The 281,659-nt window shown below is 52.9% G+C and overlaps 1 protein-coding gene across 1 annotated transcript; it reads right to left on the bottom strand.

Annotated features, from left to right (window-relative positions):
• Positions 1 to 38,225: 38,225 nt before the first annotated feature.
• LRFN2 (leucine rich repeat and fibronectin type III domain containing 2) lies at positions 38,226 to 223,362 on the bottom strand. Its single transcript, XM_070418637.1, has 3 exons — positions 223,208 to 223,362; positions 78,457 to 79,881; positions 38,226 to 41,639 (listed from the first exon to the last, which is right to left on the bottom strand). Exons 2-3 carry the CDS (start codon positions 79,854 to 79,856, stop codon positions 40,649 to 40,651), a joined length of 2,391 nt encoding a protein of 796 aa, XP_070274738.1. The 5' UTR covers positions 79,857 to 79,881; positions 223,208 to 223,362; the 3' UTR covers positions 38,226 to 40,648.
• Positions 223,363 to 281,659: the final 58,297 nt, after the last annotated feature.

Genomic DNA, 281,659 nt, shown 5'->3' with positions numbered 1-281,659 from the left:
AATGCATTTTTAATCTATTTTTATACATTGCAATCAAAGGAGGGGATGTAGGTGGGTTACATGAAATCCATTGGTGAAAGACTAGAGAGGCGGGAGAAAGCAAAGCGGTGAAACCCCTGGGATTGGATAAACAGTAAAATGATAGACACATGCTTAGGTGGGTGCAGGGTAACCAACAGTCAACAATTAACATAACAATGAAGGAATTGGTGGTATCTGTCCTGGCACCCAGCATATTAGGTTGTGCCCTGAAGGGTCTGGAAAAAGGGAAGCTACAAGTTACCCAGACATTTCAAGAATATGTTATCATAGGTGCAAAAAGACAGACAGGCTCAGTTAAGGTAAAGACTGACCTTGTCAGTGAAGATACCGGCCTAGGATGTAACTGCCCACCATAACTGCTTCTAGTTAAAGTTTAATCTCAGACCATCCTTTGTGGTTACTTTAGGTTTCTGAGTTTGCAAGACTGGCCTGCATGTCAGGTTAGCAAGTGGCCCCTTTGTCCACCGAAGGAAGGAAGGAAGGATGGAAGGAAGGAAGGAAGGAAGGAAGGAAGGAAGGAAGGAAGGAAAGGAGGGAGAGAGGAAGGGAGGGGGGAGAGAAATAAATAAATAAGTTAATTGATTAATTAATTAAGTAAGTAAATAAGTAAGGGAAATGGGAACTTACAAAATCATCAGAGGGCTAGACAAATGGAAGTCAGGGCCCACTGTAGACTTTGGCTTAAGGTCACACCTGCACACCTGTCACCAGCTGCTGTCGCTGCTAGAACTCCTAACGTTGCTGGAGCTGCTCCGCCCCAGGGAGCTGGGGACAACATGGATACGACAGTTTCTGCAAATCCCACGTTGACCGGAGCCCACTCAATGCCAATGTCCCTGCAGAGGAAATGGCCTCTGGCTCCAGGGATACCGGCCAGAGCTCATGCTGATGCCTCTTGTGGGCAAAACTGACATTGCAGCCAGAATCCCAGCAGCATGGCACTCTGGGAGATGTCACTCTTACCCTTTCTGGCTCCTATGATACAGAAGGAACAGAGAAGAGGCTGTGTACGGTGCCAAGTGCCTGCAGACAATGCCCAGCCACCCTGCCCCACCCCCTGGAACTCATTTGAACTTCAGCCGGGTGGTAGGTCCATCGAAGCCTGTGGTCTCTGCCCCAAACTCGCCTCTGCTGCCTTGTCCTCACAGTCCTGGGGGCAGAGGACTGCCAAAGCCCCGCCCATTCCCCACCCCTCACCCACCTCCCTAAACCGAGGTCTTCTTATCCCCAACCTGGCTCCTTCGGCACCAAATCCAGAGCCGCTGCCAGAGGTGAGCACTGCCTAGAGAGCCAGGAAGCTCTGAGAGCAGGGCCGAAGCCTGGCAACCTCACCTGCCCTGTCTGAGCCACATCCTAAAGGGCATCTGTCTGTCTCACCCCGAGACTCTGAAGTTTCCAACTGGCCTTTTCTTTTGTTAAAACAAGCAGAATGCACATGGTTTCACATCAACGTGTACACATGCAAGGCCCCAGGGAGCTGGGCGCACCTTTCCTGGGTCAACTCAGCCACTGGCCAACTCACTTTAAAAGGGGGTGGAAGGATGGGGCTGGGAAGGAGGTGCTGCAGAGGCAGAAGATAGACAGGCCAGGAACTGCCCTACCTGGCCACCCATCCCTCCCCCTGACAACCCATCCCCCCACCTGACAACCCATCCCCCCACCTGACAACCCATCCCCCTCCTGACAACCCATCCCCCCACCTGACAACCCATCCCCCCACCTGACAACCCATCCCTCCCCCTGACAACCCATCCCCCTACCTGACAACCCATCCTTCCACCTAACAACCCATCCCTCCCCCTGAGAACCCATCCCTCCACCTGACAACCACCCCCCACCCGGCAGCCCATTCCTCCACCTGACAACCACCCCCCCACCTGGCAGCCCATTCCCCCACCTGACAACCACCCCCCCCACCAGGCATCCCATTCCCCCACCTGACAACCACCCCCCCACCTGGCATCCCATTCCCCCACCTGAAAACCACCCCCCCCACCTGGCAGCCCATTCCCCCACCTGAAAACCCATTCTCCCACTTGACAACCTATCCCCCACTTGACAACCACCCCCCGCCACCTGGCAGCCCATCCCCACCTGACAACCACCCCCCCACCTGACAACCCATCCCTCCACCTAACAACCCATCCCTCCCCCTGAGAACCCATCCCTCCGCCTGACAACCACCCCCCCACCTGGCAGCCCATTCCCCCACCTGACAACCACCCCCCCACCTGGCAGCCCATTCCCCCACCTGGCAGCCCATTCCCCCACCTGACAACCACCCCCCCACCTGGCAGCCCATTCCCCCACCTGGCAGCCCATTCCCCCACCTGACAACCACCCACCCCACCTGGCAGCCCATCCCCACCTGAAAACCACCCCCCCCCCACCTGGCAGCCCATTCCCCCACCTGAAAACCCATTCCCCCACTTGACAACCTATCCCCCACTTGACAACCACCCCCCCCCCCACCTGGAAGCCCATTCCCCCACCTGACAACCACCTGCCCCACCTGGCAGCCCATCCCCACCTGACAACCACCCCCCCACCTGACAACCCATCCCTCCACCTAACAACCCATCCCTCCCCCTGAGAACCCATCCCTCCGCCTGACAACCACCCCCCCCACCTGGCAGCCCATTCCCCCACCTGACAACCACCCCCCCACCTGGCAGCCCATTCCCCCACCTGGCAGCCCATTCCCCCACCTGACAACCACCCCCCCACCTGGCAGCCCATTCCCCCACCTGGCAGCCCATTCCCCCACCTGACAACCACCCACCCCACCTGGCAGCCCATCCCCACCTGAAAACCACCCCCCCCCACCTGGCAGCCCATTCCCCCACCTGAAAACCCATTCCCCCACTTGACAACCTATCCCCCACTTGACAACCACCCCCCCCCCCCACCTGGAAGCCCATTCCCCCACCTGACAACCACCTGCCCCACCTGGCAGCCCATCCCCACCTGACAACCACCCCCCCACCTGGCATCCCATTCCCCCACATGACAACCACTCCCCCCTCACCTGGCAGCCCATCCCCACCTGAAAACCACCCCCCCCCCACCTGGCAGCCCATTCCCCCACCTGAAAACCCATTCCCCCACTTGACAACCACCCCCTACGTCATAATCCCCCCTCCCACCAAGGCCAGTGGCTGAGGTCCTTCGTGCCCAGCACCCAGACTGGGCTGAGGAAACCGCTGAGGGCAGGCGTTGGGGAGGGCAGAGAAGGGAGGGGAGGTTTACAGGGAGACTGGGCAGGTAAGAGCAGGTGTGAAGAACTTGGACCACCTGAGAGGAAAAGCAGGAGCTGGGCAGGACCGGGGGCTCAGGCCCCTTCCTCCCTCCTCCCGCTGTGGCTCCCTTGGCAGCCCCTCAACTAAGCCCTCCTGGAGCAGTTGAAGCTGCAGCCGTGCCAATGACCTTGCGGCTGCACATCCAGCTTAATCCGTATCGTGTCACAGTGAAGGCCTCGCTGTCACGGGGGGATATTTATAACCTGCCTGCCTGGCCTGGTACCTGGAGGCCCCTGGAAACTAGGCCACAGGAGCCAGGGGGGGAACAGGCCCTGCCCCTGCCCCCACCTCCCAGCCTGGGAGGTCCCAGGGAGTCAAGCCCAAGTTAGGGACAGAGGAGCCAGAGCCCCTCGGTCCCCAGCTAGAAACCTGCCCAGCCCCTGGGTGAGTGGGTTTCCAGAAAGGGCTTCAAGTGCCAACAATAAGCTTGTCTCTGTGCTGTGTCTCCTGCCTACGCATAATGAGGGGTCCCTTGGCACATTTGCCAGCTGAGTGCCTCTTCCCCAGACGCTTTCCCTCTTGGTGATCAAACTGCCCAGGAGCTCCCATGCTTGGGGTCAAGTACAACAGCAAGTACTTCACCCACACCATCTCCCCACCGCTCCACATGGATGTGTGGTCTGGTCACTGAGGACTCAGACCCCCTGGGGGCCAGTGCGAGCTCCACTGCTCTCTGCATGACCTTGAGAAACCTTTCTCTGCCACTGATCTCTGCATGACCTTGAGAAACCTTTCTCTGCCACTGCTCTCAGAATGACCTTGAGAAACCTTTCTCTGTCATTGCTCTCTGTATGACCTTGAGAAACCTTTCTCTGTCAGTGCTCTCTGCATGACCTTGAGAAACCTTTGTCAGCGCTCTCTGCATGACCTTGAGAAATCTTTCTGTCAGTGCTCTCTGCATGACCTTGAGAAACCTTTCTCTGCCACTGCTCTCAGAATGACCTTGAGAAACCTTTCTCTGTCATTGCTCTCTGTATGACCTTGAGAAACCTTTCTCTGTCAGTGCTCTCTGCATGACCTTGAGAAACCTTTGTCAGCGCTCTCTGCATGACCTTGAGAAATCTTTCTGTCAGTGCTCTCTGCATGACCTTGAGAAATCTTTCTGTCAGTGCTCTCTGCATGACCTTGAGAAACCTTTCTCTGTCAGTGCTCTCTGCATGACCTTGAGAAACCTTTCTCTGTCAGTGCTCTCTGCATGACCTTTAGTAATCTTATGGGAAACTTTCTGTCTCAGTTTGCTCATCTATAAAATGGGCTTTACAATGAGGACTCCATGAATAAAAGGCTGAGAATGGTGCCTGGCACACAGCGCTCAGTGTGTGCTAACTTGGATAGAAAGGTGTATTGGTCAGGAGTAGAGGCCCAGAGCCAGGCTGCCTGGGTTCAAATCCTGAGTCTGCCGCTCCCTGGCGGAGTGACCTGGTGCCCATTATTTGATGTTTCTGGGCCTCGGTTTCTTCCTCCCTAAGATGGGGAGGGCAGTACCTGCCACACGAGGCTGTTGCAAGGATTAAGTAAGTTAGTATGTAAAGCTCTAAGAATGGAGCCTGGCACACAGTAGGTGTTCAGTTAGTATTAGCTCTGATGATGGTCATGATTATTTAGGCAAGATTTTCCTCCAGCCAGAGCTCCCTCTCTGCTTCCTGCCTCCACACTTAGCTGGCACAGTTGCTCTCCTTCCCACTCGCTCTTTCCTCCTCCCTCCCAGTTCAAATGCCTCAGAATTACTTACAGGTTCCACCTCCTCCATGCAGCCTTCCCTGACCATTCACTGGGCTTTACCGCCTCCCTTCTCTAATCCTGAGGCCCAAGCCCCAGTGTGATTCCTGAGTAAACCTAGAGTCTGGACCCCGAAACATGCTCTGCCCCGCTCACCTCTCCAGCCCTCGGAGCACAGAGCCCAGCTCTGAGCTGGGCGAGGAGCCAGTCAGACCTGTCCTGGCTGAGCCTTGTCCTTTGCTCCAGGCAGGCTCTGAGTTCCTGGGATGGGGAGTGCGCCCTGGCCCCCAGCAGACAGACAGACACACACACTCACATTCACACACACACACACACACACACACACTCACACTCACACATACACACACACACTCACACACATATACACACACTCACACACACACACTCACACACTCACACACACACACACACTCACTCACACACACACACACTCACACACACACACACACACTCACACACACACTCACTCACACACACTCACACTCACACTCATGCACACACACTCACACACACACACACTCATGCACACACACACACACTCACACACACACTCACACACACACTCACTCACACTCACACACACTCACACACACACTCACACTCACACTCACACACACTCACTCACACTCACTCACACACACACTCACACTCTCACACACACACACACTCACTCACACACACTCACACTCACACTCACACACTCACACTCACACACACACATTCACACACACACACACACACTCACACACACACACTCACACACACACTCACACACACTCACACACACACTCATGCACGCACTATGCTTATGCCCTGTAAGGTGAAACTTACTAGTAGTTGTTTCCCCAGAAATAGCCCCGCGTTCCCACTGATGACAACCAAAATGCACTTTCCCCAAGCCCAGCCATTTTCTGGACTTTTCAGCCCAACAGAGGAACAGGCCGCAAGCCTCCCGTCCCCTGGGAGGTGGGGCACACCCAGGAGGCCAGGTGGGGCTGGGCAGGCTGTTTTAGGGGTGCAATGGGGCACCTAAGTCCCACCCCCAGGCGAGGGCCCACTGCGGGGGTGGGGAGAGTGACTTGCTGCTGCTGCTGCCTTGTCTGCAGCAGAAAGAAGCACCGAGTCATGCTTTTCCCTCCTCTGAAAGCCCACGGACAGCAGGGCAGCTGTCTGACCCGGCGCTGTTAACACTCGCTGTGCCCAGGCCACACTCAGCCGGGGCCCATACGAGGGCCCTGCTGACAGCCCCCCTCTACCCCCCTCAACACACACTCCACTGGCCAGGCTGGGCTCTCCAGAGAGGCCGGCCCCCCAGGAGCTGTCACATGCAGGGCTCCCCCCTCCCTGCCACCTTCCTGCCTCCCCCAGGGTCGCCTCACTTTCTGGGGTGCACCCTGGACAGGGAAACATCACTCATGCCACAGGGGCCACCTTTGGTGGGGGACCCCCTTTCTCCTATGAGCCGGGCAGGGGTAGGGCAGGAAGGGGTGCAGCGGGGCAGGGGGGAGCACTTCCTCTGCCGTCATTGGCCTCTCGGGTGTCAGAGGGCCGCTGTCACCAGCCTTGCTCAGCCCTTTCTAGCCTCCCCGGCGGCCTGCCCTGTGGATGAGGAGGGGAGGAGGCCCCTCCTGCAGTCCCTCTGTGCCTGAGCCCTGCCCTCGGCCCACATTTCTTCCCCTGCTCCCTCTAACAGGGCCGGGACAGGACCTTCACCCTAGCATTCTGACAGAGAACCGAGCATGAACCCCTCTCTGCTTTCTCTGTCAATCACCCCCAAGGACAATACCTTCCCCAAAAGGCATCTGTCTGGTGGAGGGAGCCCAGGCCGGAGAGGGGGTGAGAGGAGCCTCGCAAGTCCAGCCACAAGCAGTGAGACCAGGCGCTCCCTCGCTGAGCAGCAGGGTCATGCGGTGGCACCAGCGGGTATTCATACAGCACATCCCAGCTAACAGCCCTTCTTCACCCTTCGGCTGGTTACCCTCTGCACTCCAGGAGGGCCCTGAGGCTGCCCCATCCTCTCCCACACGGGAGGGAACTGAGTCTCCCTCTGAGCAAGAACATGCCTGGCGTCTCTTGGCCTGGAAGGATGGAAGGATGGATCAGATGTCACTGGTGCCCCCAGACCCCCTGCACCAGTGGGCACCCCCTCCACCCCCAGCGGCTGCAGAGTTAGCTGCCAGTGGCTCACAACCACCTTCTCCAATGGGCTGTCCTAGGCTGACAGGACAGGGGCCCATTAGGCCCATCACACCCCTCCCTGGACTGGCCCTGGGCTAATGACACTGTCAGGACAGAGAACCAGCCCCTTTGTCTTAAGATGGAACAAACTGCTGGGTCATCCTTGCTCCAGCACTCCCCTGGGACCAGGCGGTTAAACCTCACCTGCAGTGGCATCTCGGCCTAGATCCTTCTTCTCCTGCCTCTCCTGTTCTCACGCCCTCCCAGCTTCTCCTGAGTCCCGCTCAACAAATCACACACACACACACACACACACACACACATGCACACACACGCACACACACACACGTGCAAACACACACACACACACACACACACACACACAAGTCCTCCACTCCTAGGACACAGAAGGGATAGGGCAGGGGTTTCTGATCCCGAATCTGCGTGCTCCTGGCTCTCCCTGGGGCATCCGGTGGGTGTCTGCGGTGGTGAGAACCTGGCTTTCTCAGCCCCTTCCCTGGAAACTGGAGCCCCTGCACCGCCCACCTCCCCTGCTGGCTCCCGCCCCTCTCCCACCCAGGCTGTGGCAGCCCTCGCAGTGACTCATGCCTGTCCACCACCCTTGATGGGCCTTCAGATTGCTACCCAGAGCCCTGACTTGTTACGCACTGCAGATGGCAATTAACTGCATGATATGAAAATATCCGACCCTAATTATTTCAGGGAAGAGGCCAGGGAGCATTAATAAATGATGAGGGAGTCTGTCCAGAGCGCTCACTGGGCCCGCACCAGCCTGCAGCAGGCTGGGGAGTTCAGAGGCGTGGGTGGCAGGCACCAGGAGGTGCCAGGGAGGTGCCAGGATCCACCAGGGGAAGTCAAGCCGCTGTCCTTGCCTGCAGACAGCGGAAGCAGACCACGGTGGTCCCTGGGTGCTCTGGGGAACAGCTGATGGGCAATGCGATCCGTGAATGAATTCCAGGAGAACCCCAGTCACTCCATTTCACTTCCATGTCTGCCTCCCCTTCCTCATCCCCTTCCAGGCAGCAGGCAGACTTTCCCCTTTCCCAGATTAGTAGATCTCCTCTCTGCCTCGCCCTGAGGTGGCCCACGTGGCATTATACCCGTGGGGAGCAGTCAGATGCCAGGAAGACCGAGTTCTGAGCCGCTCAGGGCTTGCCCTTTGCTTGAACAGTGTGTCTTTTTTTTTTTTTCCTCCAGCAACATAGCACAACAAAGCCTGGGAGAGAAAGTAAAAATCTTATTTACGGATCCTTTTTTGTGCCAGCATGAATGCGGTGCTCAGGTGCGCACACAGACTGGAACGGACGGGGACTCCCATATCTGAAAACCTAAATATGAGTATTGATATGTATCGGGGGAGAGAGGTTTGCTTCACAAGAGGATTTGCAACAGGGCTCCTTTAAACAGCGTGCAACCCCAGTGCACTGCACAGAGTGTGATTTACAAAATGGGGCTTCCCTGAACATTTTCAGAAGCTCGTGCACCTTGGGGGTGTCCGTGTGTGCTCATTAATATGCAGAACTTGCCAGTGCCTCCCTCCATCCGGCTGGGGGCGGGGCGGGCGTTCTGGGTGGCAGTCCTCCCCAGAGCTGGGTGGCTCAGGCCTAAGAAATCTGGTCGCAGAGCAGCCCCTCGCTAGGACTGCTCCTCCGCCTCCAGCTGGTAAAGAGGGGACTGTCACTTTATCCCACGACCACCCCAGACCCGCCTCTTGTCCTCCAAGAGCCCTATCTCTGATGCTCCCTTGTTTACTCCCAGCCCTGCAATGGGGCAGCCTCCCGTGGACGTTTTGAGGGGCGTAGCTAGAAAAGAGGGTATCAGTCATGTCCAGCAATTCCCTCACCTGACAGAGGAAGACATAGGCAGAGGCTCCTGATCTAAGCCACTCGTGCTGCTATCCCAGCCACCCCCATAGTGCATGGCGGGGCCAAAACCGGAGGAGAAGACCGGCAGGCCAGCCTTGCTGTCCCGGCTCCTCCAGCCCCTCTGCCTCGTCCTCCCCCCCCCGCCCCACTCCGCCCTTCTCTAGAGCACAGATGTGCCCTGTGAGCTTTAGCTCGCCTATGACACCCTCTCGGATGAGATTTGAACTCACTCCCTGGGTAACAACCCCATCTTCTTCTTAAGACCTCACCCTTCAGAGCCAACTGCTGTTCCAGCGTCTAGGTGGGGTCCCACAGGACAGTCCTGCTACACCCTTCGGGGGACTGAACACCAGGGACTTGAAGACAGAACAAGGAGTAAGACTCAGGTCTCCCCTAATATTCAGTCTAGACCTTGTCCCAGGAGACAGACACACACCCCGTAAAATCTAAGCTCATTTTAAAAAATTGATTTCAGAGAGGAAGGGCGAGGGAGAGAGAGATAGAAACATCAATGACAAGAAACATCGATCGGCTGCCTCCTGCATACCTCCTACTGGGGATTGAACCAGAAACCCAGGCATGTGCCCTGACTGGGAATCGAACTGTGACCTCCTGGTTCATGGGTCGACACTCAACCACTGAGTCATGCTGATCAGGTGCTTTTTTTTTTTTAATATAACAATAAAGCTAATCATAATAGCAAATGCTTATTACAAAGAACAGCGGGCACATATGGCACCTATGACGGGCACTGTTCTAAGCCCTTTACATACATTAAAGAAGTTGCTGTCATTACCACATCACCCCCAAGAGACCCAGAGAGGTTAAGTAATTCACTCAAAGTCACACAGCTAGTAAACGGCACAGTAGGGAGCTGGGCCTAGGAAGTTTAACTGCGGAGTCCCAGGTCTGTCTCCTGAGCCCTTCAGGATCAGGTCCCTGCTGATATCTCTGACCTCACACCCTGTCTAGCTACCAGCGCGCCCCCCCCCCCGCCCCCCGCAACTCCTCACAGGGATCTGTCTTTCCTGTCCCCTCTGCCTGGAGCAACCCCACCCCTCACAGGGGTCTCTTTCCTGTCCCCTCTGCCTGGGGCACCCCATCCCCTCCCAGGGGTCTCTTTCCTGTCCCCTCTGCCTGGGGCACCCCATCCCCTAACAGAGGTCTCTTTCCTGTCCCCTCTGCCTGGGGCACCCCATCCCCTCCCAGGGGTCTCTTTCCTGTCCCCTCTGCCTGGGGCACCCCATCCCCTAACAGAGGTCTCTTTCCTGTCCCCTCTGCCTGGGGCACCCCATCCCCTCACAGAGGTCTCTTTCCTGTCCCCTCTGCCTGGGGCACCCCATCCCCTCACAGAGGTCTCTTTCCTGTCCCCTCTGCCTGGGGCACCCCACCCCCTCACAGGGGTCTCTTTCCTGTCTCCTCTGTCTGGGGCACCCCATCCCCACACAGGGGTCTGTCTTTCCTGTCCCCTCTGCCTGGGGCACCCCACCCCTCACAGGGGTCTCTTTCCTGTCCCCTCTGCATGGGGTGTTTGGCCTTCAGACCCACCTATCTCCTCGGAGAGGCCTAGCCTGACAACCCTTAACCACCCCTGCACCTTGCAGCCGTTGTGCACCCACCTGCTTCTCTTCCTCCAGCATTTCTCACTGAAATGACCTTACGTCAAGGTTTACTGTTTCTGCACTAAAATGTCCACTCCACGGCACAGCGAGCCTGCCCTTCTACCTCAGCGCAGGCGCCCTGCACCTAGAGCTCCAGGGCCGGCACATGCTGCACACTCGATAGAGACTTAGTGATCAGTGAGCTCTGTTCACGCACCAACACACACACACACACACACACACACACACACACACACACGAGACTGTGCACTGGCGTGCACTCCTGCGCACTCAGACCAGTGGCCGCCGCGTGCTGTGGTGTAGAACTTGGCCGTATCACACCAGAAAGCAGCCCCACCGACATGGGCTTTCTCACAGCCGGATAAGATGCCTCTGAGCGCAGATCCTAGCCGCCTGTCCAGGGCAACTGCAGAACAGAAAACAGGACCTCTGTGCAGGCGCCGCACCGCCTCCCCCACCTGGACCAGGCTGCTGGGAGAAAAGGAAAACCTGATTAAACGTTGTAAGGAAAAGGCCCTCCAGGGTCCTCAGAAGGGGAGGGGCTGGAGTGGCCCAGTCGCTCTATTTCCCTGTTATGCTTGCTAAATGCAGTCGGGCCAGGGATGGGGCACAGAGGACGAGGTCTGAGATCAGATGGGGTGAAGGGCTCGCTCCTCTCACCCAGCTCCCTGGCCCCGGACTTACCATTCCCAGCCCAGGACCAAGCAGAGAGGGTGAAGGGGCTGCACCTCTGCTCTGAGAGAAGACGAAAGGGCAGGGGTAGCCGGGATCTAAGCTTATGGATGTCCTGATCCAGTGACTGACCTGACAGGGCATCCGTTCTCAGCGGTGTCTGAGAAATGCAGAATCAGGCACCTCACGTGGTCTGTGCTGACTGAGGTATCAGCAAACTCTAGCAGACAAGGCCCTTGTTCCAGGCACTCAGGCCTCACCAATTTCAATGCCACGGCAACGTGTGTGTGCACGTGTGTGTGTATGTGCACACGTGCATACCTGTGTGTGTGTAGGGGTGGTAGTGGTAGAGATTCATGACGTAGGAGCAGAATACCTAGCTCCCTGCATGGATAGGCTAAGTCAGTAAATACACTGTCCTCACAGGTTGGGGTAGGTGGGGGCTTATCCTAGAACTCCTGCGAGTGGCTTGGGCAGGATCAGTCCTCCTGGGCCTGGGAAGTGGGCCTGCCCCTTCACCCACTCCTTCCTCACCACAGGGCTGGGGTGAAAGGACAGCGGACGCCACAGAGTTTCCAGCCACATCCTCACCCAGAGCTGGTTTTCCTATTCAACTGGTGAGCACAGACCACCCGAATGCAGAGCCTGCCTGTGCTCAGGACCTAGAAGGGGAGGGATCTGGCCAACCAGGGCCCCAGGAGTAGGAGCAAGAGAGCGCCCTCTTCCAGCCCTGGGTGAACTTATGCCCTCACTGCTCAAGAGCATGTCAGCCGCTCGGTGCACACACTGAGCAGAGAGTTCCAGCAGCAGGTAAGGCAAGGAGCCTGGGCTGAGGGCCTCTGAGGACTGACTGTGCTGGTCCCCTGACGCTAGAACTCAAGGCAGGTGATCTTTGAACAACAGGATTGCAACTGCACGGGCCACTTATGTGGGGAATTTTTTCAGTAAATATAAATATACAGTCGGCCCTCTTATCCCTGGGTTTTGCATCTGCGGATTCAACCAACCACAGATTAAAACCAGTATTTCCATCTGCGGTTGGGAGTCCGTGGATTGTGTGCATTGTTCATCTGTGATTGGGTGTTCAGGGGGTGCTGGACCAACCCCCCATAATACCAGGGGCAACTGCAGTTAGGTTTTCTGGGAATCAAATGTTCTCTGGATTTTTGACTGTGTGGGGAGCAGGGGGCGTGGCACCCCTAACCCCCACGTTGTTCAAGGGTGAACTCTATATTATTATTAATATGATGTAATTGATCACCATGTGCTCAGTGGTACATATAATTAGTGTAATGGAGACTCTTAGCACTTCCACTTCTTTAGTTATACGTGTTATGTATTTAATTACCAGGTGCTTTTCAGTTCATAAATACACAGCCCCTGAGCTAAATCTTTCTCCACTGCTGTTTTACAAATTAAGGAACTGAGGTCACAAAGTAAAGCTCCCTCCCCTCACTCATGCCCAGTTGGGCAGCGCCCACCCCGCCTTTCACTCACTCCCTTGGCTGTCCCCCCACAGCCCCCAGAACAGCATCCCCCAAACTCCAGAGCTGGACTTGCCCCTCAGCCTCATTCTCAGGAAAAACAGCCTTGACTGATCCCGGTTGGACTCAAAGCCAATCTCTCCCCCTCGGAAGGCCTCGGTCGCCTTCTCTGATAAGTGAGGCATGCAGCCGGGAACCCGAAACGCCATGAACTCTCTGTTGTGACAGCCACTTGCCCACGCCGTCCTCTGCCTGTCCATCCTCGTCCAGGCAGGGCGGGCCCCAGGCACCAAGGGGCCAGGCAGATGCGTGAAAAGCACACCTGTCTCTTCAACCAGAGACACGCTCCTCGGGGACACCTGTGAAGACCTCAAGGGCATGGGCCAAGTTCCTTCATTTCTGGTGACTTGGGGCAGAGCGTCTTCTCAACAAGTTCCCAGATGTGAATTGTTCCGATTTCTACATCTCCCTCCACAGCTGCTGGCCTCTGCCGCCTGAAGTTCTTGGCCCACGTGTTAGGATTCAGGGCTTTAGGAATGAAGGCATTTTCTAGGTTTCATATCAATTCCAATAGAGGCACATGGGTTTATAGAAGGCTTACGGGGCCTGGTCGCAGACCAGGACTGGGACCCCTGACACACAGGTTTGTTAAGCTCTTTTTGCCTCAGCTTGCCCATCTGGAAAGTGGGTGCCCACACATGCCACGGGCTTAGTGGGGACTAATTGGCACAGCGCGTATGAGGTGCTTAGGGGGAGCGGTGTAGACACACACAGGTTTCCTTCTGAAGTGCTAAGAACCTTCCTCTTCACAGAACAGTCAAGAAAGGTTAGCAGGGCTGCGATCTTGCAACACAGGTGCCATCCAGCGCCCCGGGAACATTCCTAGGGCCAGATCTCAGAGTCCCCCCACACCCCCTGCTCCCTGCCCTGAGCTCCAGCTTCTCCCCGCCTAGACACCCAGGGCTGCCATGGCTGACCCGGGACCAGGACAGCTTTTAGAAGGCTAGTGGCTCACTGCCTCTTCCTTCTGCACTTCGGCCTGGGGGACTCAGCTCCTCATTTGAGGAGGCCGGGATCTGGGCGGGGTGCTAGGCAGGGCCTGCCCAGATGTTCCAGGGGGGGGTGTGGTGGAGGGCAGGGGTGAAGCCAGGCTCCTGAACTGGTCCCAGATGTGACAACCGCCGTGTCATGGAGAGCAGGTGCACTGACCCCGGGTTAAAGAGGGAGAGGTGGCAGGAGCCCCAAGGCCTCCACAGGAGGAGGAACACCCTGAGGCCTGAACACAGCTCTCCTCCCTCACCCCCAGCCCTGCCTCTCCTGCAGGGACCCCGTCGGGGGACACGAGAGGGGAGAAATAGGGAAAGAAGAGACCCGGACACCCCACGCTCTGAGTATTGGGGGTCCCGATTCCTCTGCTCTCAGCAGAACCAGAGGGCTCCTCCTGGGTCTCTGTCTGTACCCAGCACTCGCTTCCGGTTCAGGCTGTGTGAGCTCTGCTTGGGGGAGACCCAGGAAAAACGATGCTCAAGGCACCACCAGTTGGGTGGCACTGGGGACCCTGGCTCCCCCGCCCCCACTTTGCTCGCTGGTACTTGCTGTCCAGAGACAGCAAAGAGCCGCATCGCGCATCCTGTGCGGGGTGAGAGGCTGCCGGTGCGCCGCATGGTGCCAGGAGTGGAACACAATAGGATTTAAAACCTATCACGGTAGAAACCAGAGCTCCTCTCCTCCCTCCGAGAGAAAGAGACAAGCTCCAGGGGGCGTCTCATTGTCCTGCACCCACTCACGCCTGCTCACTATTCACTCAGTTAACAAATATTTCTTCGGCACCGACGCTGTCCCAGGCTCTCCTAGACGCTGGGAGAACAGCAATGGAGAAGCAGACAAAGCCGCCGCCAGACAAAGGAGTCCGAATATTCACAAATAATTAAATGTATAACATGGAGCCGATAAGCACTATTATGGAAAATAAAGGAAGGTGGAAGGCCGGGAGTGCTTTTTAAAAAAATAAAATAAAGGGTAGATAGGCAGAGCCTCTCTCAATAGGTAATGAAGTCTGAGGAGGAGGTAGAAAAAACCAGCTCGCCCAGTCTCCGAGACAGAAGAAAGAAATTATTCCAGGAAGAAGAAATTGCCAAGAGCCGTGGAGGGCCGAGAGAGCGCGTCTGGCATGTCTGAGGAGGAGCCAGGAGGCCTGTCAGCCGGAGCGCTGGGCGGGAGGGCGCAGGGGGGATGAAGTCAGAGGTTGGGGGGCTGGTGGGGAGGCAGGTCCCACTCGATGATGAGCAGCACTGTCGGGACTTTGGGGAATGTGCAGTTTGACACAGAAGAGGGACATTATCTGACATAATTTAACAGGCCCAACCTGACTGCTGTTTTGAGAATGGACTGGGGTAGGGGCGTGGGAACCAAGAAGGACGCAGAGAAGCCATCAGAAGGCTATGGAATAATTCAGAAGCAAGGAAGCCAAGTGTTGGTTCAGAGCAATGCAGATGAAGGAAATTAGAAATGGTTGGGTTCTGAATATATGTTAAAGGTAGTGTAGAGGGCCACCTGGGAGGCACCTAGGCATTTTCTTATAATTATTGTCAGCTGAACTCAGCATAGGCAGAGCCACGCCCTGGGAACATGCTTCCCCAATAAGACTGGACATGTTAATCAGGCAGGGGCGGAACTAGATATGTAAATCTAGGCCTTTAAAATAAACCCGCTTTGCCGCCTCTCCATCAGAGAGGATGGCGCCCACCTGGCCCCAGCTTAGAATCTATTTCTGCATCTTGGTCTTTCTTTAATCCCCAGCTCCTCCGCTCAAGAACCTGTCGTTTTCCCATGCGGGTCGCGGGAAACAGAAACAGCCCACCACAGGTAGAGTGGACAAGAGTTGTTGACAGAGAGAGTTTGCATAGAGAGAGAAGGTGAGTAGTCCATTTGGAGTTGCTATGGAGACCATCCAGCAATCACTCCGCTCCAGAAATCTCTAACCCAACATCCCTGACATCATTATATTAGCGACTTAATGAATACTGCCTGGGTGAGAGGACTCACCACCCCACACAGCTTTACCCAGTCCTTTAAAGCTTGTCCTGACACTCACACAAACCCCATGTCCCTTTATCCTTCCCTCATGGCTCCTGTGGGAATACAGGCCAGGCCTCCACCAGCTCTACAGACAGCCCTCCAGTCTCCCGACAGAGATGGGCCTGGCCCTCCCTCCACTCAGATCCCATCGGTGTAGTTTCCAGCCCCTTTGGACACGAACAACTCCCAGGAGGAAGCGCCTATAGGTCTTCTACCAGGTAAAAGGGTGGAGACTTATTGTCTTATCACAGATTTTGATAAATGATTCATGTTCAGACCACAGATCTAAGTTTGCCTCTCAACTCCATTCTTTTGTCTAGGTGAAGTGGGTGAGGGGAATTAGAGAGCTAGCTTAGATCTTGCTTCCTTACCATTGAGAAATTCAAAGCAACTAGAAGAGTGTTTCCTTAGACACCCCTCCGCATCTCCCCACCAGTGTCCATGTCCACACTCTCTGCTTTCCTGCCCATTACAGTCAATCTGTGCCCCTATCAAAAGCCAATCCCTCCACTTTTCCGCTGTATCTCACCCCTTCCCACATATTCAAGAACATTGCGAATTTGAGAAAACAATGGAGCAGAACTAATATTGTTAAGAGATTCAAGGACCCTTTATAAAAGAAAGAGAAAACCTACATTTATGTAAAGGCCAAACTGACTGAGAATGATCAACTCGGAGCCATAGGCAGTACAATTATTATGCTCTAGAGACAGAGAAACAATACTCAAGACCTTTAGTTACAGCACCCATGATACGTATGAGAATGTGGAAATTGTACTGGCATTAGGGTATTCAAGAGCAACCTGAAAGCAAGAGTGGAGCAATCTTTTCAAGTAATCTATAAAAAGGAAATATATTGTGAACCAAGGACTTTATATGCAGCAAAGCTATCACTCAATTGTCAAGCCTATGGAAAAGCAAATCATATATGCAAAGAGTGAGAGTGCTGTACACATGAGCCCTTCTTAGGTAACCGGCTGGAGCATACATTCTATCCAATCAAGAGGTGTTACTTGGGGGTGGGGGAGAGGAAGACGGGGGGGGGGGCGCGGGGGGGCGGGGGGGCGGGGTGGAGAGACATTTTGGCAAAAAAATGATGGTGAGCATGCAGTGTATTTAAGTGGAGATCTAAAATTGCAACAAGGAGCCAGGACAAGAGTAAAAAATAACTTGTAAATGTCATATGTTCTGACAAAGTAGAAAGAATGCAACTTAAAATTGGAGCCTAAAAGGAAGACACAAAGGGGAAAGAAGATTTAGGTATTTATTGCATAGGGAACAGGTAGGAATCAAGTGATACCATTTAGAATTGACAATCCAGATAGTAAAAAGAAAATAGGAATATTTTAAAAGATATCAGTAACTATGAGAGCAAGAATATATACTATTGCAAATATCAAATAAATATTTTAAAAGAGCAAGAAAGACAATTTATATAGAGAAAAAAGCAAAAATAACACAATACATAGACTAATTATAATATAAAACTAGCGCACTCCTGCCAGGCAACAGGTGACAGGACGTGCTTTTCCGAATTAATGAGAGAAAACATTGATTCTCCTGCTGCCCACAAAGGTAGAAAGTGAAGTGGGGAGACATGTGGGGAATGAGCAAGGTTCCCTGTCTGGAGGTTCCAAATCTGCTGTTGGTTTCTTTCACCACTGACTAGAGATATACAGGATGTCCCCCCAAAATGTATACACACTTTGGATACCTACTAATTCCAATGGTTTTAAGCATAAGAAAAGAACAACAATTGAGCTGTTATCTGTTAAAAGTGTGGGCACAAACAGGTAGTTGGACATTCCCTGAGGGGTCTCAGATTGGAGAGGGTGAAGGCCAGACTGAGGGGCCCCTTCTCCCCCCCCACCCCAGTGCACAAATTTCATGCACCGGGCTACTAGTTATAATATAAAATGGTATGAGTTGACATCCAATATATTAGTCATATCAATAAATGTAAATGAGATTAACTTGACTAGCAAAAGAAATAGATTTTCAAAACTTCAGTCTCTTCCACATTTAGGAGAAAAGTTTAAAACAAAGTGATTCGAGAGCTAAAAATAAGAGTTTGGGAGAAGTTGTAGTTGAAAAAGTTATTTACTTACTTATTTGTTTATTTATTTATTTTTACAGAGAGAGAAAGGAAGTGAGAAAGAGAGAGAAATAAACATTAATTAGTTGTTCCACTTATTTATGCACTCATTCGTTGATTCTTGTATGCGCCCTGACTAGACATCAAACCCATAAGCTTAGCATATTGGGTTGATGCTCTAAATAACTGAGCTAAAAGCCAGAGCTTGTAGTTGAAATGTTTTGAAAATACTTTTTATTGGTATTTATAGAGAGAGGAAGGGAGAGGGAGAAAGAAACATCAATGTGAGAAAGAAGCATCTATTGGCTGCCTCTTGCACAGCCCCTAACAAGGATCAAACCCAAAACCTGGACATGTGCCCTGACTGGGAATCAAACTGGCAACCTTTTGGTGCATAGGACAATGCCCAACCAACTGGGTCACACCAGCCAGGGCTGTAGCTGACAATTTTAATACCCCTTTCTTAGTAACTGATACAACAAATAGAAAATCATTAAAGATGTGAGATTTGAACACAATCAACCAATTTGAATTAGTGGATATTTATAAAACAGTTCAACAACAGAATATGTATTATTCTCGAGTGCATATTAAATATTTACCAATATATTCTGGACCACAAATAAAGTCAAAATGCGTTTAAAAGGATTCACATTATACAAAATATATTTCCTGGACACAATCAAATTGAAAGAAAATCAGAAACAGAAAAGTCATTGAAAATCTTCATATATCTGGAAATGAAATAACATACTTCTAAGTAAGCTACAAATCAAAGAAGAAATAGAAAAGGGAAATGAGCCCTAGCTGGTTTGGCTCAGTGGATAGAGCGTCGGCCTGCGTACTGAAGGGTCCCAGGTTCGATTCCAGCCAAGGGCACATGCCTGGGTTGCAGGCTCGATCCCCATTGGGGGTGTACAGGAGGCAGCCAATCAATGATTCTCTCCCATCATTGATGTTTTGATCTCTCTATCCCTGTCCCTTCCTCTCTAAAATCAATAAAAAAATATATTTTTTCAAAAGGGAAATACAATATTTTGAATTGATCCACTAATATTAAAGATAATAGGGAAATATTTTGAACAATTTTATGCCAAATAAATGTGACAACTTAGATAAGATGGGCAAATTCACTGAAAGACACAAACTCTATGCAAGAAGAAATAAATCACCTGAATAGTCCTATGTCTATGTTTTTAAATTTAATTTATAATTAGAAACCTTCAAAAAGGAAAAACAAAACAAAAACAAACCTTTATACCCAGGTACACTCAATCAAACACCCAGGAAGGAAATACCAATTTAACATCAACTTTTCCAGAAAATGGAAAGAAAAGAATACTCCCCAACACATTTTATGATGTCAGGATGACCTTGGCAACAAACTCAGGTAAGGAGACTATAAGAAAAGAAAACTAAAGACCAGTATCTGTCATGAACATAGATGCAAAAATTCTTAATATAATTTCAGCAAGTGAAATCAAATACAACAAAATATTAAAGTAATAATATTTCATGACCAGGTTGGTTTAACAATTAAAATAATTGATCAATATAATTTAATACAATAAGAAACCACAAATAAAAGCTATGTGATCACCTCTATGGATTCAGAAAAATAACCTGGAAGAACAACAACAACGCGATATTCATTACTGAGTAAATCTATCAACAAAGTAGGAATGAAAAGGAACTTTCTCAACTTGATAAAGGGTATTTTTGGAAAACCTACAAATATGATTACATTTAATAGTGAAAGACTAACTACTTTCCCCAAAAGAGAAGCAACAAGGAAGTTTGCACTTACTATTTCTATTCAATATTTATGGAAGATTCTAGTCAGAGCAATAAGACAAGGTTGGAAAAAATAAAAAGTATCCAGATTATAAAAAAAGAACTACCTTTGTTTTCAGATGACATAATTATCTATGCAGAAATTTCTATGAAATCCACAAAAATTTACTAGAACCAAGTGAATTTTGCAAGTTTGCATGATAAAAGACAATAGACAAAAATCAATTTTATTTCTATATATTATGAACAATTGGAAATTAAAATTACATAAATAGCGTTTATAAGAGCATAAAATATAAAATATATAGGAATAGAAAAATTAAAGTAGATATAAATAAAGAGATATGCCATGTTCATAATTTAGAAAGCTCAATATTGTTAAGATGTGGCTTCTCAAATTTACCGTTAGATTCAATATACTCTGAACCAAAATGTCAGCAGGGTTTTTTTTTGTAAAGCTGACCTTAAAATTCATATGGGAATCAAAAGACCAAAAATAGTCAAAACAACTTTGAAAAAGAAGAACAAAATGTGAAGATTAATGCTAGTTGGCTTCAAGCCTTATTGTAAAGTTACAGTAATCAATACAGTGCAGGGCTGACGTAAACATAGGCAAATCAATCAATGGAACAGAATAGTCTAGAAGTAGGCCTACATATACGTGGACAATTTTCAAAGGTGCAATGACAATTCAGTAAAGAAAGGATAGCCTTTTCAACAAACAGTCCTGAAACAACTGGATATCCATATGCAAAGCAATAATAATTTTCCACCTATACCTTGCACCAAATATAAAAATTGACTTAAAATAGATTGCACAACTAAATGTAAAATCTTAAAGCATAAATTTCTAAAGAAAGCAGTTGCATCTTTGACTTAGGCAAAAAATTTTCAGATGTAATACCAAAATCATGCCCCATAAAAGAATGGATTGATAAATTAGACTTCATCAAAATTAAAAACTTCTGTTCTTCTTCATACTCTTAAGGGAATAAAATGATAAGCTATGGGATAAAATACTTGTAAATTACAGTTCTGACAAAGGATTTATATCCAGAATATAAAAACCCTCTAAAAATTTGATAAAATAAACCATATAAATTTATAGAAAAAATAACAGATTTACCAGACACTTCATCAAAGAAGACATATGGATGGCAAATCTATATATATATAGAAGCCTAAGCCACCATTACGATCAGATGATGGGAGACCGGACAACCAGCTGGTAGCTATGATGTGCACTGACCACCAGGGGGTAGACGCTCAATGCAGGAGCTGCTCCTAGTGGTCAGTGTGCTCCCACAGCCAACCTCCCGCAGTTCCTCCCCCCAGCCAGCTGGCCCCTATCGGGACTGGGCGAGATGCCCTGATCAGCCCCAAATGACGGCCAGGCCAAGGTACCCCACCCGTGCATGAATTTGTGCACCGAGCCTCTGGTAAGCACATAAAAAGACACTAAATACCAATAGTCATTAGGGAAAACAAGTTAAAATCACAATAAGATTTTAATTGTGGTTTACTAATACACATCTTTCAGAATGACTAAAATGTAAAGTAATGATTATGTCCAAGTTTTGGTCAGAATGTGGAGAAGATGAGACTTATATACTGCTTTTGGGAATGTAAAAGCCCAATCACTTTGGAACAGCCATGGGCAAACTACGGCCGCGGGCCGAATCCAGCCGTTTGAAATGAATAAAACTAAAAAAAAAAAAAAAAGACCGTACCCTTTTATGTAATGATGTTTACTTTGAATTTATATTAGTTCACACAAACACTCCATCCATGCTTTTGTTCCGGCCCTCCGGTCCAGTTTAAGAACCCATTGTGGCCCTCGAGTCAAAAAGTTTGCCCACCCCTACTTTGGAAAGTAGTTTGGCAGTTTCTTAAGACAGTCACATGCCATATGACCGAGTCATTCTACTCCTAGGTATTTAGCCAAGGGAATGAAAGCCTATATCCATGCAAGTGTACACTGATGTTCCTAGCAGCTTTATTTGTATTTGCTAGAAGCTAGAAATAACACAGATGCTCATAATCAGCTGATAGATAAACAAAGTATTGTACATACATGTAATGAAATTCTATTCTACAATACAAAGAAATTAACTCTAAAACCTTGACGAATCCCAAAATAAATATGCTAATGAAGGAAGCCAGACAATGAGAATACATACTATATTATTTCATGTATATAAAATTCCATGAAATGCAAATTAACCTGCAGTGATAGCAGAGCAATGGTTGCTTGAGGAGAATACAGGGTGAGAGAGAAAGATTATAAGGGGACACAAATTTGGGTTTAACTGATACTCACTAACTTGATTGTGGTGATGGTGATGATTTCACTGGTGTTTATAAATGTCAGAATTTATCAAACTGTACACTTTAAATATGTGCAGTTTCTTATGTGTCAATTATTTCTCACTAGAGCGAATAAGAAAAGATTTTCACATGAAAAAATAATTATAAAAATGCCCTTCCAACTAGAATTTAAAAGCAATCTTTTATTAAACAACCTTGGGTAATAATAAAATATAAACAAAAATTAGAGGATAATGATAAAAAGGATAACCAACACACCCAGTAAACCACCTATTATATGTAAAGCAGTGATCTAAGGAAATTTCATGGCCCTAAACACCTGTATCTCTAAAGATAGAAGGATAAAAATAATTTAATCAAAAGTTTACCTCAAAAACAACAACAACCAAAAAAGGAATTTCCTCAAAAGAAAAAAAGCACAAGGAAAGAAATAATAAATCTAAGTATATAAGTAGTTGAGAGAGAGAACAGGAAAGTAATAAATCTAAACAATAAATTAAAATCCCTGGTTTCTGGAAATTAATAATATAGATGAAACATTAGCTAATCTAATTCAGATTAAAAGCAAGAAAACATAAATATATGTAATAATTAACAAGGAGGAAATAACCATCAATATTTAGGAAAATTTTTTTAAAATTATGCATTTTATATGTTTTTTAAATTTAGAATCATGTTACTATTTTACATATTCAAAGAATAAAACCAACTCAACATGAGGGAAATATACTTATATCATCTCTAAGTATCTCCCAACATTATTAATTATAAAAGAAAAAAGTAGTAACATTATAATGGACAAATCTGGCTTAAAACATCTTAATGAAATAATCAATGTTATTATTGTGATCAATCATGACACAAAGCAACATCATGTGATCAATCATGACACAAAACAACATCATGGCCCCCTTACGTATTTCACTGACAAGGATAAAAATCACTGAAGTGGTGTTTCTGCCCAAACTGATTAACTGGATCTAATCCACAGGAAACACCAGGCCAAATAATGGACATCCTAAAACATAACTATGCTGTAGTCTTTAAGGATGTCAATGTTAGCCCAACCAGCGTGGCTCAGTGGTTGAGTGTCAACCTATGAACCAAGAGGTCATGGTTAAATTCTCAGACAGGACATATGCCCTGATTGCAGGCTCGATCCCAGTGTGGGGAGGGCAGGAGGCAGTCAATCAATGATTCTCTCTCATCATTGATGTTTCTGTCTCTCTGTCTCTCCCTCTCCCTTCCTCTCTAAAATCAATAAAAACACATATTTTTAAAAGGATGATGCAGGATTGAATCCTGGGCTACAAAACATTATTTGAACAATAGGGGGAATTAGAATATAAACTGTTGATTAGATAATAATATTGTACAGGCATTAACTTTCCTGATTGGTAACTCCATGCTCCCATAAAAGAATTTCCTTATTATGAAGGCATAGACAGGCACGAGTTATTGCAACTTCTGGGAGAGAGGGTGGGAGGAAGGGAGAGAGAGCGAGAGAATGAAAATGAGGACAATGTAGCAAAATGCTCACCATGACTATATCTGAATAAACTTATATAGGAATTCATGTACTCTTCTTGCAACTTTTCTATAAATTGGCAACTAAGACAAAATAAAAATTTGTATTTATACCACCCCATAACAGTCTTCATACCCTATAAGTATCTCGATTTCTTTATTCCATAGCACCTTTAAGTTCTAATATCAGTACCAAAATTTTACAGTAAGCAGGTAAATGATTAATCAAGGAAAACCAGATAAGCCTCGGCAAACGAGCTTTGTGACAATTTTACTTACCCTAACACCATCTCCCACTCCCCAGCTGCCATGGTCAATACAACAAATCGGTGGCATTCCCAGTGCATACCTGGTACCAGCGGAAGCAAAACAGTGCTTGTCCTTAAACAACTGTGCTTTTGTTTTGACCTGTCTGGTGGCTCCTTGAAGAACTGTCTCAAAGGGCTTGCCTTACTTCACATAGAACATTCCCAGGGTTGAGGCTGCTACCTGGGGAGAGTTTGTCAGAAACATTTAAAGGCCAATGCATTCGAGGCAAGGAAGAGCAGTTGGGGAAAACAATAGACCAACTCAAAAGCCTGAGAAGAAAGGCTGGAGTATGAGATGCTTTGGGGAATGAGGATTTTGAAAAGTTGCCACGTGTTTCTGGGAATTTACTAGTAGAAGGCCATGCACATACGCAGGCTGGGCACATGCTCAGAAAAGACCCGAGAATGTGCTTACCTCTGGCTTACCATCAGGCTCTGCGCAAGCAGGAAGGGAAGGCTAAGGCAGAGCTGTCAGCTGTCTGGCTGAGTGTTGAATGCATGTCCCAACACACACACATACACACAGTCCATCTGCAAAGATTGGGATATTTTTCTTTTAGTTCTAGGAGTTCAAGAAATTTCTGTTGAGTCACTAGCTGACCAGAAATCTAACAGAACAAACTTTGATGACGACACATGACAAAGGATACAAACTTTACAAAACTAGTTTAGAAAAGTCACAAATAACAAGAGAAATGCAAATCAAAACCACTATGAGATGTCACTCCACACCCACTATAATGGCTTTAACTTTAAAAAAGTCAAAATAACAGGCATTAATGATAATGTGGAGAAACTAGAACCCTCATACATTTCGGGTAGAAATGTAAAATGGTACATCAACTGTGTGGGAAGTATTTTGGCATTTTCTCAAAAAGTTAAAATAGAGTTATCATGTGACTCAGAAATTCCACCCCTAAGTATTGAGAATTAAAAATATATGTTCAAACAAAAAAATGTATACACATTTTTATAGATATAATATAATATAATTATATTATAGATATGATATAGATATAATAATATATTATTATATTTCATAATAACCACAAAGTGGAAACAACCTAAATGTTTATCAACCATGAATGAATAAACAAAATATAGTCTATCTATGCAGTAGACTACTATTTAGCCTTAAAAGAATAAAGTACCAATACATGTTACAGCACAGGCAAACCTTGAAAATACTATGTTAAGTGAAAGAAGACAGACACAAAAGGTCATATATTGTTTGAATCCATTTACATGACATGTCCAGATGAGACAAATTCATCAAAACTGAAAGCTCATTAGTGGTTGCCAGAGGCTAAGAGGAAAGAATGGAGAGTGACTGCTTAAGGTGTATGGGACTTCTTTTGGGGGTGATAAAATGTTTTTGAATAAGTGACAATGATTGTACAACATTGTGCATGTTCTAAAAAGCTACTGAATAGTACATGTTAAAATGGCTAAAATGAAGAAACTTATGTAATGTGAATTCTATGTCACCTTTTCAAAATATAATACCGAATGCTAAAATATGGAGATGCATTTTGAACTTCTCCAGGACAAAGTCTTTCAAAATAAGTGCCCAATAAATATTAACACTTGGGACTCCAACAACTAGTCTGTAAGACATTCCCCTCTCTCATTGGTCAGGGGCATTCTCATCTGCTCAGCAACCCTCTCCTATTGGCTGGATTCTGGTGCCTGGGAACCAGAGGCCTCAGGCCCTGGTGTAATGGCAAACCCTCCTTAAGGGGTCTGGGCTCCCAGGAGCTGGCTGCGCCTGCGCAAGCATTTTTCTCTAGTGAGAGGTCTCTGGTTGGCCGGGAAATGTCAGAAGTCGGCATCAGGAGAGTCTGAATTGCTCCCGGGCCCATGATTCTTATGAGGCCTTTTAGGCAGAGTGCCTCCTGGACAGCGCTTGCCTTTGAGGTACGTGGAAGTGAGGGCTCAGGATCGCAGGTGTCCTGGGATCAAGGGCCTGGTCAACATGAAGCAGGGGCACTCCCAGCAGGCGGACCCGACATCTTCCCTCAAGGCCAGGCCATGGCTGACCTCCCACACCCTCACCACCTTCCCCAGGTGATGCCCACCCTCCCAGGACCCCCAGGCCTGGGACTCCCCTCCCACACCCTCACCACCTTCCCCAGGTGATGCCCACCCTCCCAGGACCCAGCGGTTTCCCAGAAGCCTTTGCGCTCCAAGAACTCAAGGTGGCTCTTCCCTCCATGGAGAGGCTGGTCCAGGACCATTCCGAGGCTGTGCAACTTTCTGGAAGGCCAGGGCCCTCCCCCGCCCCCAAGGGCTATGATTGGAGGAGGCCTGGGAGTGGGCGTGGCCAACGGCCAGAGGCGCAGTGGCAGTTAATTCCCAGCGGCAGCGGGTGGCTCACTCCACGAGGCTCTGGCTCTCGCTGATTTAGTTGGTAAATGGCTTAGGGGACGCTCCCCAGTGTGATAAGAATTGCTCTAAGGAATCAGGAAACCCCAGGCCCAGGATGTGGAAACCGGGGCGCCCTCTCCCTCACCCCAGGTTGGTTGCCGTTGTGGCTCAGGACCAGTGCCCACCCCCTCGAAGTGTGGGGTCCTGTCCTGCGGGCGGGCGGTGGGCAGGGCTGCTGGGAGCTCCCCAACCAACCTGGTCCCCTTGCCTGGGCCGCACCTCTCAGCTGCCTTCTCCCCCCTGCAACCCGGGCCACCCCCTGGCTGGCACCAGCTGCCCCCAGGCCCAGGCTCAGCTGACCAGTGGCCATGGGAACTGGGGTGCCCTCCCCCTTCTCCCAGTTGGATCACTCGGGGCGGGGGGAGCTGGCAGGAGCCTCTGCAACCTGCGGTCCTACCTTGGTTCTCCCCGCTCAGCTGGGCCATTGCCAGGAGCACCCCAAAGCCCCTCTCGTGACCCTGCTCCATTGCCTCGGTCCTCACCCCTGCATCTCTCCCTTTGCCTCCGTGTTTTCTCTCTCATGGAAGGAGTCCGTCCACTCTCCCATCCCAAGCGGGAGGTCACCTGAGCGCCCCGAGAGTCTGCAGCACAACCAGGACCAGTGCGCCCCCTGCCGGCCTCTCCCAGGACTGACTCGCCCTCTTGCTATGGAGGTATTTTCTTCCTGGCTTCTTTCTCTACCCAGTTTCTCACCTCCCTTCCTGCTGGGCCTGGCGGAGGGTGGGTGGATGGAACCCAGACTTGGCGTCAGGAGATCTCAAGTCCAAGGTCTCCTGTCTAAGCTCTGGGCAATGGTGGGAGACACACGAGCCCTTTGGAGCATGTCCTCTCACCTGGAAAGTGACCAGGTAATCATGCCCACTTCACAGCGTGAGTGAGGGCGGGCGTGATGATGGGAATGTCTTGCGACACGTTCCTTATTGAGGTTTTACCTTTGCCGGCTGCTGCCTTACTGTGTATCCATTTTCGTTTACTTCCGCAGGTTTGAAGACTGCCGGTGACCATGGGTCCAGCCCTAACAAAGAATTCGGGGCACTGTCTTTGTCCCCGCCGCCACTGTTTGGGAACCGGGATGCCAGCCTTTCTTAGCTGCGGCCATCCCCGGGGAGGCTGCCCTGTCTCTTTCCTTCCTTGGCTCCGCTAGGCTTCAGCTATCTGGGTCTGCTGGCGGCCTCTGGGACCTGGTTTGCGTTTTTGTCACCCTCTTTTCCTCTCAAGACACCCTAGTAGTGTCCACTCCCTGGCAGGGAGGGGATTTGAGCTCTAGGCAGAGGAGAAAAGTCTGGCCCTCACAGGTCATGGTTCCCCCGAAGTCAAGGTTCACGTGATTCCTCCGTAGAAAGGACGAGGCTGTGAGCTGTGGATTTTCAGGCCAGAAAAAAGGATGAGTCCCTTCCCTTCATCACCTTAGCCTTAGTTTGTCCCAGCGCTCAGCTCTGACCCAAAGGCTTTCCCAATTACCATCAACATGGAAACTTGGCTTCTCGTAGGGGTATATTCTCCCCCTTTTATGCACAATCTTGCTCCTAGGGGATGGCCTTCCATGGAGGAGGCCTGGAGGGCTCAAAAGGCCTGGCCAGCCACCCAGGCCTCAATACAGCCCCTCCGCTCTGCGGTCGAGTGGAAACATTTAATAAAGGCTCCATGTCGTGCTCGCCTACGGAAACTTGACTGGTGTGCTGACTCGGAAATAAAGATGTGGGCCTCCCTTTTACTTTTCCCTCCCAAACGAGGTGGTGTTTGTGCTGCATGGGAATGGGAATGAAGGGAGAGTGGCGGGGCGGGGCGGGGGGGGGGGGGGGGATGTAGAGGAGCGGCCCCTGGTCCTCCCACACACCCCTTTGAATAATGCTCCTCCCTATCTGGGACCTAAAGACTGGTTGGTTTACCAGACACCTGGCAGATGTTCCTCAGCATTTACACTGTAATAGGGCAAGAACTAAAGGCACAAATGTAGCCACCAAATGGCAGGGCGTTAGGAAGGAGGTGGGGGTGGTTTGTACTGAGGTCCTGGAACTTTAAGAGATACTATTTTCCTGACCTTGTTTTTGTAACCCTTGGACGCCGGTAAAGGAACACATTACTGGTGGGCGGGCCTGGTTGTCCTTATTAGCCTGTGCCAGTGCTGGTGTTTCATCACTGGCCCGTGCCGTGCACCTGGGAAGTGGTGGGCAGCTTTTCTGGATCTCACAATTGGTGGTGAAGATCCGAGCAGAACACACCCACTTCCTGGGACCTCAGAGGTATCCCAGTGCCCCTGCCTCTGTCCCCCCGTGTACCATGAAGACCAGAGCTGATGTCAAGAGAACAGGCATCCCTAAGACTCCCCAGCTGGACCTCCGACTGGTTTTCTACCCCAATGGTGACCACAGAATATTCTTGGAGTTTTCTTCTGTAGCGGCTCTGGGTCTTTTAGAAACAGGAATGGCAGAGTCTGTACAATCCTAGAGCCAAAACCATCCAGTACTGAGCTCATTGGAGCACAGGGCATGGATTCCTCAGGTGCTCTTTTCCTTGGAATCATGCTTACCGGTACCACCTGGCAGGATACTTATGCGCAGAGGCGGGCTTATTTGGAGACCTTTGATCTTTCTAATCCTGAGACTCTGGGCCTAATACATAATTACCATTCATGTCCTATAATTTTATAACAGTGTTGTCATTGATCATCATGAATTGGTGATTTCTCAAATCTTCTGGGTTACTTGTGTAGCTGAGCAGAGCTCTAAAATTTGCAAACACAATGATCTTCAGAGGTAGATACCTTGGTCATTTTACAGGTGATACTGAAACCAGGAAAAACTCTACGGCACCCTTTAATGAGAGGGCATGCAGTTCACTCGCCTCATTGGGCCTATCTTACTCCTCTGCTCTCTCCAACCCCACACTCTAGAAGGCAAAAACGAAACAAACCGGGTCCTTGGAATTATTCGATGCCCTGTTTGTCAGGACAAAGTCTGTGGGCCTCAGGAGAAGCCTTTTCTTACCATGAGGCACTGGGACAGGCACTGAGAGGTCACTGTTTGCTCAATACATTTCCCCATGTATCCCAGTTTTTTTTTTTTTAAAATATACTTTATTGATTTTTTACAGAGAGGAAGGGAGAGAGATAGAGAGTTAGAAACATCGATGAGAGAGAAACATCGATCAGCTGCCTCCTGCACATCTCCCACTGGGGATGTGCCCGCAACCCAGGTACATGCCCTTGACCGGAATCGAACCTGGGACCTTTGAGTCCGCAGGCCGACGCTCTATCCACTGAGCCAAACCGGTTTCGGCATGTATCCCATTTTTAAATTTTATATTTAGTCAACTCTCATTGCTCACATTTCTTCCAGAAAAATTAGCTGAAATTATGTCCTTTGCTGCTGCTTAGGTAACTTAAGGAACAACTCCAGCTATTGATTGCCCAGCTCTCCCCATATGTGTGATATGAACTTCTGAAAATTATTTAACCTCTTTGTGCCTGGGTGAATGCTCTAACCTCTAGGTCACAAGGATGGGTAAGGATTATGAGGAATAACGAAGTATATGAGATGCTTACCACACTCTTCATTATATAGCACCAGTCCCCCTTCCCTGCTTGGACAGTCCTTAGGGTTCTGCGAAGAACCTTCCTATTGATGGTGCTTCACAACCAACAGGGGAGAGTCCTGTCATCCTCTCCTTAGCTGGTTCAAGGCCAATCCAGGTTCCATAGAAGTCTCTGAAATACCCCACCATTCTATGCAACAGCTGCTTCCCAAAGAGACTGGATATAGCAGATTAGTCTACCCTGGAATCATCTGGAATGCCTGGAGCTCATCACCCTGAATCATTCTCCATTCATTTAGTGTCCAGCCTTTCCTGGAAGAGACAAATGGACTTGATGGGTGGGGCTATGCCCCGAGCCTCCAATATTCATGGAGAAGCCAGCCCTTCCTTCTTTCACTAGACCTTGAAATGCCGGTGTAGACACAGCCGTGATGTCTCACTGCACCTCTCTTCCTACCTGGGGACAGGAGCATTTACCTTTCCCCAGGGAGGAACACGAGCCTGAAGGCATATGGGAAAAACACTTGAATCCTGAAAAGGACCTCAGCCCCTGGGTAAACCCCACTTGCCTGGGCTTCACTGGGTAGAAGGCCTACAAGGACACTCCAGGTGGAGCCCTGTCCTGGCCTCTGTTCCCTTCTCCTCTTCTAGACTTGGGTGGTGGGAGGGCTGGACCCATACCCTGGACCTGCAGTTGTGTCCTATGTTTCTTTGATTCTGCCTCACCTCTTCCGTGTTGTTCTTGCCTGGACCCCTCTCACCCCCCCACCCCTTTTCCATTGCTTAGCCCACAGCAAATGATGGTGTCTGACCCTAGTCCCAGCTGGCCTGGCCCTGGAGGACTGACAAAGCCTCATGTCCATGGAGAATTCCTAGCAGAGCCACCCTTCTCAGCCCCATCCCTCAGTTCCCCAGGGTCTTACATTCTTTATCCACCTCACCCAGCCCTTTCCTCCTGCTCGTGTGGATGTTTTCTTTCCAGCTCTGATGGTCTTCTCAACCTCACCTGTGGCCTTCTTCCTTCTACGGCAGCCAGCCCTCACCGTCATGGCTAAGAATTGGGCTGGGGTGTGAGGGAACCCCAGTTCTGTGGTCAGAAGATTCTGTTCCATAAGCTCTCTAAGAATTTGACAGGGGGTGGGGCTGGGGGACCAAACACCTTTTATTCTCAGTTTGGAAAATCTGTATATTGGGAAAGCAGTGATGCATAAATGAGAGATTTTAGGTAGAGAGTGGGAGGAATGGTAAGTCCACGTGAAAGAATGTACTTGGACCAGTGAGATGTGTACAGTCGCTCTAGCTCAGCGGCTGACCTTGCCTGTCACAAAGGTCACCTGCTAGGGTTCCTCTTCACCATCCTGCAGACAAGGCTGACGCAGGGAAGGAGCCTCAGTTGACCACTCTGGAATTCGATATACTTGCTTAAGCCCCATCCATCTTATTTTCTACTCGGAACTAAAGACAGGGGGGCTCAGGTGAGAGTCTCTGATTTTCTTACGCCTGGCACAGGCCCTATTTTCCATAAATTTCAGGGAGAATGGAAAGCCCTATGGCTTAAGGAAAAGTCCCAAGAAAATCCCAGCCTCTGCTTCCCCAATAGGCGAAGGCTGAACCAACATAAAGCTGTTTGCAGGATTCCTCAGAAGGTGGAATCGCATAAAATCTCTTAAAAGTGTAAAGATCAAGGGAGAATTGGGCCTCTTGATTGCTGGTGAGGTTTTCCCGACCTCCTCCAAGACCCTGGGGTGACTCACAGTCGGTTCCATTTACCTTCAACATGGAAGCCAAGCTCTTCAGGTGTGTGGGTGCACTGTCCCTGACAACATGTCCTACCTCACAGCTCTCTCGGAAGCAACTGGGAAGTATCAGCTCTACCCAAGGGGCCTGCCTAGCCATGCACCCTCCAGCCACCCCCTCTGACCCCCATCTAGGGTGAAATACTTCTCTGACATTTCTTCATTCCAGTCAGGATTAATGTGATGATTCTGAAGTAAAGACCAGCCTGACTGGTGTGGCTCAGTAACTGAGCATTGACCCATGAACCAGAAGGTCAAGGTTCAATTCCTGGATAGGGCACATGCCTGGGTTGCAGGCTTGCTCCCCAGTAGAAGGTGTGCAGGAGGCAGGCTATCAATGATTCTTATCATTGATGTTTCTATCTCTTTCCCCTTCTCCCTTCCTCTCTCTGAAATCAATAAAAAGAGGAAAACAAAGACAGAAGTAAAGACCAAACTGGGAGCCAATTTTAATCACCTCAAGCAGGTGGATAGTGTTTGTGCCAGAGGGAACCTGGATGTTAGGAGAGGTGGAGAGGGCTGGTCATCGGGCTGCCCTGGGTCATCCTACCACCCCTTGCGAAGTGCTCACGTCCTAACTCTAGTTGGGACCCTCGGCCTACTCTCAGCCTTCCGAGTACAGCCAGCTTCTCACCAGGTGATTCACCGGGCACCAGAGCATTTACATCCTAGGAGGGAGAATGTCTGTGAACCCAAGGGAATGAAGGAAAGCCGAGGGAGGCTTCTGGAGGCAGCATGTGTGTCATTCCAGAGTCTTGGTTGCTAGGTTTTGGCTATTGGGCCAGGACCTGGAATAAGGGTGAAGGGTGAGCAGGGACTGGGGACCAGATGAGTAAGAGCCCAGGGGTGAGGTTGGACTGTTCCGGGTCCTTTCAGCTGCTGCTGGGCCTGTGGGTCTCAGAACATAAAGGAGCACCAGGGGCTCCAGAGGCTGCCATGTGCTTTCTGCTCCTTTCCTGCCCTTCCTTCTCTCAGTGTCATGGACACCCGGGCTGATTTGCCAAGGGAACAGCACCCCCAACCCTGCCTCCTACTCTGAGACTCCCCCAGCCAGGGCCCTGGCTCTGCACCTAGAGTCCCACCACTATTCTGGCCACAGGATCTGTGGGAGCTGCCTGCTGTCTGGGCTCTGGTTACTCGGGAGGCAGAAATGCTGGGTCCGCAAGAGCCAACAGGAGTGTGGAGCCGTAGCCATCAGGCCCTTTTCTGATTGGAGCACAAGGAGCCACTCCCCGCCTGGGGAGAATGCTGAAATCCATCATGCACGCTTGCTTGTAATAATATTAATCACAGTCCATGGATATTGAACAGGGGATTCTAATACCCATCAGGGGAGGCTGGATCAGATGACCTCTGAGAGCTGTGCCAGCCCTGAGATTCTCTGAGCCTGAGCTACCGAAGATTATCACTAATCCACTATGATTTATAATAATGTTTTCAATGATGCATAGCATTCATAATAATGGCTATTATCACTCTGCCTTTTTCAGTTCGATGTGTGAGCTATGGAACCGCATGGCGTACTTACCGAAGTCAATACTTACCATCGATACTTCACTGGGAAGGAAACTGAGGCCAAGAAACAGGCTATGAATCCAGCTCTTTGTAAGGAATGGCGCCTCCCCCCAGCAATGGCTGCAGCTGCCTGAGTGACTCAGGACCCCTGTTCTCTGCAGCTGCCCCTTCTGGGCCTGCTCTGTGCTCTATCCCACCTCCCACCCCTCCCCACAGCTCCCAGCTGGCGTTGCCTCCTCCCACCTCTCGTCCAGTGCAGTCCCCAGCTGGGGGCTTCAGTCCCTGGCTGAGCCCCAATTTGACCCAAAGCCAGTCATTTCCTAATACCTGGTCCCTTGGGAACTTTAAATTTGGTGAATTCTTCCAGCCAGAGGTGCCACCTTGGGCTTGTGGCCCTGGCCAACCCCCGAGCCATCTTCTCTTACGTAATAGGTTCCCCAAAGCGATATATTATCTTGAAACGAGTGAACACAGACCCATCTGTGTAAAACCAGAGATCAAGACACCAGTTTACGTTGCTGCCTCGCAGGGGAGCATGTGAAGCCAAGGGCCTGCACAGTGTCCTTCATTTTTATTTGGATTTCTCTCGAAATCAGGCACAGAGTGGGGACACAGCTGGTCGGCAAATGCATGTTGACCACACGCAGCACTGACTTCTCTCTCACTTTCTCTGCGGGGCTCAGTCTTCTCAAATTCAAGGTTCACACCCCAGGATTAGGCTTTTTACATGAAACCCAGAAAACTGTTTCTCATCACCCTGCAGCTCTGCAGGCAACTCCAGGCCAATGCAGTTATTAACTGTTTACCCACCTCTGATGCTCACTTGTGGAGACTTGGGCAACTTAGATAACCCCTCTCTACCTTCGCTTTGCCAATGGCAATGGGATAATGCCTGTTTCATGGTGTTGTTTTGATGCTAAATTGAGGTGATCTGCATAAAGTTCTTAGAACAGTGCGTGGAACATAAGAAACTCTCAATGAAAGTCGGCTATTATTATCAAATCATGTTGCAGTTCAACATCCACTTGAAAAATGCCAATCCTCTGTCAACGTAAGGAAGGGAAAGAACTTTCCTGCAATGAGTCTGGGTAGGAAGCCAACCAGCCCATCCTTCGTGGACAGCAGAATTGTATCCTGAGACATCCCCAAGGAAAGGTGGAGAAACTGTGACAGGGAACCAGGAGGGGAGCATTGAGGAGTATTTGGTGTAACTGAGAACTTAAATCTCTTCTTCTTGGTCATATTCCTTCTCAAATGGTGAGCAAGATACATGCAGTGACCAGGATATGCCAGGTCAGTGATGGAGGGGACAGAGGTGGGGCTCTGAGATTTTCTTCATGAGAGGGTGGGAACAGTATCAGGAAGGTCACAGCAGGTAACCACAGCTTGGGGGACAGGTGACATCATGGATATGACATAAGGAAGTCCAGGGAAAGAAAACTCACCCTTGCGAAGTATATAGATGGTAGAGTTGTTGCTGGGTGTGCCAGGAGCACCAACAAGCACATGTTACAGAGGAGGTGGCAAAAGAAGGGGGCAGCCATCATCTCCTCACCAGACAGGCAGCTGGACAGAGAGGCTGGACAGTGGGCCGACTGGGTGCGGACCAGATGGGTGTGGGTATCCCATGGAGATGGGTAAAATTCCAGCTTCACCCCCTCATCAGGAACCAATCCGGTAGCTGCAGGATGCACTGACATCTCATAAAGGAACTAGAGAATGAGGCCTTTCTGGCTCCAGCCCCAGAGAAACTCCAGCACAAGATGGTGGAGGAGAATACTATCAGGAGCCATTCGACTGTTGGCTAAAGGGACCAGATACTCAGTTATCTCAACAGGGAAAATCACCAACCAAGAGCTTGCCACCCAGGCCCGTTTCCCCAGAGCTGGTGAGCAGAGGAAAGGTGCCGGACATTGTCTGAGATGAAGACATGGGCACGGTCACTGCGCCGGTGGGAAGAGGCTGGAAGGACCACAGGACACAGGGCAGTCAGGGCGGCAGGGCCAGCTTTGCTTTGGTCTGTGGGAAGCTTGTCTGTTTCCCTCCGCTAGAGGCTGCAGTAAAGGGAAACCAATGAGCCTTGTTGCAAACATGGGCTGGCTGGGAGCTGGGGAACCTTAAATGAGGCCATGGGGCTCAGAAACTAAGATCTTTGGTTTAAAGACCAAAAGCACAAACAGATATTTAAACTGTGAAGGAGGCAGTGTTCCTTCTAGATGTTGGGAGAGCGATCTGGACGGGTCGGCTCCTATTGTAACACCAAGGTAGGAACCTCCGGTATTTTCCTGGGAGCAGCCTTCTTGCCACAACAGATCTTCCTCGCTGCCAGCAGCATGCCCGGGAATGGCTGGGGACCCAGGTGTGTCATGAGAACGGTGCCCAGGTCCTGCCTGCTGCCTGTTCTCCTGAATAGCATGTCTGTCCTCCCAGCAGCGGTTCGCAGAGATCCCAGTGGCTGCAAGCACAGAGGCAGTGCCCCCAGCTCGCGAAGCCCCGAGACCTTCGCTGCGACACGCTGAGAACAGAGAATAGAAGGCTCCGAAGTGCCGGGCTGTACTCCGCACCCACAAACACCAATGCCACAGACTCCGGGAGAAAGTCACTACTCATTTTGAAAGGACTGATTCTGAGACAGCGACCTTCCTCTTACGTGGCTGGAAATTATGTCCATAAAAAAACAAAACAAAACAAAACAAAAACAAAACAGATGCATGTGTTTCACTTCTTTGGGAATATCGACACTATTGTAATAGGAAAGTGAAAAAACATCTGTGAGGAGAGCCTGAAGGCCGTGTCATTATTAAGAACTTGGAAACGGGGGAGTGAATGATCAAGCAGGCTCAGAGTGTATGCGCTAGCTGCTTCTGCAAAAGATCAAAGGTGGACGGCTTCCCTCCATCAGCGAAGAGGGGCTGGGTGGGGAAACACCTTTCCTGATGGGGACAAGGATTTTGGAGCCGGAAGAGGTGGGAGATGGGTCTGGTCATGGCAGCAAGCTGGTATGAAGCTTCCTATCGTTTTGTTTCTTTGTTAATCCTCACCTGGAGATACTTTCTCCATTGATTTTTAGAGAGAGTGGAAGGTAGGGAGGGAGAGAGAGAGGTTGGCTGCCTCCCACACATGTCCCGACCAGGGCCTAGAGATTGAATCCAGGGCCCAGGATTCAAACCCGTGACTCTTCAGTGCATGGGCTGATTCTCCACCCACTGAGCCACACTGGCCAGGGCTGAGGCTTTCTGTCCTAAGGGGATGAAGTTACAGGCTATCGGGGCAGAGGGAACAGACCAGGCTGAGAGTGGAAAGCATTAAACAAGTCCTCAGGTTAGGAGAAGGAATGGCCAGCAGAGTGGTCTGGGCAGGGCTGTCTGAAGCCTGCAGGGAGCATCCTGGCCAAGGAGGGAATGTGCTACCAGCCAAGAAGGGCCAGAGCGGCCAGTGAGGCCACAAGGAACCACTGAAGCTCTGCGGGAGTCAACACTGAGAATCTTACCAGACCTGGAGGTCAAACCTAGGGTTTCCAGGTGGGGCTATACATTTGCAGACTTCAAGCAGTGTGACTTGCCATCTGTAACTGGTTGAAGGGAGGAAGAAAGGCTACCAGAGGCAGCATTGATACTGTGGACTGATCTAAGGCTTTGCAGCCAGACTTACTGTGTGACCTTGGGCAAGTGACTTAACCCCTCTGAGCCTAAATCCTTTCATTTGTAAAATGGGCATAACAATTCCATAGAGAGGCTGCAGTGAGGATTCAGTGAGGAATGCCTGTGAAACCCCAGCACAGTCCCTGAAAATGCAGGTGCTCACCAACTGTAGTTTCTTCCCAAAAGCTGGGCTTCTGCGTCCATCATTGTATGTCTAGGGCGGTGCTGTCCAATGGGGCCGGTCAGAGCCACATATGCCTTCAAAAGTGGCTGGTCTGAACTGAGACGTGGCATGAGTGCAAAACATACAAAACTTTGTGCCACAAAAGTTAAATGTCTTATTAATAATTTTGTAGTGCCCTAACCGGTTTGGCTCAGTGGATAGAGCATCGGCCTGCGGACTCAAGGGTCCCAGGTTTGATTCCGGTCAAGGGCATGTATCTTGGTTATGGGCACATCCCCAGTGGGGAGTGTGCAGGAGGCAGCTGATCGATGTTTCTCTCTCATCGATGTTTCTAACTCTCTATCCCTCTCCCTTCCTCTCTGTAAAAATCAATAAAATATATTTAAAAAATAATTTTGTAGTGATTACGTGTTGAAATGATAATATTTTGGATATATTCAGTTAGATAACATATATAATTAAAATTAATTTCACCTGTTTCTTAAACTTGCTTTAATGTGGCCACTGGACAATGTCAGAGGCCACTGTGGCTCCCACGTCATGCCTATTGTTCAGTGCTGATGTAGGCGTTAGATGAAAGCAGGGCTGGGAAGCTGTGTTCCAGAAGCTCATTTGTGTCTGGACTTTGGGTTTGTGCTTTGGGCTGCTGTACTGCTTCCCCAGTAAAAGACCCTTTGTGAAAAAGTGCCCTTCAGGCTCAACCAAAGTGGGTGGAAGACACACGTGCGCCCCTAGTGGCTCAGTGTGGTGGTGGCCACGGCCCAGGAAAGAAGAGGCAGGTGGTATGTGAGAATCCCCTTACCAGGTGGGACAGGCAGGGTAGCTGGGGATGGGCTAGTCTGTTTTAACCCGGAGCTTCACTCCACATCCCTCGACTGCTCTGTACTCCGAAGGACAGCCTCATTCTCTTTTTTTTCAGGTTTCCGTCTTATACGTGAACCTGACAGGGAGCAGGTGCCCAGCAGGCAGTGACAAGCACAGGTGTGCGGGCAAATGCCACTGCGAAACCTGTTAGAAGACGGCAGCGTTTCCAGAGAAATGGACAGCAGACACTCACAGACACGAGAATGCTCTTTTTCTCTCCCCCAAGAAGCGTGGTTGGTTGGTTGTTTTTAAAACTGTACATTTTACTGTACATTTTTTTTTTTTTTAGCAAAGAAGATTGGCATTTATATTCTGACCACAGGAATGATGCTTTCCAAACCCCAAGTCAGAAACATGACAGACACACGCAAGTACATATCATGTCACGACAGAGCTCCGAGCCACTGACGGGAGCAGACGTCTGGTTCCCCCTCCCCGTGTCCACCGCTTTCCCTCAGGTGTCTGAACCCAAAGGCAGAAAGAAAGGTGGTGTTTGGGGTCCCTTCTTCAATGGCTACATTTTGAAAGGCTGAGTGAGAAAGGTGCAGAGAAGAGAGAGAGGAGGAAACGGGGTGGGGAGGTGGGGGAGGCTTCAGGTCCCGTCTGTGGGTGCCTCCGTGACCAGGGTCGGCCTGTGCTCTGGCACAGGTACTGGCCTGGGAAACCAATGTGTGGTCTCAGGAAGAGACTGGCCTTGTCTGTGAATGACCTTGTCAGGACCGGAAAGGGACTGGGGAGGGCAGAGAGTCACAGGAAGAGTGAAAACAGGAGGTAGCGGGAAGGCGAGGCGAGGGGAAAGGGAGGGAGTGGGAAGGAAGGGTGAAGGCATGGGGTTCGGAGGCTCCTGGGCTGGAGCCGGAAGGCAATCCTGCATAGACAGTCCCCCCCACTCCTGTGCGCTCTGGGCTGGGGTGGGGCCACAGCTCAGCTCCAGGCCTGAGCCCATCGGAACTTTTCAGCCCCAGATAGACTCCCCTGTATGCTCTGTGTGCTGTGTGGTTGGCAAGTAGAAGAAGGAGGGAGGAGGACAAGAGAGCAATGGCGGAGGCTTGGGAAGGGGAGAATGAGTTGGGGAGACAAGTGAGAGGTAGTGCGTTGGCAATGCGGAGAGGCGTGGGGCAGAGGCCAGGAGAGACAGATGCGGCAAGTCCTTCTGAGGCTCTGAGGGCAGTCTCTCCCCGGCCACGTCTCTGTGGGAGGGTGGGGTTGGTCCCACGTGGAGGGAGCCCATGTGCCCCTCCCATCACCGTCGTGTCATTTCCACACATGGGCCCTGCTCAGAGACAGCATCCAGGGAAGGCCCCTCACGCCCCACCCTGAGCCAGCTCCTTCAGGAACAAACAGAGGACAGATGCTATTCACAGACATGCCCTGGTCAGGGTGCAGACCCGGGAACAGACCCGCCACCCCCAGGAGGAAGGCGGCCTTGGCCTCTGTGCTGGCGTGGTCACTAGCTCACAGTGTGACCTTGGGCAAGTCCCTTCTACTCGGGGGGCGGGGAGAATGGGTTATGGGGATAATTGCAAGCACCTCTTCCAGCTTCAAAACCACGACATTGGAAAGGCTCGGCTCTCCCTGCGAAGCCTCTAGGGTCCCCCATGCGCAGCAGGAGGGGGAGGGGCTGCTCCATCAGCCTGTGCACCCCAGGGAGCTGAGCTGGAGACCCCACATTTAAAGCCATGGGAGCTCATGAGTCCTTGGAACTGGAATGGACAAGAGGCCCGGTGCAACCCAGTATTTTGTGATTTGGGGACTGAAGTCCAAAGAGAGGAAAGGACCCCCGGCCCCCAGTGTTTTCAGCTGGTTGACTCGGTGGTGGCTCTGGGACCCTGACTCAGAGTGTTGGACTCAAAGTCCAGCTCCCTATGGCAACCCACCCTGCCTTCCTTACAAAGTCCTCTTGGCCCACCACATGCTCATGGGGACTTCCTGTCCCAGCTCCCACCCAAAGAGGCACAAATCCCAAAGGAACTCCAAGAGCTTATATCCCTCAGGCCCTGAGCCTCAGAGTCCCGGCCCCTCTCCCGGACACGGGAGTCCTGGAAGCTGCCTGGGGTTTAAGCTGATGTGATGGATGTGGACAGTCATGTTTGAGAGCAAGGGAAGCTGGGTCAGTTATGGGGGTCACTCAACCCTCCAACTGTGGGATGGCTGTGAATAATAAGGGGTTTCCCCCAAACACGCATGGAACCAACATTCGCCCCTTCTCTCCATTGGCAGTGACGGCCAATGCAGGGCCCCGGCACTGACTCTCAGATGGAGAGCAAACTCCCTGTTATCTGTGTGAGTGAAGAGGGGGTGCTTGGGAAGTGGGAAAAAATAAATTAACCAATAAAAACAACACCAGAACCGGAAGCAATCCAAAGCGCTTGCTTATCCGCTGCATTTGTGATTGGAGAGGCGAGACTCGGCCTTTCCAAACCCTCAGGGCTCATCTGACACTTGGTGGTCAAGTCGCTTTCCCTGAGCACACCCTGCTGGGCAGGGGGTGGGGGGGGCAGGCCTGGGAGGTGCTGGGGGAGTTGACAGTGAGACTCAACTGTCCCTGGATGTAAACATCACCATGGAAACCCCACAAAGACTTGCCAGTAAAGATTCCCCTTCTACCTGCAGGAGGAGGAGGACACCCCGAGCCTACACCGTGCTCTCCATCACCCACTCGGAGCTGCCAAACGTGCCCCGGGCCCCCACAAGGTCACTCTCCTCAAAGGGCAAGAGCATGCCATTGACAGAGAGGCTGCGCTTCGTCCAGATGTTCGAGACCCTCCGAGGGGGGCTGTAGCCATCCGGGGCGCCCCCTCCCGCTGCCACCGCTGCAGCTGCGAAGTCCCCCATGTCGAAGGAATGGCTGCGTTTGGCCTTGCCCTCCAGGGGCAGGGGGAGCAGGCTCCTGGCCCGGGCCGCAGGTGGTCCCAGCAGCGGCTCTCGGTCCGAGTAGTGGCCCCTGGCCGGTGTCCCAGACCCTCTCCCGCCTGGAGTCCTGGAGTCCAGCAGCTCCTCCCTTCTCTGACTCTTGAGGTCCAGGGAGGCGAAGGCCCCCATCAGGCGGTCAAGGTTGGGCTTGGGGCGCGGGGCAGGGGGCGGGAGCCTCCAGGGACCCCGCCCCAGCGCCCTGGCCTCCCCACTGCCCAGGGAGCTGGAGGAAGAGGAGTCACTGCCGCGGGCCAGGCTGGGACTGAAGTCCAGCAGCTCATTGCGCACCACCACCTTGGGCGGCCCTGGGGCCGCGGCGGGGGCGGGGGCCCCGCTGGGCACGCCCCCCACAGCGGGCAGCTGAGCCCCGTTGGTCTGCGAGTGCACGTTGCTGACCGTGGCGGCCACCATCTTGCCGGGGGCATCGTGGTTGCAGACCTTGTAGCGCACCAGGAGGATGATGATGAAGACCAGCAGCGTGGCGACGATGATGCCGCCGATGACCAGGATCATGGTGCCGCCCAGGATCTGGCTGTGCATCGACTGGCACTGCGGGTAGTCGGCCTTGGTGAAGAACTGGGCACAGCCCACGATGTTGGTGGCCGTGAGCGTCGTGGCCGTGTCGTCCCACATGGCCAGCACGCACAGGTCGTAGCCGGTCCCGGACACCAGGTTGTTGACCACGAAGGCCTTGTTGGAAGCTGGGATCATCCTGGGGTGGGTGGGTGGGCACAGAGGGGAGTGATGGCAGGAACAGCAGAGTGGTGGGGGCCAGAGGCAGAAACAGAGGGGAGTTGACACAGGACAGACGGAGAAGTGGGGGCGAGAGAGACAGACGGCCACAGGGACACAGTATGAGGCAGCGCAGGAGATGGACAGGTGAAGAGACAGGGAAGGGAGTGGTGGGGCGGAGAGGAGTGGAGGGGCGGGCAGGGGAGGGGAGTGTAGGACATAGTGCAGGAGTCAGATGCGAGCAGAAGGCCCCAGGTAAGAACCCGGGAAAGACAGGCCAAGTGAAGAGGGCAGTGAGGCAGAGTCCAGGGTAGGCGTGCCGGAGGGAGATGTCCACAGACATCAGCCGTCAACGTGGGAACCACCCAGCAGAGGTGGGAGTAAAGGCAGGGGAGTGGAAAGCAGAGGCAGGGATGGAGTTCAGAGATGGAGGCACCGAGAGGAAAGGAGAGAGCCAGAGAGATGCGGGAGGAAGCACAGGGAGGGCAGAGGGAGACACAGAGGCAGAGGTTAAAGGCCTGAGAAGCAGCGGAAATTAAACAAAGGGACCCTCCCTTCTGCCTCCCGCCCCAGCCCCGCTTCTGCCATGTCTGCTGCAAATACCCGCAAGGCTCCTGGGAAGGGGAGGGAGTGAGAGTCAGGTCGGCCCTGGCCCTGGGCCAGCCCACCTGAAGGCTCGGTCCCCCCTTGTCCTGTCCTTGGAGGCTCATCAACATTGACAAAGCCTCCTCTCGGGGTCCTGAGCTATCCACAGACAAGGCCCTGACCTCAGGCCAGATGGCCGTCATGCCTGGGGAGGGGAAGGTGTGCGGGGCAAAGTGGGAGCCGGGCGATGTTGAAGACTAGAGGGTGATTCTGCTTCCCAGAAGGAAGGACGGTCCTCCATCACAGCCACAGCCAGCCGGGTGCATCTGACGAGACCTGCAGAAAGAGGTGCTCTGGCCGGGGAGGCCTCCAAGGGCCCCTCCACCTTAGGGGAGGGTCTGATGGGCAGCGGTCTCCCCACAGTGGGGCCCTCCACGGTAGCCTGGGCCGGTCCTACCGGGACACCAACCCTGATCTCTGAGCCCTCGTTCGGGTATCACACCTGTGCTGTTTCCAGAGAGGATGCCATGTTACCCATAAACCCTCCTGCAGGAATGCACATTGCCCTCAGCCGAGGGTGCCCTGTTACCCCTCTGCTCCCAGGGGCCCTCCGTTCTCCTGCCTCTGCTATTTAAGGGCTCCATCAGCAGCCGTCAACTCCTCAAACCCAGAGCCAGGCAGCTTAATTGAGACCTCAACTATGAAATTCCAGGGCTGAGAACTTCCACCAGGGAAGCCCGCATTGGGGAGGGGAGCTGACAGGCAGGTATTGACATCCCGTCAGCACAGCCTGGGAGCTCTGCCTCCGTCCTCACCTGCCCAGCTGCTCTGCTGGGGATGCCACATGGAGGGCCCTTTGTCCCCCCTCACCCTGAGCCCATAGCTGCAGAGCTAGGGGCAGAAGGGGCAGGATCCCACCAGAGCCTGGGACATTGGGGAACCCGTGCTCTCATGTCAGGGAAGCGGAACGGCCAAGACTCAGAGAGGCTGTGTCTTGGCCGAGGTCACACAGCTGAGCGGGTAGGGTGGGGCAGTTGGGACTTGAACACCAGCTTGTAGTTCCACAGTCTGGGCTTGCTCCTCACCAGAGGACAACCCTGGCCATTGTTCCTCATCTCTGAAAGCCATCTGCCTGCGGCCTGTCAGCCACCTCCTTCCCTGGATCAGCGTTCAGCGGCCCCTGCGCCTCACACTCCTCCACCAGCGGGTCTCGGGCTTGGGGGCCATCTCTGGGCAGAGCCACAGGAGCCCTCTGTGGCCAGTGCTACGGGCCCACTTCCTTCCTCTCGGGGTCACGTTGCAAGTTAGAGAGGCGGGAGCCACCACACCCAGAACAGGGGCAAAGGCCCAGGGTGGCTGGGTGCCAGGCTGTCAGTGCCCTGTACCCGCCACCTCGCTGAGTCCCGCAGCAACTTCCTGAGGTGGCCCCTGGTGGGCTCCTCCTCCTGCAGATGGAACCAACTCTGGGGGCAGGAAGCAACATAACTGGCAGAGCTGGCACTCAAGCCCAGGCAGCCTGGCTCTTGTCCACTGAGTCACCACACTCTGCCCTCACTGGGCACGAGCAATGTGAGAGCAGGTCCCTTGGGGATGGGGATGGGCCAGGTGTTTACTGAACCCCTGCTATGTGACAAGGTTTCCACATTCTGTTGCATTTATTGTTCACAACAACCTCAGGACCCAGGAGGTGAACCGCGGGCCCAGAAATCATCTCACTGTTTAAACCATCTTCTCTTAGGAAGCAGGGCCTGATAGTACTACTATTAATACTAATACCAATACTAATACTAATACTAATACCAACACCAATACCAGTACCAATACCAATTCTAATATCAATACTAATACTAATGCTAATACCAATACCAATACCAACATCAGCACCAATACCAATATCAATTCTAATACTAATACCAATACCAATACCAATACTAATATTAATACCAATACTAATACTAATGAAGAGGAGTAATTAACACTGAGGCCTGACTCTGTGCCAGGCAATTGTCTGAGATCTTTAAGGGGATTAATACTCATTTCATCCTCCCTACAGTTGTTGGGGAGGTGGTCCCTGTCACTATCCTCTCCCTTTTACAGATAAAGAACCTGGACAGAAAGGCTACGCGTCTGCCTAGTGGCACTCCAATAAGTGGCAGAGCTGGGATCTGGGCAGGCAGCCTACCCCCAGCACCTCTGCTCCGGACTGCTGTGCCACGCAGCCACCGCCCTGTTCTCTGCCTCCGCAGGTGACTGCGAGGGGCTCTGCCTGGCCTCTCTGCCCCCTGCCTCCCAGTCAGGGAAAGCGTGCCGTGATGGAGCCACAGCTGGGCTTGCCACCAATGCTGGTGTGAGAGGGCTGACCCTTGGCACCTGGGGTGAAGGGTCAGGCTTGGAAAAGCCTCACACAAGAATTGGCCTAAGAAGAAAGCTGCTCCTGGTTCGTGTGTGCGTGCGTGTGTGTGTGTGTGTGTGTGTGTGTGCACGTGAACTTACAGGAGAGTGGCAGCCAGGTGGCTCAATACAGCCTCTGGCAGTCATGTTTGCCTTCACCAATAAGGGCACTAACCAGTGATGACAGGCACCACGTGCTAACCTTGTGCTCTGAAGTTTACATGCTTTCCTCTCCCGACAACCCTGAGAAGGGGACTCATTCCCATTGAGGGGCGGAGGGAGCTCTGCAGCTCTCACTCTCTGGGGGCCCTGGTGGAGCTGAGGGCAGCTCTGGATCCACTAGGACTCAGAGCCCACACACCTAGCAGCAAGGCCGCTCCCTCCTCCAGGCAGCAGAAAGAACACACTGCACGAGAGAGCCGTGTGAAATGGGCACTACTCAGACTCCAGGACCGACCGCAACTCATCTCCTGCCCATGGGGTCTTGTCCACCTCCTCATGGGCCCCACTGGACCAACCACTGAGTCCCAGGCCAGGTCCGGATCCTGGATCGACCTTCCTTCCCACCCACATCCCCCACACCCTGGCTGGCAGTCCCCCTCTGGACTTCTCCACACTCACACTTTGGCTCAGGCCTCCCGTCTCTGGAATGGATGAATGCAGCAGCCTCCCAGCCAGCTTCCCCGCCTCTGACTGTGCTCAGCACCATCTCCTCCAGAGAGCTGCATCTGACTAAAGCACCCCTCCGGCCGTGCCCCTCGCCCACGGGCTGCCCATGACCTTGAAGGCACAGCCCAAGCCCCTGAGCTGAGTTCTCACACCTGCCTTCCCATCACATTCTTTAGGGAAACACTGCAGATCGGTCAGATTTTTCAGGGCAGAAGGCCCACTCCCAGAGCGATACTAAGACTTTACTCACAAGAGGACTCATTACCAAGGGGTGGGTAGGGGGTGGGGGCCACGAGGGAATGTGCAATAACTCATGGTTGGCAGCAGCCAAGCTGTTACCCTCTCTAGGCCCAAGCATACCAGGGGAGGGCACCAAACCCAGAAAAGAGAGAGAATCATGCAGCCCCACCCTACTCAGTGCAGCCCACAGCCAGATGCTGGCCCATGAGCTGTTATTTCCTGGTTCATGAACAGACAGGACAGAAATGGAGAGTAAGCACTGGGGAAGGGTCACCACAAGTTGGCACTGACGGTGACAGCCAAGTGCACGACCCCCTTCCCTGGTAGTTTATTTCTATTATTTCTTACAAGAGCACCGGTCTGCCCTGGACGGGGGAGGCAGCTCCAGCCCTTCACCATGAGCAGCTGGAGCAGCACCGCCCTGGGCAGCGTTTCTCAGCCAGGGCACGATTGGTACCTCAGCTGAGTGATTCTTGGTCTTGGCGGCTGTCCTGTGCACTGGAGAATGTCTCAGCATCCCGGCCCCGCCCCACAGGAGGCCAGGAGCATCTCCAGCTGTGACAACCAGAGGTGTGTCCAGGCACTGCCCCATGTCGTCTGGGGGAGAATCACCCCTGTCAAGACACATTGGGACATTTAGACGAGGGGAAGGGGCAGGGGCAGCCAGGGGCAACCTCAGAGCCTGGGAACCAGACAAGAGTACCCTGACCCCGCTCTCTTCCCTTCGCCCACTCCTCTGCTCCTGTCCCCAGGGCTGAACCCAGCCAGAAGCCAGAGCTCATGGCTGCACACTAGTCAGCCTCCCAGGGCACCCAGCAGGGTGGAGGAGGGGAGTGGATGGAGAGGCAAGCCATGATCTCTGGCACCACCCCCGTCACAGCCTCAAATCATGAGAGGCCCCTTCCCGTCACACAGACGGGTGACATTTCTGTTAGCGGAAACCAGGAATTGCTATTTTAAGTTGAGTTGCTCCGATGTGTTAAATTTAATTAAGCTCACATGCTCTAAAACACAATTTAAAACTGCAACCCCAAGACTTGCCCAGGGAAAACAACACGAGCGTAAGAGGCTGCTTCTGAGTGGCTTTTATTTTTTTTCCCCTACTAATGTGCATTTGGCATTTCTTCATTCGATTTAACACTAGCAAACACATCTACAGATGAGATCTACAGCTGATACCAGAGGTTTAAGAAGAAATCACAGCATCCTGGCCATTCTACTGCTTGCTCTCAGACCCGGCTTCCTTTCACCTGCCCCATCCGCCTGATAAGGAACTACATTTCCCAGGCCCCCTTGCCTGTGCCCAGGCTCCTTTGCCCTCAGGCTTCCAGATAGAGTTGGCCAGTGGAAGTCCAGGAGGAAGACTGGAGGAGGGTAGGAGGGGCAGGGTGGGGGGGTTCCCTGCTGGCTCCTGAAACTCCTCTGTGATCCCAGTTTCCAGGGTTCTCCCTCCTTCCAAATGGATTTGGAGCTCAGGCTCTGGTCACACCATCTCCTCCATGTCCCTCCATCCTTGGCAGGAGTGGTGGGTGTTGGTGGCTTTGGGCTGCAGTGATGTCCTCAGTGCCTCACTGTCCCCCTGGCTGACCCCTCAGCAATTCCATCCCCCATACAATCCAACCCCCGCTCTGAGTTCCCCCTTAGATATAGAGCATCCTTTTTCCCGACTGCATCCTGGGTGACACAGGAGATAAAAGTTACAGGACGAGAATATTCTACCTATTGCCCTAGCCAGGTCTCTCAGTGATTAGAGCATCGGCCTTGGAGCAGAAGGTCTGGGGTTTGATTCCAGTCAAAGCATGTACTTCCATTGTGGGTTTGATCCCCACCCTCAGTTGGGGCACGTGAGGGAGGCGGCCAATCAATGTGTCTCTCTCATATCAATGTGTCTCTCTCTCCCTCTGCCCCCCCTCCTCCCTCCCTTCTACTCTGTGTGAAAATCAATGGGAAAAATATCCTTGGGTGAGGATTAAAGAAAAAGAAGACTCTGCTGCCTGTTAATTTATCCTCTTCTTCCCACACTCTGGGAAAAGACTAGCGTCACTTCCTGTCAGCAGCAGCCCATCCCGGCCTAACCTGGAGGCCTTAGGAAGCAGGCTGGTGCCCTCTCTGAATTCCTCATCACTCCCCAAACCATCTCTGGAGCCTTTGCAGGGAGCAGCCCCTCTTCCTGGAAACCTCTGATCTCTCCTCCACCTGGTGACCTCATCCCTCCTTCGAGGCCTGACCCCGCCCAGACCTGCTCCTGCTGTCTCCTCCCACAGCCACTGCCTTTGGCGGAGCCCTCATCCATGCTGTGTCTCCCATGAGGCCACGCTCTGTGTCTTATTCATCCTTGTATCTCCACTGCCAATCATGATGCCTGACTAGGAGTAACCGCTGAGCAAATATTTACCCTGCGGTTGCGCAGTGAATGAAGAGCGCTTTGTCAAACCTTTGTTAAACCTGAAGGCCTATAGGAATGTAAGAGGTCCTCATTTCAGCACAATGGCTGGCTAATGGTGACTCCCAGGCACCGCTGTGCGGAGGTTTTTCCAGAGGCGGTTTTCTATATCCCTGAGTTCACTGCAGGGGCTCCTGACAACATTTACGGATGTGATGTGGGTGTGTGGGGTGTGTGAGTGTGGGTGTGTAGATGAATGTGTGTGTATGTGACACAGAGTGCGGTGGTATGTCTGTGTGTCCAAGTATCATTTGAGAGCTGAGTGTGTGTATGTGTGCGTGTGTGTGTGTGTGTGTGTGTGTGTGTGTGAGAGAGAGAGAGAGAGAGAGAGAGAGAGAGGGAATGGATGTTGTGTTCACTTATATATGGTTGAGAAGGTTCGGACTCCAGGCAATGCTAGTCCCTGCTCTCCCCCTCTCCCACCCAGTCCCCTCCCCCCCTCCCCCCTCCCCCCAGGCTCCCATGCCTCTCCTGACACTTCTGAGGTGACTCCCCTTGTGACCTCTTCCAGAGACACCTGCAGGCCAAGCCTGCTCCTTCCTAATTACTACCATTAAAGGCAGTTGGGGTTCCCAGAATGGGAACAGGAGAGATTCTAGGAGTGGCCACCCGAAGCCTGTGAGCTGACTCCCAGGTCCACTCTCCCCTCTCCTGGGCTCACTCAGACCACATTCCCAGGCTCCCTTGCAGGTCGGGGTGCCCAAGTGCTGACTCCTGGCAAGTGGATGAGGTGGCAGCGGTGTGTGCGACCTCAGGCCAGGCCTTCAGAGAGAGGGAGCGCCTGCCTCTCCTCCTCCTTCCCCCTGCTGGCTGCACCCTGGGCGTGTGACCCCCTGACCACGCAGAGGACAAGGCCAGGGGGTGGAAGCCTGGCGCCCGCGTCTCAGTGAGGAAGGCTTCCTGACTACGGGTGCCCTGCTGGCTCCTAGGACCAGGACTCGATTCGGTTGTGCTTCAGCCTTTCTGTACTCACAGCCATTAGCCTCTTCTGACTCACAGCCCCTGCAGATAAGACAGGGAACCTGCGGAGTTTGATACACGAGGTGAGTGACGGATAGGAGCCGATGAGTGTGTATTTGTGGAAGAAATGGATGCCTACACAAGAAACGTAGTCAGCAAATGCCACCTCTATCACCTCGGCCCCCACCCCCTCAGCTGCCCCAGCACAGCCACTTTGCAGGTGCCCCCCCTCCCCTCCGCCATCAGGGATGCACCAGAGCTGCCCACTGCCCAGGCCCACATTTGGAGAAGGCCCGTCCAGCTCCACCCACCCCAACCCCCACTTCCCTGGCTCTGCACCCTCATTACTGGCTCTTCAAGACGCTCAGGCCTGCCAAGCTCTTCTACCGGATGAGATCTCAGGGCACATGAAAGGGCCTCGTTAGACCCACCACAGTCCAGGCTGGCCAGCCTGCCCTTTTCCTGAGAGCCCCAGAGGGCCTGATGCTTCCCCTCAGGCTGCAGGAGGGGTGCAGACGTGGCCGGTCTGCCTTGCACACAGTTTATTGAGCTCCTCCCCTGTGCTGAGTGCTTGACCCGCAGGCCTCTTTGCTTCTGCACCCTGTCTCTGAGGTAGGAATAATGACCCCACTTTACAGACGAAGAAACTGAGGCCAAAGCAGGTGGCTCACCGGCTCCAGTTCATGCTGGAACGGGGCTGAGCTAGTGCTGAAAGCCAGGTCTGCCAGGCCCGGAGCTGGGTCTCCCCCAGACTGGACTGCCTTGAACTGAATGGAGAGGAATCAGGTATTAGCAGGAAGCAGGTCTCAGCGTTAGGCTAACTGTTTGATGGCGACTACAAATATTTATCTTCCTGCGATGACAGCTAAGATGTATCGAACTCTTACTATGTCAAGCAGCTTTGAGTAATCTGCATGTATCCACTAACTTAATCCTCACCACAAATCTACGAGGGCTGGCCTCCCCCAGCCAGCAAGCAGAGGAGCCACACTCAGCACGTGGAGATGCGGAGGCAGCGCCCAGCACCCCTCCCATAGGCCCAGGTCAGGTCTGCAGAGGAGCTCACGGGAGGGGTGCTGTATGAAGGAGGGGGTGCTGCTGAGCCAAAGGAAACGCACCTCTGATCCTGGAGCTCCAGGCCTCGGGCCTTGAGGCTGGCAACCCTGAGCCAGCTAGACACGGGACGTGGGCAGCACCGGTCCAGGCTGCGCAGTACGGCATCGCGGCTTCACCCCCCACAGCAGGACATGCTTGCTGCCCCGTGTGGGTGCGGAAGTCTCTCTCAGAAGACACGTGGCGACAGTGTTAGTGAATCCCTGGCTCACAGTAGACAGGAAGTCAGGCCTCAGGGAGCCACGCCCGCAGGCTGCCCGCTCACCTCCCAGTGAGGATTCCCTGGTGACAGGTGAGGAAGTGCCTGTGGAGGCACTGCCTGTGCTCCTGCCTCAGGCTGTGACAGATCCGGTGGCCTGGGGGGTGGGGGGGTGGGGGAGGGGGTTGGGAAATGGCCAGCCCTGTGTGGCTGAGACAACAGTGTGGCTCCTGCATGGAGAGGATAACGCCAGGGGGTCAGAGCGTGCGTGCTGGCACTGGCCGCAGGGTTCAAGGCCCAGAACGCTCACTTACCAGCTGTGTGACCTTGCCAGCCACGTGGTCTCTCTGTAAGGGGAAGAGGTGACGGGCCTCCCTCACAGTCGGTGCCTGGTCCATAGTGAATGCTGTGTGTGCCAGTGGCTGTGAGTGCGGAGTCACCTCGTCCCAACGAGCAGACAGGAGTCCAACAGGCGTGAGGGTAAATAGGATTTTAACTAGCCAGGCGGGCACACAGGTGCCTGCCCAGCTCAGGGCAGCTGGCTGTGACCTGGCTGTGTATCTGGGCCGAGGCTGCAGCCCCGGCCTCCCCCAGCCCAGGTGCTGCTCTGCCTGACTCACCAGGACGTCCTCTGGCTCTTTCCATTCTCTCTGCCACCTCCATTCACAGATCACAGGACGCTGGGCTGCGAGGGCCCGCCAGTCCCGCCCTAACAGGCTCCTCTGGCTGTCAGCATGTCACCCGCCTCCAGGGGCACGCCAGGCAGCCCACCCCAGCTGCACACACCCCTCCTGGCTCAGAATCCCCGCTCACATGGGGCGGTGGTGACAGCTGGTGCCTCCTCCAACTCCCCAACCCAACCCCATGGGGACGCCCAGAACAAGGTGTTTCTTTCTTTAACATGTGTTGTGTCGGTGTTTCCCACATTGCACACAGCACTCTCACTGCGAGCCTTCAATTCTCTCCAGTTAAGGCTCCCATTCCTCCCCATCGTTCCTCGGGCACAGCTCCCAGCCTGTGTCCCCCCTCATCACACACCAGTGTGTCTTTGGCCCTCCTTTCTGAGGTCTGAGCAAGGAGAACTGAGTCAGACCCCACATTCCCCCAAGCAGACATCACATTTCTGGTGAGGCCCCGCGGGAAGCTGCATCCCATCTGGTCTTCCACCGAGCGAGTGGGCTGTCAATGGACACACCCTGGGGTTGCTATTCAGTCATTTGCAACCACTCTGTTCCTTGAGTGGCATTTCCACCACAGCAGGCGGAGAGACTCAGGGGAGCTCCCCACCCCAGGCAGCTCGCTCTCTCTCTCTCTCTCTCTCTCTCTCTCCCTTTCTCCTTCTCTCTCTCTCCCTCCCTCCTTCTCTGTCTCTCCTTATCCAAGTTTCTATGAATGTGGAACTTTTCTCTGTATTTAACTGTCTTCAGCTCCCAGTCCCCAAGAACTGGGTCTGCAGGTCTCAGAGGAAGGGGGTGAGCTTTGCAATCAAACAGAAATCTCTCTGAAGGCTGGTTCTGCCCCTGATGGCCCGCGTGCCTCGGGATATTTTCCCTCTCTCTGAACCTCAGTTTGCTCACCTGTAAAATGGGGACAGCAGTGCCAACCTCCTGGGCTGAGTGTGAGAAATAAGTATAGTGGGGTGGACACGGCGGTCCCTTCTGCTCCCCTCCCAGGCCCACTTGGTGCCCCGATGACTATAATGATGACAATGAGAGTTGTCATTTCTCTCCTTGAGGAGCTGAGAAAAGCCTGCTCGATAACAACTCATCACTTACAGGAAAAATGCAGAAGGTGTCAGACCAATTACACTGCCCATCATTGGAAACTGAGGAGGATGCCAAATAAAGATTCCCCACCTGCCGCATCCAGAACACACAGAGCCCGAGTCCCTTCACCCAATGACGAACCTGACCAGACAGCTCTCCCCAGTCGCAGATCCATAATGCCATGATGGCGCCACCCAGGGGCCAACTCACCTGCAGCACCAACCTCCTCAAAATGCTATCCCAGGCTCTCCCAGCTGCACACACACTAACATGAGAACAACACAGAGATCACAGGGCCCTGCACGTGGATCACAAGCAAAGTCAAGGAGCGTCCATATCCCATAATGCTGCATTCTGACGCACGTTACAGCATTCAGAAAACTGGAGGACCTTGTGTGAAGTGACATAAGACAGACACAAAAGGACACGCACTGTACGTCTCCACTTACTAGTATATAAGGCACATGGGGTCATATTCATAGAGACAGAAAGGAGGGGGCTGGAGAGGGGAGGGAAGTTGGTGTGTAATGGGCACCGAGTTTCAGTTTGGGAGGATGAGAAAGTCGTGGAGATGGATAGTGGTGATGGTGCCTAACAATGTGAATAAACTTAATGCCACTGAAACACACACTTAAAAATGGTTAAAACAGTAAAATTTATGTTCTGTACATTTTCGCACAACTTTCAAAATGGCCAAAAAATTCATCACAAAGCAAATTCTGCCAGGCGGGCAGGACGAGCAGAGGCTGCTGGAAACACATTTGTGGCTCAGTCACCCTCGGCAAGGGCTTCTTGGTCCTGCTGCCCGTGGGCTTGGTTGGCCCTGTCAGTTTGGGGCTGCGAGGCAGCATTGGGGAGGGATGGGGGGCAGGGAGGGTGACCCCTGGCCATATGTCTGTCCTCTTGGCTGAAGAACAGGGCAGTTCCGGAGCAGAGCATGGCACGAGTCACATGCTTGGGCAAAGAGGTTGCGGGAAATAAAGGGTGGGGGTTCACAGCATCCGCGTGGTGCCAGCTTGGCCTGGGTTCAAATTCTGCTCTGCCAATGACCAGCTGTGCGGCCTGAGACAGAATACTCAGCCCTCTCTGCCTCAGTTACTAGGAACTCTAGGACCTACGTGTAGGACTGTTGTCAGGATCATGAGGGAAAGTGTGTTAAACACTTGGCACAATGCTTGGCAATCAATGAGGGAACAGTAGGTTTTGTTTCGGTGACAATGGTAGAGTCACCGATGACCCCTACAGAAGAACCAACCAAGAGGAAATGAAGTCTTCGCTCATTTCAAGGATGCGTTTTGGGGACCTGCCTTTTCCCGCAGTCATAATCCCCTCCTCCGTCAAATCAGAAGCGCCCTGAAGAAATGAATGGGGGCAACCCCGGGTTGAATTTGTGCCATGGTGACACAAGCTTACGGACTGTGCGATGTAGGTAAGTCACCGGGCATCTCTGGGCCTCACTCAGTTTTCTCGCCTGCAGAATGGGTTAATAATATCGACCACAGGGCATCCTTAGGGAAATTAAATATGATACTTGTTCAGTCATGAGTTCAGAGCTTACAGCATGTTTATGCAAGAGAAAGCAGCCATGATGATGTTTGATTTGGTGTCTGAAAGACCAGGTTCAAATCCAACCGGGCCCACCATCTGCCAGCTGAGCCATTTTGAACAAGGAGATGGCCTCCTCGGAGTCTCAGCTCTCTCATCTGTCCAATGGGAGGGATGACACTGCTGCCCAGTCCATAGACTGGTTGGGAAAACCTGCATAGTGTGTCTCCTTGGACGCAGTATGGAGGCAAAGCATTCACAGGTGGGAACTGTCATCTTTCATAACAGGGCACTCAGCACACGCATGGATGAGGGACCGAAACACTGACGGGCACTTCCCTGAGGGCTGCTCCCTGCCTCACATCTGGAGGTGGGACCCCCCGGGAGTGGCCTGCTGACTCCTGGTGCCCATCACCTCACTGGCAGACAGAAGCCCTTCCCGCCAGTGGTCAGGAGGCGCCCGCTCAGCACTTCTCTGGGCTGTGCTTCTGCGGATCCTCCCTGGACACCAGGGCCTCCCCGAGCTGCTGGCCAGGAAGGAACGAATCTGGACCGGGGACAGGAATGACCTTGGTGAGAGGCCTCAGGTGGGCAGTGGGGAGGCTGCTCTGTCCCACCAAGTCAGGGCTCTGACCCGATCCCAACCCTGGCGCCTGAGGGAGGGAGGACGGCGGAGCAGAGCTGTGCTCACCCTCCAAATATCCTCAGGTCCAAGCTGAAGGGATGAGGCTCCGGGCCCAGCTCTGTCTCAGACTTGCTGTGGCCGTGGGCCAATCACTTCCTTCTCCATGCTTCTGCACCCAATTCTGACATCTGAGAATTCCACCAAAGCATCACCCAAAGACGGGGCGGGGGGGCGGGGGGTGGTGGGGGGTGACAGGAGCAAGGGGGTGCAGCAGCAGGGCAGGCGGGGGGCACAGCCAGCAAAGGGTTGAGGGAGTTGGGGCAGTGGGTCCCCAGCCCTCAAGGCACACAGGATCTGGCACCAGAGTGACCTGGGCTCTGAGCTCAACTCCCGACTCAAAGTTCTTGGTCTTGCCTGCATGACTCAATTTCCCAGGGATTCAGTCTCATTTGTAAAAGCAGTTTGCAAACCTAATTTCCAGACGCATGTGAGGATTACGAATGATGCCCGCGGAGCCCTGGCATGCGACATAGGCCCAATAAATCACAGCTGTACGGCAGGTCATTGCAGAACGCCGCTTCCTCTAATGCTGCTTCGCGCTCTAACGTTCATGAGGTGCTGCAGGGACTTAACTCTTTATTTATATCCGATCGCCTGCAGGGAAATTGGATTGTTATGCATCATTTCACTCGTTGCAGAACCCATCGACAACGTTAAGCGAGGGCTTACTGTACATGGTGAATGTTTACCTACTTTATCACCTATCATCTGTTTGCCTGTCTGCCTGCCTGTCTGTCTGTCTATTGGTCATCTATCCATCATTATCGTCATCTTTTTAGTAGGGAACACTAACACCATCCAACCCCCATCTCCTGGCAAGATCTCCTGCAGGGCAGGTGAGCTGCCTGGGGGCACCGGTCGGTCGCCTTGGGGTCAGGGTGTCTGTGAGGCACAGGAAGAGGAGCCTCACTATGGGACTTACTTGTTAGCCAGGAGCTGCAGGTGAGGCTGGCCTGGCCTGGAGGTGCCTTGTCCTGGTTTTGACTGAGAATAACTTAAAATATCAGTTTTACTCTCTTCCCCTTTCCTAGCCCCCTCCAAGCCCGAGGACAGCCAGCTCCTGTGGGGACAATCAGCACAGAGAGGAGCCACTCAGTGCACTCAGTGTCCCTGCAGGATGGCCACGTGGGTCTGGGATCCTAGTGTGGACGTAATCGTGTGAGTGAGTCACATGTGAGTAAACCCCGTGTGAGTAAACCACGTGTGAATCAATCACAGACCCTCCCATCTGTGCTTTCTGGGAGTCTCTCCAGCACTTTGCTGGGGGGGCGTGGATCTGAGGCCTCAGGACTGGCCTGCTCTTCTGCTCCCGGTCGGGCTGGGAGAGGCCATGCCGGGATCACAGGGAGCAGGGGTGAGGAGGACCGTTCCTGTCCCTCCCCACACAGGCAGGTGGAGGGTGAAGCCCAGCAGGAGCCACTGGCCAGCGTGTGAGTGAGTTCTGTGTGTGTGTATGAGTGAGTACCCATTGGCCAGTGTGTGTGAGTATGAGCGTGTGCTTATTGGCCAGAGTGAGTGAGTATAGAGTGTGTGAGTATGAGTAGAAGCAACCCTGGTGTGTGAACAAGGCCGAGAGGAGGGTGTTGGCCGGAGGCTGTGAGCGTATGGGAGCACTGTAATGTGGGGAGCATCTGAACGAGCCCGTGTGCTGGAGAAAATGTCCTTGCAGGGGCCTGCACGGCTGTGATCTGGCCCCACCACCCCTGCCCCATCTCCTAGACTGCCCCTCGCCCTCTCTGCTGCAGCCACCCTGGCCCTTGCTGCTCCTTAGACACACTCCAGCTTGGGGCCTCGCCTTGGCTGTTCCTTCTGCCTCGAATGCCCTCCCCACAGAGCTCTGCTTGGCTCACCTCCTTCAAGTCTTTGCCAAGTCTCCCCTCAGAGAGGCCCGCCCAGCCCACTGAGTAAAACTGCCATTTGCCCGCCACCCTGAGCCTGACCCCCGCTGCTGTGCCTTCTTTGCACACGTGTATTGCCTCCCCACCCCTCTGTAATTTACTCACTCATCGGGCCCGCGCCCGTTTCCCACAGGACGAGGTTCTCCACGTTGTTCTATTCACGGATACGCCCCGAGCTCCCAGAATGGCAGCACTTACTCATTTTGCAGCATATCTGCCTCTGGTTTCACATTTCTAACGTGGAGACGAGAATAGAAGCCATCCACTCCACCAAGTTGCTGGGCAGATTAAGGGAATGAATACTGAGAGCGCCAAGAACCGTGCCCGGCACCCAGGTCGATACTGTTGGCTGTTACTACCCCTCCTGCACAGCCTGGCGTGAGGATTCAGTGAGCGATCTGTGGGGAGGCCCCAGCGCGGGTTGGTCAGGCGGGTGGCGGTGCCTCATAAACACTTCGCACCTCACTCCCACCCCAGCCCTTCAGTTCCCGGGAAGAAACATGCCCTGACCTCCCCAGTCCTGGAACCCATCTTCCTGGATGCCCTTGGGGTTAAGACGTTGGTAACAGGACATGTATTCCTTTAAAAAAAATCAGGAGGCCCTGTCAGTGTGGCTCAGTGATTGAACCTCGACCTATGAACCAGGAGGTCACGGTTTGATTCCCGTGCCCAGGTTGTGGGCTTCATCGCCAGTGTGGAGCGTGCAGGTGGCAGCCCATCAGTGATTCTCTCTCATCATTATTGTCTCTATCTCTCTTTCCCTTTCCCTTCCTCCCTGAAATCAATAAATATATATTTTTAAAAAATCAGGGAGGAAGCAAGCCCCCAGCCTGCCCCACCCAGGGCAGCACAGCTTCCTGGTCCTCTAGGTAGTTAATGGAACATGACCTTGACTGACAAACATATTCTTAGGGGGGCGAGGGGTGGGGTGGGGGGAGGTGACTGCAGCTTGGACTGTGCAGGGCCGAGCTCTGGCCTGGGTCTCCAGTGCCTGATTCTCCCCCCAGCTCTGTAGCTTCCAACACCACCAGGCTGTATGACCCGGCGCAAGTCCTGTCCCCGTCTGGGTCCCTGCTCTTCCTGGGTGAGGGGCTGGGATCAGTCCATGCTAAGTTTTCTCCAGGCTCATCCATTCATCCATGAAGTCTCCATGGAGCCCCGCTTGTGTCTCAGTGCTGCCCTAGGTATGGGACACAGCAATGGCCACAGGACGAAAGTCCCTGCCCCCTGAGCTGACCTTGGTGGGGAGAGTGGGGACACCAAATGAGAACCACGTCAGTAAATTATGAAGTATGTGGAAAAGCGGGGCGCGCTATGGACAAAAGGAAAGGCATCACGGGGTGAGAGAAGGTGAATGTGCTGAGGCGTAGGAGGGCAGGCCCAGCTCTAAGTGGGGTGGTCGAGGGTAACCTCATTAAAAGTGTGACATATTTATTTATTATTTTTTAAATCCTCACCCAAGTATGTTTTTTATTGACTTTAGAGAGAAGAAGGGGGAGAGGGAAGGAGGAGGGAAGGGGGGGGGAGAGAGAGAGAGAGAGAGAGAGAGAGAGAGGGAAATATAAATGTGAGAGAGAAACATCGATTAGTTGCCTCCTTTATACATCCTGAGCAGGGATCAAACCCGCACTCTAGTCGGTGCCCTGACTGGGAACCGAACCTGCAGTCTTTTGGTACGGATGACACTCCAACCAACTGAGCCACCCGGCCAGGCTAAAAGGGCGACACTTGAGGTGAGGGCCTACATTCTAGGAACCTATGAATCTCAGTGACTCCTGTCCCATTCCAGAGAGAGCACCGTGGGGGCCCAGGGAGTCCCTGGGTCTCCCTTCGCTGCGTCCTGAGCACCCTGATCCCAGCTGCCCAGCAGGTGACAGTGCTGGAAGACAGATCAGCCACGCTCCCAGGCGTGGGGAGTGATCTGCCGCTGTCCTTATTCACACTCCGATATTTCATTGCTCCCGGGGCTCTGATGGAAGAAATATGGCCTCTTATTCTTCACTTTACTTAAGACTCAAGGTCAACGGCCCAGCTGTGATCTATCAGCTGCTCCCTCCATCGGACATCCATGAGCCAGGGAGCCCGGTGGCTGTCAGAGATTCAGGTGCCACCCTCCAGCCCTGCTCACCTGCCTGCCCCTCGGCATTGGGCCTGGGATCTGCTGGCCGGGCGGTGAGGGTCACGGTGGCCCTGGGGGATGGTGGCTCAGTGAACGCAGAGACCAAGACATACATCTCTTCTCTCTCCCCTGAACACACCCCATCCCTGGGATTGAACCCATGACCCAGGTTTCATTTCAGTCCCGGGAGCAGGCAGCCGTGGGGAGGCTGGGCAGCTTGGTTTCAAATGGCAGTGTGTAAATTAGAACGCCCAGCGCATGGCCATCAGTTTTCTCAGCGTTGGGAAGGGATGAAAGACACGCATCAGCCCGCCCACCTCCATGGAGTCCCGCAGGCCCGCAGGCAGCCGAGCCTGCCGCTTTCAGAGAAGCCGTGGTTTTGCTCGTCAGACGTTGCTTGCACTGCAGGGAGGTTCTCCCACTGTCCACTGCGACCCCTCCCCATGCACCCACTGTTTCCTCTTGCTCCCCCTTCCATGTGGGCTGGTTCCCACTTCCCCTGTGTCCTTACGGGGGTCTGAGTGACAGTGGCTGACGGTGTGGGTTCCTTAATAGACGAGGCAGCTGGGAAGCGGCGGGCGGCATCTCTCTCCTCTCCATGTTGGGAGGAAGAGGAGTGGTCAAGAGCTCTCTCTGGAGCACAGCGAGCCTGGGTTTGAGATCTGGTCCTGCCTCTTCCAAGCTGGGGGGCCTCGTGTAGCTGACCCACCTTCCTGAACCCAGAGATTCCTACCCTGTAGAGAGGGCTTAGGAGTAACAGCTGCCTCCCCAGGGTGTGTGTGTGGCTGGTGAACCGGGAACATGCACAGCAAGCACTCAGACGCTAAGGTACATGACCAGTGTGTCAAGGTGCTGACCCTGGAGCCAGCCCGCCTGGGTTCAAATCCCAGGCAGGACACCCCGGGCAGGCCACATAACCAGTTTGCACCTCAGTTTTCTCATCCCCAAAATCAAAATAATAACTGCATCTTCTTGATCAGGATGTGGAAAGAATTAAATGAGTTAATAAATGGCAGCCACTCAGCGTAGTGCCTGGCACGTGCTAACTTCTCAGAAAGGCTGGCTCTTATCGGCATCCTCCTTAGGGCAGGAGAAACCACCTGCATTCACTTGGCTCTTTGACCTAATTCCCATCCATTGGTTTGTGATTTATAATCCATTTACTTCCAGCCAAAGATAGGAAGTGACTTGCAACATACAAACCTGTATAAAATGAGACAAGTTTTTAAAATGTTATATGACAGATCTCACACACACACAGAATAAAGAAAGAAGAAAGTGTGAACTAAAGGCCCTGGGCCCCAGGCTGGTTAGTTGTGACATTCACGCGCTAAGTTCAGTTATAGCTCCCACCTGCCCGCTAAGCTGCTATGTAGTCTTGCCACTCCATCGAGGGAACAGTGGAGGCAGGAGGGCGTGATGGCCTTAGAGTAGTGGTTCTCAACCTTCCTAATGCCGCAACCCTTTACAGATTGAACATAATTAAAGCATAGTGATTAATCATAAAACAATATGTAATTATATATGTGTTTTCCGATGGTCTTAGGTGACTCCTGTGAAAGGGTCGTTCGACCCCCAAAGGGGTCGCGACCCACAGATTGAGAACCGCTGCCTTAGAGCGATGCGAAGGGGGCCGCTTTGCTAGAGGCACACTGTCTTTGTGGGACGTGAACCCTGGGATGGCAGAGTGGGCTGAACTGCCTTCAGCTGAAGGGCCCCCTCTGCCCAGCAGGGACGGCCTCAGCCCACTTTGCTCTGGCCAGGCCACACCCAGCACACTGTCCACTGATGGACCCCACACACGCAGACGGATGGCAAGCCTGGCACATCTGAGGCACCGGGCCAGGAGATGCACCATAGGACACACCCTTTTCTGCTCCAGAGAGAAGCATAGCAGCCCTGTGCAGGCAGCGCCTCTCATATCTCTCCACTGATTAAGCTCCTTCTCTACCTTCCGAGTCACCTCCTCCAGGAAGGCTTCCCTGATCTTCTGGTCTAGGTCAGGCCCCAGGACCTGCTCTCTCTCTCTCTCTCTCTCTCTCTCTCTCTCTCCCTCACACACACACCACTTATCATAGCTGCAGGTACTGAATCTTTCCCTGGTCAAGCACATAGCCCTTTAATGTCTGCCTCCCCAGGAAATGGGAGCTGCAGGAGGCCAGGCGTGTCCTGTTCAGGGCCGTCTTCCCAGAGTGGCCCCGACCTGACATTATAAACATAAAATAAATACCTCCTGAATGACTAAAGGTGAAAGGCAAGAATGGAGGAAGGCGGAAGGGAGGATGTTGAATATGGAAAAAATATATAGCATTAGATGAGCCATGAGAATCATCTGCAAAAATTACATGGCCACACTATGGGAGAAGAATTTGGCTTCTTCCTGAAGAGAGGGAAGGCAGAATCAAAGGGAGGGGGTGGAGCCAGATGGATCTGGGCTCTGTGATAAGGAAGCCTTCTCAGTGAGAGCACCCAGCATGGTGTAGGCTCTGGGAAAACAGGAGGGGGAGTGTCTTGTGTCTGGAAGTTATCTCCACATGGGGCCAGTCGGCATCGGCATCGGCATCGAAGGGAAGGTAAGCGTGGGGGTGATGGGTAAGAGGTGTGTGGGGTTCATAAGATTCACAAAGAAAGGAGAGGCCGGGCCTGGGTGACCTGGAACTGTCTCTTTCTCACTCTTGATCTTTTTTCAATCTGAGAGAGTAGCAAGAAGTGGGCCCATTTTAAAGATCGAAGAACAGAGTCCAAGAGCGTTGTGAAGAGTGAAATAGCTGGACTGGTCCCAAGACCTTGGCTTCCCCTCCCTCTCCCTGAGCTCTCTCAAGCCCTTGGCCACGTCAACACAGGGGAACTGGGCTTGGAGACAGACTTACAACCCCTTCCTAATCCCTCCCTCTTGACTTGGGGACCTCCCTTATGTGCTCCATCATGTATACCCTCTGTTGGACAGTCCCAGAGGAAACCACTTCGGCATCTCCCTGGTCTCTACCCATGACAGATGCAAAGAACTGCACCTGTAATGGTAGAATCTCAGGCCCTCTAATCCTCCGGGAAGGTAGTACTAGGGCTGGAGTCCTGGCCCTCGGGCCCCTCTAGGCAGGATGGGGGAGAGCGGGTGTGGGTGTGAACCTGGACATGGGTGCTTTCCCAGCATCAGGAGGCAGCTGCCACCCACTCACACTGGCCACACGACAAGCACCCTTCCAGGCCCTGCGGAGCCACCCCAGGAATTTTAAATGTCCCCCTGTTCCACTCAGACCCTATTTTGAGTGACAGTCAAAGCCGCCTGGAGAGCAGCCGTTGGCACTGTCTCGCACACAGTGGCATTTGAAGGGCGGGAAAAATCTCTGTGTTCAATGCCAGCTGCTGCCACCGTCTCAGCTTCTAGGTCCTGCCTCCATGCCAGGGCCTCGGCAGCTTTGTCACCTGCCTGCCCACATGCACCGAGAGAGAGAGAGAGAGAGAGAGAGAGAGAGAGAGAGAGAGAGAGAGACTGCAGGTCACCAAGCCCACGACCACCAGCCACTCTCACACCCACTGCCACCTCCGTCGTCATGGCCACGGACAGCAAACACACTGAGAGTCACAGGGGAAGGAAACACCGCAGCACATGTCTAATGAGCTCGTTAAACAAGCGCATAAATAACTGCTCCCATCAGAGTAAGAGGGCTTGGGGCAGAGGGTGGGTGCTGACTGGGGAGGGGGGGCCATGATGGGTGGCAGGTGCTGTGCTGAGAGGGAGATGGAGCTTCTCTCCACTCTGACTGTGGGCTGTGGGCTGTGAGCTTCTCGGGCCAGACAGATGCAGGCCCAAACATTCTGCTGGCAAAACATCACAGGCTGCTTTGATCTTTACCTGAGTCCTGCCTGCTCCTCACAGGCCCCGCCCTTACCTCCTTCTGCTCCTGCTCTCATAATGAGCCTGAGGGGGAAGATTAGAGGGGCCTTCTCCCACTTTATGGATGTGGACAGGAAGAAGCAGGAGGGTCTCAGACATAGGTAAGACCCCTGCAACCCCCTGTAACTGGTCTCCTTGCTTCCACTCCTCTGCCCCTGTAGTCTGTTCTTCATCAAGAGCCAGAATCTTCCTTTTGAGCGCATCCTGCCACTCTCCTGTGTTCAACCTCCTAGTAGCTCCCATCTCATTCAGGATACAATCCCAAGCCTCCTCATGGCTTACAGGGCCGTGCACGATCCAGCCCTGTCCATTATTTGACCCTCATTTCCTGATATTTTTCCTCCAGATGCACTGGATTCCTTGCTGCTTCTCCAACAAGAGCAGCCTGTGTCTACCCCAGGGCCTTTGCACATGCTTCTTCTCCTGCCTGGCTCTTTCTTTCATTCCATCCAATGTCACTCCTCAGAGGGGCCATCCCTGACCACAGATATAAAACAGTAGACCTCCCCTCCCCCTAGTCTCTGTCTCCTTACACTAATTATTTTTTATACATAGTGTACATTTTAAAATGAGAAACCCTCTCCCTAGTAAGAATGTAAGCTCCTTGAAGGCAAGGGCTTTGCCTATCTTATTCTAACCCTAGGGTCTGGACCAGAGCCTATCCCAAAGCAAACACTCAATACATATTTGTCAACTGGGTAAATGAAAACCTAGCTACCAGAAGTCAAAGTGTGTTGGCGCCTAAGAGCATCCGGTTCCAAATCCAGAGTTTTTTCCTTCACAGATGATGCCTGCCCTCAGAACTCGACCCTGACGCCCCACGGCCACAGAGGGAAGCCTGAGGTCAGGACGGAGCACTGGCTGCCAGCTCCAGTCCCAACACCTCCAAGCTGTGGGGCCTCCTGAGTCACGGCCCCCACCCACACCCCCATGGCTCAGAGTCCTCATCTGTCGAGAGGCAATACCACACTTCACAAGGTTGACTTGCCAACTAGGAGAACACACAGAACGCTTTTAAAGCAATAACTGAGGTGTAGGAAGGGCTCCGTGAGTATAGCTATTTAGTTTGACATTCAAAGCCACCCACAGGCTGCCCTCGCCCATCCTCTCTGAGCAAGACTCCTATCATTTCCCCAGACCAGAGGTTCTCAAAGTGTGGTCCCCAGACAGACAGCATCTGCTCAGTGATGAGAACAGCAGCAACTCAGACCCCACACCACACAGACTGAGCCAGAAACCCAGGCATCTGTGTGCTAACAAGTCCGCCAGGTTGCAGGTCATGCTCAGGCCTGAGCACCATGCCCTAGAGATAGCCTTTCCACCAGGTAAGCCAGGTGTGGGAGACAGCTGGTGAGCCTGGTTCTTCACTCCCTGTAATAAAACGGTACCAGGTGACATAAAGTGGCCTGAGGGGGTGAGAGGCACATGCCCTGCCCCTTAACTTCGGGCTTGGCCATGCCAGTTACTTGGGCAACTGGGAGTTAGCGACATGATGCCAGCAGAGGCCTGGCATTGGCTTGTTCAGTTGGGCTCACCCTCCTACGTTTCTGCTGTCACCAATAGAAGAACATACTCCGCATAGCCACGCCCCCTGTCTAGGCTGGAATGAGAAGCACAGAGAAGATCTAAACGGACCTGCAGCCCAGAGCCCAGCCCAGCGCAGCTCAACCCAGCCCAACCGAGTCCAGTTGAACTCCAACCAACCTGCAGACCCACAAATAAGAAAATTAAATATCAGTGGCTGTGAGCTACCTAGATCTCGAGGTTGCTTGTCATGCAGCATTATTGTGGCAGGTCTCTGACCAGGCCTGTTCCTTTCTGCCTCTGTCTCTTTCTTCTGCCCAAAGTAGCCACCTCTGCCTCTGCCTCCCAAACCCCACCAGCACGCAGGACACAGCTTACAGTCCACCCGCCTTGGGCCAGGAAGCCCCAGAGCATACCCCTCCCTTCATTTACATTTTAACCTTTGAGGTGGCTAATTACTCAACTGAAAAGCCCCTTAAATACTACCATCACTAGCTAATTAGCTAGTTAGAGGTTAAGTGTTAAATAGTTCCCTGTGATGTTTAATTTCCGACCACTTATCTTCTTTTCTATGCATTGGAAGTTGCTGCCCACATCTGGATCCGTTCTCCCACCCGGCATCAGCCCCGCAGCCCGCCCCAGCTTGAAATAGCTCTTCTTCGTAAATAGTTAATGAGCGCGTCCATCTATATCGCACGTCTCCATGGCCCGGCTCTCACCCTGGGCTCGCCCATCCCTCTGTGGTTTTGTGCGATTCTGCCCTCCTACCCCCTACCCCGGAGACAATGAAGATGATGGACTTTAATTGACTTCACGTCCTGAACCCTTCTGTCACCCACCGGGTGCCCAGTCCCATCGCAGGCTTAATTGGCAACAACTAACACATCCCTCTTGGCTGCTCTGTGTCTCCGGAGGTGAGAACAGAGCCCTGGGTGAGGCAGAGGAGCAGCCTGGACCAGCGTCCTTCCCCGCTGGTCTCGGCACCAGGCTGGGACTGTGCGGCAGGTGCCAAGAAACGTTATGACTGACGCTTTTGCCACAGCTCAGTGGTGGCTGCACACCCCCAACACCCATCCCCCTCCCCTACCTTCCAGCAGAGCGCCGATTGTACTTGGGGAGGCAGCACGCCTGAACAAACAACCCTGTCTCAGCCTCCAGTGCAGCTGGAGGAAGTGCAGGGAGAGGGAAGCGGACCCTGGGAGGTGCCTGAAGGGGCTGGCTCCTCTGGAAGGCCCGGTCTGGTTCAGTCTGGGTTCCCCAGAGGCAGACCTTGAGACGAGGATTCCAGGACCAGTGGTTGATGAGGGAGGTGGACTCAGGACCCGCTGGTAAGGGCATGGGGACGGAAACCCATACCGGCTGTTTTGCTAAGCCAGTTGTCATTTTGGGCAAATGGGGTTCACTTCCCTTGGGACCCTCTGGGAGATAGCACAGAACATGGCTCATTGTCCTCCTCTTTCTTCCCCGCAGGGGGAGGAAGCGGGAGTATTAACCCTCCATCTTCCTCTGTCATAGGCTGGGGCTGCTCCTGGGGACATCAAGTCCTCCTGTGGGCTGGGCAACCCAGAGAAGGTCCCTGAGTGGGAGTAGTGAGCCCCGCTTAATGACAGTGCAGGTGACCTGCAGAAGGAGCCTCGGTCCCTGAAGTCCACGGAGAAATCATGAATTACCTCCCTCTGGGGTTGTGTCACATGACAGAAACCTACCCCCAGACGTGGCTAGGGTTTGTAGTCAGATCTCTGCTGCTAGAAACACCTCACACTTTATAGGCAGGACAGTTATCATTACCCCCATTCTGCAGATAAGAAGCCTGAGGCTCAGAGACACAAAGGACAGGGCGGTAACAGCAGCTCCTGTCTGGAGGCCCTGATTCCGTCCTCCTTGAACAGGTCTGCCTTGGAGCTAGTGGGCTTGGTTCCCGACCATTGCAACAAACCGAGTCGCACGGGTTTTTTGGTTGGACTCAACATCTTCCAAACTTCTGTTACTGTTAATAATTCCGCCTCTTCCCATGATTCACGCATGGGCTCAATGGCATCTAGAATGGTAATTTCTTCCAGAGGTTTTCAATTTACTTTGCTCAGATCCATCAGAGGAATCACTATCTGTGGCAGCTGTAGCTGTACGAAATGTATTTCTTAAATAAGAAGACTTGAAAATCAAAATTACTCCTTGATCCATAGGCTGTGGAATGGATGTTGTGTTAGCAGGCATGAAAACAACATTCATCTCATTGAACATCTCCATTGGAGCTCTTGGCTGCATTGTCAATGAGCAATAATATTTTGCAAGAAATCTTTTTTTTCTGAGTACTAGGTCTCCACAGTGGGCTTAAAATATTCAGGAAATCATGTTGTAAACAGATGTGCTGTCATCCAGGCTTTGTTATGCCATCTATAGAGCACAAGCAGAGTAGATTTAGCATAATTCTAAGGGCCCTATGGGTTCCAGATGGTCAATGAGCATTGGCTTCAACTTAAAGTCAGCAGGTGCATTAGTCTCTAACAAGAGAGTCAGCCTGTCCTTTGAAGCTTTGAGGCCCGGCATGGACCTCTCCTCTCTGGCTAGGAAAGTCCCAGATGGAAGTCCAATAGTACTGGGGTTCTTGTTCCAGCATCTAAGAAGGGTTCAGCAATCTGGAGAAGGCTGTGCATAGATTAAATAGGTTTTCAGAGATGAAATATAATTTTGAAAGGCATTTGGGGGTCAGAGGAGCTTAGCTTGAAGGAAACTAAGATCTAATTTTTAAGGTCTAAGTTCTCAGTTCTCCACATCACAGGACCCCATGCTTTTTCTTAACACAAATTGTCCTGAGGCGAGATGGAGATATACACTTCAAAGGGTATACACAAGCATTGTCAGAATGGGGGAATTAGCCTACGGGCTATTCAGGTGTTTGGCCAGTAGGAGGCAATAACATGTAGATTAAGATGCCCTTTAGCTGTCTGGCAGCCAAGCAATCATTTTAATGTATCCTATTCAGATTTGGGGAAATGCCTTCAGCCATTCCCAACAGGTGACTACATGTGTGACTTAACCCTGTTGAGTCCCCAAGTTCCATCAACCTTTTGATGAAACTCTTGCAATTATGATATGCTGGAACTGGTTTCCAGCACAATAGAAGGCTGGTTCGTCTACATTGGAAACCTGTGGTTTCGTGTAGCCACTTCATTGATTATCTTAGCCGGATCTTCTGGATGACTTGCTGCAGCTTCTCCATCAGCACTTGCTGCTTCTCCTTGCACTTTTACGTAATGGAGATGGCTCTTTCCTTAAACCAACCCCTGCCAGCTTCAGACTTTTCTTCTGCAGCTGCCTCACCCACCTCAGCCCTCATAGAATTGAGGAGAGTCGGGGCCTTGCTCTCCGAATTAGGCTTTGGCTTGAGGCTGGTTTATTTGATCTCTCCAGACCACTAAGACATTCTCCATATCGGCAGTAAGGCTGTGTCACTTGCTTACTGTTCACTGGAGCTGCACCTTCAGTTTCCTTCAAGAACTTGCCCTTTGCATTCACAACTTGGCTAATTGGTGCAGAGGCCTAGCTTTGAGCCTATCTTGGCTTTTGACATGCCTTCCCCACTCAGCTTACTTCTCTCTGGCCTTTGGTTTAATGTGAGAGACACGTGACTTTTTCATTTGAACACTTAGAGGCCATTGTAAGGATATTAATTGACCTAATTAATAATAATCAATATAACTGAGTCTCAGGGATTAGGGAGGCCGGAGGGAAGGGAAAGAGATGGGTGAACAGCTGCTCGGTGGAATAGTCAGAACACACACAACATTTATTGATTAAACTTGCCATCTTTTATGGGTGCGGTTTGTGGTGCCCCAAAACAATTATGATAGTAACATCAAAGATCACTGATCACAGATCGAAATAACATATAATAATAATGAAAATGCTGAAATACTGTGAGAATTACCAACATGCGACACAGAGACAGGAAGGGAGCAGATGCTGGTGGAAAACTGGTGCCTCTGGACTTGCTCGAGGCAGGGTTGCCACAGACCTTCCACTTGTGAAAAGCACAGTGTCTGAAAAGCACAATAAAACCATGCCGTCGCCATCATTCTGGCTCAGCTGGGCATGAGGAAAATGGCTCCTGCAAATAAATGCACAAGATGCTTGTGTTTCCCACACTTTATCTCTTGGGCGACATCCCCGCTGGGAGGGGTTTTATTTCAATGCCACAGATGGAGCAAAGTCTCAGAGAGGTGAGGAGGCTAGTGTATGGTACAGCGGGGACTAGAATCTGACCTCCGGCTTCTCCCCTCACCAGAAGTCCAGAGACCAAACCCCAGCTGTGGGATGTGCAGGGTCCGCCCACCAGTGCTCCCACATACCTGCCTCCACTGGTGTGTGGTACAGTGGCATGATGTTGAATGCGCACCAGAATCCCTGGGGTGCTTTAAAATCTCGGGTGCTCCGGCGGGCGCCACCCTAGGCTGATCGGGGTCTCCCGGAGGGAGCACACAGCTCCCCAGGGATTGCAGTGGGAAATTGCAAAGCCAGGCTGGGAAATGCCTGGCTTGGTCTCAGAGCCTGGCTTCAGCCCTTGCCCACCCAGGTCCACTTGAGCTCTACTGAGGTTGCCAGGAGCTGGCTGCCTGGAACACGCTCAGAAAAGTCTAGTTGCCAGAAAGTGTTTGCTGTCATTCTGATGGCCGCCACCACGAGCCCTGACCCCCAAGTCCCAGACACTCCTCCCCCAGGCCTCTCTGTAAACCTTCCTTGGTGTTTTTCTGGTTTGAAACGAACACTATCCCCACCCCACCTGCAAACTAACCAAACATATACAAAGTCAACGGGGGGCGGGGCCAGCCCTCTGGCTCTCCCCTACTCGAAGGAAGCAGCCACATTTCAGAAGAAAGGCAGGCCTGATGCACACGAATCCCTTTGCGCTGCTAATTATTTCTATCTTGGGAGCTGTCTCCCGCAGAGCTTTCTGAGAATGATGAGGAAATGACAAGTGGAGAAATTAGTCACCTCTAAACAGACGCTCTGAGGCTTTTGAATCCGAGTAGTGTCATCTCCTTGTGCAGAGCAAGAGGGCAGGAAGGGAAGGTAGTGCTACGATTTGAGACGCCCCTGGGAGGCACCTCTTAAAAACGCCTCTCCTAGACACAAACCTGCTGTGAGTTTTGAAATCCCACCATTAGAGATTCACTCGCTCGGGACCTACAGACTTCCCAATTGACCTACAACATCTCTGGAAGGGGTTGCACCATATACCTTGATCTCTTAAAACCCAATCAGATCGTTTTCCTGGTTGACAGGAAAATGGGAGTGAGGCGTTGAAGAATGCGCCACACAAGGCAGCCAGGGGAACAGCGACAAGAACAGGGAAGGGAGAGGGGGTGGTCTCCTAATCACAGTAAGTACTTATATGTACTTACATGTATCCAGTCCTTCAGAGTTGACTATAAAAGATGTACCTTCAAATACCCGATCCCATTCAATTTGTACCGCAATGTATGAAATAGGCAGAAAGGAATCTCTGCTCCCACCTTACAGATGAGAAAACGGAGACTGAGAGCAGTGAAATGATTCACCCACCGTACAAGGACGAGTAGATGGTGGAGCTGGGTGCCAACTTGAATTCTAGGGCTGCTGGCTGCCTCCCTTTTTCTCTATATTTCTGGCAGTGTCTTATGCCTACCTTTAAAAAAATTACATTTCCCACCTTCCTTGCAGACAGGAGTGGCCGATTAGACGTGAGACAAAGTTATTGGTAGAGTTTCTGATAATCCCCACCCCTTCGCCCTGTTGCCCTTCGCTGTCCATAGCTCCTGATGTGCAGAAAGGCGATGCGATCGCTAGAGCTCCAGCAGCCCCTTTTACACTATGAGGTGACCACAAGGACAGGAACTGAGCTGAGGATGGCAGAGCAGAAAGATAGGTGAGTCCCCTGGGGGTCATGCTGCCCAGAAGACGAGACCTAAACTCTCTCCCACTGGACGTCTTTCCCCGAGAGACATGTGCGCTGTGCGTGTAAGTCACGATAGGCTTTCCCCTCTGCCTCCAGGCCCTTTCTCTCTGTGAGGCCTCTGATAGCATGGGTTGCACAGAGGCTCGCTGGGTGAAACATGCAACACCAGGGATCCTCACCCCGACCATCTTTTCTGCCAGCTGGTCCCAGGGGACTAGTTCTGAGTGGGACCCAAGGTACTCACTGGCACCCCGCCCCCTTTTCTCTAATGTTGCTGGAACTTAAAAACGTGAGGGAAGCAACACAAGCTGAAAGAGAAATCCCATCAGACTCCCAGTGGCCTCGCCCATCTTCCCCAAAGAGAAATGACAGTTAGCGCCTCAGCCCGAGTCGTCAGTCTTCACAAAGCCTCGTGGGGTGTCAGTGGGATGTGTTCCCAGCGCGGCACCTGGATTGGGAGACCTATCTCCAGTCTGTGTTGTAGAACCTTAGGAAATCAACTCAGTTCATGTGAGACTTAGTGTTACCAACCATGCAATGGGCATACTGTCATATTTGCCCTGTCCATCCCCACTTGTGGATGTCAGGTTCCAATAACCAAACAGTATGAAAAAAACCCACCTTAGAAGTATTAGAAAAATAAAATCCAAGGCAGGCTGATTTTGATTTTGGCTCCAACCATGGAACTGCTGGGGAGTTCCCCACCCCCATCCACCCCAATTTCCTCCTTTATACCTTTGCCTTCCTCTGCCTGTGGAGGCTCAATCCACCCTTTCAGTAGAAGTTGGGGTGTCTGGGGAAGTAGCTGAGTCAAAGAATCTTCCCAAATAGGAGCAGGTCCTGGGCCTGGCCTGCCCCCTCCCTTAAGGAACACCTGTCCCTATCATTTCTCCACATATCCACAAGATCCCGAGTTCATCAGTAAATTTCCCTCCACCCCATGGAAGAGATGTACAGTCATATCTCAGTTCTCAAATGTCTCCCATCTCAAACAGTTCAGTGCTCGACCAAATGGTTCACGGAAAAATGTATCGGTTGTCAAACAAAACCACAGTTCTTGACCTGACAACCCTTTCATGCTGATACCTGTATGATCAGTCACACATCTCTCAGGGAACAAAGGAGAGAACGCGTGAGTATGAGTCAGTTTACTGCTAAACTGAGCTTTACTAACACCTCAGGAAATTGTGCTACGAATATTTTTGTTTTTTGCTTATGTTGCTGCTCATTATTATTATTATTAAACTAGAGGCCCAATGCATGAAATTCGTGTACAAGTAGGCCTTCCTTCCCCCCAGCTGCTGGCACCAGTTTCCCTCTGGCACCTGGGACCAGGGCTTCCCTCACAGCCCTGGCTTTGCCTGGAAGGACATCTGGTCTAATTAGCATATTACCTTTTTATTATTATAGATACATACATACACCACGGATCCTAAGGAGGTTAGTGGTAGCAGCAAAGTGAAAAGGAAAGTTGTATGGACAATAGAAATAATTTTGAAGTATGAGAGAGTGTTCACATGTCTGATCTGGTTACTGAGGATGGCATGGCGAAATCAATGACTAGCACAATTTTAAAACATAAAGAGCCATCAAAAGTGCTGATGGTGCTAACGGTGTGAAACTGCTCACAAAACAGCAATCACAGGCAATTGAGAAAGGTTAAAACAGGGAATCATTTGGGGGTCTGGAACGGATTATTCAATTCACATTATTTATAATGGGGGAAAACGACTCAGTTTTCGAACAATTAGCTTCTCGAACAGCCTTCTGGAATGAATTAACTTCGAGAATCAAGGTTTGACTGTATTTATTTTCCAAGGGAAGGGCAGATCTCCACTGAAATGTGGATTGACAAGATGCTGATGGGGTGGGAGCTGGCTCTGCCCTCTTATCCTTTCCCCAGATGGAAGATGTAGCCGCAGTAAAGCTGCTTCCGCACAGCCCTGCAAAGCTCAGTGGGTAGCTCAGTCCCCCAGGGTGGGGGGTGTGCCTGGGAATCATGGAAGAACGTGGCCTGGAAAGGGGCCTGCAGCTAGAGCAGGGGGCACGGAGTGCTGCTGTCTCCCCCACCCGCAGGTTTCTCTTCCCATAATCCTTCTCTGTCCTGACGTGGAGACGATGGCACATAATAGGCACCATGAGGGCGAGGCTGCATCTGGCTACTCCCACCCTGTGCTGTGGAAGCGAGCTTACCGGGCCCCAGACCTCCTGGGGACCGTTCCAACATCATGCCTGCTGACAGATGTTCCCTATGACTCCTGGAGACAAGTGTTTGTGAATGTCACTTGGACTGATAATGACATGCAGGCCACTTAATTTCCCATGTCACACCAGGAGGGAGGCTGAGCTGGATGGGCTGTTGCTTTTCCTGGGTGGGTAGGGGGGACCTCTTCTTTCTGACTCCATTCTAGCCACCCTGCCTCTTCCCCTTATTGGCCCCTCCTTCCTCTGACACTGTCCCCCTAATGCTGGCCACTTCCTGCAAGGGCAGGTTCTGGGACTGAGGGATGGGGCAGTCCACCCTCCCTGCTCATATGGGAAACAGGCCCCACCTGAGGATTGTCTGGGTCCCGTGTGCCAGGCCTGCCTGCAGGGCTCGGCTGGGTGCACTCAGGGAAGGTGAAGGTCTTGGGAAGTCAGCAAGAACCCTCAGAGCATGAGAGAGCTAATTATCTGCTAAAAGCAGGGCACTATTTCATAGCTGGATTCAAACCCAAGTTTCCCATGACTTGGGGGCCGCTCCCCCTTCCTTCAGAGAAACAGAACCTGATGCCTTCAGATGCTGCTCGCAGCTCCCAGGCTTCTGTGGGGCCTTGGCGTGGGTCGTGGTGACCTGTCAGTGACTAGTGTCCAGGTCTGATGGGACAATCTGAGCCGATGCCAAAGTCCCCATGTGACCTCAGGTCCTGGGACTCAAAACCTGGTGAGACAGGGTCCCCTAACCCTGAGAGGCAAGAGGCTTAGTGGCCCCAACCATGGTCACCATATTGTTTTGATCCTGGGATTATAAAAGTCTCAGAGTCATAGACTATCAGGGTTGGACTCATTTAAGTCACATGTTAAAGTCAGGCTGCCCACCGGTTAGCCCTGGACAGAGTCAGTCGGGTTCTGCCTGAACCCTCCTGGCATGGGCAGCTCATGGCTCAGTGGCAGCTCTGACTTATTCTGCTGTTGGACAGCCCTGACGCTCATTTCCATTCTGTTCAGTTCACCAAATGTTGACTTGATAGCTGTTGTGGGCCAGGACTTACTAGGAGCTGCAGGCCCAGAGATGAGGAGCACATGAACAGCACATGCTGGAGAGGGAGCAAGACACAAAGCCAAGCATCCCACAGCCAGAAAGGCTATGCAAGAGGCATGGACAGCTGTTGCTGCGGGAATATTTTTAAAATATATTTTTATTGATTTCAGAGAGGAAGAGGAGAAGGAGAGACACAGAAACATCAATGATGAGAGGGAATCATTGACTGGCTGCCTCCCGCACGCCCCCTACTGGGGATTGAGCCTGCAACCTGGGCATGTGCCCTTGACCGGGAATCAAACCTGGGACCCTTCAGTCCACAGGCTGACGCTCTATCCACTGAGCAAAACCGGCTAGGGCTGGAATTTTTTTGTATTGGGCCAATGGCTACGTGTGTGTGTGTGTGTATGTGTGTGTTTCTCTTCTACTCATGTAAGTTCTTTGAATCAGTTAAGGGTGCTATGACATCTTTTCTAAGTCCTGTTGTCTCCAAGGCAACCTTTGCCCACCACACACAAGCTTCCGGAACCCATCCTCATCACCTGGTCACTGGGTACACTGCAGTTGGGAAGATGACTCCTAAGACGGTGTTTTCTGTGTGAAACATACCACAGCCTGCTGGGATGACTCAGTGATCAGAACGGTAACGTCCCTCCCATGATCTGAGCACTTTACTTAGTTAACACAACAACACTACAGGCGTCTCTTCGCAGCTCCATTACTTTGTAGCCATAATGCCTTTGAGGTCAACTAAAACTCTGAACCGGCCACACAAAATTCCAGTTAAGCCCGATTTCCTCCACCTTGAACTCAGGCAGCTGTGTCCTTGATCCAAGGAATACGCTTTCTCTGTGCTGTCATCCACGCCGACAAGAAATACACTGAGCAGCACGGGAATGGAGGCAGGTTCTGAGGCACCAGGAACGCTCATGTCCGTTTATTGATCAGTCTGCTTCTCCGGCCAGCTGTAAGCCCACCACCCCTTCCCATTTCTCCATTTCATTCCAAAGACAGTGTGAGATTTTGTCAACCGCCCCGTGCAGTGGGGATGTGCTCCGTTTATGGCCGTGAGTCACAGCCAGTGGAAGCTCCTAGGACGCTTTCCAAGTGTGCTTACCACCCAGAGCGTCCGGCCCACCTCCCTGTGCAGACGCGTGGGGACAGGGCCTCTCGGAGGATCACAGAGCCAGCAGGGACGTCACTGAGCAGGCCACCCTCCTGAATGACGAGGGAGGCAGACTGAAAGGTGGAGAAGTCCTGGCCACAGTGTCCCCTGAAGACAGCTTGATAACTTGGCAGGATTTGCTCCCTGTGAAACCACATGGGATCCGGAAAATCAGCCTTCTTTTCCAGGGGCTTACAGCATCTGCTGACAAATTCTTCCTGGAATTGAGAATGCCCACGCCCAGCCTGCATGCTGTGGCTTTCTGGGCCTGATCTGTGGAAAGTGGAGTCTGTGCCGATTCCCCATCTTAGGCACCTCCCTTTCTGTGCCTGCTGTCTCGGGACCACTCCCCTGGGCTTGGGAACCTCATCCAGCTTCCTTTAGTCCTGGACGCTTCCCTGGGGCCTGAGACCAGTCTGCCCTGTGATGCATCTCTGCTGGGCTTGGTGCCCTCTCCTTAGTGTTGGTCTTGTCCTTCCCAAGTTGCCTGGATTTGAATTCCGTCTCTGCTGCTTACCCCATGTGTACACCTGGAGCAAGTTTCTCATGTGAAATGTGGGATAAGCGCAGTCCTGGTCTCCGGGGGCCGGGGGGGGGGCGGGGGGCGGGGCGGGGGGGGGGAGGCGGAGGGGTCTGAGAAAACTAAAGGAGTTAGTACGCATAACGCCCTTAGAAGAGTAAGTGCCTGGTGCCAGTCAGCTCTCCACGTAGATCCTCCAATAATAATGTCGTTTCGTTATCACGTTGATGGATGTGGGAGGAACTTGTGTGTATCCATTCGCCTAGGGGGAAATTGGCTTGGTTATGTGTCCTATTGCTCAAAGTCGCAGAACCTGCGGAAGAGACGTTAAGTGAGGACTGATTATATTGTTGCTATTGTGCTTGCTGGGGAGGGTGGAGGCAAATTGGAAATTGCTCAGCTTTGCCTGCTGGCTCCTGTCCAGTCTCCTGCAACCTCTTTCCCAAACAGCAGACCTTCGTCATTTTTCTCTTCTTGCTCTGGTCATGGATTAAAAGTCCTTGTTGGCCGCCTTTAGCTCTCTCTGTAGTGTGTGCCCCTCTTTAATAGTCACTTTTGCGTACAATCCTTCCTTCCCTTCTTTTGTACACTTTCCTGTCCGAGTCTGAGCATACCACAGAGCCACTGTGCAGCCGCTGGTGTCTATTCTTTCTCATGGGTTCACTTCTTTCTAAAAATCTTCAGTTTCAGCCCGGGCTGGTGTGGCTCAGTGGTTGAGCATCAACCCATGAACCAAGAGGTCACAGGTTCGATTCCTCGATTCCCCGTCAGAGCACATGCCCCCAGTAGGGGGTGTGCAGGAGGCAGCCCATCAGTGATTCTCATCATTGATGTTTCTCTCTCTCTCCCTCTCTCTCTCTCTCTCTCTCTCTCTCTCTCTCTCCCCTGTCTCTCTGAAATCAATAAAAATATATTTAAAAATTAAATAAAAATCCACATTTTCTTTCTTTGAGTCTCCTGTTTCTCTGGAGTCAGATTCATGGTCAGGGCAGTGCCACCAGGGCTGAAGCCAGAAGGCCTGGGCTCACGTCAGTCCTGCCTCTCTCTGGCTGTGTGACCTCGAAGAGTTGTCTATTTCTCTCGGCCTCCATACTTCTTGGTATGTCCAGGAGAATTAAATGAAATACTGCCTCTAGAGCTACACATCATATGCATATAAGTGGCAGTGATGTTGACTAGTGACTGTTCTTGTTATTATCTGGCTACATATGCACCTTGACCTTCTGCTCTAAAATTTTGGAAACCTGTCTTCTTAAAGACTGAATTGTGTATCTCACCTTCCTCTTCCATTTCCTTCCCCAGGTTGGAGATCGGAAATGGTCTTACTCTCACCCTTACCATGGTTACTATTACTACCAACAATAGTCATAATTTGTATTCCTTGAGCACCTACTATGTGTCCACACTATTTGGAGAGCATGCCATGCTGTGTCTCTTCTAATCCTCATGACGCCCTAAAAGGAACTCAGCATTTTTTTTTAATTCCGAGGCTGCTGATGCTTTTATTTTATTTATATTTATAAACCAAGTGTCTCCAGGATGACAATCACCAAATAAAAGCAGGTTGAATTCCCACCTTGAGTGACTGCAGGAGTGTTGCCCCAGCGCCTCTGGTGACCCTCCCGGAGTTTGTGAAACCCTCAGCTTGCTGCCACCTTGATGCAGCATCACCGCCTCGCAGACTTCAGTTCCCCTCATCCCGGGCCCGTGTGAGCCCCAGCCCTGGGAGCTGTCACCTTGACACTTTTTATCAAAGTCAGACCATATAATAAATGCACAAGGGAAGAAATAGTACATATTTTTCAAAGGTCAATCTCAGAAGTTATCAAAGAAATGCAAATGAAAACAAGTTCCATTTTCCACCTATAAAATTGGCAAAGAAGCAAGTAATTAGATATTCAATAACTGGCAAAGGAGTGGTCAAAGTGGCCACTGTCACCTTCCCCTGGCGAGAGGGTAAATAAATATTCATATGCAACATATAAAGGTTATACTTTACTCGTTGAGCTAGTAATTCAATTCCTAGGAAAATATGCTAAGGAAATCACTGAAGCTGCACCAATAAATTAATATACAAAGATAGTCATTGCAGCATTACTTTCCATATTAAAAAATGGCAAATGACTTAAATGTCCAACAATAGAAGATTGGTTAAGTAAATTATGGGGCAGCAAGTGAAAAATACTTGAACACCATGGGAACTAAGCAGCTATAATGTTGAGTGGAAAAATTAAGAAACAAAAGCACACACTAGAATGATCATAAATATTGTTTGGAATTGAAATAAAATGGAGAGGCCAAAGGCCTCGGGTCAATTTTGAGTGGTTACAGATAATTTTTATTTCCCTCTTTATCATTTCTCTTATTTTCCAAATTTGCTAAAAAGACTATTACTTTTTATAATTAGAAAAATACACATATGCATATTTAAGTTTAATTATATATCTCTGTCTATATATCTTTGTACACATGCACATATGCGTATGTTTGTCCTAATGCTTTCTCTCTATCCTGAGAAATGAAGCCGCTCTCCAGATAAAACAGGTAAAGGAAATTCCAGGTAAGCATGTGGCAGGTAAGGGAACCTCTGCTTCCCTCCCACACCTTCCCAGGCAGAGACTCATCAACTCAGGAGTCAGAGCTGGAAGAAACCTCAATGCTAGATCAAGGGTACTTGACCTCTTGACCCATGGACCCCTTGGCTGTAGGTGAAGCCTACAGGATTTCTTCCCAGTATGCCCGTTTTCCATGCATAAAAGGTAACACAGGATTTCAAAGAAACCATGCATTCTTTGAGTGGTAAGATTCTAGGCCGTGTCCCTCATATGTAGCACAAACGAGGCACAAACCGAGAAGGGAGCTCCTGTGGAGTCAGACCTCCAGCCCCTTGGGTTGTGTCCATCATGCTGTAAGCTCCTCCCTTTCTCTGAATGGCTCAGGCAATTCTGTGCAGCCTTTTTGTCCCTTCGTTCCAGGCCTGGGCAATGGCCCCTGGATTCTCACAGCAAATTTACAAGGTCAACATCATTGTCTCCATTTCCAGGTGAGGAGACTGACACCAGAGAGGTCAGTACAGGTGGGCAGGATTATCTCGGTGTCACGTGACCTGCTCTAGCCAATCAAAGCTCACCAGGACTTCAGTGGGACAAACTGAGAAAAAGGCATGAATCCTTCTACTGATTAGGGACAGCAGCTGCCTGCAGGTGAAGCCAACCCAGAAGTGGAACTTAGAGGAGGGAAAAAGCTCTGAGAATGCAGATGGTTGTGGGGCTTTGGTCTAGCTGAGCTTGAAGCAACATGACCCAACACATTGCTTTTTTCTTTTAAAGCCTGTTTGACTTGGGTTCGATTACCTGCAACCAAGTGTCCAGACTAAGTTATGTATGGATTACCCCCATTTTCCAGATGAGGAAAGCTGAGGCAGCTCAGGAGAATTACGTAGCTAGCAAGTGGCCAGACCATGAATTCTACCCTTCCTGACCTCAAAGCCGTAATCACGACTTCTTCATCTGAGTCCAGGTGAGGCCAGACCTGCTCCTCCTTGGAGGAGTCAGATCGTTCACCAAGAGGCCCCTCATTGTTCTTGAATGTCCTCTAGCTGTGGCTGAAACTAGAAAGTTCTGAGGCTCACAGCCATATGACCACCTACCCCTGCCACCCCCCTAGGGGGCCTGGTCCTCCTACACACACATCTCCTGGGGCTGCCCATGTGGGCTCCTCTCTTCTTCAATGTGCAGATGATGTTCTTTCATCTCTTCTTACCTGCACGAATGGCACGGTTTGCCTATGATCCCCTCAGGCACCTTTGGGGAGGAGGGCTTCATGTGGGAACAGCTCAAAGCCCTCCCATCACACCCTCCTCCCCCAGCCAGAACCCTCCCTGCCTCGTGCAGCCCTGGCTCACCTGTAAATCAGTACCTCATCGTCGGAGCAGTTGTACTGCAGCTGATACATCTTCACCCGGGGCGCTGACTTGCTGACCGACCACTTGACCAGGGCCGAGGTGGTGGTCACATCAGACACAAGCACAGCCCGTTCTGGGGGGCTCTTGGGAGGCTCTCCACCCTCGCTGCCTGACCCTCCCCGGCTGGTCTTGCTGGAGCCAGTGATGTCCGAGAGGCGGGACTTGGGGGGCGCCGTGCGGCTGGTGCTGTTGCTGAGGTGTGGCAGCTGGACGATGGAGACCTCCACCGTGGCCGTGGCCTCCCCGGCGGCATTGGCGGCGATGCAGGTGAAGGCACCGCTGTCCTGAGACGTGGTGATGAGGATGTCCAGGGTGCCGTTGTCGTACACGGCGGTCCTTGAGGAGTTCCCCACCAGGCGGTCATCCGGGGCCACCCAGTGGATGAGGGGGCTGGGGTCCCCAATGGCCTTGCACTTGAGTGTGGCCGCCTGGCCCTCCAGAACCAACAGCCTGTGCGTGTGCTGGGTGATGAGAGGCGGCTCGCACACAAACTCCTCCTCGCGCACGTGCCAGAAGTAGCGGCCCTTGAGGCCCCCCGGGGAGCCACAGGTCTCCAGGTCATCATCCCGCTCCAGCCTCCGCAGCCAGAGGAGCTCACAATTGCAGTGCAGGGGGTTCCCCCCGAAACTGAAGGACAAGGGTGGGGCGAAGGGCGTGGCGGCCAGCACGGAGGCCTGGGAGCGGGCGAAGATGGGGTCTGGGGGCAGCTTCTGCAGCCGGTTGGAGGTGAGGTCCAGGCGGGCCAGCTTCTGCAGGTCGGCGAAGGTGCCCTCGGCGATGTGGTCCAGCAGGTTGTGGTCCAGGCTCAGCTGGTGCAGGTTGACCATGCGGCGCACGGAACCCCAGGGCAGGCCGTGGAGGTTGTTGTAGGAGAGATCCAGGTCCTCCAGCGTCAGCAGGAAGTCCTCGAAGGCCTCGTCGGCGACGCCGCCCAGCTGGTTGTTGTTCACGATGAGGTGCTGCAGGTTGACCAGGCCGCGCAGCGTGTCCTCCCCGAGGCTGGGCAGCCGGTTGCTGTCGAGGTGCAGGGAGCGGAGGCTCTCGAGGTCCAGGAAGGAGAAGGGCTGGATGTGGCTGATGGTGTTCCTGGACAGGGTCAGGTCCACCAGCCCCGTCATGTTGGCGAAGTCCTGGCGGCCGATGTGGATGATGAAGTTGCCGCCCAGGCGCAGCTCCACCGTCCTCCGGTCGATGTCCGGGGGCACGAAGAGCAGCCCCTTGGATGGGCACAGGGTCCCCAGCGACTCAGACAGGTTCTGGCAGACGCAGTACTTGGGACAGGCGTCGACCACAGCAAACGCCATGCCAAACGCCAGCAGGCTGCCAAGCAGGGTCTCCATGGTCTGGTCACTCAGGCTGCAGCGCCTGGAAGGGAGGGACACAGGTCAGGGTCAAGAGGTGACTTCCCAAGGCCCCCTTCCAGAGCTTCTTCCCTCCCACGACCGTGGCTTTGGGGAGCAGCCATGAATGGCATCTGCTCATTGCAAGGTGCAATCTCTCCTACCAACCCCTTGAATACAGTTCTACTTTTTCTTCTTTCCCTAGCTCTCATCACCTTCTAACAGACTACTGCATTTACTTATTAGCTGTGGCCATGGGATGCTTCCTCTCTCCGCAGTAGGATGTCAGCTCCAAGAGGGCAGGTCCTCTCATCTTCTTTGAACATTGCTATATCCCACGCATCTAGCACAGGGCCTGGGGCACAGTAGCTGCTCAATACGTATTTTTCAGATGGATGGATGGATGGATAATCTCACACTAGTGGTTCATTTGTGATGACTGGGTTTGAAAAGTGTGTCATGGCTGCGCTTTGAAGCAGTTTCACCTTCTTAATTGGTTTAGACTCTGCATGAAGTGAAATAGGACCAACATTCCTTAGGAACAAGGACGAGGGCCAGGAGAGAGTTGGCTCTGAGAGACACCACGGTTAGTGGGGAACCGGCTTTGGATAAATGCTTCCCCATGGAGAACCCAGCGTGCACATGCCTCTTTGGGAGCTCAGGGAAGTAGAGAAGGTGGTGGGACATGAACTTCTGAGTATTCGCAGGTGCTGGGTCCTCTGCCCGGAATTTCAAACATGTCATCTCACGTGGGCTTCAGGTACAGCCTTCACAGGAAGGGCTTATCTGTGTGTAGATGAGGACTTGTCCATGGCCTAATGCTCAGGTCTTTACTCAAAAGCCACCTCCTCCCCCAGGCCCCACCGGACTGCGCATTCCCCTCTTCCCTGTTTAGTGTTTTCTCCTTGAAATTGATCGCTACCCAATTACTGTATATATTTTATCTCTTTGTCTTATTTATTGTTTCTCTTTCCATTTAACCTTTAATTTATTTTTATGTATTTTTTGGTTATGTATAGTTTGTAAGTGGCAAATACTGGAAACAACCTAAATGTGTAAACATAGGAAGGTGCTGGAATAAATGAAGCCGCATCAGCACAATGGAGTGTTATACTGCTGTAAGAAAGAATGAGGAAGAGCTCTGTGAACTGATGAGGGGTGATTTCCGTCACATGCTACCCAAGTGGAAGAAAGCCAAGTTCACGGGGACACATCCAGAATGACAGAGTAAGGGCTTCTGTCTTTCCATTAGAGTTCGCATACAATATTATATTAGTTTCAGGTGTACAATATAGAGATTAGGCATTTATATACCTCACGGAGGGACCCCCTGGTAAGTGTAGTACCCATGTGCCACCATACATAGTTAATACAATATCACTGACTCTGTTCCCTATGCTGTACCTGGCATCCTATTGTTTGTCTTCTGTACCAGCAACAAAGCCCCAAGAGGTTGGGACTTGTTTTCGTTCACCGTTCTATTCTCAAAGTCTAAAACACCACCTGACACATAGTAGGTGTTTTCACATGAATGAATATCTGGAAAGGGAAGGAACAAGAATTTGGCTTGGGTCCTTGTGCCTCCAAATCTGACAGTTTCTCACTATCCATGCTGGCCTGACTGTGGCTCTATTTATGGAGTGCCAAGACTCACATCAATTGAGTTGAACTTTTGGAAAATCACACACTCTGGTTATGTAGCGTCACGCAGACCAGCAGCTCTCAAACTGCCTTCTAGGGGTGCTAGTCAGAGGCCTGCAAAAAGAGGCTTCTGAGGCCCGCAACTGGGGAAGCGCTGCCTGATCTCACTCACTCTTGCAAAAGCTCTAGACGCATCGTCAGTTCAAAAGGGTTGAGAAATTCTGCTGCAGGAGAGAAACTGGGTTAATGTTTAATTCTGCATTGACTCCCTTTTGCTGTTTTAGCTGAAGATGCTCGCTTTCCTGAGCAGCAGCTATTAATATCTTGAGGAAGTAGAGCTCCATAGCTCCCACGTTGAGGCACACAGATACAGACAAAACAACCAGCTAATAAAACAAAGGTCTGTTGTAAATTTAAAGACCTATTCCAATCAGGTACTATTTTATTGTAAAGGTTTAAATTCCATTACGGTGTCTCTTTAAGGGTAAATCTCTCACCTGAGAGCCTTCAGGGCCAGAGACTTGCCCTGTATTTCATCTGTAGAGAATGTTATTTCTGAGCAGCGCTGTCCACTAGAAATATAATCCTAGCCATAAATGTAATTGTAAATTCTCTAGTGGCCATATTTTTTTAAAAAGTAAAAGGAAACAGGTGAAATCAATTTGGATAATACATTTTATGTAAACTGCCATATCCAAAATATGACTTCAACATGCAGTCGACACAAGCAATTTTTAATGAGGAAGTTAGCATTCTTTTATTGTTCTACATTTTCAAAATCGGCATGTATTTAACACCCAGAGCGCAGTTCAAGTGCTCACTCCGGCACCCGTGGCCACTGGCTGCCCTGTTGGACTGAGCCTCGAGAGCAGGTTTTGGCTACCTACACTCTGAGGGCCAAATCTAGTCTGCTGCCTGTTTTTGTAAATAAAGTTTTCTTAGAACATGGCCATGCTCATTCAGTTACGTGCTGTCTATGGCTTTTGTTGTGCAGAGGTCAGGAGTTCCAGCAAATACGATGTGGCCAGCAAAGCCTAAATAAAACATTTGCTATTTTGCCCTTTACAGAAAAAGTCGGCTGACTTCTGTTCTAGGAGACGGTTTTTCTTTTTATCTTCTTCATTATAGTCATTGTCATTAAAAGCCTTTGCCAATGATCTGATTCCACAAAGTTCTACTCTGGGCTCCCAGCAGTGGCCAGGCCATCCCTCCCTGGCCAGCCCCTGCTCTCACCAACCTCCTACCTGAGGGTCCCAGCCCCACTGACCCAGGTCCCAGCAGGAGCATCCATGCCAGGGGGAGCCCCCCCCAACCCCAGCCCCACATGCCCAGGTGCATCCTGGCCCCTGGGGCCACATTTAGCTGGGTGGAGCCCAATGAGACAAACAGGACTCTTCTCCATTTGCATGGAACCTTCTCTTATTTTTAGCACAAGAACAAGTCTTTGCAAGAGCTGCGCCCCCCCCCCCACTAGCCCAGCTTATCTCTTACCACTCTGTCCCCCCCATTGCCCGCCCTGTCCCAGCTACACTCAACCTCTGTCTTATAAATCCATGCTTGCTGGTCCTCCAGGACTTCCGACAAGCTCTGTGTTCGTCCTGGCTTCTCCCCACCTCTACTCCTGCCCGACCAAGCTGATTCCACCGATTCCAGGGAGCCTCTGCGACACCTAGACTAAACCAGACCCTTTACCCTGCCCTTCACCCCCAGCCCCTGTGCTTGTCCTGCACATTGATCATGACGCTGTGAGTTACACTGAGTGGCCAGATTATTATGACCACCCCAGCAGTACAATGAAGTGAATTAGTTATGCAAATAATAATAATAAAACCTTGAGAATATTTGCTTAGGAAGTTTTCAACATTCAGTATTTTTGGAAGTGTCAATGAAGTACTGATGGGGTGGTCATAATAACCTGGCCACTCAGTGTATAATTTCTTCATTACTTACCTGTCTGCTTTCCTGGTCTGTAAACTCCAAAATTCAACAGGGAACTTACCTGTCCTGTCCACCCATCACAGTATCCCCAGCACCCAGCACCACACCTGACTTACTAGTATAGTAAGTACCCAGTACATATGAACTGAATGACTGAGACACAGTACTGAGCAAAGGGAGTTTCTGGCATTGGCATTGAGTCTGGGTTCTGTCTCACCACTGTCCAGAGTGCATTTGGCTAATCAGCTGAGAAAGCCATCTTTACAGAGTGGGCTGGTCACAGCAGAAGCTTCCAAAGCATCGCCCACTAAGCATCCATTGTATTTTCCAGCCTAACTCCCGCCACACTGCGTCAAGGAGCCATGGCTCTCCGGCCCCTCAGCTGCTCAAGTAGAGGTGAGTGGTACCCCTACACCCGCCCAGGACACAGGGCCAGACACACCCAAGGATGCCCCTTGTTAGTTAAGCTGGAGGTGGCTGGTGCACACACACATGTGTGTGTGTGCATGTGTGAGCGCACATGTGTACATGTGTGTGCATGCGTACATGTCTGAGCGTGTGCATGCGTGTATGGGGATGTGGAGGAGGACAGTGTTCTGAGAGCCCACAGCCCCAGGAGAAAGGTGCCTCCATGCGCTCTTGTCAGTCAGCGCTGCAGTGATTAGTGATCTTGGGTTATCAGTGCTTCCCGACCCTCTCACCTCACCGCGCCCATAGGAAATGCTGAGACTTGGCAGGCACAGCTGAGTCCAGGGCTGGGCTGTCGGTGGCCTGTGCTGGGTAGCTTCCATCCGCCCCTCCAGATCTTCTCTCTGCCCTCCCGGCCCTGCCCCGTGTCCTGGGAGGCTGCCCAGTATGAGCTGCATTGGCACAATACGGGCCACTGCCCGCCTGCGGCATCCTGGGGCCTCTCCATCCTCGGGCCTGTCACCTGTTCGCAGACAACCTTGGCCGTGGTGGCAGTGGGAGACCGGACACGTTGGGATGCACACCCTGCACAGGGCCCATGGTTTTAAACAGTTTGTCCTTGTAAATCATGCTAAACAAATCACATTAAAAAAAGTTTGTGGCGGATTAGCAAATGTCTAATGAATTCCAATCTGTGACATAATAGAGCTGGGTAAATATGTTTTAAGTAATCAGCATGGAAGATTACTGATGGAGAAGTGACTATTGAATCTCAATTAAAATTGTATTCTGAGAACTGTCACTTAAAATATTACTCTCACAGCCCAACGAAAATCGGCTTAAGCCCTGAGTGGGGAGGGGAGGAGGGGGTGGTGTGGCAGCTCATCACTGGTTTGAATGGGCAGAGACAGTCTCTTCTGAGCAGGAACTTAAGCAAATGCTGGAAGGAGCAGCCTTGTAGGTGCTGGGGGAGCGGGAGGAGAGGTGGAGGGAGCTGGAGGGCCCGGTATCAGAACAAAGAGCCCAATCCAAGTGGCAGGAGGGCCACGGGATTGCTGGGGGGCAGAGCTGAGAGGGGTGTGTGGGGATCAGAGGCCAGGCCTTGAAGTGGCCGCTGGCAGCAAGTGTCAGAGTCCATCCAGAGGAGCCTTTGCTTGTCTGTAGAGTGTCTAGGAGCCGGGCGGGGGAGGGCGGGAGGAGGGGGTGGTGCCAGGAGAGACAGCAACAGCGGGGCTGGGAGAGGAAGAGAAACCTTGCTCTGGACCTCAGGGCCCCAGAGTCTCTGGGAGCTGACCCAGGGAGGAGCCTGCCTCTGCCCTCGGCCTCTCCATGCAGCCTTCCCAGCAACTCTGCAAGGTGAGTGCTGCCACTGCCCACACGGGGTCACCCCCTGGGTGCTCCTCTCCCAGGAGAAAGGGGTGACCCACTGGGTGCTCCTCTCCCAGGAGAAAGGGTGACCCGCTGGGTGTCTGCAGGCCCCTGATCTGAACAGCCTTGTGCAGTGAGCAACCTGCCCTGCGTACCCTGAGATCCTGAGCATTTACCCACATCTTAACCACTGGGAAGTGAGGTCCAAAGCAGGTGGGGTCTGCCCAAACTCTCCCAGCTCCCCGAGAAGAAGCACCATTTGAACTCAGGATTGCCCGGCATCGGCCATCCTGGGAGTAGAGGAGGCCCTGGAAGCTTCCATGCCTCGGTTACTCTGAGAAAACTGTCGCCTCCGCAGGGATTGCTTGGTAACCAGTGACGCCCAGCTGCTCTGCTAAATGTGGGCACTTGTGTTTCCTTCTTGGGGACGGACCTGGAAGGAACGCCGGTTTTCTCCGAAGCAGAGGCCTAATTGGCTCAGAAATATCCACCCGTCAGGCCCTGATGGTGGTGAGTCACACACACACACACACACACACACACACACGTACACACGCTTATATACACTGGCAATATATATAGTTGTGGAAACAGGCTGGCAGTTTGTAATCAGAGTCAACAGATGGAATTTCATATGTAAAACAAAAGAGAAAAAAGGAAGATGAGGACAGAAAGTGGAAAGTGAGATTTCTGCAGAAAAGGACAGTTCCTATTCCTCCACCTGAGGATGAGACCGGAGACTTCCCCTCCCTCCCCCAGCCTGGGCCTGCCTCCCTGCCAGAGCCTCCTCGAGCTGCTCCAGACAGAAGCAGCAACATTTAGCAGATGGCTGGCAAGATCTATGTGCTATCTCTCCACCCTGATTTCCATTTAAAAGATACCCTAGCAACCAGCCAGGAGCCACCCGCCCCTGGAGCCTGTAAATCAAGTAAGATGCCTGTCTCTGCTACAGGTACAAAAAAATGGCCCCTCCAGGGGGCTCCAGGCTGGGGAAGTGTGAATTAATAAGGGAGGGAGGGGTTCGAGCTGCCGGGAGAGGCAGCCCTGCACCTGCTGGCAGGCTTGCCCTCCAGAGCACTCCCTGCTCCCATACATCACACTGAGGACACCAGTGGGTGCAGGAAGGAGCCTGGACTTCAGACTCCACTGATGGGGCTGCCTTTCTGGTCCCTGAGTTGCCAGGTGATGGCCCTGCAGCCCCAGGTGCGGCTCCAGGAGGAGGATCCAGCCCTGCCCTGCCATCTGCAGGCCTCCACCTCCCAGACCCTCCGGAAGTAACAATCTGAGGCTTCTTCTAAGGGGAAGAGAAAGCAGTAGCATCAGGCAGCTGGTTTCCCAAGCGCCTGCCCCGTGCTGCCCTGCACAGGGTCCCTGGGGCATCCTGAGAAAGAGGCAGGGCCAGGCTCAGGGCGGGTGTAGGACAGGGAGGTAGCCCCTGACCTCAAAGAGCTCCCAGTGCCACAGGGAGGGCAGAGCTTTGACCTCAGGCAGCTATTTTACTTTTATTTTTATGTTTTGGGGGGCGGTGTGGGGAGGGCTAAACAACAGCAATTTCTTGTCTCACAGCTCCAGAGGGTAGAAGCACAGGAGGCTGGAGGCATCAGCAGGGTTGGTTTCTTCTGCGAGGACTCTCTCCTGGGCCACTCTCTCACTGAGCCCTCACCTGGCCTCCCCCTGGGCATACGCTCCTGCTGGCGCCCTGTGGGTCCACATTTCCCCTTCTTATAAGACTAGTCAGCGTGCATTGGGGCCCACCCTAATGGCCTCATTTTAATGCAATCGCCTCTTTTTAAATGTATCTTTATTGTTGAAAGTATTACAGATGTCCCCCTTTTCCCCCATGGACTCCCCCCACCCCCGCCCCTCCCAGGCCCTCACCACACTATTGTCTGTGCCCATGGGTTATGCATATATGCATACAAGGTCTTTGGTTAATCTTCTCCCCCCTTGCCCCCTCACCACCTTCCCTCTGAGATTCATCCATTTGGTGTTTTGGGTTTCTTAGGATATGTTCCTAGAAGCAGGGTCACTGGGTCAAATGGCAGTTCTGTTTTTAATCACCTCTTTGAAGGTCTTGTCTCCAAATATAGCCACATTCTGAGGTACTGGTTAGGGCAGGGGTGGGCAAATTTTTTGACTCGAGGGCCGCAGTGGGTTCTTAAACTGGACCGGAGGGCCGGAACAAAAGCATGGATGGAGTGTTTGTGTGAACTAATATAAATTCAAAGTAAACATCATTACATAAAAGGGTACGGTCTTTTTTTTTTTTTTTTAGTTTTATTCATTTCAAACGGGCCGGATCCGGCACGGCTGGGTTAGGGCTTCAATGTATGAATTTGGAGGGGACACAATTCAGCACATTTTTCCCTCTGCCCACTCCCCAATCTCATGTTCTTATATGCAAAATTCATTTAGCTCCACCCCCAAAGTCTTAACCCATTCATTCCAGCATCAACACTATGTCCAAAATCTCATCAAAATATCACCTAAATCCACGAGAGTGAGAATTGAAGAATTGAGGCAAAATTCCCTTCCAGGTGAACATGTGAAATCAGACAAGTTATCTGCGTCCAGAACACAGTGGTGAGACAGGCATAGGACATGATCCCATTCCAGAGGGAAAAAGTCAGAGAGGAGGCGGGAATAGGACAGTCATTCCCATTCCAGAGGGGGAAGCGAGGGAGGAGGCAGGGATGGCCGGTCCCAGGCAGGTCTAAGCCTAGAGCGGGGCAAATGCATTCGATTGTAAGGCCCGAGACTCATCCTCTTTGGCTTGATGCTCTGCCTTCTGAGCTCACTGTGGTGGCTGTGCCATCCCCTGGGACCTGGTAGCAGTCCTACAGTCGGCTTCCAGTTTAACAGGAGAGAGAGAGAGAGAGAGAGAGAGAGAGAGAGAGAGAGAGAGAAGCCAAATTCCCAAGGGAGCACTGCCCTCCGGAGGCCCTAGCTCCGTGGTTACAGAGTGACACCCAGGCAGGACGAACAAAAACATCCCGTGTGGCCCCCAAACAAAGCCACCTCCCGAGACGCCAAGCGTCTTCACACACCAGCTAGGAGATTCTCTGTAGAGCAGAGGTAACAGGAAAGAAAAGGGGAAACAATGCCTTAAACATCAAAGGGATAGAATGAAGCCGTTTAGGCTGCGTCTAAATGTCGGGTGAGAGATAAACAGTTGTTATCGCAAGTTATTAAGCTTAAGCTCGGAGCAGCTTCCTCTCTGTTCTCCACGACAGCATTATGCCTCTGCGTTCATGCAACCATGATAGCTTTTATTGTGCTGCAATGTAAGTGTGTGTTTCCCTGTCTGCTACCCCATTCACCTGGGAACCCCATCTCGGCAGGAACCGCATTCTATTCATCTCGGAGTCCCCAGCAGAAGCCCAGTCCCTGGCACAGAGCAGGCACCTGGGACAGGATCGATACCAAAATGAGTGAAGGAATGTGGATAAGGGCTCCAGCTTGGAGAGTCAGACCCTTCCGCACCTTAGCCAGCCTGTGCCAGCCGCCTTCAGCCAGCCTGTGCCAGCCGCCTTCCTGCAGGAGAAGGCTCGCCTCTGGGGCAGGCCAGGCTGCTGGAGAGGTGAGGCCCAGAGGGCAGGACTAGTGAGGGGACGGACGATAAATACCTCAGCCTCCTCACCTCTTGGTGGGATGACTCTGAGGCACCCTGTACAGCCCCCTAGAGGTCCTGAGTGGCACTGAGCCCAGGGGCGCCTAACATACCCTGCACTGGCTGCCTTCCCTTCCTCACTCCTCTCCCCTCCATTCTCCCCTCTCCTCCCTGTGAGTCCTGTCATCATCAGCCCCATAAGCCACTTACACTCAAGTTCTTATCCCAGGTCCACCTCTGGGAGACCCAGCCTTGGGCACACTTCTTCATTATAACTCTCATCACATACAGTCCCACCTGGGCCTGGGCCACCGTGGAAATGGCAGATGCATCAAAAAAAAGTGATCTGCAAACCATGCACATTCTCATCAATGACTAACAAAAACTAGCAACTTGGTGAGGAAGGAGACCTCATGTCCCGCATTAACGATCGGCAGTAACTGTTGAATGAAATGTCTCTGACCAATGCACTCACGGCCGGGCTGCAGAGCACTGGCCCTTGGTGTGTTGAGATGTCTGAGAGCCAGTGTGTGAGTGAGTGTGTGAGCGAGTGAGGGGGGCCCCTGTCTGGGTCGTGTGGAGTGTGATGGAGGGTGGGCGTGAATGGAGAAGTGTGTGTGAGGAAGCAGGTGTCTGATGGCAGGCGCCTGTGTGGGTGAGGGGGTGTTGCCTGCATGGAGGTGAGTGAGTGCGTGCGTTAATGAGTGAGTGAGTGTGTGAATGGGGTATTTGTGTGAATGGAGGTTGTGGGGTGAGGGGGTGTCCCTGAATGGAAGTGAGTGAGTAAGGGAGGGAGTAAGTGTGTATGTGTATGAATGGAGATGAGTAAGTGAGTGAGTGTGTGTGAATGGAGGCTGTGGGGTGAGAGAGTGTCCCTGAATGGAGGTGAGTAAGGGAGTGGGTGTGTGTGCGAATGGAGGCTGTAGGGTAAGTGTCGCTGAATGGAGATGAGTGAGTAAGGGAGTGAGTGAGTGGGTGTGTGTGAATGGAGGCTGTGGGTGAGGGGGTGTCACTTGCCTGCATAGAGGTGAGTGAGTGTGTGTGTGTGTGAGTGTGTGTGTGTGTGTGTGTGTGAATGGAGGCTGTAGGGGAGGGAGGGCCTGGCTTTGTGACCCGGGCCTGGCTGTGAATGAGGCTGCCTGGGAGCCCCGGGTGTGCGGAAGGGAGCAGCTTCTTTGCTCAGCTTTGATGGAAACAAATGCTGTTGCTGCCCATTGTCCACCACAAATGTCTTCCTCTCCTGGTGCCTGTGATCTGCCCCTGCTCCCACGCAGACACCACAGGGCTGGCAGCTCTCAGCATCCCTTCGGGGCGGGCTCCTCCCGTCCACCTGTCACCTCCACTGCAGCCTCCGTGTGAGTGTGGGGGCTCTGGCTTCACACAGAGAGATGTTTGCTTTAATTATGACTTTCACAATTCTCTCTCTAACCCCCTCCCCCCCATTCCAAGCATCTTTGAGGTTCTCCCACCTGTGACTCCAGCAAGCACTCAGCTCTGGGAACCTGGGGGCCACTCCCTTCCCCCTCAGGGGACGTGTGGGTGTGGAGACGGACACAGGCATGCGCTACCAGCCACTGGCCTTCCTGGTCCTCTCCAGTCCGAGCTCTGCCCCAGCGATGCAGATCCGGGGACCGAGCCCTCCATCCTCACCCTCCATCTTCCCTGCTCTGGACCACGGGCTCGCCAGCCTCACTGACTCCTCAGCACTCCCCTCCCAGCACCCTGTGCCCACAGGCAGGGAGCAGCCCCAGTGCCGACCCCCCAGGGCTGCGCTCATGAGGGGAGCACTGGGGCGGGTAATTCAAAGCGGCAGATCATCTGAAACTCATTTCCATTTGGCTGGGACTGTTCGCGCTATGATTTAGTCTCCTCATTATGTCTGGCTCAGGCTAAAATTAAAATTGGCTTTTCGTTATCAAGTCACCGAGGCTACAGGGGAGGCAATGGCCAGGTAGCATTCAAGTTCACTCCGCTGGAGGACATAATTAGGGGTCAACATCCCAACAGGGTATCAGACTCAAAAGCTGTGGGACCTGGGGGTTACATCTCCCCCCAAGGGGGCTCCCTGAGGCAGGGCCCTGCCTCGTCTCTATACCCAGGCAGCAGCCGTAGTCCTGCCTCCGGGCTCAGAGGCTGACATTTGTGGTGTCCCCCTCTCCTCACTGCACACCCTTGGGGGCCCAGGTGGGGGCCACACCTCCCTGTCACAGTCCCTCCCCGCCTCTGCAGAAGGGCCCGGGCAGGGGCAGCCAGGGGAGTGTCACCAAGGCTCACCGGCCACTCTGAGGGCAGTGTCACTGCAGGGGCCTGGGGTTGCCATCCTGCCCCGTGATGTGTTCAGTATGGTGTCAAGCTTCTGACCATTAAACAAAAGGAACCTAGGAAAGCAAATTGGCTTATTTGCTTGTTTCAGCTTCCTGTTTATGGATGTGGGAAGAGCTGCTTCGAATGGAGGACACAGCCCTAGGGAGGAGGGAGCACACAGCCCCAGGGAGGAGGGAGCACACAGCCCCAGGGAGGAGGGAGGACAGCCCCAGGGAGGAGGGAGCACACAGCCCCAGGGAGGAGGGAGCACACAGCCCCAGAGAGGAGGGAGCACACAGCCCCAGGGAGAAGGGAGGACAGCCCCAGGGAGGAGGGAGCACACAGCCCCAGGGAGGAGGGAGCACACAGCCCCAGGGAGGAGGGAGGACACAGCCCCAGGGAGGAGGGAGGACAGCCCCAAGGAGGAGGGAGGACAGCCCCAGGGAGGAGGGAGCACACAGCCCCAGGGAGGAGGAAGCACACAGCCCCAGGGAGGAGGGAGCACACAGCCTCAGGGAGGAAATCCCTGCTGCCCCTCCCATGTCTGGCCTACACTTGGCCAGGGAACAGAATGCTCCTGTTAGCCACCCCTGACCTGCAGGGCGACACACAAAAGGAAGAGGACTCTCAGTGGGGCACCTGTCACACAAGGGAACAGTCTGTATGTGGGGTCCCACCACAGCTGTCCCATCTCACAGGCCCCAGCAAAGCGGCACTAAAAGGGTCAGCAGGGAGATGGTAGGCAGGACCGTCTGGCCGTTGGGGGTTGGGTGCGAGGCAGCATGCCAGCTCTGCCCAGCTCTGCCTAATGCACAGCCTCAGCCCTGCCCGCAGAGCCTGCCTGGCCCAGCCTGCAGCTGCTCCCATCCTGTACTGAGCACAGGGAACCGGCCCTCCTGCTCCTTCACTGCGTTGCTCTCTCCTGTCCTCTCAGGTCTGGGGAGGGGACACAGACGTCATCAGTCAGGGTGCTGGGAGGAGACAGGACAGAGTGGGAGGGGTCCTTGAAGGGAGTTCAGGGAGGGGACCATGTATGGCCCTGTGGGTAGGTTAGGAAGTAGGCAGGTGGGGCCTGGGGCTGGGACAGGGGGAGCTCTACCCCTCCACCCTCAGGCCTAAAGGGGCAGAGAGAGGGCCGAGGGCCGACAGGAGCGCTGCCTCAGTAGCTGGATGGATGTAACCCACTGACCACTACTGCCAAGGGGTAGGCCCCTCACTGTCATCCTGCTGGGCCCCTCAAAGCCAAAGGTCCCAGGAAGCCAGGGGGGCAGGGAAAGGGAGCCTGCAAGGCGCTTCCCAATCAGCTGCCTGGGGCAAGGGCGGGTGGATGGAGGTGGAGCGTGTACTTGGAGGAGCAAATGGGAAAGAACCCACACAGAGCACCTGCCCTCTCAGCTTTCCAGCAAGTTGTTGGATAAGAAAACCACCTGAAAGGCGGGGAGAGAGAGAGGGAGAGAGAGAGAAGAGAGAGAGAGAGAGAGAGAGAGAGAGAGAGAGAGAGAGAGAGAGAGAAGAAGAAGAAGAAGAAGAAGAAGAAGAAGAAGAAGGAGGAGGAGGAGGAGGAGGAGGAGGAGGAGGAGGAGGAGGAAGAAGAAGAAGAAGGAGGAGGAAGAGGAGAGAGATTAATCCACTGGAAACCACAAACCCCACAGACTCGAGGGCAGTAAATATGAATTCAATTTGGTTTTGCATTTACACAACCCGCCTGCTTAAGCGCTGACGGTCGGATCAGATCAAAGTCGCTGTTGCCACCAGGACAGCACATTTAAATTTTTATTGCAAACACCAGGCTCCATTACCCCGAGATCTGCTCTCTGCATTCCTAATATTGTCTTTCTTCGTGTTGGAATGTGAGTCCGACTCCCAGCGCTAGCCTGACTCAGCAGGGACAGCCGCTGGGGGCTCCCTGACCTGGACTGCCACCCTGGCCCGCCCTGGGCCTCGGCAAGCCACTTCTCCTTGTGCCTCAGTTTCCTCAGGTGGGCAATGTGTGTGTGTGCGTGTGTGCGTGTGTGTGTGCGCGCGTGAGTGCAAGTGTGTGTGTGGTATGAGGGGTTTCCCCTATTCAAGTCCATTCCCAGCCCCAGTTTGATGAGATCTGGGGGGACAGCAATGAAGACCCAGGACCCGTAGCACAGGTGCTATGGTTGTTCATTAGGCTTCCGGCATGTGGGTTACAGTGTTAACTGTGCTCATTCACTAGCAGCGACATGCATTTACTGGTACTGAGCGGTGGCTCTGCTGGGCGCCATACAGTCTGATTAACAAGTTCCCTTCTGTCCTCTGGAGACTGCAGCCTATTAGAGCCAGCACAGGGGGAGGCCAGGTGTGCAGCCAGGGGACAGGGGACACGCAACACTGCCCTGCCCTCCTCCTCAGGCTGGAACCCTCAGAAGTGGGGCCCTGTTTCCCTTTGGAAGGGGGCTCCCTGAGGACAAGGATGTGTCCCCCTCAGACTGGGGCTCCCTGAGGACAGGGCTGTGTCCCCCTCAGACTGGGGCTCCCTGAGGACAAGGCCGTGTCCCCCTCAGACTGGGGCTCCCTGGTAACAAAGTCCTGTACTTACTCTTCATGGTAGTGTCCGTGAACAGTGAACACCACATTTATACTTGCTCTGCACAGGGATACAGACCCCTCTGACCTTCTCATTGATCTTAGGCCCCACACTGTGCCTCAGTTTCCCCCATGAAAACGTGCCCATTGATTTGTTTCAAAGATGCTGTGATGTTAACCACAGATGCAGGAGTGTGCCTCACCCCCAGGCTCCCTCCTCTCCCCAGTGTGACTACCTTTTGGCATCACCTGGGCGCACCTGCCACTGCCTGCTGGTCCGCTTCCACCTCCACTAACTGGGGGCCTGAGGTCCATCTTACAAGCTGGTCCCCAAACCTACATGTGACTGTGACCTTCTCAGAAGGCAGACGCCTTGAGTTCGGCTTCAATAATTCCTGCTCTTTGTCACTTCAAATGTCGATGACCTGGCCATCCCTGTCACCGTCATCTCAGGGGACGCCTGCAGGGTGGGGACTGCGTGGTGTGTGACGATGCTCCCTGCTTTATAGGGGAGGCAAGCGAGGCTTGGAGAAGCACTTAGGCGACTTGACCGGAGTCCCCCTGATAGTGCGTGACCACTCGCCCCTCTGGCTCTGAGAGCTCGTAAATACCACCACCACGCGGACACGAGGCTCACTTATGTTCTTCTCCAGCACAGTCAACCAACAGAATGTACAGACGGCTCTCCCCGAACAATAATCACACTCACTTTATGATCGAGGGCTTAATTGGGAGAGAATGGGAGCTCACTGCCGAGTTTCGGGGTGGGAAGGCCTGACGTGTCGAAGGCCAGAATGCTCCCGTGTCTAAGGCCGAGGTGCTCCCAGTGTTAGAGCACAAGCAGGTGAGAGATCGGGGCTGGGGGCTCCTGAGTAGCGTCCTTCACACCATCCGGTGGGGGAGGGACTGTGAGCCCCCTCCACTCACACCGTCTGAGGCCTCAGGACTCAGGGCCTGGCTGATTTGGGGAAGGGGCTCCCACCTTCCCATGTGGATGGAGAAGCAGGATCAGTGCTCAGCTGAGGCAGTGAGCTTTGTTCTCCTGCACCCTCCCCCTCGGGGGGTGGGGGTGGGGTTTAGTGCTCAGCCAGCAAGCATTCCCCTCCAGACCCCACCTCAACCAACCTCTGGTGAAGTGAAACAATTATTCTGCCGGTCAGCAGATCAGGGTGAGCTTGAAGCTAACTGGTGTGATCTCAATGGCCTCAAATGTACAGAGGTGGGTGGTTAGGGGCAGTGAGATCTCTGAATCCTCTTGCCACCCTAACCTTTCAGGATCCTTATCTTGCTGTCACACTCAAAAAGATTGAATCAAGCAACAGTTAAGATATTAATGGCTGATTGGATTACATGAGATTTTTTTTTGGCGCCACCTTAACGAAGGAGCTGAGTCCCTAATGAAATTGTAGGCACTATCCCCTGACTTGTGGGGGTGGTATCTGGGGAGACTGCCAGGCTGGGAGGATATAATCACTTCTCCTAATTCACAGCACATAAGTGCCTCCTGCAGTTGAACATAAAGCAAAGCTGGGAAGATGAATGCCTCTGGCTTACGTTCTCACACAGAGGAGCCGGGGAATTGGCTGGAGGATCCCTAGGCCAGTGGAGGACTGAGCCTATTTGCTAAAGGAAGGATACAGGGCACCTCCTGCCATAGTTGGGATAAGGGGGACTCGGGCGGGAGAGCTGGGTAGGCAATCACATCAAACAGCTCTTCCTTGACACCTAGCATCCTGCTCTTTCTCCAACAGGTGACAGTACACAGAGCCTCCTGATTGTCCTCTAATGTCCATTTCCCCCTTCTTCCCTAGCAGGAAACCCCAAGTGTTATTTGGCCACAAGGCTGCACAGAAAAAGACTACATTTCCCAGCCTCCCTTGTACCTAGGTGTGGTCGTATGACTATGTTCTAGCCAATAGGCCATAGGTAAAGTCTTAGTATGGGATACCCTAGAAATGTCCTTAAAGAAAGAGTGTGCCTTTATTTGGGAAGGGATCCATCTTTCTTAATGACTCACCACCTACCTACCCAGAGCTCTGCACCCTCCTGCTAATTCATGGAAACCTGAGATGCTCATTAGTGTTGCTGGCTCCTGGCCCATCGAAGTCACACATCAGGAGAGGGAAGTGAAGGCAGGTGACATTTGTTGGTATTTTCAGTGCAGGTAAAAACAAACAAATGGCACTGGAGTTAAATGTCAAAGGCCCCCAAGCGTATTGCAAGGGAGGGAGAAAGGAGCATCTCCTCCTGGGGACAGCCTTCCCTGTGTCCCTGAGTGGGTGTGCGGGGGAGATGCCGCTGTGCTGGGAGTCTGTAAGGAAGCCCACATGCAGTGTCGGACAATGTCCAGCTTCATCCCACTGTGGGCACTGGGCAGTCCCCAATTGAGGCCGCTCATTTATCACTGATTTATTCATCCAGAGAACATTACTAGCACTCCCTACAGACAAAAACTCTGCAGGAGGTGCTGAGGGCAACCAGCGGTGGAACAAATATGGCTGCTCCTCACCTCCTGGGAGAGGCTCCCGCTAGAGAGGACAGGAAGTGTGCAAACATATAATGTAAGAAGAAAATGACCGTCATCATTTGGTGTAGAAGTTTGTTGGGGTCTCCGATTAAGGAAGGGAAAAGGGGCAAGGGACACATTTCAGAGACTTTGTCATGAAGCCTGAAGGATGGACATGCACAGATGTGGGTTGAAGGTGCCCTTCATTTCAAAGACAGCAAGTATCGGTCATCTTTACCCACATGACTGTGAGCTTTACTATCATTATTTCCCCCAAACTGGAGGGAAGTGCACCTCAAGGAGCAAGACATGTGACATACTCTGGCACAGGAAGGGTTTCTGGGGTCTGTAGACTTAACTGAAATTTTGTGCTGAGTTTTGTGTGATCGTGCATTTTTCTAGGAAGAATGCCACAGCTTTCATCAAATTCTCCAAGGTGGAGGTGATTTCTCCCAAAGTTGAACCCCTAGCCTAGAAATTGGAGAGACGTGAGGCCTTGTTGGACCTGGGACTATTACTGGTGTGAGTGAATCCGCTCCATGAAGAGAAGTTGGAGACTTTACATGTGGCTCTTTCCTGCACAAACTCTGATTCCTCCGACCTGTGTTACTGCCTAATATGGGGAGACTCAACCAGCCCCAGCTCAAGAGGATGGGGTAGGAGGCAGAGAACTGGGAGGGAGGTCGAGACAATCTCTTCCCTGGGGAAGCAGCATCCTCTGCTTATGTCTGGCTCTGTGGTGATTGAATCACCAGCCCTTTCACTTAATGAGCATCTCTCTGGCCTGGCCACGAGCCTGTGTTGGGGCGAGCAGACATTTCATTACCAGGATTCAGTGGCGCTGTGTTGATCTTGGTTTCCTGACAATTATGAGAAGGAGCCAGAGTGCCGAGTGGCATCCTTATGTGAGCCTCACCGTGTTCAAAACATCATACACTGTCTCCCACTCCCTAGTAGCACATGTAGCTCTATGTGACCAGGGGAAGCCAGAGGTCCCTTACAGGAGACCCCATAGTACAAGAGGGGGGCCTTGTTGGGATGTGCCCCTGGGGTGGACCACCCTAGCTGCAGAGATGATGAGAAGACATATCACCGCTCCCTGCCAGATTAGGAGTGAAAATGAACTCCACAGGATGCTGGTGGACAATATTCCAGGAGCCATCTCTTCATCTTGTCCCTTCAAGGGTACCTCCTCTAATTAAACGGATGCTATGGACACCCCAGGTCATTACTGGAATCACCATTGTCTTCCCTCCTACACGAGGAGAAACAAAGGCAGGGGATAAAGGCCAGGGGAGTTAGTAGAAGACTCTGGAAGGACTTCCACAGTTTCCAATCTTACCTCCCCAGTGAATGTTTTCTGGAAACAAAGGGCGAAGCATGGGCCAGCTTTGCTGTGTAAGGTGACAACACACGTCAGAGTTTCTCTAGGTCCAGCTGCTTGACATCCATGGTGTCAGCAGGTCTCAAAGCCACAATTATGGCTTTGACTCTGAATCAACATCATACGTCCAAGGCCAACTGCATCCTGGGTCAACCATGCCATTCGTTTGCTTCCATGATGCAATGGACACCTGAAGCTAACAATGATCCAGAATCAACCACAGCTGCCAAAGCCACACTAGCCAACGGTGCCACCAGCCGGGATTATAATGTCACTGTCTGCAGCACTGGCCAGGCCTGAGCTCACTCGCTTACTACCTGGCGCATCCTGACATGGGGAGAGAAGTGCATTTCTGTTTGTGGTGTGGGAGTGCAGCCCTCGCTAAATTCTCCTTGTCAGAAGCTAGAACTGAGGGACTAGAGCCACCTGATTGTTCCATCAGGTTTAGAAAAGCAGGTGGGTGGCAGGGCCCTGAGAGGAGCCACAAAGACCATGAACAGGAGAGAAATGACTCACTGACAATGTTAGGGAGATGCCCTGGAGCTAATTGTGTGAACAATATGGAATAATTCTTCCCCTCAATACTTCCTTCTCACAGGAAAGAAAAGCAGACAGAGAGGAGGGGGGAGAGGGAGAAAGAGGAAGAGAAAGAAAGGGAAAGAGGGAGGGAGGAGAGAGAGAGGAGAGAATGAAAGAGGAAAGAAAGAAAGAAAGAAAGAAAGAAAGAAAGAAAGAAAGAAAGAAGACATAGAATTTTAGAAACAGACACTCCAGTATTTCACATCAGCCTCCTTAAAGCAAGAGACTTGGTTGTAGCCTTGAACTACTTATGCAAAATAAGAGTGACCCTTTGCCATGTATTGGAGATGACACAGTAGGTGACTTCTTCCCCAGGGGGAATGTGCTGTGGCCCTGCCCCACGGTGATCACCACTGCGGGGGGAAGACTCCAGGTCACTCCAGCAGGCAACCAGCAGTGGTCCCTGTGTGTCCTGTAAAGCCTGCCACCCTGGAAACATCATTGGTTGTGTCAATAGGTTGGAAAGAAGTGGCAAGAGGAGAAAAGGATAATTGGGGAGTGAGGATGAGGAGCACTGTTGAGGGAAAGGGAAACGGACTGGCTGGCATCGATGAGCTTATCTGCATCCCACTGTGGAGGGATGGATGAATGATCTCCCATCCCTTTCTAGCTTTAAGGATGTAAGAAGGAAGCATCATCAAGATGAGCATCACCCCATAACACCCACGACTCCCAATCTCAGCAATGCCACTCCCACCATAACACCCACAATAGTGGGAGACCCACCCTTCCCCGCACCTGGGCATACACAGAGCTCTCTTTGTGTTGGCTTTGATGTTCTGATGTTTCTTCCCTCTGGGTTCAAACACCCTCTTTTTCCCCAAAGGTATTTCTCTGAAGGAAGTGTGGTCAGGACAGGGTGCTTCACAAACCTCTCATGGGGTCTTTGACTTGCTGAAGGAAAGTTTCATGACCAGAAAGTCACTCATACTGACCATTCTCTACAGAAAACCAATTATGAGGTTTTCCCAGACAAGCCAACACTCAAAGCAAATGTACCCACAAATAGCCAGCCTGTCCATGGGTCATCAGGTTCAAGATCCCGCCCAGCCTCTCCCACTCGGGGTGAACCCTCAGTTCCCTGTGTGCTTTTATGTTGGACTCTCTCTCAGCTCCACTCATCCTGTGAGGAGTGACCCCAGGGTTCCTGAAGTAGGGTTCCCTGTGCCGCTGGGATGCCCCCAACCAAGGGGACAGACTGACAGATTCAGTGAGCAAGTAAAAAGCCGGAATTTCATTATTTTAAAGCTCCCTCAATGTCTAACGGGCTCAATCTTACTCATAATTAAGGAAATGCAAATGAAAACACTTCGATGTTTTTCATTAAGAGGTTGGTAAAGACTAGTAATACCCAGTGTTGGTGGGGCTGTAGGTAAACGAGAAGAACCAAATACCATTGGGGTTGCAGAGAGGGGGTTACAAGTTAGGACAGACTTGTTGGAAGACACTTTGGCAATATCTGTAGCAATTTAAATAACACCCACTGTTCCACATTTAAGAAGTTATTCTACACAGATGCATATGCACAAAGATAAAGATAAAAGGAATTAATTGCAGCATTGCTTATAATAGCCAACGACCGTTTATAGCTTCAATGTTCACCTACACTATACCCGAATATGCCAAAACCTAGTGTATCCTGGAAGCATACATGTACACTTGAAAAGGACACACACACACACACACACACAATTTATCTGTCTATATAGCATCTACCTTTGATTTATAAAGCAGAAAGTTTTTGAAAGGACACAGAAAAATCTGTGGTTTCTCTGGAAACCATAACTGGGAATTGAGAGCATATAAACAACTTTCATTTCATTATACACACTTTTGTACTGTTTTCATTTTTTATTTAAATGTACTACCTTTATAATTAAAAAAAAGCCATTATGAATATCTTAAATAAATGAATTCACCTAGATTCTTCTACCTCATCCATATTCCCAGTTTCCCTGCCTTCGAGCCATTTCTTTCACTTGGTGATGGCAGGGGCTCTCTGGTGCCCCTTTCTACAATTGCTTGATGTGTGGTTGCTTTGTCTCACCATGAGATTAGTTCACGTCCCTCTACCTACTGACCACACTGTAATCTCTTGGCCTCACCCACTTCCAAGATCATCAGCAATGTGCAGAACACTTTCATGCGGACAAGCATGTCCTGGAACAAGACTCCACATCCCAGGGCATGGGGTCTGGCTTCTAGAGCAGCTCCATAAAGGGATTAATGACACAACCTGGAAGTGCAGGGTAATTAACTCGCACTGGGGTCAAACTATGGCCAATGGAATACAGGAGAGAGGAGGAAGCCAGGCAGATTGCTTCATTTCTTCTCCCCTCCAAGACATGAATTCTCCATACCACCTGACCAGAGAAGTTTGCTTGGCTGAGTGGGTGCACTGATAAATGATCAGCTCTACCTTCTTGTGGCTTTGGTGGAGCAGGGGCCATCACAATAACCAGTGACACACGACCATGCAGGGCTGCCCATCCTTACCTTTCTTTCGCCCCTTTGCCCTCACACTCACTGCCCTGGGACTTTACCTCCCAATTATGCATCAGCACTCAATGCCGGCCCCAGGTTCCCATTTCTAGAACTCCAGGCTAAGACAACCGCTCAGATAGGCTACTTGTTCCTAGGCCTCTTTTTGTCTTGCACCTTTAGGTACCAGAAGAGACTCAATCTTTGGACTGGAGCCCAGCTTGGCCTGAGAGAAGAATTGAGGACCAGAAATAGAAACTTCCTGGATACTTGGATAAAGAAACCTCTTGGTAGGAAGAACTCTATGATGATCTCCAAGAGTCCTACCCCATGTAGAATTCCCTCACACTGAGTGTGAGAATGGGATATCACTCCTGTGATTATGTTACTTTATATGGCAGAAAGCGTTGCAGATGTTATTAAGGAAGGTTTTGAGTTCATCAAAAGGGAGATTATTAAGGAAGGCTTTGAGTTCATCAAAATACTGACTTCATCAGGCTTTTAAAAGGGATTCAGCCTTTCCTAAAATCAAAGAATGGGTTTTCCTCCTAACCTTGGAAAAGAAAATGACCAGGTATGGAGAGGGCAGTGTGGCAGGGGATAGGTGGCTGCCTCTAAGAGTTAAGGGAGACCCCCAGGTGACAACCAACAAGGGAGCAGGGCCTCAGTCCTACAACCACAGGAGCTGAATTCTGCCAACATTCTGAGAGCTTAGGAGTGGATATTTCCATAGATGGGCCTCTAGACACAGATGCCTTGATTTCAACCATATGAGACACGGAGCAAAGAATCAATAGAGGCAGTGAGGCAATATATCTGTCTTGTTTTAAGCCACGATGTCTGTGGCAATTTATTATGCAGCAATATAAAACCAATACAGATGTCCAGAAGTGTGAATTCACTTCAGACTAAAGGGAGGAGGCAGTTCACTGCAGGAAGCCAGAGGAAAAAGACACTGGCATTATGGAGAAGTAGGTCTAGGAAAGAGAGACTGAGCAAAACTAGACCCAGATATGCCAACAAGATTTGTTTCCTCAGTTGGAAATAGCCTGATTCTGTAGCCACTCGAGTTACTTGTAATTGCTCCTATCGTTGTATCTTGTGTTCTCATGTGTGGAATAAAGTAACGATGATGATGATGATGATGAAGATGATGGCGATGGCGATGATGACGATGGTGATGATAATGATGGGGATGATGATGATGATGATGATGATGATACAATAGTAAGCCCTTGGTCCTTTATAATTAACAAAACTGGTATATTTATTGGCATGTTTGATTCTCCAAGAACCCTGGAGAGAATCTTTTTTATCTCTACTTTACAAATAAATAAAATAAAAACAGATCTTCGAAGCCTCTCCACAGTTACAGCTATTCCGTGTCCAGGACCCAGACCTAAGGCTCATGGCTCCCTCCAAGGAGGGACAGGAAAGAGAAGAATGAAAGAGGAGCAGCTGCTCCTTGGATTAAAGCTACAAAAACAAGCCTCAAATGCAGGCTTACTCATACTTATAGTAATTTTGGCACCTGGGGAAAATGGCATTCCAGGATTCCCCTCACCCATACACACTTTTCTCTAACCCATGACAGGTCAATCATGCAGCTCTTCAGCTTTTTACTCTGTGAAAAATTAAGCTGGTCATCATCCCTTCCATCCAGCCATCCCATACTCTCCCCTCTGCATCTCCTCCTACCACCCTTTCCTTTTTTTCCCCCTCCTCCTCCTCTTCCTCTATTGAAAGGGACATGTTCTAATTCCCAGTTTCTGCCCACTAAGAATACCACCGCCATATGGAAGTATGAATGAGTAATGATGGCTGTACATTTCTGTCTCCAAGCCAAGAGAAAGTGTGCATTTTAAGAGGGTTTTCCCACAGCCTGAATCCAAAGGAGGGATACTAATTATGTGGGTTTGGGCCCTTGAAATATAAGGAGCTGCCTACTCTGGAAGAAAGCCCAGCATCTCACAAGGAGGTTCTGGGTATGAGATTAGCCTTCCTCTCCCCAAAATGACTATCACATCAGTCACATAAGTAAATATTTGTTGGTCTTCCTGGGGAGAAGGAGGTGGAGCTTGCCTTACTGTCAGTCTAGGTTTACATCAGAAATGAGAAACCTCTTTAAAAAGCTTAAGGTGCTATGGGTTGCCATGGATCTTGAGCAAAACATTTGAGGCGATATATCAGGTGTTCACCAATATCCAGCTCTCCCCTCTGCCCCTTCCCGACAGCACTTGTCAGTCCCCTACTGGTTTGTGAGCTCTGTGACTCTGTCTGGCCAATGGAGTGTGAGCAGACAACGTGTGTCATAGCCAGACGTGATTAACCAGCCTCTCTCTTGCCCTGACATGAGGACCCAGGAGCCTGCATGTGCCAGGTGGTGAGGCTACAGGAAGACAGAGTATCGTTAGCCTGGGTCTTTGAGGATGATGTGGAGGACAGTTGCCCTGAATAAGTCCCCCAGAGGATTTAGTGTGGGTGAGAAGTAAACCTTTGTTGTGCTGTGGTACTGAGATTGGGGGCTGCTTGTTACTAAATCAAAACTAGCTCATTGTAACTAACACATCATTTAATGTCACTGAGCCTGTCTTCTCTTCAATAACATGTGGGAAAAACCTGCCAGCCTTCACCCTGGGGTGGGCCCTGATGCTCAGCTTCTCTTACCAGTTCCCATCTGTTGGAAAGCAGATGTGCAAGCCACACAGCTCCAGCCATGCTGATAAGCACAACACCCAAGGGGAGTATGGGACCACAAGAGAGAAGGAATCTGGGTCTGAATGACTGTCAATCACAGCTGCCCCAACAGCCTGAACTAGCTAGCCTGCTACGTAAAAGTAAAATACACTCCCATCTTATTTAAACTAATCTTTTTTGGGACTCTGTTACAGAAATTTCACCTTTACCCTAATTAATACACTGGATAAAAAGATGCTGCTGCAAATGTTTTCGTTTATTTCACACATCCTTCCCAAGAACCCGAAGGACCCACAGCAACAAAAGCAATCTTTCTTGATTGTAAGCCTGGCTAATGGTCTCTGCCTTCCCTAGGAAGGACAACCAGGTCCCTGTCCTGGGCAGGCAGGCTGGGAGTCCTAAGGGTCTAGCAATCTGTTGCTGCCACCATTTAATACTCCTTATTTTCCCCAATAATCCAAGGAAATTGTCTTCTACCTTGGCCACCGCATTCTCAACAAAGTGCACAAAATCTATGATAGTCACAGGAGTAAAATCTTGTACCAGAGTAGCTGTCAGTGAAGAGGATGACAGGTTCCCCTTCTCCCTGCCCAGGGGGTGATGCAATAACATAAGGGGAGGCTGTGTGTAATGTATAACTCCCTTGTAAATTGCAGTTAGACTGTAAACTGTCTTTATATGTAAACTAGAGGCCTGGTGCACAAATTCATGCACCAGTGGGTCCCTCTGCCTGTGGGATCGGGCCAAAACCAGCTCTCCAACATCCCCTGAGAGGTCCCTGGTTGGGAGAAGGTGCAGGCCAGGCTGAGGGACCCCACCGGTGCACATTCAGGGCTGGGGAGGGATGCAGGAAGTTGGCCAGCCAGGGAGGGAACGTGGGAGGGCTCTAGGGCATGCCTGGCCTGTCTTGTTCAGTCCCGATCATCCAGACCCTAGCAGCAAGTTAACCTACTGGTCAGGGTGTCTGCCCCCTGGTGGTCAGTGCACATCATAGCTGGCAGTTGAGCGGCCTTGGCATATCATTAGCATATTACACTTTGATTGGTTGAACGGACAACTGGACTACCGGACACTTATCATATTAGGCTTTTATTATATAGAATAGAGATAGTTTAGATACAGATACAAAATGTGCCCTTTGCTGTGAACTTCTCTTCATGCGCACCCACTCTTTCCTACTTCCTCATGGTCTCCATCTCATTTCTGCACCTTACCAGTCTTTTAGGGTCCAGAACAAAGGCAAATTCCTCCCCTCAAAAAACCTGCATGTCCCCTACAATCAGATCAATTACTCCTTCTCCAAACTGCTAAGGCATTTTATCTGAGCTTCTTTGGGGACTCTTGGTGCTTTGGACCTTGTAGATGGATGGGTTGGTGAAGATGCATAATGAAGGCTGTGGAGTGGCTGGAGAGAGGACCTTCCAGTGAGCACATCAAAAGTTTGTCTACAGCATTCTGCTAGGGGTCTTACATACATGATCTCACTTGATTCTTATGTCAACCCCATGAGTCAGGTGCTTTAATGATGAGGAAACTGCAGCACAACGAGGGTAAGTAACCCATGGTCAGCTAACAACTGGTGGAGAAGAGATTCCAACCTCGGAAGCTGCAGTGGAGAGCTGACAGTTATAGTCCCTGCACAACACTGCTCTCATTCATGAGATGGACAAGCGGGTGCCTGAGAAGCTGGGCACATGGGAAGTGTCCACTCCAGTGAAGGTGGTTGTGAAAAGAAGCAGGCGCCACTTCTAAAGCCTCTGTGTGGGCTCCTGCGTGGGCTCCCTTGCGTAGGTCTCTATCAACAGCAGCTTGGAGTTACTCAGCTGAGATGGCGAAACAATTCTGTCAATTAAATCAAATATCTGGTCAATGTAGTGAAAAATCAGGGGTCTGGCCACAGACCCAGAGCTCCTTCCAGGTGGTAGATTCCTCCCCAGGTCCCCAGGCCCCAGATGATGAAAGAGATGCAGTCCTAATTCCCAGACCCTAATCTGCATACTCTCTTCTGATTGGTTGGTGAGACTCACACCCAATGCAGCCTTAAGCACCTCCAGGGAGCAAAGGAAGGGCAAACCCCCTGGGCTCTAAAATGTGTGAGAGAATGGACAGCCAATTCAGTCCAGAACCAAATAGCCATTCCCAAGCTGGGTGATGAGTTCTGTGCCGCCTGCTGTAGAAATGCAAATTGCCATAATAAATGCCGATTATCCCAATTACCTCTAATTGTCTGACTCATGTAGCAAGTGCATTACCATAGGAGAAGCCAATAATGGAGAGGGTGTATTTAGCAAAATACCCTATCCAGGGAGAAATGAAATAGGTAAACTGGCCGTGCAAGCCCCCTCTGTGGTCCCCGAGACTGCTCACCACAGAAAGACAAGGGGATGTCATAGCCTTCCAGCTGCTTGGGGACAACGCTGACGCAGTGACATCTTTATGCAACGGTCATTAAATGCTATTTTAAAAACTGGCTGTGTGCTGGGAGATAAGGGCAGAGGATATATGCTTGTTCTCCATGCCATCTTCCTTCTGTCCAGCTGGGTCCATGGAACTGCTAGGGAAGAGGCGACGGGGCTATTGGATGGTGTGACATTACTTTCCATCACTGTAATGTAACATTTGATTGGCCCATTTATTTCATCAACCAGCCAGGCATTCAGGAAGCATACACTATTTACCAAGCATCTGGAAACACAGGATTTTAGAGCCAAAAAATGACGTTAGAAATTAGTACAACTGTAGTACAACCATTGTACCAGGTGATTTTACTCCTTCCTGGAGCAAATAATTAGTTGAACTTTGACCACATGCCAGGCACTGTTCTACGCTCTGGGAATATAGCAGTAAATAAATCAGATGCAAAAAAAAAAAAAGAAATCCCTGCCTTCAGAGTCTCCATTCTAGTTTGGGGAGACAGAGAATACATGAGATAAACCAAAGAACAATGTAATAGAAGGTGGTAAGTGTGAGGAGAAAAATACAGCAGGATTGGGAGTGAAGATTACTGATTGATTGCCAGGCTTGGGTTGACATTTAATGTGTCTGGTGACATGGAAGAATACACAAAACCTTCCGCTGTAGTAGCAACCATAGACTGCCCCTGCCTCTAAAACAAAAACACACACACATTACTTTAGTCAACACCTGGATAAACTAGAGAAAACTTGGTGTAAGGCAGAAAAAAATGTGGTCACCAGCTATCTACAAGTATGTTAGTTAAGATCTTGTTGTTCTGTAAGGCTTATTTTTTTATTAGCTTGGGTAAGATCACAAGTCTTGCTGGGACCTCTTAATTCTGTTACGGTATTGATTAAGGCTGAGCAAAAGCAAAACATGCAATTTGCACATACCCTTGTGAAATTAAATCTTTCCGTTTACTGATAGAGCAATAATTACTGTAAAGAACGAAGGGTATCTCGGCTAAAACAAGAAATAACTTCATTTGCCAAGGAAGAGAGGATCAGGGCCAAAGCAATGAATCTGGGATGGTTGCCCTGTGTTGGGTTCTTAACCCTGCATTGGTCCAAGGAGAGAAGCAAAGGAGGGCTCAGGCAGATGGAGGAGAGCCCGGGAGGGCTGCTGGCAGGAGTGCACGGATTACAGAGGAAGCTATGGAAATCCCTCCTTACTCCCTTGCAGAGTTCCAGGTGCTACTCCTAGGCTCTGGCTGAAGATGTCTCCTCTAGAGACACATGGACATGGCAGGACAGCCCTCCGTTTCCCTGAGTACTTGGTCCACAGTCTCCCTCTTCCAAGCCCTCTGTCTGGTAAAGCCCTGTCACTACCTTACTCTTCCCACTTCTATCTCGTGCTTTTTACTGACCTCTGTGCATCTCATTTAGTCCTTGTTAAGCAATCCTAACTCATCGGTGGGACCACAATGGACACCACCACAGTGATACCTCGCAAGGGACACCACTTTACATTGTATACATTTTTTTGTGTCCATTATCTCACCAGAATCCTACGTCTCTGTTTATGGATGAAGGTACAAATGCTCAGAGGAGGTGCCCAAAGTAACAAAGAATGAAAGAAGCCAGGTCTTTCTGGCCACAATGCACAGGTCCACCGTTACCTCCTCACACCCAGTTGCCTACAGAGCCCATTGTGCCCTCCTTCTGTAGCAATAGAATTGTGGCTGGGCATGTGGCTTCCGGAAGGAAGACACTATTTTCCAGCCTGTCTTGCAACTAGGTTTGGCCAAGTGACTATGCCTGGCCAATGAGGTGAAAGTGGCAAAGGTATGGGCAACTTCTGGGAGTGTCCTTACAGGAAGGGCTGGGCTCCTTCCTCTCTCCCTTCCCACTGCCCAGAATGTGCATGTGATAGTGGCATTGAGCTGGCCATCTTGGACCATGAGGTAAGTTTGGGAAGGGAGGCCATACCCAGCAGGGCAATAAGATGGAAGGAGCCCAGAATGCCTAGCTTGGCTTTTACGTAAGATGAAAGTAAACTTCTGTTGTCCAATTTGGTTATTCAAAGTCATACTTTGTCTTAGTAATACCATAGTATTTTACTACAAACAGAGCTGGCCTGAGGATATCTGCCTTTCTATGTCTGCAACCAGACTCCTAATTCAGAGGCCCTTCTTCTCTCCCTGGACTACTGTGGTAGTTGCTCCCTGGTCTCCCCTGCTTCTAGTCTCACTAACTCATACCAATTTCCACACTAGGGACAGGGGGACCTATCAAGTTAACCTGGCTGAAACCCTTCCCAGCTCAAAACCTTCAATGGCTTCTCATTTGCTTCAAGATGGTGTTCCAACCTGTTTCTATGGGTGCTAGTGCCCCACAACCATGCCCCAGCCTAGCTCTCCAGAGGAATCCCACCCTTCCCTGCCCAGTGTCCAAAGCCAGGCTACTCACTCCACACCATGCTCCCTGCGCACATCACACCATTTCTTGCCCAGGTGTGCTGCTCATACCGTCTCTTCCACCTGGAACAGTGACCAGCCCTTGTGGTCTAGCCAACGCCTAAGTGTTCTGCAGTGTTAACTCGGGCTGTAGCCATGCAGGATGCCTTCTCTGATTCCCCCTTATCCCCACTCCAGACTCTGGTCTATCGCTTCACTCATCTCACCGAGTTATAATTATCTCCTGTGTGTCTGTCCCCTCCACCAGACTGTGAAACCTCCAGAGCAAGGACTGACATCTATTTCATCATTCTCTCACCAGAACCTGGTAAAGGCCCGACCAAACCAGACATCCAAGTTTTTGATAAATAGATTAATTAATTGTAGCAGATGCTGTTGGTGAGCCACCCATATCCCCTCATTGCTCACCATTCTCATGGTGAAAATTAATAAACAAAATTTCATTTAAAAATGGAGTCAAGAAGCTAGAAGAGAGAACCCTCATGCACATATCACTCAACAGACACTACTGACCCCATCAGGAATAGAAGTACTTGGATCTGGGACAGGAAGAACTACCATTTTACTATCTCAGCAAGAGGAAGAAAAGATTCCTTCTTGCCCAGTAACAGCTCAGCCAATGGGAGATTGCCATATGTCAACCAAGAAAAGTCACTATACTTTAAACTTTCAGTGTCTTCCAATGGACTCCTTACAATAGCCCCTCTCAAGTCCATGAAGAGAGGTCCTCTCCTTTGTTTCTCTTAACGTACTCCAGGTTTGCCATTAGACTGTATGTCCCAAATTGCAACTCTTTGTTGTTCCTGAATAAACCCAGTTTGCAGGCTCTTTGTTTAAGGTCAACACCATGCACACTGATGGCTTCCTATTCCAAGAATCTATAACTCCGCCTAAAGGTTTTCTCTGGCATAGGAGCTCATTGGGTTAGAGTGGATGGGCCAGAAATGCTAAGAAATTAGCTCCCCCTATAACCAATCTCTAATGGGAGCTATAATAAATGGGATGGCCTTTGTAGGCCCATTAAAATCTCAAGTTTGGAGATTTTATGACCTTAAGACAAGATGACCAGACCACCCCAGGGAGCAGGCAGCAAGGCCAAAATCAGAGCCTATAAATACACTAAGTAAAGGCCTTCCCAGTGTAGTCAGGTGTCCTTCTGCAATTAACCCCTCTCTAGGGAGGGGGCCCAGTGGGGGAACAGAGCTCTGTAGTGGGGAGTGCCAGCTTGAAGGATGAGTCTCAGGCTTGTCTTTAAGGAGCCCCTGATGTCACGGGGTGGTGGGGGGGGGGGGGGGCGGACACCACCTGAAAGACACCAATTGGCCACCCACCAACAGAACCCTGTGTCAGCAGGTGTCTCCACCGTGAGATGATGTAGATACAGTGGAGAGGAGTTCACTCAAGAATCAATGAGGACCACTCCCTCTAGAGGGCAAAGCCACAGGTCTTGGACTGGGCATAGCATGAGATTTACAAGAAGAATGTAGGCAACACACTTCTGCTTTACTGCCCACTCACATCACCCAGGCAGGCAAGCCACTTTTCTCCCCCCCTTAATTTCTCATTTGCAAAATAAAGACAACATGTGTTGTACTTGGAAATTTGAATGAGATGATGATAATGATGATGGAGGTGTTGGTGGTGGTGTGGTGTGTGTAGGCCATCTCCATCTCTCATCTGCCCTCTTCCTAGGACCCTGATGCTCTTTCTTGGATATCACTGGTGAGCTGAGGGGAAGAGCTTCTTCCAGATCCCATTTGGGGGCAGGCCCAGCTGCCTATGTCCCCAGAGGCCAGACTCAGCCTTAGACCCTGCAGCAGACTCTGAGCCAGAATCAAGACCTGGATTAGGGATATAACATCTTCTCCTGCGATGACAACCCTCCTGAAATCAGGCCACGCTCACATCTCAGCTGCTCAGACCTGGAGACACGGTGTCTGGGGGACACAGTGTCTGGGGAACACAGTGTCTGGGGGACACAGTAAGTGACTTTTGGCCAAGTCCAGAGCGATGCAACAGGAATTTTGCGGATGAGTTATCTCCAGGTTGGGTGGTAAGAAGACAAAGCAGAGACATCTCAGAGATGCCGGCTGGTGGTCAAGGACATCTCAAGGGCAAGAGGCAGGTGGCTGCTGGCTCCTCTCCCCAGAAGCACACGGGAAAGGGTGGTCCCTCTGCGCAATGGTGAGGAGACAGCTCTGACCACAGGAGGTTCCGATGGGAGGAAAGCCAGCCCAGCCTCATGGACTTTCCGGTCCGATGGAGATGCAGCCGCTGTCTTTCGAGGACTCCTAGTAGAAGGAGGGAAACAGCCTCTGATTTCAGGAAGAGCCATCATGTGAGACCTGCACCTCAGGATGCCCCAGTCCGAAAGGGTGTCACACCTGACTCATGATCTGTCCTACCAGGATGGAAAGGACCTAGTCCCTGCCACAGGAATCTTCTAATGAAGGTAGATTGCCTCTGCCTCAGGAATCTCCAACTCCTAGGCAGGGCCCTCAGCCCCTGACCTCAGAACCCCAAACCCTGGCCTTAGGGAGCCCCTAGAGCAATGATGGCAAATCTTTTGAGCTCGGCGAGTCAGCATTTTGAAAAATCCTAACTTAACTCTGGTGCCCTGTCACATATAGAAATTTTTTTGATATTTGCAACCACAGTAAAACAAAGATTTATATTTTGATATTTATTTTATATATTTAAATGTCATTTAACAAAGAAAAATCAAACAAAAAAATGAGTTCGCATGTCACCTCTGACACGCGTGTCATAGGTTCGCCATCACTGCCCTAGTGAGAGGAGATGGAGAGCAAGTATCTGCCACAGCACAGCGCACTGCATCACAGCGTGGAGCGGCATAGACTGGGCTCAGTAGGGAATGAGTCCCTTGGATCAGACCAGGGTGAAGGCTGCCTTGCAAACCCTCCCATCCATCCAACCCAGACCCTGCTCATGACTTTCTTAGTGGGCCACAGGCCCTCTTGGTGTTTCCTGTCTATTCCAAAAATTCTTCTGTCATTAATCCCATAAATGTTTACTGAGCACTTGCGCTGAGCCAGGTAGCGGGGGTTCAGAGATGAATCTCTTTGAATTTGGCCTCTGCCTTCCAGAAATTCCCAGTCCAGTATTGTAAATGGATAGGTTAGCAAGTCCTCACCCCCTTGCCCTTCCTCACTCCCCCCCACACAGGAGGTCCCCTGACACCCTCTCTCTGTGTTGCAGCCTCTCTGGCTAAGGGGATTGCCTTGGCCCTCTCTGAAATCTGTGTCCAGCTCTGAGTCCGGCCCCAAAGTAGGCACTCAAACCTGATTTGCTATATTTAAAACACAGCGAGGCAGGGATCAGTGCAGTATTTTTATACCTTCCTGCATGCCTGAAATATTCATAATTTAAGAAAGGAAACACGATGAGAAAAGCATGCTGTAAAACCCCCTTTCCCACAAAGGGATACAGCCAGGGTCCAGTGACGGGGATGCAGATTTGGGGTTAGGGGGTGTGGGATGAGGTGGGGCTGAGCTCACATGTATATTATGGTCAAGCTGTTTTGTGGGTGGTGAATTCGTACCCACTGAATTTGTACTTCCATTAATAAAGAAAACTAATTAAATATCCAAATGAAAAAATGGGTCATATGAGACCAATGAGGTGTGATATTAAACCAGAATTCAAAGAGGAAAAATTATACAGTGAAAAGAATACTACTGGAGGAGAGGACAAAGTGCCTGTGGCGGGTGGGGACGCATCACAGGACAGCCACACCCCGGCTCCCTTCCCGCCTCCACTGCGTCCTCCAGTCCCCCCAGTGCACCCTCCTCCTGGTTTCACCTGTAAAAGGGACAGAATGCCAGCCCACCTTCCTTCCTGGCCAGTCTTCAAGTGTGCTCAGGGGTCATGTGTAGGGGATATGGAGGAGGGACAGGAGCTCAGCTGAGATGACCATTGGGTGACCCCAAATTACAGGGACACATGTTGTTGTAAGACAAAGAGGAGAAGATACAGAGACACAAGGGAGCTGGCCAAGGGAAGACAGCGGCAGAGATGGGAGTGGTGCAGTCACAATCCAAAGAACGCCCAGAGCCACAGAAGCCTGAGAGGCAAAGGAAACTCCCCTAGAGTGTGTGTGTGGGGGCACCTTGGTTTCAGACTCCTGGCCTCCAAACCTCTGCTGTTCCATGCCACCCAGTTTGAGGGGATGTGTTACCCTGTGCTGGGGTCCAATCCCAGCAGGTCCAGGGGTCCCCAAAGGTGTGGACGGAGTCGGCAAAGAAGGAATGACACGAAGACAGCCTTCAGTTGGTCAGCAGCCTAGTCAGGACCTATAGCCAGGATCTCCAGCCAAAGTTCTGGTCGGAGTTCTGGTTAGGAACTGATGAGGATCTGACGTTTATTGTCTTATTACATCCGTATTTATACCAGCCGATTTTAATCCTGTCAATTTCTATTACAAGGGTTAAGGTGTTTCTCATCTCCATTCCAGGGAGTAAAGACCATGTAGCTTAACTACCCGCCTGGCACTTAATTAAGGGGTTGTATCCCCTCCCTAACCTCAGGGAAAGATCCCCACCTGGGGAAACAACCTTTCTCGGAGAGGTGACCTTGGTTAAAACACATGGCGCTAAAGGGAGCAAACATATTAAAAACAGTATGCTATATATGCCAGGTCCACTGAAACATATGCTGTGTAGATGTTTCTTTCCTGCAGCGACTGTGTCAAGCAGCAAGGATGGACCAGCTTCCGGCAACCCTGGCCCCAGGAAACGGACACAGCATCATCTTTGATGGCCTGCGGTTGACTCTCCACGAGTCCACTTTGTCTTCAGTCCATCCTCTGCTCTGCCCCCTGGGAGCTGGGCCCCAGTGACTGTGTGTCTAAGACTCCCCCGCCCCCCTCCCGCAGGTTTTCTGGGGTTTGGTCACTGGGCAGCACCCACAGGAGACCGAAGGACTGGCTGGAGGAGAGGGCAGGGTGTTTCTCCCACCGCCCTGACATGCCACCTGCTTCCTGGTCTCTCCCCTGCTGCAGCTCCCAGTGGTGCCTCTGCCCCCTTGCTCTGCTGCCCCAGGGATGGTACCGTAACTGCCTCCTGCCTTGTGGTCTCCTGGGAGGGCACAGCCCCCTCGGCTCCACCTTCCCTGTCCACGCCTCTCTCTGCAAACAGTCCCTGCACTCATCTCTTTCGTAAACCCTGGGAGTTAGTTGTCCACTTGCAGCTGGGTCCCTGCCAGCAAGTGTCCACCTGCCTTACAGACCTGTCACCCCAGAGCCATCCCCTTCCTGGCCTGGAGCCCACCTGCAGGGAGCATGGGGGGCGGGGTGGCGTGGAGTGTGAAAGACAGAGACAGGACGGGGGTGGGGGCTGCACCCCGGATACCACCTGCAGTGTCAGAGCCGGAGATAGCTTAGGAGCCGCCTGACCCAGCCCATCACCCTGCAGATGAGGTACCAGGAGTGGCAGGTCACGCTGGAGCCGCCTGCCCACGCCTAGTGGCAGAAGGCTGAAAAGGGTATTGGCAAACCAGAGCGTGTCCAGCGGGTCTGGGCCTGACAGGTGGGGGTGTGGGAACTGATGGCTAAGAAGGAGGAAAGACAGAGGGGCCAGGGGACCCCACTTGTGCAACCCAGGTCTGCAGAGCAGGTATGAGGCTGGCCAGCAAAGATCTGAGGGCGTCAGGCAGAGGCCTGGACTTCTCAATGGCTCTAGAACTGAACCCAGGGCAGGAGGGAGCCAGGAGGCAAGTCTGGGGCTCCACCTCCAAGTGACTTTCCCCCAAATCCAAACTGCTGGAAGGTGGGCCTGGCTCCTGGCAAAAGCATGAGCAGGCTGGACTGTCATCTCTCAGGGATGCTGTCTGGGAGCTCTGTTAAGGATGCATCACCTTGGCTGCTAGCATCCCTCCCTAACACACCCGAGCTGCCCTGTGACAGGTGGTGTGGTATGGATTCCAGGCTGTGGAGGCAGCTGGCCGGGATTCAAGTCCCTGCTCTGTCCCTGCTGCAAATGGGTCTGGAAAGAACAGGGCCCCTCAAAGGCACACCCCCAGCCAGCACATACTTGCTGGTAGCAAGGCCCACAAGAGGATGCCCACGTACCCGGAAGCAGTGAAGCCCACTTATTCACACTTATTTAGTGAACCCATGTCCCCAAGTATCCCACATACTGGTGGGCATGGTCACAGGGACCTAGCAACTTGCATGAAAGGATGCCCACCCCACATGTGGGGTTTGAAGATGAGGGCACACACAGGACAGAGAAAACCAGGGGTGGCTATACAAAAACAAAGCTCCCCACCCTGCCATGTCCCTCGCCCCCTGCTCCTGTCCTCCCTCTGCCCTCCCTCCAGCCCCTTCAGTTTCTCTGGTTTCTTTCCTCCCCAGGGCTAGATGGGTGTCTCCAGGTCAGAGCAACTGGTTGACTCTGCCGATTCAGGAACCTAGCAGGCAGGTGTTTGTGAAGAGCAGAAATCCGAGGATTTATTCTGGTGGCGTGAGAACAACCCCACGCCTGCCTGAACCTTTCACTTTTCTGCCGTCTGAGTCAGCATCGGAAGACCCCAAGCTGTTGGCCACAGCGGTGACTCAGCAGAAGTGGGAGGCCCTCAGGGCATGGGAGCAGGGGGTCCACTGTGATCATTTGTAGTCTAATGAGGATTCCAGGGGGTCCTTCTAAATGACCTGTGGAAAAGGCCTGGAAGTGCCCCTTGGCCCCCATACAGCTTCCAGCACACGTGCCCTGAACCACAGCCTGTTCCTCAGGCCGGGCAGCCCCATGCACTCAACCTCCCTCCTGCAGACACCGGGCTGTTACACATCATTTGAGATGCTGCACCCTGCAGGAGCAGGGGGATCCTGTGGGAGGCCTGGATGTGTCATCACTCCAAGCATCATTTGACACAGGATAGCATCTTCCCCCTCAGCTCTCCCCGCCTGTGGCTGCCCCCCACCCCCGAACTGCAGGTACCCTGGCAGCCTGGCAGGCAAGAGCTATGTCATTCCCCAAACCTCACTCTCATTGGCTCTCAACTTTCCAGGACTGTTAGTCCTGTCTCCCCACCCTGGCGCTCACACCCTTCATTCACTCTGAGCTGCCTCCCCAGCAGATTCTCAAGCACTTGTTTCTCAGGTTCCTACGGAAATGGATCTCATTGGGTGAGGTGCTGGGACAGAGATGCTCTCTGTGCCACCAGAGGACACACAACACACACCTAGCCCAGTGGTCGGCAAACTCATTAGTCAACAGAGCCAAATATCAACAGTACATGATTGAAATTTCTTTTGAGAGCCAAATTTTTTAAACTTAAACTATATAGGTAGGTACATTGTTATTAACTTAATTAGGGTACTCCTAAGGCTTAGGAAGAGCCGCACTCAAGGGGCCAAAGAGCCGCATGTGGCTCGCGAGCCACAGTTTGCCGACCACGGACCTAGCCAGTCCCTGCCACTCTGAGTCCCTCCCTCTCTCCCTCCCATCTCATCTGCCAGTTCACGCCTTCAGTCCCCTCCTCTCCCTTCTTTCTCCTCATCAAAGCTGATCTCCAGGCCCCAGCCCAGCTCCAAGGCTCCCCTCTACCAGGTGGTGGCCAGGAGTGATGGTATGAAGTGACACTCAGCCCCTGGCTGCCACCCCTGGGGGAGAAGACCTGTGAAGCATCTCCGGTAACACCATGCTTCCTCCCAGCGTGAGTGCCAAGTGTCAGGGAAACTCCTGGAAGGGAGACGGTGTGTCAAACTAGGAAGTGACTCTGCCTCAAAGGCAGGAAGACCGGGGCGCAGATCCAGCCCAGCCACCTGCTAGCTGCAGAGGAGAAGTGGTGCACCCTGTACCAGGCCTCCGTTTCCTCCCAGAGCCACGGGGAAGCGGTGATGGTCAACCCTCGCAGGGTGCCAAGAGCGTCATGCATGTCAATTCATTGAATCCTCGTGACAGCCCAGAAGGAGATGAGGAAACTGAGGCATGGAGGGTTAAGTCACATGCCCAGGGATACAGAACTAGACGGTGGCTGTCTGCATCTGCCGTGCCCTTGATCACTGTCACGCACGGCCTCTCACACATGACCTTCGAGCTCACGGGGATGCAGACACCCAGCTAGTCCCGGGCACACACACAACAGCACTCTGTAAATGCCAGACGGTCTTGTCGTTGGCCATTTAGACCTGGGGTCTTCGGGCAGGACCAAGGTGATGGGATAGGACAGGGGGAGCCAGGCCCTTCAGCTGAGGTGCGACTCTTCTGCAGTAGCTTCCTGGGCGGCCAAACCAATGGCCATGGATGGGCTGGCTCACTCACCAGGGGTTTGTTCTTGCCCAGCTCTGAAGCCGGAGCCTGCAACCCGGTGTATGCAGGCAGCGCACGCTCCCTTCGAAGACGGAAGAATCCCTCCCGCCTCTCCTGGCTCCTGTGGCTGCATCCCTGCAGCCCCCACCTCCGTCACACGGCTGTCTTCTCAGCCTCTGTGCTGCATGAGGCATGAAGAAATGATGCTTTATTTCTCTCTTCTGAGGACACCCACCTTGGGATTAGGGCCAGGCTTAACGTAGGATGATTTCATCTCGAAATCCTTATTCCAAATAAGGTCACATAGCTTTTGGGGGACACTAGTCAACCCATTACACACTCTTTTGGCCCCCGCTTCTGCTTCCAAAAAGAGAAGAGGAAGCTAAGGGAGCCTGTGTTCTCCGGGGTCTTGGAGGAAGATGAGCACTGCGCCACATCAGCCACCCTGAAGCAGGGGCGGCAGTGGAGACAGCCCAGCTACCTTCTCACTCCTTGGGGGCTGGAGTCTGGAGCTTCATGAATGAACAGTGCGTGCACCGACATATGGAGGAGGAGCCAGAGGTCTCCTTGACCCCCAGAGGACGTGGAAGCCAGCAGCTGGGCTGGGCTGGGGACCCAGGCAACAGGCTGAGACTGTGAGACAGCCTTCTGACTACTGTTACTGTCCTGCTCAGAGATGGCAGCAGGACCAGAAGAACATGGCAGGGAACAGACCAGCATGGGAGCTCAGCAGGGGCCCTGGAGGGAAAGTGAGGGAAGGGCTTGGGGTTCTGCTCAGCACCACAGACCAGCACAGCTGGCCTCCTACTAGACCGCAGGCTTCTGCCTGAAGCTGAGCCACGCAGGGGCGAGGGGTGGGGATCCACATCATGCCCTTGGGGGCTGGCGGGGTGCGGTGAGGGCCGGAGAGTGTGCAGGCGTGGTGCACAGCGAGCTCTGGGTGTCATCAGCACTGGCAACAGAGAGGCCCTCATTGCTCCCTGGGAAGACTGGATGGAGGTACAGGGGGAGGAACAGCAGGGCTAAGCCGGGCTCCGATCCTTCCCCAAGTGCGGAGATTGAGGCTCTCCTCATGGCGCTCTTTGTTAATTAACATATCGCTGACATACAATACTGCATTCCCTTCCGACACTTGTATACCGTACGATGTGATCATTGCACCAAGTCTAGTGACCATCTGTCACTGGCGAGGCTGTGATGATGCCATTGACTGTATTCCCTGGGTGTGCATGACATCCTAGGAAATATGCTTGTTTCAGAACCCGCAGCCCCCCATCCCTCCCCCTTTCCCCACGGACAGCCATCAGTCTGTTCTCTGTATCCAGGAGTCTGTTTCGGCTTTGCTTTGTTTGTTCGTTTTTTGTTTGTTTTTTTTCAGATTCCACATATAAGTGAAATCAAATGGTATTTGTCTTTCCCTGTCTAAATTATTTCACTTAGCTGCTCTTTCAAAAAGCGGTTTCATGCCTCCATTTTGGGGCCTCCTCGCTCCTGTGGGCTTTCTGCCATGCCGCACACTCCAGGGGGCCCGCGCTCCGTGGCTCCCAGGCCCACAGCGCCCCCTGCAGTGTGCCACCCTGAGATGGGTCTGTTGCTCCCTGGTCACCGAAGGGGAAACTGAGATTCCAAGAGGATTGGTGATTTGCCCACAAACACACAGCTAACCGCAGGTAGGGCTCAGGGGACCACCCAGGGGTTTAGAATCCTAGGAGAGTGGGTGCCCCAGGGCCCCGTTGTGAATCTCCTGGGCCCTTGGCATGTTTGCCTTGGTTGGCTCTTTCCTCCATAGAAACATATTAAAAAGTATATTTTATGATTACACTGGTATAGACATGAGTATAACCCAGGCTGGGTTAAAAACAAGATGTTTTCTTTAACCCTAAAAATTCAGAATGAGTCTAATCAGCCAACCTGGCCCCAGACCGGCCAGGGCTGCTCTGCCCAGGCCACCGCCCCGTCCCTCCATCACATCGGCCTCCCTGCCCTGCCCACACCCTGGCCATGCCAGGTGCTGGGTCATCACATACGAAGGCCTTCCTGATTCACTTCAGTCCCCTGAGATGGCATCTGCCTCCTATCTGCCTGTACATGTCTCCAGACTCACCTCTGCCAGGCAGCCTTCCTTGATAACAGGCCTGGAAGGAACCCCCACTAGGAATTTCCTTTGTATGGAACCATCATGACATTCCCTTTGAACCAGCCTCTCTGTAAGTCTTATGGGCAGGGCCCTGGCCTCCTGTGGGCACCACCTCCCACACACACCTGCAAAGCCTGGCTCACAGCTGGGCACACAGGGAGTCAGTCCCAAGAGTGCTGAGTTAGCAAGGGCAGCCCCTGGGCCAGATGCTCCGAAGTACATGCTGGGTAACCTTGCTATGTCCCTGTGTTCTACCTGGTAAACTTGTATACATCCTTCAAAGCCTCAGCTCCAGTCTCCTGCCTCCAGAAGCTTCCTTTACCTTTCTAGACAAACACCACCTCTCCCTTGTCTGCTCCCCTAGTTCCAGTGCACGAGACTGAAGGGCAGATCACACCACCCCCTCGCCCCTCATGCTGGCTCTCTCAACAGCAGTCATCAGCGGCCCCATGGCCGTGTTCATCCACACTCGGTGGGAAGGGGAGCGGGATCAGCATCCTGTGTCCAGCCTGCCTGGGCCCCAAGGACCACTCAGGTCTGGTTCTCCAGCATCTCTCCTCCCTTCTTCATTAGTTAAAATCACCTTCGGCTTGATGACCGGGGGATGGATTATCCAGGTCAGTGGTTCCCCACCCAGGCTGCACGGTAGACTTATGGGAAGCTCCTGCAAAATCCCAGAGCCTGGGCTCCCCGCGGATCATTTACAGCAGCAATTCTAGGGAAGAGAGCGGCGTCAGTACTCTGGGTACTTTTTAAAAGGCTCCCCCGGCGATTCTAATTCTCCGTGGGTGGGTCTGCTCATCCAAGGTCCCCCCTTTTGTTCTCATGATGTATTTGGGCTCATTTTCTGAGTCAAGGGACCTCCAGGAAGCAGGGCTGGGCGAGGCTCAGGGCTCTGAGATCTGGTGGGAGTGGCGTGAGTGGCTGCCTGCCTTCAACCAGGTTGTCCCCGGGGTCTGGGTCCCAGGAGAAAAACAAGCCCAGAGAGATGAGGTCTCCTTCAGGAGCTCACACGGAGAGCACATGGTCTGGCTGCGTTGATAAGTCCCTTTCTTTCAACTAGTGATTGGTGGTGGGCTGGGGACAAGGGCTCGCACTAGGGGACACATGAGCCTCTGGCGTGGTATGGAGTGTGCTACCTCCCCCCCCCCCCCCCCCCCCCGGCCCCGTGTCGGCCAGAGGGGCTCATGCTCTGTCTCCCTCCGTGAAGACTCCCTGGCCCTGTGTAAGTGGCCAGCTTTGGGCACCTCCTGTCATTCCTCCCAGTAAACACACCCGCAGTGGGAGCTGCACATCCTCTATCCCTGTCCCTTCCAGAGCATTTTGCTTCTGGAAATATGCTTGTTTCAGAACCGGCAGTTCCCCACCCCCACCACTCAGGCTCTTCAGTGGCCGAGGCGGTGAGCCACCCGCACCCCTCTTTGGGGACCCGGCGCTCCTCCCCAAGCCCGGGAAGCAGCGATGTTTAATTTATCAGACAATGCCACAAGATGTTGTTTACATGCACGTGGATGTAGCACAGATGCAGCAAACCATGAATATCGTCAGCCTGTTTGCGGCTTCTCCGTGATAATTAAGAGGCAGCTCGGGTCACACATGCAAAGTGGCAGCATCAGGACGGGAAGCCAGGGAGATACACTGATGCCCGGGGATGAAAGGTCTGTCCACGGCTGTGCCAGGCTGCAGGCCCACCTGCTGTCCTCCTCTTCCTCCCAGACCCTACACACCCTTCCGTCTACCGTCCCTAAGCCCCGAGTTGGGAGCTGAGCCAATATCTGTACAACTATTTTATTTGGTCCCAAGAATAGGTCTAGGAGGTAAATGCTGTACTTGGCCCATTTTACAGACAAAGATTATAATATTATCACCATGATCACTGGCACAGTGGTTAATATTTGTGTGTATTTACTTTAAGCCAAGCTCTAAGTCTTCTACACATATCAATTCATTTAACCCTTGAAAGAGCCCTACAAATAGGTACAATTATTATTTTTATTTTATAAACAGGGAAACCAAGGAACAGAGAGATGGAGCAACTTGCCCATGGTCACACAGCAAGAAAAGTAGAAATGAGGAAATAATCCATTCATTTGCTGAGCAAGAACTGGAAATGCAGGGCAAATAGTGTCATCAAGCCCCATCCTCACATCCCTGCATCCCTCACGGAGCAGGCACATTAGCCTGCGGCGCCCCCCTCAGCTGGACATCAGCTGGGCCAGGGCTTGAGTGAGGTGCTCTGTTCAGCATACTTCCTGGTCGACCATGCTCTTGGCCCTTTCTAATGCATGTGTGTGTTATGCATGTGAGTGGATGTATGCACGTGTTTGTGTGCACATGCACATATGTGTGATGTGCGACAGAACAATCCTGAAATCTACTATATACTGACACTTTTAATTTAGAACCATTGTGTTTGACTCTCTAGCTGATCGCATAGTAGGTGTCAAATTTACTAATGGAGTTAACCGGAATCGGATGCAGCACAGTTTCCTTCCCTGGACTCCTAGCGACTGGAGATGCCGAAACATTATACTCCAAGGAGTCGATAAAGACAGTGAGTTGAAGGGCAGACTCTTGAATTTTTTTTTTAATGTATTTTTATTGATTTCAGAGAGGAAGGGAGAGGGAAAGGAAGAGATAGAAACATCAATGATGAGAGGGAATCATTGATTGGCTGCCTCCTGCACGCCCCCTACTGGGGTTCAAGCCCTCAACCCAGGCATGTGCCCTTGACCGGAATTGAACCTGGGACCCTTCAGTCCGCAGGCCGATGCTCTATCCACTGAGCCAAACCAGCCAGGGCAGATTCTTAAATGTTGTTTGGCTCATGAGCACGTTCCTACACATACCAGCTGGTTCACCTTGGGCAAACTACGTAACTTCTCCATGCCGCAGCTTTCTCATTGCAAAGGGAGATGGAATGGTTTCCCCCTCCCAGGATCAAAGGACTAGAAAGCACAACAATGCTTGGCACGCACGCAGCGCTCAATAAATTGCAGCTATCATCATCATCATCATCATTGCAATTAATAGGACGTGTCTCCCAGTCTTTGTCTGAAGCACCCTTAGGAAGATCCTTTGTGCTCAAGCCGACAAGTAAAAGCGCACAGAGGCTGTCAGACTCCCCATCCTGCGCTGACAGCGGCTACAGTGTCAAGGGCACTGGGCCTGCAAGACAGGACACGTGGATTCCAGTCCCAGCTCTGACATCAGACGGCTCCCTCCTTCGCCACCCCCTGCTGTGAAGAGGGGGGTGTACTCTGTAATTGTCTAAGGTCCTCTCTAGCGCTCGCTTTCTAGAATTTCTAGGAGCCAGTCTCCTGCCTCCTTCCTGCTGTGAGTGCCCGGTGCTCCCACCCCGGATCCTGATGGGTGCTTTGAGGTTGGGGGGTAAACCTGAGTCTGTGCTGCTCAAACCATGTGGCGCACGACCCTCGCTTTACAGGTAAGGAAGCTGAGACCCAGGGCGGAAACCCAATCAGGTTAGGGCCCAACTGGCCTGCTGGGTGGAGCTGCTGGCTCTCTGTTCTCAGCACAGAGCCCACCCGGGCTCCTGGGCACTGAAGGCTGTGCGGAGTCACACTCCTGTGAAGGGCAGAGCCTGGATTCTGACTCTAGGCATCTGGCCCCACACTCCTCTCCTCTCCACCACGAGAGGCCCTGCCAGCCCTGAGTCTGTGCTGCTGTGAAATACGTTTAGGAAAATCATTTTGGCTTAAAACCTGTGATTTTTAAAAGCCCGCTTCTAGGAAAATTTCAAGGGCTCAGGGATTGATGTTTGGGGAGAGAGGTGTATTTTAATTCCCCTTTGCGGGGTCCACATAAGAAGCCCCAGCAGAAAGGATAAAGGTAGGCACTGATTTAGTGCTTGCTGCATACCAGGCCCTGTTCTGAGAGCTTTGCATGTATTAGCTCATTAATTTGAACAGCACCAAGTTAGTATCATGGCTGTTTCTCGGGGGAGGACATGGGGCCTTGGAAGGCAGTCTCACCCTGAGGCCAGGAGTCCAGGCCCCCGCTCACTGTTCAGGCTGCCCCCTAAGTCAGGGACAGCGCCTCAGAGCCGGGCGCTCTTAGCTGGAAGCTGACTCTGACCGGCTTACTGTGACTTTGAATGAGTCCCTCACCCTCACATTCCTCCCCTGAGATACGGATACGACAGCTGCCTGCAGAGCTGTGACTGGGAACTTCGATGGTGCATAGAACCAAGCCTCAGACGAGGCCTGGTGGGACGTGGGACTCGCTAATGGTGGGGATTATCTGTGGTTTAAAGACTATCAGACTGCTGACTGGGCACTTCCTGTGAGACCTAATTACTCGGAAATTCATAGTAACCAAGAAAGAGCCTGAAATTATGGCATCTATACATCTGGAGGGAAGGTTACAAAATAAATTCTGGGGAGGACACCCACAGGGACACTTTCTAGAGACTTGCATGAATCAGCAGCCGCCGGGCTAATTTGATGAGTACCAGTTGCTGGTGGGCCCCCACGAGTCTGGGTCGGCTCCAGAAGGCGGGGCTCCGAGGGCCTGGCTGGAAGGAAGGAAACTGCTCCCTGGAAGGCAGCCTCTGGTTCTGACCCTCATCCGTGTAGGCAGGCCCTCCCCACCAGAACAAACCCGGTTTCCCTCGGGTTCCTCACTTTTCCTGCTCAGAATCCTAGACGTGCCACAGTCGGGCAGCACCTCGGAGAAGCTGAGGCCCAGGGGATCTGAGGCCTAGTGTCACCTGGAAAGGCAGACCTAAGGCGGGGGACTGTCCAGACACCTGGGGAGTGTGCAGGAGGCCCGGCAGGAGAGACTAGGAGGCAGTGCCCAGGACTGAGGGGTCCCTGTGGGCGGGCACGGGAGGGGCTGGCTGGGGGCTCGGTCCCACGGCCCAAAGCCTCAGCTCCACAGCCAAAGGCTGAAGACAGAGAAGCCCCATAGCACCGGGCAGGCCGAGCAGCAACTGCCCTAAGCATTTTCCCTACACTAACTCATTTACTTCTGCCAGCGACCCTGAGGGGTCGCATTATTGTTGTCCCATTTCACAGTGGGGAAACTGAGGCAGGGAGTTGTGAACCGGCTTGGCCAAGCAGCTGGAAGGGACCTTGGAGTTGCGGAGCCAGGCAGCGTGACTCTGGAGTCCGAATCTTTATTCCACGTGCCCCTTGAATACAGGTCAAATGCCATGCAAATGAAGGGGTGCTTTTAGGCGTGGGTGGAGGATGGCGCATTGAAAATCTACTTGGCCCCCGAAGTCGCCTCCTCCTGGGAGGCCCAAATCTGAAGAGGGTTTCCTCGCTGGTCACTCTGCAGGGCCTGATGGGACAGGGCCAGGATGACAGCCCAGGGAGGTCCTCTGTTCTCCAAACAGGGCCGGAGGCAGAGGACAGGTGGACTGGCAGCAGCAGAGGATGCCAAGGCCTGGAGGCCCTGAGGCCCCCAAGGAGAGCCTGTGTCATCTTCGGGGGGATCACACCCTCTGCCCTGGGCTCCTGCCTCTGACATCCATCCACCCGCCTGCCCAGCTTCCACAGCAACTCCCTCCCCAAATTTCCACGCCGCCTCCTGGCAAAGGGTGCAAAGGGTGCAAAGGCAGCAAACAAAATCTCCAAGCTGGTCCTTTTTCTTGTTCAAAGATGTCACAGGTCTGTGGTTGCCATGGCTACACCTGCCAGCCTCTCTGAAGTCAGCACTCAGCTCCCTCCAGTGGCCTTGACAGCTTCCCCCACTGCCCCTCCTCCTGCCACCCTTACACCCCTGCCCCATCCACCTCAGAGCCTCCCCCAGTGCCCCCACAGGTCCCCAGGCCCAGCCTTCCGTTCCTCCTACCCAGGTGGGCTGGGACGTCAGGGGCGGAGGCGGGTCATCCGAGGCGAGGGAGATCTTCAGAGGAACCCAATGCACAGGCAGGTAAGTGACAGTAATGAGCTCTGGGGTGGCACAAGCCTGCCAGGGGTGCTTGGACATGACTGAACTGCCCGAAGGGGCCGTGCCCGCCCCGCAGCGGCTCCCTGTCCCCGCTGCAGCTTCTGTCCCCGTCTGTTCTTCTGTCCCATCTGTTCTGAGGCTCTCTCTTCTTCCACCAAAGCCCAGAAGGTGATTAAGAAGAAGGACTCTGAAAACTGGTTGGCCTGGCCCCAGGCAAGTCCATTCAGCGTGCGGAGCCTCACTTTCCTCATCTGCAAAGTGGGTGAGTAGGATTTATCTTAAGGGTTACTGGGGGGTGTGCACGAGGAATGTGTGTGAATACCAGACACACAGCAAATGCCAGAGCCACGCTCCTTCCTGCTCCCCGCTGCTTGCTGCTTCCACCCCGTCTCTTGCATCTCCCTGCCCCACCCCACACCTTCCCACTCTGTCCCTGCTCCTTCCTCCTGGGTGTTCCTGCTGCTGCAGCAGCCGAGCCTGCAGCAGCCTCATGCCTCTGCCGGGGGTTCACCCATTCATTCTTCCTGGGCCCCAGGGCTTCTCAGGGAAGGTGGGGATGGAGACGCTCAGCCTCCAGAAGGGATGGCCCGGACCTCTGGTGGGAAGCCAGTGGGAGCCCAGGACAGTAACGGCGATAGACACCATTTACTGAGCACTTGCTGAGTGCCAGCCTCTATCTGAGGAGCTCTCCCACAGCAGCTCATTGATCATCGCATCGCCCCTGCGCCGTGCTTCCTGTCCTCGCACCATCTCACACCCAGAGCAACTACGGCCGCATGGCAGGAAGTGAGGAGCAGCAATTGCAGGGCGTGGGGCACGAGGGGGAGCACGAGGAGGACACCTGGCAGCTCAGACACTGGCCAGCAGGGTCGGCCTTCCCTTCCTCTCGGGTCTCAGCCTTGAGATGGGTCTGCCCTGAGGAGCACTGGAACCCTGACTGCCTCACTGGTCCAAGTTCAAGTTCACCCATGAGCCTTTCCCACCAGGCCAGCTCTTCAGAGGCCTGAAGGCTGGCACCCAGAGCCCCCCCCCGCCCCCACCTTTCTCAGTGGTGAGGCTGCACCAAGTGCTGCTGTCAAGGAAACTGTCTCATTCCAGGGGGCAGGCAGCATCCCTGACAGGGACCATGGCAACAGGTTGCAAGATAGGCCTGGCCAAGAGCATACTTCTAGAGGCCTCTGCTCAGCTGCTGCTCATCAGCTTTTTCCTCCACTTCCTGTCCGTTGGCTGCTCCCTAATTCTCACCTGCTGGGCTGCAGGCCCAAACTGGGAATGGAGGCCCCGCTCCTGGCTGGATCCCGCCCACCGGCTGAGTCCAGTTCTCTCCCAGCAGCCTCTCTGGACGCTTATGTCAGTGCCACATACACCAACCATGTGTGCAGATCCGGATCCAGGAGGGCTGGGCGGGGCCTGAGACGCTGCTCTTCCAGCTGCCTGCCCATCGCCGGGGAGTAATGAGGGCTCCAAGGAGCCAGGACTGCCTCCTAAATGCAGACCTTGAGAGTCAAGGGTTTGGGGCCCTCTGGAGCCACCCTAGCCCTCCATGGGCCTCTCTGGGTCTCTCCTTCAGGCACTGAAGACGGAAAGCTGTTCTCAGCACAGCTTACCAGTCATGCAGGCCTGCCCAGAGCTCGTCCAACCTAAGGCCATGGGCTTGGAGCCATGACATACAACACCTGGTCCCTCCCCTGGAGGAATGCGATCCTCACAGACTCTCTAGCCCAGCCGTGGGCAAACTACGGCCCTCGGGCCGGATCCGCCCGTTTGAAATAAATAAAACTAAAAAAAAAAAAAAGACCGTACCCTTTTATGTAATGATGTTTACTTTGAATTTATATTAGTTCACACAAACACTCCATCCATGCTTTTGTTCCGGTCCTCCGGTCCAGTTTAAGAACCCATTGTGGCTCTCGAGTCAAAAAGTTTGCCCACCCCTGCTCTAGCCTCACACGCTGGCAAACATGGCCAGGTGAGAGTCGCCCAGATGGGCTCTGCTGTCCGCACTCACTCCTCAGCTTGATCACAGAGGCTGACAGAGTTCAGGAGGTGAGAAAGCTCAGGGAAGACACAGTGAGAGTCCAAATGCAGCCGTGGCCACTCTAACGCCCCCAGGTGAGGATCAGAGGGTCACAGTGCATCGCTCACAGAAGAGGCAAAGAAGAGATGAAACCCTGCATCTGCTCCCCGCACTGCACTCCGACCTGCGTAGGAAAGGACACCAACCTACTTCATCTTGGGTGTCCTCTTCCCTCACAAAGGGGGCACCTCTCAGCCAGGTCATGTCGAGAAAAGCTTTCAACCATCGGGCCAAGGAGGCCTGTGTGCATCCAGGCATAGGAGGATGGGTCAGATGACATCCCAAGGTCACTGCCAAGTCAGAGGATTCTATGAATTCCCTACCCTCTGCTGGGCACCAGGGACAGAGAAAGCCCCCTCCCGGCTGCGGTTGGTCCTTCTGGCTTTGATTAAACGTGGAGATTAATTTTTCTCAGTGACACAGTGGCCGGGCTAAAAGCCGTAATCCCTTCAGTAGTTCCACGTGTTTATGAGGGTGAGAGGATGCTTAATGCCGCAGTGGAAATGCGAAGCTGAGGGATCAGTTCATTAGGAATTTGCTCAATGTGCTTGCTGTCTGCAGCTGGGCCCCACTCTGCTGGACGGAGATAAACCAGCAGACCGTGCACTGGTGACAAGACAGACTCCTCCACATGGACAGCAACGCTCGGAAGTGAAGGGACCAGAAGGAGCCTTCTCTGGCCCAGCACCCAGCACCCTGCCAGCTCTTGGACCGGTGGCTGCTCATCAGAGCTGGGAGAGGACACGTGGCGATCCTGGGGTGAGTGCTGGAACGTCTTGGGTTAAGTTGCCCCGGAAGGAGACTCTGAGACAAAGATTTGAGAGCACACAGTTTATTTGGGAGGTGGTCCCTGACAACACTGGGAGGGTCGCAGGAAATGTCAGATGGGGAAGAGGCGGCAGCGGATAAAAGGTGAGTTATAAGGCTGTTACAAAGGTGGCCACTGGAGCTCAGTGTCGCTGGGACCTCTGGGCGCCTGTGCAGGACCCACATTAGAGTTCTCGCTGCTGAGGGGTGAGTGTGCTGGTGGGAGTGCCATCAGTACCTATGGGGGGGGTGGGGGAGAGGAGATGCAGGGGGAGGGGTGGAAGCAGTGGGTGGGGCAGTCTGAGGGCAGAGTTCCCAGCACTTCTGGTCCCTGCACTTCCCAGGCAGAGCTCCCTCCAGCAGCCGAGGGAGGTCCTCAGCTCAAAGATGCAAGTGGGGGAGGCGGGAGCTGGTGGGAACTATAATGGTGGGGTCTGGGCGCTGGCGTCTGCTCCACAGAAGGTGAGCAAAACCCAGTGGGACCACAGCCCTCAGGAAACTTAGAGAGACCTGGGACCTGGAGACTGACGAGTTTCACTTTCTGACCCTGCAGGAAAAGCTGAATGCATCTCCTAAAAGCCGAGGAGCCCAGAGCCCCAGAGCATGGGACTCTGAGTAGTTCAGCAGGGAGCGAGGCCTGTGGCAGACTCAGGCTCCCAGGGGGGCTCTGTAGTGGCAGGGGGCACCTCAAGGGCACTGTGCCGGGGGTGGAAATGGGCAGGAGGCTGGAAGACTTGCCAGGCACTTCCTGGGTGGAGAGTGGCCAACAGGAGCGCCTGAGGTTAGGATGGGCGACTTCCTTTGTTAATAAATCCTCCAGAAGAGGGCGCACACAGGGGGAGCCAGGAGTCTGCAAAGGGCGCTAAGTTTTTTGGGGGAAGTGAAATGTCAAGCCAAGGGGGACTCACTGCAGAATCCCACTCGCGTGTACGCCTGTGGGCGGGAAAGTGACAGATGCGAGTCGGTGTGGGCAAGTGTAAGATGGTGTATTTAAAGACAAATAGCTCAAGCTCCACAGGACTTCCTCCTGAGATGATGCATGCCACTCGGGTTTTATTTTAGCAGGAGTAGGAGCGGGAGGGGGGCTGACGTGTGTGGCGTGGCTACCAGGTGCCAGGTGCTACGGATTTGAATGTCCCGCAGGCAGGAGGAGGGGATGTGGTTCTGAAGGCAAAGGGAATGGTGCCCAGGGCCACACAGCTGGGAAGGGCCTGGGCTGGGCCTCTGGTTCCATCTGCGTTCTTTCTGGGCTGTTCCCTGAGCACATGGACCTAGTGTGTGAAGTGGCCGAGCTGGGGAGACACTGGGAACATGAGATGCCACGGCTCTTGGTCCCCCTCCTCTCCCCTCTCCTGCTCAGTCTCTTTTGCTGGTTCTTTCAACCAAAGAGTGACGTGCTCCAGGCCACTCTTGGCCGTTCCTTCTCTCTGTCTCTGCCCTTTCCTTTGGGGAGATATCACCCCATGCCCACAAGTCCTGAGTCCATGTGCGCACCCCTGGCTGCATCCTGCGCTCCAGACTCTCAGGACGTCCCCACTGGGATGTCTACCAGGCAACCTGGACATCATCGGGCCATAACACAGCTCTCGCTCCCACAGACCCTGCTGCTCCTGCAAGCTTCCTCTCTCACAAACAGCAGCCCACAGAGTCTCTGTCCCTAGAAAGGCAGGCAGCTGCGGGAGGCGCGTGACCTCTTACTTTTGTTACGGTGGAGGTGAGAAGGACGGCTGGCAGCGGAGGAACCATGAAATAATGGAAAGAAGTCAGTAGGTTTCAAGAGCAAATCCATGGATAGTGGAACGAGGAAGTGGCTAGCTAGGAGGAGGGATCATGCTCACGTGTGGAAGGACATGGTAGGCGCAAACCAAAGGAAGCCCGTAGGTCCACCACCCATGGCCACACTGGAAGCCCCAGCCCACCCTCCGCAGCCCCTCACCCTCCCCAGGTCCCTCTCTACCTCTGGCCCTCTGCCCCTGTCCCCTAAACCCCACTTCTTCTTGCTGTCCCCTGGGCCGTGAGGCAGCGAGAGGGGGAGCAGTCAGAGCCACCGCCTCTGCAGTCCTTGTGTGGGCTCCAATCCCAGCCCCAAGTGGCCTGGAGAGGACATGGCAGGCCCCGCCCCATCTGGCGGGTGCCCAGCAGGGGATCCAGGAGAGGGAATGGTTCCTCTTGTTGTTGGGGAACCATTGTTGGAGGCAAACACACACAAAAAGCCGTAAAGTCACTGGACCAGAAAATGAGAAAGCAGCATAAGTAGGCTCTTGGGAGGGAAGTAGGTCTTCCCCGCCCTTTGAACAGGAATAAACAGGGAGAGCCTGTGTGTGTGGAGGAGGAGGGGCGGGGGAGATGACGCAGGGAACCCATGCTTGGTCCCGCCCGAGCCCGGGTCATCTCTCCAGCCCAGACCTTCCTCCTTCTGGACCACCAGGCAGCAGGGGCCCACTCTGCTGGCCGCCTGCCCGTCCCTTCCTCACCCACACCCTGTCCTCCATCCCCCTGTCCCACTCCTTCCTCACACCCTGCCAAGCTGTCCTCTCCTGCATGGAAACAACCCCAACCTCTTCCCCGCCTCCCCTCCTCTGAGAAGCCTTTCTGTGCCCCTCTCATCTCAGACCCAACTGAGTTACCATCATACAATAACCTAACTCTCCACCCGCCCCCACACACCCTGAGCACCTGCCTGACACTCTATCCCTTCAGTGAGCCATTTGCCCAGCCTCCTCTGTTCCATGGGGTGTAATCTATGTCTCAATGTCTCCTCCTCCAGGAAGCGCCCGCACCCCCCCGCCCCCGCCCCGATTGCTACAAGTCTCAGTGGAATGGATGCTTCCTCCCTGTAGGCACGGAGAAATTAGGGATAATCCCAATTCATGCACAAGCCCCCTGGTCTGGTCTGCAGGTGAACCACTCCTGGCGGGAAGGGGTCTTGCTTCCTCTGCCTCCTGAAGGCAGGTCCACATCTGTATCCCGTAGGGCTTCAGGGGGGTGGGTAGGGGACAACTAGGATTAGCAATCACCCTAGGAAACCGACTGGCGGAAGCCATCACTCTTTCTACAGATATGTACCAAGCGTAGGCCCCTCCCCCACACATACCATAGGCACAGGTCTCACAGCACCCCCAGAGGCAAGCAGCCTGCCTCCGCCTGCCTCCCTCCTCTCTATGCCCCCTGCTGGTCCACTTATTGTACTTGAAAACCTCTGATGATCTCCACAGGAATCATCACAGGACAAAACAACAGGCCACAAGCACCTTTGCACCTTTGCCCTCAGCTCCAAATGCTCCCCACACTTCAGAGCTAGGAGGGGACTCAGAACCACCTCTCACCATCAGGAAACTGCGGCTCAGAGTCAGGCAGTGCCTGTCTGAGGTGGCGCAGCTAAGAGTGGCAGCGCCCAAGCCAGGCACACAGGGAGCCCTGCCCAGGCCACCTGGGCTGTTCCCTAGAGGAGGAGGCTGGGCATCCAAGAAGGGGTAGGGGTATGTGCGGAGGGCACTGGAGACAGTGGGAGAGGGGAGACAGTGGGGGAGGGGAGACAGTGGGGGAGGGAGACAGTGGGGGAGGGAGACAGTGGGGGAGGGGAGACAGTGGGGGAGGGGAGACAGTGGGGGAGGGAGACAGTGGGGGAGGGGAGACAGTGGGGGAGGGAGACAGTGGGGGAGGGGAGACAGTGGGGGAGGGGAGACAGTGGGGGATGGAGACAGTGGGGGAGGGGAGACAGTGGGGGAGGGAGACAGTGAGGGAGGGGAGACAGTGGGGGAGGGGAGACAGTGGGGGAGGGGAGACAGTGGGGGAGGGAGACAGTGGGGGAGGGGAGACAGTGGGGGAGGGGAGACAGTGGGGGGAGGGAGACAGGTAAACGCTGCTTTGGGGGGGGGTGATGATATGTGGGGGGAGGTCACACTTCGGACTCCAAGGAAGTGCTCCTTCCCCAGTCTCAGGGACCAGAAAAAGGGCCGACCCACTGGCTTCTGGCCCCTCCTCAGGGCTGTCTGTCCATCTGTTTCCATTCACTTCCCGTCTCTGACTCACCCGTCTTGCCCACTTGGTATGTATGTGGGGGGCCCGAGCTCCAGTCCCCCCACCTCACCCCCTCTGCTCCTCCGCACGCTGCCCTCCACGTCCACGTTTCCATAAAGTCTCCTGTGCTGTCCGCCCCTCATCTGCCAGGCGAGCTGCGCTCTCTGCCATCCTGTTGGTCAAGACCATGTGGGCGGCACAGACAGGACCACAGCTCGGCCTGCTGGGCAGGGAGGTCAGCCAGCCCTGGAGGAGCCTGGGCGGCGGGCAGGCCTGCGGAAGGCAGGCCCGTGAAGCAGATGTCTTGTCAGCCTTCTGTGGAGGCCGAGGAGGAAATGGGAGCAATTAATTCACATTTGTCTCTCCAGATTGGAGTACAAGTGGGGAGATGGAAGAATTAACCTTTTCAAAAATGTAATTTCATAAAATCATCGCGCTTGGAACAGACTCTCTCATTATTACTATTATTTATGGCCGTGTCCATGCCTGGGGCCACCAACAGTGTGGGGAGGCGGAGGAGGGGCAGGGAGGCCGCCGCTGCCCCATGCAGGGAGTTAGGACAGACGGGACCACAGCCCTCCTCTTGGGGTTCCATCGCGGACACCCCGGAGCTGCCGGGGCCCGCACTGTCACCCCAGCTCCTGTAGAAGCCCTCCCTGGGACTGGGTCTCAAGACCACACCTGAGAAACCCTGGCTGCTGTGGCCCTCACCACACCGCCCAGGCTCTGCCTCCTTCCAGAGCTCCCCGGGTGGTGCTGTGGGCACCTCAGCTGCTACCCAGGGCAGGGGCCTCCCAGGCTCGGAGAAGGGCTAGGCTCCCTCTGCTGCCCACCTGCCTGGGCGGGAACCCTCCCAGTCTGCCAGGCCCTCCACTGCCTGCCGGTCCTGGATCCTGCCTGACCCCCAGCTCCCCCGGCTCCCACCCCACTCGGCCTTGAGTGGTGCCTCACATCCTTGACTCCTTCAGAGTCCACGGCTCACTGTAAAATGGTGGCACGTACATGGCTCGGAGGAGGGAGGGCAGGGGACCAAGTGGCCTGATGGGGGAGGAGGGGGCCGAGCAGTCAGGGTGGGATCCTGTGGGCCTGCGCCCCTTGGAAGGACTTTGGCTTTGACTCTGAGTGAACGGGAGCCACTGCAGGGTCTGGAGCAGAGGAGGGGCACGGTCCCCCTGACTGTTTTCAAAGACTGCGCATATCTGTTCTCTGGGGCCTCCTCTGCGCAAGTGGCTCCATTCCCTCCCGATAGAATCTCCTCTCCTGGGACCCCCTGGACCTCTCTCTGCACTCACTTAACAGTGCTCACTGGTGCCGCCTGAGTGGCTGGAGGGCAGGAAGGAGAATGGTGAGCCCAGCCATTGTGGAGGAGACACAATGTGGGCTGCATTGGGAACAAAAACCAGGTGCGCCTCTGGGGTGCCAGTGTTTTGCTGTGTGATTCTGGGTAAGCAGATTACCCTCTCTGAGGCTGCTTTCCTCTCTGGAAAATCCAGGGTTTGGACCCTGCTGTATAAGGTCCCTTCAGGCCAGGCCACTAATCAGATCAGCAGAGGAGGAGGGAGGGGGTTAAGGCAGGATTTCCCACACAGCAGGGCCCTTACCTGAGTCTCAGGTGGGGAAGCTGGGGAGTGAGGTTCCCTCCTCCTTGTCTGCCCCAGACCCTCCTCTCTGTTCTGCTCAGCTGCCCCTGTAACCCGGAAACCCCCCAGCTCCACGGTCCCGCGCAGCCCTCCCAGCCCCCTCTCTGGTGCTGCGAGGAAGCACATTGAACCTGCCAGGCCAAATCATATCAGCATGTGCAACAATTTAGCAAAAGATGGATCTGGCCTGTGTGTGTGGTTTTTAAATAGAGGTTCCTTGGAGCCGGTTGTTTCTCTTAGATTGAAAACAATTGATTATCTTTAGAGTCACTTACTGAGGCTTATCGGCCTGGATGCAACGAGCCAGGAGCTTCCCCGGGCCCAGCTGCTCACGTGCCCCCGCCTGCAATGGCCCAGTTCTCAGGGAGGGTGACTGTCACAGCCTTGCGGAGCTACGGCTCGGCTGGCAGCCAGGGCCCCTGCATGCCGCTGGGGGCCTAGAGCAGCGGGAACAGGACCCCTGGGCAGGAGGGGCAGGATGGGCCTGGGGGACGGCCCCCAGCTCCCGAGCCCAAAGAGTTCAGAGCAGGCGTGCCTGCCACTCCACCGTGCCCTTGGTGATGGAGAAGCGGGAGGGGAGGGGCCACAGGGCATCCTCCTGACTCCCTGTCAAGCTGGCCTCCTCCCTGGATCCAGACAAGTGGGCAAACCAAACTCCCTGCCTTGGGGGCGCTCTGGTCTCTGCTTGTGCGGAAGGTGGGCAATGACAGAGGCACACATGCTCTCGATGTCAGGCAGTAATAAGTGCTTCAAGGAAACATGAAGCCGGTTAGTGGAGAGGAATGAAGAATAAGGCATGGGAGCTCTTTAAGACAAGCGATCTGGGAAGGCTTCCCCTAGGAGGGGGCAAGTGAGTGAGCTGAGCCGTGCTGATGGGGGGGGCGGGGATAGGGCTTCAGGACAGGGGGCGTCCTGGAGTCTTCTGTGCACGGGGCCCCACGGTCACAGATGGGAATTGTGCCCCTGTAGAGCTGCCACCTTCCCCTGCCAGTGCACCTGGCCCTCTGCCTCAGTTTCCCTTCCTGGAGCTCCAGCCCTGCTGGGTGTTTTGTTGCTAAAGTTGAGGTCCTCCCTTATTTGGCTGACACCCGTTAAGCAATTAACAGCCCCTCCTGGAAGGCACAGGCACTATACCCCAGGCCAGGTGGGGTTCCCCTGTGCATGGGCGGGCGGCTCAACACCATGAAGGATGTTCAGTTGGCTTTGAGCACTGCCCTTGGCCTCCAGGCCCCCATTACTGGGCTCACCCTGCTGGACTGTGCGTGCTCCTCCGTACATAGTCCCACCAGCACCGTCTCTGAGTCTGGTATCCGTCCTGCTGCCTTGCAGCTGGCTCTGCCTCTAGGCCACGCTATTGTCCTATGTGGACAGTCCACTCAGCTGGACGCAGACCTCATGCCCAGGCACTGACTGCCAGCCTCTGGGTCGATCCTACCCCGCCACATCCAGCCGAGGCGCTAGGAGCCCAGTCACGGCAAGTCCAGGTTGCAGTTACTCTGAAACCCTGATCTGCCCCCCTCCCCCAAGGGCAGCCCCCACCCAGGGCTGGGTCAGTCCCTCAGCCCACGGCATGGCTTCCCCCTGAGCCTGGCCTTCTTTAAGGACAGGGCAGTGCTGCCCCACAGCTCTGGAAAAGGGCAGACAGAATGAAATGGACTCCCTGGGGCCGGCTGGAGAGGGGCTTCCTGCTAAGGCTGGTCAGGCCTGCGTTTATGGCGAGGAAGGTAGGAACCTCAGGGGACCCAACAGAGGGGGAAAGCAGGTTTGGAGCATGAGGAAGCCGGGATCCAGTCTTGTGTCTGTCCTAACACCCAGCGTGGCCTTGGAGGAGCACTCCTGCTCCTCACGTGGAACAGGGGCACCGGATGCCCTCGGTGCTTTGTAGCTCTGTGCAGGCCAAGTGCTGAGGAGCCCCTCGTGGCCCTGGGAACAGTGAGGGAGCAGGGACTCCGCTCCCAGCCCCATTCCAGCAGCAGGTGTGCTCTCACGGCTGCTGTTTGCTCAGGACGCTTCAAAGTGCTTCCTCTAAACAAGACTCGAGACTCTTACAAACCGTTTAAACCTCTTCACCGGAAGACGTTGACATTCCAAGAATTACAGGTTTGTCACCAACGGATGGCTCCAGCGCTTGGCTGTCTCCCTTTCTCCCTCCACCACTCTCGTTGCCATCACTCAAGATCTTTAGCATCCCTGCTGCAATCCTGGCGGCACCTGGCCTCCCAGTTCACGGACCCCCACCGTAGCTCCAAAGAGGTTTCCTGCTCATTTTCCCCACCTTTCACCCACAGCCACACCCTGGACCCCGTCCTCACCAGTAACTGCCACACCCCTCAATTCTTGCCTTTCAGGGTCCCCCTGGTCTGACTCCTGTGCCCTATAGAACTCTCATTTTCCTGTGCTAACAATTCTCACCTACTGAGACCCTCCCCAATCCTTCACCTTGTTCACTATTGACACACTGTTCTCATTTCCCTTCATTACTCAGCCCAGGTTTCATGGACCAGCTCTACAACCATACTTTCCCTGGAACTCCTGATGTCCTTGGCCCCTCTCCTTCCTTCATACTCATCTAGAAACAGCCCAACCCTGGTTAAACCCAGCCACCCACTTATTTGACCCCTACCCAGGACCCTCTATGGGTCGAGAACCTGTGGGTCGAGAACAATGAAAATACATCCTGCATATCAGATATTTACATTACGATTCATAACAGTAGCAACATTACAGTTATGAAGTAGCAACGAAAATAATTTTATGGTTGGGGGGTCACCACAACATGAGGAACTGTATTAAAGGGTCGCGGCATTAGGAAGGTTGAGAACCACTGCTAGAGAATACCATATTACCATGCTGACTGGGTTGGATTCACGACCGGGCATACCTTTGAACTCTGCCAGGTCATATCTCTGTACTTTTCTACCCAGTAAATCCACTTTCCAGCTCTCTGAGAAACACGTTTCAAAAATTTTCCCTCATTTCTCAAATTATCATTTTTCTCTGCTTGCCCCCTCACCAGATGACAGCTTGGAGGCATACTTCATAGAGGAATGAATGGAATCAGAGACCTGTCTCTTCTTCCTACTCCTAGCTCACCCACCTACCTGCATCTGTCCTCACATTTTCTGCCTTCCTTCCTGTTATAAAGGAGAGGGGGGAAAAAAAAAGAAACCTTTGATTTCTAGGACCAAACCCTGCACTTGTGAATAGGATCATCTGAAATACCTTCTCCCGCAAAGATTCCCTCTGCACCTTGGGCCATGGTCTCGCCCTTTGAATCATTCCCATTAACAAACATGTCTAATAGTTCACGTCTTCAACAAAAAAAGTTTCCCTTGGCCCCACATTGCCTGCCAGTGCCCCCCCTTACCCCCCTGTTCCCTGTTCTGCCCCCAGCAAAAGATCCACTAGTAGCCAGTACTGTCTCTACTGCTCCACATCCCCAGCCCCCAACGCTCCTCCATGTGGACTTTTAACCCCCACTTCTCCATGGAAAACATATTGGTCAAAGTCAAGGTCACCAACGAGTTCCCAACATCTCAAAGCCTGTTCCCAATTCTCTGTTTTCTCCTAACCTGGTCTGTCCACGCAGCTGACACCACTGACACCGTCTCCTTCCTGCAACGCTCTTCCGAGCTCACCTCTTCGGCCCCTCTGCCAGCTCTTAAGCCTCTGCTGCCATATTGCCTGGTTCTGTGCTCAGCCCTCTTCTCTCCCGTGTCCACACGCTCTTCCCAGACGATCATATCCAGTCGTATCCTTCTGTTTGATGAAGACTCTTGACATTTTACCTCCAGCCCAGCCCTTTCCACTGAATGGTGCCAGAATTACACAGCCCTTCACCAACTTGCTATCTTCACTTGGGACCCACTGGAGCATCTTGAACCTAAACAGGACAATACATTCCCTCTCTCTAGTCCAAATCTGCCCCCCTCGGAGCCTCTCCCATCTCCAAAATGCCCCGCGGTTCACCATCCAGCTGCTCCTGGTTCCTCTCCTTTCCTCATTCCAAATGTGCCAGCCATCACATGTGGGCTCTCCCTCCAAAATCCCCACACCTGTCCCTTCTCACCCTCTCCACTGCTACTGCCGGGCTTAAACCACCAGCCCCTCTCACCTGGACCACACATTTATCTCCTAATTTATCTCCTTCCTCTAACTCTGACCTCCCTCCAGTCTGTCCTCCACAGAGCAGCCGGAGGGATCTGACTGAGCCAGAATCAGGTCAGGTCAGCCAACTGTTTCAAACCTTTCAGAGGCTGCTGCTGGCCCACGGTCCTCACCGCAGCCTGAGCTCCTGCAAGACTCGGCCCCTGCCCACGCTCCAGCCCCGTCCTCCCCCAGCCCTGCCCTTGGCCAGGAAGTTCCAGACACCCTGGCTGCAACCCATTTCAGGCTTGGGGTGTCTGCACTTATTCTTCCTTCTGCTCAGACCCTGACTTAGTCTTCGCAAGCTCACTCCTCGTCACTCAGATCGATGTTATGTGTTGCCTTCTCAGAGAGGCCTCCCCTCTCCACTCTGGTCAAAGGGCCCCATCCCCAAGCCCACTGCCCTGCCACCACCTTCACTAACCAACCTTATCTTCTTCAGAGGTGCTGAGAAGCACCTTACTGATGGCTTGTGTGTGATCAGGGATTCCACCTGTGTGGTTCCTGACTCGAATCCCAGCACCTAATAAGCGCCTGGCACACAGTAGGTGCTTATTCGGGAGACCTGACTACTTGCCCTAGATCAGTGGTTCTCAACCTTGGCTGCACATTAGAATCACCTGGGAATCTTTTTAAAATCCTGATTTCTGGGCCTCATCCTCAGGAAATTCTGTTTCTTTGTTACTAATGTGGCCCCATCCCATAACAAACAGAATTTCCGGAGGGTAAGGCCCAGGAATCAGAATGTTAAAAAGATTCCCAGGTGATTCTAATGTGCAGCCAAGGTTGAGAACCACTGCCCTAGATCATCAGTTCCCTGTTGATTGACTTCTCAAGGCCAGTTAATCACTCTCTGCTTCCCCATCTCTAATTGTAAGAGTTCTTAGACTTGATGTGCCTTCAGGGGCTGGTATAAGGTTATTGGATGTGACAGAGCTTTGCAAACCATAAAGCACCAAGCAGATGCATCGGCCCCTACCCAGCTCTGCAGAAAGGGGCCTGCAACCAAGAGAAGGGGAGTGTACAGCACCCCAAAGTGAGAACCTTCTGGTGCCAGTCCCACCAGCCCATCTTGCTCAGAAGTCTGTTTGCCTTTCATTTTCACCGTTGCCTCTGCCCCTTGGCCCAGCCTTAGGGCCTCTCCGGCAGCTCCTCTGATGTCCCTAATCCTGACCTCACCAGCAGATCAGTCCCCAGTCCTCACCCACTGGGACCCCTGCACCCTCTCTTCTAGCCTCTCCTCCAGGCCAGCTGGGCCCACGCTGTTGGCTGCCTCAATCCGTTCTCCCCAAGACTGGTCTTTGCTACGAGTCTCAGTCTCTGTTCCCCGCACTCCTCCCACCCCCCCAGACACCTGGCCCCAGCCTGTCTCTTGGCTTTGCTTACCAGCGGGAGTTATCTAAGCCTTCGATTTCCTCCCTTTCTGGAACCCACCCCCCCCATTTCTACATCAGCATCTAGTAAATCCCCCGCACTGCAGAGAATGCACAGGACATGGTGTCTATGAGAGAAGAAATACATGACTCGCTATAGGATGAGGATGGGGAGGGGAAAAGGTGCCCCAGTTTCCTTGTCAGCTTGGAGGGGGCTACAGTGCAGATGCCCTATTTTCCCATTTCATACACCCGCCCACCACTGCCCGCCTTCCTGCCTTCCCAGGATTGATGCATGGCCTTTGCAGAGAGGGCCTTGGGCTTCCTGGGAAGCAAAGATGATAAAAAAAAAAGATTGGGACAACAACAGCGGGCACACAGGGGATTCTTGGAAAGCTGGAGAAATGTCACCTCCCGGTCTCTGGCCACAACAGCCATTTGTCATCCTTACTGTTGGGGAGCAGCCCTGAGACCAACTGATCTTGAGAAAGGAGAGAGTCATGTACCAGGGCACCAGCTGGGGTGCCGAGGGACCAGGGGCACGGAGGGCAGGGGGAAGACTGGGGGGAGCAGGATGGGGGATAAGATCCAGACGGTCCGGAGGGAACACAGACATGACAGTGAGTCCACAGACCTGTGTCTGCATGACAGGCCCCGTCACCGGCAGGGAGGCCTGGAGAGACCGAGTGGGGGAATGGGCTGCAAGTGTGAATGGGGGATGCGAGGCGGCTGCAAGGGCTGTCACAGCCACGGCAGTAAGTAATGAGTGTCTTTGACCAAAGGTTCAGTCTTCCGCCCTTAGGGCCTTCCTAATAATTGAATCGAAGCTGCATTTGTGGCTGAAGGGTCTGCAATTAAGACCCCAATCCAGACACGCAAGGGCCATAAGCAGAGAGGCCAGAGCCTTCGGGAGGGAACCCTGGCTTATTTATAAAGATATTTCTCTAATGTTTCTGTTTCCAGCCGCCAACCATGTCTCTGTCTACACATAGGTCTTTTCCCATTTCTTTCTTTCTTTCTTTCTTTCTTTCTTTCTTTCTTTCTTTCTTTCTTTCTTTCTAATATGTTGTTGCTTTTTTTATTTTAGAGAGAAGAAAGGAGAAGGAGAGGACAGAAACATAAATGATGAGAATCATTGTTTGGCTGCCTCCTGCATGCCTCCTACTGGGGATCGAGCCCACATGCTGGGCAGGTGCCCTGACCAGGAATCCAACCGTGATCTCCTGGTTCATGGAATGATGCTCAACCCACTGAGCCACACCGGCCGGGCTCTTTTCCCTTATCTTGATAAACAAGCATATGCACCTTTTCCCAAATGCCGATTCATCCAACCCTGATATTCCCAGGCATCACGATACCCAAAGTCACACATTCACATGCTCTCATTCAGTGGTACTGCCCCCCTAACCCCCCTCAAGGACAGGCAGCTGCACACAAGCACTGCAGTAGGTGCTTGGGGTTGTCAGTGAATGGCCCATGCACACAGAATACTCACACCTGCAGGTGCTCACAGACACTCTAGGCAAACGTTTATTGAGTACGCGCTTCACTCCAGGAAGAAAGGCTTGATGGAGACATGCAGGTGAGGGGGACCAGTGTGGCTCCCACCCTCACAATAGGCCCACAATAGACCCAATTAAGGCACACTCACAAGCCGGCCTAATAACTCACATGCACCGTGCACATATGTGCATACGTGCGCACGCACACACACACAAACACACACACACACACACACACACAGATACAAATCCAAAGTCACAGCATTTTCCCGATGCCCCCGGAAGCAGCTCACTCAGAATGAGGAGCGAGGCCCTTCCAAGTTCAAAGTCGGATCTGTAAAGTGTCCATCCTTCTCCCTGGCTGGGCGTCCCTCTCCTTCCAGCATCACATCAGCTTCACTCCACTCTGTCACGTCCCTGGAATAATTAAAGTGCCAGGGGCGCCTGCAGCCCCGAGCGCCCCACATGCTGCTCAAGTCATCTCCGGGCCTCCTGCGGTCAGGACAGGAGCCAAGCTCAGCCCAGGGCCGGGATTTTTGCTGAGACATTACATTGCAACAGAGCCCGCTCCTTCCAGACTTTTTTTTTTTTTTTTTTTTTTTTTGCTTTTAAAGAATCAGAAATAACTTGGCTGTAAAAATGTGCTTTGGGCAGAAAGCTGACTTCCAGGGTCAGAGCCCAGGAGAAGGTTTCTGCTACACAGACTCTAGGAAAATAGCAGGCGCTCAGCAATTTTTATTTTCTGAGATTAGAGAGAAAATACAGTTGGGGTGGATTTAGGGCTTTGCGGGGCTCCCTTTCAGGTTGGGGAGGGGGTGGTGGTTTCTCTTTGGTCCTCGATGAAGGGAGTGCAGCAGAAAGCATGCGCAGGAAGTCGATGTGCTGGGTCCTCTACCGACCCTCAAACGAGGGCGGACCTGCTGACACCCTACTGGTCCGGGGTGGGGGGCTGGTCTTGGAGCCACTGACCCAGGTTTAGAGCTCAGGTCTGCCTCTACTGGCTATGGAAACCAGACTTTTTAAAACCTCCTTGTTTCTTCATCTGAAAAATGGGAGAAACAATAGCACATACTCCTAGGGCTGTTGGGAGCAGTAAACAAGTATAAATATTACAGATTAGACCACTGCATATATGTCACACAGAGGCAGCCTGGTGAGCCCTCAGAGGCTCCTGTCAGCCTCCTGTCCTCATCCCTGGCCAGGCTCTCCAGACAGACGTGTGGCATCCGGCTCCCTGCCTGTGGGTGAACAGAACAGAAAGCCCTCCTGGCTCTACAGGTCCGCCCACGGGGGACAGGAGCCACCACTGTGCTTTTTTTTTTCTTTTTTTCCCCTCGAAATCTCTGATGATTTAATGCCTTTATTTTTATAATCGCAGTAATATAAGGCACAACATAACTATCCTTAAGTAGGTCTTTTCTCTTCATAAAAAAATACCAAATCCGCCACACAATGTTTACAATGCCAGAAATACAATACTTAATTGGAAATTAAAAGGAAGGAAATAGCAAAACAAAGTAGCTTTTGATACTTCATTCACCTCAGGTTCACCCAGCTCTGTGCTCCAGGAGGCTGCTGGCCTCTGAGGACCATGTCCCCCAGGTCCCTTTGTCCTCTCGTGTCCAGTTGGGTTTGGCCAGTGGGAGGTACTGCAGAGGAGAGGGAGGCCGGATACTCCTGTTCGCACTACCCCTGGCCCCAGAGGCTCCCTGTGTTTCAGGCCTGAGCCAGGTAGCTAATGGCTGCCCAGCATGGCTAGTCTGTGGGGGCCTCACATCCTGTTGATTCTGTCAACACTGCCCACACCTTGTAACTGGCTCTTCTCTTAACTATTCTGGAAAGGAGTGAAGGCAGTACTGTACCAGGAAGTGATCATAGCTGTACACAGAGGTTTTCATACAAGGCACTGCAGTGCTGCTTATATGACAAAAAAATGGAAGGACCCCCAAGGTCCACCATCAGGCACCGGGTGAATAATCCAGACAGCACCCTGGGCTGCAGCCACTGTGAACAGGACACGCGTGAGAACTTTCATCAGTACTGGGACCGCTCACTACACACCCCTAAGAAACCAGCAGGCCTCGAGATTGCGGACCCCAACATTATCAGACCCAACACTGCAGGTTTGGGAAGAGCAATATGGACAAAGAGGGGCCATGTGCTAACCTGACTAGCCCAGAGAAGGCTTGCATGGCCGACTGGCAAGCTCAGAGACCTAAAGCAATCACCTAAAGGAGGGACTGAAATTAAAAATTTTTAACTAAAAGCTGTTTATGTCCTAGGCCCTTATCTTCCCTGAAAAAGGTCAATCTTTACCTTAACCGAGCCTGTCTATTGTCTTTTTGCATCTACGATAACACATCTTTGGATGTCAAAGTAATTCTCCCTTTTCCGGACCCTTCAAAGCACAGGCACCCTCTGCAGAGGCCACACGTCCCCTCAGTGTCACTGAGTTAATTGTTGACTGCTAACTATCCCGCACCCACCTATGCAAAAGACGCATGTGTCTGTCATTTTCCTGTTTATCCCTGTCCCAGAGGTTTCCCCCCTTGGCTTTCTCCCGCCTCCCTAATCTAGCACCAATGGATTGCATGTAACACACATAAGTCTCCTCTTTTGATTGTAGTGTTAAAACCAGGTGCAAAACTGCCATTCTCCAGAGCAGTATCTCAATCCACTGAGATTCTGCTTCCCGGCAATTGTGGACAATTTGGCTCAAATAAACTCACAAAAATTCTTCACAGGTTTGAGTGTTCCTGACATTGACAGAAGGTTTGGGAAGGACACGCAGCGAATGCCCACAGCCTTCTCCTTGACCGTGAGAACTGTGGGCCGTGCTTGTTTTTCCCTTGGTGCGTTTCTATGTTTCCTGGCATTTTATGCTTTGATCAAAAATTACTCTTTTGATTAAAAAAGAAGTTATTTATAATAGAGGGGCAACTATTAAAATTAACGTTTTTAAAGTTTAGTAGCATGGGAAAATAAACATCATAAAATGTGAAGTGAAAAAAAGCAAAATCAGTCTCTCTGATTTTGTGTGTGTGTGTGTGTTTAACAATCTAAAAATTTTTACTATTATATATTAATTAAATATATTATTTAAAATAGTGTAGTAATTGTATAATTATACTAATTATACTATATTAAATAAAATAGTATATTAATTATATTATATAAACTATAAAGCATCAATTAAATATTTTAATTAAAACATTATATATTTATATAATATAACATATAATATAATTTTTATCATATTACAAGTAACATTTTCATTAAAAAGGACTGGAAGAAAGAACAAAATGTTAGAAGTTTTCTAGAAGAATGGAATTATGGGTGATTCTTTATACATAACTAAATTTTCTAAACCTTTTACAGTAAGCGTTGTTTTTTAAGTAATCAAATTAAACATTTAACTTGGACTGACTCTAGGCCAGTGATGGCGAACCTTTTGAACTCGGCGTGTCAGCATTTTGAAAAACCCTAACTTAACTCTGGTGCCGTGTCACATATAGACATTTTTTGATATTTGCAACCATAGTAAAACAAAGACTTATATTTTTGACATTTATTTTATATATTTAAATGCCATTTAACAAAGAAAAATCAACCAAAAAAATGAGTTCGCGTGTCACCTCTGACACGCGTGTCATAGGTTCGCCATCACTGCGAGTCTAGGTCAAACTATTTCAGGGTGTGGCCTCAGCCCTGTCACTGTGACTCTCTCTGCCCCCAGTGCTCTGGCTTGGGGTTCCCTGGGCAGGGACCATAGAGACATGAGACCAGGCAGCCTGTGGGTGTGGCCGGATGAGGCCAGAAGCCTGGCTGGAATCAGGGAGCTGGGCCCAGGGGAGTGGAGTCAGAGAAACCGGCGCCAAAGAGGCACCCACCAGGTAGTCTTGTTATCAGTTCCCTCACTGACCTCGTCCTGACTCTACATGCCCGCCCGGCCCTGTGCTGAGCCAGTGGACACCCAGAGAGGGTGTGACCTCCTCAGGACACAGAACCCACTACCTGCAGCCCTACGGTGTTTAGTGACAATACTGTACAACTAGAACCCTTCCCTGTGTGTGGGGCTGAAAGGGCTCAGAGCGCCCTTCATCGGTTTCCATAGCAACTGTATAGGTACACATCAGCATCCCCATCTTCCTGATGAGGATGCTGGAGCCCAGAGGGTCCCAGGGGACCAGCCTACACTATGAGATGCCACAGACCAGAGGGACAGCCAGGGAGGGCCCAGCCAGCACTGGAACCTGGGGGGAAATTACCCCTGAGGACGCCCGGGAGGAGCTGAAGGGTGGGAATTGAGAGGCAGAATGGAAGCCCTCTGGGAAAGAAATGCTATCAGGACAGGCCAGAAAATACAGCCGCCGTTTCAAGCCCTTGGAAAATACGGGATCACGTCCACATCTAAGGGAGGAGGCCACCACTCAGCCCGTCCCTCCCTCCCACGGGGGCTCACGGCCAGGTCCTGGCTCCGGGCTCCTGGACTTCTTGGAGGGATGGCGAAAAGGGGCTGGAAGGTGAGGCACAAAAGGCCACATTTACTCACGCCTGGGGAGTGTTCTCTGAACAAGACTGCATGTCTGTTCTGTTCACTCTCGTTTCCCCAGAGCCCAGAACAGTGTCTGGAACAGGGTAGGCTGTGGGTATACACTCATGGAGAGAGTGAAGGACCACTTGCTCTGTGCCAGGCCCCGGGACAGACCTGTGCCAGGCCCTGAGACCCAGGCTGTCGCCCCTGGAGCAGAGTCCAGTGAGTAAGATAGGAATCGCCAACAGGCACACCTACGGCAATGCCTACAGATCAAGGGAGGGTTCTGTAGGCAGGGCCAGCCTCTCAGAGAAAATAACAGAGGAGCTGATTGGGAGATGGGCATGCAAGCAGAGAGAGAATGTTCTGGACCAGCCGTGGGCAAACTACAGCCCGAGGGCCAGATCCGGCCCATTTGAAATGAATAAAACTAAAAAAAAAAAAGACCGTACTCTTTTATGTAATGATGTTTACTTTGAATTTATATTAGTTCACACAAACACTCCATCCATTCCTTTTTTCCGGCCCGCCGGTCCAGTTTAAGAACCCATTGTGGCCCTCGAGTCAAAAAGTTTGCCCACCCCTGTTCTGGAAGGAGAGAACAGCATGTTCAAGACCATGGAGGGAGGGAGGGAGGGAGGGAGGGAGGGAGGGAGCAGGGTGTGCTCTGGGGACTGAGAGGCCCAGAGGCCACAGCCATGCAGCTGGAGCTGGAGCTCAAGGAGGGAGGAGGAGGAAGAGGGTGTGTGACAAGGCTGGAGGGTAGATGTGGCCTCGGGGCCATGTCACAGATTTGAGAAATGATCTCAAAAGCAACAGAAAACCAAAACCCAATGTTTTCAGGGGGGTGAGATTGGGTGTATCTGCAAAGTGCTTAGAGTTGTGCTGTGGGAAATGGATTGAGCAGGACAAATGGGGCACAGACCCTAGATCTGTGGGGGCTGCGGAGGAGGAGCAGGAGAGAAGCCCTGAAGGCAGTAGCTGATCGGGAGGTGACAGCGACCTGTGGCAGTGACGGACTGACTGCCCTGCGGGAGCGAGGGAACAGCCAACACTGACCCTCAGCTTCTCCCCTGTGCAGCGGGCTGGGCGGTAGTGTCACTGGCCAGGAGCACGCACTGGAAGCAGGCTTCCATTCTTGGGGAAGGCCACAAGTTCCGCTGTGGACAGGGGGGATTGAGGGCACTTTACAACTTCCAAGAGGAGCTGTGAGCAGACAGCTGAACATACAGGTGTAGAGCTCAATGGACTGATTCCTACTCTACACACCCACCCTGTGCTGGGACATCCAGAGACGCATGACCTCCTTGGGAGACAGAACGCAGCGCCTGCAGCCCTACTGTGCTAAGGACAATACCAGCACGGGTAAGACCACCTTGGCAGAGGGCAAGGCCCTGGCCTTATGCAGCCCAACGCTGATGAGCCTGCCAAGGTGCAGCCAACGATTCAGGAGGAAAACCTGGACAGGGCACGTCCCTGGGGGAGAGGATAAAAGGTGCGCCAGGCAGGTGGAGGGGGCAGCAGAGTCAAGGCTTCTGGGGAGTGAGAGAGGAAGAGGACTTTCAATTGCTCATTGCATTTGGAGTCGCAGAGGCCACTGGCGACCCTAGAAAGAGCCCTTGTGTTGGAAGGTCGAGTAAAAGGCGATTCAGGATGGTTACGAGTTCTGGGACAGAGGCAGAAAGGACAGCTGGCTCCAAGATGCATTGCAGGGGTGGAGAAAGATGGGGTAGTTGCTGGAGGAAATGTGGGATTAAGGGAGGGAGAAGTAGTTCAGGACCAAAGATGAATGTGCTTGGGCCGGGGTGAGGGCCTTCCCCAGAAAAGACAGGACGCACACGGCACAACAGACCTGCAAAGAACCGTGGTCCAAAGCCGGCTGTTGCCTCTGGCCCACGTGAGAGGGCCTATGGCTTTAAGGGTTAAAAGCTTGGCGTTTTAGATGGGCCCTGGATTCAGCCACTTCGTAGTGACCTTGGGCAACCTGCTTAACTCTCTGGACTTTCGTTTCTTCATCTGTAAATTAGAATAACCGCAAGACTATCATAAATATTAAATGAGACATAAAACACAGCAAGGTCTTGTCACAGTGCCGGCACATATTAAGTGCTCCATAAAGTGTGTCTCTAACCAATTCTCTGGTCACGATAAAGTACCGCTGTCTTCCTAAAGACGTGGGCCCGTGAGGAACTCAGGGTGGCTACCACCCGAGTGTCAGTGGGAACAGAAACGAGGTAAGAAGCATCTTCCGGGCCTTTTTCTCACAGAAACCCACCGGAGCCAGGACGGTGAGAGCGGAAAGGTAGCGGGCCAGAGGTGTGATGGACAGCCACCTCACGGGGGTGAACCTGGGGCCCCGCCAGAAAGCACCTGCTTTCACCAAGACACAGAGGGAGTTATGACAGCCTCGCACGTCAGCCCTTTACAATTCTCAAAACTCTCTTACGGTCAGGATTACATTTGGTATTAGTACCTCTGCTTCACATGTGTGTGAGTTACAATGACCACAGGCACACAGAAATATCCGAGTGGCAGCACTGTGGCCGAAAGCTGGGCCTCAAACCCTACCGGAGACTAAAAACCCTGCCCTATGGAAGACTAAAAATCCTGCTCCACAAACCACCCTCCCCACGGGCTGTGAGAGCCCCGAATTTACTGTCAAAGCCATTTCACACTCAGCTGCTCCCAGGACAGGTGATGTGCTGGTGGCCCGGACTGCGGGGGCAGAAATGCACCTGGTTCTTTGGAAAGGGTGGTCCCGGATCCCTCTGGTGGTTGCAGCCAAGTGGCCAGCAGGCTCCCATGGAGAGGAGGCAGCCCTGTGGGTCTCTCCTCCTCCTCAGGCCTGTGTCTGTGATGGTTTATAACCCGTAGGCGGGGCCCCGGGGGCTCTGCAGGAGCAGGGGGCGGGGTCTGGTCCCTGTGGTCCCTGACATGAGAAAATAGTCTCGCAATGAGTCTAATCACCACTTTCCACAAGGAATTCCGCCGTGCATGCTCGTTGGCTTTTTAATCATCCTCTAAATATGCATTTTCATGTTATCCCCTAATGGTACCCAGAGAATCGTTAGGATCTGTTGGGACCGTAAGCCACAGCTTCGGAGGCTCTAAGTATATAATTTCGCTCCACGAGGCAGGTTTCTAAAAGTCCACAAATAACCGTTTGCATGACAAAGTCACAACTCCAGAGTCAATTACAGCCGGGGCTGGAGGGAATTTATTTCTTTTTTGAAGATTAAAATGCTAAGTCAGGAAGTTGTCACACAAAAGCCTCCCGCTGCCTGCTGGGAAAAGGGGAGAGATTCTAGCACCCAGGGCCCTGATTGGCAGGGCTGTTTGGGCCTCTGGGTGGCGCTCAGTGGGGCTGTGGGGCCTCCCCTTGCACAGGAAGGTCCTGTCTTCCCCACTTGGTCATAATGTCATGCTTCCTGACAGGGATTGGGGTCCCAGCTGTGACCCCCGGGGACGGGTCTCCTCAGCATGGCCACCTCTGCCTGCTGGTCAGCTGGAGTCCCAAGATACAGATATGTGAGGGGGCAGGGGCCCATGCGACCCAGACAGGAAAGGGTCACATTCAAATGACCACAGAAGCAGATGACCCTGAGTCGTTTTCCAAATCTGTATCCAGGATCCTGTAGCCCGGCCAGAGGGAACCTTGGAGAGAATCTTATCTCAGCACCCCCACCGTGCAGACATGGGCAGGCAGAGGCCAGACACATGGCCACACCAGCCAGCAGCAGCAGATGGGTGTATACGCCTAGCCTCCTCTCTCTGAGGATGAGCTGCATTCCTCAGAACCTGGCTGCCATCATGGTCCTATCCAGCCAAGTGCTCCCCAGGACTAAAGCCATCCAGACACACTTCACTCTCTGCTCCTACAGAGAGGCACACGGGAACTCGAACTGAAGGCAGGGTTCTGACCACAACGAACCTGCTGGCTCTCTGAAGCAGGAGTGGAGCTTTAATAATAATAATAATAATAATAATAATAATGAGGAGGAGGAGGAAGAGGAGGAGAAGAAGAAGAAAGGACGCCCCCAGAGGCAGTGTGCACTGGAGCACGCCTGCGTCCCGTGTACCCTAAAATCGTGAAGCGAGGATGCTAGTGGAGCCCAACACTAGGCTCCAGGCTTAGCTGGCACTTCATCCAGCTGGCCAGGATTGTGAGTACAGTACGTCCAGTCCCTGGGAAGGTGCCTCCACGCTGGCAGATCCCCGGGCATGTCCCTACATTCCCTGCAAATACGACAGTTTGCCCCTGAATGCTGAGCCGTGCTGTCCCAGCCCCACTGGCAGATGCCTCTTCCAAGAGTCACTGTCCCCAGAGCCGCGGTCAGCCAGGCCTCCCTATGAGAGGGACCCGGGGTGGGCGGGAGAATTCCTTTTCAGGAGATTAGAGTTCCAGCCCCCACGCTTCCAGTCTGGAGAACTTGGGGACTCCCTTCCACTCTCTGGCCTTAGCTTTCTCAGATGCCAGATGGGCTAACTGTCCGCAAGTCACCTGGCAGGGATGGAAAGCTCAGAGGAAAAGACCACAGGGTTTTTAAGTTGTATACCTGAAAGGGGAACATTGGTTGAGATTATAAAGCACTAAGCAGATCAAGTGTCACTACTAATTTTGAAAGCATGACATTGGTAAGCCAGGAGGCGGTGTCTAAGTGATAATGGTTCTGGGCCAGCTCCCTGAGTCTGTGTGAACCCTGGATTTGGGGTCAGGAGCCAGGGTTCGATGCCTGCGAGGCCCGCTCAGTGTCTCTGCTAGAAAGAGCCTGAACTCACCGCGCACAGGGGAGGCTCTTAATAAATGCTCGCCAGTGCGTCCAACTGCTCCCCCAGCCAGACAAGCACCGCCTTGGTTTAGTTCAAGATCTAAAGAGATTTCTTCCCCCATCTGTACCCTGACAAAACGCGGATGGGGGTTTGATTCATACCATTGTGTGCTTGTCCTGTCAGACACGCGCTAAACCCTGAACACACAGCCTCTCTTAACCTTCAGGACTTGCTGAGACGGCTCCATCCTTAGGACCCGAGGCCAGAGAAGGTCAGTCACACAGCCGGCTGGCTGGGGGCCTCTCAAGTCTGGGCAGTTTCTTGAGACCCCTGAGATCTTAGTTTGCTCATCTGAAAATTGGGCAGAATGATGCTTCCCACTTACTTGATTGAGGAAATGAGGACATGACAGTGACTAGCCCAGGGCCTGGCACGTCGCAAGTGCCAAGAGGTGCTGGTGGCATCTGGTCTTGTCTTGACTTCTCTTTCGGCCATGCCTCCAGTGGGTTCTTGATCTACACACAAGGCTCAGGCCCCAGAGGTTTCAGATCCCATCTGAATGGGATTAAACCTGAAGCCACAACTCAGAACCAGGCATTCTGATTTCTGATGCCACGACGACAGGAAGATGAATAATGGCTGACAAATGTTGGGAACCTTTTAGTAGCCAGACACCTGCCGACCGTCATCACAGTCCTCAAGGTGGGAGCCTGTCTGCCCATTGGAAAGGTGAGGAGACCCAGGCGTGGAGCGGGCTGTTACCTGCAGGTGGGGGAGAGTCCTGGGGAGTCGGGTCCAGTTGGTGTCCAAACCAGGTCCTCGCTCTTCCCCGGCTGTCATGGGGGCTGGTTACCTGCCCTCTGAGCCCCCACTTCCTCCTGGACTTGGAACTGACAATCCATGCACAGGGCTGGCACCTACTACCACTCGGTAATTTTAACAGCTCTTGTTTTTCCCGCCCAAGGACATGCCATGGGAAAGGGGCAGAGCCAGGCTTTGGCCTCCTGCCCAGCCCCACTCAGGGCCCCCTCTCTGCCCATCTCCCACCCACAACCTCCCACTTCACTGTGTCATCAACCGAGCTCTGTCCCTCCTCTGCCAGGATGTGTAGAGTTTCCAGAGGGGCCTGGTCTGCAGTGGGGGAGGGGATCCACCCAGGAGGGCCCCAGTATTTGCCCTGTGCCCAGAGAGGCCCTGCTTCCCACCACCAGGCCTCCAGGTGTGTGTTCTGGAGCCCATTTAGATTCAAGTCCCTGTCCCATGAACTAGCGGGTCACCTTGAGCAAGTTGCCTTACCCCTCTGCGCCTCAGTTTCCTCTCTTGCAAAGGAGCTTGATAACGGCATCTACCTTCTGGGTTTGCATGAGGAGTAAAGGGACTAATACGTGTACGGTATTTAAAGTCCCACCAGGCATGAGGTTAATGCTTCATAAATGCTCCAAGACGCTGCTGGGACTAATGGTGACAGTGGCAGAAGCACCATGTTCCAGACCCCAAAGCCTCCACTTGTCCATTCATCACCCCTCTCAGCACTGGCCCAGGAGCCAGCACAGGGCAGCTCCCAGCCCTGGCTTTGCTTGCGACCGCGGCTATGCCACACCTCCTCTGCAGACCTCGCCTCTCACATCTGTGTGATAACAGAGACAGGCTCCTTCCATCCGGGTCTGTGAAATCCCTTCCTCCTAAGGACCATGGCAGCCAGAGCAGCACTCACTCACCCCCTCACTCCCATTCCGTCTAGAAGCCTTTGGAGTGCCTACCCCGGGGCCAAGCAGCTCTCTCTTCCTAAGCGGCCAGCCAGCGATGACCCCCCTTCCAAATCCCTTCCCTTCCCGGGATCGGAGGGAACCTCCCACTTGCTTTCTAAGAATAATCTTGCTTTCTTCATACACGTGACTTTCCGTCCCTGTTCTCCCAGGGGCTTGCTCACTGGAAAGAGCACAGGCTCTGTGTCCACACTCAGCAGCCCTGGGACATGGGCCCGTGTTCCCCATTTGTGGGTCATGAACGCAATGCATCGGGCTACGTCTGGCATGAAAACATAAGGAAAGTGCAGAGTGGAATAAAGACACACAGAATACAGTGTGCTGCAGAGCAAGAGGTGAGTGAACATGTGTGTACGCAAGTGAACACGGGGTTGTGATGCGAATTGCATGCGTTACTGCGAGATGTGGTCGAAGAAGTTTGAAGCCCACATTCCCAGAGCACATGATTTGACTCTTCAGGGCCCAGTTACCTGGCCTACCATGAAGGAATTCTCATGAAGATCAAGTAAGAATAGCATCAAGCCCGGGCATCCCCAACGGATGCCTCCCTGGTGGTCTGGAGCCCCTGTCTCTTTTCTAATTGTGATCCTCAGTCTGCAGGAAGCTGAGTCACCACCCCCAACCCAAACCTTCCACCCTCAGGTGGTCAGCAAACCAGTCAGTGGTCAAGAATGTGCATGTCAATCCCATGAATGTTTACTGAGGACCGACATCGTGCCAGGTCTTGGGCTCGGGTCTGGGTACAGTGATGAGTGAGGCAATCAGGCCATGTTCTAAAATGAGACGCTGATAATAAGCCTACAGACTCGTGCCCAGAACACCAGGCTGGGCGATGTGCTGGAGGAACTGAGAGTGGGGCAAAGGCAGGCAGCAATGCTCTTCTGACTGGGTGGCCACTGTGAGGGTCTATGCATGCCCGGCTGATGGCAGGCAGGGTTCAGGAGTAAGTATGTGACACAGGGCACTCAGCTCCTCGGAGCCCTGGGAAGAGGAGACTGACAGGGCAGAGATAGAGGAGAGCTATACAAACACCTAGGTCAACACTGGACGGGGTGGGGCTAACTCAGATCAGAGAGGGTGGACCGAGTGTGGCCAGGGTTCCACTTCACAGGAAGAAAGGGTCAACAGGAAGCCAGGTGGCGTGCCCACTGGTGGAGACAATGAGGGGATGCCTCGAGGGAAACACGAAGGTCACATGGGATTCACTCTTGTGCCAATAATAACATGTATGGAGCACCTACTGCATGCCAGTGACTGTGGGAAGACTTTTTCATGTGTTGGTTCATTTTAATCCTCACAGCCCTTGAAGTAGATACTACAGCATTTCATCAGACCTAGGACTCTTAGATGAGAAGATGGACTGTTAGTTCAGGTATCTCCAAGAAAGAAATCTCTCTCTGCTAATTAAACTTTGGCATGCCAAGGATGGTGGAAGGCATTGCAATTCCAGAGATCCTATCTAATAAAGAAGGAATATGCTAATTGGCCTTCACGCCATCACAAAGATGGCAGCACACACAGCCAATAAGGAGAGAATATGCTCATTGACTGCCCCTCCCTCAAAGATGGCAGCACCCACAGCCAATAAAGAGGGAATATGCTAATTTACTGCCCCGCCCTCAAAGATGGTGGTGCCCACAGCCACAAGATGGCTGGCAGGGGAGGGCTGTTGGGGCGATCGGCTGGCAGGGAAGGGTAGTTGCAGGTGATTGGGCCAGCAGGGGGGCAGTTAGGTGTCAATCAGGCTGGCAGGGGAGTGGTTAGGGGGTGATCAGGCTGGCAGGCAGAAGCGGTTAGGGGCAATCAGGCAGGCAGGCAGGCAAGTGGTTGGGAGCCAGCAATCCCAGATTGTGAGAGGGACATATCCCAAGGGGTCCCAGACTGGAGAGGGTGCAGGCTGGGCTGAGGGACATCCCCCACCCCAGTGCACAAATTTCATGCACCAGGCCTCTAGTGTTAATATAAACATCTTAGGGTTGGTGGATGTGGCATTGTTGTCTCAGGAATCAGGCATTTGGGAGGCACTTGCCCTAAGACACACAACTGGGAATTGGCACCAGGATTCAAACCCAGCTCACATGATTCCAAAGCTGGAGTTCCATCCGTCTGAGAGACGCAGGGTAGCAGTGTTTCTAAGAGGAGGCGTGGCGGGTATTTCAGAAGCACCAGGACAAACTGGAGAGGGAGAAGCCACCAAGAAGGTGACTGAGAACCAGGTGTGGGGGTGATGAAGCAGCCAGTTCCAAGCAGAGGAGAAGGGGGATGAGGGACAAGGAAGGATACACCAAGTGCTAATACGATAATCCTGCCCAGCCAGAGGCAGGGTTTTCTATAAAGGAGAAACGCAAGGACTGTAGCTTTCAAAACATTTCAACTGTCACTGACAAGAAGGAAGGACAGGTGGAGACATGGAGAAAGGAAGAGGAATGAGGGGGAAAGAAGAGTGGGGGAGGGGCAAGGACTGTGGTGATACAGAGATGGGCAAGGTGGGCGGGGTGTGAGGGGCATTTAAGAGTCATTTGGGAGGCACAGACTCCTAAGGAACGAGAATCCTGGCTAAAACGGGACTCTTGAGCCCTTAGGACCCAGACTATGAAGCAGGGAACATCCCCACCCGACCAGTTTCTGCACATGCTAACCAGCCTGCAGTCCCATCAGGAGACTGATCTCACGCACACTTTAGTCATGGGGAGAGCCTAGCAAACCTCCATGCCGTCCTGAAAACCCATGACCTTCAGTCTCCCTCCCCACGTGGCAGGTGGGTACCTAGCCTCCCTCTGCCCCTGCCTGTGGAAAGCACCACACGCCATCAATCTCTGGAATGGGAGCACATCCTACAATCAAAGCCATGCCCACCTCCCATCAGCAGCCACCCTTCTTTCCTGGGGACATAAAATAAGAAGTCCATCTTCTAACCACAGGAGTCTTAGATTCTGTGACATATTGTCATGTCCCCTCAGTGTCTTTGACTCACTGTGGGGCAGAGACGGTCAGTCTGCGTTTCCAGGCCAGGCCCCACCCTCCTGGTTCCCGGCCCAGTTCAGCCCGGTCGTATTCTCTCCCTGGGCCTCTATGGGCTCAGCCACACTGAAGATGAACAGAGCAGAGCCTGGATCCCTCCTGAGGCCCCCCAGGGCCCCGCAGCTTCCTGAACCCGCTTTCTGAGCCATCTTGGGACAGAAAGACCCACGGAGAGGACGCAGCGCCCGGCCTTTATGCACAGCCCTCGGGGACAGAAAATCACCAGCACTTTCTGCATGGAAAGACATCAGCTGTCGCCAGCATCCCCACGGGGTGGGACAGCAGTCAGCCGGAAGATGAGAGAGAAGTCAAAAGAGAGGCCCGGGCTGGACAGGGTCAGGAGCCCGCAGGATCCAAGCCTCCCTGCTCAGCCAGGAGAAGAGCTGGCCTTTCTGTGTCTGAAACTCAAGACTGATGCTCCAGCAGGCGTTTGCGAAGCGTGTGCTCAGTGTCAGGGACTTACTCCCTCTGGGATGCAGAGGTGGTGCCCCGGGCAGGTGCCCTGCAGAAGCCAGTGTGCCAGAGAGGCAGGGCGGACGCTACAGCGCTGATTTGTTTGCAAGCCCAAGGATTCGACAACAGGTGTGCACTTAAGGGACTCAGGCACAACAGCTGAGGGAGTACTTACCATGTTCTCACACTTAACAAGTATGTTTGAGCACCTACTATGTGCCAGGCCCTGTGAATAGAGAACAACAATGATCACTACCCTCATGGAGCAAAAGTCCTGCAGGCTGGAGACACACCATGAATGATAAACAAAACCAATATGGTTATGATATAGTCTGTGCAAAGGTGACGAGGAAGGGAAATAAAGCAGGGGAGGGTATACGGAGCTCCAGGGACCGGGGCTGCAGTTTCAAAGTGGCCAGGAAGGCTCCCTAAGACAGTGACAAGATCAAGGCCAACTCCCTGAAGGTGACATCTGGGCTGGGTCTTGAAACATGAACAGGAGCTCACCAAGCAGAAGGGGGTTGAGGGCAGGCCCTCCCAACAGAGGGGACTATGGGTAAAGGTTCAGAGGTCAGAAAGCCCAGGGCACCCTAAGGAGCTACCCAGAGGCAGGGCCAGGCTAAAAAAACCCAAGCATTGCCCAACAGGCTTATGGAACTTGAAGAGTCTGAAGCTGAGAAGTGACACAGTCCTGTTTTCTGTTTTTAATGGGATTTGATAAGAATTGGGTATGAAAAGGCTCTGGGAAAATGCCAAATGGCATTCCCAGTGAGTGTTCCACACGGTACTCACGCAAGCTCTAGGAGCGCTAGGTGGAAGAAAGGGTTCCATGATCCAAATAGTTTGGGAAAAATAATAATGATGATGATGATGATAATAATAATGCATTTGTGTACATACTTATCATATTCGGGGTGTGGCAAAAGTAGGTTTAGAGTTGTTCATATGGGAAATAATACAATAATTAGTAATAATACAAGAATTATTGTGTTTCACATACTCACAGCTGTAAACCTACTTTTGCCCCACCCTGCACATAGGTGTGTGTAGATAGATAGATAGATTGATTGATAGATAGATAGATAGATAGATAGATCATATTCCTTTTTTGGAAAATCACAATGCCAATTTGCATCGTAAAGCATCTGAGAAGGTCTGCAGTAAATAAATGTTCCATTAGGCCTATTCCGGCATTTTCAAATGAACTTAGCCACACAGCTCTTTTTCATTTCTCTCTCCCCACACCGTCATGGTACCCATGGACTCCCTGGAGAAGCAGCAGACTGGGAGGAATGCTTTCCCAACATGCATCCCTTTTTCCTTCTACAGCCCCGCCCCCATGCCGTTCCTGGCTGGAGGTGCCCTTTCTGGGACTCCTCAGCGGCAGCCCCCAGCCTGCTCTGCCTGCAGCAGGAGAACCCAGGGGTCAGGGTCTCTCTCCACGGGGACAGCATAACCCAAAGCAGCAGATAATCCAAAGGCCATTTATTTGGGGCACGTTTAAGGCGTTTATTTTTACTTCGGCCCTTCCTTCCTAATTTGGCCTCACTCAGACACGTGCTGAAAGGAGCCTGCTTCTTCAGAACACACGCTGGGTGAAGGGGGGGAAGGCGCCCAGGGAGATGCCCATTGCGCCTTGTCTCCTTACTCTCCTGGCATGGTAGAAAGACCTCTGGGTTGGAAACTGTGCTGACCCGGCCCCTGCAAACAGCAGCCCCAGAAAATGAGCAGAATGCGTGACTCAGCGGGACTTGGTGCAAAAAGTGAGAGTCACCCTCAAGGAGGTTCGAAGCCCGTGCAGCAGATGTTGAGGACGCCCTGCCCACGTGCCCTTGACCTTCTCGTCACAGTGCCCGACTCCCAGCTGCCAGCACCTGCAGCTTTTTACCTGAGTGTCTTTGCACCAAAGTCACTTTCCCTGCCCACGTGGGAGGCCCAAGGTCCGAGGGACGAACACCGCCCATCCCCAACGACAGTGGTCCTCGCCAGTGCCTGCTGGGTGGGTATACATGCTCCCGCTCACTCCCCCTGGGACGGTGCAATTCTGAGCCTCATCTTTGCTCAGGGCCAGATTCCCCATGGGGCTTAAGCAGCAGGTGGCCCCAGGGGTAAGTGACGGAAAACCCCCACCTTGATTGGCCTCATTCATTCATTCGCTGCCCCTTCTCACCACCTCCCACCCACCTTTCTGAGCCAACCTCCCAAAGAAACTGCTTACCCTCAAATCCTGCCTTAGGGTCTGCTTCTGGGGGAACCCAAATGAAGAAACCCAGTGTGGGTTCCGGCCGGGGTACCTGAGAACCACGGCTTAGCATGCCCTGGTCCGGTTCTCCTGGGCTAGAGGAAGCACCTGACACCGTCCGTCGGTTCTTCTGAGGGCCACGGAAGTCCCGCGGATGCTGAATAACCCTTAGCCCTTGTTGGTGTCCGCACCAACATCATTTATACCAGTGCAGGGACTGGAAGGGTCGCCAAGCAGGCTTCACAAGGATCAGAACATCCCCAAAGAAACAAGAAGAAAGTTGCCGGGTAAGGAAAAGGGTGCAGACTTCAGCCATCTGGAGCGCGGCACATGCCCCCAGGGAGGGCGACGAGGGGTCACCTGATTCAATGCATAGGACTCACCCATCCGTGCCACCTGTTTCCCTAGTTAGGAAATCACCTGCCAAGGGGCTCCGCCCCCTGGCATCTGCCCTGGTGCTGCTGACACTGGTCCAGGCCTCCCTGGACTCTCCCCCCGGGTGTCTCTCACAGGCCCTCCATGCTGGTCAGGGCTGTTCCCACTCAGTCTCTAGGTTCCTGGAAGAGTATCGGGGGGCTGGAGGAAGAAGGAAGACTCCTGAGCAGCTGGGGATGAGTGGGTCCACCTCTGAGAAAGGGCAGGGCAGGGCAGGGCCGGGGGGCCAGGAACAGCTCGTTTTCATCTGCGCTGAGCGCTTCACTCCCTCCGCAGCTGCGTGTCACTGTGAGGCTGCCGCTGCTGGGCGACGGGGATACCGCAGCAAATAAGTCAGGAAATTGACCCTGCCGGCTCGGTGCTTCCGTTCCAGCACTAGACACGGCACTTGCTGGAAAGGACAGCCCTGCTGGGACAGAGGGACTTGGTCACCCAGGTGTTGTGATGAGAGAGCTGACGCCACTCTTCTCTTCCCAGGTAGCCAAGTGCCCGACATCCCAGCCTAAGTCCATTCAACTGCTGTGACAGGTGGTCCTCCCCAGGCCTCGGTGTCAAGTCGCAGGTCATTATCATGGAGCGAGAACCACATTAGCCGACGGTGTGCTGTAGGGGATGCGGGCTTGGTTCTGAGGTGGAAGACCGGGAAGGTGCAAGACACAGGAAGCTCAGGATGGGGAGGCACGTCCCTCCTCAAATGCACACCTGCCCACGGACCCAACCTCAGACGCAGACGGAAGTCACATGGTGTCCTTGGAGTTTCCCGCCGGGCAGGCGCGGAGCCCTGCTCTCCGATCCAGACAAGGGCAGAGGAGGGTCTTAAGCTCTTCCACCCGCACAGTCGGTGCTGCGCGTGGACTGTCCGTTCCCCCGCCTGTCTCAGGTGCCTCCATCCCAACCCGAACCCGCGCCCGGAGGCCTCCCCTCGCCTTGCCTGTGCACTCACAGGAGGCAGCCTCAGCTCCACTGGAGTCTGCACAAAGCCCAGTGAGGAGGTGAATTAGCAGCCTCCCCTCACACCCCCACCCACCAGCACACACGTGACAGCACAGGCGTGCGAGGCAGCGCTGGGGAGAAGGCTTTATGGGATTGGCAACATCTTGGGATTATCTCTGCTCCATTAGTGCAGACAATTGGGCGATGACAACAGAAATTGAATCACTCAATCAAGGTCCACATGAACTGAGAGGGGAGAGAGGGCGGAGCAGGCCCTTTTCTCTGACTCCGCATCTCCCACTGACCCCTTTCCAGGGGGAAGTAGGTGGTGAAGTACAAAGAGCCCTGCTTGGGCATCAGGCAACCTGTGGCTAGTCCCGATTCCATCCTTAATTAGCTGTGTGGCCTTAGGTCAGTGGTTCTCAACCTTGGCTGCACATTAGAATCACCTGGGAATCTTTATAAAATCCTGATTTCTGGGCCCCATCCTCCGGAAATTCTGTTTCTTTGTTATGGGGTGGGGCCACAACATTAGTAACAAAGAAACAGGACTTCCAGAGGACGAGGCCCAGAAATCAGGATTTTAAAAAGATCCCAGGTGATTCTAATGTGCAGCCAAGGTTGAGGACCACTGCCTGAGGTGAATACCTGGCCCTCTCTCAGCCTCCATTTCTTTGTTTGTCAAATGTTGGCAGGACTGGACTAGATGACAACAGGAACAATTGAGAACACGCTGAATGTGTGCTCTGCAGTTAGCCTTGTGCCAATTGATCGCCGCAAAGCATCTGATTTGATCCCACACTGGTTTTATTTTGTTCCCTGCTCTCTCTCCAGCACCTGGTACATAGTGACCAATAAACCTTTGTTCTGTAAATTCTTCCAACATCCTTATGAAGCCAGTGCTATTATGATCCTACCTTTCTGAGGTGGCAACTGAGGCAAAGCAAACTAAGTAAATTGCCAAACTCACCCTGATCCAGATCCGGGTAGGACCTGGACCTGGGCCTGGGCCTGGGCCCGGATGGGGGCAGTCTGAGTCTAGGCCTGCACTCTCACCTCCCACACTGCTGCCGTCCCAGGTGATATTCTGGGTGTAGATGTCAAACAGGGGCAGGGTCTTGCTCCTGCTACACTCCAGGGCCCCGTTGAGGGCAAGCGCTTAGTAAATGCTCCACGAAAGGCAGCTGGCACCACTTCCAATGAATTGTCATTGGCCCCACATGACCCTCCTTATGCCTGTTCAGATAAGATCGTTTAGGACACACTCACTCATCCATTTACTCTATTCTTCCACCGGCATTTATAGTGAGTGCCGGCTGTAGTGCAGGCTCTGAGGACCTGAGGATGAACGGGACACGGCCTTTGCCCTGGAAGATTTACTCTGTGTATCACTACAGTGTGGGGAGTGCTTCCCGAGAGAAGGGGTGCCTGAACTGAGTCCAGGGCAGGAGCAGGGATTAGTCGGGTGAAGGGGGAAGGTGAGGGTATTCTGGGAAGAGGGATGAACCGAAGGGCCTAGGGCAGCAGGGAGTCCAGCAGCTTCAGGGTGGCTGCCCTGAGCAGCTCCAGGGGGCAGTGGAGAGATGCAGATAGAGACCTGGGCAGGGCTGGACCAGGGTCGCCAATGGGTGCTAATCAGGGGACTGCCACCACTTCTGCAGGGCAGGGAGATGGAGGGGGCTCACTCTCTGGGCCACACATGGAACTCAGCCTGCTACACATATTGCCAGTTTTGTTCCCTGCTGTGTTTTCAGTACTTAGAACAGTGTCTGGCACAGAGTAGCTGCTCAAGAAACATGCACCAAGTGAATAAATGAATGAATTATTCTAATTCTCATAAACGTCCTTGAAAAATAGGAACCTAAGGTTCAGAGGGGTGAAATGCCTTGTCTATACTCACAAGCAGAGGGACCAGCGTGCAAACACTGGTACAGGCCCAAATCTGCCCACCCAACCCCCACATTCCTGTTCTTTGCTGTAAGTCTGTGAAGTACTTCCCATAAGAGCAAATATATTGCTCCATCCCCTGACTTTGGATGGTTCATGCGACTTGCTTTGACCAGTAGAATAAGGTGAAGTGATGTGTGCCAGCGCCAGGCCCAGGCTCAGGAGGCTTCTCAGGGGTCCTCTCGCCTCCTTGTGCATCTGCCATTGCTGTGACGAGAAGCAGGTAAGTCTAGGGCAGGTACAAAAGGCTTCACAGAAGAGGCATTTGAACTAGGGTTAGATGATGAGTAAGAGCTTCCATTCATTCAGCAAATACTAACTGAACACATACTACTGCCAAGCACTGTTCTGGCCCTTGAATTTTTCTTTCTTTTTTTAATCCTCACCCAAGGATATATTTTTATTGAGAGAGAGAGAGAGAGAGAGAGAGAGAGAGAGATATCGATGTGAGAGAGAAACATCAATTGGTTACTTCCCACACATGCCCCAGCCAGGGATTGAACCCAAAACCTAGGTATGTACCCTGACCTGGAATCGAACCTGCAACTTTCTGGTATATGGATGTCACTCCAACCAATTGAGCCACCCGGCCAGGGCAGCCCTGGAATTTTTCAAACGAGAAAGGACAGGGAAGGGCATCCCAGGCAGAGGCAACAGCACAGCAGACACAAAGGCAGGCCAGTCCTGGGGGCAGTTTGGCATATCTGAATGTAAAGGGCGTTGGGACAGAGTGGGAGATGAGACGGCAAAGGCAGGCAGGCAGGCCAGGCGTTTAGGCCTTACAGCGAGGTGACGAGACTCCTCCAAGCTTTTCAGTGGTTCTCAACCTTCTGGCCCTTTAAATACAGTTCCTCAGGTTGTGACCCAACCATAAAAGTATATTTGTTGCTACTTCATAACTGCAATGTTGCTACTGTTATGAATCGTAATGTAAATATCTGATATGCAGGATGGTCTTAGGCGACCGCTGTGAAAGGATTGTTCGACCGCCAAAGGGGTCACGACCCACAGGTTGAGAACCGCTGTTTTAGATAGTGTGGCCATGAGACCTGGCCTTGGTGTTAAAACAGAACCGCAGCATGAGCGGACTGGTGAGCAGGAGGCAGGAGCCAGCCAGGAGCAGCTGCTGCAGTTCGGACCTAGAGCAGTGAAGGGGGCGGAGGAAGAAGAGTAAGAAAGGGCGGCTTTGGGATGAGGACTCCAGGAGGAGGGCGGAGGAGTCAGGACAACGGTCTGGTCTCCAGCTTGGGCGACTGGCTGGGAGATGGCGGAAGATAAGAGGAGGGTCAGCTCTGGGAGAAGAGAGAAGCGGGGATTACGTCCCATTGCAGGGGTCCCCCTTCCTTGCAGCCTTATGTCCCACCCCTCCCCTGGCCATCTGTCTGACCCACCCAGAGGCACCTCAGCCTTCCTGTCCTTTCCCCTCCTCCATCCCCACCAGGAAGGACCATCTAATGGCCACTGCCATGCATGCCCTCAGAGAAGGACACCCAGATGGCTTTTTGCTGACCCAGAGGTGCCAGCAAGGAACACGGCCTCTGGGGGGTGGGGCAGGGTGGCAGCAGGGGACTGAGGAACAGGCAGTAACCGCACTGAGCCCTGCAGCCTCTGCCCATCCCCCACCAGCCTGGCCAGGACTCCATGGCAGCTCAGCCATGCATATGGGGGTGGGGGAGCTGCCAGCCCTGAGCCCCACTCCCTCCAGCACCCTCTGAAGGCAAGGATGGGGGACATCCTCTCCAGTTCTGGCCAAGGCAGATAGGGAGTTAGAAAACCCACCTACCAGGAAGCGTGAAACAGAGACCAGGAGGGGGAAGTAATTAGAGAGGCAGTGGGGGGCAGGGGCAGGCAGGTAGGGACCATCATGGAAGCTTCAAAGGCCGGGAGCCCCTGTTGTGGAGAGAGGCAGAACTGGAGTCAGCCAGGAACATGGAGCCAGAGGGAAGGGGAGAGGAGGAGGCAGTGAGTGTGAGCAGGGATGCGGAGGAGCGGGGAGAAGAGAGCTGGAGGGGAGGAAGAATCCTGATGAGGAGCGCCTGTGTTCTCCCCTCTGATCTGCCCGCAGCTGAGACCTAGGTGCACCCCGAGGAAATGCGGTGGGCTGGGAGATGCTTAGAAGGGCCCCGGCGGAGGACATCACTAAGGCACCTTCCTAGAGGGTGCCAGGGCCCCAACCAGGATCTCAGAGCAAGGCACCTGAGAGCCGGGGGCGCTGGGGTGGCCAGAGGGAGGGGCCTTCGTGGACAATTTGAAATAAAATGGACACAGTGTCCTAATACGCACAGCCTGTTATTAAAATCAAGTGCTATTTTGCAAAATGCATTTGCCAGGGAATCGCTAATTACAGGCAAGGTGCATTTCTGTGTGTTGGTGCCGATTAATCCTGAACGGTTTAAACTGTCAAATTTTATACATATAATTATCACTCAGGATTCACAAAACAGCAACAAGATACTCTGGGCTCTGCCCTTGAGGGGCTGTGAGGCTGGGGGCTGTGGCGGCGGGGCGGGCCTGGGGAGCCGTCTGGACTTCAGCTGCGCTGAATCATGAACAACATGCCAGCAGCTTCACCTTCACTGTCTCCTCTCATCAAGCTCTCAGATCCCAGGATGTAACCTAATAAAGACACTGATGATGCTGGGTAGGGCCTCCTGGGTGGCAGGAGCTGGAACAAAGCTCACAGGGGGGCTGCTGGCCAAGCCCACCGCTTCCCAAATGGGGCCCCACCAGGAGGCTGAACTAGCTGTGGGGCTGAGACCAAGGATATGTTCTCTTCTCCCCCAGCCTCGGTTTTCCATCTGTGAAATGGGCTGGCTGAGGGGTGTCTCAGGGATGGAGGCCACACCCTTCAGACCAGAAAGGGAGGGAGTCTCTATGGGGCCTGTGGTGCTGCTCAACCTATAGATGTGCAGGGAAATCAAGCAGCATCGGAGCAGATGGGTCCTCACAGCCCAGCCAGACGTGGGTGGCGCCACCAGCTGCACGGAATGCTGGGAGATCCTGCTGGGAGGGGCCGCAGGGAGCTAGGCCAAGCCACACTGAAACAGGGAAAACCTAAATGGCAACTGAGGGCTAACCACAGTCTGAGGGGAGGGTCACACCCGGGACAAGTCAGGCTGGGCCAAGAGAGTGCCCAGGAAGGTCATGTGGGCATCTGGGTGACGTCCATGCTCAGGAAGCAACGGAGCCAGAAGGCCGAGAGTCCAGCCACCTTTGCCAGAAAAGAAGGCCAAGGGCCCCAGCCTGCCGCCTGAGACAGGGGATTGACCCACATCTCAAGGGGAGCTGGGAAGTGATGAGTGGGGAGGGGAGCAGACAGGAAGCAGGGCCATTCAGGGATGCATGTATTCCTAGGAACACCCCTGCCCCCCACTTCCCCTCCTCTCCAGCTGAGCTACAGGGACCCTCTGCATTGCTGCGACCTGGGGTAGAGCTGAAGCCAGAGGCCTGCAGGGGTCTGTGTGAAAGTGAAGGTGAACAAACTCACCCACACATACAGTAGGTGCTCAATAAATGCCTCTGCCTACCTCTGAATGCCACTGACAACTCTGACCTCCATTCTTCCCCTTCAGACAGCCCCTTGATGGCATCACCCATTGAATTCACCAAGAGCCAGTTTTCAAGTGCTCAGGCCCGCCTTTACCTGGGGGCTCAGTCCCACTGTTCCACATGGCAAAGGATAATCATACTGAGTCATTAAATTGACCGCCCCCACCTTGTTTTTAGGCTTTAAGATGCACCAAAGAGCGGAGAGAATCGAAGATGGCGGCATAGGTAAACACCGGAGACTGCTGCCGTGGACAACCACTTCAAAAATACAACTAAAAGTCGGAGCGGACATCAACCAGAACCACGGGAAGGCTGGCTGAGGAGAGTCTCTTCAACTAGAAGCAAAAACAACAGCATTCCGACGCTCAGCGGAGGCGCAGTGTGGAAAATTTAAAGGTACGGCGGTGCGGTGGTGAGGGTGCGCGCGCAAAGCGGGCTGGCGGCTGAGGGCGCGATTGTCGTTTTCAATCAGGAGCGAGTCTCAGACTCTGGGCTACAGATCCGAGCGAGTCTCTAGGGACCCAGACTCAAACGGGAGAAGCGGGACTGTCTGGCTACGGCCCCTCCGAGGTTTGCAGCGATTGCTGGGACAGAGAGGCAGAGCCCCTGGGGACGGACTGAGAGAGGCCATAGCTGCTCCCTCCCCCCCGCCCTGTTGAGCCCGCCCCGCCCAAACCCTGCGCACAGCCATTTGCCGATCGCCTCAGGCAAGGGCTGGACTAGCGCCTCCCCTGAGGACTGAAGTTTTCCCACAGCTGATTTCCACAGCCAGTCGGCCTGGTGGTCAAATCCCTCTAGTGTTAACTACAACAATTAAGGCTTGGCTAGAACAAGACTGCGCACAGAGACCACAAGGGGGTGCACCAAGAAAGCATAAAAGATGCGGAGACAAAAAAACATGACAGAAATGGAGGATATGGAGCTAAGAATCGCAATTTTGAGGGCTTGCCATAAATTTGTGCAGAGCCTCACGAAAACTAATGAGACCCTCGATGCTACGATAAAGAAATTAGAAAGTAAGCATACACGGACTGAAATAAAGAATATTATACCCAATAGCAGACCAGAGGAGCTCAAGAATCAAACCAAAGATTCGACAAAAAACACCCAATTGGAAAAGCAAAATGAAAAAAGAATCCGAAAGTGTGAAGATAGTGTAAGGAGCCTCTGGGACAGCTTTAAGCGGACTAATATCAGAGTCATTGGAGTGCCAGAAGATGAGAGACAGCAAGATATTGAAAACCTATTTCAAGAAATAATGGCAGAAAACTTCCCCCACCTGGAGAAAGAAATGGACTTACAGGTCCAAGAAGCGCAGAGAACCCCAAACAAAAGGAATCCAAAGAGGACCACACCAAGACACATCATCATTAAAATGCCAAGAGCAAAAGACAAAGAGAAAATCTTAAAAGCAGCAAGAGAAAGAGGCTCAATTACCTACAAGGGAATACCCATACGACTGTCAGCTGATTTCTCAACAGAAACTTTGCAGGCCAGAAGGGAATGGCAAGAAATATTCAAAGTGCTGAATACCAAGAACCTACAACCAAGATTACTTTATCCAGCAAAGCTATCATTCAGAACTGAAGGTCAGATAAAGAGCTTCACAGATAAGGAAAAACTAAAGGAGTTCATCACCGCCAAACCAGTATTATATGAAATGCTGAAAGGTATCCTTTAAGAAGAGGAAGAAGAAGAAAAAGTTAAAGATACAAATTATGAACAACAAATATGCATCTATCAACAAATGAATCTAAGAATCAAGTGAATAAATAACCTGATGTACAGAATGAACTGGTGACTATAATGAATCAGGGACATAGAAAGGGAATGGACTGACTATTCTTGGGGGAAAAGGGGTGTGGGAGATGCGGGAAGTGACTGGACAAAAATCATGCACCTATGGATGAACTCAGTGGGTGGGGAGTGAGGGTGGAGGGTGGGGTGGGAGCTGGAAGGAGGGGAGTTATGGGGGGAAAAAAGAGGAACAAATGTAATAATCTGAACAATAAAGATTTATTAAAAAAAAAAAAAAAAGATGCACCAAGGAGCTATCAACAATAGCCCTCATTCAGGCATAACAAGACTTTATCAAAGACACTGTTCAGTCCATGAGCACCTACTGTGTGCCAGCCTGGGACCAGGCATTGGCATGCATGCCCATGAGAGCTAATTCTATCGTCAGGCCTGTTTCCTAAAGAGCACATGAAGCCTGCTGGGGAGGTCAAGGCAAGTAAGGCACTCAGGCCTGTGCCCGCACATGACTGCACCAAGCCCCTCAGCAGGAGCACAACCCATGGCCCTGCATGAGCGCCCAGCACTATCTCTCTGACGACAGCGTGGAAAGGTGAGCTGCGGGTCCCAGGAATAGGGGCTGGGAAGGCCAGTCCAAGCTGTGAGTCACCTCCCACGGTTCCAGGAACATCACACACCATTTGCCTCATAATCATGAACAATAGGGGTACAGGACACCTGGGAGTCAATGTCTCCATTCACCTGCTTTCTTTACACACAGGAGAGATACTTTTAAATATAAGACCACCTGCAAACCTCGATACCCTAACCTGCCAAACACACATGCAGGTCTAAAAACCAAGAAAGATTCCCTTGGAGCCAACTCAGCGATCCCCTGCCTCCAGCAGGCGTCCCACCCCTGGACAGGTCAGGAGGATGCTTGCTCTGGCCCCGGAACTCGGCCAGTGGTATTTAACATGGACCAGCCACCTCCCTCTGCCCCGAGTCACGCCCTCCCTCCCCCACCACAAGCCCTCTTCTCTCTGCAATGGTGAAGCTGGTGAGCATTGGCCTCTGGTGTGTCCTCTCAGTTCCTTTTGCATCCTTCTTGGTGGCCTGGTTCACTCTGGCAGGGGACCAAGGCTTCCTGCTCACTCTTGCCCCCACCCCAGCCAGCCTTTAAACTCTGCCTCTTCTTATGTAATGAAAAGCCCTTTCCTGGGGAGTCAGAAGGAAGGTGGGGAGATATTCCCAGGGCAAGGGGCCCTCCAGGAGCCCTGAAGTCAGCATGCAGGGCTTGTGAATCAAGGGCACGGGAGGGCAGCACCCCTCCTTCTCCTGAACCCCGCATTCCCAGGCCCTGCTCCAAGGAATGGAGTCAGGGCCAGGGCTCCAGAAGCTCCAGTCCCTGCCCTGTCTTATAATGGCATCACACAAAAAGGACTGCCCCTGAGGTAGAGAACTGGGCTCTAGTCCTGGCATTGTGCCCACTTTGCTGTGTGACCTTAGGTAAGTCACTTTCCCTCTCTGAACTTCAGTGCATCCATCATCTATAACATATAGGAGCTGATGTAGATGGGCTTCAAGATTTCCTCCAGTCTGGCCATCTGGACTCTGACTCTGTGACAAGGCAATGGCCTTGTGTCCGACCTGCTCCTGTCCTCATCTGGGGCCATCTGGTGATGGGGGAGGGGGAGCTACCTGGAGGAAGGAGCAGTCCATAGGGGACTCCTGTGCCCACCCTGCCTGGAGCTGAGCTCCCCTCTGCAGTCTCAGAAATCGCCCAAAGCACAGGGCTGGCCCTGCAGCAGGCTGGCTCCACAAGGCAAATTACAGCTGCTCAAGGGTGCCTATGACAAATGAGGACTAAATGGTTCGCTATCCGTATGCAAATGAGGCCGCCAATTTACATTCATTTGCACCTGATGGGTGTCTGAAATGGATGGATTTGATTTGTGCCTGATCTGTAAGTGTCTAATTTATTAATCAATAAAACGTCATGTACAGGCAGGAGGATCCCCAGTCCCAGCCAGCCTCCATATATATGTAAATAATGTAATCTCTCAATCTACTTGTTATGTAAATGTTAATGTGAAACTGACAGAAATACGAGTCTGCAGAACTTTATGAGCAGAGGCAGCTGAGATCCGCAGGCAGGCAGGCAGGTTCTCCACGCCCCCCTAGCCCTCCGCTCCTTCAGTGCCACACCTTCCTCTCCCTTTGCGCAGCCAGCTGACCCATCTCACCTCCTCCAGAAAGCCCACTGCTCCTTCCGCCCACTTACACGGCCAGCCTGGCTGCTAGCTCCGCACCATCTTGCTTTTCCCTGGATGTGTCCCCCTCCAGCTCTGTTGAAATTGACCCCCTCCAAGAGCTAGCTGAAAGTTACCATCTTCAGCAGCAGGCGGGGAGCCCGGCTGGGAAAGGGGGCGCGAAGGTCCCAGCCCACAGGGTGCTCCTGGCTCCCCGTCTATGTGTGCATGCAGGCCGCTGTTCTGAGCGCCACTCTCAGAGCCACCTCTGCAGAAAGACTGGCAGCCACTGGTGTTGATTCTACACCAGGGCCTTGGCAGGTGGAGGCCCCGGGCGGTGAAGCCGCGTTCACAGTGTTACACATCAGGAGAGGGTGCAGCCAGGTTCAAATCTGGTGTCAGGTACCAGGTCCCTCCTCAGGGAGGATCAGTCAGTGTCTAAGCTGGAGGACCCCAAGGGGCTGAGGAGGACCCTCCCCACATATCTTCCCTACCCATCACCCCCACTGCCTGACATTCTGCCAGGAAAGACGTGGGGTTCCTCTCCCCTAGGGATCATCTCTGAGAGCCCTCTTTGCTCAGATCCTGGGCGCCCATGCCTCTGTCTCCTGTACTTTCTCCTGAAACCCCTCTTGGGGGAAACAGAACAGATGCCTCTGTGTGCCCTGCTGCTGCTACCCTGGGGGAGCCAAGGTGGATCCCCAAAGCCAGGAGGCAGGGCTCACTCCAGAGGCTGAGGGCCCTGGGCTCAGCGAACACTTCTTTCTTCCGTTTCCGAGGGGCAGAGTCCTCTGGGTTATCTGGCCTCATGGGTCCCTGTGGATGCTCCAGAAACCTTCCTAGCTGGTCATCCCAGTCATACCCCTTCTCCCACTCCCACTGCCCCATGTGCTAATTTGAGCTGATTTTCCTTCTCCCCCTCTCCTTTGTTCCAGGCCTCCGAGGTGTTCTCAGGATGCTTGAGGTCACTGCCCTGTTTGTCTTTTTTAGGAAAAAAAAAAAGCCTAAACTTGGTGAGGAAATCATTTGAGGTGCTCTGGAGGGGAGCAGGAAGAGCAGAATAGCTCTGAAAGCACTGGGAAATGGTGGGAGGTCAGTCAGCACTTCGAAGGGCCCCAGGACCTTTGCACAGCCCTGGGCTGAGTGGGTAATGGAAAGTCCCAATCATGATAGAAACGGAAGTTCCCACCATGTCAGTAAGAGGTGTGAGCTGGGGGCTCAGGGTCAGCCTTGTGAGTGGAAATAAGACTGACATTTACTGCCCACCTAAATTTGTGGACCAAGCTGCCTACCGTGCTATTCACATTGTTTACTGCTGTCAGTCAATGTCAGCTTAAGGGAAATGTAACTCATCTTAATATTTGCTTCAACCAAATGGAAGAAAGAAAAGAAATACATCTGCTGCCAAGCCATCAAGTAGTGCATTTTCAACTCAAAATAAAGGGCCGGAGGATGGTCTATAAATTTAGAGCAGGCAGAGTTCCCTGCCTCCGCTCCCTGTGTTCACATGGTTAGTAATGTTTCATGAAAGGTGGTGGAGAGTTTGACTGCCTGGGTTCAAATCCCAGCTCTGTCACTCACTAGCTGAGTCACTCTCTCTGTGCCTCAGTTTCCCCAGATGTAAAGTGGGAGTACTCATTGTGCACCCCATCCAGGGTAGGTGTGACAATTCGATCAGATCACCTAGGACAGTGGTCAGCAAACTGTGGCTCGCGAGCCACATGCGGCTCTTTGGCTCCTTGAGTGTGGCTCTTCCACAAAATACCACGTGCGGGCGCGCACATATAGTGTGATTGAAACTTCGTGGCCCATGCGCAGAAGTCGGTATTTTGTGGAAGAGCCACACCAAGGGGCCAAAGAGCCACATGTGGCTCTTGAGCCGCAGTTTGCCGACCACTGACCTAGGAGCATGCTCAGCCCAGTACCTGGCACACAGTGAAGCTCAATGAATGACAGCTATTATCATTGTTCCTCAAATTGAGGATTCTTACTGCCTTTTTATGAACTTCCTAATTTCCTACTGTAGAGCCCCAAATGGAAGCATAGAGTTTTATTTGCTTGCAAATCTTCCCCTTTTCTCCTGGTTAGAAGTTCCATGTGGCCCCTGTGGGTGAATGTGTCAGGGAACATGCAGGCTGTAGCACAGGAGACAGGGGGTCCGGGGGGTGTCCATACTGAGGAACTGAAGTCTAGACAGATGCTCTCTGGGACCCCAGCTGCCTGCTACACCTCTACCCTGGACTCTGGACCATCCGCACCTGAACAGACACGCCTGTGCAGGGGTCCTCACCTTCCTCCACCTTCCTCTGTGGCTCAGACAGAAGTGTAACAGGAATGAATGGGAAGTTCACTTATTTGGGTTGGAACAATCCATTGCACAGGCACAGGGTGGCAGAGCCCAGGCTGGGCGCAGGTCCAGAAATGCACAGGGCCCAGGGGGAGGGGAGGGGGCAGTGAGGTGTGGAGCAGGGGAAGGTAAGCAGTAGTTCATGAGGGCAGAAGTGCCTTGGAGGCAGGTAGGGGGGAAGGGAGCCATGATGGAGGCTGTGATGGTGGAGGTCACAATGAAGATGCTTGGCCTCTGCGACCTGGGACCCTGGGACCACGCCCCTCCCTCATGGCTTCTATCCTCTCCCTCTGAACCCCCTGCCCAGCTGCCTTGGAGGGTCTCCTCTGCTTGCCCTGAACCCGGGTCCTCCCCAGGACCCTCCCTCTGCTGCTGCTCTCCTCACCGCCTGCCTGTGGCCTGACTCCCCCGCCCTAAACTCAACCTGCCCCAACCAAGCTCTCTCTGCTTCCTCCCTTCTCCCTGTGGGTTCCTGGCCTTGGTCACCCCTGACCTGCTTGCTTCCAACCACATCTTTTGGGGGCGGGGAGGGTATTTTTAAAAACTTGTTTGTTAAAATAGGAAAAGGTCACATACGATAAGCTCAATGAATTTGCACAAAATAAACACACACAGAGAACAGGCACTGGAATCAAGAAACAGATAACAGGGCCCCAGAAGCCCCTGGGTCCCATTCCAGCCCTCCCCCAACCGCGTCTGCCATTCAGACTTCTATCTCCACAGACGTGGCGTCTGTGCAATGCATACACGTGCAGCCCTGCCGCGCACAGTCTCTCATGTGTGGCTTTTGTCCTGTGCTCAGGTTTTGTTCCTGAGATCCCCCCATGGAGTGCAATGGAGTTTCGGACCACTCATGCTGTACTGAGTCCCTCTCCTCTCCATGCCGGTGAGCACTGGGCAGGGGGCCGCTGGGCGATTGTGAACACCGGGTGCGGCCAGGAACACCCGAGACCCATCTTTCCGGGACACAGGTGCGCATTTCTGCTGCGTGTACAGGTAGGAGGGAGTGGCCAGTCACAGAAGACTCACAGAGGCAGCTGCAGCCAATTCTGCAGACAGTTTTCTGAGCGTCTGTCCCAACACAGCCTCCCTCCAGCAAGCAGAATTCCAGTGCCCTTGAAGCTGTTTGACTCCTCCCTCCTCTCCCTCCTCTCCAAGGATCGGTTCAGCTGTCTTATCTCTGTGCCAGTTTTTTTGTTTATGAGACTGCTTCCCAGGGGCTCTGGGTCCCGCTCATTCTACTTATATAAGAGGTTTTTAATCCCCATCTTCCCCTCCAGCCCCATTTCCATTGCCTCGATTCTGCTGTCCTAGCTCCTGTCTGGGCTATTGCCAAGCCGGTCCCTCCTGAGGAGCCCGTAGGGCCGCCCTCCTCACCCCAGCCTCCATGTCTCAGCAGGATCCCCAACACACACCTACAGAGGCCACTCTCTTCCCAGGAATCCTAAGCCCCTAGTGCCTGAAGCCAGGTTGCCGTGGGGAATCTGTGGGGGCTGGTGCCTGAGTCTCCACACAGACATGCACAGCCCCGGGCACATGTCCGTACTCCGTACATGTGTCACGATCCCATCTGAATTCTGGCCCCACCTTACTTTCCCATCTCGCCCGAGGTTCCCCTAGTGAACCCCACCAGGTGCGCCTGCACACGGCACACCAGAAGTCGCCCGAGCATCGCTGTGGCCCAGGACATGCCAGGCATTGATGAGGTGTCACCCCTTTGTCTGAAATCCTTCCCCCCGTGGGGACAGTTTGAGGCAGGCAACAGGCTGTTCCTCTGCAGGGTCCTCAGCTCCCAGCGATGGCTGGGATGGACCTCCTGTTCATGGACACACACCCAGCTCCCTCAGGACGAAGGCCACCTCCTATTCACTCCCACAGTCTGGGAGGGATGAACGGGCTACTGCCAGGGCAAGGTGCATTCATCCTAATGTGGCCGAGTCATAGTTTGTGCCCAGCTGCTGCGGGACGGAAGCTGCCACACCTCTCAAGTGTCCACGTGGCCACAGGTGCATCAAGTTCCCCACCTCCCACCAAAGGGCCGGTTTGGGCTTTAAAAGGGCCAGCGAGGAACCTCACTCTGCTCAGATGGTCTCCCAGGCCCTGTAAACCCGAGGGCCAGGAAGGCCGGCCCTCCTGTGGGCAAATGCCACTGAGCCTGCAGCTCCGTGCAGCCACCTGCTTGCGTTCTCACATCAGTCATGGGCTTGGGGTCACGGTCACCCTACGACCACCATGCCCTCCGCTGGGACTGGTTTACACTGTCCAACAGTTCACATTTCACAAGACTGTGTCCCCGGCTTAGCCTCTTATGCAATAGCCCTAGGAGGTGGGGGCCCTCAGTCTCCTTCCCAGAGGGGACAGGCGCAGAGAGGTAGGTCACCTGTCCAAGGGTGCACACAGCTAGCAGGTGGCCCCGTGAGAGCTCAAATCCGAGTCATCGGATGCAAATCCATCCCACCATCACTGCCCGCTGCCCTCCGTGCCCCTGGGAAACCCCGTGCCTCCTCCAAGATGCCTCATCCCTTATCCCTCCAAGGCAGCTCGGGATTTCCCAGTCAGAATTAATTAATCCTTCCTCCCTGCACTTCATCTGAACTTTTATTATAGTAATTACAGCGGCCTGACTTTTATTATAATCGTTATTTACACGTCTGCTCTCTAACCGGGCTGGGAACACAGGAAGCCGGCGCCCTGTCACTCCCATGCCCTGAGCCCGGCGTGCAGGTGGGCACAGAGCACACATCGGAGGAGCCACATCTCGCAGCTCCATCAAGCCCCCTGCTTAGTTCACCTAGGTGCCGAAGGTGACAGGCCGCCTGAGGGGGCAAAACTGCGACAGGGCCTCGGAAGGTCTCTCCTGGCGGAGTCTTCAGTGTCAACAGGAGGGTGTTTCTCGGGGTTCCCTGGGGTGTTAGTGACAGGGGCTTGGTTCTCCCAGGGCGCCTCTCTCCACCCCCTTTCTCTCTCCTTTTCTCCATCTGCTAGTCCTTTCTTTTTCTTTCCCTTAACTGGACAAAATACAGAACCAAAATATATTTTCTATTACTCGTTGTACCAACTGAATTTTTTTCATCTGTTCGCTGCTCTAAAAAGTATATGAGTGGGATGTTTCCTACTTTTCTCCTTTCTTGCTCAAAACACAGAGACACGCACACACGCGCACATGCACATGCACACACACACGCAATCAGATTTCTCTTTCCTTAAGAAAGTCTCAAGTAATCTTTTCTGTCAATTACTATCGATAAAAAACATGAAGCTTCACTCCCACCCTCACCTGCACCGAAGCCGGGGCAGCTTCCTAGACATGTCAGGTCAGCCGGCCTGCATCCATGTCCTGGAGCAGAGGCCAGAGTGTGCCCTCTGTGTCCAAAACATGAAGGGGCCTGATACACGGATAGAGGAGACTCGGCAAACAAGCATGGCCCTGCAGGAAAACCAGGGGCTGCATCACAAGAAGCATGTTGTGGAGAAAAGGGGGGACTGGAAGCCAAGGCATGGACCTCAGCCTGGCCTAGACCAGTGGTCAGCAAGCTGCGGCCCCTTGAGTGTGGCTCTTCCACAAATACTATGTGCAGGCGTGCACGTACAGTGCGATTGAAACTTCGTGGCCACACTCAAGGGGCCAAAGAGCCGAATGTGGCTCGCGAGCCGCAGTTTGCCGACCACTGGCCTAGACTGAGGAAGGAGAGAAGGAGAGAAGGCAAGGTATGTGCAGGAGCATCCAGGCATAATTATGCTAATGCTGCTGTGCTGATATGATGAATAACCTCATGTACTGAGCACTTAGAATTCTCCAGGCCCTCTCTGAAGTTCCTCACATGGGCTAGCTCATTTAATTTTCATGGTATAAGTGTTCTTCAACTATTACCCCCATTTTCCAGATGAGAAAACCGAGGCACAGAGGAACTGCAGTAGCTTGCCCATGGGAACATGGTGAGCAAATGGTGGAGCAGGGCCGTCTGGACTGCAGAACCTGGACTGCAGAGCCTGGACTTCGGAGCCTGAACTCCAGAGCCTGTGGCATGAACCACTTTCTAAACATCCAAGGGAGTCAGGAGCCTGGAAGCCCAGTGTGAGCTCTATTACCTCGTCCCTGTGGACCTGGGAAGTCACTGTGAGATGCTCAGGCTCTGGAGCCACCTGGGTGGCATCCCCGTGCCTCAGTGTCCCCTCCCTAGATACGTTTTAAGAACACTGAACAAACACTAAAGGCTTTATTATTAAACTAGAGTCCTGGTGCATGAAATTCGTGCACTGGAGGTGGGGGAGTGTCCCTCAGCCTGGCCTGTGCCCTCTCACAGTCCGGGAGCCCTCGGGGGATGTCTGACAGATGTGGAGGCAGGAGAGGCTCCCACCACTGCCATTGGGCTCACCAGCCATGAGCCCAGCTTCTGGCTGAGTGGTGCTCCCCCTGTGGAAGTGCACTGACCACCAGGGGGCAGCTCCTGCATTGAGCGTCTGCCCCCTGATGGTCAGTGCACATCATAGCGACCAGTCGTTCTAAAGTTCAGTTGATTTGCATATTAGCCTTTTATTATATAGGATGTAAGCTATGTATCTATGATGTCTTCAGGCCCTTCGCTGAGCGACTGCTGCCAGGTCATGGCATTGGGGGTCTCTCAGGTGCCAATTAGGCAGCAGGAAGCGACGTGGAGGCTGGAGGGACAACTTGGTGAACCATTTGGCTGCCTGAACGCAGCCACAGCTCTCAAGCTTCTAAAGGTTCCTGATCTCTATATCAGCATAGCGTAAGAAGACACAGGACATCCGTGAATTGTCCAAATGGTTCTGACTGCACTTCCAAGTCAAGTATGATTTCCTAACATTACCCACTACTCCTTTTCCCTCAATTAAAATAGGGAACACCCATTAGAAATAGCATTTGATTTAATGATATAAAATGCCTGCCGATGCAACCAAATGTGTGCACTCCCACGTGCAGGTATCTGTGTGTAGAGTATAGACACTTATTTATTCTGAAGGTTAATTGGACATACCAATGTGTTCACCAATGGAAACCTGCGCTAAGACATAGCAGTTGGTTAGGTAAGAAATTACACTTTATAATCCTTTCTAAGAAAACACATGGAGCTTGTGATCATTTCCTTTAAGTGCTCATTTTAAGTTTTTAAAAGATGCTATGAGAATTTACTAAGAAAGTGCACGTGAAAAGATTCGGACAGTGCTTGGCCCAGAACACAAGCCATGTGTGCACTGGAGATCGCTGTTACTCAGGCGGGGTCAGAAGAGGAGGAGGAACAGGCTCTCAGAAGAGACCAAGACAGGTGCCACTTCCCAAGTGCCAGGCACCCTGCAGGCATCTTCTAGAAGCACTGGGAGAGAAGGACGGCTGTCCTACTTCTCAGATGAGGTGACTCAGGCTCAAGGTAGTAAAGCAGCTCGCCCAAGGCCCACAGAGAATGGCAGGGCCGGGGCTGGGACCAGGTCTGCCTGACTCCACAGCCCAGGCTGCTCATCACCGCCCAGCCCACCTCCCTTGGGCAGCCTGGCTCAGCCTGGGGCCTCCCAGTCTCCCCAGAAAGCAAGACGGGCTGAGGGGAGAGGCCGTGGTGCCGCTGCCTGGCTGTGTGACCATAAACCTCTTGAAGTCTCTGCGTTTCAGCCACCTGCCTGCCCTCAGATGAGATGATGGAGGGAGTGCCCTTGGGGAGGCATCCACAACCAGGCTGCCTGATGAGCATCATCAGCATCATCATGACTGTTATGATCATTCACCCAGAGGAAGGCGGCGGCAGATGTCCTAATGCCGGGCAGCCTGAAAGCTGGCTGTGACCTGGACACAAAGTTCCCGAGAGCAGGAAGGGCGGGCCCTGGGCTTCCCCGCCGCTGCCCTGGAGTCCGGGGGGTGGATGGCAACTGCCTGGGGTCAGACGACATTCTCTCTGTGGCCCATCACACATGGGCTTTGACAGGACTCCATTAACCAGCAGACCTGGCCCCACTGCACCCCACCCCGTCCCCTCCTTGGCAGGTGGCAAGGGTGTGAGGGAGGCGCCCTCCTCTGGGCCCCTGCAGACCCCGCTGAGCACTGAGATTAGTGCTGAGCCCGCAGTCAGCACCAGGCGGAGCAGGCGGGGAGCGGGGGCAGGAAAGGCGAAGATCCCACACTTTGCTGATTTTGCATCAAGACTCTTATTATTCCCGTCTCATTGCAGTCCTCGCGGCTCTCGGTGACTGTAAGATCCACGTCTGTCCAAGCTTCGACTGACGTGCACAACGCAGGGGGAATAATTCGATTAGGGAGAGGGACGGGGGACAAGGAGAGGGAGGTGACCTGGTTTTGCAGCTGGCTCAGCGATGTGGAAGCAGACGGGTCTGGCCCCGGTTGGGATGTTCGGAGGAAACTGCGGGCTGGGATGGAGATGGAGAGAAAGGGGCTTGAGGTCAGGAGCCAGTGGCCTGTGACCAGTCATGGGGGATCTCTTCAAGCAGAGACAGGAGACCTGGCCGTTCCCTGGGCTTCTGCGGGGTGGTCCTTGGAGAGCTGCCAGTCACAGGGGAGACACAGCCCTGTCCTCAGAGAGACCCCGTCTGAGGGAGAGAAATAACCTTTCTCTTCGGGGAGCCCCTCTGCTGAGTGAGGAGCACTGCTGCCCTCGGAGAGGCAGCCAGGGGTTGTACTACATTCATGCGGACTGTTCTCCAAGGTCAGGGTGTGACCTTCTGTGTGTTCAGACTCGACCCAGTGATGACTAATGCGGGTACATTTTCCTCAGCTGCACTGTTAGGAAAGTGAGAGGCCCCGAGTGGTGGCACCAAAGGGCCTAGGTCCACGCGAAGACGAAGGGAGGACAAGGGATGATGGACGGAGCCTGTTCTGCGCTGGGCAGCGGGAGCAGGTGGGATGCTGGGAAACACCAGGCCTGTCCCATACAGCTCCATGCAGGCAGGGACCACGGGCAGGAGCCCAGGAGCCCTGCCAGGCAAGGGCAGCTACGAAGCCAGGGACTCAGATCAGATGCAGCCCGAGGCTTCGAACCCCATCTCCTGTCCCCAGGCAGAGAGAACCCCTAGGTGACAGCCATATAAGCAATGGCCACTCTATATGAGCACCATGGGTGCGTGCTCTCCATGTGCCAGGCACGCTCTCTGGCTCCACACGCACAGACTTCCCTAAGCCCCACAACAGCGCTGGGAGGGAGGTGTCATTATTACATACCTGTTTCCCAGGCGGCGGAACGGAGGCACAGAGAGATGACGTAATCACCAAAGGTTATGACACTGTACTGACAGAACTGAATTTTGGCCCTAGGGAGTCTGATAATCACCGTGTGCTTAATTGCTCCCAGGGACGGAGAGCTCACTACCTGAAGACTGCCACTGCTGGCTTCATCCGACATACAGAGCAGAGGCTCATTGCCCTGATGTGTGTGGTCCATGAGGGCAGGAACCCAAACACACTCCTCAGGGATATTTGTGGAGCGCATGTCCTTGCTGTAGAAAAATTCCCTGGGTGCACATTCCCGCACCCCTGGGGCCACAACTGTTATAGGCATGCCCCCACCATGTCACACCCAGTGTGGCCAAGAAGTGACCCAAGAATGAAAACCCAAACAAGAAAATTCTCAAGGAGCAAGTGCCACGGGACTGAGGGGGCTGCTCTCATAGCCATAAACAAGGCCCATCTTAAGTGCCCCCTCCTCCAGGAAGCATCCCTGACCACTCCAGGCCCTATGTGGCTCCACCATCCTCACTTCTCCCCTGGTCCTGAGCCATGCCTGTTGGAGTTGGGTCTTGTGATCTGTGGGGTCAACTCACCTCACTGTTGGCCACCAGCTCCTCCACTGGGGGGCAGAGAACTGCTAGATGCTTCTCTCCAGCCCCAAACCCTTGGCAGAGAAGCCAGGGGAATCCCACTCCTGCAAGCCTCCAGCTGCAAATAGGAGAGCCTGGCACCGCCCAGAGGTTGGCGGGAGCATGCAGACCCGAGGAGCCCCCTCTGTGCTCCATCACCATCCCTGTGGCTCCAGCTTCACCTTCTCAGGCTGGAGGACTATGGACGGAGAAACTCCTGGGACCCCCACCCCCTGGCTCTCTCTACTCTGTGCCTGGGGTGCTAAGGAAGGGGATGCCTTGTTTGGTTCTTTCTTTGCTGTTATGAGGAAGGGTGACAGGAGAAACAATCATGTGAGCCCTGGGCATGCAGTGCTCTGGGGAGGGGCCGGAAGTGAGAGGCTACCATCTAGAGGGGAGGGCGGGGAAGGGGTGGCTGGATGGCTTGCCCTCAGCCCAGGCCTCCTCTCACACTCCCCTCTGCAGGCCCCGGCCACCTAGCCTCCCCCCACAGCTCATTACCCAGGAGAAAGCTGCCCCACCCAGCTCATGATTCCTGCACTCCAGTGGGACCATCATAAACACAAGGAGCCCAATGAGGTGGGGGACTCACTGGTTTGAGAGAAACCTTCCCATCCACAGCCCTCTTTCCTCTCCAGCAGCAGGTCAGTCGGCCACGCTTCTCCTCACTGCTCACCACCTCCCACCGTAGCACCGGCACCCCAAACCCCTCCCCCTCCCCCAAAGCACAGCTCTCAGGAGCCTCCCAAGACACATCTGCCCCACCCCAACCACACCTGTCTCCCTCACAGAGTATCCCCTCAGCACAACCCCACCCCCCACCCCCACCCAGTCTCAGAGACACCTGTTCTGTGCCAGGCCCAGGCCCATAGTCCTCAGCAGGAGGAGAGCCAGGTGGTCATGCAAGCATAGTCTCAGGTCCTGTCTTGTTTTGATCATGATAAATGTCTGCACTAATTTTTAAAAGAAATACTGCACTTAAAGGTTATCTCAATTACCTGTACATCCCCTTAAATTCTGCACCCAAGGCAAAGGCCTCACACTGCTCTTGCCCTAGGCATGCCCCCTGTCTCCAATGGCAAAGCACTGACAGCCCAACACTCACCCACCTTCTACCCCTCCCAGCCCAAACCTGGCCAGGGAGATCCCCTGCTCACCCCCGACCTGCCTCCCTCCCTCAAATTCCTCCCTCTCCCCATCCTCACCTCCCCCGCCACACACACACACACACACTCCCAGGGCCAGACCTCAGAGGCAGAGGCTGATGGACAGCTATCAGCCACAGATAGCTGAAGCCTGCCTAAACACAACTCTGAGGTTGGCTTTCCTTTTCAGGGTCACTGACCCCCATCCCATCAATGCTACCCCAGAGGTACCATTTCCCCAACTTTAATCATCTTGATGTTCCTTCCCTGGCAGCCACTGACAAGGTTCAGCACCCGCCAATCCTAACTGTGTGGAAACTGAGGAGTAAAGACATGGAGTTCTCATCATGGGAAAAACTGCCACTCTTGGCAACCTGGGGAGTGTCCAGCTTCAGTTCATTCATTTATTCAATAAATACCTTCTGAGCACCCACTATGGGTCAGGTGCACCCACTATGGCCAGGTGCACCCACTATGGGCCAGGTGCACTCACTATGGGCCAGGTGCACCCACTATGGCCAGGTGCACCACTATGGGCCAGGTGTACTCACTATGGGCCAGGTGCACCCACTATGGCCAGGTGCACCACTATGGGCCAGGTGCACCCACTATGGGCCACGTGCATCCACTATGGGCCAGGTGCATCCACTATGGACCAGGTGCACCCACTATGGCCAGGTGCACCCACTATGGGCCAGGTGCATCCACTATGGGCCAGGTGCACTCACTATGGGCCAGGTGCACCCACTATGGGCCAGGTGCACCCACTATGGACCAGGTGCATCCTAGGAGCTGTGGATACAAAACTGAACCAAACAGAGTCTCTGCCCTCAGGCACTTCCATTCAGGGTTCACTGGGGGAAGGACCATGTCACAGGCACAAATGTGCACGCATAGACCGCACCACCTTCATCAGCACAGGGTCCATATGCCGTGCCTCAGTTCCTCCTCAGGTGAGCTGAGAAAATACCACCTCACACCTGGTAGCCTCACTGCAAATACATGCTCAGAACAGTCCTGACACTTAATGTGATGTAAGTGCTGACAATTGTGAGTTTCTGGGGGACCCTGTGTGAGCCCACGCCCCTCCGGTTTCAGGAGTTCCATCTGCAAAATGGACAAACTGGACCTCAGCTCCCTTCTGGATCCCAAACTCTTGTAGAGATCCAGCCTCTTCCTCTTGGGCTCTGCCTACTCCCCCTGCCCCCCTCCCCGCCCCCACCCCATCCCCGGTGAGCACAGAGGCCCAGCATCTCTCTCCTGCAGGTGCCTGGTCCCGGGTGGAGGAGACAGTGAAGAGCTTTAGGACTGTGTTTTGTTCGTGGCTCTGCTGTGACTGGCAGTGTGGGGAGGAGGATGCTGCCCTGAGGGGCTGCCAGCTGCCTCTGCCTGGGTAACGTTGAGCAGAAAACATAATGGTATTTTCATCATTAAAGGGAAACACAGAATGCGCGGCGGGTACCACTGCAGAGCATCAGGTTTCCTCTCCTCCTGGCTGGGGGGCAGCTCACCAGGGGCTGGAGGGAGCTTGCTGTCCTGGGGACACACATAGGCCTCCCCTCTCTGCCCTCCCCACCCCCTCCGCCCCAGGCTCAGGCACACAGCAGGGGCTGCAGAGCCTGGAGGCAGGCCTCTCCAGATGGAAGACAGGAGTCTGCAAATTAAAGTCCTTCCCCACTCCCTCTGGGGCTGGAAGGGATGGCGCCTCTGAGGCTACAGGAGGCCACTGGGATCAGCAGGAGATTCCTCCCGGAAAAAAAGGATGCTGTGCAGTGCCCAGGAGCTCTAGGCCTGTGCTGTGCCCAGGATGCCTGCTTCCTCCCCTGGCTCTGCAGCAGCTCAATACTGTGCACCCAGAGCTGACACGGACACAGGCTGTGTCCTAACTCTGCACCAGCTTCCCCTGGCACCTGCACAACCATCAAGCCTGGCTCCTTTCCTGACTGGCCCGCTGCAGGTTCTGGACTCCCTGTGGTGAGTGGCTACTTCAGCCTGGGTGGTTCTGCCCAGCCTGAACTCTCCCAAATAATGCCGGTGCACAGACTGGAGCCCCAAATAATGCCCCCCCCCCCCCGAGCCTGTGCCAGGTGACACCTCCCAGACCATCACTGTGGGTGTGTCTGACACACCTCTCCATTCATTCACCTCAGGTTCTGTTCTCTAAGGGACCTACCTGTGCCAGGCCCCGCCCCCGCCAGGAGCAAGCACACAGGCAGGAAGGCAGAACATGTCCCCTGGGAGCTCTCTGATGTCTTTCTTTGTTCATCAGAGGTCCCAGTCCCACTGAGGTGTCAAAGAGTGACAAGGCCCCTGGGAAAGGGTATCCCTGAGATCCAGGATGGAATGTGGTGGAGGTGTGGGCACTGAGAGAAGCAGACACCACTGGTGCCAATGGCATGGAGGAGCCCCTGGGAGCCTCCTCTGTCCACTCAGAGAGTAAAAGTGATGGAGAGAAAGCTCAGGGTGTGGGGCAGGGCCCAGGGAGACTCAGAGCTCACTGACAAGGTCCCCAACACGCCAACCACGGCATAGGTGACAGGTCTCAGCTGCAATGAGCAGGGATGTTTTCACTTGCAGAGGATGCTGGGAAACAGCTCTGTTGAAACCCGGGCCTCGGCCAGGGCACCACAGCCTCCCATCTTCCAGCACCCGTCCCCTAGGGACACACGACCATGGAGATTTTCATTATGCTACTCATCATGCATACCCATCAGACACTGCAGCAGCAGGCAGGTGTCAGGCACCCAGAGCCCCACCCTGCTCGTGGAACCCAGAGAGGCACACAAATACCTACAGAGAAGAAAACAGGCATCTAAGGATGCCCATGCACGTGCACGCACGCGCACACACACACACACACACACACGTGCATGCACAAGGCAGTGCCACATGTAGGCACATACCACACCCAGTATGCCTTTCCGCCCGCCTAGCCACCTGCAGGGACTCTGCCATGCATGGACTTGCACTCATGTGGACATGAGTCCAGAGACCTGGTCATTCAAACACATACATGCATGTACATACACACACAGGCACACATGCACACACACACACACACACACTCTCCATTTCCAGGCGAGGTGCTGCTTTGGCCTGGATGCGTGCTACAGGCATGCCCTCTTCAGCTCTAGCATGAGAGAAGGGACCGTCCCAGGAGGCAGTCCCATGCTGGGCAGCGAGCTTCCTAGGCTCCTAGGTGACTGCCTTTCCATGAGATGCAGGCCATGAATTTTCTGATTAGGAAACCTGAGCCCGGAGAGGAGCATGGCAGTGGGGGTCACTGGGATGCAGCAGGCAGTGCTGGCTGGAAGGAGGAATGACGCGGGTAGCAGGCAGATGGGTGGGCGGAGGCGCTGCAGGCACAGCTGCTTTGGAGAGACTGTCAGAGTGTTCTAGCAGCATCGGCAGAGTGTTAGCCTCCGGCTATGGACCCGGCCTCGGCCAGCAGCCCAGGGCCAGCAGTGTGTCCTCACTGTCCAACCAGGAGACTGTCCACCACCCAGGCTACCAGGGGGACCCTGCACAACTTGAAGAAAGTGAGATGCTAAAAAGAAAATTTAAAAAATCAACGCAAAATTTAAAAAATAAAGAGACTTCCTCTAGCTCTGTATCCACCAGGCCTATCCCAAGTCTGACCACACCTTGCTTCCTTCCACAGGTGAGGGCGGCCCTGATACCCTGGGCCTCTTCACTCCAGCCGGAATGCGAGATGCCCGGAGGGCTGGGCCCCCACTGCCCTCTCTGCCCGGGAGGAGTCCCCTAGGTCCCTGTGGACACAACAGGAGCGATTACTCCCCAAACCACAAAACCACGTGTCCATGTTTCCCTCGAGGGTGTCTGACACCAAAGTTCCCTGTAGACAGAGGCAGGGCTGCAAATGAGCAGATGCCGGGGTCAGTCCCTATCCTGCCACTGAGATGACGCAATGGCAGCCAACCATGACCAAAGCATGCAATTGGGTCTCACGCCTCTAGAGCCCTTGCCAGCACCAAACCTGGGATTTTCTCCATCAATCCCGAATGGCGGGCCTTCAGCTATTGCCAGGCACACAGAAAAGACCACACACGTGTGCCCCTCCAATGAGTGGACAGCTCCCTGGCTTATTAGGTCCCTGCCCATCAGCACAGAGCCCAGAAGGACAACTGTCCCTCTCACTCAGCTTCTCTGTCTATCCCAGTCCCATACATCCTTTCTGGATGAAGCCATGGGCACCTGCATAGGATAGACACATACACCTATGTGTATATACCCCTCTCAGAAACGATTAGCTAGTTTTTTGGCAGCTGAGTCATATTCTTGGCTCCCATTCAGCTTCTGGTCCATGCACACCCAGGTGTTTGCACATCTGTATCCCCCCACTCCCACTTCTGGCTCCCACCCTCCGAGCTCAGCTGTCCCTCTCCCTGCCTCCCTCCACTCACCAAGAGACATGAGCTGTGGGAAACAGCCTGGGAGTTTTCGCCGTGTTTATAAATCTCTTAAGCTCTACCCGGTGTTTTTTCAGCTCGAAGCCTAGCGGAGTGTTGCTGTTTTCACAGAGAAAATCAAAGGACGGGGATTATAATTACGGGCCAGGTCCTGAGCGGGAAGCAGCTGCAGGCGCGGGGGCTTCCCTGCTTGGGCGTCTATTGTGTCAGTGAAGAGCCTCATCCTAGAGGCATGCCCAGCCTGGGGCTTGGCTGCTGCCCGTCTCTTCATTTCTTGTTCTTGTAGAATGCCGGGATACCGCCGAGCGCCACCTGTTCTTGCCTTTGGTGTGGCAAATGCCTGTAGCCAGGTTCTAAATGCTCAGCTTATAAGCCACAGAGGGACTTGGGCCTGGCATGCCCACCCTGTCCTAGTCACATCCTGAGGAAGCACCCTGCTGGGCCCAGCTTCCTTCCAGGGACTGGCACGGGCACCACCACCATCCCTACCCAGAGATGCTGAGCCATGCGGGGCCTCTCATGTGAGAGTAAGCCTGGAAGTGCCTATCCAATCGGGCCAGCTGGGAGAAAAAAAGGAGAGAGGGAATGAGGGGGAGTGGGGGAGAGATAGCGAGAGAGAGAGAGAGAGAGAGGAGAGGAAGGGGGTGGGGAAGAAGGGAGGGAGAGAGGGAGAGAACACTAGCTCCTGGTCTGAGCTCAGAGCCTCCTCCCTGCCAGCACAGCGACCCGCCTGACCCACAGAAGTCTGCAGAGGTCCACCCACCCCCGCTAATGCCAGACCTGAAAGTCCCACCTGAGGCGGGCTTGTTTAGACTGTTCTGGGTTTTTATTTAGCACAAAGTTTAAGCATCAACTCAAAGCTGCAATAAACCCCCAGGCCTGGCGTTCCTGTGGCTGAGCTTCTGCCTGGCTTTGAGTAAACAGCCATCAGCCATATACAATCCTTGTTTCCCTGCAGGGTCACACAGCCCTGCGCAAGCCCGGACCTCCCCCTCCCAGGCCCCGCTTCGGAGCGGCTCAGCCGGGGATGTCATTTGCTCCAGTGCCCTCCTGTGACAGGTGAGAAGAAGAAAACTGTTCCCACTCACACCAGGGCGGGAGCAACAGCCACCTGCATTTTCCTGCTGCGGACAAAGGGTCCTGGCCAGAGAGAGCGAGTCCCCGCTCAGCGCTGGCCCCACGGGTGACCACATGCACGTTGCCCTCTCTCTCTCTTTGAACCTCAAACCTGCATCTTTATAATAAAGGGGAGAGAGCAAGAGGTTACAGGGCCCTCTGACGCCGTGACGAGATAGGCTATGTTAACTGAGTAAGTACTGCAGCAGGGGCAGGATAGGACAGTGGTTAGAAGCACAGTGTCGTCCATTCAAATCCTGCTCTCCTATTTACGAGTAGGGCAAGTCCCTCCTCGGGTCTGAGCCAGAATGCCTGCGCTGGAAATCGGGGAAAATGTTGTGGGATCAAAGTAACTCACTCATGTCAAGTGCCCCGCACACAGCCCAGCACCTAATCAATGCTTCCTAAATGGTATTATTTTCTCCTTTTGGAAATTGACCAGATAGCAAGGAGCCCTGTCCTCTCATTTTGGAGAGCCCTGGGGGTTGGAGCACAGATGCAGGTGGGGGTCACTGGGTGGGGCTGGACACTGGAGTGCTGTGGCCAGAAAGACCACTCACTTGCTTCTCACAGAGCCTGGCGGCCCCAGGCTCACTGGGCTGCAACGCCACCCTGCCGTTGGCAAAGAAGGGCGAGAGCACAAGCTACCTTTCTTGAAGGCACAGTGACTGAGTAACTTGTATTCTCCTGTCTCCCCCATCCCTGCGCTGGGGCAACCCACTTAACAGGCTCTGCCTTGATTGGCGTGGAGGTGAGATGGGGGGACAGGAAGGGCAAGAAAAGAAGACACACAGGAGTGGCCCTAGGAGGAGGGGGAGGGTGGTCAGGAAAGTGTGTGTGTGTGTGGGGGGGGGAGGCAGAGAGGGAGAGGACAGTGAGAGAGGGAGGAGAAGAAAGAGAAGGTAAGAGGTAGAACAGGATACAGGAAAGGGATGGACAAGGAGGAGTGGAGGGCACGGGGAGGAAGTGAGGCCAGAACTTGGGTGTCTTGCTCTGAAATGGTAACTCGGGCACAATCCCAAAAGGCTGCAAGCTTCCTCTGGCCTACGAGTGGGGCCTATGAATGGAGAGGCATTCTAAAATGTGGCTCCATGAGGGCAGGACTACATTTTACTACTGCTTTTTCCTTTCTCCCTTTTCACTCAGTGTTCTATCTTCAGGTCTGAGCATCGTGCCTGCCCAAGAAAGCATTCAGTGACTACTCATCGATGAGAGTAGTTCAGTGCAGAGACCAGCAGTGGGCGGGAGCCCAGTGCTCTATGGGGCCTGCCCTGCAGCCCGGGCTTGCTGGGGTGGCGGCTCCCAGAGCCCAGTGGCTGTGTTTGAGGATGGTAGCTCATCTGGGGAGACTGGGCTGAGACAGGAGAGGGGAAGGGAGGTCAGAGTGACAGCCCAGTGGGCGGGTGACCATGTTTTGCTGGCAGGCTGGATGGCACAGAGACAGGGCCCTGACTGCACTGGGCATACAGCGCTCATGTGTCTACTCGGTCTTAAAGGCCCTGCATGGTCCGGAGGGTGCGTGCCAAAGCCTGTGGGTCACACTCACCCTTCCTTGGGAAGAAGGTGATATGATTCACCCAAGTGACCTACTGGTACCGACCCCAAGTGTCCCTGCAGCCTCTATAAACCCCAGTGCTAGCCCCTGACTCATTAGGGACAGGAGTGAGTAACGTGGCCCAAGTCCATAACCACTGCCTGGACTTGGGGGTTGGGGAGCCCAGGGGAGCCCCTGAGGATGTGCCCTCATTGGCTTGGCCAACGCTGGTGATACAGAGCAGGGGCACTCCCTGGCTGGGAGTCCAATTCAAACCCCAGCCCAGCAGCTGCCAAGCCACATGACTCGAGCCACTCAGTGAGCAGAGCTGACGTGTGTTAGCATTTACTCTGCTCCAGGCACTGTGCTGTTTTGTTTTTCTTATGCATTCACTGTCATAGGTGGTGGTTACTACTGTGATCCTATGTGTCAGATGAGGAAACTGAGGCAAATAAGGGAAAAGTAACAGGCGCAGAATCAAAGAGTAAGTGGTAGAGTCAGGATTTGAACTTGAGCAACCAGCCTCCACAGCCCTGGTTCTTAACCTTTACAACACCTGCTTAACTTCTCCGAGCCTCAGTTTCCCCATTTGCCCAACAAGGCTTATAACTCTTCCTAGAGTTACTGAGAAGATTTGCATTTATTTGATAAAGCAGGCATCCAATCATCCACAGCTGTTATATTATACTGACGTAAGAATGTATTTTTATTGTTAAAAAAAATGGCGACAAAGCAATCCTGACTAAGGTCAGTAAATGGCCCAAAACTATGGTGACTCTCCTGCCCCATAATACCTCTGCTACCTAATACACTGGTTAGCTTACCCGTCTTCTTGCCCCTGTTCTGAGCACCCTTTGTTCTCCTCCAGGCCCACTCTCCAGCCTTCTCCACCCTTCTGCTTAGGGCAAGGCCAATAGGGAAGACCAGCAGGAGATGGGAGAGAGGGGTTTAAGTTATTGATCCCCGCCCCCAGCTCTCTCCCTGTAGGTCTGGCTGTGACCTTTAAGCAAAAGTGACAGCTCCCTTTGGGCAGCCCAGGTTTCAGGAGCAACCCCTCCCTTCACCCCTCAAGTTCAGGGTTGGTAACAACCCCTGGTGTTAGGATTTCCATGGTATTGCATTATCCCTGTGGCTTCCGATGCTATGTCTGCACCTTGGCAAAGAGTCGCTTTTTAAGGAACCCATTTGAGTGCCATCTGTTTCCTGATGGGACCCTGGCCTTCTCAATTAGATGAAGACAGAAAGCACAGAGATCTGACAGACTTTGGGTCACGTCTTGTTCTAATACTTACCAGTCATGTGACCCAGTAAGAACTTCAGTTTTCTCATATGTTTTTACATGGGAGTAAAATTAGGGAGTAAAAATAATACCTGTATTATAGGTTATTTGATCCAATGCATAGAGCAGGACAGTAAAAGATAGCCATCAGCATTATTAGCATCATATTTCTATCAGGAGCATGTATGGCTGTCTTCCCTAAAGCCTTTGATTTTGGTTTGGGGAGCTACATGGTTCTGGAAAGTTGACCCCCAGTTCCCGCTCCCCAGCTCCAATCAGTGCATTGAATCTCAGAGGCCATGGTGATAGGTTATGAGAGGAGCATACAATCCAATCAGAGTGTGACTCAGAACTCCTCCCAAGACTCTTCTCCCCGCCTCGGTGGCCTGATCCATGGGCCTGCAGCCTGCACCTGCCACAGCCATCTTGCTACCATGAGGATAAAGCCAACTCACAGAGGTTAGGGAGATGAGGCCAAACTGGTGAGTCCATGCCTGCAATCCACACCAGTGTTACACAAGCCAATAATGCTCATTTTTGGAAGTCAGATCAAACCGGGTTTTTGTCACCTTATGATCAATTGCATGTAGTGGATTGAGACTTTGGTACCAGAGGTGGGATGTTGAAGTATTTGACCCTACAATGTCAGGTGGGGCAGACACACCGAGCCAAACGAGGAAGATGTTGGCATCCAGGGCCACCGAGAACTGCGCCCTGCCCAGCCCTGGGGCATGGACACTCTGGCCAACAGAGATGTGTATCTTTACAAGACAACTTTCTAGCAAGTGGCAGAAAAGTGAGTTGAGAAAGGGGACAGTTTTCCCAATTGGCACAGTGATATCAACTGGACAAGCAGCAGGGCTGTGGCTCCCAGCCGGCAAGTTGGCAACACCTGATATAGAACAGCAAGGAGGGTGGTTATTGCGCTGCCTCTGGACTGACCATGTGCCCAGAGGCTATGGCAGGTAAGAAAAATCTAGGACGTTGCAATACACTACTTCCTGTGGCCTTCAATAAAAAGTAAGGTCCTAAAAGACAACCTTTGGTTCAAGGTGGCCTGTTGAGAGTAGAGAAAAAAGAAAACACGGCTTTGCTAGGAGTTGTAGCCCAGCCGCCGCTGGCCTGTAATCCAAATTTCCTGACATTATTGTCCCCTGGAGCCTGGCAGGCATGGAGAAGTGAGGCTGCTGTTCGTGAGCACAGGTAGGTGGCGGGAACCACAGTGAAGTATAGGATGAGGTCAGTTGAAAGCCTGAGTCCTGAACCATATGCACACATCCCTTGAAATCAACTCCCCTCCTGGCAATGAGGACAATCCCTTCTGGTGTAAGGATGCAGCCGGGGTGGAGCCAGTGAGCAGAGAGCAGGCTTGAGGTGCCTCGTATCCCAAAGCAAAAGCCCCAGGAGACACAGTGTGGAAGCCGGAGTGATAGAACTAAGGGCTGGGGAATGAGCAGAGGACGGTCTGTTGCTAGGAGACAATCTCAGACTCCAGACTGACTCAGCAATATCTCTTGGCTGCTGTTATTGGCACATGGTATCGACTGGGAGGTAAACAGACTGAAAATCTGAGGTCTTCCGAGAGACCTACACTGTCAAGCCTGGCCTTTCATTGCTCAAACCCTCGGGCAAGGCCCACATTCCCAGCCTCATCCCATAGGAGGCAACTGCTAAAGTGGCACCAAAGGGAAGTTCTCCGTGATGGCCATCTCAGAGGGGGCATGGAGGAGAGGGGACAAGGGAAAGCCTCCCACTCCAGACTGGCTAACCAAGGAGGCTATGCGCTTGCAGAATAAATGCTACGGACCACAGATCAGCCACCTCACACAGCTTTCCAGTTTTACTACTTTCCAAGGCTATGTTTTTGTTTGCTTGACTTTTTAATGTTTTTTTATTTCTGCAATTATCATAGTCTCTCTCCACCAGTGCATAGTGGGTGTGTTGAGGCGTGGCTTCCCATTTAACAAATTAGAGTCTGAAACATCCGTTTCATCTAAAAGAGATGAAGAGGACTCACTGCACCAAGAGGAGCTGGACGGGGAGCTGGAAGCAGTAGCTGGGCGGACCTCACAACGCTTGCATGGGGTGAGTGCATTGCATGTAGGTGGAGTGCTCTTGAAGGTGTACCTGCAGTACAAGAGTATGTGTTGCAGCCAAAGAGGGGGACTGCAGTGGGCATTAGCAGTTGCTTTCCAAGGATCCACCATAAAAGCTTCCAATATTGCCCTGGCCGGTTTGCTCAGTGGTCAGAACATGGGCCCATGGATCGAAGGGTCACGGGTTGTATTCCTAGTCAAGGCAGGTACCTTGGTTGCAGGTTCCCCAGCCCTGGTAAGGGCGTGTGTGGGAGGCAACCAATTGATGTGTTCTTCCCACATTGATGTTGCTCTCTCTCTCTGCCCCCCTTCCCTCTCTTTCTTCTCTCTCTCTCTCCCTCTTTCCTCCCTCTACTCTCTCTAGAAATCAATGGGAAAAAATATCCTTGGGTGAGAATTTTAAAATAAAATAATTCCCAATGTCCATGTAGGACCCCTGTGGGCCTGGGGAAGCTGATGCACTCTCCAGCTCCAGGCTGTGCACGTTATGACACTAGACAAGTTAGTGATGGTTCTTGACTCAAGCCACAAAGACTGGTTCTGGAGGAACTTGTGATCCACGTCAGTCCATTCAGAGTGACTCCCAGGGACAAAGCACTGCGTACAGGTAGTCACAGAGGCTGTCTGCAGGCCAGGCACTGTTCCAGGCACTGGTGGGCACTGCAGTGAACTACAGAAGAATGGTCTCTGCCCTCCAGAAAACCAATTCCTTCAAGGAAGCATGGAATGGGGATATGTGGGGCCAGGAAGGAGTCAGCAGAGGAGGATGAAGCCAGCACAAAGGTCGGCACACCAAGAGCCATTGAGAAAGGGCGCGTAGGCCTGCTCGCGCTGCTCCTGAAGTCCACATCCCTGTGCGACTTTCCACAGGCGCCAACCAGCAAATGCCCTCAATTGTCTTACCTACTTTCCATTGGGTTTCTATTACTTTACTTAAAAGATACGATGTGCGTGTGTCAATTGATTCACTTCTTTGGATTCCATCATAGCACTTAACCCACTGGCAGGGGCACAGACAACGACTGGCAGATATGCATCCAATGAATAAACAAACGGAACCATGAAACATGTGGGTAGAAGTGGCTGCGGAAGACAGATGCCAGGACAGGACGCTGGAGGCCACAATGTGAAGACTGGACACAGCAGTAGCCCCAGCAATGCAGGGTGACTGGAGACTGAGCAGAACATCTGCATAAGGCCAGTAGAATGTTTTATACAAAAACTAGAGGCCCGGTGCACGAAATTCATGCACCAGTGGGGTCCCTTGGCCTGGCCTGTGGGATTGGGCCGAAACCAGCTCTCTGACATCCCCTGAAGGGTCCCAGATTGTGAGAGGGCACAGGACAGGCGGAGGGATCCCACTGGTGCATGATCGGGGCTGGGGAAGGATGCAGGAAGTTGGCCAGCCAGGGAGGGACTGCAGGAGGGCTCCAGTACATATCCAGCCATCTTGCTCAGTCCTGATTGGCCAGACCCCAGCAGCAAGCTAACTTACCGGTCGAAGCATCTGCCCCCTGGTGGTCAGTGCATGTCATAGTGGCTGGAGACTGAACAGAGCATCTGCATAAGGCCAGTAGAATGTTTTATACAAAAATAACTCTGACCAGCTCTCACATGCAGGTGATGGAATTAATAGAAAGATAAGATAGATCAGAGCTGCAGAGGCATGTTCTAGTCCAGTGGTCAGCAAACTCATTAGTCAACAGAGCCAAATATCAACAGTACAATGATTGAAATTTCTTTTGAGAGCCAAATTTTTTTTAACTTAAACTATATAGGTAGGTACATTGTTATTAACTTAATTAGGGTACTCCTAAGGCTTAGGAAGAGCCACACTCAAGGGGCCAAAGAGCCGCATGTGGCTCTCGAGCCGCAGTTTGCCGACCACGGTTCTAGTCCATCAGGTGCAATCCTCCCACTCAGCCAATGAGGAAGCCAAAGCCAATGGAAAGGACAAGACCCACCCCAGTGGCACAGGTGCAACAATCCATTGACACAGCGGGGGGCACACCAGTACCCACACCTGTCCCCCACGTGGGGCCACGTGGTTTTGTTCCATCCTGAGAGCAGAGGTTCTCCAAGTTGGTGTTCATCTTGAAACATGCAAATGATTGGGGATCCCATCCAGACTCAAGGAATCAGAATCAGAAACTCTGATGGAGACCCACACCCCCTTTCCTAAGTCCCCAGGTGACGCTGATGTATGCTGGAGCTTGAGAACCACTCTTCCGGAACAGTGGCTCTCACGTGGGAATGTGCATACACATTACCTGAGCCCATTCACATGCAGCAGGTGTGGGGTCGGGTCCCAGAAGTTTCTTTTCCAGTTAGTTCCCAGGTTTGAGAAACAAAGCGTACTATAGTCAACACTGTCTTATATCTGGCCCCATCGTGGAAATGGGACCTTCTTACCGAGGTAGCTGAGCAGACACCATCACGTGCGTCTTGAAAAAGTGAAATCCCAGAGAAGTGCCCACCATGTTAAAGGAGGTGTGTTTATAGCTGAAAGCATTAGGCAATTCGAATAGAAAGCATGGGTCGCTAGAGTCTCAAACCTGTTTCTCTTTTCTCTCTCACTTAAAACATTTTTTTCGTTATAAAACCAGTATTGTTAAATGAGGTTTTAGAAAGGAAAGGAAGAAAAAACACTCATACTCTAATCGCCCTCGCCCGGAAACTAATTTTTTATATTTGCATAATCCTTCCAGTCTTTGAAAAAATAAAAACAAACCCAGCTCCCATCAGGTACTGTGGGGTTGTCTTAACCAGAGTAATTTTGTCCTGGAGTGCTCTCATCCTATCCTCGTTCATCTTAATCAGCGGAAACCCCACACTTAATCATGCCATTAACACACTCAGCTACTCAACAAGTTAGTTAGTTCTAACTTGGCCGTGGGCCCTGGGTGCTGTTGTTCAGGGACCCAGATGAGCCCTTGGCCTCCCATAGCCTCAGGCAGGCCTTTCCTCTCAGAGAACCCCTCAGGTTTGCAGACAATGACTCTCAAACCCTCTCTCCCCACCTGCCCACAGGAGCCCCTCCACTCACTGACCCCTCCATGCCCACCACCTGGGAACCAGAGCTTCCTCACTGGCAAGCTTTCCAAGAGGGAGGGCAATGGTCTGTGATAGACAGAAGCAACAGGGGGCATTTTCCAGAGTAGATGGCACAGAAGCCACGGTCAGATCACCTCAGTTTGGAGGCTTCTGCCCAAGGGCCTCCTGAGGGTCTTTTCTCCCGGGGCCCCCAAAACGCTGTCTCCCCTAGATTCCACCCAGGAGTGAGCTAGAATATGGAGGGATGGGATAGATGGATGGGTGGGTGGATGAATGGGGCAGAAGAGGGTGTGAACGGATGGAGAGAGACACAAATGGACAAACTGATAGGAAGCAGAAAGGTCCCAAGGAAATAGGGAGTTAATTTTATTCTTCTTGACTGTTTCCCCCGCCCCCACCTCGACCAAAAAACAAATTAATTCAAGGTAAAATGAATCCAACAACTGCTCAGCTCTTTAGAATGCCACTTTGTAATTTGGTTGTCAAATCATAATCACAGCTTCATACCAACACTGACTGTTGAGGCTAAAATGGGCCCCTTGTACAGATGAGCAAACTGAGGCCCTAGAACTTCAGAGGATTGGCTCAAAGTCTCAAACACTGCTTGTTCTTTCTACTGTTTGTTTTCCAGCCTCTCTCTTTCCCTCTCCCCTCTCCCCGGTCCCCTTCTCTCTGAAAAACCACTCTTGTCCAGACTCTCACCTATAAATCATCCATCTTTCCTCTCTGCCCCCAGCCGGTTTCTTGGTTAAAAATTACCCCACAGCAAATCAGCCTAGGAGCACAGCGGTTGCCACAGTGAAAGCAGGAGGTGAAGCCGACGTTCTGCGTCTAACAAAGCCATTTTCAATGATGCAGAATTAATTATAGCATATAGAAGAGCCTTTCCCCTGCGTGCTGGTGGGAAGTTCTTCCTGCCATCTAACACAGCTCCATCCTCTCTGGACAGCTGATTAAGTAATTGCCCCATTCTCCTTTCCCCGACAGCAGAGGCATTGTGTCTGCCAGCTTCAGAGAAGCCAGTGTAAGCAGAAGCCCCCCACCCTGCCTGTTCGCCGCCCCCGACCCTGCCTGCTCACCCCCCCACCCTGCCTGCTCAACCCCCCACCCTGCCTTCTCGCCCCCTCCCCGCCTGCTCGTCCACACTGGGTGGGGGAGAGGTCAGGCCGGAGATGAGCTCACCCACAGCGAAGGAGAGAGGACCCTGCACCTCTCTCCCCTCCACACGTGAAACCCAGCCCGAAGGGTGCAGGAAACCTTTCTAAGAATATTGATCACAGAGGGAGGGTGGCTGGGCCCCATCCGGGAGGGAGGGCAGAGCCAGATGCTCCCCAATCAGAGCCCCTGGCCGGCCAGGGCCCCGGGCGCAGGGAGGGGCTGCGGCTCCTGCACTGTCACCCGTTTCCCCAGCCTGTTTCTCTCTGGCCTGGCCTCCCAAGGGCTTCAGAAGCCGCCTCTCACAGGGAGCCTCTGGCACTGAATAGATGAGTGTCAGGGGTTCTGGTCCAGCCTTCTCCACCCCGACTCCAAATCCCCACCACTGAGCAACCCTGCCCCCACACACCTCCCTGAGGGGCATCTAGTGTGGATGGCTTTACTATGGGACCTCTTCCTTCATTGCCTGCAGCTATGTCATCTCAGGCTGGAGCTCCCTGAGAACAAGGGACACCATGAAATCAGGAAAACATTAACACCGCATTGAGAATGTGCCCTGTTCCAGGCTCTGCGCCCAGCATGTTCTGGGCACCATGACCCCCTCGCTGTCACAGCCCTGATTTCCTCAGGCCCCACCCCCCACCCACCTGGGCCCTGGAGAAGGCCCGCCAGCTGGTGGCTCTAAAGTTGCCTCAGTGGCTCTAACTCAGGGTCTGGGGAGCCTGGGAGGGACCACAGGCATCAGAGGGCTCTCCCAGGCCCCCCCCCCCCCAGGCTCCGCCCCCTGCACTGGCCCCGCTGCATGGCCAGGGACACAGCCCACAGGGACCTGGACCTGTCTGGACTCAGGCCCTGTCTGGGTCCCCAGCCCTCCCCTCCCCCCCCCCCCCCCCCAGGGCAGGAGCCCTTCTGCCCCAAAGGATGAATGTGATTCAAAACTGTGTGAAGGTGCAGAGCAGTGAGGACAGCGGATGGGGGCCACCTGCACTCCTGAAAAGGCCAGGGAGGGGAGGTAGAGGGACAGCTGGAGTGTGGTCATTCTCCCAGGACACTGGCCCACGCCCTGCTTCCGCGGGACTTCCACACGTAGTCATTCAGGGGCCACACTGCTGGTCCCCAGGATGGTAACTTATTCCAGGTGAGCATGCAGGTGGTGGGTACAGGGTCACACTGCTAGTGGTGCAGAGGGAACTCAAAACTGCTCTCTCTCTCTCTCTCTCTCTCTCACACACACACACACACACACACACTCACACTCACTCGCACACCTACTAATGCTCAGTTCCTTGGACTTCTTTCCCCTGAGTGACCCCAAACTTGGCCCACCCCAGGAATTCCTGGGGCCCTGGCTACCAATGCTTAGATCTCCTAAGATACAGAGCCAGCTGAAGGCATTCTTCAATCTTGCTTGGGCCATGTCACCTCAGACTGAGAGCTCCTTGAGAAGGAGAGATGTAATAAGACCCAGAATCATAATCAATAGGCAACCGCCAGGTGCCTCCCTGGGAGCCCCTCCCCCTTCAGTACACCTCACAGCCCCGCTGCCATCAGGCCACCCCCCCACCTCTGTGAGGGACCCCAGCCTAGCACCCCTGCAGGACTTGGGGTGGGGAGGCTGTGAGCTCATGACAGAGGTGCCACACTATTCACCAGATGCTCCTTCACTGCGAGGCGAGGCCTCATGGGCCCAGCACAGGTCTGATCTCTGAGGGCTCCCAGGACGGCAGGGGCCACAAGCTGCCCCCAGCACTGCCTTCCTGCTTCGTCACCAATGCCCGGCCCTCTCACAGAAACAACACTGCAAGGGCAGGAGGAAGCATGGCGAGTCAAGGGCCAAGGCTGCCACCATTGACCATCACCCCTGAGAGCCACGGGAGACAAGATCCATGGGCGAGGGTCAGTGCGGAGGGACCTGGAGGCCTGGGGTCAGGGACAGGCCTTGAGGGCCCAGTAGGACATCTACAAATAAAGACAAGAGTGAGGTGTTCCCAGGGAAAGAAACTGGGCCAGCAGAGTCACCAGTCTGGGAAGCTGGGGCCCAAACCATTGCGTCAAAGATGTCCCTACACGCCCAAGAAGAAGTGCGCACATGTGCAGAGCCTGGCTCTGCTGTGTGACCTTAGGCAAGTTACTCAGCCTTTCTGGGCTTCACCTATAAAGTGGGAACGAGAATAGTACCTCCTTCATAAGATGCTTGTGAGGCTCAAGTTATCATTTACAAAGTGTTTAGAAACAAGTGTGCTTGGCACACAGGAAGTGCTAAATGGGTGACTATTATTCCTGGTGTGGATGATGATGTCATTTCATTGCATAGAAGCCTTTTCTCACCGAATCCCCAGTGGCTTGGCTGTTACCTGGGGAGCCTGGGTTTTGCTGGGTTCTATATTTGGGGCAAGGATTCACTTGCCCACCTGCCTGAGAGAAGTTACCGATTGCAGCAGTGAGCAGTGAAGGGCCTGAAGGGGCGCCATGTGCCTCCCCACTCTGCCAGCCAGGGGTCGGAGGAGCAGAGAGGAGGCGCGGTCAGGCTGATGGGGTTCTGAACTCCCCAAGTCTAAGTGAGTCAGGGTCCCCAGGGAAGCTGTTCGGACGCCCCAGAGGGATCCTCCAACACCCTTCGCAGCCAGGCCTGGAGGGAACAGCCCACTGCACTCCAGAGTGGATGGCACACTGATTCTCTTCTGGCCCAGCTGGTTGTGGCCAGTGCAGGGACCGCCAGGACTCCTGTCCCTGGATTACTGAAGGGCTGGGCCCCTGCGCTCTGCGAAGGATCTGCCCTCCCCTAACCAGCCCGCAGGGCCAGGCTCTGCCAGGATGGGTCTGCACCAGGGAGGGAAGCGCGTGTGGAGTTAGACAGTCAGTGAGCTGAGCGTGGGCAGCAAGGGGGTCCCAGAAAAGCCGGGAGGGGCAGAGAGAGGATTGGGAGGAGGCGCCCCGCTTCTGATGGGGAAGAGGGTTCCTGACTGTGGAGCTTGGGGCCTGGTGGGGGAGGCAGGGCTGACGTTAGAATCATTAAATAATAAATAATAATAATAATAAAATAGTTACAGTAATAATATAATGGTTATTGCTATTATTATTGTTAATAGCTCCTACTCTGCTCTTCCCAGAACCTCGCTTGTGTTCTGCCAGTTAGCCCCAGAACACCCACTAGGAGGCGGGGAACGTCATTAGCACCTGTTGGGCAGAGAACAGGGGCAGGGGGAGGTGTCACAGTCGGAAGCAGCTCAGGGTGGAAGGCCAGCCATGACCATGAGCCTGCACGGCAGGGGTAACAGGAAGCAGCAGCACACACACAGGTGTGATTTTTGAAGGCAGTAAGGGTTCATGGGATGGAGCATATGGGGGTGCAGATCCAAGCAGACAAGTGAGTCAGGATGGTGAGAGATGCAGGTGCTGGTTATGGTGGGTGGGAGGAGGGCCATGGTGGGTGAGGTGAGGGACCATGGTGGGTGGGAGGAGGGCCATGGTGGGTGAGGTGAGGGACCATGGTGTGGGTGGGAGGGGGAGGGGCCATGGGTGGGGTGGGTGGGGGGAGGGGCCATGGTGGGTGGGAGGAAGGCCATGGTGGGTAGGGGGAGGGACATGGTGGGTAGAGGAGGGACCATGGTGGATGGGGGTAAGGGGTGCTGCTCGGAGTCTCCTGCATTGCTCAGGTGTAGAATGGGAGCCAGTGGGTGGGGGAAGGGGCCATGTTGGATGGCAAGAGGGCCATGGTGGGTGGGGGGAAGGGGCCATGCTGGATGGGGGGAGGGCCATGGTGGGTGGGGGGAAGGGGCCATGGTGGGTGGGGGGGGAGGGGCATGCTGGATGGGGGAAGAGGGCCATGGTGGGTGGGGGGAAGGGCCATGCTGGATGGGGGAAGAGGGCCATGGTGGGTGGGGGGGGAGGGCCATGCTGGATGGGGGAAGAGGGCCATGGTGGGTGGGGGGGAGGGCCATGCTGGATCGGGGGAGGGCCATGGTGGGTGGGGGGAAGGGGCCATGCTGGATGGGGGGAGGGCCATGCTGGATGGGGGAAGAGGGCCATGGTGGGTGGGGGAAGGGGCCATGCTGGATGGGGGGAGGGCCATGCTGAATGGGGGGAGGGTCATGGTGGGTGAATGGGAGCCAGTGGTGGGTGAGGTGGGCATGCAGAGGGGTCAGCCTCTGGACGCTCCCCCTGGAAGAGCAGGGCTGCAGGGCTTCCTGATGACGCTGTAAATCAGGCTCCTAAGTAAAGCCATTACCGCGCCTCCAGCGCTCAGTCTATTGCAGATGCCGCTGTTTGACGTTACACAAATGTAGTTTATGACTCCCGCTGCTGTATATCCTGCCTGGGGCGGATCTGGGGCCGCAGACACGACCCCATGCACCTCGGGAATCAGGCTGGCTGGGACCCTCCCAGGCCAGAGTGTGAGGGGCCTATAGGGCCCTGGCCCCACCCAGTGATGGAGGGAGGGGAGGAGGAAAGAGGGCTGATGGGGCCCCTCCTGTAACACTTAAGTTTTGACACAGAATCCCTCCGGCCTCTGAGATCAGTGAGGGGTCACAGGTCTGGTCCCCGAAGCGCCAGGGGATGTGACTGAAGCCTGCCTCCTCCCCTGGGCTGGCCCTGCCTTTATGCCCCTGCACCCCTGCCCAGCACCCTCCCAAAACGGGGCTGCCTTGACTCTGCCACTCCTGCCCCACAAACCCCCACCTCCCCACCCTGGACGGGCTCCCCCAGTCTTGGTCACAAAGCCTCATTTCTCCCTCTTCCAACCTCATCATCTAGGAGCAGCTGTGCACAAGGACCGGCCTCCCTCCCTGCCTCCCTCCCTCCCTCCCTCCCTCCCTCTCGACCACAGCCCTGCCTGGCCCTCCCTGTGACAGAGCAGTGTTAACTTGCCCATGCCTCCCCCAGCCCTGGGACAGCAGGACTGCGTCTCCATCCTCGGGGTTGCCTTGGGGAGCCCTGGGCTGAGCCCCAGAGGCAGCTCAGGGAACGTTGGCTGAGAGGAGAGCTCTTCATGTCGGTTGCCTTCAGGTCGTGCAGTGCATGAGACACATACAGCGCTAAGGGGTGTTCGGTTGGATGGAGCCCCATGCAGGAGGCCTCTCTGAGTCTGGGACAAAGCCCCAGCCAGCAGCCCCTACACAGCCACCGCCCGCCCTGTCAGAGATCCTCTCCAGGCTGTCCCGTGACCCGCCAGAGTGGGGCAAGGTGTGAGCCACCAGCCCTGGGCAGGGCAGCCCTGGTGAGGCCAGGGCCCTCACATCCTCAGAAATACCTGGGCAGCACGAGGGGCGGGGGGGTGGGGGGTGGGCCTGACTCCCGCAGGCAAAGGGTCGGCAGTCTCTGGCACACGCGAAGCGAGTGCTCCCTGGGTCTCTAGCCTGACGAGGCTCCAAGAGGGGAGCTGCTCACTCACACACGTGGGAGCTGACAGAACTACCAGCTCTGCCCCAGCATCTAGATCCCAGCTTATCACATTGCACTGCACAGCCCATCGGCGGTGATGAGATCAATGCAGCAGGTCATGGCCAGCACGTTTAACAGGAGAGAAAGAGCCGGACAGCAAAGGTGGGATCAGGTAGGATAGGATAGGGTAGGGTAGGATAGGGTAGGATAGGATAGAATAGAATAGAATAGAATAGAATAGAATAGAACAGAATAGAACATTGTACTTAGGAGGGATATTGTTTCATAATATTTTTGTTTCCATCACACATGTGCTGTGATTTTGTGCATGTCCTATGAGGTTGTGATGTAAAATCTATTTCTTACTGTGGGTTCCAGTGATAACAGTTTGAAAGCCACTAATGTGAGTGACCTCGAGGCTAAGCCTACCACCCTGCCTGGCGCGGGCCTGCCTCCCGCTCTGCGATTGGATTCAGCAGCTACTAGCATGTGGAGTGTGTGCCTGCACTAAGGGATTTTTTTTTTGTCTTTTTTAATTTGTCAATTACAGTTGGCATTCCACATGATTTCACATTAGTTTCAGGTGTGCGGCACAGCGGTTAGACAGTGAGGTCATTTACGAAGTGGTCCCCCCATAAGCCTGTACCCACCCGCACCATCCACAGTGATACGAAGTTTCTGACTGTACTCCCCGTGCTGCACTTCACGCCCCTGCTGAGGGATGTTTCCCACAGGCTGCTGCCTTGTGCAGAGCTGTCCTCCATCCCGAGTCATAGCAGAGGGAGGCAGGTCCAACAGGACCTCGGGGACGCAGCCACCAGGCCATGTGCGGGGCCGGGAGCTCAGGCCCAGGAAGGGACAGCTGGGACAGGAGCCCTCAGCCCCCTAATGCTCTCTGCAGTCGGCAGGGGATGGGGACGGCTCCCTGCCTGCAGGAGAGAAGGGAAAGGACAGGGCTGTGTGGCTGCAGGAGAGCTGGCTGGACCCAGACCTTCCCTCGAAGTCACAGGACCACGGGCTGGAAGGACCAGGGGGATCCTGCAGTGACCCTCCTTTTGTAGATGGGGACTGTACCCACCCCGCCCCCGCCAGGGAGGCCAGTGACTGGCTGGGAACCCACCTGGGCATAGACTCCGTGTCTCCTAAAACTTCCCCATGAGCACTGCTCCTGGAGGGGCCGGACGCTGGGCAGTGGCGGGCCACACTGACAGGGCCCTCTCCCCTGCAGGGCCTGGCTGCTGTGGGCTCCACCTGGAGTCAGGGAGCCCCAACAGGAAACTCCACAGCCCAGGGCCTAGTCCAGGGTCAGGCTTATACCAGACAAGAAGTTTAAGAAGGAGAGAGAGAGAGAGAAAGGAAGAAAGGAAGGCGTTGAGGTTGGACAGCACAAGGTGTGCCCTCCGGAAGATAACAGCCCAATTAGGGCATGAGGACAGTGACATAGAGAAAGATCACCTCAAAATGAACATATGGCAAAAGACAGAGGAGGGGTGGAGAGGCTGGGCTAGCGCAATCACGGAAGGCTTCCTGGAGGTTGAGGTGAGGGGCAGGGCAGGCTTGGGCAGGCAGAAGGAAGAGCCATGACTACACGACCGTAGTGCCTGGATTGGGGAGGTCCAGGACACCCGAGGGGTCACAGAGGAGGGACATCTGTCTGATATGCAGACCAGCAGGGTTCTGCAGGGCTCCCTGGGGCTGAACGAGCAGGAACAACTAGGAACTGGCCGCGTGAATGTAGGGGTGGGGGTGGCGAAGGGAAGAAGAAAGGCTTACGAAGAGACAAGGTTCCGATTCCACATCCCCAGGGGGAAATGGGAGGCACCCGGCCAGCAGGCCATCCTGCCAGGACCCTGTGGCTCCAGCCAGGGCAGAGCTTGGCCGCGTCTCCCTCTGCTACCCCTGAAGCTGGAAGGACCTTAGCCTCCGAGAAGCAGCGGGAATGGGGCTTCCCAGTCCTGCCTACACATGCGTATTAACCAGCTAGAGAAAGCTCTAAAGGAAACCGGGTCTATTTCTGTCACTCGGAGGTGAAGACTTTCCTAGAAATTGACTGTTAAACCTCTATTGTGCATGCAAAGGCCCCTGCACGCACACATGCAGCGTGCTCACACACACACATACACACACACACACACACACACCATTGCCTATGGCTGCACCCCTCAGGGGCTGCAGGTGCACCTTTGGAGGGTCTGGCCCCAAAGCGTGTCGGGTCAGTACCCGTGTGTCCATGGGTGGAGGAGTGTGTGCAAAGGGTGCCTCCTGAAGCCCTAAGTCCAGGTTTTGACCGAGTGCTGACAGCCCCCAGCTGGCTTCCACCCCACTGTGTCTTCCTGAGGGTTGACTCTAAGCTGACAGTTGGCTCGAGGGGCTCCATGTGTAGAGACTCCTCCCCACACACCTACATGGTACCCACAGGTGACCCAGGTGGGTGGCGTCTCTTTCTTCTCTGCCTCCAGTAAGTGCTCCATGTCTGTGACACATACTCCCTCCCTCTCCAGACCAGACACAAGGACAGCAGCGGGACAGCAGCGGGACAGCTGCGGGCCAGTGAGCTCCCTCCACCGCCTCCTCTGGGGCCCTCGGGGGTCCTGGGGTGTGCTGATTCCTCACTTTCTCATCAAAGGGAGGGAGGAGCAGGGACCAGCGGCTCCCAGTCAGTCCCCAGTCATTCATCCTGGGGCAAAGACCATTAGGGAGCAGAGGTCTGTAGGGGCACCATCTGGATCTACCGCACCTGTTGCTATTTTTAAAACACACGTTGTGCAGCTAAGCTGGGATTAAGCCGAGGCAGAGGTAGTTGTGGAAGCAGCCAGTCCCGAGATGCTCTGTGTTCCCTTGGGCACCAGTGCTGCTGTGAGCCTGGGGGCCCTGTCATAATCAACCTCATCCCCGGGGCTGCCAGGAAACAAGATGAGAAAACAGGCTGGAAGCCGCAGGGGGGCTGTGGAAGGAACATCACTCTCCCCCCGCCCCCACCATCTACAGCCCTGTGCCTCGCCCCGTCTTCAACAGCTTCCTGCCTCACGCACTTCCTCTCCCTGACACCCTGCAGACCACCCTCTGTGAGCCCACCAGGCCCTGGATGTGAGGTCCAGGTGACTCATTTCTTACATGACCACCACGGTCCAGGAACCGGCTGGTGCTTTACAACATCATCTCGTTATATCATCTCATTTAATTGGTAGAACAGACCTGTGAGGTCAGCGCTCTTTGTGTTCCCGTCTGAGGGGCGACTATATTGAGGCTCCCAAAATCATACAACCAGTTCGGTAAGACCCGGGGATTCAAGTTCAGGTTCATGCGAGTCTGGGGCCCAGCCCTTTAGCCCTTAACCATCTGCAGGCAGCTCCCAGAGCGTTTGATGTCCAGCGGAGGACACAGACATGTAATATATGGTCTCCACCGGGTTCATGACTGAGTCAACAGCAACAGTTATCCAACCAACAGTTATTGAACGTCTGCCACATGCCAGCTGCCGCTGGAGGGCCTGGGATACAGGTAGACACAATAGATTCCCGCCCTCCCAGAGCTTCTAATCTAATGATCCGTCCAGGTGCCCAAGCCAAAACCCAGGGTTCATCCTGATATCTCCGCACTCACAGCTCTCCCGACATGATGATTACCACCGAGTCCTGTTGACTTTAGACATGATGATCACCACCGAGTCCTGTTGACTTTAGCATTTAAGTAGCTCCAGTAGCTGCCCACTGCTCTCCGTCCACCCCAATCTGAGCACCATTAGCTCTCTCCTGGACTATCCCAGCAGCCTCCTCGGTGGTCTACATCTGTCCAGTCCACTCTTGCCATCCACCAAGCAGTTTTCCACCACGCAATTAAAGTGAGCTTTTCAAAATGGAGATCTGGTTTCTCTTCCCTTAAATTACAGTCCTTCGATGCCTTTCCATGGCTCCTACCAAAAATCCTTAACCACCTCTGATGCCCAGTCCATCTCCCCAGACCTCCCTACACCATGACCACACCATCGCCACCATCACTGCAACCACACCCTCCATCCCCACTCCACCTCCAACCTCCTCCACCACCATCTGCACCACCACCGCAGCCCTCACCATCACCGAAGCACGAGTCTCCATAAAGCTTCCCTCCACGCGTGTGTCTGAGCCGGGAGCTGTGTGCAATGATAGAAGCAGACACCCGCTATTGAAGCTCTGACCACCTGAGACAGGGACTCAGAAACAATCATCATGGCCCCGTCTGTTCCAATACAAGCCGTAAGACTGATGCGGAGTTTCTAGCCTTCCCCATCTCTAAGAAAAGGTCTCCGTCATAGTCGAAGGGCACACTGCTTCTCCTGCCCTAACACAGGATGCATAGCAGCCAAGACCATCTGGAAGAGGCTATGGACCCCCAGGGAAATCACTGTAGGACTCCCCAGCATTTACATTCCAGCAAACCTGGGGGCGATGACCTTGGAGAGCAGCCCTCAGAGAAGCATGCAGAGCATGTTCAAGGTAGACAGAGGCAGGCCCATCCCTCAGAGTCCTTGGATACTGTCTCTACCTGACCTACCTCCCAATTTAAAGGATGAGAAATCAGAAGAGGGTCAGAAAGGAGACCCTCTGGATCAGCGGTTCTCAACCTGTGGGTCGCGACCCCTTTGAGGATCGAATGACCCTTTCACAGGGGTCGCCTAAGACCATCGGAAAACACATATATAATTACATATTGTTTTTGTGATTAATCACTATGATTTAATTATGTTAAATTTGTAACAATGAAATTGGGTGTCACCACAACATGAGGAACTGTATTAAAGGGTTGCGGCATTAGGAAGGTTGAGAACCACTGCTCTAGATCAAGGTCATACTGCAAGTCGCTAGCACAGCCAGGCTGCAAGGTCAGCTCTGAGACTGTCCGTTGGCCCACCTGGCTTCCTGGGATAAAGGGACAAGAGAGGAAGCCCCTCAAGGAGGGGCTACCAGGGTCCTCGTCTTCAGGTCCCAACGAGGACCGAGCAGGACGCTGGTTATCATCCACAGTGGAGAGGAAAAGCAAAATGGCGACACAGCCTGCTCCCAGCCAAGGAGACAAAATTGTGGGGGGTGGGGGGGAGTGATAGGAGGGGGAAGAGCCTCTGGTTGATGCTGCCTTAGCTGAAAGGGAAAACAGAAATCCCCTCAACTCCAGGCCCAAGGGGAGCAACCTGGCCACTTTATTACTTTAAACAACTCTTGCGAGTTGTCTGGTTCCCAGATGGGGTTCCTCTCTGGGCTCCCATCCCCCTGCTCTCTGTTCTGAGTCTCAGCTCCAGAGGAGACAGGGGTCACCAGATGGGAGGCCAACAGAGAGGGGCCTCAGTGAGGGCAGGAGTAATTGCACGAAGGGCTTATTAGCCATCCACAGTGAGCTCCCTCCCCTACGAACCCTTCCTCTCTGTTGTGAGGACCTGGCCTGCACTGGCCCACTTTACCCCACGGCAACCCATGCTGAGGCCTGATGGGGGGAGGCGCAGGCCTGGCCCAGCTGAGGGGGAGGTGCTGGTGAGGGGGGCACTGGCTGGCACCCCAGAGACCGAGGTTCCCCAGGAAAACCCTAACACCTGACCTGGTGTTTTTGATGACCCTAGTCAGCCTGCTCAAGAGCAGTGATGCCCGGATGAACCACTGTGCCACCTGATCAGTGTCCCCAAAAAATGTGAAAACGAGATTCACTGTTCCCAGAAGGTCTGCAGATTCCCTCTCTTGTCTCCTCTGCCTTCCAGTCCCATGTTGTCTTTCTCAGCTGACAGCGTCTGCTGACCGCTTCTTGCTCTAGAAACGCTGTGTGCAGATGAACTCTGACTCCGGCCGGACAGCGGCCTGGGCCGGCCGAGGCCTCTGGGAAAACCCACCGGCTGGCCTCCCCCAGTTCATTAGGCACAGGTGGTCCACGGAGTCTTCCCCGTGAACTGTGGAAACCCTGCTCCGTGGGCCTGGGGGACTGTGGGCTGGCGGGCTGATGGCAGGAAATGGAGGCTGCGGCCTCTCTTTACGGAGGACACTCCCATGCACCTCAGCCCTCACCCACGGCAGCGCCATGCCCCTGTGGGCGAGCGGCAACATGTATATGTGAGCAGCCGCTGGGCCCCACATGAAATGAAAGCAAAGATGCTGTGTGTGCTTTATTCCCATCCTGGCCCAAATCCTGGCCCAATGCTAGGAAACAGGGTGTTAGTAAAACCCACCATTTCCTCTGAAATGGGTGGCTGAGCCAAACCTGGGGCCATGGTTGGTGGCAATGAACTCATTAAACGTCTTTGAGTTCTCACCCCCATTTTACAGACAAGGAAACTAAGGCCCAGGGAGGTCAGATAACTTGCCTAAGATCACAGAGCCAGTAAGTAGCAGAGATAGGCTGGAGACCCACCTACACCGCCTCTAGGGGGTGGGGACAGGGTGGGACAGTGGGAAGGACATGGGTCACTTTATCAAGAGCTCTGGGAGCCACACCTGCCTGCAGGGGACAATGGGACAGTGAGAGGAAACAGCCTGGTAGGCAGGGAGCAGGAGGTGAGGACAAGAGCCCCACCTACACACCAGGTGCAGGGGAAGGCTGAGAAAATACTCCAGCTGCTGCTGGGGGAGGAGGCCCTGCGGATGGAGTCTGTTGCTTTAAGGGTGGGCCAGCCTGGAATCCGGGGGAGAGTTGGTACAGGTGGGTCTCAGGCTGGGAGGGTGTCACAGGTGAGGAGCAGGCCTGGGAGGGGTCTCCAGGTTGAGACAACCAGCTCGGGGCCAGGGGACTGTGGAATAGAGGATTCTGGCTGCAACCGGCGAGTCTGGCTGAGAACCCAGACAGGAAAGCCCTCCCCGGTCAGGACAAGACGGGGATCACATCCACCTCCATGGCACAGTGTGACTGTGGTCGGGGACAGGGTGGCAAGGGGAAACCCCGCGCTGACCACATTTCACAGTCCAGACATGCCAAGGAGGATTAAGCACGTAAGCTGGGCCCCAGCGCGTGGCTGAGCTGTGTGAACCTGGCCCTGAACCGCTCTCACGGGGCGGGAGGCTTCTGCCCTCTGAACTCTGTGACTTCGAATTCACGCGCAGTAATCCATCCTCCACACATCCATCCGGACCAATTTCCTTAAAGGCACATCGGACTATGTCATTCTGGATTAAGAGTTTTGCTGCTCCCGGCCAGCCTCCCCACCAGGCCTAAGCTCCTCAGCCTGGCACGCAGGGCCCTCCCTGGCTTGGCCCTGCCCTCCTGTGCCACCATTCAGCTCCCCTGCCCTGGCCTCACCCTCGGTGCTGGCCCTTCAAGGACGCCCTCAGCACAGCCTTCCCAGCTGCATGTGGTTGGCCCACGCCTGCCTTTCCCCATCTCCAGGGTCTCAACGCTGGAATGAGAATCCCCAGAGAGCTTTAAAACTCCAGGGCCGGGCCACACCTAGAACATTAAACCGGACTCTGCTGGGCCAGGAACCGATGGTTTCTAAAGCTCCCAGGTGACTGCAATGTGTAGCCAGGGCTGAGAACCACTGTTCCCTTTAACCAACCTGGACCTACTCCCCTGAAGATTTTGCCCACGTGTCTCAGTCATCATCAAATATTTATTGAGGCGGGCACTATTCTAAGCACCGGGTATAACAATAATGATAGCTAATACTTATTGGCACTTAACATGTGCCAGACACTGTTCTAAGTGCTTTACATGTATTAACTCATTAAACCGGAACAACATCCCTGTGGGGTAGATACTATTATTTCCCCATTTTACACACGGGGAACTGGGGCACAGAGAGGTGAAGCGACCGCCCCAGGGTCACACAGCTGGTGAGCACTGCAGTGGGACTTGCACGCAGACTCGAGCACCAGTCTGCACTTGTAACCCCTGCCCATTCCTGCCCTCACAGTGCTCACAGGCTGCAGGAGAGAAGCAATGAACAAACAAGGAGATAGTGGGGGGGTGGTATATGGAGAACAAAGAAGAGCTGCCCTGAGTGAGAACGGCAAGGGCCACCCAGGGCAATGCTTCAGCTGACTCCCGACGGATGAGGGGCTCCTGCCAGGCGAGGGGGTGTGGGTGGGGGATGGTGTTCCAGGCGAGGGCCCAGTGAACTCCAAGGTCCAGAGGTGGGAATCCGTGATGTGCCCTAGGAATTGTGGCAGTCTAGTGGGGGTGGGGCGAGGGCACAGACAACAGAAGGAAGCTGAGGGGGCCAGCGCCTGGCAGGCCACCTAACAGTTAGGATTTTATCCTGAGAGCAGTGGCGTCTTCAGCAAGACACGCACAGTGTCCGTGGGAGGGTGAGCTAGAGCCTGGGAGGCGGGGCCTTCAGGAGGCTGCTGCAGCTGCTTCCCAAGAGGCGCCTGCAGGGAGCTGGAGAGACGCGCCTCCTCCTGGAAGCCCGCCGGTGCCTCACCTCCAATCGTCACCAGCATGGTGCACTGTAATTGCCTGTGTACTCCTTGGCCTCCCCTGCAGACTGGGAGCACCTTGAAGGCAGGGACCAGGTCACTGGCCTCTGAACCCAGCAGCTCACCAATTCTAGGTGCTCAGTGAACGTCTGCTACCTGCAAGGGAGCTGAACAGAGGCACCCGGGCAGCATCCCGCAGAATTCTGAATTAGGGAGGGAACTAGAAGTCCCTCTGCCCACCTTCTGTCCTTAGAGCTGCAGATCTCATAGACCTTGGCCAGAAGGAGGAATGTTGCCCCCCCCCCCTCCCAGCGGAGCCCTTCACCCCACCATCATGGCTGAGCGCCCACCGCCTCAGTTGGGAAAGCAATGTTAGAGCTATAGGTAATCTGCCGCAGCCAATCCCTTCCCCTCTCCCCCTAGAAAACCCCATTAGGCAGGGCAATGGGGAGGGAGGTGACCATAGCCCAGAGCCCCCCTGGAATAGCAGAACCCGGGATTCCAGGCCCGAAAGAGCCCAGGTATTTAGCTGGCAGTGTGGGCACCTGCCGCTGCTCTGGGCCTCTGACAGTGAGGACAGGGCCAAGTCTGGCCTTGGAGCTCCTTGCTGGTCCTTCTGCTGCCATCGCCACCACCAGGTGGGCCCCAAAGCCATGTGCTGACCCACCTCCACCTGAATGACAGGAGGGCAGAGCCAGCAGGGTGGGAGGCTCGGAGGGGTCACCCAGGCACCATGGACAGTTGGTGGCAGAACTGGCTGGGCACCCAGGTTTCCGGACAGCCAGTCCAGTTTCCCCATGGCGCTGCCTCCCTCTCTGCGTCTTAGGACCGTCGCTCTCTAGCGGTGCTGAAGCGGCCCAGAGCCCCTGGACTAGGAGAGCCACTGTCTCCGGGAAAGGCACCCAGCCAGGTCCTCCAGGGATGGCACTGCCCCCTCCTCACTGGCAGAGGCCAATCTCCGTTCACAGTTGGTGTCACTGTGATGGTTGAGGTTTGGGTCCAAATCCAGCTATGTGGGCCTGGGCAAATGGCAAACTCTCTCTGCCTCAGTTTCCTCACTATGGAATGAACATGATAGTGGCAACGACAGTCCTATGTCCTAGCATCATCATGGGAATTAAATGAGTTAGCAAATTAAAGTTATTATGACAGTTACTCACAGATAATTAAGTGCTTTGTTCATACAAGTATTAGTGAGAACTGCCTAGGTCAGGGTCAAGGGACCTGGGTCACTAAATGAGCCTGGGCTATTCACCAAATCCACTCTGTGCATCGGTTTCCCCAGCTGTAAAATGAGGGAGTAATTCATCCCTGTGAGTGGCCTGAAGACAACCAAGAAATGCCAAGATCTATGAAAAGAATTCGAAAGTTAAGAAGAAAAAGTACCGTCCTGGCCGGTGTGGCTCAGTTGGTTGGGTGGACTCTAGTGCACCAAAAGATTGCTGGTTCCATTCCCAGTCAGGGCACATGCCCCGGTTGTGGGCTCGATCCCCAATAGGGGGGGCATGCAGGAGGCAGCCAATCGAGGTTTTGCTCTCACATGGATGTTTCTCTGTCTTCCTCTCTCTCTCTCTCTTCCTCTCTCTCTCTTACTCTCTCAAAAAAAAACAACACAAAACTCAATAAAATTAAAAAAAAAAGAAAAGAAAAAGTACCTTACAAGTGGGAGGCTGATGGGCAGGTAACCCCACAGCAGATAAAGGGCCCCATAAATCACCCCTGAGCCAACAGCTGCCTGGGTTTTATGGGCCCCGGGGCCCAGGCCACTGTCCTGAACATCATTCAGAATTTATAGACTCTTGTCACCGTCCTTCCCAACTCTTTTATTCAGTCACCTTAGAAACAAGCCTGGCGCCCACTGAGCCCTTACTGCCCTTCCAGGGAAATGCTGCCCCTCCTGCCCTCCGCCCCTGCCTGGTGGGAGGAGGGAACTGTGGCTGGCAGGTGCATCCACTCTGCCACCAGGTGCCTCCTCTCCCTGCAGGACAAGCGGACAATGACAGGGAGATCAAAGGAAGCCCCAGCGCCCAAGGGGAACCAGCCCTCTGCGCCTGCCTGCCTGCCTGCGACCCAGTCATCGCTACATTCCTACAGGACTGGGCGGGGCCGGGGGCCTCCCCCTGGTCATCAAGCAAGGAAACCACAAAGGGCAGCACCAGCTTGGACCCTGAGGGAACCTCATCCTGCTTTCACCACTTACAAGCTGAGTGAGGTTAGGTACACAGCCTGGCCTTGGCCTGCCCCGTAGGCCACTGGGATGAAGTGATGAGACCTGTTCTCAAGGGATAAGGTTCAAGGGGAGCTGCAGCAGAGGGGCCAGGAGTGTGGGGTGCTGGCGCCAGACGGCCCGGGCTCAAGTCCCAGTTCAGCTGCTTCTTGGCTGGGTGACCCACCCCCAGTCACTTTACCCCTCTGCGCCTCCTTTTCCTTCTTAGTAAATCTGGCTAAGAATGTGTAATTCACAAAGTTTTGTGAGGATGAACCAGGATGTCCTCTCTAAAGCCTGCCGGGCTCAGCAAATGTGAGGGACTGTCCCCAAGGGGGGTCCAGAATGGTGGTCAAGGACATGGCAGTGGGAATCGGACACAGCTGGGCTCCAATCCCAGCTCAGGCTGCAGTGTCTGTGGCACGTGGGTAGAGTAACCAACTCATCTCAATGGCCTGGGACTTACCTAGTGTTAAAGCCCGGAGTTCTGCATTCCAGGAGTCCCCAGTCCCCTTAGACCCAGCGCAAATGCCATGGCTGCTCTGAGCTGGTCTCCACATCTGCACAGAGGGAGGCAGCACCGACTCCGTGAAGGCAGCAGGGGAAGGAGTGAGAGGTGCCTGGGAATCGCAGCACCAGTGATGCCTAAAGGATGCACGCCCAAGCCAGGCCCGGCAGTGCTTTGTGGATAGGCCCTCATTTCATGCTCATGACAGCCCCAGAATTAGGACTGGTGTTGGCCCCACTTTACAGAGGAGAAAACTGAGGCTCAGAGAGAAGTGACCTGTCCAAGGTCATACAGCTCATAAGTGGAATCACTGAGATTCTAACCCAGGCTGTCTGGTTCCTGGGGCTCAATCACTGAGCTCAATTATGTGCCCTGTCACATAGCAATAAACAGCAGTGGTTAATAAGAAAAACAATGAACACATCACTCCTCTGAGGGATGCTCCAGTCATATCAGCACGGGGTGTGAACCGATGATTCCAGGAGGGAGTGTGAGGGTCCCTCCACCTTCCACTTGGTACTTTCCTTGTTAGAGGCCCCTTGACAAGGACAGATAGGCAAGTGCCTGGCCATGGAGCCCCGGGAACCCACGCCCCTCTTCACAGCAGGCCTGTGGGAATGTGGATGTGGGAATGAGGATGGGGGAAGGAGGATGCTCGGGCTGCATTCTTTGGAGGATGGCTCCATGGCCAGGCAGCTCACTCCCAGGAAGGCGGCCTAGATGCAGCCGTCACCAACCGGTGGTCCTAGGGCCCCTGGTGGTCCATGAGGTCCGAAAGGTTGGCGACCGCTGGCCTAGAGCAACATCCTCAGGCTCGGCCTGTGGCTCACTCTTCTCCCTGCCCCCAGTAAGGGACATGCAGATGCAGATGGCCCTGAGGGTCCTGCATCTTCCAGAATCACCTCCTCTTCCCCTGAGTGAGAGCTGGGACGGTGAGAAGGGTTCTGAGCCATGGGAAGTTGCCTAACGAGGCCCGGATGGGCACCATGACAGTATCTCCTCAGGGTGGGGCGGGAGGCAGAGAGCATGAGCCTGGGGAGGAAGGGCCTGTCCCTGTAGTCCAGACTGAACCCATACTCCCTCCAAACTTTTCATACAGGAGTCTGGGGTCCCAGCAGACAATGCTCAGCAGGGGTCCCCAGTGAGGGAGGGGCTGGCCCTGCAGAACATGGGGGGCTCCAGGCACCGCCAGCTCCTCCTCTCACACCCGCTAGCCTGCTGGGAGCCAGGCTGGGCTTGGAGACCGGTGGGAACCCAAAGGGCAAGGGGAACTGCACAAAGGCAGTCCTGTGGGGCCCCATGGGGGCCAGGACAGCAGCTTCCTTCCAGGGACACAGGGAAGAAGGAGGGCAGCCGACCAGCGAGCCACCCAGCCAGGGCTCCCACCACCCCTGCTCTGTGCCTGCCCTTCTGCCCTCACCTGGGGGCCAAACTGCAGCTACCAGGGTCCCAGTCAGCTCCCAGGAACACCGTCCCCCACTCTGGGGGCAGCTCCAGCTGATGCAAGGCCCCCTAAGTCTTTTCCTCAAGGACAGTGAGACCATTACAGAAATTAAGGGTGTGCGAGGACAAGAGTACCCCTTCGCAACACTGTGTCCCCACCCTTTCATCCTGACTCCAACTCAGCAATCACAGGTGACAGCTTAAATCTCCGGTAAAAGTGTAGACTCAGAACCAGGCTGCTTGGGTTTGAATCTAAGCTCTGCCCTCTAGAAAGCTGTGTGACCTTGAGCAGGCTACTTCACTTCTCTGGGCCTCCATCTGCTCATCTGTAGAATGAACCGAGAGCAGCGCCCACCCCTCCGGTTACATGTGGGGATAAAACAAGCACATCAAGCTTACATAGAACAGCGCTGGGCCCGCCGTAAGCATTCACTACCAGCAGCCATTACCCTAATGGTGTAATAGAACTCAATCCAAGCATGACCTGGTCACTCCATTAGCCTCTCTCAACTCTGGTGTCCCCACCTTTAAATGGAGACCGCCCTACTTCCTCACTGTCAGGAGGTCCAAAGTAGATCAACATGGCTGTGCGTCGAGCTTCGAACACTACCTAGTGCTACACATACGTGGAAGGAGTGAATATAATGCACTCGCTAATAACTATGAGGTAATATAAACATAATACTGCAGGGTAACACGATACAGTGTAACGTAATACTCTGCATTAAAAACTGAATTGAGAGAGAGACAAGACCGATGGAGAAGGAGGAGGAGAGGCCGAGAAAGGCCGAGCGAGACAGGGACGGCGAGGGAGGGCCGAACTTCCAGAGCAGGGAATCAATGCCATACTGTAATTTAAAAAGCAATATACAGTAAATATCAGCCGGCGCCACCAAGCAGCTGCATCACGGGGGGCCCGTCCGAGATAACTCACACCCCAAGAGGAGCCAGCCACCAGCCCCCCCGCTGGCCTCCCCATAACTCATAACCCACAGCTCTCTTCCTGCCCAGATTTATCCTGCAGCCGCGGTACCCACAGCACCTCCCAATTATGTGCCATATTTACGTGGCCGGTGATTTATGAACAGGCTGATCACAGAGCCCTAGAAATGAGTTCAGGGTCTGGACTTGTCCCCCGAGGAGGGGAACTGGACTGGGGCTTTGCACCTGGGGTGGCTGGGAGGCCAAGTTCCTGCCGGACCCCATCCCCAGCTCCCCTCCTATGGACCGTGCCCTATACTGCTCTCCATGGCCTCCTGGTCTCCTGTCCCCTCCCCGAGGTCACACACCCACCCCTTTCATCACCCTATGTCTCCCCTTAGACACTTACCCCTAATCCATTCCTGCACCCCACTCCCCCAGAGTTCCTGAAACCCCACCCACAAGTGCTCCCTCCACGTCTGGTTTCTCTCCACCCCAGGTCTGAGGTCGTCAGTCCCTCTTCCGTGTCCTGGCTCAAGACCCACATTCTTACCCAAGGATGCTCTCCCAGCTCCTGCAACCAACAGATCCAGAAGGTCCTTCTTCCCGCCACCAGCACCAGCCCTGGGGAGTGATGGGCGGGGGTAGGGATCATGCCAGGGGCATGTCTTTCTGGCCTTCTGTCCACCAGGCTGGATCAGATGCTCCTTCATCACAAGAGGGTCCCCATCCAGGTCCCACAACCCTTTTAGAGCCCCTAGCCCAGTCCCACCCCACCCCACCCAGGACATTCTGAATGGCATCAAAAGGATCCAAATCAGCATGCCCTGTGGCCCTGCCACCAACTCCCATGCCCTAGGTACTGTGTGCATGGACACAGCCTGCTCCCCCAGGCCTGCGTGTACACCCCACCTAGACACGCAGACCTGGGGGCTGAGTTGCTCACCAATCTGACTCAATATGAATAAGGCCCGGGTGAACCCATCACCACCTTCACACAAACCCTCCTCCCTGAAACCCCCCCACACCCCCACCCCTTGGCTCAACACTGTGTGAGCATAAGGGATAATAAAAAACCCAGCTGGACCAGGAACCACTTAGTAACCTCTGTGCCTCAGTTTCCCCCCATGTACAATAGACGTAACAATAGTGTCCGTCTGTCCTGCCTGCCTGGTAGCATGTTAGAGGGGCAGATGAGAGCAGGTAGAGAGCTCTGCGAAATCCCCGGAGTTGCTGTGCAAGATTTAAGGGGGCTGTTTGAAAGGAGTGTCCGTGAAGCCGGTCCACAGTGGTTCCTCTCCACGCTTAGGAAAATACCACGGCTCTGGCCCCTATGAATGATGACAGCTCACACTTACACGGCGTTCGCCAGAGCTGGGCACTGCTCCAAGCACTTGACACACAGTAATGCATTTACTTCTCCTAACAACCCTGTGCCGTGGGTCCGATGATTACCCCCATTTTGCAGATGAGAAAAGAGAGGCCCAGAGCAACCTACCCACATTCACAAACCAGGACAACCGAACACAGTGTCAGCACTAGGAATGGGGCCCCGTGCGCCCCTGCTCCCTATGGAAGAGGGTGCTGCATCCGAGCATGTGAGTCCTGGGCATGGCGCCCTGTTTACCTACTCCGTCCTCCTCTTGGACATAAACGTCCGAAGGACAAGAAGTGGGCCCTCCCTCCTCAGACGGAGGCTTCTCAAACACAGGAACCTGCCTCGCCCATGTATAACCTCCGTGCGCTTCCCCTGCCAGACATTCCACGCCCAGACCCACGCCCATCTGAGGCCTGGGGAACCCTCTTTCCCCTGAGCAATGGCCCTCATTTGTCATGTGCTTAGAAGCTGTGACTTTGAACAGAGGCTCTAGGATTTAGGTCTATTCCAGGGTCTCCCCTCGGTTCCCCTTCTCCCCAGTCCGGCCCCTGTGACGCAAGTAACCAGGCCTGGGGGAAGAATAAAGGGTTCCTTTAGGGCCAGCTGTCCCTAAACTGGGACCACAAGCCCCAAATCTCCCCCAAATCTCTTCACCCCTCAGTTTCTGTTTGGGTGAGACTGTAAGGTGTCGGCTTATTAGGGGGTGGGGGAGAGGTTTAGAAAAGCCGCTGGAGAGTGCCTTTCTCAAGCGGACTCTATCACCACCACCAACACCAGCTTTACCAGTGGCTAATCATGTGTGACCTCCAGCTGAGTCCTGAGCGCACACACGTGCACACATGTGCACCGGAAATGCAGGTGAGGGAGGGCACCAGAAACAAGCCAGCGCAGGAAGCCTTACCACCCCACCTCCACCACGTCCTGGAGTCCACAGGCAGGGCCGGGAAAAGCACAGGAGAATAAATCAAGTGATCGATGAGACGGAGGGCTGTGGGTTCGCATGGACTGGGCTGGAGAGATGATCCATCTTTGCAGCATCTGGCCTGCTGGCGGCACACAGTAGGCGTTCAGTAACTGCTTGTTGAATTACTAGTAAACTGATCGGTGAGGACTGTGAAAGGGATGGATGAAGGAGCATGGGCTTGCTCACCAAATCCTGAATATCAGGCGCTCCTGACCTTAAAGCTTGAAGGGGTGGAGAGGACATTTAGAATGAGTTAAAGGAGGCCTCACTCCCACAGCAGGCGGCAAAGGATAGAACTTGGGGCTTCGGGAGGCAGGGAAGGCTGAGACCATGAAAATGCTGTGAGTTGAGGCACATCCATGATGAGCACACCTTGCTCCTTAGCAAGCATTTTGAGAAATGGCCCTGAGAGGGCTTTCTCAGCCCTGCGGGACAGAGGTGGTCCTCGACCCTGTGGGGACAGAGATGTTCTCACCCCGTGGGGACACAGATATCCTTGACCCTGTAGGGGCACAGATGTCCTCGCCCTGTGGGGACAGAGATGGTCCAGTGCTCTTCTCACTCTTCCTCGGTGGAACCAGGCAGAACTGGGGCTGGAACACCCCTGGGGCTGACCGAGGGTGGCGCTTCGCGATTGCTAGAGGTTTGATGCATTCAAAGCCCCTGAGAGCAGCGAGGCAGGAAGGAACGGTCACCACAGCCACAGGCGTGCACACGGGTCCCGACAGCGGACAGAGGGCGGGTGCCGCTCCATCTCACTGTGTGGCTCGGGCCCGTTTCCCATCTTCCGCACAGGGACACACAGACCCTGCCTGCTGCCCGGCGAATGACTGTGCTATGGCACCAGCTGCTGTGATGGGGACCCTCTGGGCGGGTCAGAAGTCTGGGTTCTCCTGGCTCTGCTACCTACATGGCCTTTCTTCACCTGAGCTGGTTCCTCATCCAGACAGGGAAGAGGCCAGAGCTGTGCCCTCTGAGCTCAGAGCCGCAGGGACCAAAGGAGAGCATACACAGGAACGCTCTGTAAGGCGCTCAGTGCTCTGCAACGGCATGGCGACTGCGCACTCTTTTTGAGCATGAAGCCGAGGAAGTGTACAGGACAGAGTGTGCTAGTTGTGTCTATACACGTGAAAGCATATGTATGGTATGTGAAGATGTGTGTATGCGAGTCTGAAAGTGTGAGTGCATGTGCAAGTGTATGTATGTATGTGCATCACATGCAGGTATTTATGCACGTGCATATGTGTGTTTGTGGATGTAAGTATAGGGGTGTGCATATGTGCATACCTTGTTGTGCATGCCTTGTAAGCATGTATGTGTAAGTATGTATATAATGTGATGCCACGTGGCGTGTATGTGTCCATGTATGTTATAGTGTGTACTTGTGCATACGTGTGTACACATGTTTGACTGTGTGATTGTGTAGGAGTGTGTGTATGTACACACACATGTGTTGGAGTGGAGGAGGAAGGAAACACCCCCCTTTGCACTGCAGCCCTGGGATCCTAGTCATTCAAAACTGAACCTAGTACAGGGGTTTGTTACGGGGTCTGGGGAAGGCTAAGGGCACTCAGAGCATCAAGCAGAGGGAAACTCAGGCCAGCGCCTGCTGTCTGGGAGGAGAGCACGATGAGGAGATGGACAAGTCACTTCCAGGGCCTGGATGGCTCAGCAGATGTATCTCTACTCAGGCTGGTGCATGGACTTCTGAATCAAAGGACCAGACACCACACAGGAAGGGACTTGAGAGAGCACTCAGACCCTGTGTAGAGGTGAGGACAGCAAGGGGGGGTGGCTGGCCCACGTCACCCAGCACGTTCCCGCACAGCTGGAAGGAGAACTCATTCCGGGTTCCCCAGCTCCCCAGCTCCCCAGCGAGCCCTCAGGACCAGCCCCAGTGCCTGGTGTGTACAAGTCCCTCTAGCTTTTACCTCCGTGACCCAAGTACCCGCACTCCCTCCTCTGCCTCTGGGGGACCTGCCTGGGTATTATTATAGTGGCTTCATTAAGGGGAACATTGAGTCAAGAGATGAACTTTGCCCACCCAGGAATCTTCAATATCTGTGATGACAGGACCTCATTGCACAGCCCATATCGGCCATTTGCAGGGGTTTCCAGGAGCTCAGAAAATCGTGCATGCCATCTCCCTGGGCCCCAGCTCTCTCGGCACTCAGATCCAAGCCAGAACCTGAGCCTAGCTCACGCCCCAAGCTCCTCCAAGTCCTGCGGGCTGAGTGACCATGCCACTCATTTTGGGGGCCAGAGGGAGTCATGTAAGAGTAAGGTCCAACTTACTCTGAAGTAGGCACTTGCACAGACACCCCAGTTTAGCTGGGGACCACAGTACACCCCCCTTGCCAGCTTATTCAGCTAAAGCAGGGAACAGCTCAGGGAGGGTAGCTGGGAAGGAGAGGCCAGCTTTGCAGAAGAGGAACAGGAAGGAGTCCTGGGGAAGGGGAAATGGGGGGACCAACAGACTTAGCGTCGCCCTGAAGTGTATTAGAGGCCTGGGTTACGGTGCGACGAGGACTGCTCCTGTGGCCTAGACTGAAGTGGGGTAGAGGAAGGGCTGTGTGGAGGGGAGGCGGCCCGGGTGGGAAATGCAGAGGGGAGAGCGAATGAGAGACTCGGCACTCTGCTTCTCGTGTTGTGTCTGGGCAGACTGACTGTGGCTTAGCTGCCGCCCGTGGGTGAGTTAATGTAGGACATGCCAATAATAAATGCACTGAACTCTGAGGAGCCCAGCTGGGGGATTCTGCAGTCTCTCATGTTTCAGGGCTGTCCCGCTGGTGCAGGACTGCCGCCAGGAGACCCAGGCTCTCCCGCAGACAACCCCAAGCAGGCCGAGACATTGCAAGAGCCCATTTTATTGCTTAATCCAGCTTGAAACACCTCCATCTTGCCTCGATAGTGCCAGTCTGCCCCTCAGGTTGGTCTGCACCCCAGTAGCCTTGGCCCTAGAGGGTATCTGAGAGAGCGGGCCCAGATCCATTTAAGTCAAAGGCTCCCGGTGTTCCGTTGCTTGTAAGCAAGGCCACACACAGCCTTGTGTCTCCTCTGCAGGACCCTCCTCCCTCTACACAACCTATAGCTACAAGGCCAGAAAACCACCCAGGAAAGAACACAGGCCAATAGGTCTCGACAGGTGTAGACAGGGGCACTGCCTGAACCGGCTGGCTGCACTTGGACTCCATCGTTAAACCAGCCGATGACCCAGCACATAGCTGTCTCAGGTCTGGCCTCTCACCTCTTTTCCTTTGGTCCTAGCCTCCTGTTCTGGGGCCGTGCATCCAACCTGCCCCCCATTGTGATAAAATCGAGATGCCTGCTTGAAGGTCTGGGTTTTGCATCACTAGCCTCCTCCAGGCAATGCCAGTGCTGCTGGGCCATGGACCACACTCGGGGTAGTGACATGCGGAAGTGAATTTGTCCTCCTCACCATTTCCCATGGATTCTCCCTGACTTGTTCGTCCACCTTCCTTTCTAATCCTAATATGTTAAAGCATACATTCTCAATGGGGGCAACAGCGCCCCCCAGGGGCAAACATGTGTTCTTGGCAAGGCCGGGAAAGCATCTTACTCTTGTACATAAAGCACAGATACACATACACACATCAACAGAGCTACAGTATACCTGTGGTGTTTAAATTTTATGGGGGCTGCAATTAGGGGGAAAAGTGTCTAAAAAGACTCGTTGGAGGGAGCAACAGTGAAAAAAAAGGTCAAGAAACCATGGCTTAAAGAAAATGCCCTCTGCCCGCTCTGGTACCAAATTTTCAATGATGGGCGTCTGATTATAAAAGAAATGTAATATGTGCCAGCGTGTCCTTTCTAGTTGTCTGCTACCAATCCTGCCCAACGGTCTGGACCATCCCTGTTCCACAAGGCACAGGCCTTGGGGGTCACAAACACAGGGTGGGGCAAACGTGGGTTTACAGTTATACACAAAACACAGTTTTAGCCCTGACCAGGTAGCTCAGTTGGTTAGAGCATCATCCCTATATGCCAAAACACAGTTTAATCTTGTCTTACTATTTGCTAATTCTTGTATTACTCCCCCCCCCCCCCCCCAAAGACTGTGAGCCCACCTGTGCCCTGGCTGCTGAAAGGCTTGCTCAATGAGTGAAGCCCATTCACACAGGCTGCCTGCCCTCACAGCAACCTTGGCATGCGAGCACTGGCGTCCTGATTCATCGGGAAGAAAACCAGGCCTCAGCGGAGTAAAGCGATTTGCCTCCCGCCCAAGTCACACGTGTGGGTCGGCGGAGGTGGGTCCCCCGACCCGCAGTCCAGTCCAGGGCTCGCCCCACTGTCCCATCTTCTGTGCTGTCCGTGGGGATGGTGCTGACTGTTTGATGGGAGCTTTTAAACAGGTGGGCATGAGTGGGCAGGCAGCTGAGATGCTGGGCTCTGTGATGGAGGCTCAGAGTTGCCTCCTCAGCCAGGCCAGGAGGCCAGCAGGTTAGAGGAGCCTGTCCCAGCTGCCCACTGGTCCTCACTGTGGGGGAGAGGCAGGGTGGAGGAGTTAAGGAGCTTTGAATTCAGACGACATGAGAGTAGAGTGAACCTTGGCTTTCTCATTGGTAAAATGAAGGTAATAACAGTGGCAATTTCACAAGACTGTGACATAATAATGTAAAGCTCTTAGATTTGTGCCAGGCACATAATAGCAATCAAGAAATTGTTTATTTGAAGGAGCTGGTCCAAATAGCCTAAGACATTTCTTGGAATATCCATTCTATTTGTTCAGTATTCCACCCCTAAAACTTCCCAAATTCTCAGTGACATCTGAGAATGTAAAAGAAAACAAAATCTGCCCTGGCTGGGTGGCTCAGTTGGTGAGAGCATCATCCCATGCAACAAAAAGGTTGTGGGTTTGATCCCCAGTTGGGGCGCATATAGGAGGCCACTGATAAATGTTTCTCTCTCTCTCCCCCCCCCTTCCTCTCTCTCTAAAAATCAATAAAAACATATCCTTGGGTGAGGATTAAAGAAAAAAGAAAACAAAATCTGCCTTCTATGGACTTTAACTCTTTCTGAAATCCTCACCTCCTCCAAGAAGTCCTCCTGATTGCTCTCACCCCAAGCAGTCTAGACATGGCTACTCTCCCTGGTCCCTATCTCCAGATCTGACTGCCTACTTTCTGAAAATACCTTTTCTTAAGCCCCCCCCCCCCCATTATGGTTAGACATCCCTCTCCACCCCAGTTCCAGTTGGTTTATTTGTCAGACCCTGCTAAGTACATGTCTAGGTGTGAGCCCCTCTCCCTGACTGGCTGTGCCCCACAACTCCACAGAGGGGACCCAGGTCCAACCACAGGCCCTGCACAGACCCGGCCTAGACCTGAGAGCACCCTGTGAGGCCACTCTTGGTGCAGGAAGAGGCAGAATCAGAGAGGAGGAGGTCGAGGCTGGATTCTGGGGGGCATTTCACACTCAAGCTTCAGATGGAAAAGGGTGACAGATGACACTTGTAAAGCACAGGGCCGGAGCATACTGAGCAAATGTGCAGGAGGCTGTAAAATCCCGGAGCAAACAAGAGAGAGGCGAGGAAGCAGGTGCCACGGCCCCAGAGGTGAAATTTGCTTCTGAAATATCAATTCCAGAAGTTTTCCGGAGGGCTTCCCGGAGCCTTTTAATGACCAGCTTACGTGTGATGGCATCAAACCCTCCTGGCAGCTCTGAGAATAGAGGATGCTGGGGCACTGTCCTCCGAGCCTCTGAGGGCCCCTCCCTCTCTCCCAGCCCCCCCCCCCCCCAACCCAACACGCCTCCAGATCTGAACAGGGGCTCGGGGAGCGCCGGACAAACACGGGGCCACAACACATCTGCCAGGAACACGCTGTTCTTTCCTTTCACAGATGAAAACACAGACGCGCCAAGGGTCAACAAAGATGTGGCAGAGCCAGAATTTGAACCCAGGCCCTCCGATTGAGGTCCCACTCCACCGTCTCACAGCTCTATCCCTTCATTTACTTTAGACCCTAAAACCACAACCATGCCCAAAGAAAAACCATAAAACTCCCACATGGCTGTTGCTTTCATCCAGGGCCCGATTCCACCTGGCTGTCTCGGGTTGTTTTTTTGTTCTGTCTCTGCTTTCAGGCTAGCAGCCTCCCTGATCAGAATGGGGATGCCCTGGATGCCAGTAACTGCTCATCTCTGCGTAGGACAGGGCACTTTCCGAAGGAGAGCAGACCCTGCTCCACCCCCACGCGCAGGAGACACTTGGCAAGCCTGGCGCTGGGTCTGAGCCCCATCCCTCATTTCACTTCAGAGCTGCAGCCCCGACAAGAAAGGTGATTCCTGCTGTAGCCACACCAGGGACTGGGTGGCCCAAGGCTGCCTGGTTCTCCCAGTGGCCCCACCTACCTCGTCTGCATTTCTCTCCCATCCACCCTCCTTCACCCTTCCGTGCAGCGTTCTGGAAGCTGTCTGCCCACACCGCCCAACCACATGCCCACCTTCAGATTTCTGGGTCTGGGAAAGGAACCGGAACCTCGGAGAAGCCAGGAGCCGAGCCCCAGCGCCCGTGGACGGCACCCAGTCCAGCAGCACCTCCCCGAGAAGCACTGCCAAGAGGCTGAAACGGAAATGCCAAGTTTGCTCTTTGTATTCCCCAGGGCGAGGGCAGGAAGATAAGTAATTACATTCCTGGGCAGGAATTAGACCAGAAACTCTAAATGAGGGCTGGGCAGGGGCCTGAGCAGAAGCATGTGAGGAGGCTTAGGAGAGAGGAACTCAGCACTCAGGCCAGACTCAGAGGGAAAGATGACATTCCAGCATCGCGGATGGCCCAGAGCTGCCTGGTCCCCAGCAGCTGCCTGCCGGCTCCAAGTGCAGGCCCTCCCTGCGCAACCCTGGCCCCCTTCAGCCTCCCCAGGAGCTGGCCCGTCCGATTTGCTTGGTTGTATAAGCTCCACGCAGAGGGCAGCAACCCGCCTAGGGCACAAGCCCAAGAAGCGGGTTCTTAGCTTCCAGTATCCCCACAATCCCCGCCTCAGCCTCCCCACCGTGAGTTCCAAACCAGCCCCAGCCACATGCAACAGCCCGCTTAGACCCTCCGCCAGGTCCCTGGGAACTTCACAGCCCAGGGACTGGCATGGACACCCCCCTGGCAGCTCCCTAGCTTTGCTCCTCCCCAACTGTGGGGAGCCGATTTCCTGAAGCCACCCCTCCCCCCATCCCGCAAGGCCAATCAGCCCCTTGCAGCCTCAGAGCCCCCCCCCCCCACCCCCAACACACACACACACACACACACACACACGCACACAAACACACACACACACACATGCACACACTGGGGCAGGGCAGAGGGTCAGCCTCTACAGCCTTGCCCGCAACTCCAGCTCAGAGCGCCAGCTCCCAGCAGCTCCCTCTCCCCGCAGGTGTCTGCCTGCCGGTCTGGGGATGTCTCCCCTCCCTGTGCATTTGGTGTTGGCTGGCTCGGTTGCTGCTGCCTTTGCTCAGGCTCCCTGCTCTTTCTCTCTCGGGCTCTGGCTTCCAGGGGCTCTGTCTCTCTCGAACTCACTGCCTATGTCCTTTGTGCTGGAGTGACAGGGAGACGGGCAAGACACCTCCCTGTCGCTGCCTGGGGTCTGTGCAGAGCCAGGCACTGCTGGTTTCTGAGCTCTCCGTCAGCTCCCTCCTCCCTGCCCAGGCTAACCTCAGAACCAGGGCAGGGCTGGGTGGGAGTCGGACCTACCAACCAGGCGCTGCTGATGCCAGTTTCCATATTGCTTCATCATGCCATCCCCATGCCCCAAGCTCTATACACACATTCCCCCTGACCTCCCTGCTTCTGCCTGAGACCAGGATAGGGTCCCTGAGTCTGCCCGGCCTGTCTCCCCAAACTGCAAGGATGCCTTCCTCCCCTCCAGGAGCCCTGAATCTGCCCCTACCCTACACTGGGCTCTACCCGACTCGTTCAGCCCACAGGGCACAGGGAGCCCAGGCTGGACCCAGCCCGCAACAATAGCTCTGGCCAGGCCTCGCTTGTGGAGAGATGCAACAGAGTGGTCTGGCGGCAAAGTTCTGCTGTTTCCATGTTTCCATCTGTCTGGGCTCCTGTCTCTCCCTCCTGCCCTCCGGCCTCACAGGGACCGCTCCCCCTGCTCCTCGCCAGTTTCACCCCCACAAGGGAAAACCAGAAAGACAAGGAAACCTCCCGAGATAAGGACGGCGAAAAAAGAGGAGTGTGTCCGCACCAGTGTCCCTGCGAGGGAGTCCTCAAGTGAAAAAGAAACGGATGCAAAGTTCCGGGTCCCCAAGTGCGTTCGGCCCCGCGCCGAGCTCCCACAGACACCCGATCGCGGAGACACGGCGGCAGCGAGCACTCACCTGGGCGAGGCAGCATCTACCCCCGGGTGGGAGGCACCGAGGCCGGCTCCGCGGGGCGGCCGGGCTCCCCCGCTCGGCCACGCATCCTTCCCCGCCCGAGGCTGGAGCTGAGCCCTGGGCTCCGGAGAACGCAGGCAGATGGTGGCCTCGGACGTCCACGCGGGAGAGCCCTGAGCGGCTTATTCAGTTATATCCATGGCATCTCGCAAGAAGGGAGGAAAAAGCACAACTTGTCCTCTTCTCTTCCAGTTAAAAAAAAAAAAAGCAAAAAAATATAATCCCTCCCTAGGAAGTCGCCTTGGCTGGTAGGATTTTCCAGATCAAAGAGCCGCGGGCATTTCTGGGCACCCCGGGCATCTTGGAATGTGGGGTGTCTTCAAGTTCAGAGGAGCCAACCGGGCTGTGTGTGTGTGTGTGTGTATGTGAGAGAGAGAGAGAGAGAGAGAGAGAGAGCCAGGCACTCACACCCACACGCACACACAAACACACTTCCCCGCACTCCCCGCGTGCATACTGCCCCCCGCATGCGCGCGCACTCGCGCTCTTGATCACACACACACACACACACACTCACACACACTCACTCACAGCGATCACACGCGCAGATCCAGGAGGGCACCGGCGGGCTGCGGAGGCTGCGCGGGGCCAGTGGTGAAGGAAGCCGAGCGGCCGTGCGCACGGTCCCCGCGGAGCTCTCGGGGTGGCCGCCCCCAGTGGCGGACCACGGAGCTGCAGGGCCAGGGAACCAGCCCCCTTCAGCGCGGACCACTGCTGCCTCCGAAACCGGAGCGATCGCGGGCCCGCGGAGGTGGCGTGCTGCGGGCAGAGAGGCAGCGGACTGACCACCAGGACTGCACGGAGGGGCAGGGGTGCGCCAGGCCGGGGTCGGGAGTGGGGGGCGGCCGGGCCGGGAGCCCTGGGAGCCGGGAGGCCGGGCTCAGAGGCCCAGCGGCGCGGGCAGTCCCTGCGCCAGGCAAGCGGGCTGCCCTGGCTGTGCCGATGCAGCCGGCGCTGGTGCTGCCGCCTCACGTGCGGAGCGCGCAGTGCAGCCTTCAGCCCGCCGCCTGCCGGAGGAAAATTCTCCCCGTGGCTTGGGCTGGGGGTGGGGGCTGGGAGCCTGGACCCAGCTCTGATTCCCACATCCTAGGACAGACCTATGACATATGAGAGCCTGAAGTATGCACTCGCGCGCGCACACACACAAACACATACACACACACACACACACACACACATTAAGACTTCACTGGAATACGTGAGGTGTGCACTGGTGCCAACTGTTTGCACATCCTTACAACTCTCACCTTGTTTGATCCTCCCAGGAGCCCTCATTCGACGTCTGAGGGAACTGAGGTCCAGGACAGTAGAGACTTGTTCAAGGCGCGTGGCAGGTAGTTGGGTCCCTACTCCAAGCTGAGTGTAGACCTCGCATCTGAAGGGATGGGTCTGGCCAGAACCTCACCTTCCTTTGGTCATTCTCTGCCACTAGGATCAGCAGCAGCTGGTTCCTGGGGACAGGACTCTGCCTTCCTGAGCGTCCCAAGCGGTAAGTATACCCTTCCCTCAGAAGGATCAGAAATGTCGAGACTCCTCTGGTTCTCCAGCTGGTAAATCCAGGGCAGAGAGAATGTCATCTCTTCTCCCCTAGTGTCCGACACCGCCCATGCACCCATCCCAGATACCCACAGGGAGGCACATGAGGCCTGTGGCTATGTCTCTGCAGCCCAGGATCAGCTGGAGAAATCTGTAACATAAGCCCCTGCCTCCTGTCTGTGCACATGGCGGATGGTGTGTGTGTGTGTGTGTGTGTGTGTGTATCTGCAGCAGCCCAGGCGCCTAGACCCCATGTGCTGGGCAGCCTCCCCATATGCACCAGGGAGACCTCCTGGTCAGCATCCTGCAGACCCTGAAAGACAGGCCCTTCCCCGCAGGGATTCTGGAAAGCCTGGGGGAGAAAGGACATGGCCAAGATGAAACTCAAGGCATGGTAGAGGGGGCGGCACAAGAAAACAGGCAGAAACCAGGTGCACAGAGACCCAGGAAGGGAAAAGAAATGAGAAGGGGAGGAAGGAGGAAAGAGGAGGAGAATAGTAGGAAGGTGGGTAGAAGCAGGAGGATGTGAGGGAAGAGGAAGGGGTAGGGATGGAGATCGGGATCAGCATGGAGATGCTTTCTTTATTGCCTGCCAGAGGTGGGGGCTACCAGGGAGGGGTAGGAGGAGCTATCGCCCAGGCTCCAGGCTCTGACTTTCCCAAAGGGTCAGGGCAGCAGGCTAGGTTATCTCCTCACCCTACAGTCACCCAAGAGAGGATCAGAATCTGGCGGCAGGGACAGGAGGAGGCTGGCAACAGGGCAGAGAGGGCCTGCTCTCTGAAACCAGCAAAGCTCTGGGATGGTGTGGAGGAGGGGCCAGGGCCCCCAGGGATGCTGGAGGGATGGCCCAACCTCTGCTCCAAAGTGAACTCCCTTCCCCATCAGAGTTTTCCCAGCTCAGAGAAGGGGATGGATATTCCACGAAGAGCTAGGACCTGGATCATTTCTTGCACTTTGGTTAATTCTGACAACTGGTTTCTTTTTCTAATTACGTTGGCCTCAGCCTGAACTGAGCACTGTATTCGCAGTCAGATGACCTGGGTGCGCACCATGGCTTTGTACTAGTGGCAATGTGACAAGTCCCTTTCCCTCACAGCGGTTAGACTGTGTACTCCCTAAGGGCCTTCCCAGCTCTAGGAACCTCTGAGCGCCCTCAGCAGACAGAACAGAGTGGGAACCCAGATGCACCTTGGAAGGCCAAGAGAAAGCCATTCACCATGGAAAACCCCAGAAGGTGACCCACACTTGGAAAATGAAAAGGTGAACAATGGCAGGTCTGTTGGGTCCTTGAGCAAGTCAGAAAGGCAGGGTAGGGGCACTGCTGTGGGAGCTACCTGGCTGCTTTTCCTGGTCACTGACCACAGAGGTCAGCCAGGGCTTCCCAAAGGGGTCAATTAATCTGTGGGAGATAAAGGATGGGGGGGGGAGAACGCGCCTATAAACAAGCCATTTCTAATGATGGGCAGCTGGAATCTTCTACACTCACGTTTTCACTCTTCTAAACAACCCTGCGATGAACATCTGTGTACCTAAGTCTTTGCCCACATTCTTGGGCTAGAGTCCCTGAAATAGAATCACTGGGCCAAAGGCTAGGGCCCTTGAGAGGCTACTGCACACACTGCTTTGTTTCAGCTTCAGAGCCAAGGCCCTGAGGTGCAGGGCAGATAAATGACTTCCCAGAGCGCTCCGCAGGTGTGAAGGATGCTTCTCACACCCTTTCCTGGCTCTGCACCCAGTGCTTCATGCTGCACGTCATGGCCGCACCCGCGCCTATAACTCCAGTGCTCCGATGTGAAGAAGGCTTATGCTCCCCCTGCCTCCAATTATAATTCATCTTCCCCTGCCCTCCTGGGCATTCGTGGGCACTCCATACCCACTGTTCAATGAGATGACAGATTGATAAGAAGCGCTCTCAGGAGGGGCAGAAGGTAGAAAGGCATTTGGCCTGAGAAAGAGAAGGTCAAGGTAGTCTGGGCCTTCATAACCAATAGAAGGACTATCCCTGTGCAAAGGACTATGGGAGCCTCTCTCTTCTCTGTATCCACTGAGTGTGAAAAAGAGGGTGTAAAGGAGAGAGGGGAGAGATTCAGGTTAGATAATAAGACAGAGCCAGGTGCTTGAGGCTATGGAATCCAGTGGGATCTGTAATCCCAGAAATGTACTAGAAGCTTCGCCAGAGTCTCCCATGGCCCCTCAGGCCTGGAGAGTGACTTTGTGGCCAGCTAAATAACAGAGATCCTGCTGCACAGTCTCAGAAGGCCTGGGAGCTCACTCCACTGAGTCTACTGCATGGACCGGAAGCTGGGAGCCACTCCTAAAGCTTTAGCTCCCCATTAACTCCCCTTCCCCCGGGACCCACAGCCAGCCTACATCCCAGTGTATCCCACGCTCCTGGAACTTGGTGGATACATCGTCAGGAGCTGAGGCCCAGCCCTGGAGTGCATGTTCTGGAGATGCAGGTTGAGTGTCTTAATCCTGCAGTGCCCTCTACCCTCCTCACTTCCCCAAATCAGGAGTAAGAGGCAAGCAAAATAGAGTCTTATTAGTATGCATATACATTCCCAGATTCCTTAACAGAGTGACTAACACCACCTACAGTCATTAGCTCCAGTTTGTTTTCTAAATCCAGTTTATGTTTCATTCTCAAGACTTCTGTTTACCTCTCCCCCTCCCCCAAGCCCCATGGGCTCCCTTCACAACCCCACCCTCTTGCCCCTAAACCAAGTCTGGGGTTGGGTTCCTGATGCACCAAAGGGTCAGACCATCCTGGGAGATGTGTTCAATGAGCGGAAACTCTTCACTGAGCCCACCACCTAGCTGTTGGGGTGAACACAGGGAGGAGGAAGACAGTCTATTCCTGGAGGGAGGACATTAACCAACCCTGGCACAGTGCCTCGCGCTTTATAAGAGCATCCCCAAACGCTGCCTCGCTCGTTTGTCACAACCATCACACGAAATGGATCATTATCCCCATTTTACAAAGACACTAAGTCTTAGACAGGTAACGCGACGGCTCCAAGAGTTTGGAGCTCTTGATGGATGGCACTGGATTTCAAACAAACTCTGACTCCTCATCCGAGGCTCCTTCCTGGGTGTAAGGCAGCCTCTCCAGTACTAGCCTCGGTGCCACTGGGTGGCGAATGACCTGGTGCCGCCTGAAGGGCAGTAGATAGTTGGTGAAGGCTGTGCAGCCCAAGAGAAGCACCTGGAATTGTGGGTGGTGTGGTAGACGGAGCACCAGAGGGAAGATAGAGGTCTGGACCCTGTTTCTTTAGTGCGACCCGGGGCACCTCTTCCTCTCGCTGGGCCTCAACTTCTCCATCTCTAAAATGGGAAAGCTGGGGCTAAAGGGTTTCTAGTATCCAATGAAGAACAGCCAGGAAAACAGCCATCCAGAGAGGGACTTGAGACAATAGATGCCACTGACCTCCCTGGCTCTTGCCTCCTGCCAGGAAACCCCCAAATCTTCAGGGTGCCATTGAAGCAGAAACACTGTGGGCTGTGACAAGTGCCAGGAGAATCTGGAAGGATCACAGCTCTTAGCTACTTCCCTCACCCCCCACACTCACCACAGCCCTCCTAGGGTTTCCCCAGACCGCCCCACCCTCCCAGTCTCCTCTCTTGCCATCGAGCACATATCAGAGCCCTAGGCAGCACTCACAGTATGCCAGCCACTTTTCTCTGCCCTTGATAATGCTTATTTTATTTCATTTTCGTCCAAACCCCAAGAGGCAGGTACTGCTATTATCTTCATTTTGCAGATGTGGAAACCAAGGCACAGAGGCTGAGCACCTTGCTGGGTGAGGGAGTTGGCAGGTGGCAGAGCCACATCCCTAAGCCGGCACCCTGACTCCAGAGCCTGTGCTGGGTGTGAGTGGTTGGGAAGTAAATTGTTTAAGGGAAGTCACTTTCCTTCTCCAACATGGACAGGGCAGGTTCGCTAAGTGTTCACCCAACACTTAGACCCTTCCTTCAGGTCTCTCTGCCTTCTTTTATGTACTGTTTGGAACATATAGTCATACTGTGAGGCTTGTCTTATAATCCGGTCAGCTGTGGGAGCATGGCTGTCATCAAGTATGTTCCTGGCCCCAGCATCCTTCACCCACGAGATCTGCCGCAGCAGGAACTGACTGACTTCTAAATTCTTTCCATTCCTTAAGCAAGGCCTGGGCTTTTCTTTCAAAGGGACCTGGAGGGAGGAGCAGAGACCAAACCTCTTCCTGGTCCCAGGCAGGACAATAATTCGACTTCTTCTAATAAAACTACCTTTCTAAGTTTCATGCAAAAAGTATCCAGGAGGATTAAGGGAAATATCAGCTGTGGCCCATCCCACACTCTGGTAGTGCTGACCAGCTACACATTCAAATGATGCTAATAAGAGAATGAGGCAAAAATAAAGTGTCTGGGCGATTTCTGTGTTTCCAGAATAAAGAGATCAAGAGATCCAAGCAAGAAAACCAAACTATCAATAACAACAAATATCAAGGAGGTGTTGACATTTGCATGGCACTTGATAGAAGCATTTGGCGGGTAAACATGAGAGAAACTGGCTGTCCAGGTGCGATAACAGCACAGGCAAAGGCGAAGAGGCAGGACACCACCATGAGGGGGCGCCTTGGGGAGTTTTCTGGTGTGACCCAAGCAAGGGCAGAGAAGGCCTGGTGGTCAGGATCCTGGACTCTGCATACAGACTCTGGGTTTACGTTCAAGCCCCCACCTGTAAGGGAAGTTACTTTAGCTAGTTGCTGGGCCTCTTTCTGGCTCCCTTTCTTCACCAGTAAAGTGGGAATAATCATAGTCACAATGTCACAGGTGGATGAGAAGTTAAGTGGCGTGACTTTAGAATATTAGTGACACATAGTAAATTTCCAAGAACTGGTAGTTGTTGTTATTCATGTTGTTATTATTATTCAAGAGCACAGTGGGAAATAAAAGAGCAGGATAGGTTGACATTTCCTTGAACATGAAGGTAATGAATTTAAGTCTCTTTTATGCAGATAACTGGGCGACACTGAAGTGTTTTGAACAATGTAGGGGTTTGGTGGTTTGAACTGCTGGAAGAAGACCTGAATAAAAGAAAAGCATTTATAAATTTATTGAAATAACCCAGGTAGGAGAAGAAAGGGGTGAGATCAGAGACTACAGTGGTGACAATAGAAGGGGGATGTGAGGAGTAGAATGGATCCCTGAGGTAACTAGGTTGGGGTCTGAGAAGTGGGGGTTGTGGTTAGAACCCACTTCCTGTCATGGAGCCTCATCAACTGGAGGAATGGTTGGTGTCCCTGGGAGATAGATGCTACGAAGGTGGGAGAAAGTGGAAGGGCTGGGGGGATGGAGTGATCAGTTCCACATGGATGTCTGGAGTTTGAGAGCTTGGGGACACCCAGGTCTTCCTGTCTAGGGCATAATTCAGCAAATGGGTCTGGAAGAAAGAGTCTGAGACAGAATGGAGGTGGAAGGTCATGGGAGCGAAGGAGATCCCCAGGGGAGAAAGGTTGAGTTAGAAGGAGGTGGGTGTTGAGACCCACACTCATTCAGCCTTATGCATGCAGAGGCCGGCACGAGGCATTTTCCACATATTGCCTGTGCTCCTCCCTGTAAAGCAGAAATTGGTTAGCCCCATTTTATGGATAAGAAGACTGAGGCTCAACAAGATAAAGCAGTTTGTCCAAGGCCAGTCTGTTAGTTAGAGAGGCCAGCAAGGAGACAGAGAAGCAGCCCATGGAGGGTAGAATAACAGGCTACTATTGTGGAAATTAAGGAAGGGGAGCGAGCTTAGAGTTTTGCTTGGCAAAGTCCCCATGCCAGGTCTCATGTAGCAAATGTTATTTGTATGATACATGAAGGGTAGATGGAGAGACTCTTCTTCGTGGGAGGAGATTGCCCTCCACACTCCCCTGATTCCACCTGGCTGTTCCCATTACTGGAGTAATCAATATCTCAGCACAGCTGTAAGCAGGGGTGGTATTGAAAATATCTACAACTGGTATACCCATGTATAGCCCCTGTCACACCAAACATCATTCTGTATTTGTTATATAACCAGGCGATCCACCTCAGGGTCCTAGATCAGGCAGTGGCAAGGGGACATGTGGGGGGCTCAGGCAATGGTTTGGAAATATTGCTCTATTTTCATCATCAATATGGCTGAATGGTGCATTTCCAGCCTGCCTGTGACCCAACTTGAGCATACCCATGAGCTGTGACACCTTGGTCCACTGGCAAAGGATTGTGTTAAATAGTGCATCTGACCTGCAGAGGAGTAGGTCTTGGAGGGTGGGGACTGGTGAAGCAGAGCTATCGGGTTTGGCGATTCAGAGGTCGTTGGTGGCCTTTAAGGGAGCAATTTCTGCAGGGCTGCGGTGTGGACACCAGCTTGCTAGAGGCTGGGGCTGAGTGGGAGGTGAGGAAGTAGAGGCGGTAAGCGCACAATACTTTTTTGAGAAGTTTAGCTGTGAAAGGCGAGTGGAAGGTGGGATGGAAGCTCAGGAGAAAGCAGAGTGGAGGAAAGACGTTCTTGGGGGTGGAAGCACTTGGGTGGAAGCCAGCGTGAAGGAGCCAGTGCCGAGAAAGCAAGAAGAAATGGTCTGTGGTGGGGGGTGTGCAGTGAGGGTGCATGAGCCCCAGAAAGAGGCAGGTCCCTACTTCCACAGCAACCAGAGGAAATGAACAAAGGGGAAGGAGACAACAGATACTTTGAGTTGTAGGGAAGTGATCTGTGGCCTGCACATTGTAAGCTGAGTGGTAGAGAGAGAGGAAGTGGGATCTGAGGGGAGGGGAAGATTGAAGCAGCCCCTGGGGCATGAGACTGGCTGTTAGCCAGAGGATGAATATGGGTTTTTCAGACAGAAATGGGGCCCATTGTTCTTACTATGTTGTGGCGGATATTCAGGGAGGTCATGGGACTTGGTCCTGCAATTTTTCAACTGAGAACAACAGAAAGAACCAGCACGTGCATGCTCTCAGACTGGGGTAGTCAGGAGGGCATGGGGACAAATCAAGCAAGCAGCAAACTTTGGTTCCTTTTGAAAGGTGGATCTTGGGGAAATGAGTAAGCAGGCATGTCAGGCTAGACAGGGGTTATTGGATGGCAATCGGGGTGGGCTTACTCTGGCAGGGGTCTGGGTATAGATAGACAGTCAGAGAAGGAAGGATGAGAATTTGCAGCCAGAACAAAGGAGAATACAATTCCAGGTTTTGAGGCTCGTGCCAAATGTTGCCTGTTAACAAGAGACCCACACCTGCATACCTGCTCTTTCATAGGCCCCTGGGCCACCTGGAAACCTCATTTCCGGACTTCCTGGCCAGCTGGATTCTGCATAGGGTGTCCTGATGGGAAGCTCTCGCATGAGGTTAGAAGGTATGAAGGTGGAAGCTGTTTCTGCTTCTGGTAGCAGCATCAGCAGGGGTGTGGGCTCCTGGGTTTCTCCCAGGTTCACAGTGGCTGCACAGTGTCTGGCAGCACAGGATCCTGGGATCTGGGTTATGACGCTTTCTTCCCTTTTATCCTTTCAGCTCTCTGAGCAGCCATGGCTTCTTGAAGTTACTAACCTCTGAGTACTAGCACCTTCTCTTTTTTGCCTTTTAAAATCCGACCAACACCTTTGAGACACATTGCCTACATTCAATTCCCCTGTTTGAAATGCCTAGAGTGGTTTCTACTTTTCACCTGATGGACTGGGCATGTGACTGACTGACATGAGGAGGAGAGGAAGGCTGTGGGATGGGGAGTACTGAGGTCAAACAACTGAGAGACCAGCGAGGTGAATGGCTCACATAGGAATCCATGGTTCAGGCTAGAGAGAAACTGTTGCGCCCTCCTCCAGGGGAAGGACTCCATTGGGATATTGGGCTCTCCCACCCAACATTCCTTCCCAGCTTTCACGCAACCAGGTCTTTCTCCTTCCCTTCAACTCCCCAAGTTAACATCCTCCCTTGACCCCCTGAGGTTCCATTCCAGTGACGAATCACACTGTGATATGTTTGGCGTCCCCTCTTTCTGCTACTCCTTCCTGAGCTATGTCCCCTTCATAGTCCACCTTCCCCCCAAGTCCCCAGGAATAGATTTTGTCCCCTGGTTTTGAAAGTCTTACTCCTTCTTAAAAGAATTTCTTAACCTGGAGCCCCATGAGTGATTCTAAGAGGGGCTATGACCCACCTGAAATTCTATAGCCAATTTCACAGGTATATGTATATATGGGGTATTTTTGTGCTTTTGTTTTGTTTTGTGGTGTGTGTGTGTTAGAAAAGCTAACTTATTTATCAAGGAATCCTTGTTCCCTTCACCTTGAGAATTGTTGAAGGGAGAGGATAAGAACAATCACTAATAGAGTCTTAGGAATGTAATTTGCTCTAGGTCTCTAACTTTTTGTATGACCTTAAAAAAAGTCTTTTGCATTCCCTGGGCCTCAGATTCTTCATATGTAAAATGGAAACAATAATTTACAACTTTTAGAATTATTGGAAGGATTACATTTGGTATAAAAGCCAGCACAATGCCTGCCTTGGTTGATGTTGAATAAATGGCAGCTACTGGTGTTGAGCTAGTTTGGGTTCCTCCAGAAACAGACCTGTAGACAGGGGTTGAGTATGACTATTTTATTTAGGGGGTGACCTAGAAAATGTCAGTAGGAGAGTGGAAATTGAAAAAAGAAAGGGGCCCAGCCAGAGTGGCTCAGTTGGTTGAGCATCATCCTGTGAACCAAAAGATTGCCAGTTAGATTCCTCATCGGGGCACACACCTGGGTTGAGGGTGCTATGCCTGATTGGGGCACGTACAGAAGGCAACCAACCCATGTTCTCTCTAATCTCTCTCTCTCTCTCTCTCTCTCTCTCTCTCTCTCTCTCTCTCTCTCTCCCTCCCCTTCCTCTGTCTAAGCATGTCCTTGGGTTAGAATGTTAGAATTAGGAAAAACAAAGGAAATAAAGGGAAAGAATCCAATGAAGGGCATGTTATCAAGTGAGTGTTTTCAGTTGCAGCTCCTCCCACTGAGATTTCTGGGAGAAGGTATGAAGCACACCCTGAATTGTCGCCCCCAGGGGTGAGGAGGTGGAGTATTTATTCACCTACTTGCCATCTATCATTGGTTGAAAGCTTCCAGGGACATTAACTCTCCAGCACAATTGGCTCCCTTGGCCAGGAAGCACACTCGGGCATGAAGTCCCAGGTGTTCACAGTAGCAACGGAGTTGTACAAAGGTGACTTCTCAAGAGATAAGAGCAGGGCAATGACAGTGACTGCCACAGTGACTAACATGAGCCGTCCCCTGTCCCCACCATCAGCACTGATAGATTCTGCACTCCCATCCCGTTAGCCCTTAGCTTGTCCCCTTGCTCTAGCTCTGTGCTGGACTAGCATCACGGTATTGTGAGCGTGCATACTTGTCTCTCCAAGAGGACTGGCAGCTTTCTGAAGGCAGGGGCTGTATCAACCCTACCTCTCTGATACGGGAATTCGACATGACAGCTGACACAACATGGAAAATATCTTGTCCGTGTTTTTAATAAATGAACTGCCTGGCGTGTGGCCGTTTGCAGGTTTCCGATGACCCCGCACTGCTGGAGGGGCGGCACGATTAGGAATTCTGCACACTCGGTGGCAGATTTATGTCCCCTCCGCTTCTTTGGCAGGTGCCTTTATCACAGCATGTACGGTTCCTGAATCATTTTCCAGGGGATTCATGTCTCAATATTATAATCTCCAAAGTGATGATATTAGAAATTCAGTTTTAAAAAGGAACTGTTTAGGGTGTCAGCATGTGATGATAATCATCTGGGTCCCCCCCCCCAATTCTTCTTGAACTGCAATAGTAAGCTCCTTTCCACTTCAATACAAAGAATGAGGAGAATATGGACTATTTATGCACCCCCCCCCCACCCATCCTCATCTCCCATCCCTATACTGCCAGCACATGGGGAGCGTACCCTGCTCCCCAGAGCCCATGCCTGAATAAGCCTGATTGCTTTCCTGTATTTCTATATAAAACCTTAAATATTCATCACGCCATCAAATTAAATGGGATTCTTCGGCTGTCATTCTTTTCAACACACTGAGTTATTTTCTTTGGTACCTGTCCTACCAGCATTTGAAGCCCCCAGAGACTAGGCATTTATCTAACATTGTCCCTTATTAGCTCAGATCCCAATCAATTGAGAGGATGCTAATGAAAACAGAAGGTCGAGGCTTGTTGTGGAGGCCAGGGGATCAGGTCGGGGGTTAGGGGCCAGCAGGGAAAGTTCAGCCATTTCGTGTAGCTCAGAGAAGGTTTGCGGGTGAAAGGACAGGTGGAAGTAGACACATGGAGTGGGTCAAAGGGGAAATGGGAACCACCCAACAGGTGTATGATGGCCTTCCTTTTTCCCTCTTCACCAAGTTTAAGGGCTGAGTGCAGGATTTCAATATTCTCTGGTCAGAAACAGGGAGCTACCTGGTAGGTGGGAGGGCATTTTGAAGGCCCTTTTAGCCCCTCAAGTCATTAAGTTTCTTTGTGTGGCAGTGATAGCAGCTGAACAGGAAAGGCCCTGGGGACCCTGCTGGAGAAATTGAGGGGGGAATGTGAATATGCAAATCCAACGGAATATTATGTATAGCATTGTGGTAACTTTCAATGCAATACAGTGTATTTTAATCTACTGCCTCTGCCTGTGCGGTCCCTTAACAAGGGAATCCATCAGCGAGCAGCCAGTCATGTGCAGGAGCATGAGTCCCCCAACTCCCCGCCGCAGCCATTTATAATCAGCCTGAAGTTGGATAACATGCCGCGGGAGAGAGCCCCTAGCTGCTGCTGCAGAGGAGAAGGAGGAGGAGGAGGAGGAGGAAGAGGAGGAGGATCTGAGCGCTGCCTGGCGTCCTGGAGGGGCTGGGGCACCACAGATCCGCACTGGAGAGCAGCCCACCATCCTCTAGTTCACTGCAGTGCCAGATGCGGAGTATGCCCAGCTACAGGCCGGCGCGCTTCTTCAGGTCCACGCAGTGCTGGACAGCGCACTGCACGCTCAGGAGAGTGGAATGTATCGCCCAGACCAGGAAGATCACGGGACAGTGGGGAAAGCCTGGGTGATGTGTCCCCAGCAGGAGGACCAGGTCGCAGCATGGGGTTTGGGTAAGACCCATCTCCTCACCGGGCCTCCACTTTTCTTATAAAGTGAGGATTTGTTCCACATGTTGTCAAAAGACCCTCAGTGCCCTGATTGCATGAATCAGCTGCTTGTACGTGCAATAGATGGCCATGGAACAGTGGTTCTAAGGCCCCTGGCCATCAGTATCACTGTGGAAGGAGATAAAACACATATTCTTGGGCTCAGCTGTGGTGTGTTGAGTCAGTAGGCCTGGGAGAATGTCTATTTTTTGTAGGGATCGGCTCTAGAGTTAAGCTTCGGTTTGACCTGTGGCATAGCCACAAATAAGTCCCAGGTTAGAGGGCAGAGCCCTCTCAGCATAATTAAACTTGACCATATGGCCGCCCCCTAGATCCTTCCTATGTAGCTAATGGGCTTTGGGAGATGCAGCAAGTGCTGCCAAAACAAGTGAAACTTACAGAACATTGTAACTATGTTGACCACTACCTTGTTTTTCTCTGACTATAAAATAAAGCCTCAGCTGGATCCTTCTCTGTGGCCTCATCCAGGCACAGGAGATCCACCGAGCCCCAGCTGTATTCTCTTTGTCTGTCTTTTCTTTAATCCTTCACTGCCCCTCCTCAGGCTCACCGAACCCTTGGCTGTGCTGGCATGGCACAATTTTTAACATGCCATCCTGGTTGACTCTGGCACTAGTCAGAGGAATTTGAGAAATACTGCATTGGAACATCTGATTTTTTGACTTCCTGAACTCTCCACTATGACTTCTCTGCTCTTGCACCTCCCATCCTCATATCTGAGCAACACACACATATACATGCCAGCATCCCTGTGCACAAATTAGTTACTTATTCCCAAAAATTTAAAAAATATGTTTTTATTTATTTTTAGAGAGAGAGGAAGGAAGAAGAATAGAGAGATAGAAACATCCATGAGAGAGAAATATCATCGATTGTCTGCCTCCTGCACTGTCTGCCTCCTACTGCAAACCAAGCCTGCAACTGGAAATGGAACCAGCGACCTCTTGGTTCATGGATCAACCCTCAACACTCAGCCACACCAGCCAGGCCCAACACTTTCTAAGCACTCATTATGTCCCAGGAAGACCTCAGTTCCTCACAGATGAACAATCCATAAGTGAAGGCAGTTGTTCTCAGAAAGGTCCCAGTCTCCCAGGGAAGACAGACAGGTGGATAGCTAACTATAACACAGAGTGATAAGGGCCCAAGGAAGGGTGTGTAGCGGAGTGTGGTGGAGGCACAGCTGTGTAGGCTCATGCTGAGTGCTCATACAATGGGGCAGATGGCTGCCCCTTTGGGCACAGAGCCTCCTGCTTGGGTTTTTCACGTGCAGCTTCTTCAGTGTCCTGGAGGGCTCCCCATCTGTGTGTACATAGCACACCACCAAGGCGTGGTCAATGCTCTGCTCACTCATCAGGGAGCCTCAGGGTACAACTGGCTTGCAGAGAGAGCTTCCTTCATCTGGTCTTCTCTTTATCCTCTTCTGTTCTTGAGTTTCCTCTTTGCTCAAGGTTCTTCCTCTCTCCCTACTTATCCACACATCTCTACTTTGTGGCCTCCTCCCAACAAAGAGTCTCCTTTTCCCCTGGCTCTATTCCTTGTCCCTAGATGCCAGATGCCATCTGTGCTGAGGGTGGTTTGTAGTTGCTGCTGGTGAGGGAGGTGCTTGAAGAGATGGAGTTGGATTGTCTATCACAACACATTATGTGAGGGTGGGATGAGGTTTGACTCCAGCAGTGACACTCAGGGGAGCTTGGTGCTGAGGTGGTAAAATTGGCAAAGTGGGCTTCATGTAGCAATCAGAGTTCCTAATAGTAGCTGCAACCAAACTGGCTCAGCACGGGTCACAGCTCCCTCTTGCCCAGAAGTCTATACACAAGACTCCTTCCCTCATTGGCAAATACTGAGTCTTTTTATTCTCTACTCCTATTGTTTGTCTTGCATTCTGTCCTTTGCCACCCACCGCTTAGTTGCCATTACCGTTCTTCTCTTTCTTCATGAACCTGATGCTTTGGACATCATTCTCAATACTGTGCACTCTACAGCCATATCCACTTCTGAATACCCAGTCCTTCCCTTCCATCCTTCTCTGATGGAGACCCTCTTCTCGGTTCTTCCATGGCGGCCACCACTTTCCTAAGGTCCATACAATTCCATGCATGGGATAAGAAATCACAAGAATCCTTTATCTTTACTCCGACAATGTTTTATTAAAGTGTTTATCTCACTCCCTGCATGAACCTGATCTCCAAGTCATGCCAGGTTTCCCAATGATGTCCATATTTTTATGCCACATCCCTGCTTCCATAAAGAAAGTTTGAAATATATTTATGTGCCTGTTTCAGTTCTAAGCAAAGTTTATGACATGATCCCTGTAATGTAGTATTAAGGATCCCTAATTTTTCCCAGATCATGACTCATGCTTGGATTTCTTGCTGGGACTGTCCTAGACCATGATTCCCAACTTTGGTGGTTTCTTCTCCTGGAGTCTTTCTTATTTTCCTTATTAGAATAATCTGGTTTGATATCTGATGCTCCAAAGCAGAAGTCTCATCTAAAATCAAGATATGCCAACCTCCTCGCCCAACTCAGTGTACTCCCATGACCACAGACCCACACTGTCATGGCCCATCACCCCGGTGGCCTCCAAGGAGACAGGAACTGGTTCATAGGTAGCTCCCTTCCTATGCTATAACATGACAATTTAGTGGAGGAATTAGACACGTTCCCATAAGTTCCCCTAGGCCCAGCCCACCCAGTTCTTCTTTGGCCCACTTGCCCATTACATTTAATCAACATGACAGCTCTCCAAGATAAGCATTTGTGTTTCTTCTCTGCAGGCGTAGGAGTGAAAGCTCACAGAGGTTGAATCATTTGTCCATAGTAACTAGTGGGCCTGAGATTATAACAGGCTATCAGCCTTCTTAACCCAGGAAAGAGTCTCAGAATGGGTGAACTGTTAGCTTTAGAGGAAGGGGGAGTCAGGCATTCAAAGTAAAAACTTTCCCTTCTAGTCATCCCCAGAATGGATGGTTCTCCTCACTTGTGGTTTAGCCAAAGACAGTCATAGACTTTTTGGGACATTAAATACGCATGGCGGTGCGTCAGGGCCCTGCCCATATCCCCCTAGCACTCACTGTTCTGTGCTGCTGAGTCTCTTATTGCAAGCACCTGCACCTCCCTGCCCGAGGGCTTGCTCCAGCAGCGAGAACATGCCTCCCACCCGAGAGACTGGAAATGCTAACTCCCCGAGAGAAGATCCAAATCAGTGACACATAAGAATTTGGTGGTTAATTACTTCGTCACCTGCCATGAGGGACAACTCTGTCCCACACTATCTCCCAAAAGATCCCCGTGGGATTGAACCCCAGTTGTCCACACTGGCTGATTACTGACAGACCTTGTGTTGGCTCTTTTCCTGTCTCACTTCCACATTCTGCTACTGGTACTTTCTGGACTCACCTCCTAAATAAATGAACTACTTGCACTTGAATCCTAGACTCAGTGTCTGCTTTTGGGGAAGCCAGGCTAAGACAATCTCCGTGGAAGCTTAGAGGTCATCTGGCTCAAACATCTCATGAATAATTTAGCTCCCAGAGCGGGAGGTGGCCTGTACAAGGTTACACCTGTCAGAGCAGGCCTGGAGCCCCAGATGTCTCTAGCTCAGTCCCGCTCCCATTACATCCTGGGATCCCCTCCTGCAACCCCTGGCAGCCACATCTCACTGGAAATGCACCACCAGGAACTGGTGACACTGGTTGGGGAATGGGGTAGGGAAAGAGTGAATGAGGGCAGAAAAACTCGCAGTCCAAAAATCACTTTATGATTCACCCATGTACTTTGTCTGTCAACAGTTTTACACCACTCTGTCCATCTGCCAGGTGGGCAGCCCTGACCCGGATTAATTACATAGTTCTCCTGAAACTTTGGGACCAGAGAGGTTAAAACAGCTTTGCATGCCTATCCTAGCAGGCCCTTTTCAAGCAGCTGCTGGCCTTGGTGCTGAATTTGCGCTGGCCCGAGCTGAACTAGACTAGGCTGTTGGAGGTTAGAGGCTTAGAACACTATGAGAGCGGGGCATGTACTTTTCACCTGCCTGGTGGTACAGGTGGGGGATGTGAGGCCCAGAGGATGGATGGGTGTGTTCCATTCGCATGATTACGCCCGCTATTTAGGAAAATCAAATCTGACTTGGCTATGATTACCTGTGCCAATGGAAGGGAAGGCAAAGCTCATAGATTTCCAAATGTCACGTAATACAAGTAATTTCTACTTTGAGTGTAGATTGAATTTGAATTTTGAGGAGAGGAAAGTATTTGAAGGTGTACCTTTGTAGTCATGTTGAGCCCTGCTGAACGAGACAAGAGAGAGAGAAAGGTGGAGAAGGAAGGGAGAAAAGCCTAGGATTAAGGATGCCCTGTGGACAGTCTACATGGGGTAATCTACATCCACTCCACTAGTACAAACATATTTCCTTCACTAGTTTCCACAACAGTTTCCTACACACACACACACACACACACACACAATGGCTTTAAGATATAACTCCCAAAGAGCATTGTACCCACCACTTCTTTCCAGAATCTCAAGCATCCCATCTCTTTGCCAGTCTGTTACTGCATGAATTCTGAAATCCCTCATCCTTTGTCTACCCAACCACCTTCCCTTATTTCTCTGCTGCTGAGCCCCAGGGAGAAGATGTGCATGCTGAGCTCGGACCAGAGTTTGGGTCCCATGCCTCCATCTAGCCCCGTATCCCTTCCTGTGGTTTGGGCCTGGATAATGTTCTCTAACTCCCTGCACTGGCTATACTAACCTTTCTCAATGTCTATGAAGACCCCTAAACTTCCCCAGTTTGTCTTAGCAGATGACAAGGCTTCCCTGTTAACGATGAAGAATCAGGCTATCAGACATGGATTTCCTCAGCCTCATTATAAATCCATCTGCTCTCATAATTATCTATTCCTTCTGTCATAAAGGAGGAAGTGTTTCTTTTTCTGCCCAAGGAAAACCATCCTATCCATGATGTAGAGCCTTCATCCTGACTCTGCAAAGAACTCGTCCCATCAACAATGCTCCTCTTCTTATCACCCTCTCCCTCCCACCGTGCTTACCTGTCAGCACAGAGCAGGTTCAAGTTCCTGACATCTTATAAAACCCACTTCTAGCTAATCATCTCCTTCCTTTAAAAGCCACAACTTCTAAGAGAGTACCCTGTCCTTGCTATACTCTCTCACCCCATTCATCCCTCAACCTATTGCACTGTGGGCTCCAGACAAATTAATCCACAGAAACCGCCTTGTTTAGGACACAAATAATTTTGTAATTGCCACTTCCTGTGAACCCTCCCCCCACAATCCTTTTCTTGCTTAATTTCAACTTACTTCACATTTATGAGTATGTTTAAAATCATGCTTCTTCTTTGATGTGTTTGACAACAGTGGTTTTTCTCCTACCTCATAATCACACCTTCTCAGTTTTTGGAGAACTCCTTAAATTTTGTTCCTCAGTATCCTGCCCTTGACCCTCACCTCTTACTTTATGCATTTTCCCTGGGTAAACCCACCCATGCCCCTGGGCATTGGTCCTGACTGAATTGCTCCAAATGCATGGCCCAGCACAGCCCTTTCTTCTAACCAAACAATAATATCTCAAGGCCTGATGGACACCCCCACTGGATGTCCATAAGCACCTCAAACTCATCCTACTCTCCACAGAAATCATCACCCTTTCACTCAAAGGTGTCTTTGTTTCTTGTTTTATACAGCAAAGAACATGTGTCACCTTGACTCCATCCCTCACCTTCCTGTACTAGTATTCCATAGGCTTTGAATCTGTAGTTACCTAATGTCTAGTCTCATGGCCATCCAATGTACCTCATCTATTTGATGGTTGAGCTTCTCCTTTTATTTTTAGATGCTGGTGTGTGTGTGTGTGTGTGTGTGTGTGTGTGTGTGTGTATGTTTCTGTCTGTCCTTGTTTTATTCTTAGTAAAATTCAGTTCTAGGCAGGGAAGGGGCAAGTGACCATCAGTCATTTACACTTTAGTGCAAACAAGTTTTCTGAAAAATAAATGAGTTGAAGAGAAGGCTTGAGTGCCTTAGATAGTAGCTAAATGAAGAACACAGGGGCTCTCCCAGGCACAGAACCAGCTGGAGCACTTAAGCCAAACTCTGCCAACTTTTCAATTTTCTTACATCTTTGACATGCAGTGTTCACTAGCTTCCAATTACATGAAGTTAGCTTCAATTACATGAAGCTTGTTATTGCTTCACATCTATCTCAGAGCTGACCCAATCTCACATTGACTTGTACTTGGGGATATCTGAAAAGATTTTGGATAGTGTTATCTGGTCTCCAAACATAAGCGCACTTCTCTCTCTCTCCTGCACTTTCTTTCTTGCTACTTAGTTAGAATATAATTAAATTTGAGTTGTGGCCAAAGCCGATTTGTGAGACAAGCATTTGGTTAGTGATATCGAGCCAACCAGGTGAAAAAAAACCAGCAAAACTTCAAAAAGGCCAATAATCATCTTGTGATTGAAATTCAGTCCCTCTCTTCTCATCCCCTCTCCTATTAACTTGGACAAGTGCTGTAATCCCTTCTGGGACCCTCAGCTCATCGCAATTCACAGATGAGTATAAGTGTGTCTATGTGCCACAGCAGAGAAGGGAGGGTCATGCATGAGCCCCGCAACCATAGGTGAGGAGCTCTACTCTAGTTTAAGAACAGCTTCCAGGAGAATAGAAGAGGCCAGTGTTAGCTGAGTTAGGGGCTAGGGGATTGGGATAAAAACAATAGTGGAAGGAAGATGATGAAGAGGAATGAAGGAGTGTTTAGGACATCAAATCCTGGAATCTGGGGATAGAACACAAGAAAAAAATTCAGATTAAGAGTCAAAGAGAAGGTCTTTAAGGATCATTCACTCAGGAAACAACAGATTCTTAAGCTTGCGAATGATCTCAAGTGGCATCTATCCTAACACCCCTTCTCCATTTTACTGACATGGACACTGGGGCCCAGGAAGAAAATGACTTACCCAAGGTCACCCAGTGCTGTTCAACCAACCGGCACACAGTGACGTGCCCTGCACTATGCCTGATGCTCCGGGGCTTCTGAGAAGTATTGAGGCGCAGTCCCCTCCTTCCTAGGACGTGGCACCTGACTGACAATGAACACACCTCTCCCAGCAGCCTGCAGCCTCGACGTGCTGTGGCCAGCAGCACACCTGCTCTAGGTTAGCTGTGAGCCTGGCCCTTCTGTCCCCAGCTCTGCCAAGGATCTTTTCGGGGTGTGTGTGTGTGTGAGTGTGTGTGTGTGTGTTTGCATGAATATGCTTCTCGTTACCTTTCAATACCAGAGAAAAAGGATCTTCAGGATGACTGTTACTTTGAGTTGGCCATACCTCTGCTGCCCTTCCTGGCTGTGGCCAGCTCTTTATAACTCTCCTCTGTGGGCATGTCAGGTAGTTCTCCACTACCTGTGGGCTGTCTGCAGGCCCTAGAAGGCAGGAATGATGCTAGTGCTTCCCTTGGATGCCCAATATTCCCAGTTGAGGATATAGATTTTCTATATACACTTTTTGGCTGGGCTGGTTGGCTGGCTGGCTGGATAGATAATGGGCACTGGAGGAAATGGAAGCCCATAGTAATGAAATAACCTATCCAAGGTCTCACAGTTTTGGGCAGAGATGGAAATGCAGACCTTCTGACTCCCGGCTCAGTGCTCCACTTGGCCTCCACAGCACTTGAAAAGCAGAGGCAGATAGAGCGTGACCAGAGCATGCCTGGCTTCTTGGTTAAAGCCTTCTCAATGCCCTTTCATGAAGTCCCTTAGTCCTTGAGAACAAAACTAGTCAAATCGAGAATTTAAAGATCTGGACTCTGATGTGGGGTATACACGTCACATTGCCTCTTTCAGCCTCAGTCCCCTTATTTGTTCAACAGGTTATATTTAACTGTATGGCATTGAAGGGAAGTTGAGCCCTGATATTTTAAAACTCATTATTCTAGATGCCAATGGGGACCCAAACCCCATTAATTTATTTTCATCAATAAAGAACAATAGCGATAATAAAAATAACCATTATGATTATTATATTTTCCAGCTGGATGGGACATGTTTGGATGGGAGGCTCTTCCTCCCTGTTGCTACTTGGGGAATTCAGAACTAAATATAGCCCAGTGCCAGGCATCCCAAGTGCCATCATCTCAAATTAGGAAACATATCTGCACCTCCTATCAACAGTCCTATGGCAGACACACTGCCAACACTAGCAGAGATGCAAGAATCCTGTATGGCTGCCTCCTGGGAGAAGCCGTCCAGATGATCTGTGGGAGACCCTGATGACAGGGTCACAGTCGGGGGTGGGTGGGCACGGGAATGTATGTGAGAAATGACCCTGACTCTCAGGAGGACTAGAGCACCTACTATGTACCAGGCTGTGGGCTACGTAATTTATATATGTCACTTCTAGTCCTTATGGCATCTTTGAAAAATAATCTCTCAAGGCCACATAGCTTGTAAGTGACAGAGGAGAGATATGCATCAATGGCTGTCTCATCCCACGTCCATGTATCATCTACTACACTGTACAGCCTCGCCGCAGTGCCTGCCTTCCCTCCTCCCTGAGCACTGGTGGGTGCTGGCTGGGATTCTGACCCAGTGCTGAGTACACAGGTAAACGAGACTCGGTTCTTGCTTCCAAAGACCTCCCAGTTAATGCCCAGCTGATAACATTAACTGATAATTGAAATACCTACCAATAATGATAAAAATAAATGCAGTGTAAGGGTTCATAGACAGGGGGGCATGAAAACCCCCAGGAGGAAAGCAAAGTTTGAGTCAAAACATCCAAGGTGACCAGCGTTTGACAGTCAGCGAGGCATGCAGTGGCCATTGGCCAAAGGAGCTGTAGGGGCAGGGGCAGGGAGCTCTGAGAGAGCATCGGGTTTGGGGGACAGTGATGGTGCAGGCGGAGTCATGTCCCCTCTGCACGACCATCTCCACTATCCATGTCGAGTGGCACTCTCAGTGCGCTGAGGGAGAAGGGCCACTTCAGGGCACCCCAAAGTAAGGACTTCTTTCCTTCCCACCTCACAAAACCACAGAAGTGTGGAGTCCTAGACCCAAGAGACCTCAAATCCCAGATTCAGGGAAAAACAAAACAGCAACCAAACAAAAATTAGTGTAAGAACCTGGGGCCAGAATAACCCCAGAAAACCTGGCCCCGTCCCCTTGGCCTCCAAGCCGCTCTCGCAACCCTGGCTTCTAGCTGGACAGTGTCTCCAGGGAGCTGAGGCTCTTCCCAGTGGACGCTGATTGCTGCCTTGGGCTCTGAGCACCTTCCCACCGGGAGGAACCTGGGAGATGGGTGCCAACGCCTCCGTTCCTTCCTTCTATCTTCCTCCTCCTCCTCCTCCTCCTCCTCCTCCTCCTCCTCCTCCTTCTCCCCACTCATCCTTTTCCTCCTCCCCCTGCTCCATCTTCCTCTGCCCTCCTCCCCACCTACCTTGTCAGTTCTTCTCACCCCTCCACCCTATTACTTCTTCTTTCCTTTGCCTGACCCCTCCCCTCCCCTGCCTTCCCTCCCACTTCTCTCTCCAGCTGTAGCTTCATGATGTCAGAAAATATAAGCCAGCCACTTTTTATGCATTGTTTCTAAACCCAAGGCAATAAAATGCTCCTTTCTTTGGAGGGGAAGGAAAAGCCATCACTCAGGCCTTAGCAGGGAGCACCCACTTGCCTTCTCCCTGGCGCTCTGTAGGGGCCACTCTTCCCCTCACGACAAGGCCCGCTCCCAGAGCAGCCACTTGGAAACAGCCCCGAGGGCACAGAAGCAGCAGGTTCTGACAGGGCTGTGACCTGACACCGTGTCCCCTGCCTGTCACACCCTCCTCCCCTCCCATTTGCATGTGCCAGACTCCCATCCCTTGGCCAGGGCCCTAGGACAGTCTCCACCATTTCTGCCCAAAGAGGTTTCAAATAGGCTGTGCCCAGCTCAGGGGTGGCTTTCATGACAGGCCAGGCCAGGCCCACCCTCCGCCCACCCTGCCCACTGTGAGCCTAGAGTTCCCGTCGGAGGGCAGGCAGTTCCCTCCAGGGACTCCCTCTGATGGAGTAGACACAGTCCAGAATCTCGGAGCTTCCGGTCTGATGGGGGCAACAGAACCCCCACAACCCCGACCCTCAGGAGTTTCCATGTTAGCAGCTGGCACCAGCTCACCCCAGAACTGGAAGTCCACTGTGGGGGTGGGGTGATGCAACAGAAAGGACGGGAAAGCACAGGCCTTGGGAGCTGGGTAAGAGCAGATCCCAGCTCCAGCACTCACTGACATCGTCTATAAACAGGGCCTCCTTTCCTGGCCGCCTGCGTCCCAGGGAGGACATGGCGAGCTGAACTGTCGCTCCCTCTAAAGCAGCGGTTCTCAACCTGTGGGTCACGACCCCTTTGGCGGTCGAACAACCCTTTCACAGGGGTAGCCTAAGACCATCCTGAATATCAGATATTTACATTACAATTCATAACAGTAGCAACATGACAGTTATGAAGTAGCAACGAAAATAATTTTATGGTTGGGTCACAACATGAGGAACTGTATTTAAAGGGCCAGAAGGTTGAGAACCACTGCCTAAAGTCAGTGGCCCGGCCTATGCACACTGGCCTGTGATTGTTGGTCTCTGCTTTGTGGCCACTTCTTTCTGTGCCTCTTTCCTCCCCTGCCCCCGGGACCTGCGTGTCAATCTCTACCCCTCAGACTCTCAGTCACAGCAATGTCACTTGGTAGAGGGCCAGCTTCAGGCCAGGCACAGAGCTAGCTGCCTAAAAACATCTCAATCACCACTGTTGGGTTCAGATCCGTTCTCCTTCTGTGACCACGGCCCCGCCATCCCATGCCTGGCTCTGAGTGGCTGCCCGTCCCGGGGGCCCGTTCCCGCGATGTCAGGTCAGTGCGCCCCGTAACTGAATGCTGAGATCTGTAAACCTGCCCAGAGCAGCCGGCCAACACCGTGGCTCTGGGCCTCTTTCTAGCTTACCCCCCAACTCCCGCAGCCAATGCTCCCTTCGGCGAGTTTATTTCTCAAACCCTCCATTATTAGTCACAAGTCCATTTTCCAGAGGGCAGTGCTGGTACACAGGAAGCCTGGGATGCTGGTTCAAGGTCACCGGTGATGGAAAGGGCTGGGGGCCCATTCAGCAGCAGGCCAAGCACTGCGTCTCAGAGGGTGTGCTCGCCTGTCCTGAGCGCCAGCCTGGGGGCGGGGGCGGGAGAGGAGGGGGGGCGGCATGCCTGCAGCCCTGGTCCAGGCTGCCTGCCGCAGTGGCCACAGCAGAAGCCAGAGAGGCGGGCCCGACACAGAGTCAACATGACTGTCTCGCTCCTGCCAGGGACTCTGAGGAGCTATGAGGCTGGCGGCCAAGCAGAGAGGCCAGTCTGTGAGGATGGCTGGGATGGAAGCCCCCTTCTCTGAACACAGCCCGGAATGCAGAGCGACCAGGCTCCTGGGACTGTGCTGCTCAGACTCCTCGGCTGCAGGCTGGCAGAGCGAACGGGCACAGTGCCCACCACTGTCCCTTCCCCCATCTCCACAAGTCTCAGCTGGAGACTTCCTGCTCCGTAGGCAGGCTCCCGACCCCCTGGGTAAGATAACATCATCTGTGCCACCTCTGCTTCCACTGGGGTCCCTGAGACTGAGTGTCTGTCTGCCCTGGGATGTGGGGGTAGGGCACAGTCACGTCGAAGCCCCCTGACAGGCCCTGGAGAGCAGCAGCCTGACCAACTACTTCAGTTTGCCTGGGATGAGGTCAGGAGAGACAGGTTCCCAGGATGTGGGACTTTCGGGCTAAAACTGGCCAAGTCCTGGGTGAACCAAGACAAGGTAGTCAGTCACCCTAGAGAACTGCCTCGTCCCACCCGTTGCCCCCGGTTTCTGGTTCCCATCTTCCTTCCTGTTCTTTAAGCATCTCTCTGGACCAAAGTGTCCTATTCAGCCTTTGTCCCAGCATAAACCACAAAGGGAACACATTAGAGAAATGAGTGAATAGATGACATCCACAAGGCCTCAGCGTGCAAATGCTGAGAGCAAGCACCCTGTGCACGCAGCTGCCCGGAGAGGGCTGTGTGGGAAACGAGAGGGCATTGGCCTCTTCTAGGGACGCAGGTGCTCTGACCAAGGGGCTGGGGCCCGCAGCATTGACTCACGGCTTTACCGCGGTGCCCACTGCTCGTCCCGGTGGACTCCGAGTGAAGACCCGGCTATGAAGGGAGATGCCAGGGGCCTGGGAGCTCTCACGCCCACGTGCATGGCCGTCAGTACACGTGCATCCTTTCCCTCAGCCTCCTGGCAACCGCTCCTCTTGCCATCCCAGCCAATCTCTGAGCTCTTCTCTTCCCGGAAGTCTGCCAAGAGGAGGAGTTTCAGGGAGTCTTCAGATAGCTTTATTCCATGTTCAGGTGAGACTCATAGACATCTTTGTTGAAGGATATGCATCTTCTGACCTAGACCTGGCCCGTGGAGGGACAGCTGAATGGGTGTGTCAAATCCTCTAATGTGATTGGGCGTCCCTTTCATCCCCGGGTATGGCTGAAGCATGCTTATTGTGATGTTTATTACAATGTGCTTATAAAGGCTCTGCAATGCGATTTAAATGGTAATACATGCACTAAAATGAAATGCCTCCCCTCTTCCCATTATCACGTGTGCGGTGCGTGTGCGTGTATGTGTAAAATATCCATTGCACATTTTTTAAATGGCTATTTACAAACCAGGTGGGGAGAAGAACAAAGTTCTCAGACTAATCTTTCAGGAAAGAAAGAAAAGTAGCTCTGAGGTCGGTATGTTTGGGGAGAGAAACAGAATAGCTGGCTAACGTTCATAGGAATTAAAAATTAACAAATGAGGACTCAAGGCATTTCTTCCCCGAAGAGTAATCATTTGTTTGTCTTAAACAAACGAGTAGGTTGATTACGATTACCAGCACGTGGAAGTGGTGGCCGAGCCTGACTCACAGCTGTGAAATGCAAACAGATGAATGAAGACATAATCGCATCCTCACTCCCGCTAATGACTTTGATGAAGGCAGAACATCATACCAAACACTGACGAGATGAGCCGCGAGGCTAATGTTTCCATGAAAGTTCTTTAATTAATGCATGCCATCTCTGTTCTTTGGGGCAGCCTTTTGCTGCAAATCTGTTGCTTAAAAGCTAAGCATGCTGGTCTATATCATTATAAAGAAAAATGTTATTTCCCACAAGGGTTGTATATATTTTTTCCAACAATATTTTTCCAACATTTTTTAAATGAAAATCTTAAACATACTGAAGAACAGAAAATGAATTTTTAATGAACACCCATATACTCAACAGCGATATTCTACCATCAACCTTTTAGAATATTTGTTTTGTCATCAATCTACTCATCTGTTAGTTAATTTTTGATGCGTTTCAAAGCATATTATTGACATCAGTCCAATTCACCTTTAACATGTGAGTGTACATATCGTTAACTGAAGTTTAAAATTTGTTTACAGTTATTTTGTATAAAATATAAATACGGTGAAGCATCAATCTTAAATATAGCATTGGATGAGTTTTGACAAATGCACACGTCTTAATAACGCAAACCCTTAGAACATGACCATCACTTCAGAAAGTCCCCTCACATCCCTTACAGCCAGTCTCTCCATATCTCCCCTCCCCCAATACACACACACACACACACACACACACACACACACGTAAGCACTGTTGTGATTTTTCCAGTTCTAGGATTTTAGGGAAATGGACATGGAAGCATAGGCCTTCAGTACACACTCTCCTGCATAGAGTTCCTTCACTTGGCACATTTCTGAGCTTCATCCGTGCTGTGTGAATCAGTAAATGATTCCTTTTGACGGCTGAGTAGCAGTTCCTGAATGAGTGTATCAGTTTGAGTTCTCCACCTGCTGATGGCCACCCGGGCTGTTTTCAGTTTGGGGCAGTTATGATTAACGCTGATAGGAACATCAAATACACCACTGCTTGTGGACACATGCTCTCATTTTATTTGGGTAAGTATCCAGGGATGAAATGACTGAGTTGTAGGGTAGATGTATGTTTAGTTTTCTTTACAAAACTGCCAGAACTTCCGCAAGTGCTTGTACCAATTTGCACGCCCATCAGCACCATGAGAGTTCCAGCTTCACATCCTCCCCAGCAGGGAGCTGTCAGCGGTTCTGTTGGCAGCCATTCACGTGGCTCTGCTGGGGTATCTCACTGTAGTTTCAGTTTACATTTCCCCGATGACTAATGATGTACAGCATCTTTTTTCATTTAATTATTGGCCATTCATTTATCTTCCTGTGTGAAGTGCCTGTTCAAATCTTTTGCCCAAGTTTATTGGGTGATTTTTCTTTTTATTATTGAGTTGCAGGAGGTATGGATATATTCTGGACATTAGTCCTTTGTCAGATATCTGTTCTGCAAGTATGTCCCTGAATCTGCATCCTGCCTGTTTTTCTTCAGTATTGTCTCTTGGGGAGCAGAAGTTTCTAATGTTTACGAAGTCTGGGTTAACAATGTTTTCTTTTGTAGTTATTGTCTTTCTAGATCCTGTCTAGAAATCCCTTGCTATCCCCAAGTCACAAAGATATTTTCCCAGGTTCTTCTAGGAGCTTTATTATTTATAATCCATATTAAATTAAATTTTTATGTATGTGTAAGGCAAGGACTCAGATTCATTTTTCCATGTTAATATCCAGTTCTTCCAGTGCTATTGGCTGAAAAGACTTTCTCTCTATCACATTGATTTGATGTCTTTGGTGAAAATCAAATGTTTGTAGCTATCTGAGTCTATTTCTAGACTCTGTTCTATCCCATTGATCTATTTGCTGATCCTACATCACTCCATACTGTTTGGATTGAGGTAAATTTATAGTAAATATTGCAGACAGTTAGCATAAACCCTTCAACTCTGTTCTTCCTTAAATAATTGCTTTGGATATTCTAAGTCCTTTGTATTTTCATATAAATTGTAAATTTAGCATGCCAATTTCTTCTTTAAAAACCTGTTGAGATTATGATTGGGATTTCATTGAATCTAAGGAATGATTCTAATTTGGGGAGATTTGACATCATACCAATTTTGAGTCTTCCTATTCATGAACATGGGATACCAGTCCAAAAATTTAGATGTTTACTTTCTCTCAGTGTTTGTATTTTTCAGTCTTGCATTTATTTTCATAATTTATTCTTAAGTATTTTAGAGTTTGTTGCTATTGTAGGTAAAATTTTAAGAAACATGTTTGTTGCTGGTCTGTAGAAATCCAATTGCTTTTAGCATTTGACTTTATATCCTATGATCTCAGTAAATTCACTTAGTAATTCTAGTAGGTTTTTTGTAGCACAAGCCCTAAACCTTAGCATTTTCTAAGTAAACAACCTAAAAACACAAACCAATCTACAAATACAGTTTCACTGCTTCCTTTCCAATCTTTATGCTTTTCTTTCATTATTGCACTGGCCATCATGCCCAGTACATTGGTGAATTAGTAAGAGTGGACATCCTTGCCTTGCTCTCCACCTTCGGAGCGCTAGCAAATAACTATCTATGGATCCCTCACATTTGTGTGAGCATTTCTGGAAGAGAAATGCTTGCAGGCAAAGGCACTAACCTTTGGAGCAGTGGTTCTCAACCTGTGGGTCGCGAACAATGAAAATACATCCTGCAAATTAGATATTTACATTATGATTCATGACAGTAGGAAAATTATAGTTATGAAGTAGCAATGAAAATAATTTTATGGTTGGGGGTCACCACAACATGAGGAACTGTATTAAAGGGTCGCAGCATGAGGAAGGTTGAGAATCACTGCTTAGGAGTATCTTTTGTTCTGGACTATCTTTCGAAATGTTTGTACAGCAAACAGCCTAGGAACACAGGGATAGTGTCCCCCTCTGGAGAAGAAAGATTATTTGTTTGCTTTCAAGGATAGTCCTTCCAGGGCAAAGACTGAGCAGGTTTGCTTGAAATCCCTTATAAAAGGTTGAGGTTCCCTAACCTTGGGGTTCCTCATCTATGACACAAGCCCACTTCTTGTGAAGCACCCATTTAGGCCCAATAGGACTTGAGGGTCAATGATGAGAACATGAAGCTCATGCTACCTTCTGTGCTGTGAGTAGTTATGTTGTTTGTCTCTGGCCAATGAGTGCCCCATCTCCTGTCAGCATCTGCTATGGATCAAATGGTGTCTCCCCAAAATTCATATGTTGGAGCACTAATCCCCAATGTGACTGTATTTAGAGATGAGGCCTATAATTAATGTTAAATGAAATCACAAGGATGGGGCCCTGATCCCACAGGATTAGTGTCCTTGTCAGAATAGACACCAGAGAGAGCTTCTCTCTCTCTCTCTCTCTCTCTCTCTCTCTCTCTCTCTCTCTCTCCTCTCTTTCCTCTCCCCTCCCCATGCTTAGAGAAAAGGCCATATGGGTACAATGTGCTATCTATAAGCCAGGAAAAGAGCTCTCACTGGAAACCAAATCCTGCTGGAACCTTGACCTTGGGCTTTCCAACCTCCTGAACTGTGAGAAAATAAATTTCAGTTGTTTAAGCCACACAGTCTGTAGTATGCTATTGTGGCAGTCCATACCAATACAGCATTCATAAAACTGTGATAGGCTAACTTCTTAGCTTGCGAGTAGGGTGAAATTCAGACTGTTCACATTTCTTGACAAGAGGGAAAGCCTTAAATCTTTAACCATTAAACATGATATTTGTTATAAGATTTTTATAGACATTTTTAATCAAATTGAGAGTCACCCTCTATTTTTAATTTTCTAAGAGTTTTTAATATAATTGGATGTTGCATTTTGTCATATACTTTGTATCGCTGATACGATCATTTTTTCTCCTTTATTTTATTAATATAGTGAATTACATTGATTAATTTTTAATGTTAACCCAATCTTACATTACTGAATAAACCTTAGCCATAAGGTCATATAAATATATATGTGTTGCTGTACTCATTTTGCTATGACCTCCCAGTGAAAGGGCATGGCCTCTCCTTCCCCCTTCATTGGTTGGAGTGCAGATAGGATATTGGTGGGTTATCATCTTGGAGCATCGAGATAGAAGTTTGAATCCCTGACAACCTTGGGAGCAAGGGACACGAGGCAGTCCTACCTGCCTTCGATCACCTGCTATAAGATTTGTAAGTGAGAATAAAATAAACTTCAATCTTATTTAAGGTACGGTATGTGGGGTCCCTTTGTTATAGCAGTCTAACCTGAATTCTACTAATACTGAAGCCTTCCTAACTCAAAGTTCAGAAACCTCTGCCAATGGGTTGGTATTTCACTTGGAACCTATTTACCCTCTTAATTTAGACTTTAGATCCCAGCTATGTAGACTTGTCACCTCTGGGATGCCAGAAGCAGCATCTGCCTGCTCACCACCAAATGCCTGCACCTAGCTCAGTGCCTGGCTCTCTGACTAAGCAGGGGCTTAATAAATATTTGATGAACAAATGCACCAATGAATAAACCTTGTCCTTCCCTAGATGAAACATTAGCCATACCACCTTCCCTCGGAATAAGAATCACTGTCCACTGCATCACCTCATGCTCACTCTGAGAAAGCACAAGGAGACATTTCTTAAAGTTTCATGACCAGATCAACCTGCATTTCTCCTAAGCAAAATTCCCTGAGATTTAAAAAAAATCTTGGGCCACTATTAAAGTGAAAGTGTACTGTTCTTCAGCTGCCAGGAAACTGAGACTAGACCTTGGACCCCATCACTGCAAACGGATGGCGCCCAGACAAGATGTTATGCTCTGCCAAGCATCCCTCCTTCAGGGTCTAGCCACCCAATCCCCCTGCTAATTGGAGTGTTGCCTGCTGGCTGCTCACAAATACATCCTCTCCTGCATTTGCCCTTGGGCGGGGTTTCCAGATCAGATGAAGGATAGTTAGTTAAACTGGAATTTCAGATAAGCAACAAATACTTTTATTTTAGTATAAGTATGTCCCATGAAATGTTTAGGACATACTCATACTAAAAAAAGAATTCATTGGTAATCTGCATTTTGAACTTAACTGGAAATCTCATGTGTTTATTTGCTCGACCTGGCAACCCTACTCTTGGCTGAGAGAGCTGCCTTCAAGGCCATAGGCCTCCCCAGCAGCCCACATCCGAAGACTGGTGCAGGTAGGGCTGGAGTGGCCTGGCCTTCCTGCCTGATTCCATTACCAGAGCTTGATGTAGTGAGTAACTCATGGCCCAACTTCTGATTCTGCCTAGTTCTGCTACTTTCCCTTCCCTTCCAGGGATGTAGATCCCAAGAGCAACCCTAGTATACTTATTTTTAATATGTTTTTTTAAATATTTTTATTGATTTCAGAGAGAAAAGGATAGGGAGAGAGAGATAGAAACATCAATGATGGGAGACAATCACCGATTGGCTGCCTCCCCCATTCCCCGCACTGGGGACTCAGCCTGCAACCCAGGCATGTGCCCCTTCCGGGAATCCAACCATGACCTCCTGGTTCATAGGTCGATGCCCAACCACTAACCCGTGCTGGCTGGGCAATATGTTTTGTTTTTGTTTTTAATATATTTTATTGATTTTTCACAGAGAAGAAGGGAGAGGGACAGAGAGCTAGAAACATTGATGAGAGAGAAACATCAATCAGCTGCCTCCTGCACACCCCCCAATGGAAATATGCCCGCAATCAAGGCACATGCCCTTGACCGGAATCGAACCTGGGACCCTTCAGTCCACAGGCCGACGCTCTATCCACTGAGCCAAACCAGCCAGAGCTGGGCAATATGTTTTTATTGACTTTAGAGAAGAGGGGAAGAAAGTGAGAGAGAAAGAAACATTGACGTGAGAAAGAAACACGGATTGGCTGCCTCCCATCTGCTCTCTGACCAGGGATTGAACCAGCAACCGAGGTATGTGCCCTGACCAGGAATCGAACCGGCACCTTTTAGTGCACAGACAACTCTCCAACCAAAGGAGCCACAGCAGCCAGGCCCTAAGAAACTTCTTGATGCTAATGTCCTCAGACTCTGCTTCCTGGGAGGCTGGGCCTGAGAGAGTGCCTCTCAGCCACCACCCTCCTCCCTCCTTGTACCTTCTTCACCCCATTTTCCCTTGGTACATGTTTCCTAATTCATTTGGTCCTTTTGTATCGTGTGTGTTTTTGTAAGGGCCTCCAGATTCGCTCATGGGACAAGGCGGCATTTACATACATGCATATCCTTTTTTTTTGGTTTGTTCTGAGTGAAAGATGACTAGAAAGATGCCTAGAAGGAATCCCAGGTCTTGTTCTGACTCCACAAGTACAGCCGGAGATGGGAAGAAGTCACATGGCATCTCTAAATCATCTGCCTGCAGAGTGAAGGTAATGAGATCTGCCCTTACAGACCTCCGGCACCAAGGGCTGCACATCAGCGGGCGCTGCCTGTGTAAAGCGCTTTCCGACTCTGATTTGTGCTGTGATTCTGGCTGGGCCTGGGCCCCAAACTCACTAACTTCTCACCGACAGTCCTCTTGTGTGATGGAGACCCCACCCTGCAAGCGATGCGCATCCCCTCGTTGGCATGATACTGCCTTCTGAGCATCTTGGCTGTGTGACGTCTTTCTACACTAACTACTATGCTTACATGCTGGCATCCAGATGAGTCTTAAGAGATCAATGCAACGAGAAAGGAAGAGGTGCCTCGCAGCCCCAGGAGAGCAGGAAGCTCCTGAGCCTCTGATTGAATGGCAGAGCCAAGCACCCCCTAGAAAGCGAGGGTGCTTAGGACAGCAGGAGTGAGCGAAAGATGCCCCGAAGGCGCTGGTTGATGGGAGGGTGTGAGGAATGGGGACCAGGGGAGGGGCAGCGGTGGCGTCAGCAAGTGCAGCAAGGTCAGCTCCAACGCTCTCCAACACAGAACACAGGCCACACCTGTGTGGGGACCCCCAGACTCGGACCCAAGGTCCTCAACCTCAGCTGCAGAGACTCGCCCGGGGGCCGAGGCACCTCTCCAGGTACAGAGGCAGCAGTGAGCTTGGAAGTCCCTGGGTGAGTCCCCTGTGCAGCCTTGGGGTTGAGTCCTGGCCCCTACACTGACTAGCTCTACTGCCTGAGTGTACGGCCAAGTACCCTCACTTCTCAGCTCAACTTTCCTGATTGGTAAGAGAGGAGAACACCCACCTCTCAGGGTTGAGTTAGCTGCTCAGGGTTGAATTGAACACCCACTTCAATTAAGGTTGAAGATGGGGAAGCCCAACCCCTGAAAGTGACCTTATTTAGAAATAAGGTCTTTGCTGATGTAATCAAGTTCAGATGAGGGTGTTGGGGTGGGTCCTGATCCAATATGACGGATGCCCTTATAAAAGGGGGAAATTTGGACACAAAGAGCCAAACTCAAGGACAGCAGGATATGCTGATTGGGGTTGTTGTGCCACAAGCGTTGGATCCACCGAGCTGGGGAGCTGGGGGAGAGGCGGGGACCACAGCCTGCTCCAGGGCCTTCAGCGGGAGCATGGCCCTGCCCACACCTGGATTTTGATCTTCTTGCTTCCAGAATAATATATTTTTATTGTTTTATCCACACAGTTTATGGCACTTTGTTGTGGCAACCCTAGCAAACGAATGTACCATGCTAAAGAGGTTTTATAGGACTCAAGAATAAAATATATAAAGCTTCTGACACGTGTGCATACAATATGTTATGATGGTATTATTTTATGTATCTCTTTTCACTTCTTTATATAATGTGGCTGTGTGGCATGGACAGATATTGTGGCCTCCCTGTGTCCCACTTCTCTTATCTGTAAAAGGGAAGTGACGAGCACCTACTTCAGAGGAAGGTCAAGAGCATAAAATAAGCTCAAATGCGGAGCCCACGGAACAGGGACTAGCACATAGTGAGTTCTCCATACACAGAAGAGTGGTGATGACGATATAAACTGAGAGGAAGAACTAGATGATCTCAATATTTCTAGCTAGAAAGCCAGCTACTATAACACTGCTTTTATTTTTATGTTTTAATCCTCACCAGAGGATATTTTTTCTATTAATTTCCAGAGAGAGTGGAAGGGGAGGAGGAGGAGGAGGAGAGAGAGAGAGAGAGAGAGAGAGAGAGAGAGAGAGAAGCATTGGTGTGAGAGGGCCACATCCATTGGTTGCCTCCCGCACTGGTCTGCAACCGAGGTGGCTGGGAATCGAACCTGTGACCCTTTGGTCTGCAGGCCAACACGCTGAGCCAAACTGGCAAACCAGGGCTACAACACTGCTTTTAAAATGGTCAAACAAGCGAAAGAAAACCTCTGTGGTTTTCTGCAGGTTGGCTGCAGAGTGAAACAAGAGAGAAGGTGTGGTGTGTGGGAGGACCAGGGAGAGATCATGCCCTGGCCACTGGGTCCTGGGACTCAGCTCTGAACCTCAACCACCGCTGGGCCTGGAGTCTGTCCTTTGATGGATCCTTTGTCTGCGGAGCTTGGTTGCTAACAGCACACAAGACAATTAGCCTGAGTGTGCCTTATGTGAGGGACCCGAGACACCAGGGCACACGGATGGCCTCACAAAGCTGCTGCCTCGGCCGGGACCCTCCAGCTCCCAGGTGAGCCCAGGAGGGCAGGGGTCTGGGGAGGCCCCATCCTACCCGCTGTACTGAACAACCCAAGAGGACACCGGACGGTGAAGGTGATGGTGACAAGGTCTTGCTGTGATTGGAGGACCAGCCCACACTAGGCTTGGGAGGCTGGGAGGATAAAGCTGCCCCTTTTTATTGATGCCTCTGCCTGTCCTCCCAGAGAAATCTGATTATCTGGGCTATGCTGGCAGACATCAAAATGAAATGTTTGCCTCCAGGTCCCCACTTGGGGGGTGGCTGGAGCCAGCTCCTGCCTTCCTGTCAGCAAACCATCATTAATCCCCTTCTCTTACAGTCGATATCCGATGTCACTTTTTCTCATTTAAGTGGCTCAATGACCTTCCCTTATTTTGCTCCTAATACAGAAGGCTCCAGTGGGGCCGGGCCCGAGACAAGCCCTTTAATTCAGAGGGTGTTACATCAGAGGGACGACGAGTGGCTCCTGGGGTCAGCCCCGCAGGGCTGTGCACCTGCTGCTCAGGGCCAGTCCCAGCATAGCCCTGTGGCTGCTGTGTGGGGCTTTCTCTCTTGAGCCCACATTTCTTACCTTCTCTTGACCAATGTGCCTCCGAGAAAGCCTCAGCTCAGCTTCTCCTAAGGAGCACCCTGGACTCCAGGGTCATGGCCTCTGTAGGCACCTTGCCCTTTGCTGCACCTGAAAACACATGCACATACATATACTCTCTCCCCCCGTCCCCAGCTTCTCCAGCGCTGTCTCTCAAAGCCAAAGCTCCCTCCCCTAATGGCTAAGCCATGGAAGTTCTCAGCCCTGGTTCTGTCTTAGTATCACCCAGGGAGTTTTAAAGAATACAGATGCCTGGAGAGAAACTTACCAAGTACTTTGCAAAGGAGCTGCCTAAATGACCCATAAACATGTCCACTGCTCAACTCCACTAGCCGCCAGGGAAGGCGGAGTAAGCACATCGGGAGTCTGCGGTACCCCCACACAGGCTGTAAACTGCGGAGTCCTGGCTGGGGCGGCGGGGAGCTCCAGACTCACATAGACGGCTGGTGCGAGGTGGAAACTGCAGCATCACACCCCAAAACTGCTGGGCAGTCCCTACACAGATAGACACATGCCCCGACCCAGCACAGGCCTGGGTGGGTGGTATCCACCAGAGGGCATGCATGCATTCACCGAACAAGCAGGCACAAGAATGGCCACAGCAAGTAAGAACGTTCATAGGCAGCCACGCCAGAAACGGTGATGTGCTCATCAATCAGAAGACGGATCAATGAAGGGTGGTGTTTTCATACAGTGAGATTCGAGGGCACAGAGAGAAGGAGCACATATAATTGCAAGCAACGACGTGGACGGCCCTCACACACGTGATGCTCGTGAGTGAAGCCTCATACACACACACACACACACACACACAGAAGCGCACACTTTTCATTCCAATTGTATGGCTCACAAATCGGCAAAAGGAAGCTAGGATGTCAGAGGCAGGATATGGTTGGTAACTTTAGGGGTGACTAGGAGAGAGACCCTGGAGTTCTGGGGGGGCTGGCTTTTCTCTGCCTCTTGCTTTGGGTGCCAGTAACATGAGTGTGTTGTGTGAGAGCATTTAGCATGCGAGAGGTAAGGGGTGTACACTTAGCATGCGAGAGTGGTATCCTTCAATACACGGCCTTAAAGCGATAGCACTACCCGGCCCACCTGCAGAGACTCAGAGCGCTTCCAAGTGCTAACGTGCAGCCAGGGTTGGGAATCTGGAGTTGGAGGTGGGTTGGGGTTGGAGTCCAGGCAGCAAATGTTGGGGCCAGTTCTCCCACAAACATGCTTCTGTAAGCTACTGAGTGTCTCTGGATCTGTTTTTGCCCTTCAGGCCTCAGTTTCCCCCAGGGTAACGTGAAAGGGTTGGACCAAAGGGCCAGTGTTCCTCCTGGCTATGACGTTAAGGCGCCAGAACAAACCACAGAGAACTGGTTGCAACTGTGGAGACCCACCTCCTTTGGCTGTGTCCCTGCCCCACCCCGTGTCCGGGAGTAATTATGTCAAGGCAGAGGCCTTTGGGCTGATGGAACCAGGGCAGATCCCCTGCTCCCCAGAGGATCCTGTGCCACATGGAGGTCAGCTCAGTGACTGCTAAAGATCACTGAGAGAAGGGAGCTTCTACGGATTTACCAGCCCATCTGCCCACCAGCCGCCCCCCTCCCTCCCTCGCACACGGGGAAAGGGAAACAGGAGGGGAGATGCCGGCTTCCCCTCTCTCCGGGGCTCTCCCTGGGCCTTTGAACAAAGACCTGCACTTCTGGATGCGCTGTGCCACCAGGGGAGCATGCGTGCCTCACTCCCCACCCACATCCAGGTGGCAGGGACCGTGTCCAGGTACACAGCCTGGAGCCCCACAGGCTCCACTGACATATTCTAGCGCAATTAGGCAGGCAGAGATGGAGCCGAGCACAGCCAGGATGCAGCTGTTGCAGAGCTAGTCCGCCTTGAGAAAATGTCACCCCCCTAGCCGGGACTGGGGAAGGGGCCAAGCTCGAAAGTTTCCTGCCCCCTCGGAGTTCACCGAGAATCCTGTTCCAGCATTAGTCATCTGAATGCCGAAGACAGCGACAGCTCGGCTCCCAGATGGGGAAGTGGAGGCACATGGATGTGGGGGACGACTGCCAATCAGGCGACGGGGCAGATGTCTGAGGAGGCGCACCTCCTCCTTCACCTTCTCCCAGGGTTAATTCTCCCAGGAAGTAGGAGCGGTGACCAGAGACCCTAACACTGTGCCCCGGGCTTGCCTGGGGCTGGGAAGGGCTGGAGGAGTGTGTGTGTGTGTGTGGGGGGGGGGGGGGGTAGGGGGGCCTGGGGGGTGCCATTCCTTTTAGTGTGTGCAGTGCATGGTTTTCCAAAAGTCCTCATGCAGCCCACAAGCCCATTTGTTCAGTCTGTTCAAATGAAGGAAAATGACAGCGCACAATTCCAGCTTCTGCACATGGAAACGCTTAACTCGGAAAGACAAGGGCGTCTGTGTCTTGCCAAGGCCAGAGGCGCGAAAGGACCTCCCAGCCGAGGGAAGAAAATTCCATCTGCCTTCAAGTGCTGCCCGAAGTTGATTGTCACCCCTGGACCTGGAACGTTTAAGAGTTTTGGGCAGAAGGACTGGAAGAAGACCTGGGAGAGACGAGCATGAACTTGCAGCATGTCATCCGGTAGTCGGCTCCTATTTGCTGAGCATTCTGCGCACATGAGAGAAAAGGAGACTAAGAGGGACAAGGTACAGAGAGGGAGTGACACGCCGAGTGACAGACTGAGGAAAGGACAGAGGGACAGGCACACACATACATACATGCCGAGGAAGAGGTGGAGGCAGAGACAGGCGGCGCCAGGATTCCATGCCCACAGGATAAGCTATAAATACACAGAGCAGCATGGGGGACCCATTAACATCACAGATAACGAGGTGGCACTGGCTTTGGTCGCCCCCGCTCCTCCAGCCCTGGGTCCCCCCGCTGCAGAGTCCACACTCCAGACCTCTGTCCCAGCAGCTACATGACAATGACTGAGTCTCCAATTACGTGTGTATGATGCACTTAAACCTATTTGGCCGAGACAGAGGCTTCTCACTGTAAGAACTGCCGTTCTTGGCTCTAAGCCCACCCATGGATGGGGACCTGAACAGCAAGGCCAACTGCTCGGTTGGTTCCCCGAGGACAGGCGTGCCAAACAGATTCTCCCTGAGTCCCTGAGTTGAACAGTCCTGCTGGGTTTGGGAGAGGGGACACTGGTGGGACTAGAGGTCCTAAGGGGGATGGACACGCAAGCCAAGGTGAGAGAGGACATGGGAGTTTTCTGGTTCATTGGAGATGGACATGGGGTGGGAGAGAAGTGGTGGCAACAGAGCATAACTGTTTCTACTGGGTCCACAGCTCGGCCTGAAGATGTTCTGGGGCCCTGGGGAAAGCCCCCTGGCTAACAAGCTCTCCCTGGTGTTGGATCTGACTTAAAATACCATTGCATCTGTTGGGGTGTTTACAGATGTCAATAACAGAATATCTAATTAAAACAATGGGTATTAATTGCATAACAAAAATCTAGAGATAGCCCACTTCAGAGTCAGGTTCAAGGGGAGAGGACATAGACCCCATGTCTTCCTGGAAGCAGTGTGAAAATAATTGAGACACAAGTAAATGAAAGTCGTTTTAAACAACTGAAGTTTAGGGTGATTTGTTACACAGCATTATTGTGGCAATGTCTGACTGATACACCTTTAAAAAATAATAATTTCCTGCTGGGCATCAGCCATTATTCGAAGGTTAGCTGAGTCTGGAGGGCATGGAACTCCAGAAAGAGCTTCAAGGTCTTTTGCTGCTGTGGTGGCTCCCCTCCTGTCATCTTCTTTTCCTCCCCAATCACCCACTGGACTGAAGTAGCTGACAGAAGCCCCTCTGCCCTTCAGCGCTTGCCGCCCTTCATGTGTGGCCTTCCCTCTTCTGTAGACACTGTTTTCAGACTCTTTATTGCTGCCAAAGCTGCACAGTCTCCTGTGGGGCCTCCTCATTTGTCACGCACACAGCCTCCTCTGCAGGCCTTCCTTTCTTAAAAATTCCTATTTGTCTTTTCTTTGTACAACATGGGTTCTGTGGCGGCTTTCTAAAGCCAGGGGCTGGCTCCTCAGGAAACCCACAGGCCAGCCAAGTGGTGAGGCGATGAGACGTTATCTCCTGCCTTCTCTCGGGCGGCTTTGACACTTTTAATCCTTATTCATCCGGCTTCTCCACTCCAGCCTCTGTGCTCATGGAGTGGCCTGGCTTCCGGCTTCCGTTCCTCATCCTGGACAGAGCTCTGTAATGCCTTAGATCCCAGGATCCCCTGCATTTAATCAATGCATGTGTCTCAAATGCTTGCCACATGCCAGGCACTGCGCGAGGGCTGCACAGCGTCCCTAGTCAGCCCTAGCGGGTGTGCGCGTGTGTTAGGAGGCACAGATGAGAAGTAGCATGTTATTCAGGGGACTTTGAATTCTGAAAGTGTTTCTTGAGCACTGACTGTGGGTAGAGCAGTGTGCTGGGCGCTGGCAAACGGCTGTGGCCAAAACAGACGGAGCCCCTGCCTTCGAGAGCTTTAGCGGGAAGATTTTATAATTCTGTCCAGAGCGCAATGGGATCCGTGAGGAGAACCACACTTCCCCGAGGGGTGGGGCTGTTTGTAGCAGATGCGGCCAGTGCTCTCCCACCCACCGCTCCAGCTCATGCTCATGGGGCCTCACTGCGAACACTGTGACTTGACTCGGGCCTTCTCCTGGCCGTGCACACAGCACAGGCCTGGCTGCCGGGGAGCTAATGGGCCCAGCAGCCTCCAGTGATGCCTGGGGCTGCACAGTGACTGTCTTGGCTTCCTTACCCTCCAGAGGGACATCCACGAGGCATGTTCCATGCAGTGGCCCAGAGGTCCCCAGCGGGATGGAGACCCACTCTGCACAGTGGTAGCTGCTCATCCGCATGGCGAATAGTAGCTTCCTGCCCTCCAGCCTCTTCCCCACACCCCTGCAGCACGGCCTGGGCTCGCCTCCCAGATGAACTACCTGCATGCAAGCCTGTGTTGAGGCTCTGCTTTGAGGGAACCCAGTAAACGAGTAATGATAGTGGTAGCGCTGGTGCGTGGGGAGCTGGCAGTGTGCCACGTCCCTGAAATTGCTTGACTTTCACGATGCACTTAATTCTCACCAGGCCTCCATGAGCAGGTATTGTGATTATCTCCACTTGGAAAAGGAGAGACCAGAGGCACAGGCTGTCAGTGCCAGGGGTGGCTCAGACCCAGGCTTCTGCTCCTGGTGGCAGGCGGTCCTGGAACAAGGGGGTTTAGAGGCTCATCCTGCCCCTGCCCCTCCCCTGCCCCTCAGCATTGCCCTCCCCAACTCTCTTCTCTCTTTTCCGTCTCCCAAGCTGTTAGCATCTTTGATCACTTGCTGGTTAAGTTTCTCTCCGGTTCTGTGTTCCCTGAGGGCACCGCTCCCCGGCTCCTGGAATAGGACCTGCTGCATGACCACTCCATCCATGCTCATGGAACGAATGAAGAAAGGACTCGGGGGCAGGGTGTCACCCACTGATGGGCTCCTCTGTAGAAACAGGTTGCCTCAGTCACAATGTGAGGCCCCGACCCAGTCCCAGCAGACTGTATATGTGCGCTCAAGTGTTTGTGTATGTGTGCGCGCATGTGTGTGCAAGGTTCTTTCTCTATTGTGTCTGCATGTGCACCCATGTGCATGTGTGTGAGTGCATGCATATGCACACATGTGTGTGTGCTTGTGTGTGTGTGGGGGGGTGGGTGTGCATGTCCTGGAGTGCCGGGAGCTGTCAGTCTATTGGGCTGGCTGGGCTGTGAGTGATCTGAACCTCAGGGCGGCCTAATCATGCCTGACAGATTGATTAGGGGAGAAAGTTGCTGTGTCTCTATTGCAACAGACAGGGCAGGCGTGTCTCCACTTAACCTTTCCCTTCTCACAGAGGAGGGGGTGCAGCAGGGTGGCAGGAGGGGGCTGGGCATGGAGGGTGAGCGAGGTCTGTGAGAGACAGAGGGAACAGAGGCAGGCACGGTAGCGTGGAGGGACCATGGCCAGCAAGAGATGCAGAGCAGGGGGCAGAGGTTGGAAGACAGGGGAGGTGGATGTCCCGCTGGCGTAACAAAGCCAGGGCTGGTGTCCGTGATGCGAGCCAAGGGCCTCCAGGGCCACTGACGTCCTCCTTGGGACTGATCACTGCCCTCTGTCTCCCTGCGGGACGGGCAGGTGGACGGTTAGACAGCCTGCAGTCCCACAGCCCATGCGGAGGCCCTAAAAGGCCGGTGCTCGGTGCCTGGTGTTCAGTGTCCAGTGCTCGATGCTTGGTGCTCGGTGTCTGGTACTAGGTGCTTAGTGCTAGGTGCTCAGTGCTCAGACAGGGCACAAAGGAAAGTGGTAGGCGCCTCAGAGCAGAGTCGGCCATCAGCAGGGGCAGCACTAGGGTAACTGCCTTCAGCTGGGGCAGAGGGCAGGCGTGCGAGGTGAGTGAGGCAGTAGAGAACCTGGGACAGGGAAGCAGTCTGAGCGCCCCACTCTGCCGAGGAGGAGCTGGTCTAGGGCGGGCAGGAGCCCTCCCAGGTCCATGGTTCCCGCTACCCGTGGCCTCCTCTGCCAGCTGGGTGCTGCGAGGGGCCCCGGCTGAGAGTGGGCTCAGTGCAGGCGTCGAGGGCCTGCCCGCATCTGTGGCCTCTGTCCCCGAGCCTCGCAGGAGGGACTGGATGGGCCTGAAACAACAGGCAGAGCAGACCCTGCAGAAGGAAGTGCTGACTCCAGCGGGGCCTGGGCCGTCCCCATCCCACGAGGGCCACGGGGGGCAGAGGAGATAGCAGGGTGCACAGCCAGTCCGCTCTGCTGGGAGAGCAGGCCGGGGCTTTCAGAGACCTGAGCTCCGATGTCTGAATCATCAGGCTCATTCCATTGGGGAAATCTCGTAGCAGATCTGATGCACCAAAAACACCTGTATATATAGAAGCCTGACCTCAAATATTTTATTTTAGATGGCTTAGGGAGGAGAAGGAAAGCTAAGCAGATCCAACGGAATTAGATCCGGCTAATTTATTTATATGTGTCTGCATCCTTCCCGTTTTATAATTAGAACGAGAGGCACGGCTCTCCTGGAAGTATGTGCCTGGGTTAGAATACACATAGGATCCCGATTTGGTAAACAAAACACATATAGCAAACATCTGAAAACAGAAAAACATGCAAAAGTGACTCTGGCTGCTTTTAGAATCACAGTGTGATTTTTTTCCCCCTTTTTCTTCTACTACCCCCACCCCACTGAATCAGCTACATGACTGAAACTGGGGGTGCAAGGGTGTGGCATGGTGGGGGAGGGGAGGCCTGTTTCGCCCCAATGGAGTCATCCCTGCCGCTCTCCCTCACCCCCACCAAGAGGGAGAGGGAGAGGGGTTTGCTGATTCACGTGATGCTGCTCCGGGTCTGGGTGGGAGGCCCTGGGACTGACACATGAGGAAATCGGCGCCAGGACAGCAGGTGTGGTCAGTGGCCTCCGGAGCCTGTTCCTCTTTTCTTGTCTCTGGTAGGACTCAGGCTTTGTGCCATGTTTACCCTCTCCCAGAGGCCACCGGTGCCGTGCAGGCATCCCCTCTCCTCCCTCCCCCCATGCCCTGGATTCGTCCCCAGGGTTTCCCAGGGGCTGTGTGCTCAGAGGGCCCCCATGTGTTAGGACTTGGGAAAACTCTTCGCCTTGTGTGCAAACGCCCCAGGGGAGCTAGGGCTCCCTGGAAGCCAACGAAAATGATGCCATTCCTCTTGCCAGTGACTTAAGAAAAGGCAGGTCTTACTCTTTATGTTGAAACCCTAATCCCCAGCTGCTGTGGATGTGGCCTTAATCTGGAGATAGGGTCTCCGCTGCTGATCAAGTTAAGGGAGGTCATGGGCGGGGGGGAGGGGCTAGTCCAGTGTGACTGGTGTCCTTATGACAAGGGAGGGATTTGGACTCAGACACAGAAGACACAGAGGGAAGGCCAGGTGAAGGGACCCTCATAGTTAGGACCCAACGTGAAGAGTGGAGGGTGCTGCCATGAGCCAAGGACAGGCTGGGGCTACCAGAAGCTGCACGAGCAGGGAAGGGTCCTTCCCCTGTAGGCTCAGAGGGAGCATGGCTTTGCTGAAACTTGACTCTGGACGTCCAGCCTCCAAGACTGTGACACAATAAATGTCTAAGTCCCTGGTTTGCGGTACTTTGTTGCAGCAGCCCTAGAAAACTAACACTGCATGTGACCCCATTTCGGCCAATAATATTTGAAGGAAAGTTGGCTGGCAAAAAACATTTCCCACCAATGCAGAGACCCAAAGGAAAGAATGATTTCTCTCATGATGATGTTGGTGCGTCTGCCTGTGATGGTGGGAACTGCTGCAGCCATCCTGTGAGCATGAGACTAGGCTGATATCATCAACCTGCAGAGAAAAAAAAAAAGATGGAATAAACCTGGTGTTTGATGATTTTTGACAAGCCTCTGAAATGGCCAGCTCTTCGAGATAACAAGTTCACTTGTGACTGAAATCATTTTGAGCAGGTCCTTTACCACGAAGTGCATCCTCAGTGACACAGCACGTGCATCCATCAATCCCCAGCCTCTTGGTCCAGGGCCAACGCTGATGCCACTGCAGAAGCGGGTGACTATTGATGGCTCAGCTGAGAAGCAGCCAAACCCTAGTTTATCAATATTAGATCCCTGAGCCTGTGTCCCCAGAGAGAAATCTGAGGAAAGCTGGTTGCCATTGTCCTACTCAGTTTTAATTTTTCAGATAAGAGTCCCAGAAATGTAGAGAATCGCAACCTGCCTGGGCAGTGGGGGCTTACAGCTCATCTCATGCAGGGGGTGTCAAGGATTGGTCCTCGGGGGAACCACGAGGTCAAAATGATGTTTAGAGTAAAACTAATCTGTGATTTGCTTTTTTCTCTCTTATTCTCTCATGAATGCACAGGGCCTCTTCCAGCGGCTGCCTGGCATGCGATACCCGCAGATTGAATGCAGGAATGGATATGAGAATCCAGCTGTCTTCAACAAAGGCAGACATTAAGGATATTTCAAAAAATGTAAAAAAGGGCCATCTTCTTACAATTTTTTTCTGTAAAATACAGTCAATTTTTAAAAATATATTTTTACTGATTTCAGAGAGGAAGGGAGAAGGAGAGAGAGATAGAAACAACAATGATGAGAGAGAATCACTGATTGGCTGCCTTCTGCACACCCCACAGTGGGGATAGAGCCCAAAACCCAGGCATGTGCCCTGACTGGGAATGGAACCATTACCTTCTGGTTCATAGGTCGACACTCAACCACTGACAATGGCAACAGTTTGCGGGTCGAGCAAAATAGAGTCATTTTTATTAAAATGTCATTTATGGTCATTCGTAATGGGTTTGTTATCACTGTTTTAAAATAATAATTATTTTTAAATTTATCAGTAAATAAAAATAGATGTAACTCACCTAAATAGAAGCTCTTTGGAGTCCTCAATAATATGTAGCCATGTAAAGGGGTCCTCTGCCCCAAATATTTTAGCACTGTGATCCAGAGACACCATGGCTGGCCCGGGCCAGGAGATGGGGCCCTCACAGAGCTGGGGCTGCCCACGGGGTGATGGAGACTGGCGTGGCTTGTGATAAAAGCAAACATTTGCAGGTGCCTGCCATGGGCCAGGCTCATTGTGGAGCATTCATCCCTGTCCCCTTGCGTACTTCTCACACCAACCATTTCTCCTTCTCAGCCTCCTTATGAGATAGGCAGACAGACACTACATCCGGTTTTACAGATGAGAAAATCATTACTCAGACAAGATAACTCTCTGCTCAAAGTCTCACAGCTGGTACGTACTGAGGTCAGGATTCAAATCTGACCCACAGCCAATGTTTCGGAACCTGGTCTCCTTGGCCTCTGTGCGCTCAGAGAGCCAGGTGCTCAAGTCCAACACTTCATTCCATGCTTGATCTTCACTCCCTCCCTGGACTCCAGGGTTCTCCTCTGTAAAAAAGGGCATGAAATGTCGGGGCCGCGAGGATCTCCGGAGAATGACGATGGGAGCACTTTGTGAACAGTGCCGTGGAGGTGGCCGTTATGACTGATGCCCTCACCGGTGGTCTCATGGGTGGAGCCACTTTTGAGATTATTGTGCAAATAGAGAGCATAAACCCGCTCCCCTGCTTAAACACATGTATGTATATGAACATGCATATACACTGGCAATGGGATTTGTGGCATGAACATGTTTATGTCAATACTCAGAGATATGCTTCAATCTTTACATTTTTAAGCTTCTCTCTCTCTCTCTCTCTCTCACACACACACACACACACACACACACACACACACATCTCAGCAGCTTTTATGAAGAATGACTGCACGGGGTTAAGAAAAGCGCCAATACTCCCGCAGCTAGAATGAGGATCAGCTCCAGGTGCCACTCAGTGGGCCACACCCCTCTCTAAACCATGAATAGTCAAGAGCACTTGAGGTGTGACAGGCGTTTTCAGGCCTCTTCTGAGTCTTTCTCTCTCAGCACAAAATTAAATAAGCATCATTTCCAGGCACTATTTTGTGAGGCAAGTAATAGAGTCTGAAACGATTATTAGATATTTACTGTAGCAAAAGCACTAAAATGAGATGTGCTTTTAAAACACTGAACAGTAAGCCAGGGAGGAAGGGGAGCTGTGGAGACAGAGCAGCTATGACCGACTCTGGCCGGGCACACAGTGTTTCAGGCCATGGCCCCGCGGCCTGCACCTTGGCAGTGCCAGGGCCCTCCCTTACACCTATATTTGCAGTGGAGGGGAGAGTCTGTTCTGGGTTGGGATACCAGTATGCTAGCCTCCCCACCCACTCACACACACACTCTTAGCCAGTATGTGTCCAATGGCAAGCCATTTTTCCTCTCTGGGTCTGTTTCCTCTACTGTGTCCTGAGGGTTGACCAGATGACCCTATACTTTGGGGTCCTTGCAGATTAGGTTTCTTGTAGTCGCACCACAGTGGGGCTGGGTGTCCACAGGAGCAGACAAACAGGAGGAGTGATGGGAGGAAGACTGAGCTCTGGGGCCAGAGCCTTTAACTAGGTCTTTTCATGCCTCTTATGAGCTCCCTCATCCCAGAAAGTGTGTGTAGAGGACCAGCTCAAGGAGGGACAGATGCCAAGAAATGAAGGCAGAGACAGAGGGAGAGGGACCCACAGAGGGAGCAGATGAAGGCATCTCTGTCCCTTCAACCCTCCATGATGCTCTTGCCCGCAGCCCCTGTGCCTGCCTGCCTTTGACCCTGAAACCCTTGCCTTCCCCACACCCATCTCCCCACAACTGCCTGGCCCCTCCACCCTCTTACACAATCCTGCCCCATCCCTCTTCTCCAGCTGCTGGCCTGGGATCTCAGACCCCAGGGCTGTATCCTGCCTCAGTCCCAGCAGCTCCCCAGTCCTGGGGGGTCTGCATATACCAGCTCTCTGCTCCTGCCAGCTCCCTGCCTCTAGGCCCCTGATGTCACTCACCAGCACGGATCTTCAGGCCAGTGGCTGATCTCATCTGAACCTCAGTTTCTTATGTGTAGCTCAGGGCTGACAAGGAGATGCCACAGGGTGTACTGGTGATTGGACATGAAGACACTTTGTAAGCTGACATGGCCTTTACAGGCTGTAATTTGGCTCCACGGTGCTTGATTGCATTTAATTTCATTATCCCCCTCAAAGCCCTTTTTGAAATGACGAGGTGTGCACACACAGGCGTGCCTGGGGGAAAGCCTATTTATCTTCTGGGGGCCTCTGCTTTTACACACACACACACACACACACACACACACACACGAGGCTCCAAATATGGCACTTGGGGGAAGATGGGTGAGGGGAAGGGTGGTGCCAAGAGAGAGGAAAAGGGAAGGATGGGGTTTCTCCTGAGTCTGCCCCTTCTGCTTACCTGAATGTCCTTTATGTGGCTGGAAGACACCCTTTATTGGCTGGGTTGTAGGGGAAGAGACTCCTGGGAAGTGCCCTTCCTACTTCCCTCCTCTTGGTCCTCGCTTTACTCCTTCATGACCCCTCTCTGGAATCACACAGCCTGATGGAAATTGAAAAAGAGCAAGAACAGGTGTCTGGGTCTAAGCCTGTGAATCTCAAGGCTTCCAGCCCCTGGTCCAAGCCCCCTGGGGGAAGAGGCCCCCTTAGCCAGACCTCTGTGCCACGATGTCCGTGCTCCCACTGCCTGAGCCACACAGGCTAGTCGGCAGTGTAACCATTGATCCACATCATCCACAGCTGCAGTTCCATCACAGGCCTTCCACAGCTGCTGAAGTTCATGCCTCTGTCAGCAGGGGGGCGTGGTCAGGAGAAGGGTCTGCACTGTGAGGCCACTCTGGGACTATGCTATGGGGATGGGGATGCTCTGGGGACCCTGGACCATGAGCCGATTTTAGTCAGATCTTAGCTCCTTGATATAATACACTGTGGGGTAGGGAGTGAAGCTGGTGGTAATTATCTATTGGGACCTATAGGTTTTTTTAACGAAAAGGATGGAACATTTTGTTTTGTTCTGTAGGATATTCAGCTTTGGGCAGAAGGGAGACATCAAGAAAATCAGAGGACACTGGCAAAAACCTGCACCAGGAGGTGGGACAGAAAATGGATAAGGAAGACGGAAGAGCAAGACTGTGAAAGGTAAGAATGAAAAGGAGAGAAGAAAAGCGGACATCAAGCCGGGGTTGCCCTTTCTCTCTCCTCCCTCCTAAGCTCAGGCAGGAAGGGAAAGTCTCATTGACAGACACCCGCGTGTAGTAAACGTGTCTCCTACAAATGACCTTGGAAAACGGAGTTAGGGTTCCGGCAGGCAGGCCAGCTCCCGGATGGCCCTTGGAAAACGAGTCTCCTCTCTTTGGGAAGGTCATCGTGTCACATGAGCAGAAAGGGGGAGGGGACAACCAGATGAAGAGAACCCGCCTTGGTGATCAGGAACCAAGCCACCCAGCTCGCCCCCGCCCCACCTTAGTGGCCCACCCTCCCTGACCCAGTGGGAGCAAGACCTGTGTTTACACAGGCAAAACGACGAGCATTTCCACACTTCAGCGTGTGGTGCAAGTTAAACAAGGTGGGCTGCTCTCGCCATTGACACTTGGGTAGGATCATTCTCTGTTGTGGGCTCACCTGTGCATTGGAGGATGCTTAGCATCATCTCTTGTCCACACCCACGAGATGCTGGTAGAACCCCAAAGCCTGACAACCAAAAAAGTCTCCAGGCCTTGCCCAAACCGTCTCCGGTCCAGATCCGCTGCTCCAGGGGCCCCATGCTTCCTGGAATGAATTCTCAGAAATGGTTGTTCTCCCTTCCCGGGTCTCAGGAGGACCCAGCTCACAAGCTGGCCTCAGCATGTACCCCACCCTTCCCAGTGTCTGGTGGTGCTTTTCCAGGGGCACCAGGAGGAGACTGTATAAACATCAGCGCTGGAGGCTTTCCTTCTGCCTCCGGGGTCTGCTCCCCAGACAGCCCGCACAGCCTGGTGAAAACTGGAGATAGAAGCCCTAGCACCCGCCAGTGAGAGGCGAACCAGGAGGAGCGCCCTGAAAGCCTGGCCCCGGGGACCCGTGCCCTCGGGGACGTGGTGTTTCTACCTGTGCCCTGTGCAGGTAGAAGCAGGGGCACCTGGGGCTGCATCTCCCCGTGCCCCTGAGCAGGCCCTGCAGCGCCCCGGCCCTGCCTCCCCACCTCTGCAAGGGAAGGGGCTGAGCTGGAGGACGTCCAGGGCTTCTGCCCAACTCTGATGAGCCACGTTCTGAGCTTCTCTGAGTCTAAGATTATAATTAGAAAAGGCCTCATGTGTGGTGCATCAAGGATGTGCGGAGCGTGCTATGAATTCCCCGCGGTTACCTCTTAATTACCTGAATGGATATAGGCGAGCATTGCTAATTCTAAAGGAAAAGATAAATCCAAACTTAATCTTGCAGGCCATAGAAGACAACCAATTCTGTCTCTCTTCTCTCATTCTCTCTTTCCCTCCTTCCCTCCCGCCCTCCCTCTCTTCCCTTCCTCCCCTCCTATGTATTAGAAGGAAGACCATAGAACCCATGGAGAAGCTACATGTGGGAGGGAGCAGTCCATTGATAATTAAGAGTTTATCAAACATTTGTTTTGATTAGTTTTTAGCAATGGACACAAACTTAACATGACTCGAATGTCTGGTTAATGTTTGAGTCTCCCTACCCCGAAACCCCCAGCCAAACCTCAGCAAACACCTATGCTCTCCCTTCTGACCCTCCTTATGGCAGCTCCATGTTCTCTGTTTCTATTTCTCCCTCTTTCCCTGTCTCAGTATCCCTGTCTCTCATTTGCATATCTCTCTGTCTCCTTATCTCTGTCCCTGCTCACCTGTGTTTGCCTTTCTCTGCATCTCCACCTCTCTCTCTCTCTCTCTCTCTTCCCTTCCCCTCCCTCCCTCCCACATATCACAAGAAATTGACATGGAGCCCAGGCCCGTCAGGAACATGATCCGCCTGTGCAGACCAGAGGGGCTTTCTTTGAGCATCTCGCTGTGATTCATCTTCAGAGGGATCGATCCCAGGCATCCATCTCTGCTCTGCAGAAAAGCTCTCAAGCAGCTGCTTCCCCACTCGGCCCGGACCTCTGGCTCTCACCGGGCAGCAAGGCTCTGTGCTTCGCTTGCTTCTGCCCCTCAACAAGCTGTCAGGCCCACGAGGGAAGGCGCCAGCCCAAACTAGGCAGCCCGCCCCCTCCGCCCCGGAGAAGTCGGAGGGGATGGGGTGCTGGAGGGAACCCTTTTCCCTGCTTTCTGCTCAGCTTGCCTTTCAGGCTGACCTTGTAGAGAGGAGGCCGGATCAGATTTCCCATGCCCTGTGTCTCTCGCAGAGCTGAGCTGTGTGCTCTGGATCAAGGGAAGCTGGTGGGCCTGCTGGGAGAGGTCACTTGGAGCAGGCCCAGAGGCCAGGCAAAGACAGAAGGGAGGTGTCGGCTGGGCTCACCACCTCCTACCCTCCCCGGAGATTCTCCTGCCTGGGGATAGGGTTGGACATCAGAGCATCATCTACATAGGGTGGCAGGAACATGTCAAAGGCAGCAGGCCATCCTGTCACCAGACCTTCTGCAGACCTCCCCCCCCCCACCCACCCACGTGGCAGGGCAGGGACTTCCCTGCCCTGCCATGCTCACTGGGCACAGTCATTGGGGCAGGGCTGAGCTCCCTGGAGGCCCTGCTGGCTGATGTCAGGGGTGTGTTGTAGGGTTCAACCTGGGATTTCTGACAGTGATGATGGTGGCCTTCTGAGGCCGTCCACTCTGGGATGGGGTAAGGCTGGGACTGCGGGCATGGGTTTCTCAGTAGCGTGTCATACTGACATCTGGGTCAGATTGATTGTTTTCCTGGCCATGTCTCTTGTAGGAAAATACATCACTGAATGCATTTTCAATACATCAAAGATCAAAATAGAAGTGGACTGGGGGTCAGGAGGTAAGTCCTGAGAGGACTGGAATGTGAGCTGACCAGTGAATAACAAACAGCATGCAGCAGCCAGGGGGAGGGCACCTTCATTTCTGACTTTTGCGATGAAGTTGTTGATAACAGAGGAACTCGAGCACCCCCTGACTTGGAACAGTGGGCACAGCAGGCTTGGAGTGTAGCCAGGTGGTTATGAACATGGTCACCGGCACCAGATGGCCCGGGTTTGAGTCCTGGCTCTAGAGCCAATAAACTATGCAACCCTGGGAAGCCTACTTACTCTCTCCATGCCTCAGTTTCCTCAACTGTAAAATGGGACTAATCATAACAACTACCTCCTAAGTTTGCTATGAGGATTTAATGAGATAATAGAATAGTGCCACATAGAATGAATAGTACATAAGTGTGACATTGTTTTTATAGCTAGTACTAGACTCAGAGGACTTGAATTTGATTTTCACTTGATTCTATGTCCAGCCCTTGAGCCAGGTTCTTAATTTCTCCAGGCTTTTGTTTCTTCTATAAACTTGTTCCCACCTCACAGGGATGTCACAGGGATTGAAGGTAGCAATGTACATGGACATATTGACTAAAACTGTAAATGATTGTCCAAATATGAGGTTTCTTGGGAATCACCAGGTGCAGGACAGCATCTGAGAGATGAGGAAGGAAGAGAAGAGAGCTGCGGGGACCATGTCTACAGTGTCAGGCCCACCTCCTGAGCCAATCCAGGAAGGCTTCACGCAAGAGGAGGGTTGCATGAGCCTGTCTTGCAGTACTTCTGAGAGAGGTGACTCACACTAGAAAAACTGTTCGCTAACAGTGACACCGACTGCAATGAGAAGCAGCAGTTCCAAGCCAGGGTGCTGTCCTCTTAGGTCTGCAAGAGAAACACTATTATCTCCATTTTCCAATGAGGAAACAGAAGCACAGAGAAGTTAAATAAGATGCCCAGCATCACACAGCCCATCAAAACCCAGCCTGCATGGCTCCATGGCACATGCCGTTAACCACTACAGCATACCACACAGGTGACATTAGACCTCCCCGAATCTGGCTCCTCTGCAGGGCCCCCACCTCTCCTACCCTGAGGAGACTCGGGGTAGGGTTAGACCTCAAAGCACCATCTGAAAAGGGGGGCTAGAACATGCAAAGACATCAGACCCCGCTTTCACCCCCACCCCCAGCTCCCAGCTCTCATTTCAGATCAGCTCTTCACGGCTACTTGAGCAGCAGATGTTGACTTCTTGAGGCACACCCAGCTGTTCATGGCTGCCCAGCAGATGTGGCCTCCTTCTTTCTTCTAACAGAACACCCCGGGAGAGACCTCTCCGGTCTGACAGGGCCGTGATCATTACATTTCCTCGTGCCGTGATTGGTCCGGGACCAGGCATGTATCCGAGGTGACAAGGAAGCCTGCGGGGAGGGGGGGCACTGGGAAACCCTGTCCCCCAACACCCACAGGCGGCTGCCTGTCATTATGAAAGACAGGAGAGGCCTGGGCTTTGATGACATCACTGAGCTGCCCCAAATCGGAATGACCTCCTATGGACCTCTGGTTCTATGATCGAAACCCCTACAACTGAAACCACTTCGGGTCAGATAATGGGTTACTAGCTTTCTAAGAGATTTACCAAGAACAATTCTCACTGCCTTGCTTCCTCCTAAGAGCTGGTATGCGGCAGGGGGTTCGATCAGCGCCAACAAGCACATTCCCACGCTTAGCGAGGGAGGCCCCTCGGGAGGGAGGCCCCTCGGTAAGTAACTGAGGAACGAGAGCCTTCTTCGGGCCTCATCTCAGCGACAGGCACACAATCCGCTCTGACTCACTGCACAGTTCAAATCAAAATATAGTCACTATTGAGCTCAAAATCCAATCATATGACTTCCCAGGGAGACACAATTCCAATAACATCGCTTAGAAAACTCCCCGTACACCGGCTGACACTTGCTTTCTTTTCTTCGGTCTCGAGTGGAGATCCTCACAGATGGAACTTCAAGGGCCTCCTCTGCAGGCCCCAGAGGTGCTGGGGGCTGTGGGGGGGGACCTTTACCCCTGGGTGGGGGAGGGGGCCTCCTTGAAGAGAAGCATAGCAGCTGCACAGAAGGAACCAGCTCCCTGGGGAGGGGGGCCCCTAAAGCCTGGCGAGGGGAGCAGAGGGGCAGCGGTGTAGGGGTTCCCGGAGTGACAGAGTCAGGCTTCCCATCCCCGGTGCTCATCAGCTGTGTGGCCCTGGGCACTTCTGCTCCTTCCCTGAGCTCCACCACCCTCAGGAGTGAAGGAGGACAGTGACCACGCAGGTTTATCGTGAGGGTGAAAGGTGCTGAGCAAAGGGACTGGAGGAGTCACAGGTCCTGCTGGTGCTCTGGGGCCGCTTAGGGCGGGCTAAGGAGCAGGCGATGTCCCACAGAGCTCCACAGGCCTCCTGCGCAGCTCGGAGGAAGGGTGGCTGTGTCCACTGTGTCCAGGCTCCTCACAGCTGAGTCCCACGGGGGAACCTCTCCAGGCTTTGATGGGGGAGGCTCTGGAGTGGAGAAAGCTTAGCTCTATGGGGTGGGATCCGAGGGATCTGGGTGCAAATTCCTCAAAGCAGCACAGAGTAGTGAGTGATAAGACCATTCTTGGGAGCCAGAGACACCAGGATTTTCACTCCAGTTCTGCCTTTGACCAGCTGTATGGCCTTGGAAAGTGTGCCTCAGTTTCCCCATTGGGGAGGTGGTGCTCAGAGCACCCCCCTCCCGTCCCAGGAGTGAGTGGGATTTGCTGGACGCCAGCCCTTGGTGACCAGTGCCAGGGCTCCTCTCACCGATTGCCACCGGCATCCCAGGCCTGGGCTACTAGAAGGAAGTGCCCAGCACTCGTGGGAAGGGAGGGAAGGCTCTGAGCTGAGGAGTGAGCAAAGTGGCTCATTTTCAAGTCCAATTCCCCACTTTAATTGAGTTTTGCTGAAAAGTCCTGTGCAAGCACTTTTCCTGCCGTTTTGCCAGATTTGATTCTCGCTGATAACACAAATGTGAGCAGCGCTGAAGACAGATTATGGCTGTTGGCAGTGGGACGAGAGGGTGCGCTGAGCCATGGGCTGGGACCAGCACAGTGGACTCCATTCTGATCGGGGCCCTTTCGATGTGCCTCTTCCCAACCCTTTCCCCCCCTTGGTGGCACACAGCCCAACTGGACACCCTCAGTGGCCAGGTGAATGCAATCCTTGACATCAGGGTCTCCTGGCTGTGGAGAGGAGATGACGCCCGCACGCCCGACTGCTCCACTTCCTTCTAGCTGCAGCGGGTCTTCCGGGTGCCACCACACGCTCCGAACCAGGATCTGTTCCCCAGAGACATGATCTTCAATGAGAGAGGGGTTTGGGAAGGGGGGTGTTGAGCAGTGGTGCCATCGGGGCATGGGTGGGCTGCAGGCCTTTGCCCGCTCTGTGATGGAACAAGGCTCTCAGATGGAACGCCTGTATAGGCTCAATTCTGAAGAGGCTCCAGCCCATCTTTCTTGCCAGACAAGAAGGCACAGGGAAGGGTTTCTCCCCATCATTTATCCGATGCTGCGGGCACCCCACACACTGGGTCAGGGCCAGACAATCCGGCTGCGGAAGCTGTCAGTGCCCGGTTAGCAACATCAAGCAAACCGTGGTCCAATGGGAGTGAAAAGCTCCAGCTTCTCGCAGACAAGCATGGCCATCTTTCACGCAGAGCTCCAGTCATTTTCTCTAAATGGAAGCCTTTTATCCAGAAAACCTTACCTGCAACTTGAAGACAAACCAAATGAAGAAATAAAGGCATCAATGGGATTCTAACTGACTCCAGGAGAATTCTGGATAAACACACAACTTCGGTTCTTTTTTATTATTACAATTACACTAGGGGCCCAGTGCACGAATTCGTGCACCTTGAAAGGAACTGTGGGGTACGAGGCTGCAGTGGGCACAGGGGCAGGTCTCGTGGGTCTCAACTCATCCTCTGCACCCGCACCTGGCCCCTCCTGCCATGACCCCTGGTCCCCTGTCTGCTGGCAGCCCTGCCCTGCTGCTGCTGCTCCCATGCACTGATAGCATCAGCCCCACTTGCACTTGCTGACCACACAGAGCAATTGGGGCTGGCGCCAGCAGCAGGTGCGAGCGGCAGCTGCTGCCTCGATCACCCCTGAGGAGCAGGGGGAGGTGGAGAAGCCCTCAGGGTCGGTCAGGGCAGGAAGCCATCACTGGCACCTGCTGATGGTGCCGGGTGATCAGGACCAGCACTGGGCACTGGCAGTGGATGCGAGCAGCAGCTCCAGCTGCAGGTGCAAGCAGGGCAGGTGCTGGCAGCTGGTGTGAGAGCCGGGTGGGACTGCAGCACATGGGAGCAAAGAATTTTCAGTAACCACCAGAGGTTTGCCCTGATGACAGTGACTGGCACCCTTCCTTGGTCTGGCACCTGCGCTCACCTGCTCCACCATCCTGCTGCGGCTAATGCCCACCATGTTCCACACCCCCTGCCCCGGTGGTCAGCACACGTCATAGCAACTGGTTGTTCAGTTGGTTGTTACGGTTGTTCTGCCATTCGGTCTATTTTCATATTAGCCATTTTTATATGGGATTATTACATACAACTAGAGGCCTGGTGCACAAATTCATGCATAGGTGGGGTCCCTTGGGGTGGCCTGCAGAGATCAGGACCCAGCTTGCACCCCAGCCTCACAGCCCCAGCTCGTGGCCCCAGCCTTGCAGCCCGACAGCCCCACCTGGCCCTTGGCTTGGCCTGATCCGCCCTCTCATCTACTCCACCATCCCACCTGAGGGGCGATCAATTGGGGCTAGGCCCCTGGCCCAACTCCCTCAGCGCCTGGGAGCTGGGCAGTGGCCCCGCCTCCTGCGCTGCTGCTGGTCGCCATCTGCAGGGTGATCGGGCTCCCACTTGCACCCGCTGTGGCCTGACGCTGCCCGCTCACTTGCTCCACCATCCCGCTGTGGTTCCACTGTTGTCGGGGCCCATCGGGGCTGGCAGAGCCTCCACTGCTGCCCGCTGCCAGCACTGAGTCGCTGACACTCACCATGTTTCGCGCCACCCCCTGGTGATCAGAGCATGTCATAGCGAGTGGTCATACTCCCAGTCTCCCAGTGGAACGACCACCCGAGGGGACAGTTTGCATATTAGGCCTTTATTTATAGGATCTTTTAAAACAAAACATTTTTTATGTAAAATGGATAATTGATAATACAATGAACATCATGTGCCCAGCAACCAATTTACAGAGTTAAACATTAAGTTTCAGCTGAAGCCCTTATGAGTTCCGCCTGGTTCTAACCTCGGCCCCTGTGCCCATGGCCACCACCCTTCCAAACCCAGTGTTTGTCCTGCGCGGGTCTGTGGGCTTGTACAATACATGCATCCATAAATGACACCTAGCTTGCGTGGTTTTCAGCTTCATACCAATGTTATATCAATTACATTCTCCCACAAGTTGCATTTCTTTTATAATGTTTGAGACTTGCCCACACTGATCCATGTAGCTCTGGCTCAATCATTTCCTCTGCTGTATAGATGTACATTCTGTCTTCTCCAAGCATTGCTCTTGCAAACAAAGCTAGGATGAGCATCTGGGCTCATGTCCCCTGTGCACACACGCGGGAGATCCCAGGGACATACCTGGGGACGGGGAGTCATGAGTAGGCTATGCACCCAGTCACTTCTGCAAGGGGTGGGGGAGGGGTGCGAGTGAGTGGGTGCCACAGACACTCGGTGGTTGAGAGCCTCCAATGTCTACATGGCAGGGGCACTTTGCCAGGGGCAGCGGCATTCACACTTAACATGGCCAAGGTGTCTGGAAGTTTTATCTCAAGGAAAGTGTGACAGAAACGTATGGCATTTGTGGGGGTGTGAGTGTATGAGTGTGTGTGGTTGTGTGTGTGCAAATATGTGTGTGTGTGTAAATGTGTGTGTATAATATCCACAGGAGCTTTATGCTTGTCTGCCTTTTTGAGCAATGCATCCCGGCACCTCTAACAGTGCCTGGCCCGAATGCTCATTCAATAAATATTGATAGGCTTAAAATGCACCGTGCATGCCTGTGAACATGTGCCCCCGTGTGTGTGTGCTGTGCACAGGTGTGCATCCCGTCAGGGAAAGCATGACAGCTGGGAAACTGTGCATGAGGCAGGGACGTGGCCTGCGCCCCAGCCCCTGGGTGGGAATGGAACAGCAGTTCATCACAAAATGAAGAAAACTCAGAAGGGCTGAAACATGAAAGAACGAGTAAGCACCATCTGCAGATCTGGGCAGGGATCTGAGGAGATGATGCTTGCTAATTAGTCCACAGGACAAAGCCAAAGGAAAGCTCCGAGGACGGCATGTGGTCATCTTCCCCACAACTGCAAAATCCCTCCTCAGCGAGTTTGAAGAACCAGCACAAGTGAAGCCAAAGAATAACGAAAGGAATTAATAATTCAACAGACAAGATAGGAAAACCAGGGCTGACCATTGATACGCAGCCGTCAAGCCTAGGGGACCTCAGCGAACTGGAGGGACTAGGCCGTCAAGCCTAGGGGACCTCAGCGAACTGGAGGGACTAGGTGCCGGGACTTCTGTGGCCCTGGACTTAAATCATCACTCTCGTCTTCCCAGGCCACAGCGGTTGGGACAACCTACGTAGAGGCAATAATCTCAGCTGTTCTTACTGTGTCCCCACGGCAGGAATATGGCCTGCAGGGGGGGCACGGGCCATGAGCAGGAAGGGGACCGGACGGGAGACCAGGGTGCACTGGCAGCTCAGAAACCTGGATGATAGGCAGGCCGACAGTCAGTACCAGGGGTCTGGCTTCCGGCACCGCAGGGGTAAGGCGCTGCCAGTTGGCAGGAATAAAAAGAAGGATTCTGGTCTCTGGGCCAGTTTCTGGCAAGAACAAGGCAAGGGCTAGTGGGAGGAATCGCATGGCTCTGGAGCCAGGGGTCAGGGGTCAAATCCCTGGGCAAGTTGCTTGCTCTCTCCATACCTTGGTTTGGCCATCTGTAAAATGGGAATGACACTAGTAGGTAACATCGATGTAGAACCCACTACAGACCGGGTGTTGCCCTAAGAACTATTGACAGGTCATGGTGGCAGGTTCCCTCCCTCAATCTATTCACAGTAGAGAAAAGCAAGGCTCAGAAAGGAGCCTCCTGGACCTGGTGTGAGGCCTTCAATGTGCAGAACGCCTCAGGGCCGCCTGTGCTTGATTCTGGCCACCGTGGCAGGGTTGGGGTCCCAGGTGCAGTACTCAGATGGGCCTTAGCACAGGAATGGGCAAGGACATGTCCTACCTGGGGCTGGACAAGGGCGGCTGCCAGGTCTCAGAACCAAAGCATAGCCTGCATTGGAGATAGGAGCTCATCCATTTGTCTCCCCAGCACCCTTTCCCTGAGGGCCTCCGGAGCCAGCCACTCGATGTGCGTCTTCTGCGCTCTTCCGAACAGCCTACCACAGAGCTGCAATTCAGCCACTCTAGGAATGACCCCTGTCCAGATGGCTCAGTGACAGAGCCAGTTCCAACCCTAGCCACACCTTCCTCTCTCTCCTGGTCCCGAATCTCCGGCTTCCATCTTATTGGCCCAGGTTTATTAATATCTCAAACCTCATGTTATATCAGCCCTAGGTGTGTGTGCCGTGCACAGGTGTGCATCCCATCAGGGCGCCGCATTCTCAGCCCACTCCCCAACCCCCCAGGCTGGGATCCTCACAAGCAGCCATCTCACAGCCCCCACACCCTTGCTTCTCACTGTCCTCGATGTTTAGAGAAGCTGGAGTTGAGGTATTTTAAACACCATTAAAAATGAATTAACTTCCTCCCATAAAAACATCCCTCTCTCCCAAGGTAACAGGGCAGCTGGGCCTGGAATGGAAATCGTCCTGCTTGCTGTTTCACACAGTCAGACTGGGGTGACCACCCAGAGAAGAGGCTCATGCGGGTGGACACACACAGTCACGGGACACATGAGAAAATGAACATGGAGACACACATGAGCAATCAGACATACCACATACATTCTCACACACACACACACACACACACACACACACACGGGAGGCTGGTTCATGGCATACTCTTGGCCTCTAAACACTGACACAGACGACCCTTCCCTCAATACTCTGATATGAAACCGCAGAGACTCATGGGATTTAGAAGACATAGAGGCTTCTGACGGACAGCTCT

This window comes from Myotis yumanensis, unplaced genomic scaffold, assembly GCF_028538775.1.
Source record: "Myotis yumanensis isolate MYYU_CA2020_CCGP unplaced genomic scaffold, mMyoYum1.0.hap1 SCAF_6, whole genome shotgun sequence".
NCBI classification, from domain to species: Eukaryota; Metazoa; Chordata; class Mammalia; order Chiroptera; family Vespertilionidae; genus Myotis; species Myotis yumanensis.
Note: the sequence above shows the minus strand (reverse complement) of the source record. Positions and strands in the feature narration are given on the sequence as shown.

What these genes read in the sequence shown, in the direction of transcription:
- LRFN2 (XM_070418637.1), bottom strand. Translation starts at nt 79,856, where the DNA reads ATGGAGACCCTGCTTGGCAGCCTGCTGGCGTTTGGCATGGCGTTTGCT. An exon ending in GATGAGGTACTGATTTACAG is followed by an intron (nt 41,640 to 78,456) that starts GTGAGCCAGGGC and finishes CACCCACCCCAG; the next exon opens with GATGATCCCAGCTTCCAACA.